General features: G+C 41.1%; 1 protein-coding gene and 1 long non-coding RNA gene across 2 annotated transcripts; both read left to right on the forward strand.

Annotated features, from left to right (window-relative positions):
- Positions 1-44,706: 44,706 nt before the first annotated feature.
- Positions 44,707-45,358, forward strand: LOC133018451 (uncharacterized). Its single transcript, XR_009682812.1, has 3 exons — positions 44,707-44,795; positions 44,915-45,008; positions 45,100-45,358. It is a non-coding gene; the product is annotated as an uncharacterized LOC133018451 (long non-coding RNA).
- A 20,981-nt stretch (positions 45,359-66,339) lies between these two features.
- brinp2 (bone morphogenetic protein/retinoic acid inducible neural-specific 2) lies at positions 66,340-195,309 on the forward strand. The gene is made up of 8 exons (XM_061083590.1): positions 66,340-66,719; positions 109,958-110,148; positions 112,958-113,139; positions 125,343-125,448; positions 138,347-138,583; positions 190,211-190,433; positions 193,632-193,938; positions 194,488-195,309. Exons 1-8 carry the CDS (start codon positions 66,340-66,342, stop codon positions 195,307-195,309), a joined length of 2,448 nt encoding a protein of 815 aa, XP_060939573.1.
- The last annotated feature ends 93,049 nt before the right edge of the window (positions 195,310-288,358 follow it).

Consider the following 288,358-nt stretch of genomic DNA (forward strand, 5'->3'; position numbering starts at 1 on the left):
AAACAATTGTGGTGGGTCAGAAATGTCAGCTGAGTCTGTGTAGAGAGAGAAAGAGAAGTGAGCAGTGGAGTCAGGGTGTGTGTGTGCACAATGTGATATTGTCAAGTTAAAATTACTGTTAACCGCTTTTACCTTACCCTCTAATTCTGGGACTATGATGCAGAAGCTAAACAATTATTTAATAGAAATTAACCGCTTATAGTGATCAATTTGGCCTCTGATCACTGTAAGTGTTTTCCACTGTATATCACAGGTTTGTAAAAAAAGATCTTCTTTATAATAGAATATTCATGCCTTAAAAATTTCAGACACAGAGCAGGAAGCTTTTACTAAAATGAAACGACTATCCAGTCACTTAATTTATATTGAACCTAAAATCATCATCCGAGTGTGACCCCCTTAACAGAGTGATAGTGGAGCTGCTCAGCTGCTGGATTCTGCCTCCTTTCACTATCCAGTCTCGTGGTCACAGTGTAATTGATTTCTGCATTGCTCGAATCGGGCAGCACATGAGGCCAATTTCATACACCACACTGTTGTTCCTGCTGAAGGCTCACCGCGCGGAACTGACTTCAAATGTAAGCAATTTAGGTACGCCGGCTTTGCTTAGAGATGCTAATAACTGAGAAGGTTATCGGATTGATGAGTGAACTCGTTTTCACCTCCCATCATTTTTGACCAGTGCTCAGTGTTTCTCAAGTCAAGGATAAATGAAAAATATTAATTGTAAAGTATTTTAACAGGATAACCTTTGCAGAAATTTGGGGTTTTGGTATCAACATAAAATAACACAACTGAAGATTGTTGTTATTGTTGCTTTATTATTGGCACTTTGTGCCGTTGGGAATATTGTGTTATACTTCACAGCTCCAAATATACCAGTTACAAATAAATGTGTTATAAATTAAGCCGATTTTTTTTACAGCTGAATTGCTTCACTGCTGCAAAGGGTTGTCCACTTTTTATTTGTGTGAGAAAATGAAAGTGTTTCGTGAGAATCTTTTTAATTAGGAAGGTGTTGCTTTACCTGTAATCTCACACTCATAATAACAGTGTTTCTTGTGGTGCTAACAGGCTGCAGGAAGCATATTGTCTTATCTGAGGTTGCTGGAGTAACTGGGAGCATTTCTTGTTGCGTTTTAGCTACTTTTGCTCTAATTTTAGCTGCTAACCTCAAAGCTGGACTGTTAAACTTCTTCTCTCATAGCTCTCTCGTTCTTTAAGCAACTTTCTCAACAATCCTGCAGTAGTTTGCATGCTGTTCTTATTCATCACTTGCTTCAGCTTTCCACCCACAGAACGCTGCTGGGGATCCAAGACACAGGCTGCAAATCTATCCAGCAATGTCATATTGTAGAGATTAGGGCTGCAGGATTCAATATGATAATATGTAATAATAATATTGGATCTCGATTTTGCTGCTGCACTCTCCCCCCACCAAGGACAAGTGATGCAGAGTAGCAGAAAGCCAGCAATTAAAAGCTGAGACAAGATTGCAGTCAAGACAATAAAAAATGAAAAATAAAAAAAATCACTGCAGGAGACCTAGACGTAGCATTTACATAAAAACATTTGTCCCTTGTGAGACCTGATAAACATCCATCCTGACCTGACCACTGGTGTTTGGACTTCACGTCCCCAGCTCCATATGCAATTAAACACATAAGCTAATCGTGTTCAGGGAGACCAAAACATTTCGGTGGGGATGGAGGGTGTCGAGGGAGAGACTCATAATCACATTTCTTCCAGTATCATGCATCCCTAGTGGAAACCGATAAGAGAGGTGAACCCTCAGTCATTCGCAGACTTGGTTTTACTTTTTATTTTTGTGATTCCTTGGCCATCGAATTCCACCCTGTTCTCTCCGAAGGGAAGTTTGGGCGATGTCCTCATCCTCGTCCATCTTTCTCCGGCAACACTCAGAAGTAGGTTCCACAATCCCTCCCTCTTGATTGGCTCTCTACCCCTGTCTGCCTGTCTATCAGTCACCCTTGAAAGAAAACTTGTCCGTAGATGAGGTTTTGTCCTTATTTTCTATAAAATTTTAAACTGTAATGCTATGAAAAGAACGCATCGACCATGACTTTCTCTTAAGACGAGCTAAATGTTTCCGAAATGACACTCTGCACTGTGTGAGGGGGAATCATAATCACATTTTTTCCAGTATCATGCATCCCTAGTGGAAACCGATAAGAGAGGTGAACCCTCAGCCATTCGCAGACTTGGTTCAACTGTTTATTTTGTGATTCCTTGGCCATCGAATACCACCCTGTTCTCTCCGAAGGGAAGTTTGGGCGATGTCCTCATCCTCGTCCATCTTTCTCAGGCAACACTCAGAAGTAGTTTCCCACAATCCCTCCCTCTTGATTGGCTCTCCACCCCTGTCTGCCCGTCTATCAGTCACCCTCGCACTTCTCACCACGCTCCCTCAGCCCTCTCACCTCCCCCCCTCCATCTCCCTCAGTCGCTCTTCATGGGATGTGTCTCACAGACGGTGGGTCTGTTTTGACGGCTTTGCATTCTGCCAGCGAGGCGTCAACTTCGACTTTCCCTCCCGTCCATCACTCGCCCGGCTGCCGCACCTATGCATTAAATATCAAGCCTGTGTGGAAGGAGTCGCAGGATAGCACGCTGGGGTTTGAGCTCCGTTGGCAGGTCTGAGGGGAATCTCTCCTCGCAGTTGGTGAAGCTGGAAGAAGCTGTTGTGGAGCAGCTTTTAATATTTCCCTGATGTGAAAGCACCATGGGAGCGTTTGAATATTGCATTAAAGCACGCCGACTTTGGCGCGAACACAAGCATATTGAAGAATGCATCTCTCTGTACTTCTCATGCACACACACACGCACAAAAAGCTCCTCTCCAGAGCGAGGACAAGCACAAACCCGAACTAATTTGTGCACACAGACAAGCTAATGAGATTAGCATTCAGATTTTTTTGGGGAAATTGGCGGATTGAACGAGTAGCAGGGGAAAAAAACACAATTGTGTAGAAATTGAGCTGATGCAGCAGTGATGGCACGATTTTCAAGCAGAGGAGAACTGAACTTCATTATACTCTTATAAATGTCCAATACTTTTATCAGAGTTGGGAAGTAACAAAGTACAAATTTAAATGTACTCAAGTAGATTTTTCAGGTATCTATACTTTATAGTACCTCTATATCTATAGTATTTTATTTTTATTTTACAATTAACCAATAATAGCCGTTGCTTCTATACCTTACATCTTCAAAACAGGTTTGTTACTTTGGTTGAAATTAATTTTGTTGTGGTTAATGTTTAACTGGACAGAGTTGAACTGCCCAATATACGCCCTTTAGCCAGATTATGCACACAGTTCTGATTTGAACTCAGTGTTCTGACTAAACTATCTTAATTTAGTTAAAACTCAGATAACAAATGTATGATATTTATATATAAATATATAAATTATGATTGAAAAAATATTCTGAAGACCTATTCATGAAAAGCATAAGGGTGTAGAATCTAGACTGAAGAGGTATATTCTGGACTAGCCTGTTTTAAACTGGACTAGACATGAATATACCTTTGGCTATAAAACAGACTAGCTCACTTTAACTAGTTTGGTGGGGTGTTAATGTAGGCTGCTACACCAGAAGTTTAACGATTCTTAGGGGTCGGGACTGGTGATGGCTGGAGCAGTGGGCAGGCATTCAGACGAGAGGAGGGGGTAGGCAAGAAGATGGCTGGAAGCCGACTGGAGTGGAGAGATAAGGGGAGGGTTTGAGCTGGCACTGCAGGCGGTGGATTCTGGCGTCCCTGGAAAAGGAGTCCTGGGCACGATAGAGAAGGTAGTGAGCACTTAAAGTTAACATGTTAGCTCTAAATACTAAAGAACATGCTGTTTCACATTAATCAGCTGAGAGCTTGGACCAACTAGACCGATAGAAGAGTGTGGAAAAGAACAGCAGGAGAACCAGGGGATTTGTACTGATTAGTTGATGAGCAGATGTAATCGGGGTGTGAGATAGACCAGGTGAAATGAGTAGAAGACCACACACACACACACACACACACACACACACACACACACACACACACACACACACACACAAGGGACGAGATAACAGGGAGGACACAGGAAACACTGAGGTTACAGCTGAAGCTGTGACACATTCGGAGGCAATTGAACAGTTTTTTTTATTGTGCATCATCAAACACCGGCTTCCCAGCATACACACCTTAACCTTAATGGAAGATGCAATAACACAAAAAAAAAACAATTCTTTGTGCATATCATGTGCAACATATATAACATGGTATACAAAACTGAAAAGAGAGTGGCGAGAGCATTGGTGTGTGAGTATGTCAGGACCATTTGTGTGTCATGTCCACTTCATTCGCACAGCGCTATCTGCGATAAGGTGTAAGAACATGGAGGAAAGAAAAGAATCAGTCAACATCGCTGACAAATCAATGACATTCTCCACCCCTGGCCTTATTTAAATCAAGAATACTTAATTCAGTACATTGTGCAAATTTCCTCCAGGACAATTATCCATTCCTCAAAACCTTTTCTCTCTAAACTTCTGTTCTTAGTTTATAGTTGAATTTAATTTGAATATAAAGTCGATAATAGATGCAACTATTTACATTTAAACTTTAAGTACATTTCCGAGCCTTTACTTTTACCAACTAATACTTTAACTTGTATATTTGCGTTGTTACTTGAGTAAAGAATGTTTGACTTTTGCCACCTCTGCTTCTGTTGATGTGAATGGGGAAGTAGCTGGAAGTGAGCCCGGCTTGATAAGGGAGCTGTCAGGTTGATGTTCATCCATCCAGGCTTATGCAACAGGCTGCTCAGCTGATCTTTATATCTCCCCCTCTATCATGCTGTCACTTTGTTATGCTCCCACTGCATCCTGCCAGTGCCTTGTATCTCCGAAAAGAAAGTTTTCAGCCATTCATAAATACACTGTACTTGACAGTTTTATCATACATATTCAGTAGTTGGGTTGATCCCAGGATCGTAAAGTGATACCTGGGGGGACAATGTCACCTGTCTAGCTGAGCGAGGGCGGGGGTGTAAAATGGAAATACGAGGGTTTTACAAGGCGTTAGCAGTGTCATGGCAGCTGTGTGTGAAATTACATGTTATACTCCAACAGATATTTGCATTAGTTTCACTTTTACTAGTTTAAGTGAGTCGCTGTGAGTTGATACAGTTTTACTTTTCTTCTTTCTAAGAGTGAGGAGCAGAGATGCTGCAACACTGATGGATGCTGAAGTGATGCATGATGGGTGACAGCTAGATGGATGACACCACACATTAATATTCTCTCCCAAACCTCTTCTCCATCATTGTGACATAGGAATGTCAATTAATTAGAAATTAGTCGTGATGAAATGATGTGACATTTTGAAAGTATCATAAACAACTGGTTTTGGAACTTTGGGATTCATCATATATACAAATATAGAGACAGGCACACACATTATTGTTGGTAATAGTTTTTGCTTTTTAGATGCAATTGAATCATATTTTGGTCACATGATGGGCTGTATCTGTCTTGATGGAACCAAGATGGATTATGGCATATTCAGTCACTGGCCTGATGGGATCACGATAACCAAAGGTCAAAGTTCAAATCCTGAGGACAGATGGGGACACTGGTATTTGTGGATTGGATTTGTGTTTACTTTTACATCATTAACCGGTCTGGATGGGTCGCTCTATTAACGACAATAGTAGAACAGGAACTGTGTAGCAACCGTCACTCTGGATTGAATTTGTCTAATATGTAGCGCTGCAACTGACTTAAATATTCTTTGTAATTTGATTCAAGCAGCCAGAGTGTCCACACTGTGGTGAATATTGGATTTTTATTTTCCATAAAGGGGCCAAATTGCAAATACAGGCCAACTTTATGTCCATTACCAATTGTATTGCCCCTGGATCCACCCCTGGCTCTCGGATTAGAATCACATCTCAAATCATCATATTCTGTTGTTCTGCATACTGACAAGAAACTATCTGGTTAAAACTTGAATATGCCAGACACTAATTTGTGTTGGCAGAGTAAATGCTGCCAAAATGTATTTTTTATGGGGGCAACCTGTTGGTCTATGATATTATTCCGACCATGAACTGTTCTCTCTTCATTCTCTGTTCCTTTCTCTGTTGTCATATTTAAGAGCATAGCATTAACTAAAATCTGAAAAAGCAAAGTGAAATTAGGAAGCTGCTTGATAAATCGATCTGTTCCTATTCCAGCAGGCTGTAGAATTCAGTTTGTGTTCTGCTCCTCAAAGTCACGGAGAAGAACACGACAGCAGAAAGAGACCGGTTGTGAACTGAGAAAGCACAAGTGAGACAGTGAGGCAATACTGGATGGAGAAGACTTTGTACAAGTGGCTTTGGTGCCATTATACAGCACTAAACCAACAGAGAAGAAGTGGATATGTGTTTTCCATCAGTGATACAAGAAGACAGAACAGAGACTGTTTCCGGGCTGCAGACGTGGAGTGTGGATGTGACAGCTGGTTTGTGTAAAACAACAGTAGTCTCTCAGTCGCACTTTCGGAAAGATGAGTTTCTTTGAAAACCACAGGGACTTGATTTATTTTCAACAACAATCAATCCTTCTACCTAAGACGGAAGTATTGTAAACTTCAGGTGACCCACAAACACTGAAAATAAACTCTGGGAACATTGTAAAAAAAAGTACCCAATAGCTAAATGCAGTAGACTGTGTTTACTAGTAGAGAAATACGGAGAAATAATCTGAGATACAACATCACACATGAAACATAGTTAATTAAATTTAGAGGCACGATCCATCCACCTTCATGCTTTTGTGAAAATGACATTTAAATGTGTGTATTTCACAATTAAACGTTGATTGCAGGTCCATTCTGATTCAAACCTTTCATCGTCATTTCCACGATCGCTGCAAGACAGCAGAGGTGCAGCCCGAAAGCGGAGCTTGATTTCTATTATCTTCAAACCGGGGGTGTCATGTTCGCTTTTGAGACTGTCTGCCGAGGTAGATCAAGAGCACGTCGGCGGGGTTCAAGGAGCTCAAATATTGGACACTTCAGTCAAACATTTTATTCAGGTCTGTCAAAGAGACGTTTGCTCTGAAGAGATTTGTCATTTCGTGTCCTTGTCATCACAGCCCGACACAAGGCTTCGGCTGCACACACAACACGACAAGTGGGGGAGAGTGGCGTTCTGTTGTTACAATGCAATCAACTCTGCTATATATGTTTTTTCATTTTATTTCTATATTAATTTTTTGTTTATTTTCCTCATCATTTAGCAGCAGCCCCCCCCCCCCCCCATCCTATTATTATTCCCAGTTATCTTCAATGTTCTTGTAATTGGAAACTAGAATTCTCTCACCTAGTATGAAATTGTATTAGGATCTAAATGCATTTTATTATCATGACGCACTTGGCAGTGATATTAAAATGTAATAGAAAAATCAGCTCGCTGCTATGATTGTGCTTTAAGCAATTATTGTGACATTATTTTCTTATAAATCTGCGTATTATTGTCTAATGCAAGATTGCTAATTATCTTATGCATCGTGTTCAGCGCACTCTGTTGGTTTGTTGTCCTTGCTGCCTTTGGGCATTTCAGCTGAGGTGAAGATGTTGGCAACTATAGAAAAGAGCTATTAAAATACAACAGAACATCGGATAGTCTTGTCAGAATTCAAAGTAAAGTAAAGTAAACAAAACCATGTCTGCCCACGATAGGGAAATGACAAGAATGGATGTTAAAATGCCTATAACTGCCTGCAAAGGTTTTCACAAAAGACTAAACCCACTTACTGGTTTTAATGGTGTGGCTGATTGACGAACTATGTCAACTGACTTCCTGCTTTGCTCCTGTCATAACTACAACAACAACATAACTACAACAACTAACAATAACCACTAGAGGCCTCTAACAATAAAACACAGCAACAGTCACTAGGATCAAACTGAAAACCACTGAACTGCCCAGTGGAACTGACACACAGCTCTTACTCCTTCCATCCATTGTTTAGAAAAGACCTCTGATGAGTGCAGCACTAAGGTTACAAGGAAAGATTGTGTTCATGGTGTGTTGCTAGGGAACTTGATGAGAGCATGGTCTCCCGTGTCAGAATTCCATGCTTTGTTGATCCAGTTGCTGACCCACGCTGAACTACATGCTTGGATTTGTGCCACTAAAACATCTCACACCAACAAGCCACAGTTCAAAACAAATCAAGATGATTTTATGTCATGTTTTTAGATTGTTTTGGCCCAAAACTATGTATTTTAAATAAAAGCCAAACCAACAATCGTTGCATAAGCAAATATATCTAGCATTGTCCTGCTTGTCAGTCAGGATGCAGGATAAGAACATTTTCAGAAGCAGTTATCAAAATGCAATGAATAACTAAATTTTTGGAATACTTGCAGTGGCTGTTTGTCAGGTAACCTGTATGAAAAAAAAAGTTGAGGATGCCCACACTGAGCTGTACTACACTGTAGTGGCAGTGCAGTATATTATAGAGTATAGCTGTAATAATACCGCCGACACCCTTGACTTGTCCACAGACTTAACAGATCCGCTCGGCACATTTCTCTCCCCTTGTCTTTTTCCTCCCTCTCCTTGACCCTTCCTCTCTTTCTCTCATTCTGTGTTCAGATCTGTCATCTTTCGACTCTCTCTCTTTTGTGTCTGTCTCAGCCTCTTGCCCACTTATCTCCCTTCTCCCTCATCTCTTTATCCCCTTCTCCCTCTCCGTCTCACGGCTGGGCTGTGGCCCCGAGGCCCCTCATTACTTTGTCGCTGTGCAGTGGCCACTCCTTTCAACCTGATGCGCCTGTGGGATTAGCGTTATCTCCATCTATGTCACTTGCTTATCTGTTTTCTAGACTCTTGAAATATAGCCCGGCCAGACGTGTGATGCACTTCAGATTACCAGAGGCAGGAGGCAGGTATGAAAATCCCCCGCCGATCAGATGCCCTTACTCAGTCTGAGGGAGATGTGCACAGACATTTAACTCTAAATCCAAAGTCCTGAGAAGGCAAAGTCAGGATTTTATTTATCTTTCCTCCTCTACCTGAAAAGGGTATCAATGCCACAGGTAGAACATTACAAAAAAGCTTAAACTATGTTTTTTCATGGTGAAATAAAATCGTGAACAAAATCAGTGTTGCAAATCAGAAGCAGATACATTCAAATGAATCATTCTTTATGTCTCTTAATCCAAGAAACAAGTAAACAAGATATTAAGCAAAGAGAAGAAAATACATATTCAAGCAGCAAATTTGCAGAATCAAGAATACAAAAAGAAATATCGAACAATTATGCCTTATACATAACTTTGGGTGTGATGACAAATGTGAATTACATTTATAAATAATTTACTTCTCAGTATTTGTCATTAAGTCTTGCAAAGGGAAGTATTATTAACATTTCCCCAAAGGCCTCCCAACTTTGTTTATTTAATAACAGGCAATGACTTGATTCATTTTGAACTTAGAAATGCATTTTCATTTTATTTTTTTTATTATTTTTCAATTATAAAGTAAAATATTTTACACAACAAAGAAACCTAGACCAAGACCATCTCTTTTAATCAGACAAAATTAGATTTCATTCACTTATATAAGGCAGCCTAGGAACCATACAGTATACGTAATATGTGACAGAAGATGGAAATGTCACGGAAGCAAATGTGGTTGAACTGCTGCTTATCTTGAAATGCTGCCATGTGGTGACAGTGGTAGATAGGATATGGGTTATCTTGACTCGATGCTGTGTGTCAACACGCAGAACAAGAGCTGTGGGTTGTCTTTATGTGCCGAGAACTTTTGTTTATCATTTTTCACTCAACCATGAAGCTTATTATTTATCAATTTGTGGCATTTAGAAAAAAAACAGTATTGATTATACATTTGCTGTTAATGACTCTTTGGAGAAGCAGTATAATTGATCTAATGTGTAGAATAACTTTCACAAAGCTACAGGGTTGATGATGGTTGTTATGACCATGTATCAGTATCGAAAAGAGAAGTGCAACAACACAATGAATGAACCTTGAAGTAAAAGGCACATCAACAGTAGTTGGTTTATTTTGTATTTATGTCTTTCCTGGCAGATTTACTTTTAACCCACCCCCACACTAATATATAAAGCCAATAGCTGGTGATTACGTATTAACAACCGCAGGTTACTGGCAGTGACAATGACACACCGATGCTGTTCTTTTTTGCTTCACAGTATTTAACAGCAGACTGGCCGAGCTCCACCGAGCCATAGCTGCAGCAATCACTTTTACTCCACGTAGGAAAGTCTCAGTAAACCTGTTTACTGCAGTCTGATGTCAGGTATTTCCATGTGAAAGAAAGCCAGGACACAGTGTGCTGCCTTCTTCTTTATAGAACACAGCTGTCACTTAATGCTGTTTTCATACTGAAGGCATTTACCGGCCTGTACAGCAAGAGACAAGACAATTTTTCTGTGTATTATTGAAATGTTTTGGTGGGTAGATAGAAGCCTAGTCCTGATACAATTTGTAGCTTGTTCAGTCCACAACTAATCTGATAGCTTCCTATATTTGGAATAATTCATCTTCATCATTTCATATATTTGACGAAGCAAAGGTACCGACTGGAGATTATTGTGCAATGACTTGCAGTGATACTTCTCAGCTTCCTACGTTTTAAGCGATTATCATTATATGGTTTTTAACACAACTACACAGAGACAATAAAACACCTGCCAAAGCTCCTAAAAAACACTTGCAGTTTTTTGTTTCATGAGGACCACAACAACAACAAAACATCACTGTCACGGCTGGTAAAGATCCGTGTCTGTGAAAATTAGCCAGATTTCCATGTAATATCATTGGTTATTAAGTACCTTTAGGTACTGCACATATTGTCAGATAAAGCAAACAATTTAAAGACATCACTGCAGCCTGTGATTGGAATATTTTTTTTCTTTTAGGTGTTTTAATCAAGTAGTAACCATCGGGCCTGAGGCTTTAGTTTCAACGGCAGAATCACTTTGGCATTTTGTCACGGTTGAACTCATGAAGTCTGTTGGTATCCTCTCCATGGCAGTTTGTTCTGAGATACATTTCTGTAAATACAGTCTGTAGTTTGTTTGCTGAATTTAACCTGATATAGATCTGAGGTCCAGAATGTTATTAATGGCGTGACTGGAAGTTATTGATTTACTGCAGAGAACAAACTTTCAAAGACATTTGCCTGACCTGGAAATTTGCACTGGACAACTTCTTGGCATTTTGGTGCGTTAGGCATTACTAGTGACTTTATAACAAAAGAGGTTGATAGAGTCTTTGACATTTTCCTAGGTAGATGCCTCAGAACCAGGTCACATTCTTGTACAAAGCCAACAAGGGTGGACTAAACATCTGCAGCAAATGCACAGCAACTGTGGAATTAAACCTAAAAAAGCGTAAATAAAAAATGAATGATATTGCACAACCAGTAGACATGTTTAGTCCTAAAAAGCAGGGATGTCAGCAGTAATGCACTCTGTCCTCACTGAGGAAAGGCACCATTTTCACAGTATCTGTTTGCATATATAGTATTTTGCTGCAGTGGAGTGGATGAAAGTCTTCCCTCAGTAAGAGTCAGTCCCTGCAGCCATCTGAAGGCAGCAGGGCACATATTTGTCATAAATCATCAGCCTCCAACTTGAGAAGTGTCAGTCTGTGAGGCATCTTAGAATCTAAATGGCAGTCGCTCTTGGAGTTCCCTGCACAGTGTGTGCACCCAGCTTTGCACTGGCTGTTAAGCTCGGACCATTATTGTTGTATTGGCAGGTGTTTACCGTTCACATAATGCAATTAATGCATTTGAATGGGCTCTTTATGGTCTTTTCATTTGGGAAAGCATGAAGCGTGGTGGTCAGAGTCAATAGGGATTAATACAGTGGTATTAAGGAGGAGCACAAACGGGACATGACAAATATATTTAAAATCATAGTTGTTTGAAGATTTTACATCTGCTTCACATCATCACGTTAAAGGAACATGTCGGTAACATGTGTCCTCTTCTGTGCTCATTTCCTCCCTTGTCCACTGCATTGCCTCTCCTGGACGTCGGAGGAAGGATTTATACCGGCTGTTTTATGTTGCAGACGATAGCTAGCAGCCACGGTGAGCTAAGACTGTAGAAAAAAGGAGAGAGGCCATGAAAACGACAAAGACACAGTGAGTGTGAGGGAAGTGACAGAAGGGTCCAGTGTCTGAATTTAGCGCCGACCAAATCCAAAGCCCACTCGGGCAACGATTGTGTTCTGTGCACACAATTCACGCCAGGAAAAAAAACCTGGAAATTGACTCATCCTTTTCTCACCTGAGTTATATGTTCATCGGCAGGAGGAGGATATTGTGTCCCTGAGTGTTGTTCCGGTTGTTTTGCCACTTCTCTCCCCATCCTGCGTGACTCACCATCTCCTTGTCCTGCTTTACCTACGGGCACACGTCTGCCAGGCTGGGATTAAGCAGAAAACGGAAGCGCGATTAAACAGTTTTGGCAACTGTCTTCTCATACATCTTAATAGAATTCAAAAGTCTGTTTAGGGTGAAATCCAGCTCCAGTCTTGTTTTTTTTTCCTTTTTTCTCTTTCATTTATCTGAAGTGAGGGCCCTCTTTGAGTCGACAACTGGCTTAATGCGCTCATGGGCAGGGCAGAGCAGATTAGTCAATTAAATGAAGCCGTGGAGGAAAAAGGGCTCAGTTTATGCTCATCCTTAAGCCCCTATTCTGTTCGTCTAAAGAAGCCGCTGAGGGAAATCAAATGACCAGATTGTTGGGGGGAAAGGGAAGAAAACAAATGCAGTGTTCGGACATGCTCCGACAAACTCTGTAATGCCACAAATTGAAAGATAAGAACTTTTGGGATAGTAAAGAAAGTGCAAGAATGTCACTGGTGGGAAGCAATAGAGTGCATTTACTAAAGTGGGAACAATATCTGAGAGCTATACACTTTGTTCCACCTTGTTATATTTATGATGCTTTGGTACTTAATGAATTATTTGTCACTTTGGGAGATACACTTTTCAACTTTCTTGCCCAGCGTTGAATGAGGACATTGAGGTCATGTCTGTACAGGAAGTATTAAACCACAGAGAGCTGCCAGCTAGCTTAGCTTAGCAGAACAATAAAAAATAGACTGGTACATAATGTACAGAAAATAAGTTAGTTGGACTTTACCCAAAATTAACAAAATCAATAAGAGCAGCTTCCGGGGTTAAAATCAATAACAGTATATTAACTATTTGTTTTTTATAGCATTTAGACAAAGAAAATATAATGTGAAAGAGAAAGTTGATCTGTCAAACTAAATGATATGACTGTTCTTTGATGGAATACATAAATGCCGATTTCAAATCACTTACTACCGAATTTATAAAAAATGTTACTTATGTAGAGAAACCGCACTTAAGTTGGAATCTACTCATTTTAAATCTATTCCGAAACTAAACCCCTAAATCATCACACTGTGTCTCACGTCAGATGTCCCCCATCCTCTCTCCCTCCTCACCCTCCTCTGTCCATGACCGCTCAACCCAAAGTCGCCTGTGTCAGTCCTCTTAATTGTCTGAACCCCGGCTGTCTCAGGACCTGCCACCTGTTTCAGCAGTTCGTACTGTTAGCGATGACCCTGGTCTTGACCTTAAGGAGACTCTGTAGGCAAGAAGCCTCTTATTCATTTGACTTTTCTGTCGTAAAGTGCGTGCGCGGCTCCTGGAGTCATCGCTCATAGCTACACAACCTAGATAACTTTATCTAAATCATAAATTGGTATGTCGTATTGTTGTGTTTGTGGGTGGTTGGGGGGGGGGGGGGGGGGGGGGGATGGGTCCGTCTCAGCCCTGTCTACCAGCACACTGCGTTTAAAAGGCATATATTGAATTTCCAGGGACAGACACATATTTGAGGTGTGAAATTACAGATCAATGATGAAAGGCAGATTTAGTTCGGGCTGGGTTTGCTGTTTCCCTGCGTTTCTGTGCGATGTTAACTGGCTCAGACATTTGGCCTTTAACAGTTTAATAACTATAATATAACTATAAATATGTAACTAATACATTTACTATTGATATTTAGTGTATTTTTGATGATAATGTATCAGTTTTACTTTTACTTAATTTACTCAAGTCAGATTCTGGACGATTAAAATAAATGCTGTGTGATATTTTTACCCCAGTTAAAATATTTTAGCAGTTTTTTCTGGCACTGAAGAGCGAACAAACAAACACACGTTTAATAGTTAAAGAGTAAACACTCCACCACCCTGCGCCGTCAAGAATAATCCTGTAAAAGTGATATAAAATGCAACGCTGCAATTAGGCTGAAATTGAGTTTGAAGCATTATATTTATCTGCAGGCAAATCAATTTAGATTATTTACAAACAGGTATGAATGATGTATTCAAATAAGTGGAAAATGAATAATTTGCAATCATAGATTTCCACGACCGAGAATAGTGAAAAGAGCAAGAGGCTCAATGATTATAGAGAAGATGATTGCAGCCCTCTCTATCTGCAGGCGGAATAAAGCAGCATTGTTGCGGCAAAGATCCTTAACTATCCGCATGTCTGCGGCAGACTCGCTTAAAGGTCAGGCCATTGTGTGAAATTAGCAAAGACAGAAAGGTCATTGAGATTGTTCCCCGGCTAATAGATAAGCCCCGAGGCCTTAATGGGTTCATGTTTTCTCCTTTTTTATTAAGGGAGGATAATTCACATGAGCTGGCCCTTTTGTGTCTTATGGACTCCAACACACCCACACACACACACAAACACACACACACACACACACACACACCCACACCAAGAGGAACCCACGAACGCCGGTGCATCAGACACAGGAGAATACAGCCAGGCATGAGGAACGTAAAGCCAGGGTGATGTAGAAGTTAAGTCAGTTACTAAATAACAAATGAAATATTTGCTTTAAGCAGGGAAAGATGGAGGAGGTGCGTTCAGGAAGCCGTGCAACGTTCGGAAGCAACCAAAGTGCACGCTGCAAGTTGATGAATCATGTCTTTTGTAACCTCATAACCAACCCTTTTAAAGAAAACACAAAGATTCATCTTAACATCTGGACAGAAAAAAGAAAGATAATTGGCCAATTCTATTGGGATCGCTTGGACTTGCAGAATTAGGGAAGGTGGTTTTGCCGACTTCTCATTTCTTTTGGTATTTCCTGCAGCTGCTTTAAAAGCGAAGAGGTTGAAAACACTCTGCACCTTTTCTCTGACACATTCTGTTCTCTCGATGATTGTGCCTGTGCTTCATCTGTTGTATAAATGCTATTTCAAGGCTGAAGGAAAAAGTTGAAGTGGTTTCCAAAAAAACTGCGAGATATACTACTGTAAAATAATTCTGTGAAAAATGGATTCGTTGAATACTAAGCCTTTCATAACAAACTCAGATTATATGTAAGTGTTATTAATAATTCAACTCACAACTCAAACTTTAATCAGTTTCTTTCAGTCTGTTTGTTTTTGAATAGCTTCGTAAGTTAATTATTTCTGGTGATTAATGAACAGTTTAAGACTCAGCTGGAGAATAGAACAACATAATTTATATAACGATGTAATAATTTACTTTTCTTCAATAGGCAAAATAAAAATTGTTGAATGTAGGGCAACAGATAGAATATTCTCGATATATCACGGCTTGTTCCACGTGAGATGTATAAAATTACTTTATTGCGACCATTGACTACAAATTGTTACGTGAATGTTTTAAGCAGCATGACATTCTTCACGTGAAGCAGCCGGTCCGTGACTTTGTTGAAGACCAGTCAAGAGATGGCAAAAGTACTCCCATTCTTTACATAAGTAGAAGTACAGATACTTGTGTAAAAAAAGACTTGTAAAAGTAGAAGTTCTGATTCAACTCCTTTGCTCAGGTAAAAGTAAGAAAGTACAGGGTCTGAAATGTACTGAAGTCCAAAAGTAAAAATTTATTTATAACTTCAATGTTACATGATGCAAAATGAAAAAAGTTTTAGGCACTCAAAATAAGACAGCTTTCTTCTTTTGTTAACAACCTGCACAGTGCTGGTACGGAGGAGAAGAAACAAATCACTGGACACAATCTAGTTTTGCTGCCAAATTTCAGACAGAATAATAAAGACTGAACTGAACCCAGGACCTACATGAGCACCTGGATAATTCTTTTTCAGGGAATAAATGGATGGGGAATGTGCTTGTGTTGATTAAGTCCCTGCCCTTTGTACACACCGCCCGTCGCTACTACCCATTGGATGGTTTAGTGAGGTCCTCGGATCGGCCCTGCCGGAGTCGGTCCAGGTCTGGAGGAAGTAAATGTTTCCGTAGGTGAACCTGCGGAAGGATCATTACCGGTACAACCGCTTGACCTCGGACGACCACGGCAGCCCAACCCAGCTCTGGTCGTTTAGGGTATCGCGCTTATTTATACCATGTTTTAAACCTAAATGTCGTCTGATATCTTCTGACGAGGGTCATCAAGGGATCTTCGGAAATGCTAACAACCTATCTTAGCCACTTCCCTTTGTACTTTTATGAATTTAACATTTCTACAGTGATTAAGAGGAGATTTTAAAATAGAGATATATATCCTGTATCGCCAAAAAAATTGAGATATTTATACAAGCATGGTGAGAGGTAAATACATTAATGTTTGTGAAATGTTTTGCTGTTACATTTTTATCAAAAGGTCTCACTTTATCACTAAAGAACATCTCTGTGGTTAATAGGTTTACATTGTGCGAATGTGATTGGGTTCTGTTTGTTTTCAAACACACAATGCAAATCCTATTTAAACTACTTTTCCCCCCTTCTCTATTTCTTTTTCTGTCACTTCTCATTTTTATCCACGAGTCTCTTCCTTCCCAAAGCTGAGGTTTTCGTGATGTGGTCTTTTCATTTTCGTCTGTGTCAGGGAAAAAAGTAAACATAGGTTCAGTTTGCATTTATATGCAAATCTTCCCCTTTAGGAGGTTCAATTCAATATAAAAGGATATAGGAGGCATCTCATTTGAACATGCACTTCAACCCTTCACACCAACTTAAAATGAGAGAAAAGTATTTGAACTTGTTTTGAAAGTTTACCAGTCTGACAAAGGATGGATTAAATTACTGTCAGCCAGCTGGATAGTAAATTCAATCTGGTAAAACAAATACAAGCGTTGAAATACAATTTTATAAAATAGTAGCATTAAAGCACATATAGTAAGAAGAATAAGAAATATAATTCAAATAACTAAAATAAGATAGAAATATGAAGTATCAAATGCAACAATAATGTAGAATTTGGATTTATTCTATCCAATAGGAATACATCAGTGGAATACAAACACATGTATGTACATTTATGTCCCTTCAATCCAGATTCTATTCAACATGTGGAATGTGTCCATTAATTATTATATTAATATACATCAATATACATGAATCTTTTTGTGAATTCTTGGTGTTGTGCAGTCTGATGGCATGAAAGCTTTGAGTGCGGCAACTTTAACACAGTAGCTGATGTCGGCACTTGATAGACATGTAACCGCGACAGTCTGCTAGTGAAGTTCCAGTGTGCTCAGTTATGCTTCAGCACATTCCGGTGCCTGCTCGGCTGTTGTTGTGTTGTTGACACAATCAAAGAACCGCGGTGTTGAGTGAAATTCTGCAGTATGAGACAAGAGTACCGATAAAAGCCTTCACTCCACCCACACACACAGACACACGCTAGAAGAGCAGTGATGCACATGATCTGATGATACAGTTATCTTGCCATTGTACAGTGTCTTTGCAGCTGATGTAGTTATTTTAGTGTTAGTTAAATATGTAATTGCTTCAGAGCTTTTACAATATAAAATACTGACATAGGGTCCTGTGCACATGCGTAGTCCGCTTGTAGTGAACAACAGGGTCTCATTATATCACCTCTTTTACAATACTACCCTGCTTTTCTAAGAATGTAATAGATAGGAAAGGTGCTGAGGCTGTCAGTAAAATGGATCCATGTTCAGTATTTGGTTCATACCTCGGGTTATAGCTGCTTTTTGGAAGAAAGGAACAATATATTGCACAACTAATTATTACACGAAATAACTTTTACCTGGTGTTTTAATACCTGAAAAAAATCCTTATCACTATGACACAGCAAACCAAGTTATTTGTAGAGCTGTGTGTATGAAGTACAAAGTGATGGTGTATCTTACCTCTTAGCGCTAAGAATAGTTACTAGTTACTCATTAATGTCTCTCATATGAAGACAGTAATTTACAATAATTATCTAGACTGTGGCAGTCTGCCATATTCTAATTTGTCCCAACAAAGTTGTTTAATTTTTTTTTTTACACATTTCATAATAAAATTTGAGATCTCAAACTTTTGGTGTGTGCAGTGCTATATGACACATGCATGCTAAACCTGTCGCCCCACCGTGTGCTCACGCTACTGCATGTTCGTACTCACACATGTTCGTGCTTCTTCAAGCTGCCGCATGCTCTGGCTTTGGTCTATACAGGGACCATAAAGTTTTTACCATCCACGCAGACATCGTCATAACTTGATAATTACAGCTGCAGTTTTGACATTAACGCATTTCTTTCTCTCGCTTGAGAACTTATCTTTAACCTTCTCATCTGTTTAGCTGTCACCACTGTTGCACGTGAGACCTTTAAAGCACCAAAAGCAATAAAAGACATGAGATGAACAAGATAAAGTCTGTATTGTGAATCAGTCAAAGGCTCAAACAGGCATACAGTTTATTCATTGCTGAATTTTACAGCTCAGGTGTAATTTCAGTAGTTCTGCCAGTTTCTTGTTAATCTTCCCAGCTGTGACACAGCCTGTAGTGATGACGTCAGCCAGAGACAAATCCTGGAGCCACTCCACAGACTGTGAATAATGCTACAACTCCTGGGAGACACCGACAGCCAGTGCAGTGATTATACAGGGATGTCTGACTCACAGCTGGAAACCCCACATTCACGTACAACTTGTTTTTGTCAAAACGAAGAATGTTTATGTTGGTACGCCACCTCAGAAGGGCAGATGTTTTCAGCCAAATCCAGTGACATCATTAGTAGTATTTCAGCCTACATACTTAATAAAGGTCTTAGCTCGTTGTGCCACCAGTGGCCTTGCTTCAGTGGGAAGCAGTGAGCAGCTGAGCAGCTCCTCAGGGTGTCTTTGCCCTGTGTTTTCCACAGAAGGCTCACAGCAGGATGGAAAATAAAAGCAGTCAAAAGCAGTCAGTCCGCAGGGAATTCCATCTTGCACTAAGCTCAAATAGAGAAACACAAGCACACACAGGAAGTAACAAACACACATGTCAATTTTGATTCAAGTGCATTGATCGTGACACTTGCAAACACAAATATGTCTTGATTACTTGTGTTTTGATTGTTGAACAATCAATCGGGAGTAATCAGGGATGTATTCAAGTTTCCATCAGTGTCTTGATGTTATGATCCGTTTAGGCACTTTCTGAAGTTCTTAATTCTTATATAAAAGTTTTTGAAAGCAAAAAGATACTTGTTAACACAGTGGGGGGAAGAAAATTGCCAAATAAAATACAACCCTGATATACCAATCCAATTTAACTTCTTCTTTGCTTGTGCTCATGTAGTTATGCTGCCACACAATCACTTTTGATGTGCATAGTTTGGGCTGATATGGTTCATATTAAGTGTGCATTCATTTCTTTATACTCTTCCCAAGTTTTGAAAACGTTTATGTATTATTAAATCGTTTTTATTGACTTTCATTTATTTTTCTATCTCCTTTTGTTGTTGTGCGTCTTACTGTGTGCAAAGTGTAGCAGTCGATAGCTTTAAAACGTCAAAGCTGAATAGCGTCAGTAGCTTATTAACTTTATGTGTCCAGTAAACAAAGAGTAAGTTAATACCAATTTTATGAAAAAGTCAAGAGTGTCTGGTAAATAATTTTGTATATAGTTCTGGTGATAGTTTTAACCTGTTCTGAGCTTGTTAGACCAAGCAGTGCAATCAGGATCTGGGAAGATAGAACATTTCTAGTTTAATACAAAATCTAAAAGGGGCATGAACCAAACGTGTCAATGATATTCTCAATTTACACAGGAACACAAACAATGACAGTTAGCGTGGTGTATTTAGGTGGAACAAGGAAGTTGACCTTAATTATTTTCAAACTCGCTAATCGGGACCATTAAATATACTACTACTATATGTATGTCTCCTGGAGCTCTTTACAAACCTTTAACATACTCACAGGTTCTGTAAGAAAGCGCTGCCGGCATCATAGGCTAGCAACTGCCCTGAGAGCCACACATTGAATGACTGATGCCCAATATCGATTTACAACATGTGTAAAGAGTCAAATTGTTGTTTGAATTGTGGTAAGAACAGGGATTACGTGGTTTTAAATATAAATGGGATTTTTGTGTTTAACATCTGTTGGGATTTGGGATACCCAACTCGACAATGGAATTATCCTGGACAAACAGGGACATGTGGTTGCTGAAAGTGAAATGTTTTGGGTCATGACAGCATGACTGATGGGAATGACGGCCAAAGATGAATAACACCTCAATAAGCTGAACCTTTAAGGCTTGCTTTGAACACACTGTGGCTTTATTGTTCATTTACTCCAACAGAGGCCCCACAGACGACTGTGGTGTCCTGACAGCTCCCAGGTGCTCACCAGTATGTGTGATAAAGGCATGCCAGAGGAAGGAGCAAGTTGCTCATTGCAAGTTTCTTGAATAAATGATGGCAAACACACACACACACACACACACACACCTACTCTTCATCAACCAGCCTCACCCTGTGCGCCCTGCTTGTACACATCAGTGCCCTGGAAGCTTCTCCTCAGCACTTTTAGCCTCCTTAATTAAACCAACCATCGCTCCTCCAATTTTGCCCCATTAAGGAGCTGTAAATCTTGCAAGCAGCTCCAACTAACAGCAATTTATCCACACAATGATGCAACTGTCTCAGATTGGCCTTGCAGCCTAATCAGCCTCCATGAATAAATCAGATGGTGGGAGGAAAAGGGGGCAGAAGTGGTGATGCGTATGCTCGTATGTGATTGCGCATTTCGGCGTGTGCGCTGACATTTACTCATGTTTGTTTTCTGGGCTGTGCACCGGATGAGGGTGCACGTCGGAGGAAGCGCAGACATGTGAGCGTGTCAGCTCGGGCCGAACAGATGGAGGACGAGGGAGTGTGAACAGAAGGTGTCAAACATGGAAGAACTTATTGTTTTGCTCATTGTTTGCCTGCAGTTCTTTTTTTATTGTTTAAAATCTGTCAGTTTTGGCTGGGAGCAAACTCTGCCATGTGCATTGTACAAGACGGTCTGTTTACCAAAGACCAGCCAGAGAGGATGAGAATCTGCTTCGGGAAGAGAGACAGGCAGCCATGAGTGAACACCCTGTGCTCAACATGCACCAGACTGTCTTTTGTGGGTTTCCTTGCAGAGAACTACTTTCCTCTGTGCTCCTGTCGGCGTCGCTGTCATTGTCTGTTGCCATTTTCCGCCTTTGCTTTGTGTGGATAACATGAATTTTTAAAGATCTTTTGTGTGGCAGTCAAGAGAACTTTGATATTCAACAAAAGAGAAGGACAGGGATGAAAAATGCAGACAGATGCAATCATAAACACAGATACCAAAATATATCCTGTATATGTATAAATACATTACAGTTATGTTAGTAGGAAGAACACCATTTTATTATTTGCAATTTTGTTTTTTCATGAAACCAGTGCAAAATGTAGACTTTGAAAACAGTACTGGTGCACAAACGCTACCAAAACCAATACTTTTTTCGAGAAGAAGAAAGACTAAAACCCAAATGGCCGACAATAAGAGCTGCTTTTTATTGTTAAGGCAAATTGGAAGAAGAAGTTTAATATATTTCCTGTTTACTTAACTTTAAACTTAGCAACTTTAAATAATAAAATCACAAAGAAATAGTCAACCCAACCTGCAATAATTTAACACTTGATGAATCCAGTGCCTACTACAGTAAAATACTGTCATCATTCTCTCCCCACAGCTGGGCCCAGGTACGACCAAACTGCCGGCTGATGTTAAGAAGAACACTTGTAAATAAAATCAGTATTTCTGTGATCACTGTGATTTCCAAATAAAGATAACTGCATGAACAAGGTTATAACAGAACCTGTGAACACTTGGCGTCGCTGGTCTTGGCCTGGCTTGTGTCAAATGCAGCACTGCCCCTCATGGTATGGAACTACCGAGAACAAGGGATGAATCTGATAGTGACGTTCCATAAATAATCAACATTGGCGAGGATACAGGAGGCCACTGAACATGAGCTGAAACAAATCTGCAAGTCAGGAACCTAAAGAGTCTGCCTAATGACCAATCATTTAAAAATGACACCAACCACAACAAATTAGAAATAAACTCAAATAATCTACATTTCTCTACGCTTTATCATCCTGGCAGTCAAAACTACAAGTCTGTATCCAGACTGCCATGAAAGGTTATGTGAAATTGATGATCCCTCAAAAGGTGAACGATATGAGATTTTGATTTCTCTCCACTCTTGAAAATCACATTTTTGCCACAACAGCCATTAATAATAACAAAGAAAAATGTTGTAGTTGTCTATCCTGTGTGCTGAAATGTCAGCAGGGAGGATGCAGTGTGCTGTTTTCTAAATTTTCCTCCTATCAATAAATCTGGAATGACTGTGAGCTAGTCTTATTTTTCTCTGGGTAACTATTTGACTGTAGGGCCACAAAAAGTTCAATGAAGTAAAATCATTCATCGCTTCAATGTGTGTGCCGTCCTCGGGCAAAAAGCCAAAAAGGGTTAGCCAGTGTCACTGCAGCCATCCGTCACGTTTCTCATCATGAATGGAGACGGCTGTCGTCAATCATGTTAACTGTAATACAATCAGGTAGTCCATATATGAATATGCATGCATCTGTTGTAAGATGTAATTGAGCCTGGGCTCATGCATGCGTTTTTGAGGATGTGTGTGTGTGTGTGTGTGTTTGTTGGTATGTGTTTGCTTGTACGCACAAGGGGGGGGGTGTCGGGGGTCGGAAGTGACGGACTGGCTAATGAAAGGGAAAATGTGTTAGTGTGTGTGTGAATAAATCTGTATATATCTGCCTTTAAAAATGATACATGGACGATAACGTGGAGGGAAGCACCTCGGCGAACTGCGCATAAGATAAGAAAAGGATACGACAGTTCTATAATGCACCGTCACACACTGTGACTGTGTGTATTCTGCATACCGCTGCATTATTTGCGGCGGAGACACACACTGCCTGAATCCTTGTGGGCCAAGATGAGAGAAGAACTAGTTTGACTTTTCCACACACACGCACACACACACACACACACACACACAAACACAGACACACACTCTCTCTCTGTAGTTGCCCGATGGTCTGGAGAAGGCCAAAACCGACTTCTGCTACTATATTATCTTTTATTAAAACAATGGCGAACCCCGGCTGGATTTACGGCTAATTCATCGCTCTTGGCAAAAGCCGGAGCAGAAAATGTACAACGCAATACTGAGATAGCACTTTGACAAATGTGTGGGTAGATGACAATCCAATTTGTTGTGTTGCACTGGCCACCTCACACAATATATAATAAGATGAGCTCTTACAATAAGCCAGCAAGCATGATTCACTGTATGAAGGTGAGCCTTTTATTTGCCATTTGAGTCACTTAAGAGACGCGGTAGCATCATTAAATTTAAATAGAACACTGCAGGCACATATGATATAACTGTATTGCATTGCACTCCATGCTAATGGAATATAAGGACTTTGCTTTCTCATGTACATGCAGCATTCCTGTCCTCTAAAATGAACAGTAGTTTCCAACACAATCAAACACACATGAATTGAACCCATACATGAAATATATTTACCATGCCACCGTTTAACGTGTGAAAATGTGACATGTAACACATTATATATAAACATATTGTTAACAATGCCCTCATATGATGAAGCGTAGATATTTTCTATATGAGACAGGGATGAATCATACATGTCTTTCTGTTGTCTGTGTGGTCTTTTCTCCACAGTTTAATGTATTTTATATGTAGACAAGGTCAAATAAAGCCTTCCAAATTAAAGGATAATTCAATTTGAAATACTTCAAATAAAAAGAACTCCAGTGGTATCCCGGTAAAAATGTGTCACTATCTGGGAAGGGATCCAAAATATCACATAACAAAACATACAATATTTTACTTTATAGAGCAGGGGCAACTGCATCAGATAGAAAACCGTAAACTAGAAAAAACATGGCTCATTGCAGATAAGAACACAAAACAGCCAATCTGAAATCATTCAGTATCCACATGCATCTGACGTTTAAACTCAGAAATTACACTGAATTCCATGTGCAACAGAGAATTTGAATCCAATGTGTTCCGATTATATTATTCGCTATAACAAATTTGAATGGAATTTTCATTTTGATGTTCTAAAACAAACTGTCACAACGAGTCCCATAATAAATAAAACATAAATCCTTGCACTGATCCATGTCGATATGTTGCAATAGGAAAGTAAAAGAAAAAATAGTTTATTCAAGAACTGAAGAGGCCATTACTGCAAAACACGTAGATGCATTTACAACATTCCTTCTGTTTCCTCATGTTGAAGCACTTAGCATTCTGTGCTGCAGTGCACAGTAAGCTCACTGGGGATGATACATAAACCCCAAGCAGCTACAAACCTTTTTTTTCCTTCTACAATGATCAATATGTCTAATGTTACAAAGCTTTAACCTCTTTGCTTTCCCACTACCTTCCTCCGTGTCTGTGCTCGCATGTCAGTGCATGGCAATAAAATACCATGGAGATAATCAATATGTTAAATTGGCATCCTGAGAGATTTGCAGGCCTCATGTGTCTCATGTACTTTGTTATTTCTGGTTCTTTTCTCATCTACAAGCAAGTGGCTATATACACTAGTGAACTGTCTTTTACTAAAAGGAGATTTTGTAAAAAATGTGCAATAAGGTAAAGTTAGTTGATAGAATTGGCAGTGGTCAGTAGAAATGTACGATTTAGTTTACATTTTCTATTTATATGTAATTTTGCACACAAGTATAGCTATAATAAAAAAGCCAATCTATGAATGTAATTATTATTGTAAAAAACAACTATATTCATTGTCTTCTGAGTAATAAATTCACAATGTGGTGTTTCTACACATAAAAAAGGAGACTCTCCAGTCCTTCGATCCGTTTTGTCCAGCCTGATGCCTCATAACTCCAAACAAGCCCTTTCTGTGTCAGAGCCGAGCCGCCTGAAGCAAAAGAAATACTTTAGCTGTCACACAGGACACCTGGGAAGGATAGGCTACAGTGGCCGCTGCTGCTGTAGTGCACAACGAATGGGTTACAGGGGACCTACTAACCCTCCAGTTTTGAGCACCACCCTGAGTCCATGTGACGGCCTGAATAAACACTTGCCGGATCTCGGTCTTGTATTTATTTCACCTTGACATCCAATCTGGCTACACCTCCCCGCTGGACCTTGGGCAGGGAAAGCAAACACAGTGGCTGCTCCTACAAATATAAAACTCACTGCCCTTTTATTAATCTTTTATTTGAAAATAATTTCCGCAGCAGCTCTGAATCCACATAGTAAAAATGGACGAAGACAATCTGTCAGTGGATGAGTTGTTGCTGTTGAGGACAGACGTGTTTGGATGGAAAGGTAATGAAATACATTCCTAACACTGTAACAGACGATAAATGAGACACAGCAGCTCAGCTTACCATTAATCACTATGATGAATTAACAAATCCGGCCACAGAACACAGTTATTTACGGTGTTTTACTCCAAGTCTGTTATCCTGTGCTAATGTGGACTTTAGCTGCGTCTCAATTCAGGGGCTGCATCCATCAGGGGACGTGGTCCGCAGCATTGGAACTTTTCTGTCTTTGCAACGAAAGTAAACATCTCTTGGCTGTATCTGAAGAAGCATTGGAAATGGGGCAGCCTAATCGCCCCGCTGTGATGCAATCGGTCCAACAATGCAGCATCAGAAGAATGCAGTCCCTGGATTGACACACAGTCTTTGTCCATTGCCGGTTTGGGGGTTTACAGTATTTGCACAGTCCAATATATCACACACGTGATATGAAACATCATCCCACTCATATTTCTTAGAAATGGCGGACGAGAGTGTCAAATTGTGTTTATTATAAAGCAATCTCCACTGTCGTCCAGCCAAAATTGCAAGTCACAAGCTATTTCTGGCGGACGCTTTGTCAGCAGCCCCTGAAAACGCTCCCTGATGAGCCAGGTTATGCTGCTGATGCCCAATTCCACTGGAAATGAGTATCCAAACGTGATCATTACGCCGCTTTGCTGAGGGCCTCCTGAAATATTCAACATCCTTTTCGAAACATATTAGTGATATTATCGGCTTTAAGTAGCATGGAAATGTAATGTGGCTGCAGGGCCGTGCAGATACAGCAGTCTGAAATGGACATCAGGTCTGTGACAGGCTCGGGCACGGAATTATAATGGGAGCAGGATGCTGTGTGCAAAGATGGCAGATATGTTCAAAAAGTTCAGACTGTGCATTAGTCTTTCTCGAGCTGAGACGGCTGACTATCTGCACATGAATTAATATGTTCATAATTATCTTTCAATGTGTGTGCTCCGCAGCAATGTGTGTGCTCCGCAGCACTATTGGAATATTGATTCAGGGATTTCTCCGTAGAGCCAATAAACAGCATTCCAGATAAATACCCAGGCATCGATATCTTGGAATATTTAATAAACCATGTTTTTTTTTCCCTGAGGTTTTTTCTGAGTCAAATTTATACCCTGAGGTTCATCAACATCGCAGGGAGAATATATTATCGTGCTTTTCCCTCAGTAGTTGTGTTTTACTTTTTTATTCGAGGGTTTTTATCAGAGCCTATTCTAAACGTGCATAGTTAAATCGAGAGAATGGATGTGTGATAAATGATGTTGGGCCCATATCTGGTGAAGTATTATTCATTTAATACCAGCAAACATAACAGTCGGAAAGTTTTTTATCGTATCTTCTGTCCTTTTTATCCTCAGTGTTCATTGCAGTGAATTGCTTTGGAAAAAAACAGTGACCCATGAAGCCATGAAGGACTTTTAAATTCTTACTTTTGAATTATCTAATCTCTGCTAATTGTATCAGCTTCACATGTGTATTTGATAAAGAAAGCCCAAAGATGTTTAGTTTCAAATCTGGTGCAATTTGGACATAATCTGCGGACTTTGAATAGGTGTGAGGACCTTTTAATATATTATACACAATTATTTTTCAATAGAATTTTGACTTTTGGGTTTCAAGCTATAAAATAATGACCACAATTATTTGACTATTTAAATGCAACAATGCTAAAGTGGAATGAGTGTGCTTACAACTGAAGATGATGTTTTCACATAAAAACAGGACACAGCAGTGACAATGAGAGAATCAGATGGTGCTAATCCACTGCTCTGTGCCGTTCCTGTTGATTCATTTTATTTGTGGGCTCACCTGTTACCGAAGGAGAAACTATGATGCTGGGATTGTTAATTGGTTTCCCTGTAAACTGGTTTCCCCTCCAGAGCCAGTTCATCTAAAGTGAGCACCTGCAGCCAGATGGCCCACGATAACAGCATGTGTTTTTTTTCTTCCTTTTACTTCTGCAGGATTAATATGCAAAGCTAATTACTTTATTCCATGTTTTTTTCTCCATTTGTTCCATCGCGTGCCATGAAAAGTAAACAAAATTAATCACTAATTGGTCAATTCAATTTTTGAAATAAGTAAAAGGAAAAAACAGTAAAGGAAGAGTGCAACTGTCAGCTGCTATTTGTTGGTAGCCTCTTAATTGACCTGAAAAATAATGCTATTTAAGTAATGTCATGGACCCACATAACTATATTAACTGTATAACCGTTCTTGTTCATTTTAGATAAAAGCATTTATAAACTGACTTCCATTATTCTTCTTATGTCCTGACTGTTGCAATATATTGGAAATGGAGGACTTCTGTTGTGATCACAACAGAAACTGGACCCAAACAATATAATCTGGCAAGTGAAGGGTTGACCGGGGTCCTTATGCTGCTGGACAAGATTAGTGGAATGAGCTGAGGGTGCAGCAGGAATCCTACGGAAGAGAGTCAGGTTATTGTAGAGCTACATTGAATAGATGCTGTAACAGTGACTATCTAACTCATTGAGTCAGACGACCTTGGTAAAAGACAAAGAAAATAATTATTCAAATCTAATAAAATTAAAAAAACATTATGGCAGTACAGTTTGTTTCTCAGAAACTGATTTGAATAATTATTCTAACTGCTTTATCCTCGAGAGGAATTAGATTCCAACTAAAATATTCGTAATGTGGACCAAAGTGGTGGAACAGCCAGTTGATACTCTGTCATTGTTCTGCACTGTGCGCTACACAGTGACTCATGCTGCCCACATCGCACATAGACACATTCCGTGTGATCTATGTCTAAATGAAGATTTGCAGACTCTTGCTGTTACATTACATAACAATGGTTCATGATGACAGGTTCTGCCTTTCTAACCTTCCTCAAAAAAAAACCCGAAATGCTTTGACATAAGTTAAATTGCACATGTGAGCATTTGACACATTACAACAACAAACAAACAATTCCCGAATTGCTGTGATCATGACACTGTGTCCACCGATGTGCGATACTCCTAGCCAACAAGTAAGTGCCTTTGAACTACTCTTATGAACGGTATCGGATCCGTCCACCTCATAGATACAGAACATTAGCATACTGGACCTGGAAATATTCATTCATAGCAGATCTGTGCACAGTGTCATCCATATACATTAGGTGATAACATAATTTTGTCATTGAAAACACCAGGAATATAATATGTTTATTTGCAAATGAAGTATCGTAAAATCTGCTCACAAGTGGTCACGTGAGACTGTAACAGGACACATTTTAATGCCAGGTGTGACCAGGAGAACGCAGAGCTGTCCACTTGTGGTCACATCTCAGGACGAATGTTAGTACGAGTTATGAACAGGGCAGAAAACCTTCAGTAACAGTGGTGGTCAGGTTGAAACTCCCTGACTGTCGGTGGGAGAGTGATTTCAAACTTACATGACCAGCAGCCACTTGTCAAAAGGGTTTTAAAAGATCCAAACAACTTTGAAGCCCATGCACAGGTACCACTACGACACTGGTTATGATGGGTTTGGCTCATCTTCCTATCTGTCCAAAAAAAAAACACATTACTGTGATTTACTGGTGCCTTTGGGCTCCCCAAATGGATCACCATTTTAATCCCTCACTAGTTCAAACAGAACCTTCAGGCTGCACTTTAACATGTTACACACAGTATCGCTCACTGCTGATGTGGAAGTGCTGCTTCATGCCGGCAATGCCAAACACACATATCCCCATGAGTGAGGTGGGAAGGTTAAGACTGTTTTTAGCAAACTAGTCATTACATTAAGCTGCACAAAGGCTCGAGCTGTACATTCATGTTCAGCCCATTTGAACATGTAGGCGGGATATTAAATTTTCTGAGGAGAGCTTCTCCCTTCCTTTTTCCTTTTTTTAAAATTTTTTTTTTATAAATAGTGATAAGAGAGGCGGGCAGATGAAGTTAAGAGGCTGAATAGGAAAATAATGCTGCGCCTCATTGCTGCAAAGCTGAAAAAGGATTCTGAATATGCCTGTGGATATAGATTTGCAGGGTGAGAGGAAAAGAGAGAATGAGAGGCCGGAGCCAGACGGAATAAAGTTATGAACGTTAGAAATAAGAGGAATACAAAGAGAGTAAGTGAGAGCGAGGCAATTTGACAGTGAAGACGGGATGCGGCTGCCGCCTCCATTATCTCCTGATACATTTTTTTTATTTTTTATAAACTTCTGGAAATTTCAAAACTAATTTCAAACTTCTGCCCTCTGGGGCCGCACTAAACGGGGCCTCAGCTGCAGAAAAAGCAGCGAGGCGATTCCTCTGCCGTAACATCCCAGTCTAACTGTGGTGGAAAGCAATCATGTTATCTATACTGCCGGAGCGGGAGAGCAACAGCTTTCATTAAAGGACACTTCAGTAATCACTGCAGCCATTATAGCTCAGTTAGCCAACCTTTCTACTCATGGGGGAACGTTTACCTTCGAAATAGGCCAGTCTTTCTGTATTTCTATATATTTATACATCATACAAATCAGGAGTAAACTTAGAACTTTATAGGATTTTCAGGCTAAAATAAAGCGTTTTAAAAGCTTTAAAAAGCCTTGTCTATTTACCAATGGATTTGTTTTGATTCGTCTGATATCAAGTAGATATGGAAATAGCTTCAAAGTCCTAATGATTTTCTGCACAGTACTAATCTCGACTGTGTTAAGCACAGAGACCAACACTTTGCCCATTCGTCACTTGAGGCAGGTTGCACCAACTGATTTTATGCCTGGTCCAACGCTGAGTTGATCATAACTTGGCATTAGTTAGGCCATTTAGACTTAAGCTAGTTAACCTCCTCAAAGGAGGTTATGTTTTCACCTCTGTCCGTTAGTCCGTTGGTTGGATTGCTAGTTCGAATGCAAGATTACTCAAAAACAATTTAATAGATTTCCCCAATAACTTGGTGGTGGGGTGTGGTATGGGTCAGGGAAGAACCTGTTAAATTTTCGAGCTGATCAGGATTCAAAGCATAGATTGTGAGAACAAAAATCCGGTACATGTCGGGATAGGGACTTACATCTATGAGAGTGTGATATTTGGTGCAGCTTGATTGGATTTAAAGGGACTGTTGGGCCTTAGCGGAGTATCGTGCTGTACTGAGCGACATTCTAGTTCCTACATAGTAAATATTACAGCTGGTCAGGAGCAGTCGTTAAGTCAGAATCCAAGCCTGTAAAAGTAGTGGAAGTAGTGGAAGTAGTGAAGAAGTAGGCTTGAGGCTTTCTCTCTATCGTTGACTGTCCCCTTGTTTTATAAGTCATAAAGTTTTATTACTTTTATATTTTTGTAAGGGATGTTCTGTCTGTATGTCTATGATCTCTTCTGCTCCATTTCTGTATCAGCAGACATCTACACTGAACATCGCAATCAGTGAGGCATTGTTCAGTGTGTGTGTGTGGGTATGTACTTATGTGTCAAGTGTACGCTATATGTGAGAAACGGTAAAACCAAGTAAATATAATTTCAATTATCAATTTGTAAGATGCGACTAGTAATACAATTAACAAATATCTCATAAATCAGCACAAAGACAAATGAATCGCCTTTACACTGATCGCTCTGACCATCATCAGACACAGGGAGCATTGGCACAAATATGAGCGTACACATGAACGTGCAGCACTATGACCAGACGTGGTTCAGATCAGTTTTTAGTAAAGATTTGATTGTATAACCTGCCCCTGAGCATTATTCTCACATTTCACGCAGGCCTCATCTCCCCTACATGCATTACATTAAGATGACATAAGTGATATAGCAAGAAATGGTCAAGCAATATATCAAATACTCATGGTTTGACCATGAAGAATTTGAGTAGTAAAGAGTTTTTGAGAAGTGTCTTGTACATTGGCAACCCAAAAAGTTTTCTGGTTTTGCCATCACATTCTCGCTTGCCTGTAGCCTATAGACTTTATATTAGGTGATATTTCACACATTCAAATCTACTTTTCTAGGCTCGGGGAAAATTTTACAGAACATATAGCCTTCCAGGAACAGAAATTAATAATTCAATGAGAAATTATCTTGTTTGCAGTTGGAGGTGTTTTACACTTTTACAGCAAGTGGCTGGTGAGAGATGGAACTTGATTAATACAGCTTGCATATCGGCCCGTTTACACTTCTAAAGGGCCAAATCGGCTTGATTTGTGCTGCTGGCCATCTGAAAGACATTGTAGCTCCGCTTCGGCCTCCACCCTCTCCAGAGAAAAGTACAAGCTGCTTTTACAATGAGAGCACAGCTGCTGATTTGTTTGTTAATTTGTCAATTACAATGTATTCATTTGGGATAAAAAGAAAAAAAGCATGAATTGATATGTATTTCTTTAGTTTTTGTTTAATACCATCTTATAAGAATCCAAACCTAAGTATTTCATCAAACTGTCTATCTGTAGCTTTAAACGTCTGGTTTTTCTTTTAGCGAGACCCCGTTGAGAGGTAACTTGTTTGCACTCTGGTTGCACAGAGTCATCGCTCACACACAGAACACCTGACGTTTTGTCTTTGACAAAATAAAGAACGATTGCAGCTAACAGCACTACAGCTGCAGTGCGCCAGCTGTTTCTGGGGCCCTACTGCTTTTAGAAGGCAGCAGCCCGTAGACATCCACCCATGCATCTTTCTCCCTCTTTCTGTGAACCCCCCCCCCTTTCTCTCCCCCTCTCATTGAGCATCAACAACAGAGAGGTGTTTGTTTCTCGTTAGCTTTTGGCTGCATCCTCCCAGGGGGACTCGGGCTGTTTGTAGCAATGCAGGACACATGATTGGAGTTGGCATGGCAGTGTTGCCAGGGGCACTGTGCCTCCAGCATCACAGCCCAATGCCTTCACTGAGGGAAGTGACGGTGGCCAAAAAAAGCTCAACATTTCCACCTCAGATTCCCTCTGGCCCTAATTTATATAATCACCTTGTCTCAGGTCTGCCTGCTTCATTTAGTTTTCTTTGCGTCTTTTTATTTTCTGTAAATATAGTATCAGGCATGTTGGTGACTCAGTATTTATAAAGCGACTGAACGCACCTCTTAGCCTGTGCCCTCCTCTATTGCCCATTCTCTCCTGTCTTTCCCTGACTGCCAGGAGCTTGTGTGAAGGAGCTGCTCTGCACCTGATTCGCTCCGAGGTTCAGCAGCAGACTCACCTGCTCATGACTATTTAACACCGCAGTTGGACAAAGCTGGAAATCGTGCACACCGAAGCCCCAGAAACATCCAAAATGCATTTGTGCTTGTAAGAGTCTGAAACCAGTCATGAAAGTACCATGCTTTATGTAACATTGATAAACGCTGTGAACTACTTTCTTCTTTCTTTTCTTTACTTAAGGTAACAAGTGAATGTTTTCTCAAGAGAGATTTAGTGAAGAAAACAGCAAAAAGAAAGAGCGAGAGAGCATTAAGAGACTAAAAGAATATAACACAATCCATAAAACAGAAAACAACCACTAGTGTTCTTTTTATGATTCATATTTTATTGACTTGTGAAAGAAAACAACAGTCGTAATGGACATCTGACAATAATTATCACCACATACAACTGTATAGCAACACAGCAATACATATATATATATGTATTGCTATCCTATTTAAAACCCATATGAAGTATGGAATGCAAAAAAAAGTACTCCGAAGCAAAAAGAAAAGAAAGTTGAAAGACCACTTACTGTTTGTAGATCATATTTTTTGTAGTATATTATTCAGTGTAAGTGTGCTGCACCTGCATTTTGTTATAACGTAGAAGCTTACTTTTTGCAACTTTAACCTTTTAAAACCTATTTAAGCCCGAAAAAACAGACAATTATATTATGCAGTTGACATATTAAATCCAAACAATGGACATGGATACTCATTTGTATCCATCAAGTCAAAAAAAAAATACATTGTGATTTATTGCAGTAGAATGTTTAATGACACTGACTTGGAGTTCTTGTACAAGCAAGAAAACCCCCAGGTTGAAAAAGCAGGAAATGTGTAGTTTAAGATTATGTGCATACATTTTCCAAGTAGTTTTTGCTTCTTCTAGTTTTGGAAAGTTTGGGGAATTCTACAGGTATGAATATCAGTAATTCCTGCACATAAAAGGAGATAATACATAAATTGAATGTATGTAGCAGATACTGTAACCTTTTATTTTTGTTCGGTACATTCTGACTGACTGTCCCCTCTCTTTAACACTGCATCCATTTTAGAAGTGGCCATCACAGAACTCAATGTGGCCCAATCTATTTTCTCATCTCAGTTCAGCTCAGCTCGGTGTTATTAGACTGGGATGAAATCCCTTGGACACAGCCACTTCACAATCACATCACTTGGAGAAAATGATTTGTCAAATGGCCTTAGTATTTGCAAAGAGCCTGGGGAGAGGTTCCGGTGTTTGCATAGTGGGAAATAAGCAACTATGACTGCCCCTCCCGCCACCCACCCCTTAAAGCTGCTTAAATCTCAGGCCTGGGAATAGTTTAGGTGATCAATTTCTCACTTCCTCTTGTCTGTGAAGCAGAAAAAACAGCTTCTTACCGATTTCTGAAAGTGGCCCCATGAGCAGCCACGCAAGAGTTTATTCCTTTAAAATGTGCTGAGAGGAAAAAACGCATTTTTCTAAACTTTCCGCTGCACAAAGACAGCAGAGAGCAGAGAGTGTTGTACTCTCCACTCAAACCGTCCACACGATCCTGCAGTCCTGGCTGGCAGTATCAAGCGACTTTTACCGGCCACAGAAATAAATGACTTCCCTAAGGAAGCGTTTCAGGGCTTGGATCTTTACTGCAGGAATCAGGTGAGTCATGCATGCTCGACTCTGAGTAATTAATTCACCGAGCACAGCTATTGTTATATCGATCCGCAAAGTGCTATACCCCAGTAGAAAAGCCAATACATGTGTTATTGATTGGAAAAAATTGCTGTGGGACCTGATAAGCCTGGTCCATACTGCTAAAGCTAAAGAGACAGAGTGTAGGATTACTCTATTAGTGACTCTCACTATGCTCCTTACTGCAACTGAATGAAACCAAAGTGACCCTGTAATTTTGAAATGCACTGTTTAGTCCCCATGGAGAGCAGAATCCTAGTTATGGGCCTTCAATGGCTAAGGTGGTTTGTAGATCATTTAGAACTTCCTCACTGATAATTTATCAATCTTTTACATTAATATCTTATTCAGTTTCAATTGGTTGCATTTCTAATGACAATCACAGATCATTGTCTGAGGTTGTGGTGTTTTTCACTTTTAGAATCTCCTGCCCTTTAATTTATTTCTATGATACTGTTCTCTATTAACCATGCCTGCAGTTCATTAGAATTACGATTTTACAGACAATTAATTTATTTACAAGAGACTAAGAAAATTACCTTATTAGCATGAACCTAATAAATCCTTGGACTAGGTCTGTTACATTTGACATTTCATAATTTTCTTTATTCACCCAGTGAAGAGTGATGAACATATTAGCATTTAAGAACACTCCACATGTGGAGTTGTTAAGTTTCTCTCTACCAGCCACATTGTCTTATATCATTTGAGTCTGTTCTGTTAATCTGCTGGCAGCCAATAGGAGCAACTTTTGAGCCAGTGCTAGTTTTCTTCTACAGGAACCATGAAGTACATATTTGTGTTTTTGAGTGACAGGTCTTAACTATAGCATGTAACCTATTGCCATGAAACCTGGCACAGACTCAGCAGTACTCTCAACAGAGCGACGTAGTAAATTATATATATATATAATCTTGTTATTGTAATATTGTTGGCATACAGACATTTGTATCTCAAAGTAGAGTGAATGGTAATGTCGCTTGAGTCTTGCTAAGCTATATACATTTCTACTATTGACAAAAGAAGCCCATTCCTGACCTTTGTTTCTTTGATTAAATATCTAATATTAGTTACCATAGCTCACTTTCAATTCAGGGGCCTCCTCCTACCCAGACCAGGGAGGAAAGGGAGACGGCCAAAGTTGAACCAAAATGGGATTGAGGATTTCTGTGATCACTGTCACAAGCTCATCCCACTCTTATTGCTGTTGCATAGCAACGGACCTGAAGTTGGACATGATTTGAAAGTTTTAATGCCCCTTGGTTTTTTAATGTGCACCAGTAGTTGTACGATTGAGCTGAAGCGTGATACTCAAGCATTGGACACCTCGAAAAAATTAAGTTCATCCTAGCGTAGGTTGGGCTGGGAAGAATCCATCCGTTGGAGCTTTTGTTACTCTGCGATGGAAGGCCACATTTGCAAGCTGTATTTGGAGGAGCCTTTGAAATGCGACAGCCTTTGAAATTGGACGGCGTAGTCACGATGCTCTTTAGATGCAGCCTCTGAAGGATGCAGCCCCCAAATTGAGACACAGCTCCTGACACAGAGGACAATCTGTCCGTCCAAAGGAACTGTTGTGAAATTGCTGAAAAGAAACAGGAACAAAACAATTGGGGTTAGATACCCCTTTGTATTTCTGAAACCAGCCCTTTGGGATTAGTAGTAATTACTCAAACCAAAAGCACTTATATTGTACCCATTAGAAATTAGGTCTATATAAAATGCAACAGCAAAAATATTTTGTTGGGAATGTAGTTTTGACTGAATTATAATTGACCTTTCTCTCTCCTGCAAAATATAGCAGTTATAGCAGTCAACTCTAAAAAAAAAATAAAAAATGCTGGGAGATTGAGTTCATACATATGCCACAAAAACCCTCACATACACACTGCTTGAACTTGAAAATCTTATATTTGGTTATTTGCTGATTCTGCTACTTTTGTTGTTTTCACACTATGGTATTCCTTTTAACACCTATACTAGATATATGTTGGAGAGAGAAGCGTCTTTCAATTTCATTGTCCCTGCGTATAGTGAAAATACAGATTCTTGAATCTTAAGTATTGAATAATTCAATATTACCCATTTTTTTGACAAAAATAAGTTTCTTCTCACCGTGCAGAGAAACTTCCCCATCTTGTCTGTCGGTATAAATAGAATAAATTAGAAATTAGAGCAGTTTGCATGTGATGTGGACCATTAAAGTAATTTGAACATTTCCGTGTCACACATTTCCTCTTTCTCCTGGCAGGACTATAATCAGCAATGGAGCGGTAATGTGTAAGTAATGTGTTTTACAAATGGGCTTCATCATCAAGGTGAACTCGTAACGAAGACATACAAAAGTTTGTGTTATGAATGTGCTAGCCATAAAACTTGTTTGACCAGTAATGTTCTTTTACTCTGGAAGATTGATGAGGTTGAAAAACTAGATAATAATAAAAGGAGCAATATGAAGTTGGCTACAGAGATAGAGAAACTGTAGAGGCATATAAAAATACTGCCTTTGACCCAGGAGAGGGAAACATCAAATGTCATTAGTGTCACGGTTGTCAGAAATGTAGCAGTGCTAAATATGTCTTGTGTGTAGCAAGTAGAGATAGAGAAGTATGTCTCAGTATTCCACGGGCTCTGTAACAACTTTTTAATGTGTTTTTTTTTTTTTTATGGGTAATTGGGTTTATTAAGCTAATTCACAAATTAAACTCACAACGGAGCAAACATCATTTCACAACTAATTGAGACGCTGTGGATTCAGCCAGTTTAACCCAAAGGAAATCCTGTTGTGTGAGACACTAAGGGAATAATTTGTTTTCAGATCATCTTGAGTATAACAATTTCAGTCTTCGACTTAAAAGACTATTTTGATTCAATTAAGAAATACAGTTTATTGTTGTTGTTGTTGCTGAGTGTTGACATATGTAACAATTTACAGGCACTAGTTAACCATTGTTATGAACTGTGGACAAAAAGGGAGTAGCTGTTTTCACTCGCACTTAATCTTAGAGAAGATCTAAATCAAACTGTAATGTAATTTGTATTAGTTTTTATTAACCATAAAGAAGTACATATCTCAGCAAAATTTGGGTAAGGAAGCAACATCATTTTTGAAATCCTTCCTCTAAATAGCTATTCGTCCAAGAACTCATGAGAAAATAATGTTTTTTTTCAATTCATCATCATGCTTGACATTTATAAACCAAGAAACGCATTTGGGTTCCCTGAGAAATTCAGCTTTAAATTAATATAATCAGTTTGAAATAGACAAACGACTCAACCAAATGCACTTCAAACATTTGGCAACAAGACAACAGAGGAAAAGTCTGAGCAAGAGTGAGGGGGACAGTTCTAATGGCAACAAGCAGATAATAACTCGGCCCTAGCATTTCTGAGACATTTAAAGTCCAAATCCAATCTTGGCCACAATAATCTGTGAACCGCCCCGACAATATCAAACATCTTTGATATTTACAGCCATCTACATGGTCCTGATCTGTCCTGTGATGTGTAGAGTATTACAAAGGCTGTAGGCAAGAGAGGCCAGCTCACGTTCCTTGTTGGTCTGATTGCAATCACATTGCAAAGGAGATCTCACGAGATTGGAACCCCTGGTGTTGGTGTCATGTATTGAATAAGAAAAACTGACACCAGAGCTCGTGAATATTTTTGACCAGTTTTCAAAAAAGCTAAACAAATCACATGATTCACCCAATTTGATTTGATATCTCAATAAGACAGCCTGTGAATGCCTCCAGCAACACGTCTGCCTAAGAAGTAGTAGTTTGTAATAGTGCAAGGTCGATGGGTTGAACAGTATTTGTGATGAGTGAATTAAATAAACACATGGACTGAGATTCCTTGCATTGTACTAAGATTTCAAAATGAAATCAGTATGTAGGTGTTAGAATCTCCATTGAATCTCCTTTGCTTATAACCCAAGATGCCCCCTCAGTGTGTGTGTGTGTGTGTGTGTGTGTCTGTGTTTGTGTGTGTCTGCCAGAGAGAGGTAGCGAGAGAAAGAGAATGTTAGAACGACAGATGTGAAAATGAAAGAAAAACACCTTTAACCGACCTCAGAAACATCCTCATCTGCCGAAGCAGCAGGGTTGAGTGGATGCACATTGTGACCTGAGGGCCGAGAGGAATAAGACCGTAACAATAGCTTGTATACACACACACACCTCATTGGACCCCGCGCTGCAGACATGTATAGAATAGAAGCGAGGCAGCCACGCTGAATGGATGAAGGAGAACTTGCTTGCATGTCAGTTTCTAAAGCGCTTGTAGGGATAGGAGCTCAAATTTGAGCAAGATTAAAGGAAATCTCAATGCCCCCTCGTTCCCACACTCTTTGTAACATTAGCTTCAAGGCTGGGAGCAGGGAAGGGGCGTACTTTTGCAAACTCTGCCCATGTTGTTGGTGCAACGTGACCAAAATGCTGTGGCTCAGACTTGCAAGGCCTCATTTTGTACTGTCAAAAGGGAAAAAAGGTTAGATAAGGTACTTCTTTTTTTTTTATAACAGATGTCTTGTGTTGACGGTATCTCGGCTCGCTATGGGCTAATTTCTATGAGCTTGAAAAGTGCTGAGCATACAGCTGGAGAAATATTTGCAATGCTATAAAAAAATCCTTTTGATGTTTCAGATGTTTCAGTAGCTTAATAAGTAAAATATGAAGGAAAATATTATATAACATCTTGGTTATTTGCTTTGTTGAAGACATCACATTTATTTTTGACCGTGAAGTGCCATTATGCCCTGCTTTTATCACTGAAATTGCTCTCTTTCTGTGAGTAAAATATTCTCTTTGTTACCTTTTGGAGTGAGCTGGAGCTTCAGCTTTCATATCTTTTGACCCCCCCCTCTTATGATTTGAATGTAAGTTATTCATTTATTTTTCAAAAAATCTCGAGCTCTTCTGAATCCCTCCAGTAAGCCTGTCTGTTGCCTTTGCACTGGCGAATCCCTCTTGTTGAGTAGTTTGGCCTCATCTGAATCTGAATCAGAGTTGTGTCTGTGAAGTGCTGTTGGTCGGTTAGGGTCCAGCACTGAGGTGGTTCACCCTGTGACATCACAGTTTAGTGTTATTAAATCGAATTAACCCTGCTTGCAATGATTTGTGAAAGAGATAAAAAGGGAATGTAAAAGGTGGCAGAGAGGGTGAGGAAGACAGGATATGATAGAGCCCACTCTCGTGTGTGTGAGGATCACAGAGCTGGCGTTAGGACTCACTGTACAGACAGCATCTCTTCTAAATTACAGGTTGCCAACATGTCTGTGAAACGCAGACCCTACACCCAGCTGCTATTTACTGAGTTAAAACCTAATAATTAAATGTGTCTGCATCTGAGTTCTTATACAGACTGAACCAAAGGCCAGAGAAAGACAAGAATTAATAAATTAACTTTTGGGTTTTAAATGGAATTCATGCATAAAATTAAAGAAAGTGGGCATGCTTGGAAATTAAGCAATTGGGGTATCTTAAAAAAAAATACAAATGGATTAAAAAATCTAACTGGAAAAAGAAACTGTATCAGATGATAAATTGTTCAAGAGGTTAATTGCAAAGAGATTGTTATTGTTACCGTGTAATTTGAATCCATTTAGCAGCAAAAAACAATTGGAAGCTGTTCCATCAAATAAGAGTCAAATGTGAGATTAAAAATATAAAATTATCCCTGTTGTACACTGCAATGTTGATTTTGCTCAGAAAAAGAAAAAGATATTACTAACACCATTGCAATTTAATATTAGAGTTACGCTCGAGTGAATTGAAGTAAGATATTTCATCATAGCTCTGGTTTAACCTCAGTAGTGAGGAAAAAACAATACCAATTAGTTTTTTTTAATCTTTACAGTAAGAATATTATTTAGATTCAATGTATAACATGCAGTTTTTACAAATGGTTACTGTATATGTCATATTTTGAAGACAAGGCAACAACTGTGTCTGTTCCTTGGATCGCTTGCATGTGTTGTGACATCGACATTGTGTAAAAGACCGAATCTAACAGTGGGTTTTGCTTAACTAAAGTGCACTTTGTGTAGTATGAGTGGCTGCGCTGACACTTTATGTCTGCGGGATGTCAATGTATTGACTGTGCTAACCCAGATACCGGACTGAATGCTCCATTAAACTGAAGGTTAGTGTTGGGGAGCTCTTGCAGGACGGGCCGCACCAATTACAAACGCACACACATTCATTGACACTCTCTGACGCATGAGCAGAAAGTCAAAGTACAGTATTTTGAGTGTGTTGTGAGTGTTTTTTAAAACATTGACTGGAGCTGCCTCAAGATGCGTCAGCAGATGTGTTCCTATTGATCCCGTCTCTTAACCTTTACATCTCGCCCACCCATCCTCCCATCCTCCCACCTTGCACCATCAAAACCTCATACACATGAGAGCCATGAAAGAGTGCACTCTACATAATAGCTGCGTGTGTTGGTAACATTTTATAACAGGTGTCTGAAGCTGTTGAGTTAAATTGCGATCTGTTTCCAATTCCATATATACAAGTTGTAGCCTGATCGTCTGTTGTGCAGCTCTGAAAAGACTGACAGGCACAAGTGAAAAGCTGTTTCTCTTCCCAGTTCCTTCTCTCTTGCAATATTCCTGATTCTAACCTTTGTCATCATCGCAGCCTGAATCGCAGTAAAGAACCCCCCTGGTGCCATGTCTCTCGGGTGCCGTTGCATTAAAAGTTCTGCCAGACAATCCGAGGCAATGCGCACATGACTGGTGAAATTATGGGAAAGAAATCGCATAGACAGGAAAGGTTGTTTAGAAATATGCCCTTTTATGCCATTCGGTGGTATGGAGTATATGATTTAAATTTCACGCAACACTTGTTGTAAGGCTAGACGGCATTTCACGGTTGCTTGGTTATTAAGCATATGGTTCAGTGGAAGTGGTTTCCATATAACCTATTTTGCTTGGTTCACTTAGGATGCTGTGAAATCTGTCAGTTGCAAGTGGGTCTTGATCCATCCCCAGTGAGTGGGTCCGACCTCCCCCTCAGTAGATTTGATTTGTATATTTCTGCTTCATAAATCATCATGTAACAATCTAGCCAACAACCATTGTATTTGAATAATATATATGGCTTTTACTGGTAACTCTCTTCCGACGCTGCTTCTGTCGCTGCTTTCTTCACTGCCCCTTAGTTGTTACTCATTGTGGTAACCGTCGAGTTTCCCTCTATAGCATTGGAAAGTCTTGACCTCACTCTGCAAAGTGCCTTGAGGTCCTGCACGTTAAGACTCGGTGCTATACAGATAAAAAAAAAGAATTTGACTGGAAAAGCTATTAAATTCACAATCCACTGCTGTTGTTAGCCCGCAGGCAATTCACGATCCTGCAGGTTATGTTTACAACCCTTTCCCGTCCGCTTTTGGTCACGGGATGCAAGTTAGTAAGTTTAGTCCGGCAGCTTTGGGTCTGAATCCAGCTTTGGACAATATACACCAAGTTGTCTGGCATCTCGTGCAAAACCCTGTATATCATGGACAATTTGTGTGGTTGACACAGCTTCAGAGAAACACAACTTTAAGTACCTGCATGATGAACAGATACAGGAATTAGCTTTGCTGCTGTTAATTAACAAGCCTTATTTAAGGTTTGACACTGCTCTGAGTGTCCATTCCTTCTGTGGGACACCAGCAGAGATGTAGAGGAGTTCGTTATTAATGTCTAAAGTCATGCACTAATTCCACAAATCTCTGTTTGATTTTCTGTTGGTATGTGGAATGGAATCTCAAAAACAGTTTATTATATTGGCTTCACACTTGGAATGTGTTATTCTAAGGGCCCAAGGATGTGCGGTGTTGAATTTATTGTGATTTTGAAAAATGCGACACTTTCAATTTTAGTCAAATCTGAATAAACAGGAAAACAGCACCTTGCAGTCAATGGGGATGGGGCCTTGCACGTGGCTTCTTGTAAATAGTTGGAAAACCTACAGCACTGGGTGGCAAATTATGATAATTTAGATGATTCCATGTTTTTTTATGATCTGTTATGGCAATATATAATCACTTCCTCTTTAGACATATTTAACAAAGTAAAAGCACAATATTTGTCATTTTGAATGCAACGATTTAACATTGAGTATTCATTAACTGTGAAGACCTCTGAAAAAGCCGATATGCATTGGGGGAAAAATATCACCAGTACAGTAAATCCTTGAAACTTGTAAGCAACATGCATGAATAGTAAGAAAATAAGTTCAAATCTTGATTGCAGATTAACCAGGTAGGAGGATTTACCATAGACAAAAAATATCTACAAGCAACATCCAGCACACAAACCATAAAACGTGTCAGTATATTATAGAACGGTTTGATGAGGGGTCACGGATGACAGGGAATATCTCTAGAGCAGTAACACAGGCAACCAAACAGCCAATCTCAAACATGCAGGATTAGAAAGGACACTGCAATAGTTACACTAATTACAGTTTTGGCAGGGTCACACACTGCAGGTCATTCTTTTTTTTTTGCGGATAGAGCCACTGACTTAACACAACATTCAGCGTCAGTCAAGCAGCCTTACATGTCGATAATCCTCCAGACATAACACTGCATGAAAAGAAGCGTTTGTGTCAATCTGTGTCGCAGAGAAGTGTTGGCACATCCTTCGGTTAACGACTTTCACACGTATCTTTAGGCAGCAAAGGAAACGCTCAGGGTTCCTGCAGTTGTCAAGCCTGTGAGCTGTTGAGATTTGACCCCCCCTGCTCCAACTCCTAGAGGACGCTTTCACATGCAAATGACAATGCTCTGAGCTTCACAAATGCAAATCAGTTTCCCTGAGAGCAGATAACACCAATGTGTAAGAGGCACCAACAAACTATCTGGCTGAGTAAACCAGGCTTAAAATAAATATTAAACCTGAAATTTTAAATTGTTCTTAAGTAAGTAAGTGTGCTATAATGAATTATATTGTATACCACGAACAAAGGTCAATGCAGTCAAAAGAAATGAAACAATGCACTTTATTTCAAATTTTTATTGTCATCCAAAACAATCCTAAATCTCAACAACTGTACAGAGTGGCATGATTACAGTCACTTTTTCAATTGTGCTGGTTAAATGCACAGAGGAAGTGTAAACCACACCTCTACCAGCAAATAAATGATGCTGGGTATGATCATCTGTGTCCTGTAAGCTCCAAACTTCTACTGGCTTTCCATAAAAATATCTGTCCTCCCAAAATACTGGCATCAAATTCACATGTCAATGGCAAACTAAGCTGTTCCATGAATTATAAATGGTACCTTTTCACCACTACTTTCAAAATTGCTATGAAACATTCATTGATTTAATGATTTATTTTTTCAGTGTAATATTTAATCCCCCATGGACTGCACAGTGACAAAACACAGCAGCCGGCTGTTTGGATACAACATACATCTCCACTCAGTTTGATTATTATTTTAAATATAAAGGAGACACAATATAGAGCTTAAATTCCTTCATAATTTGAACTTCAATTGTCTAATTGTTGTTATTAAACTTTCTCAGTATTCCATTAAAACAGTCAACACTTTTATCCAAAGCGACTTACAATAAGTGCATTCAACTATAAGGTTACGAACACAGAACAGCGTGAATCATGTGTGTAAATGTAATAAACACCACAAAAAATAAACCTGGCCTCAGTCAAATACTTATCCCATATGAAGTAACCGCTGCTCACGTCACCCGCTCGCGTCATCAGCTGATGGACTCGTCCAATCAGAGCCTCGTAAACGCCGTGCAGCAGCATCGAGTGTCCCGCAGACAGGAAGCGGGTCGTGTTTAGCTTGTCCCGTACGAGTGACTCTGTTTTCGGGGTAAATAACTTGCTGAAGTCGACACGACGCTGTTCCCTGGAGGAGAAGATGAGTGCGTGTGGAAGCAGAGCCGCGGGCCCGGTGTGGACGAGTCGAGGCGGAGAAGACGGATGGACAGTCCCTGAGTTACGGTGAGCTAGAGACGCCATGCTAACCACTAAGCTAACTGGTACATCTGAAAGCATGTCCGCCACTCTTTGGGATAGCGAGAAAGTTGCTAAAATACGAATACAGCATCGAGTGCTGGAGCAGATCTAGTGCATGTGTAAATATGTATGAATTACTTAGATGTAACAGTTTGTTCTCGTTAAGTTTTTTCATCAACGTGACTTTTTTCTGTATGTTTTCACAGCCTCAGCCCCCCCCCACACACACACAAACTAAGAGGCGTTAGGCTGAGACGCTGAAAGTCCGGATTTAAAGTGCAGAAAATTAAGCCATTGAATGTAAGTAACTGTTTATGAATTGTTTTGGTGTTTTTTTGCTGTGGATCTTCCAACGGTGATGCAGCGCGGCTATTTCCGTTCATTAATAATAAACTCATGTTACATCTGGTGTTTTCCAGCTGCCTGTCCATGACGTACAAAGACACACTATGAGCCAGTATGATCCGACCAGACCTTACATCAGCATTGAGGAGTTGTCGGAGAAGAAAGAGGGTAAGGTTATATTCATTAAATAATTTTCCAGTTACATGTAAAGGTATATGTTGTCATTGAACTGTGCTAATTTTACTGAATGTGTTTACAGCTGATTGAAGCGGGACAGATGACATGGATCCATCCTTCCACAGCCAGGAGCACACCGACCTGTGTCCCACACTTCATATAAGACTGGAAGCTACACTGGATCTCACAGCTACACACCACAACCGTCTACACACTGGAGAAGATTCAGACAGAGTCCCACAAAGAAGTCATGACCCAGAGGCTGCAGAGAAACATTTCAAGCCTCATCTGAGTTTTTGTACAATATTTTTGCTGTATGTAAATAAAGCTTTCACTCCACATATACCTTGTTCACATTTGTTCCCTGTACAATATGTTCACCTATAGCATCAAGCATCACATGAATGTTTAGTTTTAATTAACTGCAGTGCTTTTGGTAAAGGCTTACTTATAAATAATAATAAATATTAATATATACATTTTTATTATAAATATTGTGTGGGAGGGGCTTACCCCACGTGCGGAATGCTGTGACCCCACGTGTGCACTGCAATGACCCATAAGGTGACCAATAGCAACACTTCTACCAGCCAATCACGAGTGACATTAGTTTCAAGGGTCTGTGGTTTCCTCCAATGGTGAGTAGAGAGAGGTTCTAGCCAGCGGCTGGACTCCGATTCATATGCTAATTAGATCACACGTCGCGATCGGTCCGCGAGGCTCAGCGAGCCCCCCCGCGGCTCTCTCCTGTGTTCTCCAAATCCCCCTTAAGGTCCGCAAACGCCGATAGACCCACCTTGTCTTCACTGGCGAACGCCGAGGTAACATCATGGAAACAGTTGGTTACAGCAGGGGATTAGGCCTGTCCGTAGAGGTTCACTGTGACAATAATACTGCTTTTCGTCTAGTGTAACACAACCATCCTTCATCTGTTCCATATGTGACAGGAAGCAGTCTTACGTGTGCCCACGCTCTTCTAGAAGACATTAAACTCCTCAGCATTAGGGGCCATTCCATAAATGCCACTTTTTTCCTTTGAGGAGGCTCTGTACTTGTCGTTACGAGTGCTTTGGTGCCAGATCTGTGTTGTTCCCCTGATCACAGTGAAAGGTAAATAACAGACTATCCTCCTGAGTATTACCATTTCACATATTGTTCAAAGAAAACCATATAAAAGACAAACATCTCATAAGAAAATCAATTCATATATCTTGTAACGCACTCGTAACATGTTACAAAATCTCACTGTAATCCTGACAGAATTTCAGAACTCAGGGTTATTTGCTTGGATGTTTTATTAAAAAAAAATACACATCAATTTAAACAGAAAAAATGTCCCTGTTGCAAAGATATAATAATTCACAGAGTGTCAGCAGGGAAGAGCCGATATTTAAGTCTTATTATCTGCACTCAGTTCAGGAGATGTTAAGTCATGATCACAGCTCTTGACTGAAGAGGTTGCTATCTGAGGGTTAACGCGACTGACAAACTGAAAAGCACATTTCCACGGTCTGTTTGATGGGAGTTCATTTAAAAAATCACAAATTGTACAAAATTTATATACTCTGAGTTTGTGCTGGTTCTTCTCGGGGTCGCGTGTTTCCTCTGTGTTTCTGCCGTCACCGGGGCTCAGTGTTAATCTAACCATGCTTCAAGAACAGACTAGCGCTGCTAAACTGCTTACTGTAGATTCTCCTCAAGGAAAAGATGGAGGGAAAGATAGTGCTCCATATTCACAGGGGCCAAGTCAAATGATTGTCTGCAATGAAAGATAATAAACTGTGTCAAATCAGGCCTGGAGTGGATCGCTAGGCTTGAGAATGACGTACGACTGTGAAATTGCTTATGTCTGCTACTGTCAATAATGACCTAACACATGTAGTTCACATTTTTTTACAGTAGTTGCTGAGCACTGGGGAAACACTAGACTGCCATTTCCAGTGTTTCAGTAAGGCTAATTAGTTTTACGCGATTTAGTGACCGGAAAGGTTAAAGTGATGGTGACAGTAGTTTGGAGGGAGGTTAAATACAGCACAGGGCCATTTTTTATGATGCGACTGCCGCAGTTTCTGCTCTGCAAAATGAAGCGTTACCACTGTGGCCTGGTGAAGCAATTACAAGACCTCTACAGGCTTTATTTCGTAGCAGCGCTGCTAATGAAATGGTTTTCAATGGGAATCCCATGGGAAAAGATCATTAAGAAATGACTCTAAATCTAACTGTGACGCATCGGCAGATATACTCCCCGTGGGTGGATGTGTGTGTATGTGTATGAGGTATAGAGACGCACTGTGACCCAGGAGACTATAGTACATCTGTTACAGATGAAGGGACTTCTTAAACCCATTTCAATGAAGTGACTATCAGCAGCTAATGTGCTCCTCTAATAGAGGCAGGTTGCTGATGATGTTGGGAGGGGAAATGAGCCTTCAATCATTCCTCCTTCAATAATCTCAGAAATTCAAATTCCACTACTTGAAGCTAACTAGATTCAATTTAATTTGAAGGATTTGATCCAGGAGAAGAAAAACAACATAAGTCCCCCTGAGAACATTTCTGCAGAGCTTCCTTTGAAAACGGTCCAAGGTTGCAATTTTTGTACCTTTTTAAATCTAGACTCAACGTGCAAACACCAGCTGATTGCATTACAGCTGAAGTGCTGAAGACAGAGTGCGAGTGACACGTGTTGAAATTGCACTGCCTGCTGGGAAGGTTGAAGGCAGAGGCTTTGCAATCGGCCTTGATTAAGCATCACAACTAGAAGCAGGACAGTTACATTGAGGAATATATTTCTGTGATGACAGGGTCAAAATACACCCGCCCTATCATACTCAGCCCTGTGGTAATGGGGCAATAGCACGATGCTTGACCCCCATAACTGTCACGGCCCACACACAATTTAAACAAATAGAACAGGCAGCCCACACACACTCACTCACACACCGGCGATTGTGCCCTATTCTTTCTTAAACTATGTGCCGGGACCTACAATATTTCATGGCCCCCACCATTGCTGGAGTTGCCACATGGTACTAGTGGCAATGAATAATGAGGCTGCATGGGACCCAGGGGATGGGATTACATTTTTCATTTTGTTTTAGAGCAGATATAAGTTTTAGGTCCCCTGAATTATGCAGTGGATGCAACACTGTTTATCAAAAGCGCTCAGATATAGAGGTTATTTGAGAGGACAAAGTGTTTAGAACAAAGATGTATTGAGATTCGACATCAAACTTTTTCCCCCTAACGATAAAAGAGCTAGGCGGAGTAGAACGGATGCTATCTGGCCCATAAGGGTGCAACGAGAGCTGGTATTTGTCTAGCCATAGGAAACTAGAACCGAGCAAATACGAAAATATCTTCACAAAATAGCAGAGTGATGAGAGCAGAATGTAATGTTTATCCATGGTGACTGCTCTGGTTCTACACGATTAGAACGTCAGAAATTGTCTGGGCCGAGAAAATATAATATAAGCAGTGATTCAAATCAAAGCTCGGATATGTTATGACTGCGATGCGTAGAGGGATGAAGACAGTAAGCAATAGGCCATCTGTGGTCTCATGCAGCCTTACCACGGAGGAAATCTAGCAAAGTATGAATTTGTAGAAAAAAATGTATTTTGTTCAAATACACTATATTTGAAAGAAAGTCTTGTGTTTAGCAGCGGACCTGTCCAGCTCCATGTTGAATTTTGGGGAAGTTAGCAATCCAGACAAATGTCTTATTCAAGAGATGTATTACGTTAGCCGAAAGGAATCCTCATCCTGAAAACATTTTTTGTAACATCATAAGTGAGATACTTTTTCAAAATGAGAATACACTCTACGTAGTGAAATGAATGGAATATGAAAACAAATGTATGCTCTTTATGTCTTGACACTATTATATCTGCAAACTATATCTTAAGTAGGATTAAAAACTATCCTCTGACACCCCCACTGCCACTTCCCTTCTTGCTTGTTTCTTCTTTAAAGGGTTAGAGCCCATCAAAGCTTTATAAACCTTGTAAACTTTGTTTTTTTTATACAAGTATTGTGATGCTGGTGCAGTGCTGGTGGTGCTGGTTGAGATGAAGGAACATAAACCATCTAAGTTCCTTTTTTAAAAGTACAAGGTGGTCAGTTTAATAACTGAATCATTCTGGCATTAAATGGGGCTCTTCAGCACTTTGTTGTCAATGTCCGCATTGAGAATCCTCTTTTTTTTTATTTTATTTATTCAGACTATTATTCACTTGTGGTTTACACTCCTCTAAAACAAAACAATCAGCATTCAATGAGGTGGATTTTGTTCACCAGCCATTGGTTAGGAAACAGTCAGATACTGTCAATGCGGATTCTTGTGTCTTGTCGTCTCCACCGTCTGTTGTGCTCTATTTCTGCTTGTTCTTTCTCATGATTTGTGTCTTTTCTTGCTCAATCTTACAGGATTACTCTCATGTGGGAGACCAGTTCTCCCAATGAACATTATTCAAAAGTTATTTTTATTGTACAGCATAATCACCAATAACTAAAGGAAATAATCATTTGGATTTATTTTGATTTTACTAATTTAGCAGATGCCTTTATCCAAAATGACTAAAAACAGAGGGACATTATTAAAGCGTTGGATTAGTAAGAGACCTTGAAGTAAGTACTAAGTGCTCAAAGTGTTGAAAGAAGGTCAGAGACCTAAGGTGCTTAAAACTCAAAATTAAAACTTGTGACTTATAACTTGATACACCCAACCTATTTGCCTTAACCTCATCTCACATAGATTGTAGAAAAAAATCATTGCTCAAACATTGTCAAGATTTGTATTTAGAGCAGTCCCTCATTCCCTATCCTATCATACCAAGGGGCTGATATATTTGGGTAAAGCCAGGCCTCACAATTAGGACATGTTAAAAAATGTTATGTTGGATATAAAGTCGAGATTTAAATTCATAAGCAGTGGAATTATCTGAAGTGCAGACCTTACATCACTTCATAAGTTTATTTGAATACAGTTATGATCAGATCGCTATGCAGTGTTCTGTAACTCGGTGCCATAAAAGACAATTAAGCTCATTTAACTTCATGAAAAGACAAGAGCACAGCTTAACGTTAGGGTGTTATTAACCTTCTCTGTGATTGGCCGTCATTTCATAGGTCAAGCAAAGAAACTTCTGTATGATTAAACTCTGGCTGAGCAGCTGTGTGGGTGAGCGCTGAATGAGCACAGCTTTAGAACAACGCTTGCGTCTACTGCCAATGGCTCTCAACCTGCCTGCTCTCTACTTACTGAAGATGAATGACTTCTAAGTGGCCATTACTTACCATGTGAAATGGCCTTAAAAGGAATGGCTTCGCCCTTGTACACATAAATGTGACCAAATGCCATAAAGTCGCCCTCACTTAAAAATGAATCCGTTATATGTAACGAAATATGAGCTCCAAATGAACTTTTGATCTAGCGGTAAATTAAAAATCCGGTTTACGTTACACAGTTTAGCATTTTAAAGGTCAGAATGCAAATCAAATGTAGAGTGACAAGATAGAAAAATAAGAATGTGTTTCCTGCAATTTCATTAAATAATAAATAAATCTGTTTGAACTAATTATTTGTCCAATGAACTAGAACAGAACATTTCCTGTAGTTATAGAGTATAAATACTTCCTTATAAAACTTATAAAATGTACTGAAAGGTAACCTATTATGCTTTTAATCAATTTGAGTTCATATAAACTGTTGTCTCAGTAGCATCCTATGAGATACGTTGCAATATGTGTAATTACTCTATAGGTTTCCTAGTCAACTGAAACCATACAGCTAGAACAGCTGTGCTGACCATGTTCCACCTATTCTGACCTTGGGTTTAGTGTGATATCATGGTAAGATGCTCTTCATTATCTACAGCCGGGGTCATGGAAATGTCATCCGATTAATTTGGTCATAAGCCAAGTTGTAGGACGATCAAGATGCTGACTTGATGATGGTATCTCATGTAAACTTGAAGTCAAACCATGTTGTAAGAAAAAAATGTTGGTGCTGCAGGAAAGACATCACCAAAACCATAAGAAGACATCATCTTGTAACCATGAATACCTGTCGAAATGTTTTCAGTTAAACATGGAGATGTCTAGGTTTTTTTAAAGGTGGAGGTGGTGCTACAGTAAATGCCAAGGGAAATCAAGAAAGGCAGAAAGGATTCATCATCTGCGGACCAGGAATATCTGTGAAACATTTCAGGGTTACCCCTTCATTCAACATGAGGATATTTAGGTCAAGTCCAAAATATGACTAACCAATAGATTGGCATTGGGGTTAGGGTTAACCTGACTTCCATATAATTATAAACCTTCCTTTTTTCAGTACTTGAAACTTACTGAGCTTCTTCAACTGCATTTTTACTATTTGATAGGTCAATAGAAAATAATAATTTATAAACTGATCATGGAATATTTATGTTAAACTCTTTACTCTGAAGCAACTAGGATATCAATGCAAAAATTCTTCACCTTGAAATACATGCAATGCGGTAGGAGTATCTTACATTTCTTCTTCTCTGAAAACCTTGCAAATCCCCCACACTTCATTCTTATTCACTTCAGGTATTGGTGAATATACATCTGCATCTGGTCACAGCAGCCTCAAATGTGTGAGAATGTTGCCAGCTTCTCTGGAGTATTGATGAAGTATGAGTTTGGCATTGGAATTCGTCCATCTTCATCCATGCTACTGTTGTTCTATGAAGACTTGAGAGATTTAACAAGAGGAACTGTATATAAAAATCCTTTTTAACACTATGGTTGGCCTGACGTGCTTATACCAGCTCAAATAAGAGCAAAGTGTTATTTAACACGACCCAAGATATCCAGTTAGTAGCGCTAACTATTCTAATAGTCTTATTTGTGGTCAAATTAGTGATTATTGTATTAAGAGCTTCATGGATATTGTTGATGGGCAGTACTTTGGCAGCCTTTAGTTGTGGCTGGCCTGAAAAAAAAGAAACCAAAATAGTAATTACTCTGCAATTCCATTTGAGTATCATCACTTATTGGGTAAACGACTGCCGAAGGACTTTTATTCTATTTTCATAGTCTGGAATGAGTGCATGTGTGTAACAGAGCATGAGATGCTCTGTGTGAGTAGCAGGCTATTTAGCACACTCGTCTCTCCTCTGGTCATGGCTTTAACTTGTCCTTAATGTGTCACACACTTAGGCAGCTTTTAACTGCTGTAAGCGACCCTATCCAGTGGTAAATGTCCTGCTTTTTGTTTGTCTATAGATTAGCTTCAAAAGTGGTTTGCCCTCGGCTAGGGCTAATACCTCCCATTTATAGTTGTTATTGTCAACTTAGTGGTATTGACAGATGGCAGAACTGACTGCACAGCTGATTAATGGATGCTGCAGGGTCAACACTGTGGCTGCTGCCGCCTGTCACGACAGTGGCAGAGCCGTTACAAATGTTATTGAATGACAAAGTCACTGCGGCTTCTGAAACCACACAAAGGGATCTACATTAATAGCAATTTTTTTCATTTCATGTTGGTGCAATTTTAAGCACCAACATGAAATATGTCATTATCTATCGCCAGCACAATAACAAAAGCAAATAATTGCATAAAATCTATCAGCAAATGCATCTATGAATGAAAAGCTAACCCCTTAACTCCAATATCATCCTTATTTCACACTGCGGTGGTGCTTAGTAGTGTTGTCACGATACCAAAATTATGACTTTGATACTATACCTGCCAAAATATCACGATACTCGATACGATACCACCAATACGATACAATACCACAAATACGATACGATACCACAAATACGATACGATACCACAAATACGATATGATACTGGTATATTTATCTATGATAGTAATAAATAAAATATCTGTAGGGTTCCCTTTTTTACCAGCTTGTTCCTGCCCAGCTTTTTGAACACTTAACAAATGGTATTCATATTAGTATTAGCCTACAGCAAGATATTAATGAAAACTATATGGTGACATCATAGCATTGATTATATACGGCTATGCAGGCCTATTGTCCATATCTGACTATACGACTACATAGTTATTTCCACAAGAGTTACATAATTTTACAGATGTGTGTTTGAGGTGAAAAAAAAGTAAAAACATGCCACCTGAGCGAGTGAGTGGGGGCGGGGCCCCGGGGCCTGTGTGTGTGTGTGGCGCGCGCGCGCAAAAACACACACGAAAACGCACACACACACCCACTCCTTTTTTTTTCATGCTGGTCTGATACGATGCTGATTTGACAAATGAACGTGACGTTCCCGTTCAACATATGAACACTGCACAGGGAGCCACTGCAGAGGGGCCGCGCGCTGAGACCCCCCCCCAACCCCCCGGCTCCGGAGAAACGACGACTTGTTTTACTGCTCCGCCGTGAAAGAGATGCAGACGTCAAAGCATTAGTTCTCGCATCCCGCCCCCCCCCCCTCCGGTTCTGGCGCTCCACCTGTCATGTCTCCGCCCGTTGCGCCACACAGTTTGAGAGAGAATCACTTCCAACAAGCCGAGGACGGTCGGCTCGGCCATGTCTCCCCTCCTCGCTGTGAGTGACGGCTGCCTGTTGCATGTGTGAGAGCTGGGTAGCCCCGCCACTCGCAGTCAATGCATGCAGGCAGCGGGACAGGGAGCGGAACAGAGAGTGCGCTCTCTTTGCCTGCTATTTTAATAAAGTACAGGTACTAAAAATATGCTAAACCGTATCGTTTTTAACGTAAGGGTACCGCGGTACCTTTCTAGTACCGGTACACCGTGCAACACTAGTGCTTAGTTAGAATATGTTCATTTATATTTCTCTAAGAGACTCCTCTGCACAACTAGAATGTAGCCACTCAAACAGCTGTGCATCCACAATAATCTCATATATGGATATGTGTTTGGTTGACAGTGTGGTACTGGATCCGTTCTGAATCAGCTCGCCCAGGATAATGTGGGTAGTCACGTTATTATGATGAAATTGTGCGTGGTCAGTGGTTTTGGTCAAAGCCCTTTTGTCTGTGTAATAGTGGGAATGATTATTACAGCTACATTTGGACCAGTACTAATTGCATGGTGGCCCTAATAGCCTACGTGGCCAGACTGTTAAGCATATGATGGCTCACAAGGGGCCCGATGCTCACTCAATTATCCACCGACCGTTTGTATATGTAAAGACTTAACTCGACTGTGGATGGTTTCTCCTTGGAGCTTGTTGCCGTCGTCGGTGAGCTCACAGTCTGTTGTGTGGATGCAGGGCAACGACGATTATATTTAGCATCAGCTCGGGGTAATCCAGTAATTAGCAACTATGATACCAGCATGTTTGACATTTGAATTTCGCTTTATTATTTCTTCCCCTAAGCCTGTGTAGTTGGACTGAAGCTACCCAGGCAGCCACCTTGAGGTAAATGTTGCTTACATTTGGCACAATGGAGAGATTAAATGAGGCGTGGAGACAAGGGCAAACGGTTTGACCAGCTTTTTTTGGATCGGTTTGCGCAATACTAAATGTTTCCAGCTGCATTGACAGATCTGTCCACAGCCATAGTGAGGAAAGTGACACAAGTTACAAACACCTGAAAAATGGCTACTTAGCAGACTTACATACTGTTTCTGAGTCGCCAACAAATGTTAACTCTCCTGTCAGTTCCAGTTTCCACCAACTCATGGTAAAAATATCTGTCTCTTTGGCTCAGCTGAATAGTGAAGCCCCTTCATTAGTGAGCCACCGACTTTGTCTGTGTGCCATCCAGTGCCGGGCAAGCTGCCTGCTGTGTTTACAGCACATTATGCTCTTTTGACAACCGCTTTTGTTCTGAGCGATTTCACAAGTGCTTAGAAAGTCGGAAGCAAAGTTTGCCGACTGCAAAGCCAAGAGCAGAAATATGGTAAAGGCTCTCAACCGCTTAATGCAACTCAGGAAACACAGCGGTGATTCTCTTGGGCTCTGTCATTACAAGCAACACCTCTCACATTACACAGTCACCTGACACCTATGGTTTAAAAAAATATATATATATCACTGAAACTCTCTTAAAATATGTTTTGCTTGTGTTCAAATATTTGCAGTTTTTCCATTATCCTACTTATTTTTCTTCTAGGCAACATCCCCCTGAGTGACCACTCAGCATAATTACCATGACTCTAGGAAGCAGATTGTTTGTGCACAAGGGTACATCGGCATAAATTAATCTGATGTATATTCTAAACATACAGCCTCAGGTACACCTTATGTAAATTACTGCGTGGTGCAGTGTAATTGGAGCTCCCCATCCCTCACGGCTCTTTCAATTACCAGAATCTGCTTTCTGCTGTTGCTGGCAGAATATCAGCCGAGGCCCGGTTGACTCTGTGTGGACCTATTTGGAAAGGATTAAGCCAGCTAGCAACTAATAAAGGAGATGTTGCAGTATGCATATAGGGACTTTATGGGGCTGCTGGACTCAGTAGTGAGCAGCTTGTGTAATTATCAGGAGAAGGGATGGGAGCTAATGAGGGAGGGAGAAAAATGTTGCGGTGAAAGAAGGGGGGAGGCAATAATGGATGGGTGACAGACTCGGAGAGAGAAAGGGTGGTTTGGTCTAATGTGAAGCTTTATAAAGGAGAATTATGTCCAACGAATTATACTAAATTATTCTATATTAAGAAATAAGAAATTACATGCAATGTGCTTCAGTGGTTAGACGCCTTAAAATTGTGAGTAAATGCCTTTTTGCTTGTCTTTCAGCCACAAATAAAACATTTTGAATATTTTACCTAAAAAAACATGAAGGGATTTATTATTTTCTTCTTCTTCAAAACAAAAAGAAGAAACATAACTGCAGGACTGTAATGCTGCAGCACCAGTTGTGGGCAAGTAATCAGCAACTTGCAAATGATTGCAATGTTAAGCTCCCTGCAGACCAGATTTTCATTATTTATTGAAGCTATATGAGACTGAGAATGGGACTGTAACATGGCAGTCTCCGAGACCTGCAGGCTGCTGGGGAATTCTTGTCTGTGTGATTGTACCTCCTACTTTACTGCTCAGACTTATGGTGTTTTCAGATGGAATCTATGGGAGAGTCAGTCCGATAAAGGGGAAAATATAGATTTGTCTTATGTTCATTACGTCTATTTAGATTATGTGGATTGCAACTAATTATGGTTTTATACTGTGGGAGTAGCCTGCCTGCCAATTACTTGAAAGGCAAAATAAAGTCATCAAAAAATATTTTCCTAGGCCTTGTTGCTGCGAGTCTAAATTCATCAGAAAATATGAAAAATAATGAAGAGAGAGAAATGCTCCAACCAGTGTGAAGAGGAGAATATCAGTTTCAATGATCCAATGCTACAAGCACAATGCAGCATCAGAATTATAGGGAATTAACAGTGTATCACACAGACCATTTTCCTGCTCGGGTACTTTTGATACTTTCATTGCATTTCTCAATTCATGATGGTGAACTTCGGAGAACACAGACACAAATTCCTGTGATCTGTATTTCTCCTCACTCATCTGTTGTTATTGTTGCAGTATCAGTCAGTTTATATATTCTTCCAAAGCTGTTTTTTACGATGTTACAATGATATAACAATAATGTTTTTTGAACAGTGACTTGTCATTACGTGTTAAAACTAACAATTTAAGCGATGTACCAACCATTTTGTTTACCTAACAGCCCTGATGTGTTGGGTTAATATGACTTTCAGCAGAGAGCGCTGCTGACAGGCCGTTGTTTTCTTAATTATCAGCTGGTAAAGATGTTAACAGAGGTATTGATGGGCCTTAATTGACCATATGGCTGTTTGTTTGTCTAGCTGGAGTTTGGCCAGAGAATGTACTGATAAGCCACACACACTAACACAGATGGATGCAACATGTATTGCACACAGACCCATATACACACATTCTTGTACGCAAATCTTAGTGAGGACACTCATAGGCATAATGCCGTTGCCAGGCCCTTATCCTAATCCTAATTCTTACCCTAACAGTCAAAGCAAGTCTTAGACCTCAAACAGGCATTTGAAAAAGGGAGGACCGGACAAAAAGGCATCACTTTCCAAAAATGTCCTCACTCCGTAATGTTTATGCTCAAAATGGTCCTCGCAAACCTTTAAGTACAAGTATACACACACACACACACACACTGGGAGCCACCTCAGCATATAATTTGCAGGGGTTCTAGTTTCCAAACACAGCCCTTCAGAGTGTGTCTTCCAACATTATCGGCATTATGCTGCGCGCTGACATTATTGCTGGCTCTGCTGCTTCTTAATCCAGTTGTGCTTGTGTGTGTGTGTGTGTTGTACATGTGTTTCTTCGGGGAGGGGGGGAGGGATTGGAGATCTTACCACCTGCTTGTTCAAAGACCTTAAGGCCCTGTAGGTCTGAGGGGGGGAAAAAACAACGTGAAATTGTGTCTCTCTCTTTTCTTTCTAGTCAGACGCACCTTCATGGCCCCTTTTCTCACACATTAATTGCGTGACATTGTTTTTAATCCGTAATCATTCTGGTTTCCATGGATTGTTCACAAGGTTTATTTTTCCTGCAGAGCTCGTAAAGTCAAAATCAAGCCAGCTCTGTAGGTGGAGCCGACGATTCCTTATCATCTCTGCCTCATACAATATTGATAGCTACATAACGATCTAAAATGTCATGTTTTACTAATTTCTTTGGGTTTGACAACAACTTGCTTTATCCCGGCTCAGTTGAAGTTACTTAATGTGATGCAAACAGATTGCAGGGGTCTATAAAGAGGCATCCAGGGTTGTTACATTGGGCCTAGTGTGCTTCAGTGAGTGGGCACATTTTGTGTTCCCGTTCAGAATATTCACAGTTCAATGCTCTCCCCAAACTGACAGTTATCGGTTTCAACATGTTTTATTATGAGACCAGTTAAACCAGATTATGAATCTCGGTTGATTATTGAATTCATTCTGTTGATGACTTCAGAAGTCCTAGAGGCATTTCAAAATAGAATAAGTAAATGTTGAGCAAATATTACCCTCTGCAAAGATCACTATGTAGCTGTTCATGTCAGCTGGAAATACTGTCAACTGCAAGGATGTGTCAGAGCAGTAAGATGTTAAAAGATAACTGCCATACTTATTAAAAGACACACACACGCACACACCACCTACACACACAGAGGCGAATCACGTTTATCTGTGTTCTGCCTGAACAGGTTAACATGTGTCAGACCAGCCCCTGGTCTGTTAATAGGTCCCCTTAGACACCTTGTTTGTTATTGTATTTATTTTTTATTGCTATGCATTTCATATAGGAACCATTATTGAGGCAGGAGGCCACATTGAAATGTAAGACATCAATCCTAAGTGTAAACGTATCAAGTATTATCATATATATATATATATTTATAAAATCCTAGAAACCTGAGATTTACAGCATCCTGTATAGTAGAGAGATCACTAGTATTATTATATCCAGGCTCCCAATATCTCCACTGACAGTTGATGGCAATAATGTGCAAGTTTGTAGTAAAATGAAATAAAAACAGTGAAGAACATTGTTAGGAAGTCAATAAGGAAGTAATTCATATATAAAATATGCGTTCAAATGTTTTATGAGGAAAGAGGATCATGGAGCAGCCTTATTAGGCAAGTTAATTATGACGCACACAGTGGGTGCTGGACAATAGAACTGAATGTAAACATCTTAAAAAGATGGGTGCTTTGAGAGCACATACCTCAACTAACCATCTATCTTGCCATGTAAAGAAAGGGAAAACATAACCCTGGATCCACCTGTGTGAACAGATCTGCTCCTTGGGTCATGGCCCAACCCCTCACCTCTGCACAAAAGTAGATATTGAGGTATTTTGCTGAATGACTGACAGACAAACAGATGAAAATGACATCATCTCCTCTTTGACAGATGTAATAAACGTACAAAAAATTGTACAAGGTACCTTTAACACTGTGGCTGCTGTCTGATATGAATCAATGTTGGTGGAAACAGTGTTCGAAGGAAGTTCCCTATTCTGTCCAATCACAGTGGCTTTTACATTTGAATGATTCCAGTGACTCAAACTGAAAACGATTCCCACATTGCCCAGTGTTTTTTGTGAGCAAAATGTTCCGTAGACCAAGGCTATTTTTATCTCCTATGTGAACAGAACTTTCCATTCTCTGAAGATATCTCGTCTCTAATGGCAACCCTGTGTGCACACAGTTTATACATTTAGAAATTGAAATACCTAAACGTTATGTAGAAAAGTCAAAAGAACTTTCTTGTGTGTGTTTTTAATGAGCCACCGGTTGGACCAGCTCATATAGAGCCCTCTTTTTTCTCTCGTCCTTTTCACCACATCAAACCTTTGAGCAAAGGTCTGGCATCAACTTTCTGCCCCCCCAGCTAGCAGCCTTTGCTATTCACACCCAAGCACACATCTAAATGTGGATCTGAGCCTCAGCCATTCCCTCCTTGTCTCTTTGGTATCTCCCTCTGGTTGCACCTGTCTCTCCTCCTGTCGCTCCCTCTTAACGTCCCTGTTTGTCTCTCTTTGACTGGCGTCCCGTACCGTTAGCATCAATCCTCCACTTCAAACTTTCGTCCACCTCTCAGTTCTCTCCTATTTGCCAACCCCCCCTCAATCCAAGTCCAACCTATGTCTGGTGGACCTGAATCGCAAGAGGGGGATGTGGGGGGGGAGGCGCTGAGAGCAGGTGTGCATCTGACTCGCTATTGCTGCTGACTCGCATAGGCGCTGAGAGTTGAGTGGTGAGCTGCTGGTGCTGAGGAGTGCAGCTGGCCTCTAATGCTGATGGACCTCCACCTGCTCTAATGTTTGCCAGGTGCGCACACACACACACACACACACACACACACACACACACACACACACACACACACACACACACACACACACACACACACACACACACACACACACACACACACACACACACACACACACACACACACACACACACACACACACACACACAGATTTGTAGATCCGCAGCTACAAGCCGTCATGAGGTTCATACTGTACGTGAGTCACACCCAATAAGGATTCCCAGCTGAAAAAATGAAAAAAAGTTGTATTTTCTTACTTGTAGTAGGAACAAACTAGGACAGCAGCTTACCCTCATAATTCTCTGCCTTTCCAACTTGAGCACAAATTACTTTGGGAAGTCAGGAGGTCGCCTTTGGCCCGGCCACTCTGCTGCTGGGTGGGGAGTTTAAGGGAGGCAGCTCTACAGGGAATTAGCTGCACATTTTCAAGAGCCATTTCCCCTGCTCGCTCCCCGTCTGTCTCTTCTCGTTTCCCTCCCTCTCATTTCCTCCGTCAACGCTCTCAGCCTTCCTGATGTTTCTCATTTCCTTCTTGTCTTCCCCCTTTCTTTTCTGCAAACACAGTTAAACAACTTGCCCCTTACGCAAGAAGCCTAGTGAAGGCGATGGGAGAAAACAATCCAATAAACACAAGCCCAGGGTCCCCCCCCTTGACTCTACTGTCGTCTCCAAGATGTTATTTAAGTGCGACACATGGTCGATTTCTTCCATTCCACCTGGAAGACCTCAGCTCCCCTCCTCCTCATCCTCCCCATCTCCAATATGGATTTGAAATGTTCGTGCCATTTTGCCTTACCTCCATCTCCCCCGAGCTGGGGAGGGAGAAGGGTAAATACACAAAGGCTGTGTGAATAATGCAAGGCGAACATTAAATGTCAAGGCTAAAAATTCACAATTCCTCTCTTTTGTCTCGCTGGCATTCGCTGGCATGTTTTATGCATTTTATAATTAGTAGGGGGGTCTCAGAGGAGAAGAGGCCTGGCAGCTATAGGGATTCCTTATTTCTGCGAGAGGTGCATTTCGAGAAGTTACAGAACTTCATCTGAAAGGCAAATCTCACTCTGCCTTGGAATGGAAAAGGAATCCATCGTTAGATCGTTATCAGCTATAACACGTATGTAGCATGTGTAGGTGTGTACATGCATATACAAATAGTTATCTAAGTATATGGTATGCACTCAAGGTCTTTGCCTTCATTTTCAAACCAAGTGGCTAAATAATGACGAGGCAGAGAAAGAAGGTTTTTACATTAACACAAACCGTGTTCGGCTACAGGTCAGGTTGTTTTATTTGGCATCCGTCCAAACTTTTTAGGGTCGAAGGGGAAGTGGGAGCCAATCCCAGCTCACATAGGGTGATAGGTAGGGTACATCCTGGGCAGCTCGCCAGTCCATCCTGCAAATGTAGGGCTTGCCATTTAGCTTAACCAGCATGTCTTCAGAGCGAAATGTACACACAGTGCACCACACCGAAAAAGACATGCAAGGCCCAGGGAGAACATGCAAGCTCCACAAAGAAAAGCCATGCCAGCCGGCAGGTTTCACGCCTTCTTGCTGTGAGAGGACAGGGCTACACTGCACCAGCGCGCCTGTGAAAGATGGATAGATGGATGGATAGATATAGAAATGTAGATGGGTAGATAGATGGATGGAGGGACATTTTGGCTTCCAGTCGCACACAAAAAAGTATAAATAACTGAAGCTATACAAAGTTGTGCATTTGACTAACATACCCTGTCAATTAGGGTACATCGTATGTAAGTGTAGTTAAAAAAAACTTACAAAATAAAACCAGGGATATAAAATATATTATATCAGATCTGGCAGCGTAGCAGTATTAGATAAACAGAGTGTGATGAACTTTGTTTATATTTTTTTTACTTTAAGCATAAACAACTTTTATATCTATAGGAGAGGGCTTTTACATTTTTACAATCGGTACACTATGACAGCCTATTTTGCAATTTCGCAAATGTTATATTGTTTTTTTCTTGTTAATCCTCAAACTTACTTGGCCTTGTATGTGTAGCTATCTTAGAATATCATTTGGTCTTCTGCCAGGACATAATAAAAAGGGGAAATAGTTATTTTAAAATTGTCATCAGCCCTTACAGTACATGCAACAGCCACTGCAAATGCTCAAATTCATCCAAGTCTCCGTCCTGCCCTGAGTTGCGTGACTACATTCGTTTGACGGATGACTTTTACTAATTGCCTTCTTAAACTGCAGCGTTCTCCTGGTGCAGCGAGTGAAAATGAAAAAGCGGTGCTCTGAGTATTGTATTTTCATGTCTGAGCCCGCATTTATCCACCTGAAATTAATTCTCTAATTTGAGTGTAAGATAAACAGGGAATACTTAGCTTCCCAGCCCACTTAAAGCATCTTCTCCACTGCTCTACATATCCACTCTGAAATGCTGATGTTTCCCTGAAGGCTCCACCCAACAGTCCTGCTAGTCATTAACAGGGAAGTGAAGAGCGTGCCTTGACTTTTTTTTTTAGGGCACTGCAAAGTCTGTTTCAAAGTGTCACCTTAGAAAAAAATTTTTACTGCAGGGTGCGTGTTCACCTGCTCCGTCTAAATAAAGGCAATGTTCTGCAGAGTTGGCTGTGAGACGCGGCTCCTCACACTCGAGCTGCGGTGTGATTCGCTAACACTGCTGCTCTGTGTGGAGGCAGGTGATGGCACGTTTCTACAATAGCAGTATCAAGAAAACAAACGCACAACTTATGCACATACTCCACTCAGAGCCACCTGCAGGTGACTTTCAGTCGTTCAGAAACTTTTTAATGAGCTCATTTCACTTTTGACCGTTGAGCGAGTGTGAAGTTGAGCTGTGTTGTGTCAAGGTCAGTGATCATACTTGATAGATGCTCTTTTGTTTGATTCATGGGCCGATAAACAAAGCTTTTCATTTCATGTGAGATTTGATTTTAGCCATTAAATGAATGCACACAATTTACAAAGCTATCAAATGGACATACTGTGTGTGAGGAAAACTTCAGCAGCACTTTTATAGAAACAGCTTTGCCAGTGTATGGTACGTGTCTGGCTCAATTTATTTGATTTTGCTGTATATAAACTATATAAATATATAAGTTCACATGCCTTGAGTTGTGGGATCACTACTTCACATGACATGACTTCTGATCTGGAGTCTTAGGCTACATTCATATGCTACTGCGTTTTCATTTGCAAACAGTGTTTTGAAACTGAGATGATCTCTGTTCACATGTGTGTTTTGGCTCTATATCAGTTTTAATCCTCATCCATACTAACTTGCCTGAAAACGCATATCAAATCATACATATATCATGTACACTTGGCATGCGTGTGTCAGTTTAAACATGAAAGCAAGTGTGCCATGCTGAGGTTCTGGACTTGGGCATTGTCGTAGATTGCATCATTATAAAATGCAGAATTTAACTGCACAGCAGTTTTTAACAAAGACGACAGGATCAGCAACACTGATACACTGATATCTAGGTTGCATTCTATACTGGTGGCCAAGGCTGGTTGGTAGCCAAGGCGGATGTTTTGTCATTTGATAGGAGCCTGATGAATCAGGAAAGGTTGTGTTATAACGAAAATACTCAATCAGCAAGCAGTTGTGAATGTGTGCGTCATGGTTTCCAAACATCTCAATTTCTGCCGTCCAGACAAAAAAATCAGGTTAATACTTTATTAAACAAAAACATATTTAGGTAGATGTAACCCTACAGTCATTTTGAGTTGTTATTACAGTACTGATTGGTGGCGTGTTGTCACACACAAAGTCTATCTCCAGGAGGAAGAGGAGGGGCTAAAATGCTTCTGTGCCTGGCTAGAGTTGTTGCGGTAGTTTTGGTGATTTTGTCCTTGATGTCCTTGGTCTTTTTTCAATCACTTGTGTCGGAACAGATACTCAACCAGGGCTGGACTGGGAGAACAAAACGGCCCGGGCATTTTTTGGCTCAGACCGGCCCACATAATTAGCCGAGCACATCTGCCATTAAGACATTTAGAAGACATAAGTTACGTCAATTTAAAGTAGCTCATATTAAAAGTACTTAAGTATCAAAAGTATCTGGTGTTGAAATGTACTTAAGTATCAAAAGTACAAGCACTAAAATTAAAAATGCAAATTGCTTTTTATAGTAGGTCTATACAGACACAAAACAACCCAAAATGTTTCTCCTCAAGATTGATCTCAACTGACTGAAAAATTACAACAACAATATGCATATAATGTATAATTTTACCAATTTTGAACCCTAGATGCTGAGGTTCAAATAGTAATGGACCAGTGCATCTGAACTTCTATTTAACTATAAACAAGTGCCTCTTGTGTCTGCCCAAGAACATTAATAAACCACAGTATAACCACTATACTATAGGCACACAAAATAAGACACTATCTCTTATCCTATTCTAGAGGAAGTAAAAGTCGTAACAAGATTTCTGAAGGTGAACCTGCGGAGGGATAGACCAACCTCTCGCGCTGCCCCCCCCCCGACGGCAAACACGCCACCGGGACCTGCACATCTCAGGAGGGAGGGGGCAGCGAGTGAGAGAGAGAGAGAGAGAGAGGTGCGCCGTCGGTAGAGGCGTGCGACGCCAACCTCCGCTGCTCAAGTAACGAGCCAGTTTGGAGAATGTATTGAAAATTGAAAATGCGCGCTCACATGTCTGCCTCCACTCGCTCATCATTGTCGAGTCCTCCTCGCTCGTCTCCCGGCGCACCTGCTGCTGCTGGGCTGGTGAACCCGGCACCACATAGGTCCGTCAGTTTGGCACATTTAGCAGCCTCCACCTCCAGAGACTTCTGCTTTTTTTCCCCGATGCGTTTTTTACTCTTATTATCCATTTTAAGTTTCTGTTTCAGCAGCAGCCCGTCCCGCGACTCCCACCGCCAATGCAATGAGGTCCCGCCCCACCCTGGTTTGTGTTGTGATTGACAGCACTGTCAGGGCTCTCTGAGCCTGTCAGCCCATGATTGATTGACAATGACAAACAATAGACCAATAATATGTGTCGATGCTGGCAACACACTGCTAGCCCTCTGTAGCCAATTGGCCGGCCCAATTGGAGGGAATTTAGAGAGGAAGAAGAGAAAAAAAACAAAACAACAACATAGCGGACCAGACCGGCCCACATTGGGTCAACGGCCCACCGGGATTATGCCCGGTATGCCCGATGGCCAGTCCACCCCTGTACTCAACTACTTCACTGGCTGTATGACAGCTTTCAATTTACTTGCACAACATGACACAGATTTTTATGGTCATGGTCTCGGGTGAACTGCCACTCAGTACTATGCATGAATGCACTCAGTGGAGACCCACTGTGAGAGGGAAAACAATTAGCCACACGATTGGCCAATTAGCGAGAGCTTGTATCATGCAGATACAAATGTGCAACACTTCTACCACTTTCTCCTTTCCCTCTGACATGCATGTAGAAAGACCCTCAGTGACACAGAGAAGCTTAATGCAGAGGCTGAATGACTTAACAAATCACATTTTAGCCCATTCAAATGCCTGATTAAAATCTGAATTCGGAATTCAATTTGTGAATACAGTTATTTATTTCTATTTTAAAAATGCATTTTCTCAAAGATTTTTAAATTCCATCACTGATTTATGAATTAATAACTTTACTTTATTTTTGTTGTGCACTTATTTATTGCAGAAGCTAGATGTCAACACAACTCATCATGTAACAGTAGTTCGCTAGAAATTTCTGATCATTTATTAAAGGACCTTTTATTAAGAGTCCAAAGCATGTTAGTGTATCATATTAAGAATTGATTCAGACACAGGGAACAACAATTTATTTGGTTTATTGTGCTGTTGTGGTGCTCATCACCAAACAGATTTATTTTTGCAATAAATATGAATTACCTCCATGTGTCCCTCAGAGGAACTGGGGAGTAATGCCAACCATAGGCTTGACTAACAAAGGCGCTGACGGAGATACCGTTGAACTGCATCAGAATTGTTTCCTGATCTGAGACATCTGCCACATAAAAGTGCAAATTGTTCCCAGGATATCAACCAAAAGCACTGAGCTGATCAGTGGGATAAATATTTAATGGGTTCAGAAGAGGAAAAAAAGCAAATCTCTGATTACTGCATTTAATTATTGTTCATGGTTTTATACCAACATGAGTCCAGGATATGTAGAGGAAACCTTCCACGAGTCCAAACAGACAAGGAGTCATACTGCTATGATTAAATTAAACTAGATAAATATAATTCTTAACTGAAAACACAATGTTTAGACAGCAGAGTCTTACAATCATAACAAACTATAATTAAGAAGTGCCTACTTAGCCCAGTAGGCCCCTTAAAGTCATCCAGCTGCACCAGACACATAGATATGATAGTTTAGAATTTTTACCACCACCAAGGAGGTCCTTTCATATCTAAGTGTTTTAATCTCTATTATCATTGTTTTTATAATTAACGCCAAATTTTTCTGTGTTTGGTTTTTCAGGCCAGTGGGAGGTGACTGTCAGAAGAAATGCCGGTCCCAGGTGCCCTAGTACATCACCACCATGGCAACTCCTTGGCCAGTGAGAAGAGAGAGGTGCTCCCATGGCTCTGTGTGCCTTGCTAGATGGTCAGCGTCCTCCTTGATGCTCCTATGGTTGCCTTGGGTGTTGCTATGGCAGCCATGGCCCACCCGAGCTGAACAAGTGGGCGGCGGGGGACACAGTGGGAAGCCAATCCATAGTTCGCTAGCGTCTGCCTCATCCTCTTCGTCCTCCTCCTCTTCCCCCTCCAGCACCTCATCGTGGGGCTTCAGCACGAGGCAGAGTGGGGGGCAGCTGGACTGGCTGCTGTCAGAGAAGGGACCTTTCCACAGATGTCCAGAGTACACAGAGTTCAGAGAGCGGTTCCAGCAGGGATTTTCTACCAGATACAAGATTTACAGGTAAGAAAGTTCTGCACCCTCATGTATGAGCAATGTGAAAACTAATATTTTGGCTCCAAAACGATAGAAAAAATAAACAAATTTAAACTACTTGCACTGAATTACGGTTGAACCAACCTAGGACATGATATAAGGTGAATTAGTCTTTTTTGAACTTTAAAAATATTATTCATTACCACTTATGTAATAATTCACGTGATAATTCAAGCTTTCAGTCGTCTCAAACTGGCTTGACTTAGACACAGAAGTTTCCCTGCTGCTTTAAACTCGTGAACTTAACTTGCATCACAAGTTCAAAGATGTATTGTACGTTTTGAAAATATGAAACCACAAGTTTATGATATGATGATGAATCTGGTGATTAATGTGGAGAAGGCAGATCGGCCTTCTTTGTAACATGTTGACACAAGAACAAATCTGAGCCACTTAGTACCAGACTCAGAGTCCACAGATATATATGTGTATTCATACACCACATCAGCCCTCATCATATCAACTTCTTTTTACGATTAAGTTGCAATTATAGCTTTGACTACAGTAAGGAGCACCCTTGTCATTATTAAACCATTTGTACCAGAAAATTCAAAAGGAAATCCAGTTAGGCTTGGTGGTGATGGATCCACTTGTGGACAGCTCCCTGGTCAAGAAACCTGCTAAACACCTTGAGCCCAAAGGATGGAATTTAGTTACAATTTGAAACATTTAAACACTTGAGCCTGGTTATGACTGTATAAAGATGCAGCAGTCCTTCCAGTTCCTTTATAACCGTATGGAACTAATGTACAGTAAATGTAGGTTTGATTGTTAAAAGATAGATCAAGTTTCATAAATGTCCTTTGCTTCACAGCTTCAGAATAATGTTCAGAGAGGAGTTATTTTTGTTCAGCATTTATGTGGCATTCAATCTTTTTCCAGGAAATGTTACCAATTCATGAGTGGTGAGCATACACCCACACCCACAGTACTGGACAGCCATGCTGCAGTGCCTGGTGAGCAGTTTGGGGGGGTTAAGTACCTTTTTCAAGTGTTTATTCAGTTCTCCCCCATCCGTCGTTCTCACTGCCATCCAGGGATTTGAACATGTGACCTCACTGAAACAACTCCCACCCACTACCAGTTCGAAATAACACTAGTCACAGATTTTCATTTTGAAAAACAAAACCCCCGGCCAGCCAAATATCAACTTCGAGCACATATCACCAGATACAATAAACAAAATGATTCTTCAACTGAACTCTCTACAGTTTGAATAATGCAGCACTAACTCCTAAATTCATCAAAGAATCAATGTGCATGAGAGCGTGTAATGAAATGCTGCCCTCTGTTACTTTTACTTAAAAACGTATTGTCAAACATAGCTCTTTGCATCAAAATTTGCTGGATGGGTGAAATTTAATTTCCATCGCTACTGCGTGACCTGTGTGACAGCAGTATCTCCTTTCTGCTGATAATGGACTGTGTGGTGTGTGTATGTGTGTGAAGTTAAAGGAGACTTTAGATTGCATTTTTTGAATCCCAATAGTTTTTAGTGTGTCCCCTCTTCTCTGACTGGCCTGTTTGGACATTTTATTAACTAATTAATTTGAAACGAGCTGTTTTGGAGAGATTTTTTCCGTCTTTTTATCTCGGCTGTTAAATTCATTTTCCAGTAAGCTTGCTCTGCTGCTGACATTCATGCGGACTCTGCTAATTCAGCTAAATAAAACATTGTTCTGAGGTGGATTCTTTAAAGAGCAGCTGAACAGATACAGAGGGAATGGTGAATGTATCGGGTGGCAGATTAAAGCAGAACTTTTAAACCTGCTTTAATGTAATCTGTGAATAGATAAATGGAAAAAAAAATTGCACATTTGTGTCGCAGAACAAGGAGATGTGACTGTGATTACTACGCATTTTGCTTAAATCCGTTTGTGCTGATTCTTTCTCTTGTGAATCATGAGCTCAGCAGGACCAGGGGTAAATGGAATTCAGGCTTTAACTAGTTTAAGGAGCAGTAATTACAACTTGTAATATAAATAATATATAGCAAAGGTTCATTATAGTCATAGAAACACGAATGTCCGTGCAGCCAGCTCTCACCTTCCTGGGGCGGTGCAATTTAAAAGATGTGACGGGATAACATCCTTCATGACAGCTCGTAACTCCAAACTCATAAAAAAAAAATTTCAAATTTTAAAAAAGGCACCTTCTGCAGAGCTGTAGCATGTACAGGATCCAACACAGTCCTTCCATGTCTTTTATAATCCTGAGACATCAATACATTAAACAATTCTCTGAAATGAGTTTTATCGTGAAGCTTCAAAAGGATTATTATTCATGAAGAGACGACAGAGTTCGGCCTGTCTACTCTGCATTACATACGACACTGTTGAACACATACATCTAAGCAGGATATAATTCACTGCAATAGGATGAGTAGGATGAAGAGAATAGTGGCAGCAAGGTACAAGGTACAGAGGGAGCCGCATCCGCATCCATGTGATGTGATGACTCTAAATTATTCATTAATTGTTGTTATTTATAGAATGTTAACATTAGCGTTACGTATCTTTACTAATTGTGGTCAGTGGCCAGAGCTGGACCCACACAATCCCTGCTCATTCAAAAAATGCCGTTAAAATGGTCAGTCCATGCTCGTGTTTGTAAGTTGTTTCTATACAGATCTCTGAAGTGACTTTGCAACATGATAACATTAACGTATATGTATGTATCTCTATTTTGTTATTAGTGATTCCCTCATCAATGTCCAAGAGGTTGGTCAAGACTTTTAAGCCATTGCAAATTGATCCGACAAAATGAAGATACAGCATCATGACAACACAGCTTTATCAGCATTTATGATAAGAGAAAGGTCAACGTCAACACCTTTCTGTGTTAATGTCTCCAATGGTGGGGAGATAGTTGCCAGTGGAGCAGGGCAGACATGTACCACCCCTTTAAGAGCTCTACTGTTTGGTACAGCTGCTTCACCTCACCATGATGCTGTCCACTGCACACCTGCAGAACGTCTAAACAACCTTTGGACTGAGTGTATCTTTCTTCAGCGTCCCTAAGGAAGTAGAGGCTCTGGTTCAACCTTTTTACAGTGTGGGATATTTTGTGGAGTGGTAAAGATTGTAGGTGATGTACATGTGGAAGCCAAAAGCAGTCCTTAGTGTGAAGAGTCTGACAGAGTTAGAGGTTAGGACTGACGCACAGGTGAACTCAACCATCATTGTCTTTTAATCTATCTAGTTTCCGTTTGAGAAATATGAAGATGAGAACACCAAAGATGCAACTAGATCATTTTCTAGATAGTCCCACAATTCTTAAGGTTTGGACACAGAAGTCATTCTTTGGACAGTGAGTGCAGAGACAGGTGTTTTGTTGCCTGTGTCCAGAGGCTGTTAGATGTGTGGTCTGTACATGATGCAGCGGAGTCCCTCACCAGCTCCACAGGTCATGTCTGCCACGGTCACTATTACCATTTTTGCTAATTAAAAGCCAAATGTGATTGATTTATACTCCATCCACCTACGGCTGAAGTTTGAATTTCCATTTTCTGAACTTGGAGATGTGTATCCTTCCTTTCCTCAGTTCATTAGCTCTTTAAAACTCAAAATATTATTTTAGAGCATAACTTGAATGTTGTCACGTGCATTTCTTCTGTCATAAACATATATTTCCCTTATATATTATAATTATCTGTGGCTTCTATTTCTTTGATGTCATAGGAGGGGACTGTGACTGTGTTTCAAAAGACTTTTTCTAACACATCCATATGGTCCCTTTTGAAGTGCATCATACAGACTCTGGCTCACTTCCTCTCTCTTCCTGGCTGTTTTTTTCATCAATAGTAAAGTCAGCTAGAGATGTGTGACAGGCTGGTTTGCATTTATACAGCCACTCTCCGCTGGTGCCCGTTTCAGTTCTCTGCTGTTCCTCTGGTCACTTGGACAGCAGGAGGTGAGACACATCTTCATCAAAGCTGCTTTTATCAGTTCCTCATCCATCAGTTTCTTCAGCTGACTACGTCCCCGTGTGCACAGTCTCAGGTGCTTTTACTTTTACAAATACAGAATGACAAGTCTTTTCCTGTCTCCCTCCGTCTTCCTCCCTCTTTGCTGCCTTCCCTTCCTCTCACTCTCCCTCTGCCTCCACTTGAATGAAATGGAAATGACAGCATCACTTACAGATGAAAGGGAAGTGAAGTGTGAAATGACAGGTGAAGTTTCCATAAGTGGGGCAGATTGTCATATGACTCTTCTTTTAGCTGCAGGACACTTTCATTGAACCATGATAAGACAACATGGCAAACTCCTCCTGATGTGCACCGCTTTCTCCTAGACACAAATACTAACTTTTCTGACTTCTTATTTTTGGCTATTTTTTTTTTCTTCCTCTCTCTTCCTGTTGTCAACTTCCTAGGATTTTATTTTGTAATGATTATTGGACAAGATCAAAGGTCAGGACCAAACACGGAAGCTGTGAACGATAACCAAAATTAGATCCGGCCTAAAGATGTAGTCTCAACTGAATGTTTTGTTGCAGTGGGAAAACATTTTATTGGATAGTTAACTGCAGCAGCGTTAAAAAATAAAAGGAGAACAAGAAGTGCAGGAAACTCACAGGATTGCTTTACCTCAGACAATGTAATGTTTGAATGACAAATACAGTCATTTTGCTGATAGTGATACGATAATGACAGTGACAATGAAATTAACAAAGTGAACCTATTTCCTCCATTTAAAGACAAGTCCACTAACAAACAATGTCAATAATAGATACACAGCCCTTGAGGGGATAACAATAGGACATACATATAGAAAAGTCTTTAGTCCGGTCCCTGCATTTCAATGTGAAACGAAAATGAACCTTGCTTTGGACCGTGGTCCAGATTTTCAGGTGTGAAAATGCCCTGACTCTCTGGGAGTGTCTGCAGCGTGTGACAGCTGCCTCAATGATCTGCTGCGTCTCAAACGCATCTGTTGTTGTTCCAGGGAGCGTGCGTCTACTGCTGAGCTGCTACATGAGCTGCCACATGTATTTGAATTCCCTATTTTTTCCAAAATATAAGGACAATGTGACATAACACAACAAAATGTCAGGACCCTACACGACTTTTGTTCCTGCAATAACAATGAAAACCTTGTTATAACAAATTAATTGATTAACACAACAGAAACCCTGGATTGCTTTTACTTTGAAACAGGTACAGGAAGTGTTGCAAATATGTATGTTTGTGACATGTTCAACAGGTAGAAACTGTGGTTAAAGGTCATTTTCACTGTCTATTTTGCTCTGAACAAAAGAGTAGTGAAGCTCACACGCAGGCACCTGAGAGGCTTGTCTCTTGCAGGCAGTGGGGCTGCTCCCACCTGTCAACATTGACACTGAAATGAAAAGCACGTCCTGCGACACACACGCCCACGCAGCCAGTGAGGCCTGGGCGTTCGTCTCCTGGAAGGCAATAGCAAAGCTTCTCTTGCTTGTTTAGGTTGAGTAACTATTTGGAGCAACTCCCTGTTCAATCGGAGCAAATCTTTACTTTAGTAATTATGTTCTCATATAATCACTTAATTGTTTCCTCAATTGGTGCTAGCTAACATGATCCCTGAAATCCCTGACACGATTATGTTTTTAATGAATTAATGCAGCATTCCAATAATGTGCAGTATCCAAGAGGCAGGAAGGTGAATGTCAAAAAGACTTTAACCTTTGAGTTATTTACAACAAAGTCAGTTTGGTTTCAATCAAGCAATCAATCAATCAAATTTGATTTGTATAACCCATATTTACAAATCACCATTTGTCTCATTGGGCTTAACATCCTCTGTCCTTAACCCTCAACAAGATTTAGGAAAAACGATGAGGAAAAAACTATTAACAGGGGAAAAATTTTAGAAACCTTAGAGAGAGCCAATGTGACGGATCCTTCTCCCAGGACAATAACTGTATTTACAACATTGATTAGAAGAAACAGTTTGTAACATAATTGAAAGTAAATGGATTGAGGAGTTATTATTATAAATGGTAGAGTATGTGAGTTTGGTTTAAGGTTATTGATACATTAATGGCTTTGTTCTGTAGTCAAAATCAGATTTTCCAGCAAAAATCAAATGCCATTTGTTGTTGATTACACATCCTGCAAGCAATTTGCTTTGTGTCGGCTGTTACCGACAGACGTCTCTTGAATGACATATATATGTTGATTCTCTTTCCTTTCAGCAGCTGTTTCCAGTTTGACGCAAAGTAATTGTCAGTTACTTAGTAACCAGTGCAGCATCCTATCCCTCCAGCTCATCCTCAATCAATTCCCTCATCACTTCAGGAAGCTCTAAAAATCAGGATGAGCCCTTATTTCAGACCCAATCCAGCCATGACTCACTCATATGTAACTGCGGGTATGTCAGAATTGAGTGCTGCCTCTCGTCTCTCCTCCGCGCTGTCAGAGATTCATTGCCTCCATGTTTGTGTAGTGTGTGCCTCCAAAGTGCGTGCTAAATTTCTGAGATTGTTTATTTTTGTCCTTGTTGATTTGATTGCTGCATCCCCTGCTACCCACAACAACAAAGCACTCTGGTATTTCAGCCAAGGCATCCCACTATGTGCTCCTCAAGACCACTGGCAGACTTCCTCTCAGTCTGTATGAAAACAATGACAGTGGCAGAGAAACAAGGCCGGCGGGGGCCTGACAATATGAGCTCCAAGGCAACAGCGCCAAACCCAAGTGAAATGTCGTCTTTTTCCACGACCAGATAAAAAACGAGAAAATAACACTACTCTCAGCTGAGGGTCCTGAGCTTTTTCTATGTGATTGTCAATTTGAAGTTTATTGTTTTCATATCTTTACACTTATGAAACCGATATGAAATATTGATCCTTTGCTGTGCAGTGATGAAAATGCTAATGAATGTAATTCTGAGTGGAGTCATGTGGAACCTCATTCCATAAGCCTGATCAGTGATGGTGGATGGTGGAGATAATGTGCATGACAGGACAGTGGTTAGATGAATGAAGAGACTGACAGCCCTGATCAAACTCACAGTTCTGTAATTAGATCATAATTATAACTACATGCGCTGGCACCTAGTTATTTTTACATGCGTCATGGAACAGGAAGCCGGCAGTTAGTAAACACTAAAGAGAAAACAGCTCTCCTCCTGTGTTTCTTACTGTACTCCGGTGACACTTACTAATGCTAATACTCTATCTGATTATCATTTAGGATGCCGGCGGGCTTCTCTCTGCATTAACTCTCCACAGAGCCAGAGCAAAATTGGCTGCTCTCATTAGCTTTTAATAAGGGGTAATGGAGATGGGAATCCATGTTGGCTACATTTTCCTGGGCTAACCCTAATCCGTTAAATCCTTTAATCTCATCATCGCACTAGTTACATCAGCTGCTACAGCCTTAAACAAGCTCGCAAACTATCAATGGATGAGGTCGCTGTAGCTGCACTTTCCTGAGTGTTGGCTATTCTCTCCGGTGGCGGCTGTTGTCTGAGGAGAAATCCCACTGTGCCTTCACATGAGAGGCTGTTTGGAGTCAGTCCATTTTTGGCAGTCACATATACATCAAATTCACTATCATGTACTTATCATGTACTTCAACATGTTTTTTTTTTCATGTGAGTTTCTAGATAATGCCCTCATCTCCTCCATGAAGGATACTGTAATGTTAGTTAAAGTGATGCTGCATACTTAATTGTTTTTTTAGCTGTAAAAAAAATCCAATGACTTAATTGAACCTTACCCTGATGAAATAAATAAAAGCTGATTTTAATATCAGATTTATTACCTTGACATTTATAATCAATTAATGGGTTTAACACAGTTCATAATGCCATGTAGTGTTTCAAACTTTGAGGGCCAATGCTTATTTGGAATCAACCTATTCAGAGATGTCCCCCATCATCTTCTGCCCCTTGGCCACTGCCCTCTACAGACAGGGTTTAGTTTTCTCGGCAGCGGTTGCCTGTGACGGTGGTTCAACGCCTCGGGACGACTGTAGCTTTGGTCACAAAACTGTGTGTGCTACAACTGGAGTAGTAGCTCAAAGCTAGGCAGTCTAAATAACTTAGCTTTTGCAAGGTGATTTGTATGTTGTATGTCTGTGGTTGGGGTGGATCTGGGTAGGCCCTACCCTGTCCTCCCAGCACTGCGTTCTAAAGGTATTTATTTAAATGTCCATGGAAAGACAATTCAGCCAAAACTTTGATTTTAACAGGGCCTTCTCCCATTAACTATAAGTGTTTAGGTGCCAACATTCATTAGTTGTTATAGTTAGATTTTACTACAGATTTCCAAGTCTACCATCAGAGGTGTGGACTCTTGTCATATTCAAGTCATGAATCAGATCCTCGCGAATGGACAAAAATAAAATAACTGAAACTCAGCTTGGAGCCCTCCAGCTCACATAGCTATGGTGTTGACTTGCATGGTACGCTATGGCCAAGCCCTGACTCCAGATACCGACAACTCTTACACTTACTCAACAGTTTGATCAGAAAAACAAACAAACTCAGCCCAACTTTGCTACTTAATCTGCTTTCGAGTACAAAGATCCATTAGGAAAGCACTATGGCAGGGAGAACAGATGTTGAATTGTTTAAACACCTAAATGTAATGATATAGCTGAATATTGATTTTCTTGTGATGGTACAGTAATATGAATATGCCACAGTGCATATAAACATGGCTCAGCCTATACAGTTAGGCTACCACCACCTTCTCTTTGATCTCCGCTTTTTTGCTGCCATCTGCCGTACGAGCTGTCACAGGCTAATATTGCTGTAATAGTAGCATGTAGTGTGAGGCGTAACAAGAAGAAGCTGAATAAACTCAAAATATCTCAATGTGTCCACCCTAGTATTGGCACCACAAATTTGAGACCTAATTTAACTTCTTATATCAGTGGAAGAGGTCTCTCCAGCTTTAATGATATATGATTACAGTTATTGATCGCAGGAAACAGGACCAGCCTCCATTGTGTGATGCCTTAATTGGCAGCTCAACCGATTAGATGGTGTATTGGATGAATGCAGATCAAGAGCAAACAGATTGAATACGCAGAATCTGTTTGCGAAGGGACATGACTTTGAGGCCTAACGCCTTCTAGTTTGACCAATCATGTTTGAGTAGGCCTAGGTTAATCGCAGGTTAACAGTCCGCGTGGCGAGCAAAAGAGGTGGAACACATTGACAGAAATGCATTGGATATCCATCTATCATCTTTACCGCTTATCCATTTAAGGGTCACGGGGGCAGCCAATCTCAGCTAACATTAGGGAAGAGGCGGGGTATACCCTGGACAGGTCCCCAGCCCATCAAAGGGCCAACATACAGAGACAATCAATCTTCTGTGTCTCTTGGTGTGCAGTTTAACCTGGTGCGTGTGGGATTACTCAGGGTACTCCGGCTTCCACACATAGTCCAAGACATGCAGATTGAGGTTAGGTCAATTGGAGACTCTGAATTGACTGTAGCTGTAAGTGTGAGTGCATCAGCTATTAGCTTTTTGATCCATCTGTATTCATATGCAGATAGCTGTTAATAGAGATTCAACATCTGGACCTGAAACACTTACAAAGATAATCGCTGTTTGTGTTTCTTGTAGAGAAACCTTCGACTTGTGTAATAAAATAAACTAGTGAATCTTGGCTGTTGCCCCTAGAGGCAGTTTCCTTGTAAGACCAATTTAACAAAAATAGAGGCCAAATCCAATAACACCCCTTGGCCCTATCCCTTACCCTTTGTTTTGCACGTTCACGTGTAGGGGTAGGCTGTCCCAATACCGTCCCTCACTTCAAACCTTGGGGTAATGGAAATTTCTCAAGATCACCTGGACATCCGGATCCGGACCAAGATGGACGCTTGAGACATTTCTCCGCTCCAGGCTACAAACAAATTAATAACTTTTTCCTTTTAAACTTAGCACCGTCGGTCGAATTGTACCCCAGCGATGCCCAAACCGCAACGCCATAAAGATTTTGCTATTTTTTCACCGTCGGGCGCTGCCGCTAAGAAGAGAACCACTCGACAAACGGCCCAGTGTGTCCCGAGCGAGGCCAGCCAAGGTGAGGCCAACGTTCCAGAGCTAACGCTAACGGATCAAGCTACCATGGAGCAGATCTTAGCCGAAATAAAGTCTGTGGCCTCTCGGGTGAACCACATGGATGAATCAGTCAGCGCTCGCCTGGACACCATTGACAGTGCACTGAACGAAATTAAAGTATCTGTCACTTCAGTGGAGAGCTCCTTGTCGGCTCTGTCTTACCGAGTGACGGACCTGGAGAAGCGCATGGAGGAGGTCGAGGAGAGGGTCTCTGCCACGGAGGACAGCCACAGTGCCCAGGACACCGGCACCACCGCCATAGAAAAAACAGTGAAGCAGCTGCTGCTGAAAATTGACGACCTAGAAAACCGTGGCCGTCGCAAAAATCTTAAAATTATCAACCTTCCAGAAAAGACGGAGGGCAACATCCCGCTTGCGGACTTTCTCCAGGTAACTTTACCGACCTTAATCGGCCTGCCTGCTGATTACCCCCCGCTGGAGATTGAACGCGCACATCGGGCCCCGGCTCCCGCTCCGGCCCCGGGTAAGCCCCCGAGAAGCGTCCTGGTCCGCTTTCTGCGAGACTCCCAAAGAGAGGCTTTGCTCAGAGCAGCGCTAAAGAAACGCGACATCCACCATGGCGGCTCCCTGCTGCGGTTCTACCCCGATCTGTCAGCGGAGGTCCTGCGAAGGCGGCGTGAGTTTGACACCATCGGGAAAGCGCTGGCTCTTCATAACAAATACCGTGGATTTGCCTACCCAGCCCGCCTCCGGTGTCTCCACGAAGGGCAAATTCGCCTTTTCGACACCCCTGAGTCTGCAGCTGCATTTCTGGATACCCTTAAATGAGGTAATTTCTTCTGCATCTCAGTTGTTACCAGTTACAATGGAAAAGAACAGACTTTACATGCACACGGAGCCCCCGCTGAACATTGTGTATTTTTCTGTGACCACCACATGAACTTTGTGAGAATAGTTTAATATCAACGGAGCCGATTGATCGACTCGTAGTTTTTTCCCTTGGGAATAAGGTGTTTTTATTTTACTCTCATTTTGTATTATACTTAGTGTGATTTCATACTCTACTGCAGTGCTTTTTTCCCCTTTTTTTTTCTCTTTTTGCTACAAATACAGCACTTGCACTTTTAATTTAGTTTTGTTAATTCATATATCTTTATCGTATCAGCTCTGTGTGTAGTCTGTATTCAAAGAACACTTTGCACTAATGTTGTGGTCCAGGCAAAACTTGGAAACCCATTACTCGGGGGTTCCTCATAGTGCTGTATATTATTCAGCCTGGGGTGTGGATAATGTTTTTGGTGTCCTAGTTGTTACTGTGATCTACCTGCTAAACTAGGATTTAGACTAGGCTTAGTATGCCCAGTGACTTAATTTGGGGTAGTTTATTCCTGTCGTTCGGGGACAGGATAGGGGAGGGTAAGCGCTGCTGTTTATATTATTCTTGTTTCATTTTCCTTTTGTTGGATGATTGGAGTCTAGGTTTATTTTCTCATACAACTGCCTGCATTTTGACTCATTCCCCCGCACTCAGCACCTGCTATTTAATCACTTTCCGGCTTTGCGGCTCTCATGTCTAGTTCACTTAAACTTATAACTTGGAATGTCCAGGGACTGGGCCATGTAATTAAAAGGAAGAAGATTTTAACATATTTGAAAAAACAAAAATGTGATATAGCATTACTTCAGGAAACCAGGCTATCTGATACAGAACATTTGAAACTTAAGAGGGACTGGGTAGGCAAAGTTTACTTTTCCTCCCATTCAAAGAATAAAAAAGGTACAGCCATTCTTATAAATAAGAACCTTCCCTTCATCTTGGAACATGAAGAAAAGGACTCAGAGGGGAGATTTATTTTGATTAAGAGTTCGATTCTTGGACAACATATAACTATTCTCAATATTTATGCACCAAATATTGATTCACCCCAGTTTATGTCGCAAATGATTTTGATGTTTAACCATCACTGCAAGGGCTTGGGCTTCCTAGCCGGCGATTTGAATTGTATAATGAACATCTCTCTGGATAAATCCTCTCCTGCAAACAAGTCTAAACCGAGAGCATCTGCTGTCCTTAAAAACTTATGCACAGATACCGGATTGATAGATATATGGCGACATTTAAATCCTAAAAGGAGAGACTACACGTTTTATTCAAATCCCCATAACTCGTATTCTAGACTAGACTATTTTTTTATTCCCAAAGACTTTTTACACTCTGTCCAGACTTGCTGTATAGATTCTATTGTCTTATCAGACCACGCTCCGGTACATCTATGCATTAACCCATTATTTAACATTCCTAGAACTCCCATTTGGAGATTCAATTCGTCATTTTTAAATAGTGACTCTTTTTGCGTTTTTGTCCGGAACAACTTATCACAATTCTGGCTCGACAATAAAAGCTCTCCAGTGTCCTCTGCCACGATTTGGGATGCAGCTAAAGCCACTTTACGTGGTTACCTTATATCCTACAGCTCTCATCAGAAAAAGGTTTTAGAGGAAAACAGAAAGAATCTTGAAAAAGAATTGACTAGGCTGGAGCAGATACATAAACAGTCACCTACTCTAGCAAACTTAAAGGCGCTAGTCGCTGTTAAGACTGCACTTAACTTGGATCATACTCGCCATGTTCAGAAACTGTTACTTTACACTAAACAGAAATATTATGAATTTGGCAATAAGTCCAGTCGCCTGCTTGCCCACCAACTGAAAAATCTAAATAATGCTCAATTAATATGATAAGAACACAGAATGGGGATGTCACACATGATCCAACGATTGTCAATAGTACTTTCCGGGATTTTTATAAATCCCTGTATAGTACAGATAAGGCTGACGAGGCTGACATTGCTTCATATTTGAACAATGTCCCTTTACCTACTATTGCGGAGGAGGATCGCTACAGCTGGGATGCTGCATTCACTCCAGAGGAGGTCTGGGCTGCAATTCAGTCTATGCCAAATGGGAAGTGTCCAGGCCCCGACGGGTTTCCACTGGAATTTTTTAAGAAATTCTGGCCAGAGATCCGCACAATTTTTATGCCTGCCGTTAATGGTATCTTGAGAGATGGCATGCCCCCCTCCTGGAGATACACTTCCATTAGTTTACTTCTAAAAAAAGATAAAAACCCTTTAGATTGTTCATCATTTAGGCCTATTAGTCTCCTCAATGTGGACTACAAAATTATGGCAAAGGTACTGGCTCGGAGATTGGAAAACATCCTTCCGAAAATAATAAACCCAGATCAAGCGGGGTTTGTAAAATCAAGATATGGCACAGACAATGTACGTCGCGTTCTTAATATTGTTCAATATCTTAACACACACAAAAATCCAGCACTTATAGTCTCCCTTGATGCCGAAAAGGCTTTCGACCGGGTTGAATGGTCTTTTCTGTTTCCGGTGTTAGCAAAATTCGGCCTGGGCTCTAATTTCATTAACATGATTAAAACCTTCTATACAGACCCAATAACCACAGTTAATACAAATGGTTTGATGTCTGATGGCTTCCCGGTGCGCAGGGGTTGCAGACAGGGGTGCCCCCTGTCACCTTTACTGTTTATACTGTTTATTGAACCTCTGGCCGAGGCCATCAGAACTAACCCTGATATATTTGGGATTGGGGTGGGTGAGGAAAACCACATTATTTCCTTATTTGCAGATGATGTCCTTTTATATATTTATAAACCTGAGAAATCAATTCCGGCAGTTTTGAAATCAATAGCCACATTCAGTGCCCTGTCGGGTTATAAGATCAACCTGGGGAAGTCGGTTGTTACACCCTTTGATATCCCCCAGGATATGTCTATACAATCTCCTTTCCAAGTGTCCAGGAGGGGTTTTAAATATTTAGGTATCTTTGTCACCCCTGATTTAAATAATCTGTTTGAAACTAATTACTCACCTCTAATTCAAAGGGTTAAGAACGATCTGACAAAATGGGCCTCGATACCAACTTCTTTCCTCGGGAGAATCAACACTATAAAAATGAATATTCTTCCTCGATTGAACTATTTATTTCAAAATCTCCCGTGCTACCTGACCTCTGCATTTTTTAAGTCTCTGAATTCTCATGTATCTCGCTATATCTGGAACAATAAACATCCAAGAGTTAAGTTCTCTACTCTTACTAAGCCAAAGGATCTCGGAGGCTTGTCATTGCCTTCTCTACAACTATACTATTGGTCAGCACAACTTAAAATGATGTCAGAGTGGTTTTTGAATAGGAAAGATTCCTTATGGTTGGGTCTTGAATCTCAATCTTGTTATCCCAGAAAACTTACTTCCCTTCCATTCATCAATAATATAGATCATTTAAATCATCTCAAGAATAACATAATTGTTTATAACACACTACTAGTCTGGCGAGACGTGAGGAAATACCAGAATATTCCTCCTGTCCTCTCTCTCCGATCTCCCCTGGCTCTGAATCCAGATTTACCAGCACAGATTAGGAGTATTGGTCTGATGGAGTGGGCATCTAAGGGCCTATCTAACTTTATGGACCTGTTGGACTCCGACTCTGTTAAACCATTTGAGCAAATCAGGGCTGATTTTAATATTCCTCACAAAGACTTTTATAAGTATCTCCAAATTCGTCACTTCATAGGGTCCCTTCTGAGGACAGGCAAGATTCGCATGGGACTGTCAGAGTTGGAAAACACAATAATTCTGGCTAAGTCTCCCAAAAAACTGATATCAAAGATTTATGTTTCACTTTTTTATTTTGAATCTTCAGGTTATGACTCTTTGAAGCCGGTATGGGAGCGCGACCTGGAGGTGACGTTTAACCCTATAGACTGGGACAAGATCTGTAGTGGGGTTTTCCCCAAATGTACCTCAATCTCCATACATGAACAGAACTTTAAATTTTTTTTTAGAACCTATTACACACCTGTTTACCTCCAGAGAATGTTCCCTGACACCTCTAACCTTTGTTATAAATGTAAAGTACATAAAGGTACATTTATTCACTTGTTTTGGTCATGCGACCTTATACAGACTTTCTGGAAGGGGGTACACTCTGTAATTCAGGAGGTCACGGGTAAAATATTCTTGCTGACTTCCTCTTTCTGTCTCCTCAGTCATACCCCAGACAATCTCTTTGATGCGGACACTAATTCTTTGTTGATAATTCTTTTATTTTTGGCTAAAAAATGTATTTTGCTGAGGTGGTCAACCCGTCAGGTCCCTACAGTCGACATGTGGATATCGCAGATTTCTGCTCTTTTCCCCATTGAGAAGTTGACCCACGACCTCAATCACAAATCAGTCAGGTTTTGGAAGATCTGGGAACCGGTGCATTCATTCTTACAAAAGCCATAACTCATATTATTTTTCTGGAAGGGGAGGACCAACTGCTCTTTTATTTTATTTGTTTCATTCTTTTTATTTTATATACGCTATTCCCTTGTCTATCTCCTGTCATCCTGCTGATTGTGTATGTATGTATGTTTGTGTATACACGGATGTATGTGTGTATATGTGTATGTGTGTATATATATATATATATATGTATATATGTATATATGTATGGGTATGTGTATGTGTGTATATAAATATATGTATATATGTGTGTAAGGATATATACTGCAGTGCTCATTGTTAGTTTGGGGTGGGATTTTTGTTGTTGTTCTGTTTGTTTTGTTGTCTGTTCTGTTTTTCTAATGTTTGTTCTATAAAATGGTAAAAAACCAATAAAAAGAATATTAAAAAAAAAAAAAAAGATCACCTGGAAGCTCGGACCGAAACCCACAAATGTATCAATTTCTCTATAAATAAGGATTTAAAATTTGGGATAATGATTGATTCAGTGTATTATGGTAATTGTTTTCCCAACAACCTTTAAAAGAAAGATAGCAAGCGCGCTAGCGTTAGCATGCTTGCGCTCTTATTCTGGGATAATATAGGTTTGTCACTTAGGTAACTGCAAACAATAGCATTGGTTTACATAAGATCTCAGCAATGTTATTACAATGACATCCCCGGCAAAACTCTGTCTAGTCGGTTTACATCGACGACTACTGATGAGATGTCAGGTTTTAGCGATGACTACTGATGATGTAACGGCTTCTTGAAGGGCTGTACCGATTCGTAGGGGAGGATTTCAACCACTACCCCATGTGACTCCATTTCAAGGGGAAAGATAACCCTGGAAAACAAGGGGTAGGGCCAGTGGGTGAAATAGGATTGGGCCTTAGTATATTTTTCGAAGTAATATTCAATGGAAAAAAATTACTTAATCTCCTTTTTTCAATCATGATCTAGTAGTCTTGCAAAGTCTGAATTAAGCTTTAGGAATAGTGGGGCACCACATGTGAGGCCATTGACTTTTTCTTCTGTGGTCCAAAACATCACAGAGTGCTTAGCGTGGACAGAGCAGTGGGGCAGAAACAAGCCTGTGGCTCCGTGATGGAAACAGTCAGGAGGCAACACTTGCCTGTTGTACACACTGTGTGGTGCCTATGTGTGTGTGTGTGCACGGCCAAAAACTGGCCCAAATTAATCCTGTGTAACACAAATGTGGGTCACACCGCCTCGCCATACAAACACACAGGGTCTTTGCAGTCGGTTTGACGTGTTAACCTCTCTGTTTCATGAAGGGACGAAACAAAAGAAGCATCGAAAGCCGCCTACATTACCACTGGTCTTAAACACCAAGTGGGTTCAAACAGAGACAGAGAGGCTGGGAGGCAGAGGGAAAGATGAAGAGGGCACAGAGGAAAAACCCAAACAGTGTGACACAGAGAGAGACATGCATACATTCAAGTGAAAGAACAAAGCTAACAGGGTGGACAGTATCTTGGAAAGTATAATACTGCATTTCATTCACATGCTGGCTGCCAGGGCACAACAGACAACAAACAGCTCACTTATACAACACATACACAGTGATGATCAGTTTGTGTTTTTTCTTACGGGATGAGGGGTTTCAGACCAGAACCAACAACCTGTCTCTGTCTGCCAATATTTTCTGATTCCAATCATTCCTGTTAAAGAGGTTGAAAATAGACACAGTGTTTTCATTTAAAATGCTGGGCACCTCCTTTTTTAGTAATACCTTCTCAGAATTAAATTAATGAAGGAAAACGTCAACAATTATTTGATTATTATCATTACATTTATTACAATTATTATTGCTGTCTGTAGCAAAATATTAATTAGCCTTATCAGCCTTATGATTTGCCATTAAATATATAAGTCATGGTTCAGCATAGTGCAACAATAATAATACTTCTGCTTCATTCTATGCTACCGGTTAACTTCTCTGATTAACATGTATTAAATAGACAATGAACTAAAGTCTTGATTAATTTATAAATTGACATTATTATTATTACTGTGTCAGAAAATAATGAGCATTAACAATAAGTTTATTGCTTGCAGTCTCAATCACATTATTACTAGTTCCGCTCTGTCTGATAACTGATGATTAACAATCCTCTGTGCAGGACTTTAAAGATGACAAGAACACCAACAACTAACCTCCCTGATTATCAGCTTTTGAATGTGAGGCAGTAATCTACTGCACTCCCAGAGGGAGCCATAATGATGGATGTGTTTCCTGTTTAAAGAGGAGCCTGCATGTGAAATAAAGTGTCTGCAAAGCAGCAGGTGAATATACAGAGACCTTGACCTCAGAAAGTGCACATGCAAAAAAAGTCTACCAGCGAGCTTTTACTTTACCCTCCCATATGAGCTATTTGGCATCAAAGAGCGGTTTGGCTATTAAAAATGCAATGCAGAGTAAAATCTGCCAAAACAAAACAAAAATGAAAGGGAGAAAGTGCGTGTGATTGTGTGAGAGGCTGTGTTCCTTTCCATTTTGCCTCAACTCAATTTAAAATCATAAAATAACCAACAGTAAAAGCCTTCACTAAATTACCTGGAGCTTTCCCACCTCTAGATCACATAGAACTCCAAATTGACAGGAGTGCACAACTTAAATCTATTTTTCATTGAAATTTCCCCCCCGGAGCCTCGAAGTGAAGACGAGCCCCAGCTTTGACTGTCAGTTCTCACTGGGAGTGTAGATGTGGGAAAGTAGGGCCCATTACTCTAACTCCCAGGACTCAGTAGGCTGTTGTAATGTGCTCAATGTCGTCATGGTTACTGTAATAAAAGATGCTTTCAGTTAAAATAGCTACTAACTAAATTAGCAACAATGATGAACAGAGAAACAAATAAGGTCTCCTGCTTATTAGTTCTGTGTTTTATGTATGTTTTACATATGACGCTATGACTGTCATCTGACTTTTCTGCTGTCATACTGACTGTGGTCACTAGAGGCCGCTTTTCTGTATTTCATGGGCTGTAATCATAGACTGTAAATGAAGATGGATGACAGGTCCCTACTTCCTTCCATTAAATAAACAATTAAATTAAACAAATATTCCTGATCTTGAGCATAAGATGGACTGAGGCTCTGCGATAAGTGATCAGGGGATTTCACTACAGATGTCCCACCAATATCCTCATTTAACTTATCACAAATCAATCTCAGCTGTCCTTCACGAAGTTTATGCCCATTTTTATGTAATTCAAATCTAACTTTCAGGAGACATGACAAAAACCATGTTTCAGAAATTGAAGTGTATTTTAACTGTTTAGTTGGTTCCATGTCCCTGCCTCTGATAAACCCCGCCCCCTCCATGTCACTTATAACACAGCCACTTGGGGCGATTGAGATGCTTTGGCTTAAATGACAACTGATGATAGCTTTTTGTAGGATAATACAATTAATTGTGGCTGCTCCTAAAAGTGCGTAGGCTCCCCCCTCAGATGACGGACAGACATAGTAGTGAAAATGCATCGAGTGGCATAAAAAAATATTCCAAACTTCTCAAACCACTTCTCATGTTTGTTTTCAGTGTGTTCCAAGCATTTTCAGTGAATTCACCTTAAAGCTAAATACATCACTTCTGTTTCAATAATTGCTTTTCTGCAAGTATCCTATATATATTAGTGATTTATTATTTGGCAATGAAACTAACAAATGATAAATTATAACTCAAGTACAAGTTGTGTATGCTATTTATAAATACCCTGCTAACTTACATTACCTTCATTTCCTACTTTTGATGCATTAGATTCCCTTTAGGATCTAGTGTGAAATGTGGATTCTTACTTTACCAAGTCCCTTTGAGAAAAATCATGGCACTCACACACACACACACTGAATGCACATTAACTACCTTAGCCTCCTGCTGTGAGTGTGTGAGTTTGTGTGTGTGCCTGAATGAGCGAGGGAGAGGTAGAGATGAGGAGTGGGGGAACTTGCATCTACGCAGAGACAATAAAACATCAAAAAGAGATTTTCCGTCAAAGAAGATTACGTTAGATGCAACACTGATGGGATGGAAATCCGGGTCTTTTCATCATCAAAAGATTATGTTTTCTGAATAAAACACTCCACAACTCTCGCTCCCCCCGCCTGCGTCCCCCACCATGCGCCCCCCCCCCCCCCACACACACACACACACACACACACAGTTATCCAGTGCAGAGTGCCTTTTGTGCTTCTGCCTATCGCTCTCTGCATCTTTTTCTAACAAAAACATGGAGTTGATGAGTTCAGAGGATCAGGCTTTCTGATGTGAGTTGGGATTTGATTAGCAAGTAGCTGAGGTTCATGTTGAGTCAGGATTTTATCTGTTGTGATGTAATTTATTCTCAGGGGGACACATGAACAAATCTGGAAATTGGACTCCTGCTAATGCTCGTCGTCTTTTCCTATTTGTGTTTGTGCATGAAGAAGATGCTGTTCCCAGAGGTTCAACACTTAGGATTTCATATGACATAGATTTATCTCAGGACCTTTATTATCAACCTCTTCAGAATAGGAAATCCAACGGGGTCCAAGAAATTCTGATCCATCTTCTTTTATAATAAAAGCATTTCATAATATTTCTTCACTTGTAATAAATTGTCTCTGAGCTACAGAGGTCTTCCACCTTGTTTGCCACGAGTTGCCAGGCGATGGGATTCAGCCAGATATATTCTGTGAGTGGAGTCAACAGAGGAGAGATGTTTTGGAAACGCTTGACGACAACAAGTTTATCTAAAAGGTGATTTTCCAAAGGATTGTGTGGGGTACACGGGAGGACACGTGCTGTCACTGCTGTAAGTGATGTCCACACAAGGTTGGACTTTATTATAATCAGGGAAGTGCATCAGAATCAACAACTTCAGCTGGCAGGAATCAGACTTTGATCTCAATTAAACACATCATAATGACCACTTACACAATGAGCATTACACTACGTTCACACTTTCACTACTACTGGGAATTGAGTCGTCACATAGGACCCAGTCAGAAACAGAACGTGGGTGTCTCCACCATATTGTTTTTAAAACTCTCCATTTCTCCCCTTCTAGAAGAAAACACAAAACTGTTTACAAATGTCTCCATTTTGGAATGCTCGAAAAATAGAGAAGCCAAACATGTAATTGTGGATGTTATGGGATTTTTGTTAACATCATTAATTATGTCTGTTGATGCTTTTTGTTGGTGTGTTGAAAATGCCCTGCGATTCTTGCTGCAAACCAATTTCCCTACGAGGAAAAATAAAGAATCTAACAGTCAGTTGTTTGAGGAAGGCTGAACCTGCCCTGGCTGGATGTCGATGGCTCATGCTGGTCAGTATCCAACAAGTTGTACGTCCCTTGATCGTACAAGAGGCACGTAACTTGATTGTTACATTAACCACTGCTTCTTCTCTAATTATCATTGAGAATGTAGATTGATTCAGTCCATGGAGGAGAACCAGTAAGATCAGCTAACATTATTACTGACCCAGAGAGAATGTTACTGAATGCAAAGTGCGTCTAATTAATAGGAAGTCAAACAGACTTCGTTATCTGAACGAGACACGTTTTGAACAGTGGAGGTTGATGGATCAGGAGCTGGGCTGCAGGCTGGAGGATATGCCTGTGCATTAAGACTGTATTTATTAATTTATCCATTCATTTGTCCCTCTTTCACTTTGTTTGTGCTTTTGTTGTTATGGAAACAATTGATTTTAGAGTTTTATTTCGTATACATCATGAAGAGAAGGTCAATAAATATTATTTTAAAATGTTCTGGTTTGAACTCCTTGAGCAACTTTGTTAGGCCGCATCAGGTTTTGAACAAAAGTTCAAATATGTAAAAACCTGGAAAACAGAGTTAAAAATACAGCCTGGTTGCATCTAATTAGGTTAATAAAGAACCTGCTGATTGGCTCCATGCTGTGAGTGTAAGGGTTTGGAAAGGTTGCTTAAACCACAGGAAAGCTCCCCCATGATTTTTTAAATTGAGGGAAGTAGCCAAATAGATAGTGGACGGAAGTGAGGTGGCCTAATGAGTGTTGCTGATTTACCTGTTTGCTAAGAATCATTTATTTGTATTTATAAATGTGAAACTCTCTCCAGTATTTTGGAATCCGAGAGCAATGCTACAATCCATCAGTAATTTATGCATTAATATCAGTGACATGCAATGAGGCTTTGGTAAATACCATTACCAGGCCTGTTCGCTGATACAAATCACTGGGCTTCTTGAGGTGCTGAGATGATCCGTCACAGAAATTCCACTGCAGAGGAAAGTCAAGATGAAGAGTAGAGGCCCCAGAGTGCTTGTACATTGCACAGTTCAATGTTAGACCATAAAGCCTCATAAAAGACAGAGGGGATCAGAGAACCAAGCTCAGCTTTGATAGCAGGCTTTTCACCTCAGCTTTAACTGAAGCCATTTGTAACAGTGGACAACATTTTCACCCTCAGATTGGGTCAGACGGTATGCAGTATGATAGAGATGGGCGCCAAGAAACAAATCTTAAATTGTTATCAATATCTGAATAGTCTGAACCCTATTACCAATAATCAATAAGTATGTTTATTAGCACTTTGTTTGACATGTCCGACACATCTCTGATGAACAGAAAAATATGACGAGCCAATTTCCATTCAAAAGCCCCTTTCCTGTTATATTGCCTTTAAGAATTTATATTTTCATCCATTAAGATCAGGTACAACATTTGTGTGCTTCTCCCTTTAGAGCCTGATGAGAATTGTGCGTCATTGTTTGAAAACATGTGACTGATAAATCAAGCATACATTTTGGTTCCCTGAAATACTTGCAGAAAGGCAAAATGCATTAAGATAAATGTAGTTTGTTTTGTGTTAGTGCTCTTAGCCTGCAAAGATGCACTTCAGGCGAAGGCTGATAATTTAAAATAGGGGAGAGATATTGAAGGAGCTAAGAGTTTTATTGACTCAAACAACAATAAACAACACTCAAACCCACTAGATGTTGCTGACTGACCCGCTCACTAGGCTCAGGATGAGAAATGTTTGAGGAGGAAGGAAAGGTCTCGTTGAGTTTGTCAGCTCTATTGTTTTTCTAAACATCTTCATAAAGTTTAGGGAAGTTCATAAAGTTTTTCTTTCTTCTCACTTTTTTCTGCTTCAGAGGCTGAGAAATTAAAGCTTTTGTAAACCTTGGCAATATTGTGAGCTCTTCAGAAAACCCTTTAGATGGTCTGTTTCAAACAATGCTTTGCTTAGAGAGTGTGTTTTTATCTGGCACCTTAGGTCTTAAATGGGTGAAATTTAATGCTGGTTTTCTGGAATCGGAAGCATGACGTAACACATCAGCATCTTTGTCCTGTCCCATAGACAACAAGCTGGGTTTGTGATGACCCCTACTACCGACAGGAAAGGACAACAGCAATGCCCTTCCACCCCACCCTTGTACTTTTTATACAGAACAGCAAGGTGGAAAGAAGGTGCAAAATTCCCGCCTGTGTAAATGGGGTTGTAGTCAAACCTGCAGCTGTTCCCATTTGTTATGCATAAAAACCTAATGATAGCTATTGCAATTGTATGACCCGGTTTGATCAAAGACTAGTGAAATATGAGGTAGCTGAAGGAATCTGATCAGCTTCAAATAACATTTGAGGACAGTAAAAGTTGATTTACTGTTAGAGGGGAAATTCAGGTTCCTCCTAGTCACTGCTCTACGAGCCGAGTCTGAGTTTTTACAGTTTTCTGAGTAAGCAGCAGTTGATCTCGTTCCAGGAACAGTCAAGATCGACTCTTATTTCCGTTGCTTCTCAGTCGGAAGTGGAAGAGAGGATGAGTACATGTCTGTACACATCATTACCAGAAAAGTTATCTTTTTTGAGTAAGTTGCCGCTTTCAATGTGGCCGCCTGTCAGCCAACTTTTCTTCTGTTTGCAATCAAGCATTGTGTTCCTCATTGTCTGAACTCCCTTTTTGTGGAAAGCCTACATGGCATGTGGGAGTTGAATGAGTCAGCCATGACCTTTAACAAACTATTTCAAATTGTATATTGACATCTTCGAGCAGGTTGACAGCTCTTTGCTTCCTGCTGCGTCTTGAGGGGGGGTGACTCATGAGCCAGCAAATGGCAAAATATATCATGGCAAGACTCCAGCGATTCCATCAGTTTTTACACCATGGCCGAAATTGTTACCAGTTTTTGGCAAATGTTCCAAGAAAAAACAAATGATGATAATTAACTTTACCATAATTAATAAAGCATGTATCACAACTTTGGGTCAGGAACTCATCTGTGCACTATGATTATCTTTTATCTGAAGCTACTCGGAAAACAAGCGCAGAGTTTGCCTTCACTATCCAGAAACTCAATTTTCTTACCATATCCCTTTCTAAAATGGCTTTAACGTTTTGCTAAAATCAGGCATTCGATGCAGCATGTTTGCTTTGTTCAGACTAATCCTTTGCCCCCATGATCAGCTGACAAATCTCTGGGTGCAGGAAATGGGCAGCAACATTCAAACAGCTTACTTAGCAAATGGTTGCAGAACAGCACAGAGAGAGATCCCCAAAAGCAACAACAAGGAGGCCACAGAAGAGCTGAGTAGGAGCAAATGATACCTGGGCAAAACAGAGAGAGGGAGATGAGGAGCTAGGGAGGGGGAGGGGGGAAACATGGGAGAGTAAGATGAGATGGGATGGTTTAGAGAAAGAAGTATGAGGGCAGTGCTGGTTCTGGAAAAGGGGTAGAGAAACGGAAAGTGTGTATATCTGTGTGGGTTCCCGTATGTTTTCCCTTCAGTGTGAAAGCGGAAGACAAGTTGACCAAATGGATAAGAGCAGACGGTAGCCAGGTTGTGTTAAGAACCGGTTAGTTCTACGACATTTTGCAGTTTGGCAGTAACCCAATGTTTAGCAAACTGGGAACTGGCAAACTGAGGGAAACAAGCATAATACCACACTGTCAGATTATCTGAGGGCTTCTATGATGGTGCAAGGTGCATTCTGGCAGTTTGGTCGACTGTAGTCTTGTACAGCCACACCTCGCTCCACAGTGCTAGAAAGGATCTGGCTGCACCCGTTATCTGAGGGGAAGGAAACATCAAGTGGGATTTTCCTTTAGTCCATCAAAATCATCAAAGGTGGCTTTAGGCAAATGATGCACTGGTTAACTGGTCCAAAAAAAGAAATCTGTGCTCATCGTTGCTTTTCGTCTTTTATAGTATTTTCTGCAACAATGCCACCATTTGAGAAAAACAGATAATCTACTTCCTGTTTACACCATAACATATTTTCCAGCCACATGCCCAATGTGTTTAACAGATGATAATGTGGCATTGTTGTGTTCACAGTTTGTTCCACAGCCGCAACGTGTCTTGAGTGCTGGAAGTGTGGCCTCATCATGAATGATGAAACCCACAGAATGAAATTCATTTTGAGGGTCTTTTATTGCATCAATTCTGCTATTTTGAGAGCAAGACAATTGCAGTTACTGTATGACTAAGGTGTTGCAGTCGCCTCTCGCTTTTCTAAATTTAATTTGTGAAGATGGGGGAAGCATATGTCTCATATGAACGTCATTTTCTGAGACACTCTGGAACTGAAGACTAATATTGACTTGTAGCTCAAAACTCCTAACTATTGTGAAAATCAATATCCAAGGTCACACAGCACATGAACAGTTACATTAAACAGTTTTTTGCCTGTAGATAATTTTATCTCCTCAACCCTTTGCATTAGATATTAATAAACACCTATAGACAACAATAGTGGATGTAAAGAAAGGAAATAAACATAAACCACAAATAATATCTGTTGAACCACTTGTGAAGATACGAACCAAAGAAATACATAAGTTTTCTTGGAAACAGATATTAACGAACAAAATATACCTTTCAGAGCTCAAAATACGTTTTCCAGAAGAAATCATGAACTCATCTCTATCAAGTGTGCACCATACACACAAAGAGAAACATACTTAAACCAATTACTTTGTAATCACACATATAGCTGACTCTCGGCGTTAGACTGTCCTTGCTCAGATAGTCTGAATCATAAATAAATGAACATAATTAACAAAAGTTGCAAAAAAAGGAGAAAAAAGAACCCATGTAGGAGATGGTGAGGCAGATGCTTGGGAATGCATGCCATGTAGACCTGGCAGTGGTAACTAAACTAGAGTAATAGAGTGTAGTATATAACCACCATTGTTGTTGTGGTTGTTTTTGGCAAATTCTCACAAACACAAAGCAACAGTTTTACCATTTTACATGGATGCACAGAATGCGTTTGTACAAATGTAAAAATCTTAACCTAAAACTACATTTACATGTGGGTGACAGCCACATTTTGAAGATAATTCTGAAATGTATCACCATTGGTTTGGATAGGGTATCACTGTATTGGGGAAAATCCCACATATCAGGACATGTGTTGCTGATATATCATCCTTAATGTGTTGACTGACATTATCCTCTCATCAACTGTTTTAGCAGTAAATGTTTTAATATTTGATTCATATTTAAACAATACACATACAATAACAACACACGTCAGCAGTCATTAAGTCTGCAGTACCACCGCCTATAGGTTCCTAAAGTCTTGTGGTAGCTCTACACTTTAAAGCTTTTACATAACTAGTCCGGCAAGTAAATAATGTCCTGCTAACATCCCAATCTACTCCCTCTAAGTTAGTTACATGTGTCAGTCCAGTACACAACACAACACAACACAACACAACACAACACAACACAACACAAGACAAATGCCTATTCACAAAAAGGTAAGGAGTTTTAATCAGGTCACCTGTAGAATCCAATATTTACTGTCTTACATTCACAAAACATTTCAGAGCCATATGCCACCTTACTAAGAGAGACAGAGAAATTGAGGCCTGTTTTTTAGTTTCAAAATAATTTTTGTCATAATTCATCTGCCATTGCATTGTAAAAAAAAAAAAAAAAAAACTGCTGAGGGAGCGTGTTGATGAGAAGAGAGAGAGTCTGCTGAAGCCAATGTGCCCTCCGGAGGTGCACTCCAGTGACCGGTTGATGAGAATCAGTGGTGTGACACCAAATCCACACACAGTAATTACACATAGGGCCACGATGCAATATGTGGCAGAAGCCAACGAGTCATGATAATTAAAAACCTTGGCTCCCCCACTAGTGATGGGAAGTTCGGATCATTTGACCGACTCGGTTCTTTCAATCTTGTTCAGTAAAATGGGGGGGGGAGAGGGACTGTGCATCGGGACTGTTCCATAGGCTCAGTCAAGGAAGCAGAAATGATTCGTTCACTCCCCTACTGGGTCTTCGGGTACGAGTCTTTTTCACGTGACCTGCATTGGCTCAGTAGAGGAGTGCTGGAGCTGTAGCGAGGGTCGTTCACTGTCTCTCGGAGAAATGAACACTCTGTGTTTTTAGTATAGAAAGACGTGAATTATATTCGTTCACAAGTCATAATGACCATACAAACTTGCATGTTGTACTGTATTTGATAGAGGAGGTTTTCTTAAAAAAATATGATCTGTCACACAAATGTGCAATTCAAGTAAAATGGTCTTATATTATATGAAAAATTCTGTGTAAGACACAATTGATTTAAGTCTGTGAACTTTGAGTTTGTACAGTTTTTATGGTTTGAAATTTTCATTTATTATCACACTGGCATTTAATTATCACAGCAAACAATTACACTGCACTAAACTGTAAGTGTTAATGTAAAGTGAAAATAACAAAACCAGTCACGTCTTTCTATACTAAAAACACAGAGTGTTAATTTCTCCGGGAGACAGTGAACGTCCCTCGCTACAGCTCCAGCTCCTCTACTGAGCCAATGCAGGTCACATGAAAAATGATCCAAAGACTCGTACCCGAAGACCCAGTAGGGAAGTGAACGAATCATTTCTGCTTCCTTGACTGAGCCTATGGAACAGTCCCGATGCGCGGCCACAAGAAAATGAACGAATCTCTCTTTGAGAGGACTCGTTGCTCCCGAGTCCTTGCAAGCATTCGTTCATAATGAACGAATCGTTCACGACCGACACATCACTATCCCCCACACAGGTCCTGATCAGCCATGTTGCCTTGCATTAGTGTTGTAGCTTTAGGGAGCTTTTGTTTATCGGCCATCACATTGTAACCATCCAAACTGGTCTTATCACAAGAGATTATGAAACAATGTAATATGCTGCTATAGAGAGTCTGTGTGATATCATCTGCGTTTTAATAAAAACATGTTAAGGAGAAGTACCAACAATACTCAGGTGTAATAGTGACAGCTGTCTCTATTCCAGCTGTTACTGGGGAACTGTTTACCACAACCAGGATAATTGTGCCGGCTACGAACAGATTGTTCAGCTTTGAATTACGTTTCACACGGAGCTACCAGGATTTCTGTTTCCATCATGTTGCATTTTTCAGAGATGAGGAAAAGCAAAAACAATTTTATTACTCATTTGCAATGGTTTATGGAATGCGCAGTCCCTTCACCCTTAAATAATGTAGACTGTCAGTACATTTTTCCAGTTTTCAGTTTTCCAATTTTGTATTTATTTTTTGCCCATAGCCAAATATGTTATGCTCACAGTTCATATCATAGCTGCACGACCTGGTTCCCGGTTTAAAACTCTTTTTACAGCCACTTCAGCCGTGGCTGAGGCTGTAAAGCGGTGTTGTCATACCAACAAGTGTTCCTCCTCTGCATGCCAAAGTGTCAATGGGCAAGATACTGAACCCATAATTGTCCCTCATAGAAAAAAGTGCTGCCCATGGATGCTGTGCATGATTGGTTGAATGGAAAGAAACTGTACTGTAAAGTTGAGTGGTCATCAAGAATAGAAAAGCTCTACATAAACACAGACCATTTACCATTTTCATAAGGCTTTTCTGAAACCTAAATGAAGACAACAACTGGGGAATTTACTTCAGTAACCAGAGCTGATCACGTGTGGGCGGTAACCGTTGAGCTTGATTTATTAAGAGCTAAAGCTGGCTCCTGCATACTTTGTGCAATCCATTCCACTGTATATATTCTCACAATATATATATATTCTGGTTTTTACACTCTATACATTTGTATTACATTTATTTTCAACATTCCTTAAAATTACAATTATAAGAATCACATGCTTACTTATTTTTGACTGCCCTCTTGCTGTTGGAACATTGCACATTTCCTTGTTGTGGGACAATTAAAGGATTATCTTATCTTACCTTTGAACACTTGTTTATTCAGAAAATACATTTATATTCTGTATTTTGTGTCTGCCAAATATCTACACCACCTGGCGGGTTGCTTTAAATAAATTGCTGTGCACACCGGTTCAAATTGGAGGCGATATTAGAGGAGGTTGCCTCATATTAGAGGGGCGTTGAGTTTGTCAGCGCTGCCAACATTTGCTCCTAATAAGTGTCATATTGCTGAGTCCAGGGGCAGCAGACAATCCTCCCCTGGTGTGAGAGCCCCGGGATTGGATTGTAATTGGTCCTCATGCTCACGTGTGTGCACATGTCTGCATGCAGCAAGAGTCCGTGCCATGTGAAATGACACCAGGGCACAGACAGCTCACTGTGATAATAAGTGTCACCAGATCTATGTATAAACACGTTGTGATTCACTTAATTTATTCCAGCTGAAAAAAAAAAAAAAAGAAATCGACAAACTCACTCTCTTTCAGTCTGCTGATTTTCTGTGGGGGAAATGGCCCCGGGGCAATACAATAAGAGCAACCTGCATTTGTATGCTTGATACTTGTGTGCGCTCTCTCCTTTAATTTAGAAAGAGTCAATTTGAATTATATCTCCAAGGCTCAGCCTGTATTTGCTAAGTGGAGAGTGGGAGTTGGTGAGTTGGTTCACGATCCACTGCCGTGTCTAACAATACCTGATCTCATTTGGTTGAAGCTATGCATATTACAAAATAAGGAAAAAAAGGATCTTGCCACATTTATTTTTTTCTTTTGTCCACGAGCAGAATTATTTCATTTTCTGATAAAGCAATTTAAGTTTTCTGACAGGATATGTTTAAGTGGCACAGTGGAAGAAGAGGGAGAAGAAGAAATGGGGACAGAGAGAAAATGGAATGGTGTATACAAATGCATTTTTATACAGTATTTGGCTCAACAAATGGACTTTTAGTATATACACGATTATCCAATTTTCCGGTGTACAAAAGAAAAGATAAGTCACATAAACCTCTGACCCACTGCAGGTACGACTCAGTTTGGATTTGACGATGTCATCATCAACCTCAACCAATTCTTTCTCATTACATTACATTACATGTCATTTAACTGACACTTTTATCCAAAGCGACATCCAGTTCAGTTGTGCATTAAACATCCATGAGGAGCCATTCAGGGTTCAGCCTCCCGTCCAAGGACTCTTCGGCACGGGCTGGGATTCGAGCCACCGCGGCTCTCCAGAGGGGCTGCTACAGCCAGAGCTTTGTTTTTACACAGGGTTTGCCTTGAAATAATTCCAGTGTTTAAAAAAAAGGATGCATCCACCTCTTTGTCTAGATCCACTCCAAACTTGAATGGAGAGACATAACTGCATTGTCAGTGGTCCCCAACATAAAAACTACATGTGTAGTTTCACAATTTGCTGGAATCTGATAAAAAACAGATTACAAAAGGCAGCAGCAACATCTTTTCAGGGATCAATTCAGAGAAGCATGACGTGATGGATACCATCTGCTCATCTCACCAGAGCTGTGGAAATACATAGAGCAAATTGTTTTTGTTTAATATTCCCTTGGACCACCGGGAGGTCTGTTTCATGCTTATTCAAACTCCTCATCCACTGCTGCCATCGGTTGAACCTGTTGTCAAGCCCGAATATAGACTGCTCAGATTAAGGGGGGAATACAACTTCTTTTCTTTTCATTTAGAGAGAATATGATGACTTTAAGAACGGAGTCTGATGTAGATTCACAAATAGTTCAAACATGAAATATGAATAATGCCCAAGTGTGAAATCTAACCAGGTATATTAACGTGGTTTATACCGAGTCAGCGTTGGCAAACTGTGCTTGCTAGCTATTGATCTAGTACAACAATAAAACAACAGCAACGATACCTTTTTAATACAACATTCCAAAAAACAATACAACAATTTTTAACAAAAACAAGACATACAATACTTATAGGCTTCCACTGTCACATATCAATAGAATACAAATGCTCTGCATGCAGAATGACAACAGGGAACATCGTACTTATACCGCCCTCCTAGGGTTGGGTATCACTATTGATTTCCCAAATCAGTTTGACACTGATTCACAAGGTCTCAGTTCGATTCAAATGAAATTATGGTGATAAATGATATTTATCTCCGCACAGACGAGCGCCAGCAACTTGTTTACACCTTCACGGAAGCACATATGCCGGACGATGCGACAATTATAATATTAATAATATTTTAACGAAACATGTCTATTTAATTTTAAATATGTTAAAAAACAAGTTTAACAGCCCTGCTTAGCAGATGAACAAGCTGTGAGCACCTGGAGACTTTGGCTTAGTTGTCTTCTATGTATATATGTGTATAATATCTGGAGGAATATAATTGTAAGTTAAAACTTATTAAACACACACAATAAAACAGTATCGAGGCAGTATTCATGCTGCTTGATAGGCAGTAGACTCTGCTTTCAATATCAAAGTATCTACAGAGATTGGGAGACGAAGCAACAAGCACATGTGTGTCTTTTGCTGTGCTTGTCGCTTTGCTTAGAATCTCTGCAACCGCACTGAAGTGACATCACCAGACCTATAGGACCTTTGGAAACTTTCTCACTGTGTGATGTGAGGACATCTATACGCATTAATGAGTAATCTCCCCCCGTTTCAGGTAGAGTTATGAATAATGCAATTGCCCATATAGCTGTGCATCTCTTTTTATTGAATCTCAGTTTCTTTCAGAACAATTATTCAGCCTGAGAAACAATCAAACGGACGCCTGCTCATCTCTCTTGTAGAAGAAAGATGTGGATACAGATATTAATAATAAACTCAAAACCAAATGTGTCCTATTTTTCATTGAAACACACATTCAGTTTTGAGTCAGCTCCACATCACATACACACATGGAACATATGAGTTTGAAAAACACAAAGGGTTGGGCAGGGGGGTTAGGAAATGGGTATAACACATCTCTTAAAATAGCTCAAGTGAAATATAACAGGGGAAGTGAGACATTCAGCTGCTTGATTTCTCCACTATGACACTAATAGACAGAGGCAGGTAGGTTGGTGAGTAAATTCAGAGCAAGTACAGCTTCCGCTGGCTTTCTTTTTCTTTTTTTTATCCTCCCTGACAAAAATGTGTTGTGGAGGAAAGCCTCTCTTAAAGCAATTAGCCTGATGCTGTTGAATCAACACCATTTTGAGTATGTAGTGTTGCAGCAGGAGTCTACAAATGAAGGACAATTGTTGAGGGCTGTCACAGCCGCTGCTGCTGCTGCTTTTCTCGTTCTGTTCAGCTCTTTGGACAAAAATGTCTTTTCAGCATTTGTGAGAGGGGTGGGTGCTCTTGCATTCAGATGCCTGAGAGGAATGTATCATGGTTGTGCTGGTTTATTTCAGTGGACTGTTGTATTCTGTATGCGTTTTACAAGGAGACAGAATGCACATGGAAATATTCTGGACATGCAGTGATCCCATGCATACACGACCATCTTGCTCGCCCTTGACCTCTGCATATAGTAGAGATTTATAAGAGAAGGTTCAACCTGTATATGTATTCTCTGGAGACGTACTGTGTAACAATACTAACATTCATTATTTACTTGCTTTTGGGAATATTACAATGTAATGTGATTTACTTATATGTACACGATTATATTATATATATTGATGCTTTAAGATGTAAAAAAGCATTGTAATCTTGAAGTGGTTAGACTATCCACCTGTAAAGTCAGGTCGTCCACTGAGGAGACTATTTGGCAAAAAATCAGATGCATAACTTGGTCAGTTATTTTTTTGCGCAAAAATGACAAAACATCATCAGACTCCAGCATCTTCAATGTGGAGATCTGTTGCTTTTCTTTGTCATCAGATACAAATTTGAATATGTTTCCATCCTGGACTTTTGGTTGGACAAAACAAGGAGTTTCCAAAGAAACCCAGATGGGCATTTTTACAGAACTGAAATTTTAGCGAATCCATTATTGAGTGAATGAGTGGATTCATTAATAATGCAATTAATCATAATAATTCAAATGTGCTTAAAGTATAACAATTAAACAAATATAGTATCACAAAACCGCCAGGTACATGCTTGGAATTTGAGATTTTGTACATCAATGCATCATATTAGTATCCTTAATATGGTATTTTTCCATCTTAATCTGTAAAGTATCTAATAGCTGTGCAAATGGTGAGGAAATAAACTGAAACATGTATTTACCTCTGGAGTGAATTTAAGAAAGGATTAGTATATTTTGGAAATACTAAAGTAAAGAGTAGAAGAATTAGGGACAAGTAGTCAAACGTAGCCTGTACTCTAGTGACTGTAAGTAGTTAGCTACCTCTTCCCATGATTGGTATACATTATAAAACTGTTTTGCCTTGTTTGTTGATGCTGAGCTGCTCTTACACCGTCATATGTTGCACCTCTTGAATTGTAGAACTAAAAATTGCTCCTGCAATTTGCTGCAATCATGTCAAATCTCAGCAGTGTCATTGATGTAACATACCGTACACGTCTCCATGTCTCAAACCAGCAACATTCCGCTGAAGCATGATGAATTAAAAAAAAAAGCTGACAGAGACACTCTACCTAGATATGCCAGCCTCACAAGTAGGCAAGTGATGTCTTCTACAGATTCAGGACACACGCAATTAAACATCACCCCACATTAAATAGGTCTGACTTCCCCTTAGTATTAAAAACTCCACATCCCAGTCGGCTCCATACTTGAAACTTACTGAACAAACTTTATGGTGCACCACTTAAAGTCCCACAGAGTCAGTCATAAATCTTTTGCAGTAATATATAGTTTTGTCCTCATGTCACAGCTCCACCTCAGTGTCATGGCTGGAACGCTGTTTCAGGTCCTTTGCAGTGCGGCTTCAGGTTTAATTCCTTTCAGGGGATGTATAATGACTCTGACGGGACCAACTGGGATATCATTAAAAAATCATGCAATGGCTTCCACCCTCCACTGTTGCAGGGTCTATTTCTAGTGGGCTCCCATAAGACAGGACAGGGTTTAATGAACTTGGATCCTATGACAAGATGGTGGACTTGGGTTTGACTCTCAGGCAAAAAAAGTAAACCCCTTGATGTAAAACTCCATTTAAAAAAAGTTTGGCAGGAACTTTTAACTGTCATATTCATGACAGGATTTTCTTTCTAACTTACTCATGTGAAAGATACTAACAAGTCATTTTAAATTCAAAAATCTAGCTGCTGATTGGTGGTGATCTGGCTTTGATGAGTGCTGTTTTTAATCACAACTTAAACATGTACAGTATATTTGCAATGACAGAGGGATTCCTCATCGAAAAGGACAGCAGGTAGTCCAGTAACCCACACTTTCTATTTAACTCAGCCTCTATATTAGGATTTTTACTTATTGTTTTGTTTTTCTCTGGTCCTCCTCTGCCACTCTCCGTTGCCACTCTTATAATATCAATATTCATTTCACCTCAGGATGAAACTTGTCGTAGGCCAAAGGATTCAGTTTGCAGACTCAAAAATAGGATCAGGATCTGAAGGTGTTTTTACAAAAGAAGACATAAATCAGTCCAAGAGTTGGCAGAGGTATCAAAATCCAGGATCAGAGGTCATACATGTTGGAACTCTACCTAATAAAGTGCTGGTATGCTGAAATCAAACGTGTCAACACAGAACTGCAGAGAAACTCAGAGACTAAAAGAGACAAATAGACAGAGGTGAGACATATTAGAGCAGTCATGGGTCCTCAGGCGAGCAGACAGTGAAGTGACCTCAGACAGGACAAGATCTGAGTTTCAAAATAAAACAGGAAACAGGGCAATGTGCAGAATTAAAAGCAAACTTAACTAAAGTGGAGATGTGAAAGTTAGGGGCATCTCACTGGCACATGGAGGTAAATTATAGGGGGTTGAATGATGTTTTTTTTCATGTACATTTTCAAATATGGTTTACAGTTTTACATTTTGTTGATACAATTTATTTTACCAGTCAAAGCACTAAAGCCAGGGCTCAGTGGAATGCAAATGGGAAATTATAAATGCAAATTGAGAAACTAAAGATTGTGCTCAATACAGGGAGGCTCAAATATGTTAACTGAATGGAATAGTCTTTAAAGTGTCCTTCAGTCTTTGTAAGTGTTGTTTTAAGGAAGTTGTCCTTAGGGAAGAACCTACACGTCGACAGTGAAATATAGTAGAAATAGTAGATAAATACTTCACAGATTATTGTGGGTTTAAAAAAACATTTGTGTCAGTTTTACAAGTGTCCTCGTCAACTTGTTTTACCTTCCTCTTCTTCCTTTCCACAAGCAGGTTTACCTGAATATAATAAATCACATTTTGAATAAAATTGTTAGAAAATACCACCCCTCTCTCTCATGCATCAAGGCTCATTTGCATGGACAATTTGTTGTGAGCAGTGAAGCTCAACTTTCATGGAGGAAACTGTGAGAGTTTTGCCCTCCACCAGGCACCGGCTCCAGCAGTTGTATGTGGGTCACTTTGGGTGAGACTACACCTGAGTCAGGTGAAACTGCTCATTATAAAGTTTCCGTTCTGCTCACTTTCACACCACAAACCTCTCATCATCGCTCAAAATGTGGAACAAATGGGTTTGTGGTGTTCTGTGGCGCAAAATGTAGAAGTGCACACAGCAAACTGAACTTGCAATTTTCTCTTCTTAGCCTTTCTCTCACCTTCTCTCTGACTTTTACTTTGGAACTTTTTTTTCTGTCCACCTGAAATCATAGCGATGACGGGACTCGATCACAATTGTTTTCTCAATTGTTCTATTAAACAATCAAAATAATAATAATTGTTATCATCAGTGCGGTTGGCACCAGTCTTGACTGTTGAATCCAATCTTATTCTCACCCAAATTGTAAAATACAGATGCTTCCTCAAACCCAATATGGCCTCCACAAGGATTTTTTTTCTGGCTGCTTCAGCCTTCCCATCCAAATGTATGATAGCAGATGAACTAAAACAAGATTAATCATGAACAGAGCTGAAAAAAAGATTTAAATCTGTCTGGCTATTTATGAACTGGTCTACATCATTTCTGATGCCAAGGTAGTGTTTTCCAAGAAAAAACAATTTCATTTTTCATGACCGAGTCGAAATGGTTTGAGCTGATGGCCATCGCGGAAACTCATTGTAACTCCTTTGTTTTTCTGTTAAGGAATGATAAGGATATCATTAAAAAATGTGGAATTACACCAAGTCCCTGCACTGGCTGCCTGTCTGCCTCAGAATTGATTTTAAAATCCTTTTATTGGTTTATAAAGCTCTTAATGGACCGGGTCCTTTTCTATTCATCAGGCTTGGTTTCCCCCTGTGAACCCTCCAGAAGCCTCAGGTCTTCTGCTAGTGGCCTTTTAATTTCATCCAAAGTCGGACCACAAACCCACAGTGAGGCATCTTTTCAATACTATGGTACATGTCTCTGGAGCAGCCTCCCTGAAGACCTGAGGGGGGCAGATGATGTTTTTAAAGCAAACTCAAGATCGGCCTCTTTTATCCGTCTTTTATTTTATTTGGCTTTGTATATTTTGTCATCTTATACTGCTTTGCTCTTTTATCATTTCATTCTATTTTTATGTTCTGGATTATTTTTTAATATCCTACTTTTAGTATTTTATCTTGCTCTTTTCGTTATCTTTGTATCTACCCGCCTACGGTGGTTCCCTACATGCGAATTAGAAATTCACGATATTTACATTTATTGTTGTTTTGCTCTGTGCATGTATGTGGGTGGAGGGTGGTGTTGTTTGTATTGCATCTGTTCTGTTATTCTACTTGTATACTTTTTATTCTGCGGAGCAAAAAATCAAGTTTGATCGATCTACTGATTGAATTTCCAATAGAGAAATAGAGTTCCATGCCTTACGTGGGCTGATAATCTGTGCCATGCCTAAACTCTCCAATCAGGATATCAGATCTAAAAACGTTCAATATTACAGCGGGTGGGTTTATAGTGGCGCTAGCCCAAAGCTGGAGTGCTCTCTCTTATATGCCTGCGGCTGAGGTAACATCGAGGTCAGCTGAATATCCGGTGTGTCAATATAAACACCAGTATAGAAGCAGAAGGGTTCCATGTTGTTCAGACAAAAAACAAGGTTTGAAAAAGAGTCAGCATTTAAAGAGCAGGGAGTGATAACAGGTGAAAACTGAGGAAGATGAAAAACGAGACACAGAAAAGTAAACCTCTGTTGGCTGTGGAAATGGAGAGGCCTGGTTGTACAGTAACTACTAACAAGAAGAATAAATGAATGCATGTGTTGGATAACTCAAGGAGAAGTGATGATGGAGATGTTTCCGGATGTTTGATTGAACAGACAGCTGCAGCACTGGGAGCATCAGGATACGGATATTAGACATCAAGGTCTGCTTCAACATTTTCAGTGCTTCTGAAGGCCTGAATTATTACTGCACTTTACGCTATTACCCACGCTGTCATCTAAAATAGTAAGACATTTTAAATATTGATGTTTTGCAAGAGCACCAGAAAACTAGACAAAGGGATACAACCATGCACGCCTTGTGAAACTGATTGTTATACTATCATGCTCATGCTGATTGTCAACATACTTATGACATGCCATGTTCATCTTTTGCATGTTAGCGTGTGATGAGAATGTACAGCTATGGCTCATGGGAAAATACATTCATTTTTTGTATTTCAGTCAAAAAGCAGAGTATTTAACACATGGAAATTTCGACACAATGAAGGTGCTGGGCGAAAAAGGGGATCATGTACCAAATTTTCTCGCAACTCCTACAGTTGTTTTAGAGACATTTCATTTCAAACCACAAACATTAAACTCACTGTAGTGCAGAGAGAAGAAAAGATATCATTAGACAGCAAGTGATTTACAGACATTGTCTTATAGCGGTGGAAATACAATGGCTAAAAACTAATGAATCTGTTGGAATATTCAGCAGCCAATTTTTTACCGGCCCAACTCACCAGGAACCTTAACAAAAGCTGTATGATTGATATTAATATATATATTATGTAGGAATATGTTGTGGTTGATGGTTTGCACTGTTGCCTCACAGCAAGAAGATTGCTGGCTTGAATCCCTGCTGGATGGATTCCCATGTGTAAATTGGTGCTGACATTCATGTTCCACTTTTTGCCTGGCTCATCCATCGGGTCATCATTGTGTTGAGTTTGCATTCTCTCCCCGTGTTTCTGTGGCTTCACTCTGGGTTCTCTCGCTTCCCCCCATAGTCCACAAACATGCAGGATGAATGTGAGTGTGAATGTGTTTATCACTTTATGTTGGAGACCTGTGCTTCATGCCAGACATCAGCTGGGATTGGCTCCAGACCTTCCACCCTCTTAGGACAAGCATTCACCTTCAGGTTCAGATAATACAACATGATAATAATATAATTAAACTATATCAATGATTGCACACACACACACACACAGGATTCCCTCTCCTGGAAGTGACCATGTGGATCTCTCAATCCCTCATAACATTCATATGTTATTTTCCAACATTCTGCCAGGAGGAATATCCAAGGGAAGCTTCTGAATGGGCAGGGCTTGATTCAGTTTTGCCCCCCTTCCAAAAAAAGAAATAAAAAACGGAGAGAACCCAAGCACGAGAGCTGGGGCACAATCAGCGCTGTGCTAAAATCTTTTAATTAACACCATCTATCATCATTAGCCGAACAGTCAGCCAACAGACTCAACGTTTTTTAGAGAGCGGAGCAAGGAGAAAAGTAAATGATGCACCGCTCTTCTTTTTGTTGCCTCCTTGACCGTGTTGCCGTCAGCTCTGCTTCCCTGTGCTCAGTCACTGTGGAGCAGCTCAAACAAACCCGCATCCGTCTAAATCACCCCCAGTTAATGTGTGCATCCACTGGCTGCTGTCCGGTGACTCGCTGGTCTAAATACGAAGCTAAAACTAATGCCTGCTGATGCGTGTGATAGCTGAAGACTAATTGTTATACTTTGCCGTTTTCAAATGAGATTGACCTTTGGGTTGGGATATTTGTCATGTAGCCACCGCTGGAATCGCAGCAGCTGCATTTGTCCTGAGCACTTATTTTTCTGCACAGACCAAAAACACTGCACACGCAGAATTCAGGCAGTGTCACAGACCTGCCATTAAGGGATTACAGACCATTACATTTTCTGTAAGAGAAGTAGGACAGTTAATAATGAAACATGGTGCTTTTATCACTTTAGTCTCTTAACAACAAATGGAGTAGGCGCGGAATGAGGGTTTGGAGCGGGGCTTTGCACTTGATTTTGTTTTACCAGTTACAGAGAATCAACATGGTCATGCATCTGTAATAAAACTATCACATTGCTTTAAATAAAATGTTTTTTCAATTAGTTACAGCTTAGCTGTTGTTAAAATTCACACTATTACGTTTGTATTGAAATACGCCAAGTGTTTATATCCTTGCCTGAGCAGATCAGACTTTGTCAGCACTTTACCTTTTCTCAAGTCATTGCTTAAAACATATTGTTATAGGAAAGTGTTTTAATGCTTGTTTTTAAATTAATGTATTCAGAATACTGCACATTGGATTGTTGTGATTACTTTTAATTTTAACACGGTGCAACTCAACAATGCCAAACCTTTCCGCCAAAAATGTCCTCATTAGCCCAGTCTGAGCAGGAGAAGCTTCACAGGGACAGCCTCATTCGGATCGTGACAGATTGCCTCAGATCATATTACTTTTTTTTTTCTCTTATTGTGTCCAGCCTTGGTAACGTAAGTAAGGGCAGTTTGAACAAATCAGCTAAGCATATGTCTGCAGCAATCATCTTGGAACATGCCCTGTGTACGGCATAAAGTAGAGAATTGTGTATTTGTGTTTTTAGTGCAGGAACAAAGCCCAGAACAACATAATAAACAAAGCATATGGGGAGCAAAATACTGTTTATATAGATATATACTGTAATATAAATAAATCAAGATAATACTGTTTATGTTGACATTTTCACTCGTCATTGTTTAATGGAACAGACAGCACTTCTGTTGTTTAGCTCTCATGGTTTTTTGTTATTATTTTGTCAGGATATGCATTATATAAAACGGGGCCATAAAATAAAATCAACCCTTTGAAATGACTGCATTATCTGCATCCTCCCAAATGTGAATCCGTGAGGAGTTAGCTTCAGGGAGGCTGCTGATCTGCATCAGTGTGTGGACAGCTTGCCAACATGGAGGGTTAGAACCAACAATGACCCTGCAAACTGAAGGAAGCCTACAACTGGATCGAAAGAGAGATAATCCACCAGTTTAGCACCATGTTTCAGGCCATAATGATACAAGAAATATATATTTAATTTCTCTCGGAAAGTGGTACATTCTCCACTACTTTTTATTTTCCTTGGCAATCGCAGCTGCACATGTGTTTCGTTCACCCTCACTGTGACCTGACACCCAAGCAGTGATAAGGGACCATCCTAAAGGACATGCTTCTCTACTCACTGCTTGTGGGCCATAAGCAGCCAAGGAGCCTGAGCTTGGCCATACCCAGGCTACACACTGAGGAGGAGCAAACAAATAGGTGTGAGAAAGCAACAGTTGCTCTCTCATATTTTTTTTTTTGCCTGCAGTCGTGCCGTGTACCCTCAGTCTACGCTCCCCTGAGTTGCCCTACTTTACTGAAAGAAGAATCTGGCCAAGGTGAATGATATCTTGTATTAATTGCACCGTGACTGTGGCCAGGCTGCAGACATTAATTGGGACAGTATGTGAGAATGAAGCATCTAATGATGCACTGCTTTGACCATATGCTCGGGGGTCCAATCCCTCTATGGAAAGCTTTGTCACGGTGCTAAATGGTTACAAATCTGAGCTCTCCGTTCAGGACTAATATGCATAACAGCGACTCAGTCCTATTACAGTACCTCGCTGCCGTATGAACATCCGAGTGACCTTATGCATATTCATTTTGTATTATTAAAGGAAGTAGCCTATTGTATGGGTTCCAGTATAGGCACAATGCTGTCAACGGCATAATTACACCATGATGTTGTATGTAATAGTAAACTATTGACCTCAGAAAGGCAGCCAGTAGGAAACGGAGACAGTGATACAGTGTATGCACCTCCCTCTGTGCATGTGTGTATGTGTGTGTTTGCGAGAGAGAGAGCAAGAGATAGAGTTAGAGCGCTCCCGGGGAAACAGAAGGACACTCCTGGTATTTTGTTTGGAGGAAATAATGTGCTAATAGTCAGTGCCTCTTGTTTTGCACCTAATTTATGCAGATGGGTCTGTACTTTTCTGCTGGTATTTGCATAATATTCACACACCTCTGGGTGCTGCTGTGTGAAGGAGTGAGGTGTTGAAATGATTATCAGGCGTTAGAAGTTTCCCCACTGTGTCACTTTCTTACGATGACCAGCGGAGGAGAAACAGTGTTTGTGCTACTGCCTGGCATTTGTCTGGACAGCTAAAGAACAGGGGTGTTTTGGAAATGTAGGAATCTAAATGTCGACCAGTCCCAAAGTCACTGTGACCAGGACCGGCCAGGTTACAGGGGCTCCTGAGAGGATGAGGCTGACATTAGTCTCTTTATTCCTTCCTCTTAGCAACATAGATGCATTTTTTATTATTCTGTTTATGTTGACATTTTCAATTGCATGGAGCAGACAGCACTTGTGTTATTAAGCTCTCATGTGTTTTGGTTACTATTTTGTCAGCATATGAATTAGAAAAAACGGGGTCATAAACTAAAATGAACCCTTTAAAATTACTGCATTATCTGCATCAGTGTGTGGACAGCTTGCCAACATGACCCTGAAAACAGGATGACTCCAAACACTCATATAAAATATATATTTTATATATAGCCTGTAAAAGCTGAAATGTATGGGCTTTCTCCTCTTTAGTAAGTTTTAGGAAATATAATATTTCAATATGAATCCTCATAACGAGCAGAATTTCTGAACAAATACACTGAATGACTAAAGGTACATTATAAATAACAATCAAGCAAAAGTCATATTTTTCTGAATTTTAATTGTTTATAATAAAATTATAAAATACACTATTCACAGATCTGTGTCATCTGATTCAACTTCAAAATTACTCCCTTCATTTGGTGAGTAATCATTATGATTTCTTGCTACTTTGGGTAAGCACGGAAATCGGCAAACAGAACATACGTTATTATTATCTTATGAAAACATGCACAGAGCAACGCTCACATTCCTTCAGAGCCATGTTTCTAGCCACCGGAGAAATGTAAATCCAGTATTCAATCTCCATTTTACTTGTTTTTTTAGTCTCTGTCAACGCCAATGCTTTTTTTTCCTGAAAAGAGCTGCCCTCTGTCACAAAGCATTTTAGTTAGGTTCAGGTTCAGTTAGGTTGAGCTGTCAAGCTAACTGATCCTCTTAAAGACATTTAAATGCTCTGCAGATCTGAGGGGAACTGCAGAGTCAGGTGATCATTCCCTGTGGGCTTGCCAGTGCGAGTCTTGCCTGTTCAATGCAGCTTTTGTAAGCCCTTAACCTGAGTCTAATTTAGAATTGAGATGATTGTATGAAATAGTGATGAACCATTTAAAGATCATAAGTGTTGAAACTAAATACTGGTAGAGAGACACCTGGTTAGATTTCGAAGAAACAACAATCAATCAATACAATATCATTTAGCCCATCTTAACAAATCAGTTTCTCCCATCAGGCTTCAAAAGGTGTGCCTCCTTTCTCCTTATACTTCAACAACAGTGAGGAAAGAATACCATGAAAACATATCAACAGGGGGATAAAAACATAATAACCTCAGAGAGAGCCACATGTGAGGGATCCCTCTCCCAGGTTGAACAGAATTACAGTTATGTTCATAATGTTCATAATGTTCAGGATCCACTGGCTGATAGTCAACAAACACGTTGGTCAGAATTGATCTTAGTACACTCTGCTTTGCTGTGGGAAAGACTCTGGACACTTACTGTTTGTAGATGATGAGATAATGGCATATTGAGGTTTACTCTCTACTAGGCTTCTTTACCTTATAGTCAATAATGGGCAACTGTAAGCTGGGACGCCGATATTCCTTCACATCTGTCGTGCTCGACATAGGTCTTACATTTCATTCATTCTGGTCTTCATGAGGTAACATGTCTTGAAATTAACTTGCTGAAACTTACAGACACCCTGCTTGTGCATTGGATAGCTGCAAGTTATTTTTAATTTTTTTAAATGCAACTAGCCATGTGAAGGGATCCTTTCTGTTTAGCTCGACTTGAAGTTAATCTATTTGTCTTTGTATCAAAAGTGGAGATTCCAAAGACAGAAGGTGTTGTTTAGACGGAGATAAACGCCGTAGTTTGCTTTTCTCATATCAACAACAGCAGGAGATTCTCTGCTCAGACACAACACAGAAATATGTGTGTATTGATTCCGTAAAGAGGGTCATGATTTCGTTAACAGCACATCAACAGTTATGTTGGCTATTTTCACCAAAAAGCTCTAGAATCTCGTTTTACCAGGCGGAAATCTTCATCGATGTCCTCTACCTGTATGGCTCCTCCTCTGTCAAGTGTCGGAAATGTCCTCTTTTTGGAAAAGTCAGTTCAGTTAGACTGTGATGTTCTAGTAGTACCTTTAACCTCCGTTTTATTCCTCAAAATGTACTCGGGTACCTTTCTCAGCCTCTGTTGTGTGTGTGCGTGTGTTTGTACCCTCTACGTCTCATAAGAGTGTTGAACCTTTGAATGTGTTCATCATTTCAGGGAGTTCAGCCACTGGAAGGTGAACAGCCTGGCCACGCAGAAGAGAGATTTCCTCAAAGCTCCGTTGCCCTTAGCGCCAGAGTTCCTGCGCAACCTCCGGCTACTGGGGCGAAGACCAACCCTGCAGCAAATCCACGAAAACCTCATCAAGAAGTATGGGACCCACTTCCTTGTTTCTGCTACCCTGGGAGGTAAGGAAGGACTGCAGGTGTCACCTTTATTCTCACGTTAGGAGGTATCGGGACATACCAAAAATAGAGCCTTGGAGGAGTTATAGTGTATGTTACAGAAGTGCTGGTGGAGGCACAGGATCTATTGCTGCTCTTTCCTTTCAAGTTACAACGAGAAAAAAAGCAACAATTGCAAAAAGACCATACATTACACCTCAAGCATTCAACCAAGGTTGCTTTCCTCAGAATTTTTCCTCTCATCTTTCCCTCTGATGAACGTTGTGTGCAGCGGCAAAAGACTCGCAAAGCAGAGATGAGATAAAATTGACCCATTTCTTAGTATGTGTCTCTCTCTTTATTGGATTTCTGATTACCCATGATCTCAGAGGAGAGAAGTATCGATTGTGTGCGCCTTGTGTTGCGTTCAAAGCGCCGGCGTCAGGATCCTGACCCACTGATTATCCTGGTCCTCACACAGCAGCACAGATACTGTACATGAGTTCTTATCTTTACAAATTTATAGAAGTGTAGCAAATTGATAGTGAGTCGGAGGAAGATTTACAAGCCAAGGGTACCTAGGCCAGTAAAACCCTATGATATACTCTGAATGTACATAATAGAAGGGGATAGGTTATTACAAGTGATATAATGGACTTTAATTGGAAAAAATACGACCTTTTGATACTGAAATTCCCTTGATACCTTCACCTAGCAGTGCTGTCAGATACTGGACCAGCAGTAACTAACAGCACCACCAATTTGGTTTCACTCCAAATCTAGTCTCTCCCTTAAATCTCTCTGATATTTTGTGTTTGCGTCCACTGACATGTGCATTTGTGCCACTTATCACTGAGTGTCTGAACTGGCGTATCAGCGTGGGACATAAAGCAGAGATTAATGCTTTGGAAGACTTATATTTAGACTCTATATGTAATTAACGGCCTCGAGTAAATGGGCTAAGCCAGTCTGCATACTGATTAGACTCTAGTTGAGAAAATGCCCACATCCCAGAGCTCAATTTTTGTCTTTTGTTCTACAGTTTTCATCTTAGTTTTTTTCTTTTACTCCTCCAGGGTTACATCGAACTGCTGTTTTTGCAAGTGTTAGCTGGGTTAAAATGACAAACTGTGACTTTCAAAAGTAAAATATACTTACCCAAAAATGGGAAGAATTATCTGGTGGTTCTGTTTATCAGCTTTTAGCTGGTTATACTTTTGCTTTTCTGAGGTGCTGTCACATGACGCACTTGATCACTGTGTCACCACTGTCTATATAAGACAGGGTATAACAGGTACATTCTGATTTCACACTCAAGCATTACACTTTGGGATTGACACTATAACAATGACCATGGCAAAAGGTCAATATTGTGCAAAATACTGTATTGTAATAAGACGGCCATTCTGGAACATCCTGGTTTAAATCCCTGCTTATGTGGCTCTTTGACTCATCTGTGATTCCTTGAATGGCTTTAAAGCATTGGTGTCTTTGCCCTTACTGTCATTATAATATATTACATTACATATCATTGAGCTGATGCTTTTATCCAAAGTACCTTCTAATAAGTGCATTCAAACACAAAGGTACAAACCCAACACAGCAAAAATCATAAGTACATAAGCTTTAAAAAAGCCAACTACAATGTGTCACATGTAAGAGCAATATATTTAAGTGCACTTACTATTAGCCCATCAACTTCTTAGCCAAGTTGTAGTTGGAAAAGATGTGTTTTTGCCTGCGGCGGAAGCTAGTTGCTAAATAATAAAATGGATATTTTTCCTACACCTATGGAAAAAATTGAACTTTTCCCATGTGTTTGAGAAGAGTGCATGTTCGCTACTGCAGAGGAGGGAGTTCAGGAGTTCAGCACTTCCACCAAATACACAGAGCTCTGACCTTTCAGAAGGTTTGAAAGATCACCAACCATTTAGCTAACAGCTAGTGACTGGCAATGATCAGCAACACTTCCTGGGACCACAATGTACTCATTGTTCATTTAAATCAGTGTAGGCCTGTCTGTTAGAAGTTTTGATTACATGTAAAAGGAAAAATTCTTCCTAGACTCAGTCGCAGTGTCTGTGGGAGCTGCCTTAAGAAGAAAATGTGGTCTGCTGTGTGTTTGTTTTAGGTTAATTGGCTTTAGTGTTAATGGTTTTATTATTGTCTGATGAAAGGGAGTGAAGCAAAGGAAAGTGTTTTATCGCCTGCACAGCAGACAAGCAAACCAGTGAGAAAGTGACAGCCCACCAAACAAGTGTCAAATTAAAAAGTAGAATCTACTTTCAGTTCTTCTGAGAATAAAATCAGCCTGTTCATCTGACAGGGTGAAATATTATAATGAAAGTAGTTTGACTAGACTGATCCACACTGGATATAAACCTGCCACCGGGTGCCCATTTTATTTTTGCACTTTTCTACAGGAAACAACAACAACCTCCTCAGAGCGAGTTACCCTCATACTGACAATGGGAAGTTTGGATGAAGATATGGATTTTGCAATTACACAGTCGATACCTCTTCTGCTGTTTTTTTGGCCTTTTCTTTAGCAGGAAATCAGCCAATTTAATGACACTGTTCCACCAACAAGACCCCCCCCCGACACTTTAATGTGCAAGGGCACCGTCACTGCATCCTGGGCTTTGCGCCAAGCAAGACTATTGTGACTGGTTTAAAGAATTACAAAAAACCTAATGGGTGCAGCCACTGTGGAGACATGTCTGGCTATTATAGGGAATTGCCTTTGCCTCTGTGATCAGGTTCTGTAAACTGTAACAGAAATAGAGAGATTCAGTGGAAGAAAGACTGACTAAAATTATTGATTGATCCACAGGGGAGGAATCCTTGACCATTTTCCTGGACAAGCAGAAGCTGAACAAGAAGTCAGAAGGCAGCAGCAACAGTTCAGTGGTGTCCCTGGAGCTGCTGCATCAGTTGGCGGCGTCCTACTTCACAGATCGAGAGAGCACCCTGAGGCGCCTGCACCATCTCCAGATCGCCACCTCTGCCATCAAGGTACTGTACACACGCACACAGCCAGTGGCGGAGATTACTCGCAGTGTATAGATGCGTATTCTTTGCTTTCAAGCAGCCCCGAAAAAAAATGTCTGTTTCACTATACGGCACGAAAACACTCTGTTTGTTTGCAGTTTGAAGACTTGTGTTTGCCGTTCTGCACATTCACAAACAACCACCCATCAAGCTCGACGCGCAAACATTAACCCTCCTCTAAAACTGTCCCTCTGGGATATCTTCCTCTGTGCTGCAACTATGACAAATAGGTTGGCTTTTTGTCAACTTATGCACACAAACAATCCTTTTCAAAGATTATTTCCAAGGTGCATCATTGCTCAACAGCCGGGGGAGAGACGAAAGAGAGCGCACAAGGACGTGACATTTTTCAATTCTTTTTAAAGCGGAAGGCTGGATTAAAAGCTTCCGCAGAAGTGAGAGGCTCCATAGCATGGCAAATGTCTCAATGGGAACCAAATCTTTCATTCTTACCCTTCTCTACTGGATTCCATCTGGAATGGGTTACAGGCCCTGTGTGTGCTTCCCTCTAGGATAGTGTGCGTCACATTAGACTTAAAAACATCTGGAAATCCTTGTCATCTTTCTTTGAAATAAAGCTGTTGGATACCAGAAAGAAGTTTCTCTGTTTTATAAGATTAAGTATTATGGACACATTGAGAAAAACAATGATGTGACTTTGATGAGAATAATGTCGTTAATAAAGTCATCATTTTATTAGAAAAAGGAATTTTAGGCTACCTACATTTCACAGAGGTTATATCGAAAGATGATCTTGATGCCTGCCTCAAAATTAAGAAATATTGAGCATCTTGTTAAGTTATACTCATCAGCACCACATTATCACAAGTGCTTTTAATACATTTTCTTGGAATATAATATTACTTTATTATTGTAATAGAACAAATTAATTCTCAATTAAGACTTTATTCTCATAATATTAAGACTTTAATGTTGTGGTATTACGACTTTATTCATAATTGCAACTTTATTCTCAATTACAACTTTGTTTGTACAAATTCTAGTATCTCGGAATTTTTTTTCTTCAACATGGCCCTTAGATTTTGTCGTAGTCACTAGAAATGCTTTAACACCATTTCATGTCACATAAACAGGTCCTTTCCTTTGTTTTATCTACCTGCCTACCCAACACTCAACTACCCTTGAAGTGGTGTATCGTCATTTACCCAAAAATTCACCAACAGGCGTTAACTGGCTCTTTTCACCATTAATTGCAAATGGCACTTTTGTTAAAAATCCACTCAGAGAACAGAGAAAAAATAGATCCTATTATCTCTTCAGCCTGGCCCTGAAACCCCCAATCCCCCCCCACACACACACACACCCTGACGACTGCAAGCAAAACATAACCAAGCGATACATTATTCACATCAGAACAGATCTGTTGGCTCTCGAGCGAGGACAGCAGGTGTGTGGGTGGATGGGCCTTGCTTTCGTGCTTCAACCTAAATAGCAAATTTGGTTTAAATGAGCCATTGCGAGGTGTAAACTTGGAAAGAAGGTGGCTTATTTCAAAGTGGCTGTGCAGCGCAGAACGCAGAGGAGAGCGGAGGTCAACTCTTCATTTTCAGTGAGACGCTGAATGAGTTCTACACGAGAAACACGTCCTCCACTCAGTGCATCCTCCTTTTACCATAAGAGAAAAGTTTGATTACCATGAGAACATGGAAGTGAATTTTAATGCCTAATAAAAAAAAGCAAATGTTTGCTGCAGAACATGTAGCTACAGGGACTGTAAATGAAAAGTTCAGCAAGTCAAGCTTTGCTGCAGTCTTAAAAAGAAAGAAGAGAGACGGAGAGCGATGCATGTTTTTATTGAAAAGCTTTGTCTCAGCAATACACAACTTTAATATGTGGGCAAAAATAATGAACAAGAATTGTCTTGACCATTGAAGTATACGAATGCGGCATCTCAGCCGTAATACATTATCTGCTGAGCCTGAATGAGTTGATAATTGTGTCTGTGGGGGGAGGCTAATGAGCGACTGGTGCCCTAAAACAATTTGCATGCATGAACCAAGATCTTTTTTTCCATTTTAGTTAATCTGTTTTCAGTCAGTCCAGTGATATCCTGCTAAGTGGACTTTGTACAAATACAACGGCTTGTCTGTTAAACAGCATGTCCTCAGTAAAATACTAACATCAAGTCTCTGACAGTTTGTCAGACCATGCTGTTTGTTTTAAGTGGCGCTTTGTAAGATAAAGACAAATTTCATATAATATTAAAGGTATTTTAGTAGAATTCCAAAGTTGCTTATTTTGATAGAGGGAGTAATTTCCAGAACAGGGGAAATTTGATTAATCCTTAAAAGTGTTTTAATCGTGTGATGAGAGGAACCATTACAAACCAGGTTAATTCCAAATTGGGTTCGTACCTTCAAGGGCCCCCAGGGTTCACTGTTTGTACTTAGTTGTCTTATTAATTCACTGCACATTCTTTTAGGAATTTGCACCACATCAATACCATATCACTTAACATGGGTCCAGCATTATTACTGAACCATGTGGCCCTATTTCGTAGACAGGTCACACGTTAAATCTAGTCATTGGATCTGGTTAAAGAGCAGTTCAGGTATGTAAGTCAGTACATGATACTGATGACAGATTCTGACCACGCGTGTCTTTAGTCTAAAATATTTGAACGTGAGGATAAGCACCTTCACCCTGTAGGTTTGCATGAAGTGTAAATTTGTTCCAGATAATGAAGGGGAACAGGGTTAGAAGAGAAAAGAGAGCGAGAGTAGAGTTTTCGAAGTGAGCAATCAAAAGTGGAAAACATCAACCACTGTTGTCTCAAAGTTCAACTAGAAGGCAGTGTTGAGCAGCAGCCCATGTTCAAATTCCGAGAAACTCCATACCCCATATCCGTTGATTTTGCTCAGAGAGGAATATACATCATGTGCGTAAAATGATGTTTATTTGAATTTCCTCAAGCTAACTGTCAGATCCAGAAAAGATTTGCCAATGTCTGGGTTTCTAACTAATAGAACAGAATTTTGAAAACCAATCAATCGATAAGGATATGCAAGTAGGCATAGGTGTTTGTTAACATCTATTCATTCCACGTGAGCATCTGACATTTATTAATACTTAATGTATACGTACCATCCATGCAGGATAAATACATGCAACCAGACATAAAATTGTTGCCCCCAATTTCTAGTCTCCTGAGTTTCAGTTCTTAATTTGGCTCAGTTTAGTTTACTTGTCACTTTACTTTTCCTCGACTCGCTACTGTCAGTTGGTGTTATTCAGACTCAGCAGCTAAAGGACACACCGATGACTTTCCCAAACTTTTCTAAAGCGTAGAAAGTCCTCCTGTCCACCCACCCCACACACTTCTAGCGGCTTTTGCGATGGGAAAAGCTTCAGTAAAAGTGACATCAAAATACAGAGAGCCAGATGCAGCAGCATAATATTAAGAGGAGAGACGATGCTGCCACAGAGGTATCGCACACCAGTGGAGAAAGTTGAAAAAAACGTCTGAAATGAAGAGAACCATGAAGAAGAGTGCATGCATGGAATTCAACTTGTGTGACTTTTGGTTTATGTAATGTTTCCAATTGGGCTCAGCTCTGTTAAAGGACAATTCAAAACTTCTCTTAATTATTTCTTACTTACCGCACGCATCCTCTCATCCTGAGACCTCAAATAGAATTCAGACGTGACACTTCTGATAAATGTCAAGCATTTCAAGCTTTTAGGCCTTGAAATCAAAGTTTCAATATCAGCATTTTACTACAAGAGTTGGAGTCATAAACACACAAAAAGGTGGAGGTTGGAGTAATATAACATAAGGTAAATATATATATACATATATATATTTTTTCGTTTTCCTCCATACTTGTCTCACTTGTTTGAAGACGAACGGTTGTCACAAACCTTCCTGTTTACCAATTTAAACCAAAACATTCTGAGAACAAACATTCTCAAAATAAAACTCTCTCGGATCACGAACCAATTTAGGTAAATCGGTTTGAGAAAAAATTTTACTATCTGCATTCACCGTGACGAAGCACAATAATCAGCACAAATGGAAGGGTCCTGACCCGTTTTAGGTAATGAAAGCTGTATTTACCTTCCTTCCAAAGCATCCTTTTTGAGCTGCTACATTGAATATATCCAAAAGTGGCTGTCCTAAAAGTAAATGAAACGTTTGGCGGTTTGCCACTGAATCCTGGAGCTGCTGCCTCGATCATACTCTGTATGATTCTCTAAGCTTAGAGACAGAGGGACTCCCAAAGATAAATCCTTTAGTCAATATAAAGACGGCACATTTAAATTATTCAGAAAAACATTCATTTAATTTAGTTGCACCTTGTCTCTCTGAAGTATATAGCACTTTGCAATATTCCCTAAATCTCTCATTTATTGACTAAAGCCCCATCCAGATGGGATTTAATGTATTACTCCAGGGAAGGTGCTGGTCAGTGATTTTAATCTTCTCCTGAGCACGTACAATATGTAATTGTTCACCTCACACCACAATACAGATTATAGCCGCAAATATACTCGCCATTTACTTGTTGGTCCTCTTATAGTTTAAATCCTTTGATAGTCTCATTTTATATTAGCCTTTATTTGTTCATGTTTTGAGGATTTGGTGCCATTAAAAGTATGTTGAATTGGCCTTTAGCAGATCCTGTATGCAGTCTGACTAAGATGTAGAAAAAATGTTAACTGGTACAGAAGAAAAAATTTAATTTGTGCAAGAAAAGTTCAAGGTGTATTTTTTCTTTAGGTCATTTCTAAATGGATTAATGGACATTTTTTCAGGCTTAACATTGGACATAATAATAACATTGTAGAACATTTCTGTTTAATTACATCACTTTGTGTTTCATGTCTAGGTGAGAAATATAATACTCAAAGCAAATTCTCCTTCTACAAAATCATTACCTCAAATTCAACTCTCTGCTGCATCCCTATTTTTCATATAGGCTATTTCCTGCTGAATATTGATGTCTATTATAGATTACATCCTGTGATTTCACGACGGTAAGAATGACATCCAAATTATTTAATCTCCCACCTCTACCTGAAATTTGAATCACATCCAAATGGAGTTTCAGGATCCACTATTAAATAATACTATACTATCAGAAAAGTACTTATTTATTGATTTATCAAATTGTAAATGTATTTGCCAGCTCTAGACTGGAAAGTAATATCTTTAGTTCATACATGTTGTTATTGTATACCTCATTTGGTAAGCACTTTTTCTCTTATCTTTGACGATTGTAAATGCATCCCCAAAAATAATTTATCTACACTATTGACTTAAATAAATTCATGCGATTCAAATTGGAGTTGTTGCCTAAAATCCTTACTCAGCATTAAGATAGATTAAAAGGCAATAGTGGCAGTCGACATTTAAAGCCTTGATTGTTGGCAGAGCCTGTACAGAGCGCCAAGATTAATATAGGTACAGGTACTGAGTGTCTGACCAAACTTCAGACATTCAATTTCCCAGGATCCTATTGCTCTTATATTCAAGCTTTATTAATATTCTCAAGAAATTTCTCTTTGCTTGCAAGTTTTTCAGGTTCATCTGCTGCATCATTGGAACAAACGTTTCCAGGGTTAAATGTCTTTTTTCTCAGACTGCTCAATACAAGTCGATAATGTGGCTGTAAGGTTGTTCATTGGTTTTGAATTTGCACAGAGAGCTGCAAGTATCCTTTCATGGACAATTTACCTTATTGCAACTGTCAGTTCAGTGACTTGACACATGATCCAATCAAAACTAAAGGTGTTTTATTCCATACTTGAAATTAATATTGCTCATTTTGTCAGATATATAGAAAACTATAAATTTCAATATTCTCTTGTGTTTTATTCCTCTCTCCTATTCAACCATTTTCTTCTGCCTTTTTAACCAGCTGTGACTCCGAGCAAACCACAACCTCTGGCTTCTCCCGAGGGACCCCAGGGCATTTCTAAACCCCATGAAATATACACCATAATCCCAGTTAGCAGGTTTACCCCAGGGTCTTCCTATTTGGGACATGCCAAGAGAACCTACAAACAAAGTAGTTAGTGGACATCCCATTTAGGACTTCAGGACCCATTCTAGGGATGTCATCATATGAAGTTTTGGTGCCAGGATTATTGTCAGAGGCAATGTCACAGTTTCACGGCTTTAACGAGCAATATGTAGCTAACAATATAGCTAATGAACTTAATTTTTTTATATTATTGTCAATTATACTATTCTACTACCTCTCAGTATAGGTTAATTAAACTCTTAGCTAAATTTATATGGGTTGAGAGAGAGAGAGGAGAGAGGGGTGGAGAGTGGAGGAGTGGAGAGTGTGTGTGTCAGAAGGTCAGCCACTCCTTCGGGGATGGTCAGAAACTGAAAGTAAACAAGGATTTCTCCTCCAACTGTGAACTCCTCCGATGGAGTTTTTGGGCCAGCATTGGTGGAAATAAGGCTGTTACATCAGTTCCCTCTTCAAAACACACAAACAAGCACATTGCACACACACACAAAGCGTTTGACTCATGAGAGAAGTTTTAATCGCACGGCGCACACACACAAATAACGTGACTCACGAGAGGCAGGACACCATAGTTAGATATCGTAGTTTTTACAATTCTTTATGAAATTGGGTAATCTTAAAATCTGGTTATCCCAACATCCCTGACTAATTCTGTCTGTTCAGGATCTTGGATTTGTTTAATCTTTACATTCACCCCTGTGGTGCACCCCGACTCTCGCCAACTGACAGCTGGAATTGGTTCGAAACCCCTATACCCTCAGAGGATAAGCGGTATAGATAATGAATGGATGCATGCACTATTTGTTTAGTGCACAAGATTAGTGCATGAATATTCACTCTTATATGCAGTTATACATTAATAAGATAGATAGATAGATTACTTTATTCATCCCCGAAGGGAAATTAAGTCGTCATAGCAGCCGGTATATTTGAATACAATAAAATACAATACAATAGAATAAAATAAAAAATATTGAGGTAGAAAGAATAAAAACAGAAACACAAGATAAATAGGTAGATAAGGTGCAGTGGCAAGATGATGGTAATAGTACTGATGATATGATGGTAATGTTATTGTTAGACAGTATATAAAAATAACATTCAAATAATAATTATAATAAAATAATCAAAAGACTGTAGGTCCTTAAATGAACTTGTTCACTTGTCCATGATGAGTACAGCTATCGAGATGACAGGCAGGTAAACAGACCCCCTTTAAAAACAGCAAACACCCAGAGATTTTGCACCTCCGCCCACACAAACACACATTTACCAGCACACACAGACAACAAACACACATCTCCTCCCACTTGGCGAGCAGATCCTTTGCCTGTTTTTGCTAAATGAGGATATCAGGTATGCATGCCACCTGCCGCGCCGTGTTCTGCCAGATCAACTCATCACCCAGGAGGAAGAGACACTGAGTGGGATGTACTTGACCTGTGTCCATGTACGCCTCTGGGCTCTGTGTCGCTGTAGCGCCGAGTAGGAGGTGGGAGCAAAATACATCATCTTTATCTCCAGCAATGGAGCGGAGGGCCCTCAGTCACACGTCTACTTTAGTCTACAGTTTTCTCACAGACAAATAAAGACCTTCTCTAACATCTGTGTGAAATCTGTTCGGTTGGAAACGAGAGCGGAACTGGCTCAGTGTGACGCAGAGGAAGGGAAAGTATTTTTACCGCAGCACTGTGGTCGCCAAGAGCCAGAATCAGCAGGGACACCGCACAGAGACACTTTGCTCCGCTATAATTCCTTTTGCAGTTGTTCAAATGACCATAAAAGAACTGCTGTGCAATGAATGTGGTGATTTTGGGGACTTTGGAAGTCTGGGGCCTGCATGGTTATCTGGCTTTACCCATAAAACATTGTTTTTGTTGTGCTTTGGGGCCCAATCATATCCAGTTTTCAAATCCACTTAAACAGAAAAAATAAATACTTAAAATCGTCATAAGAATGTAAATAGCATGACAGAATAATTGTAAAGCTGAAATAGAAAAAGTCTTGTATCACTTTAACCAGTTTTTAAAATAAATGAAATTGTTCCTTTCATTTATTTTATCACATTTTATATTTTATTTCATTTTAGTATGTGATATTATTTAGTCAGCAGCTAAATATTAAGAGGGTCATGTTGTGGTCAGAGGCTGAACCCTTTCATTGGTCTTTCTGTGAGATTTCAACCAGGTAGTGAAATACTGTCTGTGGCAGATTACAAACATCGCACATCTATGCACTGAGCTAATTTGCAACGTGCTCCCTCTGAAATGCCCTGATCATTAAGTCTGACCCTACTATAACAGACTAAATTTAATTTGAGCGAAATTGATCTCAGTGTAAAACAAGGGACATTTCTGTGCCTGAAATGCGTTGGAAAACTGTGCAAACAAAAAGGGGAAAGTGCACAGTCTATTTCCAAAAATCCTTGAGCCAATCTAAGCCACGCTTTGGTGTAGCCAAGCTACTTCGGTGGTGTAAGATGGCGAACAAATTGCCCAGCGAGCTTCAAACTATACAAGCCAGATGGATGATGGCTGTGTCTCATATCAAGACCCATTACAGACAAAAACACCATCATTTCCAAATGGGAATCCTCACATTTACCAAAATGGTCGAAATTGCAGAAAAATATCACACTTTCCTCAACTGGAAAGTCCAGCTTTCAAAGACATATGGAATATCCAGTATGCATAACGCTGACACCTTCCAACACTTGTTCCTCCCTTGGTCTCTTTACAATTCATGCTGTGTAAAAAAGGCCTATGGTTTCCAAATTAAACATTAGGTAGTTCTTCAAAATGGTGGAGTGGTCAACATGACATTTCACTGAGCCTCAGTGTTTTTTTCAGTAAAGTAGATGTACTGTATTCATTATGACCGTCTACGTATGTATATAAGTACTCAGTCATGTTCTATCAGTTAGATTTGTCTTTAAGAACTGAGAACCTTGGGATTTTCTTCCGTTGTCAATCCATAAACATCAATGAGATGCAACAGTTTCCTCTTTCATTATTCAAGCAGAGATTATCTGTGACCACATCTGTGTCTTAAACAACAACCCAAATCACTAATCCTCCTTCGATCCTTGCCTTCATCGCTCTCTAATCTGTAAGTCCATCTTTGGGAGATGATATTCGAGAGATGCTCGAGATGCGTATCTTCCATATAGCCTTGAAGGTAACTTATGTTCTTTTGATAATAGATGCGATGTCAATGCAAGACTAAGTGTGAAGATGCGAGGAGGAACGAGGCTGTTTTAATGACGGCAAATTCACACAGGCTGCTTTATTTGTGGAATAGAGTGATTTCGCTAGAGAATTGCTTTGCCGGAGGCCACATCCATCTCCTAGTGCTAATTGTCTTATCTTGAACACTCATTCCAAATAATTAACTATTTGTTGTAACCTTGCTTTTTTTTCATTTGTGTCTTTAGTCGTCTTTGTTCTCTGTTCAGTCTTGTTTTGTCTTAGATAATGTTGTTTCCCCCTTTGTCCTTTGTCTCCTTAAACACTTGACCTTTCACTCTCATCCTCTGCCCCCACAATCTGCAGCTCTTAGGAGCTATAAAGCAAAGCTTCAACCACAGCATAATACTTAGGGTATTCAAAATACATCATACTTTCCATGACATGCATGGTATCTCAGCAGCGCCATTATCCAGGTCAGATGGTTGTGCCACAATTAATATTTCATTGACCCGTGAGAGTAGAAATTTCAGGGGTATTCTCTCCAGTTTAGAGTAAAACCCAGTTTTCTTGTAACTTACTGAGTCAGGAGAAACATTTTCTTGAAGGACTATCTGTGAGAGCCTCAGCCCATTCTCCGTAGTTTCTCTGGCCGGGCCACTGGTCAGAACTCTGAATAAGCCTTTGTGAGAACAAAGCAGGAGATTATCCAGCGGATTCACAGCCCGAGAGTGGGTGAGCTGATGATGCTACCAACATTTGACTGCCACACAAATTAAAAAAACAAAAAGAATACAAATATCTCTGGATGAAAAAGTGGTACCATACCCCTGGATAAGACAGACAAAGAAGTCAAGAGAGCTTTTGGGGCCGACGCTGGTGTCGATGTGCTGGAAACGTCTTAAAAAGGCTGTTAGTTGTTCAATTCCCATTGATAAACATATAGGTTCTGTCCTCTTTGAAAGACGTGTTGATGGGAATGGCAAAAGATGTTAATAAAATGTATTAGAATTAATTTAAAGATATCAAGTAGCTGCTGTGTCTGATTTCTGTTCAGCCTCCAGAACACTTTCATTAAAAAACGAAAAATCTAGTCGTGTGATTTGGGACATAGAAGGAATTTGACTTAATTTTGATCCGTTCTTTTTTCTTTGAGTTGTAGTGGAGATAAATTATATTGTAATGTGAAAGCATGATGATAGAACAGGGATGGTGTTGGTTGTGGGGCTTACACAGTTTCGAAAATATGTCATCTGGTGATTGACAGTTTCTTTTTTCTTTCTGAAAGTCTGAGTTTGGACACCTAACTTCTGGGTTTTTTTTGTTTTAACCTTAGAATGTCTTACCTTGTGTGTCTTTTGTTTGTGCCACTTCCTGTTCTTGTCAGGTTTTCCGTTTCAGTGATTGTCAGCCCCGCCCTCATGCGTTTCACCTGTGTTCAATTATCTCTACCTCCCGGGTGTATTTTGTCTGTGTGCTCCACAGTCGTCTTCATAAATTTGTTCCCTGCTGCTTCCTCATGTGTCGGTTTATTTATTTATTTGTTGAAGTTTTATTTTTGCCTGTTTTGTTTTGTTTTGTTGAGTTTGAGTTTTACTTCTCCCAAGTTTATTTGTGCCTCTTTGTCTGCTGACCACCAACAGAGACTTTAAGCCTGTCGATTTTGTCTGACGTCTGACTAGTGTGAGCTACAGAGGCTGACAGCAGATTTGTTTGTGTGCAGATTTTGAAAAGTGGTTACGAGGCTAATCCTTCCAAACGGAGTGATGGCATCAGCAGGTTCTATCGGTGTCTAAAAATGACTTCAATTGATGTTGGGATGAAAATGCCCTCTCGTGGTTGATTAGATGTGGCTTGGTGACCTTGTGACAAATTTGTGTGGGGAGGATGTGAGGGGGGATTTAGCAAAAAAATTGGATTTCAACATTATTCCATAAATTTTACAATCTGGTTATCAAACCATGATGTTGAACCTCGAAGCCTTAACCATCTGATTTGGTTTTAATGGATTTGGCCATAAGCAACAGACAGCTGTACAACATGGATGATTATCATTAAGACTTAACCGATGCTGTCAAAGTGATTGTAATCTTTTTATGGGAACATTGACAGAATATAATCCCCTGTAACTGCAGCCTCCCTCAGCTCTACAGAACTTTACAGAACATTTTCAGAGCACGTTTTAACTGTGAAGCCCACGATCTTACAGCTTTTTCCCAGTGTCACTTTCATAATGGTGATTTTGGATGTCAGAGAAGAAGCTCTTAAAACCTACTGTACACTTACTAGGAGGAAACAGCAGTGAGTGAGATTAGCCGGTGAACAAAGTGACACTTTTAGCAGTGAAACATTCCAGATATATTCCCCTCAGGATTTGGAGCTAAAGGAGAATAAATGCTGGACTTAAATTAAATTACACTATATCATTGTAAAAGGTGACTATACATAAGTTGTGTTCCCAGGTTATTTCCCTCTATGGTCAATACAAACCAAATGAAATATGGCGTTACATTTGCTGTCTTCTCTATTTGTGATCAGACGAAATAATTCATCATGCAGTAGAAAATCCATGTAGCATTCTTCAGGGAAAAGCGATGTCTTTGTCCTGCTAAACAACTGATGCATCCACCACTCAAGATTATTTCTCATGCACATTTAAAAGCGCTCGTCGTCTCTACTACAGCACAGAACTGCTAAAAGGCTTTCGACTCAATGCAATTTTCCCCCTTTTGTCCGTACTTTGGCTGCGTCACAGATTATTGCATCTTTCAGAGACACCTGCACTTTTTCTCGTCTCTCTCGCTTCTTTTCACCATCGTCCATGAGACAGCGGGCCCATTTCAGGCAGCTGTGGGTGAAGGAATGCAGTCCGAGGACATCAGTGGGCATTCTCTACTAATATGGCATTGTAAAAAAAAAGTGTATACACTGTATACCTGAATATAGTGAATAAGTATGTCCTTCCTCTGTTTCCCAGGTAACTGAGACAAGGACGGGCCCTCTCGGCTGCAGTAACTACGACAGCTTGGATTCAGTTAGCTCTGTGTTGGTACACAGCCCAGAAAACAAGATCCACCTAAAGGGTAAGGCTGGATAACACAAACAAAAACACACACACACACACACACACACACACACACACACACACACACACACACACACACACACACACACACACACACACACACACACACACACACACACACACACACACACACACGTATATTCATCTTAAATGAATGCAGACCCACACTCACAAACACACAGCCTCGAAGAAAAGTCACAGCCTCGAAGAAAAAGTCCACTGAGAAGGTTTTTCACTCCCACACACACACACTACCACCATCTCCATCCACCACACAGCCACACACACAAGCCGCTCACCTCCTGGGTGTAGAAGCTGGGTAGGATGACCCTTTATTTTACGCTGCAGTAGTTTATATGTCTGTTCTGCCTGACTGGCCCTCACTCTCCTGGGGAATCTTTTATCTTACCAGGCTGTAGATGGACCGTGTCTCGCCACAGTGACCCCAACCAAACCCCTCCTACCACACCTGGAACACTCAGTGCACAAGTAAAGCTCAAATGGTAAAACTTGGACAAGCCTTGTTGCTTGATACTACTTGCAGTATATCGGTAGAATAAGAGAGAAAGGGACGAACTATGAACAAGAATCTACAGAATTACTCTTGTCTATTGTTACTTGGTCACAAACAAGCCACTTTTACAAAATAAGAAAATTATCTCCATGCTAATGTCTAACTTGGGTGGAGGCAGAGTGGGGTGACCTCGTTTTGAGGCTAATTCTTATTTTGTATGCAGTCGGAAATTAAACTGGTTAAATGAGCCACTTAAGGAGACTTAAATCGCTGAAGGGGAAACATTTTCAAGATGACAGTGTTTCTCCTTGGAAGAAGAGGTAACCATGTTTTGTCTGTGTGAAGGCTAAAGTATCTCAAGCTGCTTTCAGACATGCAGAATGTGTTTGAGCGGGCAACCCCGATGCGTTGTGCAAGTGTGAAACAAAATATCAGGAGAAAGTCTGGACCCGATTCTGTGGAGATCCTCTTCAGGCTTCAGTAATGATCTGTGACGAGTTTTAAGTCAATAGTAGCTGATGTAGTCCTGCAGGGGCAACCTACTCTGCATACACGCGTCATAATAAAGTTACTCAAATTCCATTAGGTGGAGTCATTTAAATGCAACATTCTTTTACTCACACTTGAGTCGATTTGTAGAGGAAAACATTTCTTCTACTCTTCATTACAAGAGGATACACTTGTTGAGCTATCCATTATTTACCCATTTATACACACATACTGTAATCACACTGTGGTCACAGCCAGAATGACTCTGTTTCGTGAGGTTACTGGCTTAAAGAGATAAACTACAATGGGAGATTTCAGACAAGGCGGGAGATGGGCTTTCTCGGGTAAAAATGTGGGGGTATTAGAGGAGTATAAAGCTTGTTTAATTACACTCTGAACACAGACACACATACACACACCAGGTATATATATATATAAAAAATTCAGCAATAAATAATTTAAAAAATGTGGGGAATCTCTCATTACAAAGTTTGTCAACATCAGAATTCTCCAGTCAATCAATCATAGGGTTTTGTCTTTTTCTTTGGATTCTGCTCTTTCAGCAAGGTGGCAGACAGTCTGATGAACAATAAAACGATTTAAAGAGCATAAATAAAGGACAAGAATATCAAATTACCATTATTCTCTGTGGCTACCTGGCTCTGTCTTGATATGAGGAATAGTCACCAGCTCTGACCTGTAGCGTCTTCTAAACAGGAGACAAAGGGTGATCAAACTTTCTTGCCAACAGAGGTTTGTCCTTGAGACTGTGCCTAATGCAGAGACACTATTGAGACACAACTTACCAGTGGGCACTTCAGAGTTCTCCAAATCTGAAGTATAATTTGCTTTTCTATTGTTAGGCCGAAGACAATAGTGTTGTTAGGATGCAGTGTGTGTGCCCTGTGCTTCTGGGGTGATGAGTATTATCAGCATCTGGCTGCAGTTTGGCATCCATGAGAGAAAATAAATAGCTTGGTTGCACAAGTGTATTATGTATGAATGTATTGTTGTTCCATGTATAAATACTGTACTTTCAAAAACACGGAATCAGGAACAAATGTATTTAATGTTTCTTAAACACAACCACCTCTTTAGTGTATTGTCTTTCAGCTCCTGGTTCAGTTTTCTTATGAACAGAAATTGTATTGTTTGATTCTGATCTCTCATCAACCTTATTTTTAGCAGCGGAGTGTAACTCCAATAAACCCAGTTCACGCTTTTTGCCCGACCTAAGACATACAGACGTTGGGTCGCATACAAGAGCATTTTCACTTTTTTAAGCCCTGATTCTCTTTTATTTCCTCTGTGTTGCTTGTTGGGGTGCTCCAACCTTGGATTGACCAGATTCTGTCAATTCTCAATAAAAACCTTTTCATGCGGTGCAGTTTTCTTTAGCAGCATAACTGGCAACTCTAAAATTAGGCAACTCAAGGCAAAATCTGTCCTCAGAAGTTCCTTCTATTTTCATGATTCCTAATGTGAGCAATTTGGTGGTGAAACTGGTGGAGCATTTAACTATTTGCTAATACATTTGCTGTACCTACTTAACATGAATGTGTTTTCAACTTGTCCAACTGGCCCAATTGCCGGTTCCTGCAAAAACAAATGTGATTAATGTTGCTTTAAAGTTCAGAAAAACGAATTACTTAGAGATTACCAAGAGGTAAATTATCAAAACTCAGCTCATGAGCTTCATGAGGACTGTGAGTTAACAGCCCAAACTGATTTTAGACAGAAATACAATATGTGTTCTGATCAGATTTCAGATAAAAAATACCTAACTTGACCAAATTTCAAAACCTTCAGTCAAGTCAGGTGAGACGGGCAAAAAAAAAGGCACAATTACTGACATCTCTCAATGTGAATAACAAGTGTGTGTGAAAGATAGATCTTAGAATTTAGGACTAGATGGTAAATATCCCTTGTACATTTGAGGGTACAAGTTAGATTATCAGATGTTAGTGACATAACTTCAGTTCTGCGCCTTAGCTTCATCAAGTGCGTCATCAAGTGTTTTGGCCTTGAAATCAACGAAACAGAAAATGAGGAATCTGTCTGTAATTAAGAAAATTATTTTTTTTTAAACTTCAAAGAAATTAGTTCAGTCATTTCTTTTGTCAGGTCCAGAGAGGTTTTGTTTGTGAGTCCATTAAGTTGTAGGTGAATGCGTCTTTGCTAAAAGAACAAATTCTCTGCAATATGAACCCCATATACTTTTGTTTGCCTCTTTCAAAACATTACTGATTATCATGTAGAGGTTTAAAGAGGGAAAATGCCCTGATCTGCAGGGTTAATATTGGTTCCTTTTTATTTACTAATGGTGTAATATATGACGTGTTTATTCTCTGATCTTTTTTTAATGGAAATGGAGAAAGTGCAACCACAGCGATGTCCAAGGGTAAACTCTTCTAATTCCATCCAATTAGCTTGATGGGTTTCCATTTACCTGGAATTTCAGAGCTTTTCCTGGGAGCCCAATCAACACAAATTAGGTCATGCAAGTTGTTGTTTATTTTCATTATAATCATAGGGATCAATCTCTCTAATTCCTACATTCCTATCATTGATTTGTACAGACCTCTGCATTGTAATTCTACCTGCACAGCCTTTGTATCGAGCCTCTGCACTGCTGCTAACTGAAAAGAAACAGTATTAGAGTTGTAGGACAGAAGTGTTACATTGTACTTTCTTTTCCCCAAATGGTTCAACACTCAGCCGTTCTTACTCTTTCTGATCTGTCTCTATTTGCATGCCCCCGTGTATCTTTAAGCTTTGCCTGTGCATGTGTTTACGTATGTGTATGTGTGGGTGTGTGCATATATGCCTCTGTTAAATCAAGACCATTGTCTTTCGTGCCAAAAGAGGCTTCCATCTCTCATCATTAGCGGTTGACAAAAAACAGTGTGGCTTTAGCCTTGAGTCAGAGCGGTGCCTTGAAGTGGAATTGTGAAATTATTATAATATTCTTTATTGAGTGTATGGCAAAACTCTTTGCCTTCAAAATGAAACCTCTTCGTTTATAGTTGTGTGGCTCCTTTGAGTATATGAACGTGTTTATGCGCGTTGTGTGTGTGTGGGCGGTGTTCTTGAGCGGGAGCACATCGACAACACATCCAGAGTCCAGGAAAAACCACCCTGACAAAAACATCATGGAGAACTGTGTGGGGAGCGACAGAGATACATAATATTGAAACCAGTGCATCAGTTGTCTTGGGCAGCCTTGAACAGCCATTAGCCTAAATACTCCAACTATGAGAACCTTCACTCTCACCACAATGTGAGTATGTACATAAGTAACAGGACTTGGAGAGTTCTGCACCAAATAGCTTTTACCCTGGTGCACAGCCAATTCAGAACTGGTTGGCAACAGCAGACTGGTGCATTGGAAAGGTCCATGTTTGGTTCTCAAACCTTCCAGAACCAGGTTCTTTCATGACCCGACTTGCATTTTGTTTACCCGCAGCAACAGGAGAGCAACTGCATTCATTCCTTTGCATTAGTTGGTTTTCAAATTCAGTAATCTTACATTTTAATTTTCAGGAAGCTTTTTGTTTCTGCTGCTTCAGCACACGTTTTTCGATTTTTAATCACTATCATCAGTTGTTCCAACTTTTGGACCAGAACATTTGTGGAGGTGTAGCATCCCTTGCCAGCTACTAGCACTTCTTTTTTTTTTTCTTTTGGCGGAAATGCATTGAGCCTGTTCTCCATTAGGCACCAGCACCATGTAAGTGGACAATGACTAAGGTCTACTGGATCCCCATCCATACACTGCTGCTGTCACTCTTAATTTTTCACTGCACTTAGGCTGGTTTGACTGTGGTATTATGTTTTCCAGAGAACTTTACTGCCTGTATGCTGCTGGCCTTGGGTTGATAATATAGCCAGGCTAATTGTCAACATTAAAACCTTGAAGAAATAAGACTCTATCACCCTGCATTGCTGGATCAGTATCTGCTGTACTGTGCACCCGTTTGTTGCAATGACCCTGAGAATAAGCCAACACTGACCTTTTCTGTAGATTGGGGTACGTACTTTGTGTCAGCGTCTTCTCAATCATCAAGCTGACTTCTGTCTGCCCTTGACCAAAACTGCAAACAAAGATTTCTTTATCGTCAACTGTCATTTTATTATAACTGGACATGTCTACTTGAACTCAATACAATTCTCAAAGCATTGCATCTCCAGTCAAGGTTCCCAAGAAAACCTGTAGAATCTGCCCTGAGAAATGACTTTCCAAATAACTAATATCAAAAACATTCCCAAACCTAAACGTTGTTTTTGCACATTGTCACTTATGCACCTATTGCCTTTCACATCATTTGTTTCATTGGTTCATAAGTGATAGATCCTTTAGACTTGCAGATTAGCAAAGCTAGTAAATTTAAGCAATCATAGCTGTAAGCCCCATTCCAAAGGTCCCTTTACCTTTAAAAAGTGCACACCACCTGAAAAGATCTCCCTGAAACCTAATTCAGGACCTAGCTCTTCTGATGGAAACATTGTGTCTCGATACAGTAGCTTATCATTAAAAAGTCAACGAATTAAACAATTACAAACCGTGTGGAATGCTCAGTTACAGCTATTTTCCGTTGCACTACAAGCAAAGATCATCCTTTTCAATCAAAGTCTCTTTTTGAACCCAGCAACGGAGATATGAGTCTATAATGGTTTTCTCTGAAAACACAATATAGGCTTGGCCCAATGTCAAAGTAGTTTCTCAGTGTATTGGCCTTCGCGGAGGAACTCCAGGAAAACCTCTTAGAGATCATTCCCCAAAGCGCCCCAAACATGCCTTTAGAACTCTGCTGGAATTCCATCAATAGCAGGAGCAGGGCCAAGGGACAGATGCTGTGCAACACTTGTGAGTTCCTGCAAGGTGAGAGATCTATCAAGTGCCTCCCTCTGCTGAGGCCTTAGCCTGGGCAGTCACTAAAACAAAGTCTCAACACGCCACCTGTCACTGTAAAACGGGGCATACGTTTTCTTTGCAAAACTTCTTATTTGTCCCTCCTCTGATATCACAGCCCCGAGTGGCAGTCTCAATGTAAGAGTTGTTTGAAGATAGCGACACCTACATAAAGGTGGAGGGAGAGTGCCAGGTGAAACATCCTCCTTTTGTATTTGCCATGATAGACGCAATTTATCCTTGTAACTGGAAGACCAACAGGCTCTTAACCACTCAACACCAATCAGGCCTTATCTATTCCCAGCCTCAATGCCCCGCATTTTGAATCCACTAGCTGAGAACACAGCTGATTATAAAAACAACCAGTAAAGTACAATCTGCATTTCATTCTTTGCAACGGATAGTCCATCTTGACGTGACTGAAATGTCGGGCAAGAGTGAGACGGAAAAAGAAATGCAGGCATGAAGATAGGAATAAAGGGAGTCACAGAGAGTGTGATACAGTAGCATCTGTAACAGCCTGTAGGAAACGTAATGTTTATGAAGCTCGGTCACTGCCAAAGCCTAACACGCTGTGAGCTGGAGCACGGTCCAAAAGTACCAGCACCACCATCTGCTGTACAGCCAAGAGTACATTCCAGCGGACCAAGTGCCTTTCGGAAGCAAAGGCTTAGAGAGAACACACACACACATGCACATACACTCAGACACACACTAATAACAGAGGGGTGGGGATCATGGGGGAAGCTTAAGAGCTTCAAATTGCCCAAAATGGAAAGTGTGGTCCCTGCTGGAGACGGAGAGATAGACAGAAACGGAACCATGGGTCGGCTATTTCTGGTCTTTTGGAGTGATATAAATCTGTGGCGGAATGGAAGCAAAGCTTTATGGGTAATGACCCGAAAAGCCCCCCTCAAAGGGAGATACCCACTGTCTTTTTTCGTGGATTTCATTGTAGGGATTTGAAAATAGACGTTTAGAAGAGACAAAAGTAAAGACAAAAAAAACAAGAAAGATTATCTTTTAATAACTGTTGCCAACGAAATAAAAAAAAAGTAAATATAATCAAGTCAAGTCTGCTGGAGCCTTTAATCCCTAATCTCTCATTTTTTTATTATCAGAAGGCAGACCAAAGTTTAAAACTGTTTATCTCTAATTCAATTTACAGTTCACATCAAGGTGGATTGATAATTGATATATGATTGATTATTAAATCAATGACCTCAGAGCAGTATTCAACTATAAAACATGTTATTTATATTTCACTATTAGATAAATATATAAATTTTAAAAAGGTGGCAACATGGCGGCAAAGACGTTGACATTATGTTGGACAAAATATCGGGATCAGTAAGGCAATGATCAGTTTGTACACAAGGAGCACAACTGAAGACATGTCCCTAACATCCGCTGTTGGTCACTAACACCAACTGGTGATAGGCATTTATAAGTGCGGTAGAACACATTGGGATATTCTCCATCTTGTCCTGTTCTAAAATGGGACAGTGTTTAGTTAAAAAAGGATAATGATGTCTGATCTACTGAGTGGGCCACATGGCTTTGATAGCACTGCCATACAAGCCAGTAGCCAGTCAGATTTACCTTTTAGCCTCAGCGTTTTCTCAAGTTCGGACTGAATCGTAGGCCAAAACATTGGATAACAACTGAATTTATGTCCCTAACACCCGCTGATGGCCGCTAATACCTGCTAACATCGACTACTAGTTGGCTACTTACTGTAAATTGTGCAGAAGACCTTCAAAAATACAAGGGATGTTGTAAAAAGGTTTTTCCACTTGGCTGAGAAATTTTGTATCTATGGAAACAAATGGAACAAAGCTTTTGTTCACTGAACAGACAAAAATAGCCTCAGACAAAAACATAATGTCTCTCTAGTGACTGTTATGTTTCATGTTTCAAGTGCTACATATCCTGGATGTGTACTGCGTCCCCTGGTTGATCAGTGAACCATACGATGGTATGGGGATTATGCATGTATAAAGAAAAAGTAACAAACAGTCTAGCATCTTTAAGTGCTTGCAATATCTCAGTCACCATTCTCTCTTTTCCCTCAGAACCTGCTTCAGTTTATTGTAAATCTTGCCATGTCAACACTAGCCACTAAAAAATGAAACTATTATAATTTTGATAAAGTTAAACACGGTTACTTTGTAAGTGTTTGTAAAACTGCTGCTTATTGCGTCATTGATACTTAAAATCATCCATATTCATGGTATTCTGTCAGGTTATTGTTTAGGGTCATTCTACCTGATAAGTTGTAGTCTCTGCGGTCTAAAACTTTTTAAACCATTCTCTACGCTCTGTCGCTCTGACCACAGCCCCTCGGCTCATTTATCAACCAAAAATTGGGTACAGCTTGCAAATTAGTTATTTAAATTTAGAGTAGATAGACAAAAGTAAAGCAAGGAGTTGTGATCATGTAAAATATTTGAACCTCATACCTTTCAGTTGTCCTCCATCCACCCTTCCTTCTATTAATTATACCAATTTTCCTGTGAGTGTTTGCAACAAGTTAACAGAGTGAAAAAAGATGACTCAACATATATAAATATGCTGAAGACACATTTTATAGACAGGAAGGGGTGAATCCACACTGCCATCCTTACTCCACAGCAGTAGTTATTTTATTGTGAAAATAGTAGTTCAATTCACACAAAGTACACACAAATCACATAATATAAGCCATTATAGGATGGATGGGGGACGTTGAATACATTTAAATACTGGTGGAGGGGAAAACAAGGCCCTTCAGGTAAAGTTGTAAAGTTGAATGCAGGAGAAAACTTTCAACCAACGATGTGAACACTCGTTTGCTTTGCTGGTGAAACGACATTTAATTTTAACTTCCATTCAAATGTTCAAGTATGGGACTCCTTTTCAGCTAATCCTCCTCTCAGAGAGTGTGTGTGTGTGTGTATCCCGGCAGTTTAGGAAGAGTCACGTTGAAGGCCTCTTTCAACCAAAAAAGCGCCTGCCACATGATTCCCACCTCGGCAGCATGCATACTGACTTAATTGCATCGCTGGGGCTTGTGTGGCATCAAATTATATAAAATGCCAAATAGGGGTTATTAGTCACCTTAGACACATGTGACATACTGAGGTTTGAGTTTTTTTATTCATTTTGGAACAGCAGATGAGAGCTGCCTGAGGAATACGACGAGCGAGTCTCAGGAGTACTAATGTACTGCTGCAGTAGCTACACCATCATCATCACGGTTATGATTAAAAATAAAGTTATTGTTATGCTTGTAGAACAATTGTGGATTTTTTCAGATTGTGAACAAAGAGTGTTTGGTTTCGGGTCGAGGGAGAGAACATCATTTTGGTTTAAATGATTCCTTTAAAGGACCTCATAGTCGTGGTTACAGTAATAACGATCATGGTCAATGATGACAATTGGTCTGAGACATAAAATAATCAGGGGCCTTCTGTCATTGTTCTGCGTCATACTTACTCCGGCCACAAGAGGTCACTTCTTAACAGAATTACGAAGCAAGCTGACGCAGGAGGGGAAAAAAGTTCAACATATAAAAACAGAGATACATAAATAAAAACTAATTTGTCATTAAAGACAATCTTCCAACAGTATTAGAACTGATTTAACATAACCATTGAGTATTAAATACATTTATAAAGATACTTCCCCACCTCCTAGGTAAATGGAACATCAGACCTGAGACAATACTAAGTCACTCAATACATGGACTACAATCTTCTTTCCGCACTGCCACATAACACAAGACAGTTACTCTCGCATCCAACTTAATTTCCGCTGTCCTGAACAATAAAAAATACTAACAACAAACTCTTTAAATCAAAAAAATGTTAGACTGTGAGAGGGAAAAATAGATTAACAGTCTGTTGTCGACAGGAAGTGAACCGAAGGCCAGTGTAGAAATATTTCACATTACATTGTGCAAGTAGAGAATAGCTTTAAGGAATAACAAACCACACCATTACACACAGCTGGATGGTGTGACACTTAATGCCAAGGTTCTGCAGAAACGTCAGGACTCCTGCTATTACTGCTGCAGTCAAAATCTGACACGTCCTTTTAAACCCTGAGTTAAATGAAGGAAAGAAGAAACAAACAGGGCACTGGAAGAGTGAGAGAAAGTGGGACATTTACTGTTGATAGGGAGAATGTTAAGCTGTCTTTAGCTCTCCGCAAATAAAACGTACAACACACACACACAGTACCTGCCAAAGCAAGGGAGAAGAAAAATATGACCAATTACATCTCTTTCCAAGCCATTGAAAGAGTAAACACCAAAGAAGAGACATGCATATTCATAACAGGGCAGTGGGGTTGCCTCGGATGATGAAAACGATCCAGAAAGACACTGGGAAGTGGAAAGGGGAAATTGATGATTATATCACGGACAGACAGACATATTCAAGTCTTAAAAAAGCTGCCTGCTGGTTTCTCACAGATGATGCTGTTTTGAAATCACAAAGCAGCTCTCAATTTAGTGTAATACACTGTGCAGTCATGAAACTTTGGCACCATAATTAGCATATCACTGTTTTTTTGAATATGATTCTAATCATGAAAGTGGTGAAATCTAAACTGTGATGTTTCCCCTGCTGTGAAGACACGGAGACGGAGCTTAATTCCCACAGCGGGAGCATTTATTATTGGCTTTGGAACCAGTAGGTTGGGTCTCAAATTTTATTTTGTAACTTTGTAAGAATGTAAATCGATTTTTAAGTGTATTCAGTGAATAACTTTGAATAACTGACGAATTATGCTTCATACTTAAAGGACGGCACACAGTTATGTTACTAGACATTGGGAGATTCTGGATTGATTCTGATGACATGTGATACAAAGGCTGATTACACACCCACACACACACTGATGCTCTTAATACACTTATAGCCATCTGACACTTTTCTCAAGTGACTCAGATACACTTAAGACAAGTGACAGTGAGCCAACATGGACACTTGAAGGACCTTAAAACTAAAGCAGCTAAATGGATTTAAACCATCCTTGATTTAATGATGCACATCTTTGCCTTGCTTACTGTGGCATCTCAAAACATATCCTGTAAAAGTTAAGGTCAGTCTAAAGGTTCAATTCAGTGCATTTTTCCAGTTTTTCCAGGCTTGTAAGTTGGTCATGTATGCTTGGATGGCACGCTGCACTCTGAAAGCTAGCTGCCTTTTTATGATTTGATAATAAAGTTTGTGCTATTGTTGGTCTGAGCCAGGTGAAGTCTGTTTTCAAAGTTTTAAAAAGAAAAAAATAGCGATAGTTTTATCAAGACTCTTCCAAATGCAGCCACGTACAGACTATTCTACTCCAGACTTAAGGTAACACAGGAACAGAGGTTTCCTGTTCACCATTGTAATTTAACAAGGGAGTCAAGGAGTTACGGCCGTCGGCTGTTTCCTTGCTGCCCATTAAGATGTGGGGCAGTGTGTTTTATTCTCCCACAGGTGAACCACTCCTCCAACCAGTTTCTATTTTCCATTTTCTCTCCAGTTTCCTCTTATTTTATCAGGCCTCATGTTACCCTCATAAGATATTCAATCTATATCATTTGATGAGTCATCATCATGGGAATGGAAATCTTTGTGATCGCTGAACACTCGTTTCCTCCTCATCCTTCTATCCATGCACTCCTCAATGCTAGAACATCCATCACACAACATAACACACAAGTGTCAGCACAGGATTTATATATTTAGAACCATCGGACCGATTACTTCACACATCAGTGGGAAACTAACCTCCACTCTGGGATATTATTTGGAAATGAAAATAAAGTTTTGTTTAGTTTTTTGTAAGTGATCTCAAGTGCGCTCTGTGCTCCTGATGGCACAGTCACATTCACTGCAAGGATTTTACACACGCAAACAGACACACACACACCCACTCAATGAAACTTAAGTCATACTTCATGATAGACGCAGTGTTAGAAGAAATTATTAAAAACTGTTAATGACTCGGATCTTCAACCCTGCAGTTTGAAGGTATCTGAAACTAATTTGCTGTAAGTTGCCTTATATCTTTATCAATTGAAGGTTGTGGAACAGGTGTGTACCACGTGCACAAAAAACGCTGTTGGTTTTAATGTTAATGATGAAGGTGGTTATAAATGAGGCCTCTAGGGCAGCAGGTTGTTTGTGGTGACTGCAGACTATAGTTGACCACTGGAATAATGAGGAAAAAATATTTGTATTTCTATTGTCTAGTCCCTGTGATAATAGCATGGCAACTGCAGCTGAGGCTTCTCCACCAATCAGATACAACACAGTGAACCATTTGAAACGTGGTCTCAACACGCAGACACACACACACACACACACACACACACACACACACACACAAATAGACTGAGCCAGATGATGAGCCGTTGTCTTTACACATGTCATTTCTATCAGCCTCAGACGTGATAAGACATGTTATTAGTGTCAGAATCGCTTTGCAATATGCAATGATGACAGTATGCACACTGCAACACAGATGGGCATTTCAACAGCTGTATATAGTAGAGCGTGAATTAGAGCAGTCACTTTGGTGTCATGGACTGACAACATGATAGTGAATATCATATCACATGTTTATAATGTGCATCCATTGAAGGAACATTCAGTTGCAGGTTCAAGAAAAGGTGCCTTTGAAAACATCTCTCCTCCAGCAACAGGATCTCATGGTTGCTACGGCCACAAAGACTGTTGCTTTCAAGGAAATACAATTTTCCACTCCAGGATGTGATGAAAATGAATAATCCTGAAACAAATTACATGTCAGGTGCTAATACTGCATTGAGAATTTCCTTTATTTACTCTAATAGAGAAATATTTTTTTCTGCAGTGCAACATTCTCAACACTTCCCCTTTGAGCCTCACAAAAATATAACGTTGAACCAGCTTGAAAAGGAAAATAAACTTATCTCTGACAATGAAGCAGACCTCACCACGTATTTATCTTCTTGTATTTTTACAGGCTTGCAAGATGTCCTTCCAGAGTTCCTGCGTGGGCGTTTTGTGGAGGCAGCCCTCAGCTATGTGGCCTGCAACTCAGAGGGTGAGTTGCTCTGCCGCAACAACGACTGCTGGTGCCGGTGCTCTCCCCGCTTCCCAGAATGCAACTGTCCCTTCGCGGACATCAAGGTCATGGAGGAGAACCTGGAGAAGAGCAAGGATGCCTGGAGCGGCTTCAACCAAGAGTTCATGGAATCAGGTATGGGCTGTGATGGTTTCCATGAAACCTGTTGAGCTGCTTACTATGAGTTTGTGTTGAATGAAGTTTTAGTTTGGTGGTTTCTTTTCTGGAAGACCAGTGGATGTGTCAGGAATTAATGGGGGTTTTAGCTTTGAGTTGAACTTAACACATATTTAATCAATTCATGGAGAGTACATGTTGGCATGGCGATTAAGGGCATTTTGTGACACTCTTGGATTTTTAAATATGATGAAATTAAGCTGTATGCCTAGAATTAGTGTGTGATTTTTCATATATTTCTAATACCTGTGTAGGAAGTTTAAGTTTGTGATTGCATCTCAGTTATCTAGATTGTTTAGCCACGAGCAACGACTCCAGTAGCTACACACACCTTTGTGACAGATATTTTGTATGAAGTAGAGGCTTTGTCAGCCTTGACTGAGCAGCTTGAATGAGACAGCTGGGCTAAAGCAACCATGACGGAGACAGCGCGGTGGTCCAGAGCTGTTTGAACCACTGGCACAGGCAGCCGTAGTGTTGGCCACCTGGAAACAACAGAGTAGAGAACCCCTATACTTCAAACGACAAGCCAAGGCTAAAGCAGCTGTGGACATGGAGGGGCAGGAAAGGCTGGGGGACGTCTCTGAACGGCAGAAGATGTGCTGGTTTTTAGGGTTTGGTTTGAGCATAGATTTGAAAATTAGCATAGTTTTCCATTTTCCCATTTTGGAGCAGTTGCTGGTGTCAGGGGCCTGTCCAACTTTCAAATATTTTAATTGTCATGATGTAGGGATATCCCAAATGCTTGACTCTAATTAAGCATTGGCCGCTGCAAGGTCCAAGAAGGTTTGATGAACGTAGATTTTTTTTAATAACTTTTGCAATAAATGTGATATTAACCAGAATCAATGTATTTTATCACAGAACAGTCATATAACTTAGTGTCTAGTTCAGTGTGCAGTATCACTTTAAAAACACATGGGTAACTGTGGGAATGATGAGTTATTTGGAATATCCATTCTTCTTTTTTAATGTGAACATAACAATATGTGGATGAATAAATCACATATTTTCACCCACAAATCTGGCCTGATTTTAAATTGCTTTAAGTCCTACAAACCATGATGTTGAGAAGTCTTTGTTTGAGCCCAGAAAATGGAATTTCAGAAAAGAAATTGTTTAAGTAAACGCCTGCAAGTCACTATCTACAGCCCAGTAAGTTAATACAATGGTGACTGAGCCCATGGCCCACCAACGTTTCCTTCTGCTGCAGATTCACATCCTGAAGCTTTCAAATGGCAAACCACAAGTTGACTTTATGAAGTAACCCCTTGAGTTTAGAGTGAGATTATCGTTACAGTGTCATTATCGTGAACAGCCCCAGGGCGACAGTCTGAACAACTCCAACTTCTCATGGTGGATACCGACTCCTTTACCTGTATCCTGCCGTTCACAGACTCATGTCGTGTGCAGCATGAAACTACACAAAAAGGATGAAGGTCATTTATTGACTGACTTTTTTATTAAAATGTCAATAGCCTAACAATGTTGTGACCGGCAGTTTTAAAGTGCAAATGATGTTACCCACCAAGTTTATTGACCAGGACTGAAATTATACATACGGTACATAAAATACTCAGTGCAAATACTCCCTCGTTATGACATTTTGATTCTGCGTCAGACTGAGGAGGTGGTGAAGGTGTTACAGTGAAGCTTTGACAGCTGGACTGAAATTGTGTTGTGTAAGAATGTTCCGGTCCCACATGCAGCAGGTAGGATGGTGATGATTTATAGCTCCACGGTCGATTGCACTTTATTCTCACCAACACTCAATTTATGCAGTGTGTACCTGTGAAGTGTTGTTCTAACGGTGGCTGTAATCACTTGTGATATTGACAAATACAGCTTAGTCATGGAGGATGTTCAGTAATCTATTGGATAACAGTTCAGTCGCTGCTCATTTAGTTCATAAAGACAAACACGTTACGTAAAAAGCCTTGTGTGAGTTTCTAATAGATTCAGTACACTGCATATTACCTGTTGTGTATGAGGGTGAGTTAGTGTTAAATGGATAATACTCTCAATACTCCTGGTTTTATCTACATTTTTAAATGATGGGGTGAAAGGATGGTGTCTTACAATTCTTTCTAGGAGGAGACCAGGTCAAATAAGCTCTGAATGAACCAGCAGCCAAAGTGAACCCAGAATCTGCCTCAAAACATGGTTAATGCGACAACTTAGTAAAAAAAACAATACAAGCAACAATGACCATCAGCCACCATGAGATCTGTGTTAGCAAAACCTGTTTGCAATAAAAGCCTACTCATCTGAGTGGAGGTATGACTGAATTCATTTATTTTAATTTATACAAGGTATGAATATGTAATATCTTCTTTTTAAAGCTACATCATTTCAATTTAATGGGACCTTTTTATTTAATTTCAACTTTAGTCTATATCGTATAGCTGTAACTGTAGTGGTAACTAAATCTGACTAACTTCACTAACTTCATTGCTGATGTCATCTGGAGCCAGAGTCTGCAGGTTAGTGATAGGGCTGTGGAGCCGTGACATCGAGATCCCATGATGCACCTGTGTGACCAACAATGAGTCAGTCTTAGCTGTCAATCATGACATTTCACCTTGTTTTAGCAATAAATACCTAAAACTAAACTTATTACCAAAATGAAGCTTGATTGGAGAAAAAAAGCATTTTTTCCTGTGCTTTGACTTTTTAGTTTGGTACATGGAAGCGTAGTTCATGGCCTATACTGCAGCCAACCACCAGGGAGAGATCAAGCTGGTTTTGCTTCACCACTGGGAGCTGTCACATTGTCAGTCTATATATACAGTCATTCAGTCGCACATGTGACTGACAAATCCTCAGAGTAGTTAAACTGCCACAGAGATGCTGCCTGGTTTACTTGTTGCTGTGCATCCAGAGTTTAGTCTTTTCAGATGATTGACATTTTTGTCTGACTGATCATGATTCTGGCCCTTCTGGACTTCATTGTCATATTGTCACATTGCTCCAGTGTTCCAGCCTGTTGAGCCCCATGCACTTTGGTTATATTAGGATCTCAATGATTAGTTGTGATAGTAATAGGAGTAATATTTACCTGTACAAGAGAGATAAGAGGTAACACTAGTTGTAACTTTGTTATTAATAGAAGTTAAAAAAAACCATCTGAAGTTATGAGGAAAAGTGTGTAGAGCTTTCCCCCCCATATGAAATTAAGAAGACAGCTTCAGCACAGTGGGACTCATACACACTGAGCTAAACTATCTTAAGATGCTCAATAATTAAAAAAAAGTTAAATGGGAATTAAAAATTCCCTTTTAATTCTCTAAGAAAAACCAGACGTATCATTGTTACTCAGTGGAACTCAGCCCCAGTTATCTGTGTTTGGCTTACTGTTTTAAACTGCTACATTGTTAAACACAAAATGGTAATGTATGACAATGTTTTAAAACCTGTGGTGACGGAGCAGTGACTTGGCACACGCCGAGTATACACCCATCAGGTGTATAATTTAATTCTCCTGAAATCCATTTTCAGTTTGCTGGGCTGCTTCCTGGAAACTAATCATCACAGAGAGTGAGACGCTAGTGTCATCCACTGCCGCAATGATAAATAACAAGTCATGCATCATTTCTTTAAGTAGCTTTTTGTTGTTTTCGTTTTATTAGAAATATATATATATATATATATATCTCAAGTTATCACCAACTCACTCCTTAATGATTTGGAAAGTTAAGGCAGGATTTAATTTGAGGTAAACGTGTGTGGGTGTAAAGGTATTACTCATAGTGGAGACCTGAATTTGTAAACACATCATGGGGACTTGTCATCTCACTCATGACAACAAAATACGAGTAAATTGTTAAAGGTGGTAATGTTGGGGTAAGTCGAGTGTTGGCTATGGTTAAAGGGGACCCATTATTCTTTTTCTTATTTTTAGAGGTAAATATAATATAACTATGTTGAATAGTCATATGAAACATGGTAAGAGTTAAAAAAAAAAAAGCTGTTTTCAGACATGAAGTCTGAATGACATTTACCTTTTGCCTATGAAAAATGTAGCAGCAGATTCTGCTTTCAGACACATTGAAGACCACATAGAACTCTCTCAAGCTTTTAGAGGGGGGGGGGTTCAGGAGGCAGGACAAAAGCTCTTGAATCTCCTCTTTCCATGTTGCCGTCAGTGTGTGCTTCTTCTACATGCATGGCACCTATTTTTTCATTATGATTCAGTTTTATTCTTTCTTTTTTTCACTTTAGCGCCTGACCCGTGTTAAAAACAACGACCTGACCACTTGGTCGTAGTGAATTCCTTGGATAATAAGCAACTGACTCAGACATTTGCGTTCTCGCATACAGCCCCTCTGGATAATTTGAGGAAATGATGCTGAGTTCAGTGCATGTCTGAAAGTTTGTGTGTGTGTGTGTGTGTGTGTGTGTGTGTGTGTGTACACATGCTGAAGAGGTGTAACCTATATTGTGGGGACCTTAATCCGTCATAATCTATTACATAAATCAGCTATATTTCTACATTTTGAAGCTTACAAATTGTTTAACTATCAACCCTCCAGCCCCTGAATTTGCAAATTATTGTTGTTCTATTTTCTGCGGCATATTAAATCTTTGTAAAGATGCACTGACAGTCCTTCACAGAGGAGGAAGACAAGCATTTGTGAGTCTTTCTTGTTTTGCTGATGTTGTAGGATGTTTTCTTACCTTTTCTGCTGTTTGTCACAGCAAACGAGGCCTTTACGTACTTCTGGAGACTGCGTTTGGGTAATGAGCTAAAAATATCACAAAAGGCTTCCTGGTTTGTTGCGGGCACATGAGGACAGACGGCGCAGACGTGCATATACAGTGCACCAACAGGCATGTATCCAGGGGTCATCAAAGTTTTATCTAATTTGAGGGGAACACACAATCCACTCACACATGCACACACATGCAATTGCCTCATGCAAGTTGGGGTGAGAAATTAATGCAGGGAGTTGGCAGGAGGGTAATCTACATCGCAAATAATGTTTGACTTTCAGTACTCTGTAGTATTTTGTATCAGTAGTCATTGTCTCTGTATTTGTATCTTCCCCCCCTCTTCACACACACACACACACTCACACACACACAGTGACGTGGGCTTTTGGGTGTACTCTTGGGAGTCAGCACGAATAGGCTGATACATTTATTGAGGTGATAGGAAAATAACTGGGAGGATTTTGTGTGTGTGGATGTGTCGGAGATTATTCATGTGTGTGTCACAAAAACAGAAAGAAGACAAGGAAGAGACTAAATCATGTTGTGTGTCTGTGTGCGGGAGACATGAGGAGGATAAAAACCCTAAAACCTAGGCCACTCACTACTATTTCCCAACTAAAGACCCAAGGCTAACTTGATATTGATATCTGTATTCATACCCTGTAAATCAGAAGATTAATAAGAACATTTTCGTCATTAGCTGAGTGGTTAAGTAAGTGGTTTTATGAACTAGAGCAGTGCTTGTTCTAAACCTGGCCGTTCAGAATGGGCTGTTTACTTGGCCTGGGTTAACGCTACAGAGCTACTTCAGAATTATTCTTTGTGAGTAGTGAGTCTTCTTCAAACAGTATATTATACTGTCACTATGTATTGTTTGTGTTAACGACATTATGTGCAAAGCTTTTTATAACTATAGTGCAGAGTGTTCATCCTGTCTGGTTTATCAGCGGTGTAGATTTTATAGTCAATAGTTTTCATAAAACTGCTTTATTGCAGTTCATGTAAGTTTTAATGATTTAATTTAGTTTTACATACATTGCATGTCGGCTGTCTGAGAGGTATTTTAAGCAATCCCCACAATCTTCAGACCCAAGTTCACAAATTTCAAAATAAAAGCTCAGTAATTCAGCTCATATAAACCATTGCAGCAACCAAATGCACGTTGTTTTACTTTAACGACTTTTGCTAATCGGATTCTATGAATGTTGTCAATGTGCGTCATTCCACTATGGTGGAATAAAAATAGTCGGATTATCAAAAGGATCTGGTGGGAGAGATATTATGCCAGTTGCCTACCAGAGCTGTAGTTTACCAGAGGACGTAGAAGACAAGAAGACAAGTTCAGTTTGGTCCACAGACTGAAAGCACACGGCCCTGCCCCCACTGACTGCTAGCTGTGGCCGCCTGTCAAATAGAATGTTATTAATATTGAACATATCATGTGTCCAAATCGCACCAAATCCAGCACTGCACTTCTCGAAGCAATGTATAACCCAAGATATGCATTCCACATAAAAACAGACAGATGCTTGTATGCAGAGTAGGTGAATGTAGCCACCTGCTCAATTACACTCCAGTATTTAATAGTATTTAACCCCCCCCCCTCCCCCGTTTTAAGAGATTATTTAATTATTTAATATTGTGAACAAATCAAATGATTTATCCAAACTAATCGTGCAATAAACAACACCAACCTATTTGAAATTGGTCAAAAATATACAATAGATTCATCGATAAAACATGAATAGATTTGTTGGGAACTATTTTCAGCTGTAGATTAACACAAATTCCGGCACATCTATCTACTACTGAGTAATCCTCATAGTGAATGCCCGACTTTTTATTTCAAGTAAGTAACGAGTGAGTTACATGAAGAGAAGATGAAGCCAGTTGGTGTGAGCGGTGAGGTCTCAGCCACCGTGCATGTTGCAGGTAGTGAGGACAGGGTGTAGCTCACTAACGAGGTCACCACTCATATAAAAAACATAAGATGGAGCCTCTCTGTAATTGGGATTCAATTCCCTGCTCCAAGGGTGACAACGAGGCAGCGTTATCTCCCCTGAGAGAGAGAGAAAGAGAGAGAGAAGAGGATTCATTTATTTTCATGAAGAGAAACACTTCTCTTCTTACATCTTCTGCTGGATCCAGTGAACGTTGGTCAGAGGAGGGATTTATACATTAACTGTAAAGCATTAGAACCATCAGTATAATGTTTGATCACCTCAGTTGGTAATTCAGCTCTTCAGATTACAGTTGTGGAAGCCAGTTAGCACTACGTAAATGAGAAATCTTAGATGTTTCAGCCCTGGTTGATTCAGCAATACCTGGGTCTTTCCAGCATATAATACTACAGGAAGCAATATACTGGAGGCAGCAAAACTAACTCTTGTCATTTTGATTTAGATGTCAGTCAATAATTGCTCCTTCCACTATTCTGAGAGCAACAGAAATCAGATTTCATGCTGCAGATTTCTGTCAACACCAGGACACAGAGCTGGTTACCTGGCTAAGAAGCTGGCGACGTTTGGCATGTTGCCTCCAGCTCTTCAGCTCCCTGTGGCCAAAATTCTATTTCCTGTGGCAACTTCATAACAAAAAGTCAACTCGTGTTCCCCAGTTCAATATTTGTTATGTGATATTGCAGCAGTAGGAAATGTTTGCTTTGGATTAGAAGAATTTTTAATAAAGCATTTCTTTCTCTGGTGATGTTACAACAGACACCAGGATCAAGAGATATTGTAACACTTTCATCAGTGTGAGGCTTATACCTCTTCACACCATAAAAGCATCAGTATATATACACCTTTATTTTTAAGGTACATTGTCCCTGATGTGTCCTTTTTCTTTTGATATCACAAACACACTAAAAACTGAGGTGCTCTTTTACCTATTTGTCTTGAAAAATGTGCTTGTTCACCCTTGTGTCACGTGTCCATCACTGCTGATCGGATCCGGATCAGATCCAACCCCACTGCAGAACAAAGCTTAAGCATGGTAGATTGTTGGTGGTAGATACTGGATGGACATTTATGGGTTTAAATATTATTTGTTTGTTCTCTGTTTGCATGCTAACATCGCTTCTGACCACGTTAGCATTACATGACGGTTGCAGTACCAACATCTAGTGCTGTGACTAGCTCATGAACCGAACTTTAAAAATGACTTCTGACTTTCTTATCATTTATTTTTTCCAATGAGCAGTACAGCCACAGCCAGCTGCCTGTGTGCTGCAGATGCAAGTCCCTCAGTCCTATTCATTAAAAGACTAATGATGAGACACACTTGTTTTCACTTCATATCAAAAAACATGCCCTGACCTGAAGAGATGCAGGCAGCCATTTAAAGATTTTCAGCTTTGCGAGGAGCCATTATATGTGCTGCATCACAATGCCCAACACCAGTCACACTGTTAATTGGATGTGCTTGGCTTGCTGATCCAATTTTTAACGTGTGAAGGAGCAGGTTGGTAATGTAGCGATTTGGCCGACTAGTCAGACCGTGAGGCAAAGAACATTAAATTGACTAACAATAACAACAGCAACAAGAGCTACAGAGACAAGTTTTTGTGTTGTAAAACTCCCTCTGGCTGTCATTGAGTCAGTACGCACGTACGCGGCAAAGCCACTTAAGTACAAATCAGCAGGATAAGTATTCATTCAAATCCGTAGCCCTTCAACAATGATAGGAGGACATGTTTAACTTACAAGAGCCCTGGGATGGTACAAACTCAACAGCTTCTACTAGGAATTCATCATCTCATTAGGAGCTCTGTCTGTGGCACACTTTGGAGGAGGATTATGTCTCTCTCCTGTTGTTCAGTCTAGCATTTACAAAGCAGGCTGTGATAAATTTACCTGAGAGGAACGTCCTAGGAACAAACTGGAGTAAACTAAACAAATGGACACTGACCATGTGTGTAATGGCGTACACAGGAAGTGTTTAGTTGTTAGTAGCAGAACTGTTGTAAGTTGCTTGAATTCCAGGATCAGGAAAGCTTGTGCTTGATTATTCGGGAAAGTGAGGCTAATGCCTGTTGTTTTCTACCAGTATGGGGGTCATGTGATCGGAGCCTGATGAATCAGCGATGACCACATTGTGACCGACAGGAAAAAGCAAGCGGTTGTGAGTTTCTACGTCCTTGTTCTCATACTAAAATGGGGCCAGCAGCATTTCTAAAATTCTCCTTTTTTAGTTGCTCTCAAACTCCGGAATAGTGTGGACGCCAGGCTTGTCTGGAGCAGAGTTTCCAAACAAAAGTGTTGTAGTGTGGATGTAGCCAAGGTTGATGGACCGGGCTATCTACTCTCTGTGTTGAAAAGAAAATCCATCTTTGGGCTACAAATATTTACCTTGCTGGGTTGTCATTTCACATCATTGAAAGGCAGCACTGCTTAACCATAAGCTCCTTCTTATAACTCGCAGCCATAAATCATGGATGAATCTATAAATCCAGATCATTAATGTTTACATCTTCCTCTCTCTATCTCATTACACGTCCACTAATGTTTTCTTCTTCTTCGATCTGTCTGCTACGTCTTCCTCTCGTATTTTTACAACGCAGTACGTCTTCTAATTGTCCCTCTGCCTCCATTATGTTGATTAAAAAGCCTCCTTGAAAGCTAACACAAATCTGTTTGATACTTGGTGCCGCCTACAAATAGTCCTGGCATGGATTCCACTCAACGTTATCAGAACATCGCCGCTTTAAATCTCTTCCCATTTCCACCTTTATTGCTGTCATAAAGCATGCTGCCTCAGTGTGCAGATGTGTGCACTTCCTGAAAATATCAAGACAACAAAAGAAAGAGGGATTATTTTAGTCCCTCCGACACATTTTGCCTCAGATCAAGATTTGGCTTTTTGGCAACCTTCTCATTTCATTTCCTTCTTTGATTTCACAAGAGGACCACGTTTGGCACAGGCAGCGCTCTTCACATCCACATTTCCTCCTTTTTTCCTCCATTGTTTTTTTTCTCAGTTCTCCAGGCTCTCTGTGTGCCATGCTTTTTTTTCAATTTTTTCTTTTACAGTTGGAATCCCAAACCAAATCTTTCTTCCAGCATGCTTTTGTTACAGCTGTTGTCATCCCTGGGTCTCTCGGTACTTTGAGCGTGAATGGAAACATAAGCGTGTGTTACACTGTGGATTAAAGGGCTTCATTACAGTCCAGTGTGCTCATCTCACCAGAGTCGTAGGCACCAGAGCCTTGATACCATGGCATTATTTAGATTTCCATTGGCAATGAAACCTGTGTATCACCACTGGTATTATTTATTATATCTTTTTCTATATTACTTTTGAATTCAGCATATGCACAAAATAACTTGGAAAGCATTAAGATTGTAATCTGTTTGTTTTTTACTTTTGAGAGGATGAGAGATCAGACTTTGCATTGATGTTTCTTAATGTAAATCTAAAGGAAATGTACTGCACTCAGCCCCTAAACCCATGGCAGCTCAGCAAGTCTTGATCAAAGGCCAAAGATTTGCATTTAGGCACCGTACAAATTTGTGATTAAGGAAAAAGCGGTAAAGATTTGACATGACACGACAAGACAAACTCTGTATCAACTGCTGACATGATCTGCTGCACCGCCCCCATTTTTATAATTTCTTTATCAATCAGAACAGATATGTTGTAGATTAATTAATGGGGGAATTAATGAAATTGGACAGGTTAATATCTGCTTCTATCAGTATTAAGATGACAATGCCATCCAGGAAACTTGCATGTTAAGGAATTTTGTAGAAACTTTATGGGTGAACTAATAGGGAGAATACGGGTCACATTTTTAATTAAATATAGGATTTATTGGTGCCATCATTTTATTGATGAACTTAAGTGAAGAATCGTAAACTGGCTTGGAATAGGACATCCCTATAAAGGACATCCCCATAATGTAGAAAATGATAATTATACAATCTTATTTAAAAAGAACAGAGCTGGTATTTTGAATAAAGTGAATCAAGATGAATTGATAGTTATGTTCAAAAGAGGAGAGGGTTCTAATTACGAAACCAGTTATAGACCCTTTTTGACACAGTGACAGTCAACGACAGCGAGGGACAGAGGGAAAAGAGGGAGCTGTAACCCGCAGACGTGGATTTATTTTGTTGTAGCTAAAAACAAGTTTCTGAAAAATTAAATGCTCAAGTGATGTTCTTGAAGTAGTGTGTATGAGAAGCAGAAAGGTGTTACTTGTGCTCCCCTGCTTTTAGGATTTTGTTTTTTGTTTGCTCTGATTAGGCAATAAAATGTATTCCTGGATTCTTATGTTGTTATTTAGCCTGTTTGAAATGCATAAGCTGCCTGTAGAAACAACAGTGGGATGATTTTCACAGTAACCCTGACTGCACTTCACACACCTACGTACGCATATATGCGAATATATGAGACATGTTAAGAACCGAAAAATAGGGCTCCCTGAAAGCTGTGTAATTTGAACCCTGATAACTGCCATGTCAGAACCTGAACCAATTTTCATGCTAGAATAAATTATATATGTAATTAAGTTGCCCTCATCAATTGAAATCGGGCCCATAGATTCAATATGAGCAATGAAAAGCTGAAGAGGAAAGGAACAGCTGCAGTCTGGTTGCATAGTAATCTAGGAATGGTACTTTCACCTGTTGTACAGTGGAATAGGAATAGGATTAGCACGGCACTATTAATAGGGCTAAAATATATATATATATATATATATAGGGTCTGGGGCTGTTCCAGCAACCAAATCTTATAGCACCAAGCCTGTAACATTTACAGAGCACAGTGAAAGTAACATGATAAAAGCTAAAAAGCTTCGCACATGACCTGAGTCTCATCTCAACTCCAAAATGGGATTATTGGATGGGATTATGGTATTATAAATTCCTCACGTTACATATGCCATCTTCCTGCACCAATACAGAAAGCAGTGTGTCATTTATATAGCAATTTAAGTGTGTGGGAGACAGCATATTAGTGGAGCTATAGTAGTCATGATTGACTATCATGCAGGAGACTGTATTCATGCCCCGTCAGTAGGGGTGCAACGATTAGTCGACGTCGTCGACAAAAATCGATGACAAGAATAGTCGCTGACGAATTTACCCGTCGATGATTCGTTGGTTACGTCACAGCACGTGTTTTTCGTGCCGCGCAGCGGAACTAAACGGCGTTTTACCGGAGGTGCTGATGAAAGCAGCTGAGGAGTGAGCCATCTCGCTTCCTTCCTATCTCTGAAAGTCGCACATGTGCAATAGCGTCAAAACACGGAGCATTGCCGGCCTCCGCTGCAGCTGCCTCGCGCACCAGAAAGTAAAAAGTTCGGGAGAACTTCACCCGTAACAGCCCGAAAAAAACTACCTGCAGTATCTGCACAGCGGACCTGCTCTCTGTGGAAGCAGGACACGCGCATGTGAGGAGTCACGTGTGACATCGTAACGGAGACGATGCGGACTCGCCTCTGTCAGATGTTATATATAAACGTATATACCTGCGCGCAGGATTCTAGCATCCATTACAAAAATATGGTTTAAACTTTTTATTAACGAGTTTAAAAGCGTTATGTTATCCTATTGCCTGACAAACGTCTTTTTTTAATCACAATTATTTAGTCAGAAGAAGACTGTAGTTTCGTTTGTTGATGTTTTTATTGCTGTTACTTTCCCTGTTATTTTTGTTAACAGGAAAAATGGATACTTGATTTTTAATTTATCTTTTTTATTAGAACTTTGCCTGTCCTTGGTTTTAAATGGTCAAAAACTTGATTTGTCTTTGCTTTTGTGTCAACAGTACCCTTATATGCAGCAAAGTTTATTAAAAGACATTTTTTTTAATGAAGTATCAATCTTTATTGCCTGTTTTTTCAATCATCACATGCCTCGAACAACCTCAAGCAAAATTTAAAAGCTGTTTGCTAAATAAGAGCAATTGAGAATTTGTGTCATTCATAATCCGATTAGTCGATTCATCGTTTCAATAATCGGTGACTAATCGACTATCAGAATAGTCGTTAGTTGCAGCCCTACCCGTCAGTAACCTGCAATCAACAACAACCTTTTCTTTCTTTCACCTTTACCCAGTGTTTAAGAGGCTTGACTCTTTTAATCAAACCAAGCTTTAACCACAGTATGTTTGCCATAATGATTGTCTTTTCCCATAAGCATACAAGCCTTGTTATGTACTTGTGACACTTTTCCTAATGTCACCCTTCGCCAGATTCCAAGTGTTAAGGATGAGCAGCTGAAGAAGCTGGAACTTGTCTCACAAGAGTTTGGGATTTTGTGTTTTTCTGTCAGTTCCTTAATAAATGTGTGCAGCAAGATAGAAGAGGAGCATGCGGTAAACATTCAGACTTTCACAATTTCAAGTCGCTTCTCGCCATGTAGCTCACATGTTAGACATGCTATACACATTTTTCTAAAGGCTATTGTTCTCAAACCTTCAATCAAAAAAGTCAAACTAAGCTTCAAATGAGCAGTTCCCACAAACGCTTGATTATACTTTTTTGTTTTTAATATAGGACAAATGGTGAATATCTTGTCTTATATTATGTTGTAGTTCCAACATAAATTAATCTGTAATGGATTTCATTGAGCCCTCAGTGAAGGTCATCCTAACCCTATCATGATGACATTCAGTTATTGAGAACAAATTGAGTGTCTTCCACTGCCAACTAGAGATTCACATCAGAGATCACAAAAGAACACCAGCCATTACTGCCTGAAAGGAGAAAACCCTGGAGAATGGGAGTATTATTTAATGTCCTGGATTTTAGCCATGATCATGAAAACAAGGTATCCAATTTTCTTTAAGGGAAGCAATGGTCTCTCTGGGGTAAAAGTTGATGCATGCATGAAGCAGATCGCAGCCCCAGGTCTGTTGATGCATATCTGACATGTTCAACCAACCTTAACTATGTGCTAAGAATCTGCTAACTTTAATAAATCTACCACTTTATTCATCATTTATACATCCAAATGAGTCTGTATGTGTAAAGTTGGAGCTTTTACCAGAACTCATTGATCAATATTTGAGGGGGCTGGGAATGATGGCCCTGCAAAGCTTCCTCCTACCCCTGATTCGTGAACATGAGTGTAGTAGTGGTCTGAAGTTAATGAGCCTTCTAGGCCCCAGACATGTTGACAGTAGAGCTAAAGCCCGGAGCCAGGGCCGCATACATTCGAAGTGCAAGGGGAGCACAAACTGTCCAACTAACTGTGTCTGCTGACTGGTGCTGAGCAGGAAGTGAAGCACCTGCTTGCTGTGGCTGAAAACAAGGCTGAGAGCGGTCAGAGTGAACTGAAACAGTTGCAGGCAGGACAGCTAAACCATGAGCTGTGATTTCACTATAAATCTCTGTAAACCTGGGGCGAGCAGCAGATCCAGGTGATAATTCTTAGAAGGTTTTATTGCTCTGAGTCACCCTTTTCACATTGTCACATTGTTTTCACATCATTTGATGCACTGATGTCATAAAAGTATAAATTATGGCTGCTTTAAGGGTTAGGTCTTGGTGCTCTTGGCCATCATTCCCATCTGTATTATACTGGCTGGGTTAAATACTGAGGTTAAACCACTAAAAGTATAGTGTAATAAGACCAAAAGGTGCAATGTAACTGGCTTATTCAGAAGAAAAATAATACAAGTAAAAAATATATATATATGAGAATTAACTTTGGGATTCCCGATGTGTTTTGAAGCTGAAAATACAGAAAACCTGGAATAGTAATATTATATAACTTAATATGATGAAAGAGAACAAATTGTTAGCTGAGAATCTTATACACTTTTACACCCTTACCTCTCCACTAGTGCAACTGTCAGGCCCAATCTTGCAGTTGTTCTTTATATGAATATCAACATTTCAAGGCCTTTAATATTTACAATTACATTTACTAAACACGTTGAGTCCCCAGGGGATGGACCATTTCCATCTTTCTATTCGAACAACAGCCCATTTTAGATTACCTGTGCAGCTGCTTCACCATCTCTTTAAGTGTCTAAAAGCCAGATGCTCATCTAATTAGGCCTGCAAGTACAAAATGGTTACATCTGGGGAGAACATAGAAATCAGTGTGTGTTCTTTTATGTTTAGCTTATTAATTTGTGCAACACACACAAACACACACACCTCGTGAGATCTTAACTGGTTACATACCATTGGTTCTTGTTATGCTGACTGAATTTTGAGATGAGAGTGCTCTCAGTCCAAAACAATGGGCTTAGACGGGGGCGTCTTGTTTGCTGCTTCCCTACCTTTCCTCTCTGGATCACTGGCTTTGTTTTTCTGTAAAATCCTGCAAACAGAAGTATGCTGCTACTGGTCACTGCTGGTGTGTCTTGAAGGGAATCAGCAGGGGAACAAAAGCATTTACAGGACCCGGGCAATGGAGGAGTATAGGGTGTGTGTGTGTTTGTGTGCTTGCTTGTTTGTAGAGGCACACACCCACAGAGAGAAGCACCATTTACTAGCATTGCACAAATCTATTGGGGTTTTTATTCAATCAAGTAAATAATAGTGCATGAATTAATGCTATGAAAATATTTATCCATAAGAAAATGGATGTTAACAAAGGTGATTATATGCAAAATGATACAATTGTTACAACTGCTGAACTGATGAATCCAGATGTGAGACACAGAGGGGAAAGGTTTAAAGGTGACTTGTTTTAAAAGATCAACAGTCCAAGGGGGGGAGGCTGGAGATGCGGGGACCGTTCTGGAGTTAAGGCTGATATATGCTACTCCGCGAACAACATCATTTCCGTACGACGTCAAACTTCCTGCTTTCCCTGTGTCACAACAAACCCAAACACAACTATGATTCTACGATTAATGTGAAGTGTGTGTTAAGCCATCGGAGTTGTCAGGCTGACGGCGGCTCGTTAGAGCACTGATGGCATGTGTGCACGGTCACATACGGTTATAACGAGCTTTCAAAACTGCGATGGCGGGCTAGGCTAGCGGGCTAGCCACCATTCTAACTGTGGTGGTAACAGTGCAAAAACACGCTGTCACGACTTTAATTCCACTGCTATCATGACACTGTTTCTCAAACACCGTCAGGTTCGAAGCAAACACTGGGTAGTAGTTAGTGTCGGGAGTCCCTGCTGACTGTGTGTTGAAGCTGGGGTTGAAGCTAGCTGGGGGGAAGCTAGCTAGCTCCGTGTAGCTTCAAGCTGTGGAATTAGCAACACAGTTCGAAAACTAGACTGGGGAACCGCTGCGCTAAGAAACGATTACAACAGCATTTTGACCTGCTGGGTGTCACTTTATTTTATTTAGTTGCCACCGTAGCTACACTGTGTGTGAGGAAAGTGGGGAGTAAGTAAATAAACAGCGTGGACTTCTGATTACTCGTGGGTTAGGCTTCTCCAAGCTTGTCTTCCGTTGCGCTACCTACTGTTCTGGCGGTGAATTGTTTTCAACACGGAGAGGTATAAATGAAAAAGTGTCCGTCTGTCCGTAACGGATACGTAGAAGCATAATGGAGCCTTTAGTCAGTGAGATAAGGTGAGGCAGATTTGTGGCTGAAGGCTGGGCTTGGCCTGGTGGCTTGTGCCGGTGGTTGGTGATACTGAACACAGAGAAAAATAATATGTACGAGGAGGAAAGAAACTTCCCAAGGACATACTTTAAGCAAAGACAAAAAAAATTGCCTTACTGCTACCGGATCCGGTGAGCTCACCAGGGAGGAGTGATCACCAGTTTGAAGCCGGGTGTGCAGAGCAGAGTCTAGGAACCACACCCATAGACAAACACAGAGTAAAAGGAAAAAACACAAGGAGCTTTAGTGACTGAAAACACCACCACAATAGCATAAGATGTGTTTCGACTAAACAGCTGCTGTAAATTTATGAAAAGATTTACTATAAAGATCACTGTTGAAAGTGCAGATCATTTGGTGTCCACAAGTTATAATATCTCTCTCCTGACAACATATCAAAAGGCTCCACCCACAGATGGGCAAACATACAGATCACACATTGTATACCGGATTTTATGCCAGGGAGATAAAAGGGAATATTTAAGCAGTAATCAATGTAAAGTACTGCCAGCACCGAGAAGTCCTGCATGACAAAACCATAATAAACACTTTCTAAATGCTGCTGTTGTTGGAAAGCTGCAATTGAACTTTATTTTTCGGTATTTAGTTTTGAGACAGGTTGCCAGAATCTGATCAACAAGCCCTACAAATTACTGCAGAACACCATCCCCAAAATATATAAACCCTCTGAAAACAAGCATGCTGCCAACTATTTCATTAACAAAAATCATGTTGTGAGGGGCAGTGACCAGGAGAGCTGCATCCACAGCACTATGACTCGAGGCACTCAAGGTCCAGCCGTGTCTTATGTCCAAGGGACATCGGCAAAAGTCAACAAAGGTCCTCAGTTCCTACAGGGACTTCTCATACACTGTATAACACATTGCAGTGAATGCTCTAAATGTCAATATAGTGTCAAAGCAGGGCATTGTAGCCCGGTGCAAAAACAGTATAGTAGAAACATATAGTCCTGGCCTTCTGACTAATTAAAATAGCCAACACATTCAGAAAGTATCTAAAAACTTTCCTTTTGTTAGTATATTGGTATTTTAGAAATAAGAAATGGATTTCCAGCACTGTAACTCTCCTTCAAGAGTTTTACTGCTCGATTTGTGTGTAGAAAGAAAGAAAAGAAACTATCCTCACCTCCTCGGTTTGAAACTTCAAGAGTCTCACTAACTAACCAGCTGTTCTGTCTGGAAAATGGAGAATTTCAAGTTGATGTATGAGTGGATGAAAACCAGTTTGAGCTCATAACATAGATGTATCTATGTTGCACCATAGACAAGCTTGAATAAACATCCAAGTAGCCAACAAATTTGTGCCGCAGCAACATTGCTTTTGGTTGTGAATGCACTTGATGCACATTTCCATTGCAGGTTAAAGTTGCTCCATTTGAATAGCCCATTTTGCAAAATGCAGTAGTTAGACAGATTTTTTAGCTCCTAAAATTTGATCTAATTAGAATCTGAAGTATCTTCTCATAGCTCAGACTATAACTCACATATTCATTTATTCGAATGTTTTGCTCTTTCCCTGACTCCAGGGGCCTGGGGTTGTGTCTACACTATCGGTATTCAGCCTCGTGCCTCACCTATCCAACCTGCCACAACAGCTTTCTCACTTCTTATTAGCTCTTCATTACAGTGTATAACACTGCAACACCATGCATGCATGGAATACTGAAAAAAGAGTGAGGAGGAGGAAAGAAAGTGTGGATGGGCACTTTCTTCGTCTGTGTGTCATGATGGAAAAACATGATCTCCCAGAAGACTTGACTGCTGGCATCAGCAAACCTGCAAAAGGTCTCTGGAGGAGGTTTTGGCAGGAGGGAATGAAGAAGGCGGTGGATCGGACCATTAAAAAAAAACAACTAAAAACAGAGACAGACAGATACTCCGGAGCCACAAATCAACACAAATGGACAGGTGCAGTTTGATTCTTGACAGAAACAAATGAGCCGGAGGCGGAGTGAGAGGGGACAGCGGCAAGAAGATCTCTAAAAATGAGGCGCTCATCAGTGATGCTCAATATGCCATTTGCCTTCCTTGCGCGTACTTATACCACATCCAAGCCCATAAACAGCCCAAGGGCATGAGCCCCAAGCTGACAGAAAGGCAGGCGGCAGCAGTTTATCTCAGGATGTTGCTCTGGGTGAGAGGAGGTGACTCCGAGGCTCTACAAGGCACAACCTAGTAGCTATTAATCCTTCAACACGTGTAGAGGAGGAAAAAAGGTGAGGTGGACGAGGGGAGGAGAGTAAATCAAGGTAGGGAAGTGTAGAGGAGGAGAGGAGGAGGACATGAAATCAGAGTAAAAGACTATAGACAGACGAGATTATAGACAAACAGACAAGAGAACGGAGAGATGAAATGAAGGGGAGGAGAGGAGGGTAGATTTGAAAACAAGCAGAGGAGGAGAGAAGAAATGAGCAGCTTCCGGTTAAAAGTTATATTCATCCAATGGAAAGAGAGAAGTATTGAAAGTAAGGAGAGGAAGTTATTGGACTGATTAAACAGAGGAAATAGGAAAATATAGTCATCCCTCATATTTTCCAAATTTTCCCTCTTTCAGATTTTATGATGGAGCTGCACTTTGGATTTGTTTTAAAACACGCAGGCTTATCTATAAAGTAGTAACTTGTGTATTTCATACACAGAATAAAACTAATCAATTTTAAAATCACAGCTCAAAAAGAAAAATCATACAAATCAAGAAAAAAATATGTAAAATATTAAAATAAAAGTAGTGTAAAGTTATGATAATGGCACGACTTTGTGAAAGGGTTCAGTTAAAGGCATGTAAAAAAAAAAAGATTTAAATCTGGTTTTAAAAATTGCAATGGCTGGAGCATTCCTAACATCATCAGGCAGTTGATCCACTACTTGCAGTATTCAACTTTACTGGAGATAAAAGCATGAAATGTTCTTGCGCTGTCATGAGGTCCCTGACTTTGGATGTTTTTAAGGTGACAAAATGCAGATTGCAGATTTTTATGCTTAATGTAAGGTCAGAATCCATTAAAACACACACGTTTACCCTTCTCTTTTAAAGTATATTGTAAGACTTTGTACTTCCCAGTAAAGGCTATGAGGAGATTCTATGCCATAGGATAGACACACAAACCTTCAGCTTCTGCCTTTTCACTCTTGATCCCTTCCTTATATTTCTGCCCCATATCTTGAGGAACACCCCCCCCCCCTTAGTTCACTGAAGATAGGAGATAAGTGGAGAAGGGGGAGGTGCCTCTGGTTCCCTCTGGGGGAGTCGTTTAATGAACGCTCTTATCGCTTTGCCCGCCTCGCTTCCTCGGACGCGAAGACGACCTCCGTGAAGCGGAACTAAGGTGCTGGGATAGAGGTGCTATGAGGACACATCACTTACCAGGTAACCGCTGCAGCTGGGGAGTTGAAGATTGGATGATGCGAGTTGAAATCTGTCATCTCCCCACAGAAGCACGAATGCCATGAACCAGTCAGTCGGACAGAGATTTAAGCCCAGGGGAGTTCTTAATGGTGTTGTGAATTGGAGAGATTGCAATTGAAACATGACATGGGAGTTGATTTCATGTCGCCAAGGTGTACAGTGTATAAAATCCCCAAAAAAGCATATAGTTACGACCGCAAGAGAAATGGGACATAAACATAACATAAAACTAAACAACGGCAATAATGAAACGGAATTAAAAGTTTACAACCTGCCTGCGAGAACCAAAACAGGAGAAAAAAATAAATGGCAGCCCCCCACCTTCCGCTGTAGAATTAAAAATAAATGGCACACTAACAACTGAGAGAGAGCAACAAACTCAGATTTAAGAAAGTAGGGATGGTTAGATCCAGCCTGATACATGTTAGTCACAGAACCATCAACCAGGGTAGCTCTTACAGATGAACAGGCAAGCATCCAAGCCGTGCAGCTCCTCAGTCCCTGGTGGCTTGGTTGGCAGCAGGGGCTCAGGTGTCGCCAACCAATAGTATGAGGAGGGAGTGTTCAAGGTGAGGGCCCGGTCACAAATACATGAAAATAGCAGTGGTGATTCTGTGCTTCCTGTTCACTTCCAATCAAATGAAACACCTGCTTCCTGTGGCGAGACAGAGTGCAATGTTGGTGAACTTGAACTTGTAATAATGACATTAGTTTGTGTGTGGGCGTGCCCTGACGCCAGCAGCCTGAGAAGCACATTGCATTATCCTTTTCATACATTCCCCTATATGGGGCATTTACAACAAGGACAAAGGGCACAGATAACAGGAGGTTTTTAATTCCTATTATATTTCTAGTGTATTTGGGAACTTCCATGCACCATTGTCTTTAACACTCAAGTATTCTCAAACATTTTGTAATAACGATGGGTCTAATGATGTTCTCAATATCACAGGGGTTTCTCGTAGGTTGTCAACCTCTGATCCCATCTGGTTTTCGGGAAAAAATATAAATGCTACGATAAACCTATAATGATAAAGTCAGCAACTAATTAGATATGTCAGATAAAGTCACATGTGAGGGATCCCTCTCCCGGGAAGGACAGAAGTGCAACAGATGTCAGGTGTGGCAGAGCACACCAATAAAATAACTATATTTACAACACTGAATGGGTGTTTAAATTGTAGTATTTGTACATAACAAAATGTCAGACAGAGATGAAGAGAGCAGTTGTAATAACAGGTGTTGTCAGTAACGGTGACATGTATGAGTAGGCATCTTGTAAATCTATTTTATATATCTAAGCAATAATCCTTGATCATCTGCCGTCAGTAGTGAGGTGCATCACTCCAAATGATTATTCAAAAAAAGGGATGGATTGATAATGGATGGATGCTAGTGCTTCCATGTTTGAATTTGTGAGAAACAACATCTCGATGTATACATGTTTAGGATGTTTACATACATTTATGACCCACATAAAATACATAAATCGTCCACGTTTAACACGCCCAGTGTTGTAAATCCAACATACTGACTATGAGCAGAAAAAAAACTAGGATTAAAATCTAAATCAACAACAACCAATTGTCTAATATTTAATTCTAACAAGATACGGTAAAATTAAACATAATAATCAGATCATATAAAGCCTAAAGCTCTGTTGAAAAATTTATATTGTACAACTAGTGTTTGAACAACTCCTGTCTCGTTGTTGTGTTCACAGCTGCTGGCTGGTCTAAGTGGCTGGACCAAGGCCCTCCTGGTGCCAAGTGCCACCTCGAATCTCCAGAGACTCAATTAGAACACAGACACACAGCCTATCAAATGTCATCACTGTCTGTGTGTATGTGTGTGTGTGCGTGGTTGTGTGTGTGCATGTGTCACAGCTGCATATGACCATGCAGACAGGCCTTCCAGTTAATGAGGAAGTCATTAACAAGCTTCTAAAGCCAAAGACAGATTTGTATTTCTTCTCAGGTCCTTGTAAAGTTCATCCTCTGTGGAATGAACTTCATATGTGAACAGTTTGATAGTCAGACTTGAGGACACACAGCAAGAGACCCACACAGATATTAAAGGTTATGATCTATGTATTGATATTAAAATTAATTTTACACTGATGTGAGTGAGGGAAATAAATGTGAGTAGTTTTTTCAGGTAGTTTTTGCCCAAAACAAATACTTCCAAGGTGTCATATTAGTAACATACACCTGTTACAGTGAAAAAGTATTTTTAATTATTCCCCATTAGATGCTGAAAACCTGCAGACCTGGTCACAAGAAATACTGCTTGAGAGCACTCACTGAAAATTGCTTTCACCTCATTTGTATTTCGGGTCGCAAGGAAGTAAACAGTTCTCTATCCATGGTAATGGGCTCTGCTCCCATTTGTAGAACATAGCTTCAAAGATAAAAGCCAAATAATCAATATAAACATGAAAATGTAATATTATATATAATATAAAACTTGTTCTTTTTGTAGCTCAAGGATCTCTGTGGGTTCCCATAATGACTTGAAAAATGTTGTGCGACCACACTTTAGGGCTTTTACCAATTAATACTTTTTTTTTTGCAAATGACACAGAGAATGACAAACACAAAACAATTTAGATACTTCGTATAAATATATCTCCTCAGCCATCATCCCTCTTAATAATCTGCCAACCATGCTCTCCAGGGTCTTCTACAGACTGCTTAGCCATATCTTATTGAGAAAGCTATGATGTATGGTGTTCCTCTTATCGTGTCCCATGGAGGATTTGCACCGCTGCCTTTGACCACATTTCCAAGGTGGAGGAGTTTGCCTTATTAATTTGCGCAGTGAAAAGCTCCAGTGGCATCACGTCATGGAAATGTGTCATGTGCTGGTGTTGAAACCTCCCAGTAACAACCCTTTTTATCCAGTTCACGGAATAATTGTTGAGAAGCAGCAAAAATGAATTACTTAGTATGGCTTTTCCCATTCATTCTGATAAAACATACACACAAACACAACCCTGAAGGTCTAAAACAGAAGGTCACTCCCACATCATGTGTTTATTGTTTCCAAGTAAATTGAGGTGACATTTTTTGGGTCTCTTTATCTGTGTCATATGAAACCTGGTGAGAGCTGTTTGGGTCAAAAGTCTGAGACCACTTTCCCCTCTAAGTGAGAAGCACCTGCTGCTCAGGTGAGACAGTTTTATGGATACATCTATTCACACTGACCAGTGCATTTGATTGGGGAATCATGTCTCTTGATGCTGAGAAACATTTGACTGGTTGGAGTGGAAGTATTAATGGGCAATATAAGAAGGACATCCGCTCTGTGACAAGTTTGTCAAACACAAACAAGCTTTATATGCCAACCCTTCAGCTGTGGTTGGAACAAAAGTGACTTAACTCTGATCCTTTCCTAATTTCCATGGTCCAAGATAAGATCTGTATCAAGCTTTGTTCATGACAATCATATTACATCCACTGTAAAATGATTGTACCTCTTTCTCAGCTGAACTTATAAACCATATCAGTCAGCATGTAAAATGAATTGGATGATGTGATGCTGTGAAATGAGATCTGGAGAACCTGGAGATCTTGAACCGAACATTTAATTCACTCTAGGAAACTGCATGGAACACTACATATTACATTATGGACAAACCCTAGCCACACATTTCAGAGCTGTAGGAAAAAATTGGAACGGAACCAATGTCATTATTTCTTCATGTGACATTAAATGAATATTTTAATCTGTAATTAAGTGGCTATTCTATTTAGAAGTCGAGTCAGCACATAAATGACTTTAGGTTAGGGTCTATGCATCACTTTTACCTTTTGACGGACTGGATGAACTCTCTCTCACCAGGAGATCTTTGTCATTAATATACTCCTAGGCAACAGAAGAAGCTACACTATCTAGAGAACAGAGTGAAAGAGCGACTCTGGGCTTTTAGGGAAGAAAAAGGTCTTTTCCCACACAATGTCCCAAACTACCAACTTATACGTTTCCAGTAACTGGTTACATTGTTGTGGCTGATCAGTGTGCCTGAATCTGTTCCTCCAGAGCTTTTGTCCTTTTTATTCACCCTATCTCAGCTCTTTCTCCTCTTTCTCCCCTCACTTTCAACTGCGCTGTTCATTCTTTGGACACAGTAGTTGAACCCTAACCTGCTGGCCGCTGTGTTGAGGCATGTGTGCATGTGTAATATGCAGTGCATGTTATACTGGGCTGTTTTAAGGGCAGTCGTCCTGTTGGCACCTAAACAGAATAATAAATTCTTCCAAAAGTCATTTACATTCTATGTATACTACATCCTAATTGTTATGAAGACAGCTTGAACAGTTAGTATCTCAATCACCCTGTAAGCTGTGATTTCATTGATGAAGCGACTCATTCATTAAGCAGTTTATATCTGTTAGTACCTGAGTCAGCAATTCAGTCATTATGACGGCATGTTCACCTTTCATTTCACGCAGGATCAGTGTTGGGGAGTAACGGAATACATGTAACGGCGTTACGTATTTAGAATACAAATTATGAGTAACTGTATTCCGTTACAGTTACAAATGAAATAGATGGTATTCAGAATACAGTTACATTGTTGAAATCAGTGGATTACATGACGGTACTTCTCTGTTTCACGAGTTTAATCACTGTCTCGTAAATCCACCGGAGGCAAAGCCCCCAGGAAGCAGCTGGAGACCAGGGCTGCCGTATGAGCGCCCGGACCCCGGCGGCGTGAAGAAGCCTCACCGCGACCGACTCGGGACCGTTACAGGCCTGGGACCGTGGCTCTGAGAGAGTTCCGTCGCTACCAGAATTCTACGGAGCTGCTGATCCGCAAGCTGCCCTTCCAGCGCCTGGTGAGAGAAGAACGACCTGCGCTTCCAGAGCACCGCTGTCATGGCTCTGCAGGAGGCCAGCGAGGCACGCCGGGTATTGCACCGGACCCTGAAGCGACGCTAAAATAATATCACCCGTTGACCCAGTAGTATAAAAGCATATAGTCACTTGTTGCTCCAACATTAACTGCAACAGCGTCCCAATTTAATTTCATCCATCTTCAAGAACTTCTCCGCTGTTTGCTCCGTTCATTGTCGGGTGTCGAGGGTAAATTACGTATTCTCCGCCCTCCCCCCCTCTCTTTTTATCTTTATGACTGCTTGTGTGTCTGTATGGATGTGCAGAGGGGGGCATTTAATAATGTGATCGGTCAAATTGGTAAATTTAAAACTCCAGGACAACAGAAGGGGAAAACAAACTATGGGATGCATGCTTTATCATTTATATCATATAAAATATGTCATCAATATCGTTTAAAATAATTTTTCAGTGTGTTTCCTGGCGCGATACGCTCGCGTCAAGCGCAAAAAATAGACACGACGCCGAAACGATCGCTGCACGGCGCGAGGCAGCCTTGGCGCAGGGGGGGGTTCAGCCTCCGGTGGGACCGGCACAGAGGATTAACATGAGAGTGGATGGGAGCCGGACATCCAGCTGGCCCGCCGCATCGGTGGAGAGAGAGTTTAAACTGCTGCTGCTCCACTGACTATAACAACGCCGCAATCATACAATTAAAAAATGCAATACAAACCGGAAGTATTCCAAGTATTCAGAATACGTTACTCAGATTAGTTAATGTAATGGAATACGTTACAGATTACATTTTTATGCATGTATTCTGTATTCTGTAACGCGACACTGCGCAGGATGACATTGGATATTTATAGCCCCTCATTACTCACGTCAGCAGTGACATCTTATTGGTCGGAGATAATTGGAACTAAATTTGCAATCCATAAAATCACAATGGTCTCCTCATTGGGGGCTTTAATTGGTTCCCTCTGTGTAAAAGGTTAAACATTTCTCAGCACACATTTAGCTTATGACTGACCAGAGCTGACACTTTGCCAAATCCCTTACAGGGATCTCTATGTTTCTTAATCTCTCATCTATTTTAACCTGACCCTCCTCCCCCTGACCCTCCGCAGGCAACAAAGCAATTCACATTGCTTCAGTGAGGACAGCTCAGCACTGTTTAAGCCTCTTGTAAACATCACCCACCTACACCTGCCCTGGGCCCAGAACATCTGAGACGTTTTGCAGGACAGACTCAAGCGCTTCTCCACTCCTTCGCATGCCGAAATACAAAGATGTATAGCTCAATGCTACGAGTTCTTCATCATGGGGATACGTTTCACCTGTGGTTTGCCACAGGACATGGTCTGGTCAGCAGCACCAAGGCTGGCGCTGCTGAAGGTAAACATCCCTTGATCGATTAATAGAGGCTAAATTTGTCATCTCAACAGAGCATGGACTGGATCGCATGTGCGCATCCAAGCTATCGACACCTTAGTCGTCATATCTGTTATCATTAAGGGTAAAGGGGATGATTTATGTTACCAGGAAGTCTTTCACGGAGAAAAACTGTGTGCGTTTGTCTTTTATTACCCGATTGTCTTTGAGTGTGGGGGAGGGGGGGCTGAGAATTCCTGTGGACATTTTGTAAAAGTCTTGTTATCACACACTCGGTAAGAGGTTAATAAAGGAAGAATACACATCAAATACCCCATAAACCACAAAGTTATAGCCAGGGAGTGCTCTAACCTTGTGTTAAAAGAAGTAGTTATTTGAAAGCGCTGCTTTGAATCACAAGGTGAACGCCCTTCGAGGATAGAAAACAAAATGTCTGTCCTCAGGCTGACAGACAAGAAAATCAGATCGTTCAGCCCTTTCTTCAATGAGTCAATGAGAACACCTGAAACACACGTGAAAGAAGAAGAAGCATAAGGCTAACTGCTAACCTTCCCTGACTAAAATACTCCATTCATGAGACGATTGAAGTGGCAGCACATAACTTACAGTTAAACTGCTTATGACTGAAAATATTAGCACCAAGGAGGAAGTGTTTCATTCATTGTAGCTCAGCGTCAGAAAAAAGGCTGCTTTGATGGAGTTGTTGTTGTGGGATTGTGGTAACATGGAGGAAATGTTGAATAAGCATCAACTGACCAACCAGTCAAAATTATTTAAATTAGGGGTTTAAATTAGGGGTTTAAATTATTTTGACCTTCATGGATATCCGAAAGGCCATTATTCCCGAATGCAGTTCAAAATTCAGGTATTAACTTGTTGGGTATCACCAGTGTTAATGATTTTAAATTGCCGACCTGTCTGCTTCACAGTTAGCCTTCGTACCCATTTAGCTTTTTAACCTTCACACGTGAACAAACTTGGCGATAATGCCAAAGGTGTAAAAACATAAACAGATCGCTGCTATAACTTGTGGATTGTTTGCAGCTTGAATGGGTGGGCCGTTAAAACCCATCTGTCCGCAGACAAACGCAGCCCTGGCCCATCTGGGTTCCTTTTGCTATCTGAGACCTTGGGAGCATTTAGGGAATAATTTATTAGGTACAGCTATCAGACCCTAGAATGGCTTCCTCTCAGTCTATGAGGTCTGCATGTTAAGGAATGGCTTACACTGGTTAAGTGGAGGTTCACTGTGGTTCACCATCATGCATCTGTCCTCCATTTATCCTTTATTAATAACGGGCGCAGCTGCTGAAGGCTTCCACACATGCTGATGAGTGAAAACAAAGAGATTATAAAATGTGGTGTTGACCTGCTCCCAAATTATTAAAAAAGTATGTAAAGACAGATTTTCCAAATTTAATTACAATACACTCATGTATAATGCATGCTGTGAAAAAAAATGTAATCGACCACTATGGCCCTATTGGATATTGAATACAGCTTTAGCCTAAGGATGGCAGATTGAATTAGTTTATAATTTTAGAGTCAGGTTTCTTTTATTGAATTCCTCTCCTCATATCAATGCTGTCATTAACTATATTCATTTCAGTGTTTTATGTTTTACTACTCAGCCAGTATTCAGAATCAGAAGTTTTTTATTGCCAAGTAGGTTTACACCTACCTGTAATTTGCTCTGGTTATTGGTGCATACAATGAACATAAAAACAAAAAAACACAATAAATACAACACACAAAAGAAAAACAATAAAAAACAATATATAAAATAAAGATATAAAAAGTAAAGTAAAAAGTGAAATGCAAACAGTAGAACAGTGTCAAATTGCAAGTTGGTCATTAATGCGTTACTTAATGCAATCGTTCTTGGTAAGCTGTATGTAACTATGTAACAAGCTGAGTAAGTACTGGCTAAATGGTAAAGTGGCGTACTACATCAGAAATTCAGTTTTTATAGCGGTTCTGAACTGCCACATTGTAAGGAGTGGAAACCTGACAATTGTAGATTTGTTCTTATAGCCAGCCAGATCAGGTTTTCGGTCAGAAAAATATCCAGAATTTTTAGAGTATGACGTTAGTGAATGTCTAATGTCTAACCCTGGCCCCTCCAGTCCTCTTGTGCCGGCAGTATGCACAGCGTAAAGAAGTGCTGCAGGAAATGTGTGAGGGGATGTGGGTTGAAGCGTAGTGTGCTTTGAATGGTTGACTAGAAAAGCTCAATATAAATTCAGTCCACTAATAGTTTGTATTAGCATGACCGCTGCATCATGCTTTCTGTTTACATTTTATTACAATAGTTGTATGTGGTTAATATTAATTCAGTCCCAACTGCACTGAAAGTTCAGTCTGTGGAAAAAAGACACATCACTATGTAGCATCTCTCTATGGCTGTCAGTAACTGTGTCTGTAATCCAGCAGAATGACAACTCTTCTCTGGACGAATTATCAACTTAACACATTCGATAAATACAGGAAGGTCCATTTTAAGCTTTTAATGTAAAACAATTTTCATTAATAACCACATAGTTGTTAATCGGCATCTCAATTATTGGATCAAGTAGTTTGTAAAAATGTTTGCATATGTTTATTAATCTAAAAGTATGTGTCGCTGCTTTTTTTCTGTGCAAAAATATTGTTTAATGTGACATCCTTTGATTTCATTTTCAGGTAAAAGGATTTTTAAACAATTAGACAAACAGGCATTTCTTTTGTAGCACACTGGCACATTAATTATCTTGATTTGTAATTCTGTATTAATCAGATTACGCATTTTAAGGTACTCTGAGTACATGCGACAACACATCCATACTGTACATTTTACCTTTCACGAAGCAGAGAGGAACTGAATGGATTTTTTTTTGGTCTGGGAGAATCATTGTAGTTTTATTGTGAGAAGAACAATAGCTTTTGAATTGTCCTCGGTTTTTCACTGGGGAGACGATTTTGTAGTTTACATCAAAGGTATAAAAGATGTTAGATCTTGCTTTACACAAAAAACATCTCTTATAAAATGTAGCAGCGTCTTCTATCGTAGACAGTGATAATAAGTAGAAGAGTAGATTAATGAAAACGCAAACAGATAATAACTCTCAATCACAAACATACATACACACACGAGTAACCAATAGTGGACTTCTATTTCTCATTTTACACATAATGGTTATCTATTTCTGGTAATTTTATAAAAACAAGAATAGAATTTACCTTTTTTCTCATATTATTACTGGAAATGTAATTGCCAAAGGGATCTTGAGCAATGTCTGTCAATGAGGTGATCTCCACATACCGTAGAGGGAGTGCATGTCTATACCCTTTGTTTCATCCAATAAGTATTTGCTTTCTACAAATATTTATAATAATAATTGAACTTTAGAAAGGTCATCTTTGTTGGTACAAACAAAAGAAAGCCTGACAATTTAGAATACTAGGTCCTGCAGACAATCTAGTGTGTCCATTAAGAGCAACACACGCACACACACACACACACCTCCGTGACAGTTATTTCCCACACTTTTATTCAAATAGCCAGCAATTTATTTCCCTCAGTGGAACCCTACAATCTGCAGCCAGTAAAACCCTGCACATCTTCAGACGATTTCTCAATCATCGCGGGTTGCAGGGGAAGTGAACCTATAATGTTCTCTTGTTTTTTAGCAGCTGCTGTTAAAACATCCTTGAGCTGCCTTCAACCACTGACAGGAAACCATGTTTTTCCCGGACGGCCCCCAGCAGCCGACCGAGGAGGCTGCAGCATCGCAGACAGCTCCTAAATGTGTGTAACCGTGCGAGTGTGAAGCAGAACATTGTTTAAAAGAGCACATGTGTTCTTGAAAGGTTTCCCCCGCAGGTGCAAGCAGCTTGAAAAGAACTTGCTGGATATAATGACTGACCCTGCCTCAACCCCCTCTTGTGTTCACCCGAATCTGTTATCCATTTCTGATATCTCGACAGGAGTCAAGAAGTTAGTCCAGCTTCAAACAGCTTTGCTAAAGGTGTGCTGGCATCCTCTGTATTTGTGTCAGTCAGGGGAGGCCACGTTCGACCTGCAGGATAATACTAAACCACGGTGAGAAGGAAGCATGCGGATTTTATCCAGCAGACATCAAGTGGCCTATAGGATTCCTGTGGCTTTTTGGCTCCACTGTAAGGTAGACAAAGATTAGTAGGGTTACTGAATAGGGCCGAGGCTAAAAACAACAATTTTTGTTGAGTAGTGTCATAACTTTTTTGCCACAGATCTGATGTAGTTATGATTTGGATATTTAGTTTTCTTCTATATTAGTTACATTACTGACAACAAGCGAGATGGGTTCTCACTTGTGAGAATTCCAGCTTCCTCACAAGGAAGGCAAACGTCAGCGTCCTATGAGGGAGGAACCACTGTCAACTGCAGGGAACTCATTGTGTGTTCATGTGGTGGAGGAAAAATAACATTCCATTGAGGAAAAATCACGTGATTGGCGGGAGCAACAACTCGGAAAGTTGAAGACTTAATAAATTGTCAAGTTGCACCTTTAAACCAATCAACACAATTTTATAGTCAGCACTAAAAAGTATTTTTTAATGCAAACTCAGATGTTCCACAATTGTCTTGAAAATTTCCTGTGCAGCTCTCACAAGCGCCTAGCAGCACTTTCTAAATTTACAAATGTTTTAATGCGTTTCAAATGATTTATATGCCTGTCTCAACTGATCCTTTTTCTTCACGCTTCGTTTCTATCCAAATATTGGAAAGATTTGTTAAGCTGTTGTTCAAACGCTTCAAACACATCAATACAACATGCCCATGTTTGTTTTTTTCCCTTATTCCAACTTCAAAGTACATGATCAAACCAAAGTCTGAACGATTACTTCCAAACTCGGGAAACTACATTGCGGAAGGCATGACAATAGTGAAAGGGGGGAAATATATCATCATTTATGTCAGAACAGAGAGCGTTTGCTCTTTGAAAGTCGAGCAAAGAACGGCTCTGAAGGCTTTTCTCAACGGAAGATATGTTTTCGCTCTTCTCCTGACTTGACTTTGTCTAATGTGATAGATGTTGATGGACGATTGGTTCATCCTATCGCCTGTCAGGTATTTCTTTTTTTTTTAAAGCATCTGCCCTTCTACAATCAGCTTCCAATGTCACCTTTCCAGATGGTTCTGTGTAACAAACCATCTGTCACATCTGGTTGTGGTTGACAGCCAATGTGTGTCACATTTGGAATGTTTAACGGTTGATATATTCCCGTAGTTGGTAAAGCTGACATGTTTTAACTAGCTGAATATGGTTTGAAACAGAAAATGAGAAAATTACAACACCTGGTATCATCTAACACTGTCAACACTTGCACACTATTTAAAAGTTTGTTGAATTCTTTGTCTGAAACAGCTTTCATGAAGAGGAGGAGAGCTTCTTAATTAATAATTAAAAGCTTGTTGGACTTGTTGGTATGAAATATGTTTTTTAACTTACATTTTTAAAACTTTTGTGGAGACACTTGAATATAAATTATGCCATTGACTATTGTTTTTTTAGCAGGCTTTTACTTTACATCCAGCAGCAATACTGAAGGGACAAAATTTGTTTTAATTTCATTTCTGTTCTTAAATTTCCAGTTAAGTAGTTTACTTTTTAGGCTTGCTTTTCTTTTCTTTTGAAAGGAACCTAAAAAAAGATATAAATCTATCCTCTATTATGAACGTAGTGTAGGGTTTTTAATTTTGCTTGGTGTTGATGGCTCACCTGGATCTCTCTTGCTCTGCACAAGGCCACTATCAACCACTTCTCCAGATTCTAACCTGAACCCTAAGTTAATCATGTTTAGTTTAATCATCATTGAGTCTCAGTTGTGTCTCTGAAGTCGATTTTACACTGAAAAACACTGCGTTGGTTCACAAATTGCGAGAAGAACCTCTCTTCTGTTCGAAGGAGTGTGTTTGTGTGCTTGTCTTTGTCGCTCTGTCTGCGTCTACTTGATATCTATATATCGGTTCTTGTGACATCCCTATTTAGAATTGATTTCAGCTTGAAGAAACCCTACCATACAGAAACTTACATAGTCAGTAAACTAACACAGATTCACTAATACGGAGAAATATTATCTACAGGCACTAGGTAGATATAGAGATTGTGAAATAAGCTTCTCCGTCAGTGAGGATCATAAATGTTCTTTATATACAGGCTGTCAGGCTCTTTGCATTACATCCTGCCCTGCCTGGCACATGTCAGTCAAGCTTCATGTTTGATGTGTCAGCAGGATTCATCTTTTGACATTTTAGGAGGACCACTTGTGTTTGATTGACTGAATTAGTTGGTTAATCCCATGCTCATGTCTAATTTGCATAACACAAGTAACATTTGCACCACCATATGTACACATCCGTCAATTCTCAAAAAAGAACAGCCATATCCAGCCCGTTAGTGGATTTGTCAAACACAAAGACGTCACGCTGGCTGGTGTCATAGTCACTCAACTTCGCACCTCCTCTGAATAGCAGAGGTGTGAATGCGATATTTCTAAGTGGGCCCGACAAGTCAAAACACAGAGGAGATATAGGCCTCGCACCAACCGTGAACGAGAAGCAAAATGGTGCTCCTAATTAGGATTGAACCTCAAGGCTGAGGGTAGGAAACTGAGGCTTCTCTATTTTCACGTTACAATCACCCACAAGAGTCCAATAAGTGCATTCCCTGATAGTATTTCTTCCCTGACATGTTACGCCTTTGCGGATATTGGCCTCCCAAACAGAAATGCCACCCATTTCTCACTTCCACAATGGCTGTGAGAAGGAACGCCAGCAAGTATGCGTAAGATGTTCGCTGTAAATCTCAGGCTACGTTTGGATTTGTATGTATGAGTTACGATGTCGGGCTTTACAGAAATACCCTTCAGTTTCACCAATGCCAGTCCAATTTTGTAGGTTTTAGTAGCACTAAGTTACAATTCCCACAGCTTAAAAAACCCAGGCGTCCCCTGCAGCAAAGCCTGGCATGGGAGGAATTGGTCTGTCATTTGGTCCATTTGTATTCCACTGAAAGCTGGAGCTTAGAGACTCAGGTGTAGAATTTGAATGAGATCTGTTAGTACGCGGTGTCCTGTCTGCTCATCAGGGGGACTGACACAGCAGAATAGCTGGCAGGGCTGGAAAGGTTATCTCAGCTAAGCATATTTCAATTACACATCCTGGTGGAGAGAGTTTTTGCTTGAAGAAACATTGCTATTTTCTTGGGTTTCTTTTTGGACTGCTACTTTAGGATATTTGAAGTCCTGCACACAGGCATATAGAGATACACTGCATTGCACTCGAAAAACCTTGTTGGACTCATTATGAAAACGTAAAATGGAGAATCAAAATTTACACAGCAGATCCAGACTTCCATACACATATTCAGTTTCTCTGTTGAAACCTGGTAAAGACTTGATTACCCACAATGCAAATCAGCTGCCAACTTCTAATTTGGATACACAAATATTCTAGGCTAGTAGTGGCTAATGAAACCTGGAGTTGGTACCCTCAAGCAGATTTGAGCAGTGGGCTTCATAGTTCTTTTAAAAAGGTAAGGTTAGTAAGTTGTCTCTCTTGAAACACTATTTATCTTATTTTTTGAAAGCATCTTCAGGTCGCCAATGAAATGATTGGCTGGTGCACCTGTCTGTCACTAACTGACCGGCCTGCCTGCATACTCGCCACTGCACATGACCAAAGTCGTCAGTGAGAGATAAACGCAGTTGAAGCAGAGATAATAGCTAGAGGTTAGCGAGTGACTCATGGAACAGTCTGCTTCTAACAGTTGTCAGTCAGTGCGCGTTGATATATTTTGGGTCGTAGCTTTGACAAAAGGGCCGATGGAGGGGGGTGGCATGTACCGGTTTATTGTAACTAGGGATGTCCGATATTGACTTTTTTCCGATAGCCGATATTCTCCAAATTCTTAATTTCCGATACCGATTTCAACCGATATGGTATACCGATATACATATGCAGGCGTTTTTTCCCCCAGACTAATTTTAGGTCCCATCACATTATTTTCTGCCATACATTGTCTATAAAAAAATAAGGAAACTACTTCAACTTATGGAAAAGTTCCATATTTATTAACATTTTGTCAACAGATTGGATCATCATACTTTTCCTGAGATCATCCTGACAATGCCCATTACAACTAGGACAAATCTGATTTCTTCACAAATTGTAAAAAAACAAAACAACAACATTGTTGTCCTGTACGACTTCATACAGCATTTAAAGTAAACATGTGTAGTGTAGGACAGCCTACTGAAAACAAATTTCTATGAGGTACAACAAACAACACTTTTGGAATGAGGTAAAGTGCACACAAAGGAAATAAAAGTGCAAAGATATAGCCTAGAGACAGACTCAGTCCTTAGCCCATTACTTGGACTAATACAGTATTTGTCAATTTAAAATATAAACTGGGCTCAATCAGCCCTGCTAAACATGAGCAAAAACACAACCTGTAATATTAATGTGGTGTGCAATAAAAACAAGAAAGGCACACAGTTCAGTTCAAACCTTCCAGAGTAGTAAACAAAGTTCTCCTTTTGTCCAGAAAATGATGCTGAAAGATTGATGGGCCATATGTAACTGTCCATAACTTGGCTAAAACAATCATTACAAATATAAACCGTTTCTTTCTGCCCTCTCTTTCATAATGAATAACAAAAAATGTGCAAATAAAAAAGGCACAAAACTAAAAACAGCTTCAGTTGAAAGAAGCAAACATAAATTAGAGTGCAACGACTTAAAGTGCTCTAATTCTCATCCTCGTACTACTGTTTAAGAGGGAGATTTTTCTGAATGAAAATAAGCATCTCAGCATTGTCGCAATGTATACGATTCCTCTTCTCGTCGATGACATGCGAGACAGCACTGAACAGCCGTTCGCTGTCTACACTGGTGCAGGGTGCAGTGAGGTACTTGCGTGCTACACGGGCAAGAGCAGGGAAGCGGGCCTGGTTGCTCTTCCAGTAGCTCAAAGGGCATTCTTTCTTGAGGATGAGGACTTCTCCCAGGTATGTATGCACCTAAAGAAAAAGTAAACACAAAAATAGAATTTTCTATTAACTATTCTTCAAAGCACTGACAGACAAATGTTTGTTTTTCTTCATCTAATGTACACTTCAATATGAAGCAGAATGAAAATAGTTTATTATTTACTCACCTGTGAAGCTGTTTCGCCTGTAGTTGCTTGAGTGATGATATCATTCTCTGCCAGGATTTCTTGGTACATGTCCTGCAGGCTTTCATTTCGGGCCTTCTTAGGTGGTGGGTTCCCGTCCTCCTGTCTTGGGTTCCCGTCCTCCTGTCTTGGGTTCCTTTCCTCTTGTCTTGGGTCCCCGTCCTCCTGGCTTGGGTCATCTGCACTGGCACCAGCAGTCTCTTCCTGCTGATCGTTACCACCACCAGCCATTTCATCCACAACACTCAGCAGCATATTCAGTGCTTCCCCCTTCTTGTCTGAGTCAAAATACCGATCTTTGTAACGAGCATCAACCAAGGTTGCAATGGCATACAGTGGTTCACTTTGAACACCATTAAAGCGATTACAGACAGCTTCGAGTAGAGTACGTTTGGCCGTTTGCACACCCTTGTCTGACTCATCAACCCTGGCCAGCAGCCGTGTGAGGGACATCACAGCAGGGATGACATCTGCAGCAGTGGCCTCCGCAGAGCTGATGTCTTTGGTAAGTTGTTCAAATGGTTCCAGGAGGTTGGTCATCTTCTCCAGAATCCCCCACTGAGTTGCATTCAATGTTGCTGGGAGTTCATAATCTGCAGCATATGCACTCAATGCTCTCTTCTGCTCCACCAGTCTCTGCATCATATAATAGGTGGAATTCCACCTAGTGGATACATCCTGTTGCAGCTTTTTCACAGGCATGTTGAGTTCTTTTTGTATGTCTTCAAAACAACTGCAAGCCAGTGGTGAGTGTTTGAAGTGGCCTATCACACGTCTACCCACAGCCAGAGCATCTGCTATGTTGCGTTGAGACAGGGCACCTCCGTTCACTGCCAGCTGCAAGGTGTGTGCCATGCAGGGCAGACTTAGCACACCAAACTCCGACGTAGCTTTAGCCATGTTGCGTGCGTTGTCCCGAACTATTACATGCACCCTCTCCTTGGAGATTTTCCATGTTTCAAACATCCACGGCACTCTTGAGAATGAAGCACATTCTTGACGAGCTTAAAGTCCGGGTCCAGCCATTAAGCCGTCAAGCTCAGCAAGATTGAGGATGGCGCTGCGTGAGTGGCAGCCTGTTACAGCAGCTCTCACTTTTCGTACCTCTTTTAGTGTGTAAATAGTGTTTTTAGTGTATTTTTGTTGTTGTTTTTTTTTACTACATTGACACTTTAAGCAAGTGCGCAGCTATGGATGTTCACATTTTAACATTCGTAGTTTGCTCCTTGCTGTTTTCGGCACTTTTTGGTGTGGCTGTGGGAAACTCACTCGACCACGGCTCCCCATTCAACCACGGCTCCATTGTTTACACCCGGGATCAGCTGTTGGGCCTGCGCCACACACCCCTTCTCTGCGTGGAGCGGCCGGAGATCCCCGAGGAGTTACGGAGGAGGAGAAGAGGATGCAGAGCGGGAGTGAAGCGCAGGGAGCGGAAAAGACGGTTTAAACCATGTTTACCGTCTGTCATCATGGGGAATGTAAGATCTCTCCCAAACAAGATGGAAGAGTTGACGGCGCTGACCCGACTGCAGAGGGAATACAGGGAATGCAGCCTCATGTGCTTCACAGAGACGTGGCTGACTGAACTTTCTCCGGACTCACACGTAAATCTGGACGGCTTCCAACTCGTACGAGCGGACCGAAAAGCAACGGAGTGCGGTAAGAAGAAAGGAGGTGGGATCGCTGTGTTGGTTAACGATAGATGGTGCCACCCGGCACACACCAGCGTGAAGGAGATGCTCTGCACCAGAGATTTGGAGCTGTTAGCGGTCAGCATGCGGCCATACTATCTCCCGAGGGAGTTTTCACATGTTATTGTTGTGACTGTGTACATCCCCCCCTCGGCGGTCGCTGCTGTAGCTTCAGATCGGATCCACACAGTTATCTCGCATCTTCAAAGCCAGCACCCCCAAGCCCTCCTCCTCATCTCCGGTGACTTCAACCATGCCCCTCTGTCCTCTGCTCTTCCCACCTTCACCCAGTACGTGAACTGCCACACTAGAGACAATAAAACTTTGGACCTAATGTATGCAAACATCAAGGATGCATACACCTCATCCCCCCTCCCCCCGCTTGGTCGCTCGGATCACAACCTCGTTCACCTCGTCACGGACTACACCCCTGTGGTGAATAAACAACGACCTGTGAAGAGGCCTGTTAAGGAGTGGTCCGAGGAGACCAGTGCCAGGCTCAGAGACTGCTTCGAGACTACAGACTGGGAGGCACTCTGCAGCCCCCATGGCACTGACATTGACAGCATGACCCACTGCATTACGGATTATATTAACTTCTGCGAGGAGAACACTGTGCCCTCCAAGCTGGTACGGTGTTTTCCCAACAACAAACCCTGGGTGACCCCCGAGATAAAGGCCCTGCTGAACGAGAAGAAGAGGGTCTTCAGATCGGGGGACAAAGAGGAGCTGCGCAGAGTCCAGAAGGAACTCCGGCTGATGATCAGGAAGGGGAAGGACAGCTACAGGAAGAAACTGGAGAAGCGGCTGGAGCAGAACAACGCCAGGGACGTCTGGAGAGGGCTGCAGACCATCGCAGGCCACGGAAAAGGTGTGGGAAGACAACAACCCAGCGGGGACAAGGACTGGGCAGATGAACTGAATCTGTTCTTCAATAGATTTGATTCCCCCCCCCCTGCCCCCTCTTCACACCTCTCCTGGCCAGCCCCCCCTCCCCCTCCCCTCCTCAGCCTGCCACCTTCGACACCTGACCCCCACCAGCCAACCCCCACCCCATCTCCAGATCATCATCCCCCCTTGAGACTCTCACCACTCCTCACCCCCACACCCCCACCACAGTCATCCTCCACCCCCCTCTCTATAACAGATGATCAGGTGAGAAGCCAACTCAAGAAGATCAAGGCAAGGAAGGCCCCGGGCCCGGATGGTATCAGCCCAAGACTGCTCAAGGACTGTGCTGACCAGCTCTGTGGTGTGATCAGGCATTTGTTCAACCTAAGCCTGAGCCTGGAGAAAGTCCCAGCCCTGTGGAAGACCTCCTGTGTGGTCCCGGTGCCGAAGACGCCGCGCCCCAAGGAGCCTAACCACTTCAGGCCAGTTGCCCTGACTTCTCACCTGATGAAGACGATGGAGAGGATTATCCTGAGACACCTACGACTGCTGGTGGGCACACAGCTGGACCCCCTGCAGTTTGCTTACCAGCCTGGGATTGGGGTGGATGACTCAGTTACCTACCTGCTGCACAGATCCCTGCTACACCTGGAGGACAGCAGGAACACTGTGAGGGTCATGTTTTTTGACTTCTCAAGTGCATTCAACACCATCCAGCCTTCACTGCTCAAAGTGAAGATGGAGAACGTGGGAGTGGACCAACACCTGGCTGCATGGACAACGGACTACCTCACCAAGAGACCACAGTATGTGAGGCTCCATCACTGTGTGTCTGACGTGGTGCTCTGCAGCACAGGTGCCCCTCAGGGTACGGTGCTCTCCCCTTTCCTCTTCACCCTCTACACCTCCGACTTCACCCACAACACCACCCACTGCCACATCCAGAAGTTCTCAGATGACACAGCCATCGTTGGATGTGTTCCTGAGGGGAATGACCTGGAGTACAGGGCGGTCATCACAGACTTCGTCAGCTGGAGTGAGCTCAACCAGCTTCAGCTGAACACCAGCAAGACGAAGGAGATGATCGTGAACTTCCGGAAAAAAGCATCCAACTTAACACCAGTGAACATCCAGGGATTGGACATAGAGGTGGTGGAGAACTACAAATTCCTGGGTGTTCACCTCAACAACAAACTGGACTGGTCTGATAACTCACATGCCCTCTATAAGAAGGGCCAGAGCCGCCTCCACCTGCTGAGGAGGCTGAGGTCCTTCGGAGTGTGCAGGGCTCTCCTCAGGACTTTTTATGACTCTGAGGTGGCTTCAGCAATCTTCTACGCTGTGGTCTGCTGGAGGGGGGGTAGCACGGACAGAGACAGGAGCAGGCTCAACAGACTGATAAGAAGAGCGAGCTCTGTCCTGGACTGTCCTCTGGACTCCATTGAGGAAGTGGGGGACAGAAGGATGTTAGCCAAGCTGGCGTCCATCATGGGCAACACCTCTCACCCCCTACATGACAATGTGGGGTCCCTGAGCAGCTCCTTCAGCAGCAGACTGTTACACCCACGGTGTAAGAAGGAGAGGTTCCGCAGGTCCTTCATCCCGGCTGCAATCAGGCTCTACAACACCAGCACCACCTGATAATGTTGTAGTCCATGTCTATTATCTGTATCTCCACTCAACCTCTCACCATAGCTGTATTTGTATTTATTTTTCTTATTTATTTTTTATTTTTTTACTCAGATCACTACTATGCACAATAATATTCAACACTTTACATCTATATTTATATCATGGTCACTTATAATGGTTACATTGCAATATTTATATTTTCCTTTATACTATCTTGTAGTATTATTTATATTATGGTCACTTACTTTTAATTATTTTTTCTGTATCATGGTCACTACTGTTGCAATATTACTTATAATACTTTTGTTTTCATTACAATAACACTTACATCACTCCACTTTCTCCCCAGTACCTGCTTTTGCACAGTGTCTGTTTTGCAGGTTGTTTTTTGTTTTTGTTTTCTGTATATTTTTACTCTCATTATGTGTAGTTTAGTAGTGTATATATTTTGATCTTTCTTTTTTATTGTTGCTTCGGCACTGTTATTTAAATTCTGTTTTTCTCTTTTTTGCTGTAACAAGTGAATTTCCCCGTTGTGTGGATAAATAAAGAAATCTAATCTAATCTAATCTAACCTGGCTAACGCTTGAAGACCAGATATCTGTCGTGAAGCTAATGGCTACAGCATCAGAAATTAGCTTCTCGACGTGTTCATAAACAACACTGTACAACTCGGGGAGGCAAACATCAGAGAAATACTTGCGACTGGGCATGGCAAAGCGCGGCTCGAGGAACTCCACAAGTTTGCTGAATCCGGCGTCTTGCGCGATTGAAAACGGCTGATTATCCAGTGCAATGCACTCCATGATTTTTTGGCTGATAGCTTTCGCTCTCGGGTGTTCCTTGTTGTATTTCATTTTTTTTTCTGCTGACTGTTTGAGCGACAGTTGCGTTGTTTTCTGCAGGGAGTCCTTTCCTCGTTGTTGTTTTGCCTTACTTTGCTGCAAAAACGCTTCGTGTGCCTCGGGGTGGTTCTTCTTAATGTGACAGATTAAATTCGAAGTGTTGAATGACGAAGCCTTGCTCCCCCCTCGCATGACATGCGCCTCACATTCTTTACAAACCGCAAATCTGCTATCCGCAGGTGAAACGTTAAAAAAATTCCAGACCGCAGACATTTTGTGAAGCAACTAGCGGGCAACCTGTTAGCCACACTAACCACACTCTTCTGTTGTTGTTTTGGTTCCAGGTGCGGTTTGTTGATGTCATCAATTGCGCGCCGGTAAATGTCAGGACCCAACAAGCAGCAGCGGCAGCACAACCCAGGCATTATAATCGGTTTTCATTATCGGTGGAAAATCCGATAACGATATGAACAGATATTAAAAAAATAGGCTAATATCGGCCGATATTATCGGCCGACCGATATTATCGGACATCCCTAATTGTAACCCTAACCCTAACCCTATTTGTAGCTAGCTTTTCCAGGATGACCAACCCTAATTTAACTGACTTCCTTCTAATGCAACACACACATTATTGGGCCCTTTAATGTTTTCCATGTAAATGCAACTGCCTGTATTTTCCATTCGGAGTGTGGTCGGGTTCTAAAAATATGATTCTCAAATTCAGGTCAGCACTTAATCTATGACTGATAAAAAAAAAACATTTAGTCAGGCCAGTTTCTTAGGCAACATTGATGGAGGTGCCACAGATTACACTGTAACTACTGGGATTTAACATCCACTCTAAATAAGCATTGGACCTGAAACAAATATAAACCAAAGTGAAATTAATGACTTAATTAAACATCGTTAAATTTAAATTAGATTAGATTTAAAGAATTAACACGAACATGTGGTTGCATAATTCCCACACAAGCCACTTTCTGTATTATGAGTCATTGACTGTGTCATACCAAATAATGTCTTCAAAAAAAGTACGATATGAGGATCACATATACAAATGCTCATTTTCGAGTGTACATGCTAAAACATAGCTGCATTATGTTTTTGTCAGATTCCCAAAGTCTATAGCATTTATGTGCAGAGATAAATACCACTTTAATTACTCTTCTCAGGGTTGAGCGTGTGAGTTCAGCTGAAGTTAAGTACAGAGATGTGCTCTTGTCTTTTTGAAGGATTTTCTACTTATGGAAGACGTGTCTGGAAAAAAAAACCTTCAAGTCTTTAGAGGATTATGGGCTAATCAGAAAACAAAAGGCTTACTTTGCTAAGAAGTAAATGTAATTACAGCGTATCATAATGAATCACTCACTGAGACCAGTTTTCTGCTGAGAATCTCCTCTCTACCTGATCCTTTTTCAGACAGCATTTCTTTCAACAAATGTGCAACAGTAGGCACTTGGGCCACTTATTACAGCTGGTTATGTATCGGCGCCCTATCAGATCATGGACAGCCAAATGAACATTTACATTATGCACACCCTGTATGCGTCATCGGGTCTGTGAGTATCTTAATTTAGTGCTGTCTGCCCTGGCAATGCAGGTTTTTCTCTTTCTTCCCATTAACAGTGATGACCCCTCTGTTTTGGTGCTTTATTTGCATTACCATTCCCTCTATATACAATCAGAAATTCCTTTGAGTTAATTTGGAGGTAAATAAAGTATTTTTATTGAGCCAGTTTTATAATCAATACACTGAGCGGTGACGGATCTTTCTTAAGAAAAAGTACATCAGACTAGTTTTTACTACAGACGATCCATGGAGATTTCCAGACATGAAATCCTCCCTGCTAAGTTTTGTGTGAGCAGTCTCAGCGATGCGTGCTGGTTGGCGCCTTCAATGTGTTACAGACACTTTGAAGTAATGAAGATAGCAGCTCAGCTCTGCTCGACAGCTCTGGACCCACTGTTTTCCACCCTGTCTCTCCCAGCCAGCGTCAGTGCAGAAGAAAAGAGGGAGAGCGCTACCGCATTCGCCGGAAGACATCCCAACTCCAACCTAATTTTCTGTCATGTTTGGAACTGAATTAAATGCACAGAGGGAGAAGAAGGATTATTGAAGTTGTTGTTGCGAGAAATCATGTGGGATTTAATGAGAGGATCTTCACTTAGATGTAACTGACAGGCAGGGGCACTGCACGGGAAAAGGGAGACATCTTAAGAAAAAGAAGATGTTCCAGACACCAGTGTTCAATGCTACACATGACAGGTAGCTCTAAACCCATCAATTCTAATTCCAGCTGTGACAGAGATGCAGTGACAGTGAGTACACACAGGTTAGAACTGATTGATGTACACGTGCTTGACAGAGTGTTGTAATTATACACAGCGTCACAGAATAGGCTGCATGGAGCTGAAACTGCAAAACAAAAGGACACTTCAAACAAAAGATGCGATAGACTGGAGGATAATGTAGGGGTGACAGCGATCGGTGAAGTTGTATATCCTATAGCAGGAAAAGGCTATTCGTATAATATGATTCACTCCATCAATGCTTATGCTGGATGTGTATTGTTGGGACTGTACATGGGACTCGTCATTGTAAGGGACACTGTTAATCACAACAACAATGCATTGATGACAGCGGGTGTGTTCAGGACAATTGATTCTCCAATTCTGGGTTCGGCAAACAAAGTCGAGCTTCACTGAACTTTGAAAAAAGGGGTGAAGAACAGCTCTTTGTGCAGCAGCAGGTTTCTGAGGACTGAGTTAGGCAGTCGGTCTCTGATCACCGCGGTTTAATCTCTGCAGGTCACTTTGACAGATTCAGAAAGAAAGCTGCCACCAGCACAACAGGCGAAATAAATGACTCATTCCAAACTGGCAGGTTAAGAGCAGGCACTGCACTGGTAATCTTTAGTAGAAACTTCAGTCAGGACGCCAAAGAAGCCCCACGGAGGAAAGTAAAGATGATTTCATTTGGACTGGAATTTACACCACGCTCTACCTGACATGATTCGCTTTACTAAATCCACATCAACCCTGAGCTTTTGGCTCCCAGTGTTCATGCTTCATGAGAAACATCAAGGAAGAAAATAGCGTTTGTATACAGTATTAATGATTCATTAACCCACTCAACATTGCTCCATTTGTCTAATGTGAAAATAAAAGTAGTCAGTGAAAAAGAGGACCTTCATTAATCTACATTTAATGGGGGATTTGTGTAAAATGTAGGTTATCACTAAAGTTCTACACTTCCCTCTATATTGGACACGCCAGTACGATTTTTTTATGTGAATCCATCAAATTGTTGTCGACATGTCTCACACAAACCCACAAATGTCAACTGACTGACACTGTCAACATAGAGCCACTACACTGTATTGTGTATGGCTGTTTGTGCTCTTCAAATCCTGGCTCTGGCTTTTTTATGATCCCATGTCCTTGTAGGGAGTTGAGAACAGGCCTTTGCCAGCCAGTCACTTAGCTGTCATCTCTGCCTGATGATGTCATGAATCACTAACTCAGCCCAGAGATGGGGATTTCGGGCCCGATGCGGTCAGCCATCATGGAAACAACCCCCCTCCGGCCTCTTTATCTGCAGGATTTTGAGTGAGCCAAATTGTCCATAAATTTGGAACATGGAGTCATAAATGTCAGGAAAAGGGAGGAAAACAGACGGAAAAATTTCTCCAGCATGATGGCAGTGCCAATGATTACTACCGAGAGTGTGTGAGAAGGGAGCGACAGAGCCAGAGAGAGAGAAAGAAAGAGAGAGAGTGAGAGCGACGGAGGCTGGGCTGAAGTGATGCTTAAGGATTGTTGAAGACAGAGAGCAGGACTATAGGATAATAAAAAAAAAGAATAAAAAATCCCAATGTGGAGCAGTTGGGTGAATGAGGGGAAAAAGGAGAAAACATAAATGTGCCACTGTGTGCAACTTAGGTGCAGGTTCACACCTGGAAATAACAAGGCTCTTCGGTGAACTCACCCATTACTCATTGAGAACAGATCACTCCCACTCCAATAAGAGGTAGTCTGGTCCATATATGGGCACATTCTTTTAACAGAATGTAGATGAATGGGACCTGGGCCATATTAAAGGAGCGCCAACTCAAATGTGTAGCGTCAAGCCTAGTTCACACTACACAATTTTAGCCTGATTACCAATCGCTAGGTGTGAACTCTTCAGAGACGTGATTAGTGAGACTTTATGTCCTGTCTTAGATTTGCAGCAGGCTGGTCCGACAACAGGTCCAGCAAGTTGGAAATCCAGTCAGTCTGCGTCAACTCCAGCCAACTGGGGTGCAGGACGGGATGAGGTGACCCCTGATTATTTAACTCTGCACATGAAATTTGAGGGAAATCAAGCAAAAACCCCAAAAACAATCTCAGTTCAGCTTGTATTAACGGCATCAGTCACAGGTCTGGTTCAGTTTGGGTTGGGCTCAATTAAGTTTTGTCTTTTGGCCCAGGATGCATTTTGACAGTAAAAGTCAGGTCCAAGCTGCTCTATAGTCTTCACCACTGATGTCCCCTGAAGCCCTATCACCTCTCATCCAGCCTGATGTGTCGTCAGGATCACTCTGTGTCTCTACTCGCGTGTGTTTTCCTAAAAAAATGTAGTTTGGAGACAGTCTGGGTTCCTTCTTTTGATCCCCCGTCGCCAGTCAGTTGTGTAGCATGAACTCACTACGACTGCAAGATCACAACACAAGTTGTGTAGTGTGAACTGGAAATAAACACTTCTTTGCTTTATCCAATTGCCGCTTTGTCCAAAATGTCTGAAAACTTTGAAAGGGCCACTGTATTATATGAGTATGTAATATACATCAAACATCCTCAGATTGGATATTCATGCAACACACCTGGGAATCGACCCAGTCTTATTTTGATGTCTTTGTCTTCTGTTCATTTCCTGTACCGTAATGAGCTAAATATATTAATAGAGGGCTCTTTTATGGGATGATGTTAATAGCCATATTTGAGTCTCTTGAATTGAAGCTGTGGTATTTATAGAAATTAACAATGATGGTGACCCCACCATCCAAATTGAAGTTGTTGAATTGTCCAAAACAGTGTTCAAAACTTTATCACAAAAGTTTCCAAAGATATGTCAGTTGGATCATGGGAAAATGCTATGTAAATGTGTACGGTTTCTGTTTGACTTAAAACACAAAACCATAAAATATATTTTTTAATTAAACGTTTCACCTCATTTAAGCACTATATGACTTCAAGTTTTCGAATAAGCAGACACAGGATGGTAAACTTTATATGGAGATTTTTTTATGATTTAAAATTGGATTGTTAACTTTCTACCTATGCAGCCATTTTTGCGTAAATACCTTCTGACTTTATTCTCGAAACATTGTGACTGTTTTTCTTGTACAATTAAGACTTTGTTATCTCACAATTGTATGACTTTATTCTTGTGATATGATGTCTTTATTTTTGAAATTATTATTAACATTTTGTCCTTAAAGTTTCCCTAATACTCTGTTGTAGTATATCGATGTGATTTTAAGATGATTACATTTACACTTGGTATTAATATGGCATTGGCATTACTCTGTCAAGCTCACTCACCAAATACAATCTGTTCAAAATATGGATGTGAACATTTCTGGAGGTGGTAAACAGGGTTCTGCATATGTTCTACTAAAGGAGCAGCTCTGCACATCACCACCAGAGGCAAAATAGAAGGATGTTATATGCCATTTTGCAAGAACAGCTCCCACTTGGGGATAGTGATGCAACAGCTAACTAGTAGCAATATCTGCCCACTGTCACTGACGCATCTGGTCTTGATAATAAATACTTGATTTCTTAAACATTTCCAGAGGGACAGATATTATGCCGAGATACTGTGTGAGGGGAAAGAGACAGGTGCACAAAGCTGTTCTAAAAACAGCAGAAAGAGAGTTATTGCAGTTTGTCCTGTTGAATTTAATGCGGTCAGCAGTTACAGCAGCAGTACAGGCTCTGACAAGGAACTCATGGAGGCAATTAAGATATTTTTAAACCCCTCAGTACCTGATTACATCAACATTTGTTCTACTTCTCCGAGTTTTCACACAGCCAAATCTGAACACACGGACATTCTTTACGGCTCCAGATCACCAGTGAGTTTTCCGATTTGTTATGCTTCCTTTAGTCATTCAGTGATAGTTGTCTATAGATTCATGGGTTCATAGCAAACCGAATACAATAGTCATTCAATAGTTTAATTAAAGCTGAATAATACAGATTTCACAATAAAAGAGTGAATAGATGTGGACAACCATACTAAAAATCAATCAATACAATTTAAAAGTAAAATTTGTCACAGTGAACCTGTCTTCATGCTTTATTCATTATCCAATTCCTTTCTTTGTATGCGTTACAGTTGTGACTGGTTGTCTGTGGCTTGTTTATTTGTGTATTTTTTGAATATCAAATAATTTGCCCTTTGTTTAACAAAAAAGAAAAAAAAACAGAGCTTGTTTTTTTAAAAGGTTTTTACCAGACCATTTTTCAAAAATGACTACAGACACTCAAAGTCACAGACACAGTAGGTAGAGATAAGTCGATATCAATGATTTGTCACGAAAACCACTGCGGTTCACTTAATATTGTGAGAGCAGTCGCCTGTGATTGCTTATGTAGCCGGTGATGCTGAACTTAGCTGTTAACTTGTATTAAGACCTTGCAGTGCAAACAAAACAGAGAAAGCGGTATGTAGCCTCCATGTCATTGGTTATGGCACATGCTTATAGCACAAAGCAACAGTGGGCATGTGCAATGTGAGCAGTAATGTAGTTTCCTGAAAAGCTCCAAACTACATTGACAGGGACCGAGAAAATACGTTGTGACTTAAAATGCCATCTGCATGTGGATGATGAGGCTTAGATGCAGAAAAATAATGGTTGTTTTGCTAAATACTGCAGACACTATAGTGGACAGGGTGTAAATCAGTTTTTTCTTCCGAAATGAGACATTAAAAACACCTTGTTTATCATCCAGTTTTCAGCATCAGCGTTACATTTTATAGGTTCCCCCAATCCATCTTTTATCTTGTCCCAGATTAGATTGGATTTGGGGATGTTTAGTTGTATCAGCACTACATTCAAAGCATAGTTTGTCTGTAAAAACAACTGAGATTAATAAAAAAATAATAATAATTCATTAATTTCAACGTAAGACATTTTGGCCCCCATTTTTGTACATTCAGCTCTGGAGCTTTTAACGCTTTGTGAACAACAGTAGTAGTAGTGGGATGAAACAAGCTCTAAAAACAGACCAGCTGAGGAATGTACTCAGTAAACAGAATGATAACAAAGTTAATGTGGCCCTTCTAATTCAGCCTAGTGTCAGTAAAGAGAGGAGACGAGAGGAAGAGATGTGGGAGGGTGGAAGTAACAAGAGATGCAGAAAAAGGAACACACAGAGACACACAAAACCTGTGAGAGAGCGAGCGAGACAACCCCCGACTCGCTAGTCCAGAGGAGAAAGATCACACTGAGAGAAAGCAGCAGACATGCACGGAGAGAAGGATGGCGAGAGACGGACCATTGTGTCATCTGGGATCACTGAGCGCTGTAATAGGCTCGAGTCTTGTCAGTTGGGCTCAGCTCAGGTCGGCTTGGCTGCAGGCCTCCTTGCTGTCTCTCTGCCAACAACAGCACATGGGAATACCATTCACCAGCAGACCAACAATCCTAAAAGGTCTCCTTATCTGGCTTTAGGAGGAAAAGGAAATAATAGGTTTAGTTTCCCAGAGGCTTCACACTGGCAAAATATTTGCTCACTGGTTCATAATGGAACTAAAATGATCTTCACAACGGAGGGCTCCTGGCGAACCCGACACAGTTTTTCAAGCTGTGTCTTCTATGCCAACTCTCTTCGCAGTGTTATGTATTCCAGTAGTTTCTTGTCTTTGTTTTTTTTTGTTGGAGATTCCACTGTTACACATACACACGGGTGAAATGATAACCACACTATTTGAGTTTCTCTCCTCGTTTTGGCTGGGGTAGTAGTACATCTCCACGTGTCTGCTGCAGCAAAGTAGGAGCTGCTCTGAATTAAGTACCCATCAGGGAAAACTCAGCTTTTATTGAGATTTTATTCATAATAGCATGAGGCGAGTAAAGCCAGACATGTCTCCTTGAATTATAGCTCGTGGCTCTTTGTTAATTCCAGGGAGTTTAAACTTGCCTTTAAAGCTAGTGCTGAAAGTATGCACAGTGGCAAAACAAAAACCATATGTTTAAATTATCCTTAAATGTCCTTTTTTTATTGTTGTTCATTGTGTATCAGTCAGAAACAGAGGAAGCCTTGGTGCGTGAACAAGATGCTGGAAGTGTAATGACTTAAAAAGCTAAACTCTTTACTACATTACTCAAACTTCATTTATCCAAGTGTCAAGTTACACAAAGTTTAATTAATTCAAATATAAAGCATTCTTGATCCGTTCAATCCACTGCTACAGCCTTGGCTTCAGCCCATGGACTGAAACTATACAAAAATGAATGACATGGCATTCCCCCCCAAATAATCTTTATTCTCAGAGATGAATACTGCCATTTTAGTTTTTAATCACGCTTATGTAAGTTCAGATATTACATTTGCATGTATTTGATTATTTGATGCTTTCAAAATGGTTTGAAACCCGATGATTGATAGCTGACAGTGACTTGACTGTGATTCGCCGAGTACATGTATCAAGAATAGGGGGGGTTCATCCAAACTCAGCACATATCTTGGCTTCACTTCTGGATGGTAGAAGGGAGTGGAGACGTGTCATCCATTTTCATATCGTCTATGCTTCAGCCTCGATAAACTTGGGAGCTGCTCCACTTCTGCACACGACGTCTGCAATCATCCCAGCAGAATGTTTCATTTCACCTGTTCTCTGGCATATGGGTGAAATGACCAACAAGATGCTTGAGTTTCAGAAGGTAATTTATGGTGTCACTTGTAAAATAGCTAATTGTGCAGTACCTTAACTCTTCTTTGCACTAAAAGAAAACAAGTCTTGTTATAAAATATAAATAGGTAATACTGACGCTTATCCTTAAACAGTTCCAAGTTTCTGTTACATCCACAATTCTAAAGGTGAAAAGTTCCTCTGGCTCTCTTGCCACCCTGTAGGAGGAGTTACTCCCCCACTGTGTTCAACATAACCCTCACAGAGCTGTCAGGGCAGGCTGCAGAAAACAATTTGTTGTATACTGTGTTTAATCTCAGTCAGGACTTATCAACTTATATCTGTATGTCCTCAAGGCTACTGACATGAGAGGATCTTATTACCTGATTGTTTGTTACACAGAATCACCAGGAAAGATGTCCTTGGAAACTGCCTTGAAAAGGATAGGCAATGTCACAAATCGTGGCAGGTGATTGGATGAGACCTCTGTCTGTAGCAGCCTAACTTGAACAAATCCTACTAACTGTCACTGTCCCTACCACAGACTGTCATCACGATTGGCTCGTAGCAGAGTAGTCACTGTGGTTCGACCACAAATACAAGGCTTGAAACAGGCTAGATGGATTCTCACATGATCTCAGGATATAAAGAGAGAATCCAGGTGCCTTACAATGTAAAATATACTGTAATGGGGCCATAAAACGATATAAAGGTAATTTGGTATATATATATGTTATGGTTGGGAGTGGGCTGTGCGCGTGAAAACCAGCACATCATATATTTGGGTCTGGAGTTAAGGAGCTTTCGAAAATACCCTTATCAGCTTTATCTCAAAGTGGTGCCCATTTGTAACAGAAACCCTGAATGGTATCGGAAGATGTGGACATTTTCCAGGCAGGAACCGTCTAATGACAAAATGCTACAGGCTGCATTATCGGGGAAATGAGTATTGGAAATGTAACATATGGCACTGTTCAGTCAGCAGAATGGGACGGACAGAAAACCAACATCCATTATTTTAACTCGGGAGCGCTCTTACATCATTCTAAGACGGGTCGCTCCACTTGTAAGTGTGTAGCTACTCCAGATAAACAGTTACGCCTCTGTAGTTGTGTAGCTGCTCAATCCCAAGGGACATACACAGTCGGAGGCTGACTATATGACTTTTCGTTTTAATATAAGATATGATGCCTTCAGGATTTATGTGACTTTTAGTCTTTAATTTCTTCTCAATGTTTCGTGCGACTCCTTGCTTTATAGAAATATAACAGTAATTTGCAACATTGATTTAAATTTTTCAAACATTTTTGTTTAATTATCAATTTTACTTGCAAGCCTGTACTTTAAGTACAGTTTGACAGTTATGATGAGATAATATTGTCTAACAGTCAAGAGACCAGAAGACTTATTTGTTTTCAATAAATCTTGAAATTTCTGCTTTATGTTTTTTATTCACTCTGACAAAACGCATTGAACTAAACACCTTTTATGTCCATACTAGGCTTTAATAGGTTTGACTCACTTTAGAAATGAAATTAATGTTGGCAAGAAAGGTAACTGCTGAAATGATAAAATAGGTATATCATCCAATTTATTGTTAGTCACAAATAATTAACCGTTAATTTTAGAATTAGAATTAATAATTCAAATTCTCAAAAATAATTGGGAAATCCTGTTATGTTGTGGGTGTTGAAATTTAGTTCTAATTCCATTACAGCTACTTCTATACCTACGATGATGAAAAAACAATATAGCGACAGCGATGGGGGGCATCAGTGCATATTGAAGCGGAAACAGACAGGACAACAGTATGTTCCAGAGAAACCATTTATAAAACCATTAACTCTGATATAATGAATAGCAATCATCACTGAGCAGCAGTGTAAGATCAAGATGATAATGATGTGAGGAAGTGAGGCTGAAGTGCAAGTATAAAGAGTTTAATGAGAAACCAAAAGGAGGGTGTGCGAGGATGTGAAAGGTGTGAGTGTGTGCGTGCACTGAGGAGAGGGAAAAGGAGAGAAGCCTTTTACATCATGCTTTTATTGGTCTCTTTAACTTGTGATATTTTCCCCATAACTTATTTGGGCTTGTAAAGAAATAAATACAATATAAATGAAAATGAGCATCTGTATACGTGAGACCAAATGCCAAATTGTCAGATGGTGAGAGTCGCCAAGCTGCAAAAGATGCCAATGTGCATATGATGAGCTTCTAATTGTGAGGTGAGTATAACAGCAGATTGAGGCACAGGTGTTTTCTTTGCGATGCGGTTCATTTGAACATAACAGCTTTTTGTCTCTATTCTAATTACACATGAAACTCCCCCAGTTCCTCAGTCTTTATCTACGCATGCCACCAGGGAATAAATAGCATGTGGTGAATAGGTTTGCAATGCTCAAAAGGGCATAGTTAACATTTAAATTACTTGACAGCATCTAATTTTGTTCTTTTTTTCTTTCCCCGTCTTTCTCCACCTACCCTCTCCCTGTTCCCATTACCCTCCCTGCAGATGAGTTCAAAGCCTTCCTGAAGCGCCTGCCCACCGACCGGTTCATGAACGTGTCCATGATTGCCAAGCTCTGGTCGACTGACTTGTCCCTGCAGAAGCGCTACGCCCAGCTGGAGTCCAGCACAGCGCTGGTTCTGGGAAAGGCCCAGAAGATCATCAGAAAACTGTTCACCCTGAGCAAACGTTGCCCCAAGCAACCTCGAATCAGCCTGCCCCGAGAGAGGTAGCCCACTGGGACACACTGACAGAAAACAAACCAATGAAGAGGGCGTAATTTACTCATTACTGGAAGTTTAGCTGGCTGCTCTGTGTGGATTCACCACAGCTGCAGGCTCTCTTACAGTTTGCCTTGAGTGGGGCACGCTAGGATAAGCCCACAGCTACTGTCTGGAACGAGCCCAGCTTCAAATTTAACAAAAGTTATACATACACGATGGTGGGAAACATGAGAACCCCGAAACTGGCATTGTGAATTCAGCTGTTTCAGCTTTAGCTCGTCTTTGCTGTCAACAGATTATACACCAACAAATATCTGTATCCTGCAACATTTTTATAACCTTAGTATAACCATAAATAAAAGTAGGTAATTTAATGAGAAAAAAGATTTTAAATTAATTTACAGCCAGACTACAAAGGTAGGTCTTTGGTTTGCTTTAGAAAATGTCCCCTGTTGCCCTCAGGTCTTCAGGGAGATTGTGTCAGAGTCGTGGACCAGAGCAATAAAAAGAAGCCTCACTGTGGGTTTTTGTTCTGACTCTGGATGTAATTAAAAGGCCACTTCCAGAAGACCTGGGTCTTCTGGAAGGTTCACAGGGTAAAAGCATCTGATAAAAAGGAAGGACCCAGACCATTAAGAGCTTTATAAAGCAATAAAAGGATTTTAAAATCAATCGTGAAGCAGACAGGCAGCCAGTGCAGAGACTCAAAACTCAATGTAATGTGTGATCCATGTCTGGTCAGCACATGAGCAGCTGAGTCTCTATGATGTGCACAGGCATGTTGAAATCATGCAGGTGACAAACAGAAGTTAGGGATCATCTCAAAGGGCATGTGAATGGATCAAGGAAGGTTTTCTGTCAGTTTCTTTCAGCTGTTCTTTGAAACATCATAGACCATTATCATGTTGGATTCATTTAGTTTTCACATTGAAAGAGGATTCTATTTAGTTTGCTCAGTTCTAAATATATGTGTGACGAAAGAGTATCGATTGTAAAACACATCAATGCGGAGAATGAAGCAGATGAGAGACACTAACAATATCAAGTATAAACCAAATAGATATAATTTGGCAGGGTGCATTAGGTACAGGTGTTGAAAATATTTATGTACATCATTTTCACTGTCGATATTGTTGTATTCATTCAGACAACCCCCCCCTCAGGTTGACCAGACTTATTTAAAAGAGATAGAAACATTTTCATTCCTGCTGTCCACTGCAAATATCAATCACAGTTTATAGACTGAGCCCCAAGTTCAGCTTTCACTTTCACCGATGGGGAGGGAAACGCTCAACAATGTGGTAAACAGATTATAAATGGTATGACATGATGGTGACATAGAGAGAGAGGGGGAGAGGGAGAGAGAAAAGGGAGTTGAAGCCTCTTGTTACTGGTTGTGGAGACAATTGTGGGTTGAGGGACGTACTATTGTGGAACGCTGTAATCAAGTCCTTCCCTGGACTGACAGCTCTGCACTTGTTTACAGAGGACTTTAATTTCCCTGACAGTCCTCTTCCTCTTTCCATCACTCCATTTCCCCCCTCTCTTGCACTCAAGCGCTTTCTGTCTCTATTTCTCGCCCTCGGCTACCTTTGTGTCACTTTGCTCTCTCTCTGTGTCTCACCCCTGTCAGTCAGAAGCTTAACCCCCTGCACACCAGTTACAGCCAGTTATCAGGGGCTGCTCGGCTGAAAGCTCGCTACTTTCTCCGGCTCAGACTTATTTGTTTTATCATCATTCATTTTGGTCCATTTACAAAGGCCTGGGGAGGGGAAGGGGATTCTTGGAGTATTTGTGCAATGTTATGTGAGGATTCTTGAACGTAGCCCTGGGATAGAATCTCTGCAGAGACAATTTTTAGTCTGAACTTGTTGCTGTACCAAAGTGGATGGTAATTTATGTATTTCTGCAGTTTCATCTCTAACGCAGTCAAACTAAACAGCCACTCCTCTAAAAAAGGGGGGGGGTGCACATTTCCAATGGTAAATAATGCCATTTATATACGAGGAAGGCTGTAAATTTGATTTTCACGCATGAAAATAGCATGCATATAAAATAATACTGCAGTTTTGGGCTTGCTTTGTGTTCAAGTCCTTGAAGACCCAACCTCTGATGTAACCTTTTAACTATGTGAATACTTTAAAAGGATAAATCTCCTCAGAGATAATCAATGAGTAGCCAGCCCTCACTGAAAAAGCAACACTGCCACCTTAAGCTGCAAAACTTTCTGAGTTGGGACAAATCTCAGGCTAATTTAAAATGCATAGATAAAAGTAAAATGTACAAAAGTAAACTGGAAAAAGTGAAACACTCTTCAATTGTATTTGTACTGCAATAAATCACAACTTGCATGATCTCAAGGCCTTTAACATAACAATGTAAAGATATTACAGAATTATGGAGGAACCCAAAAGTTTCCACAAAGAGCAAACACTGTGGAGAGAAAAGTGGAGTAACCTCGACAAGAAGAAGAGGGGCAGGAACATTTGTGTTGCTGCCATATGTAAACTGTTAAACTGATTGTTAAAATGAAAATACAGAGTAATACTTTAAATTAAATTATATGAATTACAGAAGGAGCACCAGTCAATAAAAAATGCAATTGCAATCTTCTATACTATTTCATAATTCACTTTATTTCTTACTATTTCACGTTAAATATTCCATAAAAGTCAGCATCCAAGATTGAAGAAAATGTTATCAATTCATTCTGATACATTTCTCAACCTCAATTTTCTAACCTGATTGATGAGGCACCGCACTCGGAGATGACTCATATTATTTTTATATAAGCAGCTATATTATAAAAGATATAGAATATATGTTCTTCACAACAATTTGAGTTCTTCGTATACTTTATATATTGTTTGGCCTTGGTAAGACCTACAGCATGAATTAAGATAAAAGATGCCTGTCAATTTTGATTTAGTGACAAGCCTGACTCATCGGGTTGTCACATTTTCGGTTAAACTTCACCTGCCGACCTTGCCAGTTGTGGTTGCTACTAGCAGCAGATGACCTACCTGAAGTTATATGCATAAGTCCTGACATCACATCAGGGAGAGACAGGGAAACACTTGTGTCCACACTCAACTGCACACAGTGGTCAGGAGTCGTTTTAGTGGTGTTATGTTACTTACAACTATTCATATTTGACTTGATACAAAGCTGCAATGTTGTTATTTTCTCTGTCTCCTCTGCAGGTCCACTGGGTTTTGGCTGAATAAGGCTCAGTCTCTGTTGTACTGCAATGAGCACGGAGTGTTGGGCTCCTTCTCTGAGGAGGTGAAGCGCTGCAGCTGCCCTGTGGAGCAGCCCACCTGCCAGGAAGTCATTCCCTGCATCGTGGGCACATCACCCACCTCCTGCTCCTCCTGTGCCACTGATAATGCGACCCGCTGCGGAGCCTGTCACCATGGCAACTTCCTCCATCTTGGTTCCTGCCACCCTAGTATTGCGGCATCCCTGGACCACTATCTGAACTTGGACCTGGACATGCCTGATGCTGAGGTTCCCAGAGTTTCTAATATTTGTATTCCATTGGTCCTCAAACTTCTGTGGACCACATGTTACATTACCTGATTACCCTAAACATAATGGGGAAAAGTTTAATAACAAAAATGAAAGCACCACAAGCTGTTTATTTATACATGGACGCTAGAATGCTGCAAATGTTTTGCAATCTCTGACAAATACAAACATGAATAATGGCTCTGTAAATTGAGCATAAAAATCAAACGTATTTACAGTATTTATCATTTTCAATATTTTTTCATATCTCAGACTCAACATATACTAAGTATGCAAAAGTCAGTGCACAAGTTAATAGTCAAAGCTAACATACTATCAACAGTCTATCTAACATAAGTCAGCTATTACACTGTTTCTTCTCAGACAGTCAAAAAGTCATGAAATACTTCTGTAGCTTTCATTAAATATGAAAAGCAATCTTAGCTTGGCACCGAAGACTAAGAATAAAAGTGTAATATTAAAATGTGCAGGAGATGATAAATATTATATTCTAATCTTATCTGTGGATCTGTATTTATCTCTCTTCAGGTGAAGTACCTGCTTCAGCGACTGGACAGCAGAATAGAGGTCCATGCCATCTACATCAGCAATGATGTCCGTCTGGGAAGTTGGTTCAATCCTGCCTGGAGGAAGAGGATGTTGTTGACACTCAAGAGCAACAAGAATAAGTCCAATCTCATTCACATGATGATGGGCATTTCTTTCCAGATATGCTCGACTAAGAATTCCACCCTGGAGCCCGTGCCTGCGATATACGTGAATCCTTTTGGTGGGAGTCACTCAGAGAGCTGGTTCATGCCAGTGAACCAGCCTGACTTCCCTGACTGGGAGAGAACTCGACTGGACGCCGTTGTCACGGCACAGTGTTACAACTGGACACTGTCTCTGGGCAACACATGGAAGTCCTTCTTTGAAACGGTTCACATCTACCTGCGAAGCCGCATTGTCACGGATGATCCAACAGTGAATGAAACTCTCTTCTACGAACCATTGGACTTGGATGACCAGACGTCCAACCTGGGGTACATGAAGATCAACACGCTGAAGGTGTTTGGATACAGCCTGCACTTTGACCCTGAGGGCATCAAAGATCTGATTCTCCAGCTGGACTACCCCTACACGCAGGGTACACAGGATGCCGCCTTCCTGATGTTGTTGGAGATGAGAGATCGGGTTAACCGACTTTCTCCCCCAGCACCGCAGCCACTGGACCTGTTTTCTTGCCTGTTGCGCCACCGGCTGAAGATGTCGGCCGGTGAGGTGGCTCGCATCAAGGACGCTCTGCAGATCTTCAACTCCAAACTTCCCAATGCTTCTCCTGAACCCGAGCTGGCCCAGCTGTGCAGCTAGCTGTCTCACTGATGACAAGATTCAAGTCCAGGAGTAACACAACAAGACTGAGTTGCTCCTTCAGGGGCAAAGCCAAACTGAGAAGGGGAGGTCCCACCGTGTTGGCTTTTTGGATCCGAGTCCTCTGGATTAACACCCGATTCTAAAGGCGGACTTGGCTTTTCCTGTGGCCACTCTTGGCTGGTTTTCTGGTCCCATTTTTATTATTCATTTTTGGTGGAGAACAGCTGATGCCTGGAGGTTTACGTTTGCCATGTCTGCCCTGATTTTGGTGACCAGAGTGACTGAAGAGACTCCCAAATGTTGGCAGGTTATGTCGATTGTAACCTCAGAGAGCCGATGTCATTACATGTACCTTAGACCTCTGCCTTTCAAAGATGAAGCTGATTTTCATATACAAAGAAGAACTCAAAGGGGTCAGTGGAAGAAGATTTCCCCTTTTCTACGCCTATTTTCTTTGGCTATGGAACAATCTTGGGGAAGGGGAAATGGAATAATATTATATATGTGTTGAATGAGTTATGTTATGCTTAACAGTTAAAAATTTGATAATCCTGAACCCTGTTACTGTCTTTGAATATTTCTTTTTAATCCTTGCTTTCCGTTTTTATCTGGCATTTGAGAACTCGTAAGTGATTTGAGTGAGAAGCCAGTTAGTGATGTTCTGTCCTTGGTGGTGTGTCTGTACCAAAAGAAGGTGAACACATCAGCAAACTGGATGGCAAAGTATCCTAAATGATCAGTTCTCTTTTGAGCAGAAAATCATCACAAAATCGTCTGATGTGGTGACAAAAAGGTCGGCAGATAAAACGCTGTAAATAACGCTCCATCTAACCCTGAGTGTGGACAAGTGCACATTGCTTTTTAGATAACCCAGTGCAAAGACCAAAAAAATGTTTATAACAAAAACAAATTCATGCCTTATATGGAAATTCAATGTTACGATAAGAAGCACATCTGGTTTTTGTGTTTGGTTCTCGGCGGAGGCTGTATTGCTTTTTATATCTCAGTATTCCTACCAAGAAAGAACAGCAGGCTATGTGGTAATGTAACTTTTCCATGTAAATGCCAGTCACACTTTCTGCAGATGCTTGTTATGATTTGGTGTTGTGAAACTTCTTGAGTCACTATCACACAGTGCACACCAGTACTTACGATTATTGTAATTGTTCTGCAAAATCCTTCTTTCTCCAATTAGACAAAATTTCAGTGACTGATAGAATTTATTAAAAAAGTCAAATTGTTTGATTTAGTCTCAGGTCAAGGAAAATGTTTTTTTTCCGTTTTCTTTTCACACGTGGGTCCGTTGTCAGCTGTCAGCTGCCAGTTACCACGGCGATTGGACTTACTATGATTTCTGCAGGGCAGTGATGATAGGCCTGTTCCCTTGAGAGCTCAAAAACTTGATATGATTTTACATTAACGTCACTTATTTCTCACTGAAGTCAGTAAAACTTGTCATTGTCATTTTCAGCTGTTCTTCTGTGCTCAGCTTGCTTAAGTAAATACACGGTGGTTTACCTAACTGGCATCCTTCTCCTTGTTTCAATACTAGCTTTCTGTTCTCCTTGTAACATGTACATTGCAATAACATGTTGATAAATATATTACAGCACAGGTTGTCTTTGACGTGTTGACAAATCCCTCCACTGTCTTTGCCATTTGACACATCACTCCACACTGATTTGCTGACAATATGGTACAGCGTGAATGTACACAGGAGGCAGAGGTGCTGATGTTCTGAGGAAAAAAATGCTCTAATCAGAAGCAAAATTATCAAATACAAATTCAATTTTAATGATAGAAAAAAAACACCTCCAAGCCCAGAATGTGATATTAGTTACCATAAACTGTCACTCTCTTCGCACTAATTTATTTTGTGTCAGAATTTCGGTCACAGCTATGAAAGACAAGATATGAAATTATATATTTTTTACAATTTCAAACAGTGAAAAAAGGGAAATGGGCCCTAAGGACATTTCTAAGGACTATGTTTGACCATGTGTCATGTTGTAAGTAGTTGTGTCTTTATCAAAAGAACATTACATACTCTAGTTACACTCCGTATCTTGTTTATTGGGTTCATCTTGCTAAGACTTCTGAGGCTACTGAGTTTTGTGTTATACAGAATATAAAGTTGAATCCACACCTTTATTTAACTGCTTCAACAAATATAGACTTCATGAAGGTAAGACCATTGAATGTGAAATATAATTTTAATTTGGTGTGGCCAGTTGACTCTCCCTATGTACTATTGCTGGACATGTGGAGGGTCATGACCCACTGTATTATCATTTTTGCCCACCTTTAAAAGCTATGTTTTTTAAGTTTGATTTCACAAATAAAATAGGAAACTGTACTTTGGTAGAAATCCTCTGGATGATGATGCTTAAGGGATATTAGGGCATGATCACAAGGTACAACTCAACAACAGGCTGATAACTGCATGTCAGCTGGATAGGCTCCGCCTCTCAGACACAAAAAGCAGAAGCCAGTTACCTGATGTTGTTGTTTGAACTTGTACAAGCATTTTATTTTACAAATTCCATCCGCTAAAGTTGCTCAATGCGAAGACAAAATCATGCTTGAAAAAGGATTAACATTAAACAAATACAAATGTCATATCTTCCATTTCTAACGATACTTTGGGCATTATTGCCTTTTTTTAAAAGGAAAGAATTTGGATTAGATAGAGGGAACGACCAGGCAAAGCAAAGGGCCGGGTTGGAACCAAATATGCTTCTGCGTGGAAGCTACGTCCTAGGTGCACATGCAGCCTGCGCTTGGGGTCGAGAATTCAAAGTTGTGCGTGAGTCTCGCTGCAGTTACGCCACCGAAATGCTAGTGGAGGTAGAGCTTCTGGAGTTCCGATTTCTGCTTTTTTACAAATTTTCCAGTTTCTCTGTTAGCTTGGCGAGTGTTACGAAGCGGAGCATGTTGGAGTTGGAGCTGATGTTGAAGAGAAATTACTATTCCTTGAAGAACTGCAACCAAAAAAAAAAGACGTTATCCACGTTCATTGTTTCAACTCAATTCAGAACTGGCGGCGAGTCTGTCGGACCAAGCAGACCAATCACTGCTCTTGCCGTCTGAAAACCAAACTTCTGATCATTGAGCAGCTGTGACCAGAGAGAAACTCTGTATTTGGACTGTTTCTTTCCACTGTTCTTCAACAAAGTCACATACCGGGTGCTTCATGTGAACAAGCTCTGATCTCACCGTGAGTGGGGGTGGAGTCCCGGGGCCTGTTTGTGTGTGTGTATCGGCGCAAACACACACACATTTTCTCTCACTCCTGGTATTTCACATGATGGCCTAAATGATGAGAAACGTTCTTTTACGGTGCTCACATTCACATACATCATATGTAAACTGATTCCTTCAGTGTGAGTTCTGGGGCAGACAGGAGGGGTTGCTGGTGAGTAAAAACTGACAGAGGAACGAAGTCAGAAAAATTCAACAGGGCTTCCAGAGTTAAAAAATACTGAATAAAGTCGGCCATAGCCACTGTGGTGAACCGACAAAGTGGCGGAGAATGGAAGGCAGATCTGAGTATTTATACTGCTGGAGTAGAGTGCTCCACAAGTGAACAGTGGAGAAGTGGGACAGCTACACCCTGTGGATACCTACCACACACACAAAAACACACACACACACGCACACACAACGCAGCTGAGATCCTGACACTGCCATCTTTAATCTGAGCACCTTATTAGAAAAAAACTTATTGGAAAAATTTGCATTTGAACATACATTAGAATGATAAGTTCGAACTATCTAAAATGACCAAAAACACATGATTTTTCAATTTCAACCATGTCCCTTTTGCTAACCTGGAGGAAACTGTGTTTACGATTTATCCTACAGCCAGCCACCAGGGGGCGATCCAGTTGACTTGGCTTCACTTTTGGGAGCCGACACGTCGTCCATCTGCAGTCTTCGAGTTTTAAGAGTAGCTGGCCAATACAGGGCCATAAGGGTACCTTCCTTCGGGGGTTGACAGGGAACAAAGAGCTGAGAAAGACTTATTAATTATCTGTCATAACGCAACTCATGGGTCAAGACAAAAACTGGTGCAATATTCCAAAAAATATGTTTATTTTGAGCAAAACTATGAACGAAACATAATAAGATTGGGAGGTGTTAGTCAGTGGCATCAGTAGTGTAGATGCAGGCGTGTGAATGATGTAAGATCAGGGTTTCCCCCAGAAAACTTGCTAAGCCTGGTGGTAGGGCTGCTAGAAGGCACCCGCAGGGGGGGGGTGTTGTTGAGTCGGATTTTGAGCTGGACACCATTGTTTCTTATACTCTAAACATGTTGCACTTTGTTTAATATGCACACCTAACTTTTTTATTTTGATAAGGGGTTAAATAGATACTTTGATATCTTTTTGAGTTGCACTGCTGACTTAACTTATAAGCCCTCTTTTTTATTTATTTTTATCACGTTGGAGCTGCTAGTTTAAACCTACAGTTTTGCACTTTAATATTTGAGCCTTTGTTTACATTTTATTTTGTGATGCATTATATGGTGACATACAGTTTGTTGTTGAAATAAATTAAACACAGAACTTTGTAGGGCTATTTGAGTCCTCCTCATATTTGTGGAAAATGTATGAAATAAGTACCCTATTTTTAAATAAATAAAACCAAATAGCTGCAGCCTAATCGTGTAACGGACTAGGTTTATGTTTGGTTTTGACTTATGTTCAGTAAAACACTGTGTTGAAGGAGCGTTCTGATGTCTGAGGGTCAGTGAAGGCGACGTATGTTCAGTAAAACACTGTGTTGAAGGAGCGTTCTGATGTCCGAGGGTCAGTGAAGGCGTCTGGGTGGGACATGTGACTGTTTGGACCAATAGGATGGTTGCTTGGGGATCGGGGCTCAATGAGGAAGTGAAGTGTTGTTGATGTGCGCGAGTGACGGATTTTCTTTTTTTTTTTAAATAAAAAAAACATTCGATGCTTAGCCTGGCGGGGGGGGGGGGAGTAAGGCCTGGCGGCCCGCCAGGCCTATACAGCACTGGGGGAAACCCTGAAGATGCTGTGTGGTGGAGTAAGGATAACTTATCACTTTTTTTTTGCCATTTCAAACTTCTCTGAAAGTTGTGAAAGTTGCCCCTGAGTGGCCGAAACAGATGAATCCAACAAAATACATAATCAGTGCTACCTTTCTTTTTGTCTGCTGATTATTTGCTGTCCTTCCTTAAAAGCATTTGTAATACAGAGAGTTGCACTTTGAAAACATCTGCTAAATTATGTTAAAAGTCTGACTCTACCTAGTGCACTATAGTTTCACACATACAGCATGGGCCTGGAACAGAATGTTCAACTGAAAAACACTCAGCAAAAGCCTTAATAAATCCAGACCCACGTACATTGCCATAAAATGAAAGCATAAACTTCCAATTACCCTCTGCCCCTCATAATAAGATGAATGCCCTCTAATATTCGGAGTGCAGTGTTTTTTTGTAAGATGAAAAGCCAATTTCCTGGGTTGTCAGGGAGCAAAAAAAAAGAGAGAACCAAATGCAAACTGTCACATTACATCAGGCTGCTGGTTTATCTGCTGGAGAAAGCAAGAGAGCAATGAAGAAGGAGACGGGAAGAGTGGCAGAGTCTGGGAGATGCAAGGAGAGACAGAGAGCTACGGTGACCAGCTGGAGCTGCCTGCATGTTTCTTTTTTTTCTACCCCATAATGAGGTAGAGAAGGAGTCACTCTGCATTGGGTTAATAAACAGTTATTCATCTTCAGCATGGCACCCAGGAAACAGGAGTGGGTTTGCCCTTGGGCTAATCTTCAAGCCTATAGGAGACAGCCAATTCATCAGAGTACTATTTAAACTGCATACTACAAACTTTCAAACCCCCCCAGCGCACGCACGCACAGGCACACAGACACACACACACACTCCCCTTCCAAGGAAGCAAGTGGAAGAGAGAAAATGAGTGATTGAAAAGGGAGTACATGACATAGAGGGAGAGATGGAGGGAAGATAAGGTCGAGAGAAAGTGGAAGGTAGGGAAAAGGTGAGAGGGGTTGGGCTGCGAGTCCTGCGGTGATTTATAATGTTTGGAAAGTCAGGACTTTGAATTAATGAGGGAGAATCAGTGAAGTCGACTGGCATGTGCGTTCACGGGCCTGTGCGGGCTACGCACGTGTACTTGTAAGTCATTTGACATAGTCATCAATAACAAGTTTGGATTTCAGGGTTGGAAATTACTTTCAAATTACACCGTCACCAATGCATCCAGAGAAATCATTCATGTTCGCAGACGGAGCGGACATTTAAATGCAAAGTTGGGGATTGGTTGACCTTGACAGCGAGGCAGGAGCAAATTGAGTTGTTCTTATCATAAGGTGGTTGATTATGATGCCACTTTTGATACAGTGGCATCATGGCTGACAAATCTGAAAGGCAGGATTTATAGGGCTAAGAAAAATAATTTGTTCCCCGCATTGCTTTCCAGGACTCGCCAAGCAAACCCATTCATTACCTCTGACCGGCAATAGACAAGGTCACATTACAAATTCACGAGGATTGCAGCAGACGTTTTTTCGTCTTTGCCAGCAATAAGTAGACGTTGCAGAGTGAGAAACTGCTTGTTAGCGCTGACAGAATTACAGCATGTCCTACCATACTGCCTCTATTTAATGAAAGACTGCTAAATAAATCACATCGGCACCTTGGTCCCTTGTGTGTAACACTAGGTATTCAGAGGCTGTACTCAGTTTATATTCTATGTAACGTTTGAGTTCTAACACCACCAAAAATTAACACTAGTCGTGTTGGGACTCAATTATCTATTTGATGCTATACAGTTTATATATACACATACACACACATACACACAAACACTACCAACAGTGGACTATCATGGTACCCTGTCAAGAGGGGTCTTATGTTTCTGCTTATTTTGAAAAACTAAAAATGGAATATAAAATTTACTTTTAATGTGTATTACCATAATATTACTGAAAATGTGACTTAATTATTTTTAAAGAAATTGCCAAGAGGGGACTTGGATCTCTGAGCGATGTCTACCTATCAAAGAGTGGGCCTCCACATACTGCATTGGAGCTGTCTGTGCCCATTCTGTCACCTAATGAGTGGTTTGTATACAACAATGACTTTCTTGGGTTTCTTTCAGAATTGAATAGTTTAACTTTACTGTTATCATTATTATAACAAGTCTCTGCAATACAAATATTAAAAATAATAATAATATTGCCCGATCTGAGAATAAATAATGTTTTGCATGCAATTCAGAAGTAACATGGCAGCATGCAATAATCAAGGTCTGCAGTATTAGCAACACAATTTACTTTATATGGACTTAAATGTAGATAAATTCTTCTTTCTTAATAAAGATAAGTTGCATTGCCTCTGTCATTCTTAGCAGTACAAGAGGGGACCTTCTGTATTCTAAATTGTGTAAAAGATAAATTCTCTAGACAACACACAGTAGGTGGATACAACCTTGCATAGCTGGAATCTATCTTAAAGAGTTGAATTATTTTATTTTGATATGAATTACAGATCCCAGATACTGTTGTCAGAAATGTTTCCATATCATGGACAGTTTAAATGACATAGGCACTGACATTTTAATGGTGGAGTGACCTGCAGCATTTGTCAGATCTAGCATAAAAGGATATTTAAAGATCCATCATATCAGTTCACCCACTCATTTAAATCTTAATGTGACAAAGACTAAAGCGATAACCCCCCCCCCCACCCATGACAAAATCTCCATCTGCATTTCTACTGGTACAAATTGTTTATTAGGAAGAAACATATTTGCAAAAAATAAAAATGTCCAAACACTAAGTAATACCTTTCTGTCAGACTTTGAGAACTACTGTCAATTTATACATCTATTACCATGTTTTCTATTCTATTACCACCAATGTGTCACTCTATACCATTTAACAGGGGACCAGTGTCATTAGTTTCAGGCAAAGAGGGGACTTGAGTTATTCTGTACAATGCAAGTGGGAATCAACTTTTCTGTTTTAGAGCACAATGTGCAAAACAAAATTTGACATATAAAGCCCTCTTTAAAGATTGTGCTGGTTTTGACAGAGGCTGTAGGTGACTTTATCAGGGACAGCAGGACAAAAAGTTACTCTGTGGCCACCTAATATCCCATATGAACCCCTGTGGGGGCCACCTAGCATCGGACTTCTACTTTTTAAAGACAATCAATTTTAATGTACTTGCATCCTCAATCTATATGTATAGGAATGCATTTTATTTATTGTTTTGCATTACAGAAAAAAGGTCCACACTTGGTTTATATGGAGTTACAGGGGTCCACTGTTGGCTGGTACATTCAGCAAGATGGCACCACGAACGGCTGCCTCGGTGTGTTGGTGCGCACTTTTGAGTTTGTTTTTAGTATTTAACTCTGTTTACTGCGACCCTACTCGGATTACTTTCACGATGGACGAGCTTCTAACCATCAGGGACACAACACCATAGGATTTATGTCCCAACTTTCTTGCCTCTTCCGTAGATTTAGTGGACTTACTCATCAAAGGTGCAGTGGTCCTCGGACATGCATAAGGTTATTGTATGAAAAGTACATAAGAAAGAATACACACTTTCCTAATAATCATTTTCAAAATGATTAAGATAGCATTTTGCCACCCTCTGAACACAATTAGTTAAAATAGGTCATAATCCACTTCAAAAAGGAAATACTATCTGGAAAGTATCTAGACCCATTTCTGCTTAGAATCAGAGTGAAATGAACACAGCTTTTAATGTGCCCCTTTGACGCCTATTGTGCCTATTTTTGTTTCCTGTCAATAGAAGGAAAATCAAACGTTTTAATCTTTGAGTTGTTTAGTGTAACATGTATGGGAATGAACACTGAAACATTCAGTGTAGTGATACCTTACAGCCTCTCTCATAACCAGCAAAACAGAAAGCAGAGTTTTAAAGAGAGTTTCATGTGTAGAATTTTGTTGAAACTAGTGCTCTAAAACAGAAAAGTTGGGCCCCACTTAAATTTGCATGTGTATGGCAGCATTAGGGATGTCTTATCCTCAGATCCAATCACTGCCCAGATAGCTTGTCAGGACTGTATATATTCTGGGCTCCTAACAGAAGGGGACAGTCTTTGGTGACTTTGGAGGTGTTGACCACTTTGCAAATTCTGGAAGGACAAAAACCGACCTTGGATTTCTCTACTCTTTTTACTACAGATTTTTGAGGAAGTGTTGGAATTGCTGAGCACACTGCAACATTTGGCAGGACGAAATTCTAACTTAGATTTCTTTCCTCTTCTTACCACTTATGTTTTATTTTTTTTGAGGAAGTGTTGACCACTTGGCAACATTTTGGAGGACAAAAACCAACCTTGAGATTTATCTACTCTTTTTTGAGGCTAAAACAACAGGTAAGTCCCACATTTTAACAAATTTCCCCTTTTGTGATTCTATTTAGTCTGTTGGTTAAACTATTTTTCAAAAATACTGATAGATTTTACTTTTCATGAAGTCACCCAAGTTAAGGTTAACATGCTTTTAATCACTTTTTGTATAAACAGTCATTTGGAATCAAGTTGTTATGGGTCAAGACAGTGTATAATGTCACATATATATATATATATATATATATATTTTTTTTTTTTTACAGAAAAATGAGGCCCAGAAGGGTTTGTTCTGAAAAGGAAGCCTTGCACTTCATCGCTTCTGGGAAGGACAAAGACATATTTCAGAAGAAACTTATCAGCAGAGAGAAAGGTATGTTTTTGTTTAAGTATATAAGATTTTCTGTTCAATACCCTCAAGTATGTCCATATTTTTTAATTAAAGATCCCAGTTTGGTTGCTATTGAATATGGCAGTGAACTGCATATTGATCACCGCTACCCTCATCATGTTTTCCAGGTTATGGAGTTATTGCAACCAAAAACATTGAGCTTGAGATTTCTTGCTGGAGTATGTTGGAAGACATATCACTGGCTTGGAAGGAGAGGCCCGGTATAAAGAGTACTCAGATGTAGATGCAGCATTTTTGTATTTCTACTCCTTTCGGGGACAAACCTTCTGGTAAGTACAATTGCATGAACGTCCTAACTATGAAAACGTGTATTATTGTTATTATTATTAATTTTATTTTTTTTCAGTGTTGATGGCAGTAAAAATACGGCAAGACTTGGAAGATTTATAAATGGCGATCATATCAAGCCAAACAGTAAAATTCAGCAGCCACTCTGCGTTCATTTATTAGCTGTTTTAATTATAAACCGACTGTAATTCATTTGTGTCCGTGCTTATGTGACCAACAGATTCTGGATGAGCAGAATAGCCCACATCTGTGTGCATTTGCAATCCAAGAAATCCCCGCAGGAGAAGAAATTGTCTACGACTATGGAGACCCTAACTGTCAATGGCGACAGGTATTTAGATTTTTATTAACATATATTTATATTTTATATATTCCACGTTTTGTCACATGGCATTAGTCTCAAGGATTACATCGTTTTCAAGTATGGTTGGGCAATATAACGTTTATTAACTAAGACACTAAAGATTTTTCCACAGTAGAGATTTTGTCTTACTGTTCATTCCAATGCCTACAATTCTTAACTGTCACTTGATATGCAGTATGAATTTATCCAGTACTTTCTGTTGTTGTTGTTGTTATTGTTGTTACAGGATGGAACCCATACAGCAAATCGCTGTCCCGAAACACCAGATGAGATGGACATTGCAGGGAGTATTGTCAGCAACCTGTTGCCTCCATCTTCTCCCACAGGAGAGGAATTTTCTCAGTGTGAAATGGTAAGTGAGAGTTTAATTATATAAGCAGTGGTGAAGAAATTCATAACTTTGTATGAAAAAGTGATGCATGTATGATATTATTATCTTATTTGCAGAGTAATTAATGAGTTACATTTTCTTTATTTCAGACCACCGAGTTTTCCCTTTCTCTGGAAATGTCAGATGAAGAAGAAGTTGAGGAGCAACAATCAGAAGAAGAAGAAATGGCAGAAAAGGAAGAAATCCATGGAAAACCACCTTCTAAAACTGAACAGAATTCACATGGCAGTAACCCTCAACATAACATCACAGTGAAAATGTCTTCAAACACCACACACCAACGTGTCTATGATAAGAGGAATTATTGCCTTTACTGTGAGAAGTCTTACACAAAAATCACGAGACATCTGAAGCAGAAGCATTCAGATAAACCTGATGTGGCCAAGGCACTTGCACACAAGAAAGGATCGACAAAGCAATGCTTGCTTTTGACCAAAGTAAGAAACATGGGAAACTATCACCACAACTGTTCTGTCCTGTCCTCTGGGAAAGGACAAATCATACCAAAAAGGCAAGCAACCTATCCATCAGCCGCAACAGACTACCTGCCTTGCAAGTTTTGCTTTGCCATGTATATAAAGACAGATCTCTGGAGACACCACAAACGTTGCAGACTCCAAGTGAAAGAAGATAAGCCGGTGATAAGAAGAATTCAGGCAAGTTGTTCCCTGATGTTACCCATGGGTATTGCAATTTCCACTGGACTTAAAACGGTTCTCCAGGAAATGGCATATGACAATGTATCTCAGTTAGTAAAGGCTGACACCCTTATTATTTCATTGGGAGAGAGAATGTTCATCAAAAATGGAGAAGTTGGAGGGCATCGTGCAGACATCAGAAACAAGATGAGGGAACTTGCCAGACTTGTTCTGATGGCAAGAAACATCGACAAGGACATTGTCTTTTTTCAACACAGTCCTTGAGTCTGTAAAACAGATGACCGGGTTTAATGAGTTATCCAACAGATTCTCAGCGCCCTCAACAGCACTTAAACTGCGCCATTCTCTTATGAAAGTGTCGTACATTTTGCAAGGAGATGCTCTGCGTCAAGGGGACGATGACTTAAAGTCAAAAGCAGAGCAATTTATCAAGTTGATTGAACTGGAATGGACGACACATGTGTCATCCAATGCCCTGAAAACCCTTTACCAGAAGAAATGGAACAGCCCCCAAATACTGCCTTTGTCAGAAGATATCAAAAAGCTCCAGGACCACCTGAAATGCCTTGAGGAGGTCCACAAAAACATTCTTATTGATCAACCATCACAAAAATCATGGAGTGAGCTCTCTCAAGTCACTCTGGCACAGTTAATCCTGTTCAATTGCCGCCGTGAAGGAGAAGTTTCGAGAATGGAACTCAACACATACTTACAGAGGAACAAACACAGCATGCATGATGAAATTTTGGAGAGCCTTTCACCGTTTGAAAAAAAACCATGTGAGAATCTCATCAGGGTAGAGATACGGGGGAAAAGGGGCCGCAAAGTACCTGTGCTGTTCCCGACAAATATAAAAGAGTGTGGAACTTCTGATTAAAATTAGAAGAGGTTGGGATTTCCCCAACCAATCCCTACATTTTTGCCCGTCCATTTTATGGATCCCAAGAGAGCATTCGTGGATATGACGGCTTAAAACGGTTTGCAGAGAGCTGTGGAGCTAAACACCCAGGAAATCTCACATCAACCAAACTAAGAAAGCATGTAGCCACGGTTTCACAGCTCTTAAACTTGCAAACCCATGAACTAGACCAGCTGGCAACTTTCATGGGACATGATATTGAGGTCCATAGGGAGTTTTACAGACTACCTGAAGAAACACTCCAAATGGCAAAAGTCAGCAGACTTCTTTTTGCTCTGCAAGATGGAATCGGTAAATTTGCCCACTAAACGCAGTGTTTCTAAATTATTAAATCACTTGAATCTCATGTAAAAATTGTATTGCCATGTGTTTTCAGAAACTTCAGAGGATGGACACTGCGAAGACAGCACTGCTATATCAAGAAAGGCAACTGGGGGCTTTAAAAAAAATCATCATTGCCATTGAGTCAAAAAGGTACATTCTTCCATTCACTCTAAAGGCTCTTATATACTACTACGTGTCCGTTTCTCGGAGAGGTCTCAGCGGGGGGCAAAGAGTCTTTTTGATTTTTACTTCTCCGACACAGTCCGTCGGAAAAAATTCATCGCCAAACCCATAGGTGGCGCAACGGAAGACGAGCTCAGAGAAGCCTACCCCATTTGGGAAGAAGAAGTCCACGTGTCTCTGTTTACATGTTAGCTTGTCTCCCACACACTGAACCATGGCAACTAACAGAACTAAATAAAGTGGCACCCAGCGTGTCAAGATGCTGATGTAATCGTTTCTTAGCGCAGCGGTTCCCCGGTCTTGTTTCCGAACTGTGTTGCTGATTCCACAGCTTGAATCTGCTTGAGGCTACATGTAGCTAGAAGCTACCCGGAGCTAGCTCCCCCCCAGCTTCCACACACAGTCAGCAGGGACTCCCGGCACTAACAACTTCTATCCAGTGTTTGCTTCTAACCTGACGGTATTATAGAAACAGTGTCATGATAGAAGTGGAATTAAAGTCGTGACGGCGGGTTCTTGCACTGTTACCACCGCAGTTAGCATGGTGGCTAGCCTAGCCTGCTAGCGCCGTTTTGAAAGCTCGTTATAACCGTATGTGACCGTGCACACATGCCCTCAGTGCTCTAACGAGCCACCGTCAGCCGGACAACTCCGCTGGCTTAACACACACGTCACATTAATCGTAGAATCATAGTTGTGTTCGTGTTTGTTGCTACAAGTAAACAGGAAGTTTGAGGTCCGGAAATACGGAAATGACGTCATACGGAAATGATGTCGTTCGCGGACCAATCACAGCCAAGAGCGGTCCGTCGGGTTTCCAACATGAAGACGGATAGTTAGAAAAATCAGACGTGTACGAAAAGCTGTCCGAAGCACTCGGAGAGGGCGTTTCACGACGGATAGGGCGGTCTTATCTGTCCGTAATAGAAAAAACGGAGAGGTATAAATTGGCCTTAAGCAATATTGTCTACATGGAAAATCTTGACATTTGTTGATTTGCTGTTAGTAAATTAATAAATGTATTAATAAAAATCACTTTCTTCACTTACTTACAGGGAAATCCAAAAGGCCCTGGTCAAAGACAGAGAGAGAAGTCATTGAACAGCATTTCAAGGACTTCCTGAAGGAAATGAAGATCCCTGGAGTGAAGTGGACTGTCAAAGATGCCTAAATGACAATCAGACCCTAAGGGATAATGGAAGAGACTGGAAAGCCGTGAAATACTTTGTGCACAACAAAATTACAGCTATGAAGAGGACTTTGTGCTAACTACGATAAGACCAGTAATGCTTGGAGCCAGAATCCTGACACCTTACATTATGGACCATCAACGTTAACCACCTGGATACTGGGAGCTTGCATTATGGAGCACCAGTGGAACCATCTTGATACTGATAGCTCACATTGTTGTGTATCAGTGTTTAACAGCACTCATCACTGAGGGAAAGTCTGTACCACCGCGGGGGGGGGGGGGGGGGGGGCTCTTATAGTGAGCTTATGAGATTTTTCATTTGATAAGCTGTCTTGATAGTTTATTATGTGGAAAGCCATTTCTGTCGTTGTGCAGCAAAAGCAAGTGAGAAACTCAGTTTAGGAGTGTGTGATTATATGTACTTCAAAGCACTTCAAATAAACTTTGACCTAACATACAAACTGTTCTGCATTTTGGCACTTCTTTCTGAGTTTTGCAGAATACAAACCGTTAAACGAAAACTTAACAGGTTAAGTATCGTTCCATACCATTCAACAAAGGACCAGTGTCATTTTGTACAGCCAAAGTGTGGACTAAAGTCATTCCTTTTGTTTTATAGCACAAAGTTCCAAAGAAAAATCAATGTAAATAACTTGTTCATTTTATGCAAACTCAGTTTCATCCATCAAATATGCCTTCTGTATTTGCCAATACATTTTTTTTATCACCAACATGTTACATAGACTGTCATTATCAGTAAAAAAAAACAAGTCACACTTTTATCTTTCCCATGGTAACAATGCAGGTAAGAAGTAAAACATCTCCAAACATCTCCAGTACAGTCTCTGGAGACTAAGGTCTCCAGAGACCTTAGTCCAAGTTTCTGCCACTAGTCCACCGCCTCTCTAATGTCAATATTTGAAATAGTTCAATATTGTTACACTTGTGTTTTTCCAGTACATCACACATTTCAAAAAGCTAGTGACAACATTGGCACTTTGTTAAAATATAACACTACAAATTAGATAATGCTTTATATTATAATCATTTTCTTTTGACCATTTTGCTTATTTCTTATTTATTCATTCAATCTGGAGTGTGTATGTCACTCCATGCTAACTCAGTGGGAACCTGTGTCATTATTTACCTGTAATGTATAAGAATCAATAAAATACATCCTCATACAGATGCAAGTACATAAAAATGATTGAAATCACATGCTTTTAAAAAGTATATGTCTGATGATGGTGGCCCCCACAAGGGCTAATCTATATGGGATATTAGGTGGCCACAGAGTAACTTTTTGTGGCTCCGAGCCATCAGGCTGTGTCAAATTGTGAGTAGTGTAAGTATTTTCTCATAACAATGCAGTCAAGGATATAAAACACCAGTGGGGCGAAAAATGTATACACTGTAGAAATGTGTGCTCCAGTAGTTTAACATAGGACTTAGTAAGATTAAGCTATCCTATAGATTACTTATTCCTCGTATTTCAGACAAACTGATGACTCCCCCCTCCTCCTATATTTTCCCATGCATGTTTAATTGTTGTGCCAATACGTTTTTATCAGTATTTTTTTTATGGTTTACTTACACACTATAGGTTGCTATTGAGTTTTCACAGTACATCCCCACATTAAAAAAAAAAAAAAAATTGCAATGATAATATTAGCAGTGCCTCTTTATTGGAAATGTCTGTATTAAATTAGATGTGAAATTTCTCTTAAGAACTATCAATTTTTTTTTTTTCTTTCTTATTCATACATGCTGGAGTGTGTATGTCGCTCCATGTTAACTCAGTGGGAACTTGTGTCATTATATACCAGCCAACAGTTGACCCCTGTCATTGCAAATCAACCAAAAAATTCCTTTAAATACAGATTGAGCACACAAGTTTATTGTAAAATTAAAACCCTGTGCTTAAAAAACTAGACAAGCAACAATAGCATGACCAATTTGTTTTGAGTTTATAATCAAAATTCAAAGGAAATGTTCTAATGCTGACCATTTTATTTCTAATTTTATCTTGGGAGTTCAATTTTTCAATTTGTATTATACCTAATACAGTGTTGAGCTCTACAGTCTGAAAGGCTGCTGGGGCTCCAAGTCGTTCACACTATAGAGGAGTGTCAAAAGCGACGTGTCTGAATGGGTCGTTGAAATTCCTGCTCCAGCCAGCAGGGGCACGGCTGAACATCGACTTTAACACACACACACACATTCAGGTCCCCTCCTGGCTAAAGTTAAAAAAAATTCACCAGATGGATTTTAACATGATTTAAAGCATGTCCAACAGTGGACCTAAAAAATTACCCCTGTTGGCTCCATGGTCCCCTGTTGGTGAATGTCATGATTGACAGCAGAGACTTACATTTGGTTTTGACGAGTGTAATAACGCAACGTTGAATCTACATCATTATGGCAACTTTTATTCGCAGGTAAAGATGTATCAAGTAGATATGTCAAATAGACTGTTTTTAATACACATTCATGTGTATCGGTCTTTCTGTACATCTCATCGTTTTGCCACAAATGGACTTCAATGAAACCTCATCACTTTCTTTGTGCACTGGAGCTCATCCCCTAACTCCCATCTCAACACCCTTCATCCATCACCTTTTTTTTACCCCCTTAATTCATTTTTATCTTATTTTCCCTCCATCTGCTTCATATAACTACCGCAGCTCAATCCAAAGTTAAGCCATTATTGATGTTTAGCTCCCAGCTACATATGAAGCAAAGCAGTTCAGCCATCCATAAAGCAGTGCAGCAATCTCATCGCAGTTGCTGAAGAAATTGCATTTGCTAGTTGACAATAAACTAATGAGCAGCAGAGCCAGACTCATACCTCAGACTTTCCAATCACTATGTTCAAATATGGTTTGAAATGAAGATAGAAACATGTTCGTTCATGCCAGGTGCACTTGGAAGAAGCAAGTAGGACATGCAAACTTTATTAAGTCTGAAAAAAAAAGAGATGAACAAAAACAAATTATTTATTTGATCGTTAATCATCATAATTGAAACCTGTGATAGTTAAAATACTCAGTAAGATCAGAGCTTGGATAAAAATTAATACAATAGTTTACAATTTAAAAAATTTAAGTTTCAGTCCAATTTAGACCCCAAGTCCTTACAAAGCTTATTTTATAGTTTTCTAGTTTATAAGGATGTGTTTCTTTAAGTTATTTTAATAATTCACTCATGAATTTTTGCCTGTCCAATATTCAAGATTAATCTTTAATGTCATTGCGCTGTTTCACAAAATTCAACAAAAAACACTCCCTGAGATTTAGAAAACAGTAACAATATTAGGAAAAACTTTATACAAATATATAAATGTAACTATATGAAACTAAAAGTAGTATAATTGTGATGACTCTCTGTCCCCTTCCCTTTTCTTTTCTTCTCCTGCAGGTCATGTGTGTAGCTGGCTTCTCCTTCTCTGCAGCAGACAAGGCACACCTGCTCTCACTCAACTCAGCAACCTCCTCATAAAAGCCTGGTCTCGACTTCACTGCTCTGCCAGATAATTCCGTTTAGTTTGGCAGTTGTGCTGCATGTTTTTTGTGAACCTTCTATGCTCTTGTTTTTTGGATGTTCCTCAGCAGTGTTTTTCTTCTCCGTTTATTTACCCAGATATCCTGTGTGCCTTGCTGCTCGCCTATGTTGAGCCTTCTGTGCAGTAAGCTTTTTCCACATGCTCAGCACTCCTGCTGCTTTGTGGATTTCACCAGCCAGCCTGCTCTCTGCCTCCACTGCCTGCAATTTAATGCTTCCTTTTTTGAGCAATAAACACCTTTGTTTATCATCACCTGTAATCTCGTTTAATGAGTGGCACAGAAATACTACCAGCATACTTGTGTGCACTGGTTAAATCAATTGCAGGCAAAAGCAGCGGCGGTGAACTAGTGGTAGAAAAGTCGGACATCAGACTGGAAGGTCATTGGTTCGAGGCCACGGACTGACAAAACATACCTTGATATGGACCGCACCTAGATCTGTTCAGGTCCAAGAGGACTCTCCCCATTGTCTAAGTGCTGCTGAGCAAGGCACCTTACTCCCCCAACATCTGCCTACTGGACGCCGTCCATAGCTGCCCACTGCTCTGTACATTCACTGTGTGTGTTGTGTCCTGCTGTGGTCACGCGGATGGGTCAAAAGCAAAGGACAAATTACCCCCATTGCATGTAGTGTGTGTGGGACCAATAAAGGAATCTTAAAAAAAGTTATTCAAGCAAGAATCTAAGCAATCATATACTTCTAGATGAATACATAGGCAATGATATAGTGCAAGAAGCTTCTTCCTCTCAGCCATGAGACTACAGGCAGTGCAGAGATCTCCATCCTTTAAGAAAAATCACTTGTCAGCAGAACAGAAAGTCAGTGTGCCATTTATACAAAACGCAAATCAGGCTTGAGAGTGCTTACAGGTCAAAAAGACTGAGGGACCTTTAACTGCAAAATTGGAGTTTTATAGAAGTTTGTTAGAGTACAACAGATTCCAAAGCTATCCATCTTGTCTTTCTACGACCAACTCTTACTGAACCAGCAGCAAAAAAAATTCACATCAACATTCAATTTTCTTCCATAACTCTGGCAAAGGCACCAATCCAATGTGGCACAGATAATTTTCAGATATGCTTTGGATTGTTAGAGGCTTTGGGGCTACAGCTGCATGATTTCAGAGGGGATATTAAATCTGAAATGTGAAATTCTGTGAGGCGGAAATTAAATGTTTCATTTGACTATGCCCTACAACAAGAGCATCGTTCAACATGATTCACATTCACCACTTGCAGACTGATCCTTTCAGTTCACCAAGAAGCACACACTTTTAGGCTGTTCGTGTACACTACACACACACACACACACACACACATTTGTATTTTCTGTTAGTCTTGAAGACAATCGCTTCGCTCAAAGCAACTTAGGTCTATCTCCAACAGTAGATTCAAGTTATCTTTTATAGCCTATGTTATATCAAACTATAACAAAATGTAGATTTTGAAGTTTTCTCTGAGCTCTTGAGGAACAGGGGGAGAAAGAGGGATTTTAACTTGTAATTCTAATGGTGGGAAAAGCTTCAGTGTGTGTCTGTGTAGTCAGCAGTAAACCGCTCAGCTAGCAGCAGAATCAGAAAGGATGTGCAGACTTTGGAGAACATTAAAGACTAAATGCAGTTTCAGGTCACAGATACTAATGGTGTCTTTGAGGACACTATAGACAATGTTTGGCCAAGGCACAAGGGCAGACTGCGAAAAATGGAAGCCATGTTTTTTTCTTCATCTTTGGTGACAGACACCCTCATATTGTGAAAGGCCACAGACCTGGCAGAAATGAGGAGGAATGCTATTATTTGACTTTACACTCAATCGTAAGGAGGATGTGACAGGGACTGTGCTGTCCAGCTGCTTCCCGACAGGCCTCATCTGATCTCTGGGCCGCTGGTTTGCACTACTCTTGAAGGAGGTCACCACAGTCATTAAGCTGCTGGTGTCTGACCAGGCTCCTTGTTTCAGCAGTCTGACCTGTGACCTGACCAGTGCCGGGCAAACTTGAGTTCTGTGTCTCTGTAATAGCTTGTACACATGTTGATCTTTTTCTTCTGCAACATTTAGAAACTGGAGGAGAAAAAAGGGAAACACCGCAATAACTTTACTAACCATGGAGAACACTACTTAACAGTGTGTAAAAACAGTACAATATTTCGAGGATAATGTCAAGACAGTGCATAATCCAAGTGATGGACACCAGTACCATACCAGTACACGTCTCAGTTTGGAGACATGTTGACAAGTCAGCTGAAGGTCAACCAGCTCCATGTCAAAGTGTTGGACATGCATGTCCTCAATTGGCTGGGCCAGCAGAGGCTTGCTCTTATGCTGAGTGAGCGACATTCATATCACCTTAAAGCAAGTAGGATAGATGCTGTACCTTAAGTTAAAATGTGAACTCCAGGACTCTCTTAGAATATAGAAGATATTTTAGGGCCATTTTTGCCTAAACTTGATAAAGTGTGTGAGAGGGAAAGAGAGAGGGGGGCGACTCACAGCAAAGGACCACAAGTCGGAATTGAACCTGAGATCACTGTGGAGGACCGAACCCTCAGTACATAGGATGGAGGCAGGACTCTCTTTCAAAGAGTGTCAGCAGCCCCCTCATTACTAGTACTGCAGATCCAATTATGCTCTGATCATTTTGGATGGAATTAATTATTAACAACCAGATGATGAGTCTGAGTTTTAATTCATGTATTTATTTCACAATGTAGTTACCTGAACATACCTGGGGCAAGCATGAGCTAAAAGGGCTACACTGTTGTTAACAGGGAAAAACTGTTACTGGTGGATTTTATCTCTAGTGAGGTATAACCAAACCTTTGAACATTTAGTGTGCCATTTTCGAGCAAGGTGAATGTTTGTGTGTGAGTGATTATGTAGCAATAATAAATAGGAAATCTAACTAATAATTTCTCTACTACCAAGAGCACAACTGATGATGTCAGCTAATTGATACTGTGGTATTAATAATTGAGCGCCTGCATCTGTTTAATTCCAAGTCTCAGTAGCATCCCTAGAGAAGATGGCTGTCACTCTGGAAGACATGCTCAGCTCTTTGCAGCTTTTATTGTTGGCATCGATGATGTTTGCCTTTTCCAACCATGTTACCATCGCAGCCAGAGAAACTTATACAGAAGCTGAGTATCGAACTCAATGAGATTGTTCACCTCTTCACCAGAAGCCCAAAAAACGATCAGGGAGAAATATTCTTGAAGCAAGATCAGCTCATCCAATTAATAACACAGTTTATGATACTAGCCAACAAAACTTGCTTTAGTAATTGTATCACTGACAGTTTTTCTTTATTTAAAGACATGACCATATTATACTTGTGTGATTAGATGGATGGTAACAGCCCATGCAGGGGAGCTGGCAGCTGAAACCAGACACATCTCAACTTCTTCCTATTTTACTAAAATGAGGCCAAGATATCTCAGATATGGTAGCTGCCATCTTTAGCTGGTGACATCATTTGGATCCAGAGTCTGCACAGTAGTGATGGAGCCACGGTGATGAAGTCTCAGCCACCAATTTTGACTGTTTTTTTAGCACACAATTTATTCAAACTAAACTTATTTGAAAATCACTTGAGTATACATCAGTGTGATTAGAGCTACGTAACATGACAAAAAACATGTTTGGAGAAATGCTGTACATTCCACCAACATGGAGAAGGCTAGGTTTATGACACATACTGCAGCCAGCTACCAGGGGGTGTTCCAGTTTATTTAGCTTCACTTTATTAAGGAAAAAAAACAACTATACGAAAGCATAAAGTAACTATTATTGAAGGCTGGGAGTCTATTCCAGAATAGGCACTGGGCCAGTGCAAAGGACTGGGCATCATTTTGTTCAATACGCTTACAGAAACCACTATAAACACTCTCTCAACCTACAATGAACACATTTGTCTCAATGGTTTCATTCAAGAACTTATTTTCTTTCCCCACGTCTTTGGCCCCTCATGCTCTTCACAGCTGATATATCATGTTCATCCACCATACAGTGAGGGAGAACGCGACAGACAGTGTGTTGGGTAGAATTAAAGAGCGAGAGAACACTACAATAAAAGGATGACAAATTGAGACAGAGAAAGAGGCAGACAGGCTGGCTGACATGCAAATATTCCCCAGCGGAAGTAGCTGTCCCTTGTGATAGTGATCCTGTCATCTGAGCAAGAGCCTGAACAAGAGCGGATGGCACACAGCAGAAGAGGACAGTTTATCCTTTTGGGCAGAGTGGAGGGGGACTGCTGCCACAAATCTGAGACAAACAGACCCAGACACAGACACAGAAACAGCGACTCTACGTCAGCATCACTTAGCTCATACAGATTCTATCATACCAGCTAATGCCTCCATTAACTATTGCCCTTTACTTTTAGGTGAATATTTCAATTAGGTTATTAGGATTAGGGACAGTTAATAAATAAGTCAGCAGACAGGAAATTAACAGGTTTAATCATTGTATGTTTGCTTTTACTCATTTATTAGGCAAACTCATTGTTTGCTGAGTTTTGGCTGCCATGATGGACGTTTTACACAGAATTTGCAAGTTAATTTATTTCAAGTTAAAATCTAGCACTTCCCACATCAGATCTAAAACTACAGATCAATCAATAAAATACTTTTGCTTTACTTTTCCTCTTTTCCTTCAATAAAAGACAAGCCATTGTGTTTGAGGAATTTTACTTCAAACCTCAGTTGTATATTGGCCATTGATCTGTGACAAAATTATTTATCTTTACCAAAGTTGCCTTGGCTAAAGTGTCTGCCATTCAAGAGGGTTAATCCAACCATCATCATGATTTACATGCTGTTCTACACCTCTGATAGCTGCTCTACATAAGTGACGATCCAATTCAATTTGGGTTTAACCATATCTGCGTAGTTTATTCTGCAGCCAAAAGGATTTTACTCCTAGTTGCCAATGAGCACAATGACCATTTTGGGGTAGGAATGTTGGCAAGAATCAAGTGATCAGATCTTTGCATGAGTGAATTGTCCCGCCAGTTGAAGCAAGTACATATTTCTGGTTTCACTTCTGAAAAACTTTTGATCAAACTGGAAAAATTCAGAGATAAGACATCTGTTGTTTTACTGTCCCTGCTAACATTTCTTCTTACAACACTTTAACACTATTTCATCCTATCAGCAATAGGGGTGTTTCGGTCAGGCAACTCACATTTGAAATGTTGATTGCAGCTGAACATAGTGTTTGGTGTCTGGGCTCCAACTTCACAACTTCCCCTGATATGATTCCATAGATATGATGGGAGTTATGGTTGGGTGGTGAAGGAGCTGAATCAACAGACAGCAATACTGACGCAGCAGCAGCAGAGGCCAGGCACAGGGAGGGATGGAAATTAATCTTAACCAGACTGCCAAATAGGGACAATGTGTATTATTGAGGATTGTGGAGAGTGAATCAGCAGACCACATGATTGGAGCACTGCAGCTCGAGTTGACTGCCTGTACTGGCTTGGAAGCTTCACTCCATTCTCGCTCGTGCACAGGACAGAGGAGGCTCAAGGGGCGGTGGAAGCGAGACTGAGGTCTCTAAACCGGAAACTGAAATTTCATTAGGAACAAAACATGTGGAAACATCACCTGTTCACCGTCACCCCAAAACCTCGACCAAGCAACAGCCAGAAGCAGTTGGCCTGAGGATGGAAGAGATCTGGGATTGGCAAGGGGACAGAGGAGCTCTGACATACACAAGGCCATGAAATGATTTAAAAACAATTATAAGAACCTTGAAATCTATCCTGCACCTAACTGGTCGCCAAGATGAAAGAGCAGGTGAGATGCCTTTCTGCCACTACTGCCCTCTCACAGAACCATTCCCACAGTAGCATTCCAAATGCTAAGTGCTGAAGCACCAGACTACAGCTTGCCCTTAGGAGATAATTGGGCAAAGACCATCTCGAACATAGGTGAGACGTCTCAACAGTGGAGGGACCACAACGAGTTGGGAGAGAAAAGGTATGAAAAGGTTTCTGCTTGACAGGTGCGTAACTTTTTTCTTAACTATGGATCACAGAACTATTTGTTGTCCCATTTGTCAATGTTTATGGCTAATTTCAGCTTCATCTCAGCGGTTCACCTTGACAATGCGTGTTCATGAATATGGGGGGTGGTTCTTGTGAGGGCCAGTCAATGGGTGTTTGTTTTGGTCTCAAGTTCAAATATCAACAGTCATTCCCCACAATCATTTACGCCACTTAAGTCACTGATATTGTCATTCCTATGTACATCCAAGAGCTTTACCACAGCATTTATGCCATCATTTCTCAGTACAGGTAAATGGAGCCCAATTTTTTCTTCATTCATCAATATTTAAGAATAAAAATTACTCTCTCTGTCATCAATTCCCCCCCAATGTGTTTTGATATCTGACGGGGCATTTATTTGAGTTCTTGTGAGAATTTCGCCCCGACATGCTCCGCTGGCCCCCGCCCCCCCTCCTTCTCCCCTTCCTCCTCATGCAGCTGAGCGCCAAACGCTGCAGCCACTTCTCCTCTGACCCGCAGCATCAGACAAACAGGTAATGACGCTGTGTGTGCAATCCCCCGCCTTTGTTTGGTGATAAATGAACCACAACATTAGCGCCGCAGAAAACATTACGTCGCAACTGGTCCGACGTTTCCTTAAAAAATAAACCAACAAAAAGCTGAAATCCGTGATTTCAGAGCCTTTGCGCTGTTTACTGTCGTTTGTCATGTTTAATGAAGAGAGAGAGGGAGAGAGATACAGGCAGGCAGACAGACAAACAGGCAGAGAATTTAAAGGCAGTTTTACTATTCTACAAATTAAGTTCACTAGTTTTGTTTCATTTAAAAATGATTGAAATGATCGTAATTATTGAAATGAAAGGTAGGTCTTAAGTTGAGCTACATGACAGTCTGGTGAGGCATATTGTGGTATATTATTAGTGTTGTGCTGCTTATACTTCAACTCTGTCAGAAAACAGTAAACAAAAATGTGTGTGTACTGTGTTGTCAGCTTTATAGAGATTATGTAAGTCACTCTTGATTATTATGCATAACATTTATTTATCTCATTTACAAAATTTGCAGCATAATGCCAAGAAAAGACAGACTCCAAAAGCAGAAGGATAGGGAACTGCAACAAGCAGTTCAGGGTAGCAGCTCTCTTTTTTATTGGATCAGGCCATCAACTAGTAAAACAAATGAGGGAGAATGAGTAAGTTTTTATTGATTTATTATTATTATTTTTAATTTCATAAACAATTTTGGCGATGGGTGCCCTTTTTTTATGGTTTGAGCACCTGCCCCCCAAAATGTCTGTGCACGTGCCTGGATGCCATGGCTGTGACGCTTGCGGAGCTTTGCCGTCTAATTAGAAAAATTGGGCAACGCACGTAAGCACGTAAGAAGGGATACGTAAGAACTTAAGGGGCCGGAAGGGCTCTTACGCTTCTGGGCCCGTGAAAACGCAGAAGCATGCGCCGGCCTTTAGGCTGATTACAAACTGCAAGCCTAGAGCCCCACACTCCACTAACGACTCACACCCGGCCAACAACTTGAACGAGTTTTACTGTCACTTTGATAGACAATGGGACAGTCCTGACAACATCCCCTGTGACACCTCCCCCACCACAGCAAAGGCCTGCTCCTTTCCTCAACTTCCCACCTCAGAGCCGGGTACGGAGAGCAGGTACGAGTCTTTGGATGTTTTAGTAAGACGTGAATGATATTCGTTCACAAGTCATACTGACTGGTTTTGTTATTTTCACTTTACATTTACACTTACAGTTTGGTGCAGTGTAATTGTTTGCCGTGATAATTAAATGCCAGTGTGATAATAAATGACCATTTCAAATCATCCAAACTGTCATGGTACATTATTCTAATGCAGGAATTTCATGCAGGAATTTCTCCCCCCGTTGAAATTAACGAATGACTCGAAAAAAGATTAGTTCATTTTACTGAACGAGATTCAAAGACCCGAGTAGGTAAAATGATCCGAACTTCCCATCACTAGAAGACCCCTGCAGTTTACTGCATCGTCTACAGACCTGTTGGCTCTGTAGCCAAACATGGCCCTCCACTTCATCCTCCAGCACCTGGACTCCTCAGGAACCTACGCCAGGATCCTGTTTGTGGACTTCAGCTCTGCCTTCAGCACCATCATCCCGGACCTGCTACAGGACAAGCTCTCCTTGCTGAGTGTGCCTGACTCCATCTGCAGGTGGATCACAGACTTCCTGTCTGACAGGAGGCAACACGTGAGGCTGGGGAAGCATGTCTCCGACTCCAGGACCATAAGCACCTGTTCCCCTCAAGGCTGTGTTCTTTCCCCTCTACTCTTCTCCCTGTATACCAACAGCTGCACCTCCAGTCACCAGTCCATCAAACTTCTTAAGTTTGGGGACGACACCACCCTCATTGGGCTCATCTCTGGTGGGAATGAGTCCGCCTACAGGTGGGAGATTGACCATCTGGTGACCTGGTGTGATCTGAACAACCTGGAGCTCAATGCTCTGAAAACAGTGGACATGGTTGTAGACCTTAGAAGGAACCCAGCCCCACCCACCCCCATCACCCAGTCGTCACTGCGGAGTCCTTCCGCTATCTGGGCACCATCATCTCCCAGGACCTCAAGTGGGAGCTGAACATCAACTCCCTCACCAAAAAGGCTCAACAGAGGATGTACCTCCTGCGGCAGCTGAAGAAGTTCAACCTGCCAAAGTCAATGATGGTGCACTTCTACACCTGCATCATCAAGTCCATCCTCACCTCCTCCATCTGGTTCGCTGCTGCCACTGCCAATGACAAAGGCAGGCTGCAGGGTATCATCTGTTCTGCTGAGAAGGTGATTGGCTGAGATCTGCCATCTCTACAAGACCTGTTTGCCTCTAGGACCCTGAGGCGTGCAGGCAAGATGTGGCCGATCCTTAAATTAACACATATATATTGCAATTTGACACTGTTCACTGTTTTGCATTTCGCTTTTTACATCTTTTATCTTTTATATAGATATGTTTATGTCTCAATAAATGTTACTTTGTATAAATATTAGAAAAAGTGAGTGAATAAGAAGTAAATAGTGAGTAAATATATATTGTTTTTTATTGTTTTTCTTATGTGTGGTGTATTTATTGTATTGTGTTTTATTATGTTTCTATGTTCATTGTATGCACTAATAACCAGAGCAAATTCCAGGTAGGTGTAAACCTGCCTGGCAATAAATACCTTCCGATTCTGAAGTTTTAGAAAATACTAGCCAACTAAATGTATTTATTGAAATCAATAAAAAAAACTTGAAAAAAACCGAATTGCTTTTACATTGGTATGGAGCTGTGAACTTGTGAAACAATTAAAATACCCTTTTCCCCACACTTGTTAAATAATGTGAGCGCTAAATCAGTGCCTTGCTAAATGTAACACCTGAGGCTTTTTGAAGAATCCGCCGGCAATATAAATGTCCTGATAACTGCTTTATTCTGTCACGATATCAACTTTCTCTTCTAACTCACATAGGGAACACCAAGGCCTCATGTGTGAAATGTGAAATACAATACATGAAAATTACCTGATGTCTACTAGGCAAACTGTGGCAAGATCAAGACAGTTTGCAAATTTACTTTCTCACCTTTCAATGGCTGTAATCTAAAAAGCAACCAGTATGCAAATCATAATAGACGGCACATTGAGTTTTTCTTTTCTTTCTGCAGTGTTTTTATGCTGCAACAACCTAATTTGTGGGAAAAACCTGAAAAAGGTTTAACAAGACCAACATCATCAAAACAGACATTGGAGACAGTCCAGATTCGGCTGGATCCTGATATGATGGCTGTGAGTGCATGAGTCTGGATAAGGGCAAGATGATAAATTCTGTGTTTGGCTGAAGTGTTTAAGACCCCCTGACCTATAAACTGTAGGAGTGGAGTGCGAAATCTGACAAACGCTTGACTCAGTGGTATTGAACTCAGAGGTAAATCTGTCAAGAGGGCTGATAACAATGTAAACAAACTGAAAAGTTAAATCAGTTCACTGTTGCCTCTACTTTCTCCTCAACTCACAGTCAAGTACAGTTACAATTTAACCGTGTACTATCTGGTGACTGGTTTCACTTGTACATAACAGCCCACGATGAAAATAACTAGAGATGAGCCGGATACTCGGCTGAAACGAGTATCCGGTACGGATAAAGCACTTTTGCCGAGTACGATTATTATACGAGTAATCGGAGTCATTATCTGTGCTCGGACTGAATGAAAATCCTCACACAGCGTCACAGCGCTCCTCCCGTCACACACGGCTCTGCTCACTCACTCACAGAACAGCTCTCTGTCTCTCAGTCACTCAGGTTCACTGCGCATCGGGACTGTTCCATAGGCTCAGTCAAGGAAGCAGAAATGATTTGTTCATTTCCCGACTGGGTCTTCGGGTACGAGTCTTTGGAAAAAAAAATTTTAAGTGTTAATGTAAGGTGAAAATAGCAAGGCCAGTCTGTGTGACTTGTGAACGAATGTGGATCGCGTCTTTCTGTGCTGGGGACACAGAGTGTTCGTTTCGCCGGGAGACATTGAACGCCACACACACACACACACACACACACACACACACACACACACACACACACACACACACACACACACACACACACACACACACACAGTGTGGAAATAAATTTAAAAAAAACAAAAAAATCCTAAAAAAATTTCAAAGTTAAAAAAGAAAGTTATGTTGAACCAGCCCACTTCCGGGTTAAATCACACCCACTTCCGGGTTAGGCCCCGCCCACTCCGAGTACGGATACGGATAATTCATATGGCTAACAGATACAGATAATGCTGTACTCGCTCATCCCTAAAAATAACTACAAGTTAAAGAGAGTCTGAATAATCGAATAGAAAAAGAAGGCAGTTTTACGGTGATTTTGTAATCTGACAATCATTGAATAAACCATGTACCCAAATATACCCATTCTGGGTGAGTGTTTTGTTAAGTCACAACTAAAAATAAATATGTGTGAGCTGTGTGTTAATCTGGGATGCACATACTGTAGAAGGCTCAGGCTGAGAACCCTCACGCCGTAACTTTGAGTTGTTCCCAAAGATCAATTTGTGTGTTGGTACCGTTGTGACAGTAATTTGATTTGTTTAAAGATGATTTATTTGGTGACATGTAAAGAGCTCATTGTAAACTCTTATTTTTTTGTTTCAAGCACTGTATTTGCAGATTAATGTGTCTGAATTAGTAATTAAGCCCGATGGGAGGGGCTAAAGGTTTAAAAGGGCAGCTTCAAGCCCTTGAGGTCGAGTCTAAATCAAGTTACAGAGAAGGTAAAATCAGAGCTCATGAGAGCATTTAATAAGGGTTTTTAGTTTAGTATTTCTTGTAAATGTCCATGAGCACCTTGGAGAGCCGGCTGAAAATAAATTGAAAACACTTTGACTACGCCTGTGTTTTCACACTCTTTTGAGTTTTTAAGCGAGACCCCCGCCACAACCGTCCAAAAGATTACACTGTCACTCTACAACAGAAGGATTTAATGAAAATCATAGAGGTCCGGATGGAGAAAGCTTCCTTTACAAAATACCCAGATCATCTAGTGTTGTGATTCAGTACAATATAAATATATATTGAAATATCAAATGCATCAATGTCTGGAGTCAACATCTGACCAGTCAAAGAAAGTATGATAAAATATATTTTAACTATATTGTTTACCCATTCAACTTCAGGGGTTATAAATAAATTAAACGATTCATAAAAACATGTCAATTTAAGAACTAGCCCATATTCACGAATCACAATTTGTCTCACAAGGTGTAATGTCCTCTGCCCTTAACCCTCAACCAGTGTCAATTTTGGCAGTTATTTTTGATTTGGTCTTAATCTTTAGACGAAAATGCATAAAAATGTTAAATTTAGTCGTTTTAGTCTAAGAAGCAGTTTTAGTTTTAGTGGCGATATGGCCTAGGGTAGAGTGGTCGTCCTCCAACAAGAAGGTTGGCAATTCAATCCACACTATTCCCCATGTGCATGCCGAAGTATCCTTGGGCAAGATACTGAACCCCTAAATGGCCCCTCATATATGTTGAATACACTTACTGTAAGTCACTTTGGATAAAAGTGTCTGCCAAGTGACATGTAAATGTAAAGTAAAAGTCTAGTTTTCGTCGACGAAAACTCAGAACATTTTAGTCTAGTTTTAGTCACATTTAATAGCCACATTAAACTCCTTTTCCTCCCTTCTCAGGCCAAGGGACCCCCTGCTTTGTGTCTACAACTGCATAATACTCTAGCTTGCGGTACTTAGGTTTCCATTAGATATCCCTCCTAGCATAGGTCTATAGGATGTGACGTATGTAGGAGGAAGCGATGAGTTATCTAACACATAAATGGGCAAATCTCTCTGTATCTCCGTTTCCAACAAAAACAAACAAAACATTTTAGAACCGCATGATTTATCTCCCGTTATTACGGTGCATTGGGTTTTCTTTTCCGTCACAATATAATTGAAGTGTGTCTTTTTTTCCTTCCAGGCGCTTGACGTCCTTGAGCCATCGTGTTGAACCAGTCGTTAGGGCTTCACTTGCATGTCTGGGAGGGCGTGGAGTATGGATACAAAACCAGTGCACCTGGGTATTGTGGGTAAGGCGCTAGATTGTGTGGAATAACGAGAAGTGAACGACCACCTAGAGGTGATGAGAGTGTTGTTCCTGCTGTATATAAAGTGGCGGTGTTAAAACTAAAGAAACGTCCCCTCTTCCTTCTTCACGGAGTGGTTCGGACGGCTGGTTACCGGCCAGACAGCGAGCCAAAATAACCAGTGAGCTTCCAACTACGGTTCGGAGCTGAGATACTGGCCAGAGAAGGTAACACAGGCAACATTCAACCAATGATGTTAAGTACATGCTAGTTTAGACATTTTCAAAGATCAGTCATAGTGATGGGAAAAGGGTCGTTCACCAATATTTTTCCTCAACAAAAGTAAGGAAAAACTACCAAAAATAACATCTTAACAGGGGAAAGAGAGAGACAGAGACACACAAACATGTGAGGGATCCCTCTGTCACAAGTGGAGAGCAGGAGGACCCAAATGCAGGAGCCACGTTTAGGTGAAACAACAAAAAATGTCCGTTAATGAGTGCTGAGAAAGGCCAGGTACAAACCACAGTCTAATTATAAACATGTACAATCAACCAGGAGAGAATTGAAAAGTATAACTGATCAAAACAGAGAGAACAAGATGAACCCAGTTACAGGTTGACAACATTAACTGAGGAAACACAATGAACCCCTTCCGTTTTGGGAAGGGTTTTTTGTGTTAACCCTATAGTTGTTTCATAAAATACCAGTTTCATTTAAAAAGCCTCCTAGTGTTTTTCAGATAAAAATTTCATTTTGTAACTTAGTTTGGGCATAAAAATACATTCTGACATTTCTAGCGAGAAATTTCCTTTTTGCTTCCACAATCTTCAGCCAGTTCATGCTTAAGATCTATGTTTTATTAGTTATCACAAGATATTTTCAGATCTCGGCAGAAAATTGTAGGATTTCTACGTATTTGTCGTTCCTAAGGTCTAGTAAGTCTGCAATCCCGGAAAATTACGTAAATACCGTCATACCAGACCAGAATGCGCATGCGTTAGCGCAGGGTGGCCAAACTACGGCCCGTGGGCCAACTGCGGCCCACCATCCATTTTTAATTTGGCCCGCATCAACAAAAAAAAAGGGTTAGGGTTGTAACCTTAACTAACAATTTAGAAGCACTTAAATGGCACTTACTAATAGCACTTTGTAGTTTTGCCTGTTGTTCTGGGTTTGTACACTTGTGGTTGAATGCACTTATTGTAAGTCGGTTTGGGTAAGCGGGAGCTAAATGTAATGTAATGTAATGGACTATGGCCCACTGTATTGCACTTCTCAGTTTAGATACTAGGTGGAGCCCAACTCACCCCTGACCTGCCATCTGTTCCTCAGAACGCCCCCCGCGATGCGATTGAGGCGCACTGGCAACAGTCCGCTCTAGGGCAGGGGGGCGTGGCGGCGTGAGTGGCCCAGACCTTCATATTTTTTTCTGTATGTGGCCCTCGGGATAAAAAGTTTGGACACACCTGCGTTAGCGGATCTTATGGCTTATAAATACTGCCGCACCTGGGCTCTCGGGTCCATTCAACAAAAAAATATTTGATGAACATGGACAACTCAGAAGACTGAATGCTATATTCTTCGTAAGTTTACTTTAGTGTTTTTTTTATTATTGTTACAGTCAGCGGTGGATTTGGGCAAGGGCAAAGTGGGCAGCCGCCCGGGGCGGCACTTTTTCATGACATGTGGGGGGCCGCATGAGCACTTAAAAATAATAATAATTAGAGATGAGCCGGATACTCGGCTGAAACGAGTATCCGGTACGGATAAAGCACTTTTGCCGATCACGAATATTATACGAGTAATCGGAGTCATTATCTGTGCTCGGACTGAATGAAAATCCTCACACAGTCACTCTAGTTCACTGCGCATCGGGACTGTTCCATAGGCTCAGTCAAGGACGCAGAAATGATTCGTTCATTTTCCGACTGGGTCATAGGGTACGATTCTTTGGATCATTTTTCACGAGACCTGCATTGGCTCAGTAGAGGAGCGCTGGAGATGTAGCGAGGGACGTTCACTGTCTCCCGGAGAAATGAACACTCTGTGTTTTTAGTATAGAAAGACGTGAATTATTTGTTCACAAGTCATAATGACTGGTTTTGTTATTTTCACTTTACAGTAAAGTAAACCTCTATTAAATACAGTACAACATGACAGTTTGTATGGTTTGAAATTGTCATTTATTATCACGGCAAACAATTACACTGCACTAAACTTTAAGTGTTAATGTAAAGTGAAATTAACAAAACCAGTCTGTATGACTTGTGAATGAATATAATTCACGTCTTTCTATACTAAAAACACAGAGTGTTCATTTCTCCGGGAGACAGTGAACGTCCCTCGCTACATCACACACACACACACACACGAAATAAATTTAAAAAAAATCATAAAAAAGTCAAAGTTAAAAAAAAGTTATGTTGAACCAGCCCACTTCCGGGTTAAATCACACCCACTTCCGGGTTAGGCTCCGCCCACTCCGAGTACAGATACGGATAATTCATATTGTTCTGTCCCACAAATGTCTGCTATGTGTAGCTACGCAACAGCGCCCCCTCGGGGCAGTTCAGGTGTGTGATGTTGTCGGGGTTCAAGGAGTGATTTCCCCGGCAGTGATGTAACGTTGGGTTTTCTGGGTTGTTTACAGACGGCAGCTCCACTCAAGTTGTATCACCCTCCTGCGGCTAACGCATCGTCTTTTTACAAAATTCATTAAAGTTCATGAAACGACCCACCGTGGACTTCTTTGAGTGTTTAAGCTGGCTGGATAGCTAGTGCCCGCGCTAGCGAGACCTGCACAGTAAAAAGACGGCATCACAGCCGGTACGGGAAGGACGACATCCAGCTTCGGGAGTTACGCCGGGAGCTAAGTAGCTAACACGCTACGGAGACCAGGCCATCCAGCTTCGGGAGCCACGCCAGGAGCTAAGCGGCTAACACGGAGCCAGGTGGCTAACACGGGGGAAGTGGACAGCCTTCACGCCAGCCCATCACGCCAGCTTACCTCCTCATCTCATACAGTCATATCAACAGACTTTCACCGTAACGGACGACATGGACAACGCAAGTAAAGTGAGCGCAGCGGCAAGCTCCGTGTGCACACACGCATCACGTGCATCATCCAGCTCAAAGGCAAGTTTAGCGGTGGCCATGGCCAGAGCAAAAGCTGACGGTGCTCAAGCCAGAGCAGCACACTCCAAGAGGGAAATCGAGCTGAAAGTCGAGCAGGCACGCATTCAAGCTACTCTGGATGCATTAAAGGAAGAAAAAGAAAGAGATGCTGCCATAGCTGAAGCTAACACGTTACAAGCTGGTTTATTAGAACTTGATGTTAATGTGCCCAGCAGAGGCCCTGGTCCAGTGTCTCAGGAAATAAAATACCAGTGCACTGTTGATTATGTTGAATGGCAAGCTGGCACAAGCACAGGTGAATTACCTATGAAAATAAATGACATTGTTGCCCCTCATCAAAGCACACCACAAGTAAACAATGAAGATGATGACATTAAGCCAACACTGCATTCCCAACGCAAAGGTTTTTCCAGAACACAACCTGCTGCTCCTGCCTACACCACGCCTCATCTCTGTCACAGTCTGCTCATCTCCTGTCTGCTGGTATTTTTCCACTCCTCTGTCTCTGCTCCACTCTACCTGTTAGCCACGCCCCCTCATCAGGCCAACTCTCCACACCTGTGACAGCCCTGGCTGCATATAAGCCTGCTCCTGTCTCTGCTTCAGTGCCAGATTGTCTTGCGTAAATGCCTGACCTCCAGCATTTCTCTCTCCGGCCTGCTACCTGTTATCTGCCTGCTACCTGCTCCGGCCTGCTACCTGCCTGCTACCTGCTCCGGCCTGCTACCTGCTATCTGCCTGCTACCTGCCTGCTACCTGCTCCGGCCTGCTACCTGCTATCTGCCTGCTATCTGCCTGCTATCTGCCTGCTACCTGCCTGCCACCTGCTTGCTACCTGCTTGCTACCTGCTCCGGCCTGCTACACAGCTCACCACTGAACCTGTCTGCATCTAGGTAATCCTCCTGCTGTGGACCTTGCCTCCACTCAGCAACACCAGACTCACTCCTTGCCGGATCTCGCTGAAGATCACTGGGAACAAAGACTTTTCACCCTGCCACTGTTAAGAACTGTTTTAGACTGCAGTGAAAAATAAAGTTCATTACCAATTAAGATCTCGTCTGCCTGTGCTGCATTTGGGTCCTCACCATACCCGTGACAGTACAATCTGGCCAGACATGGACCCAGCGCACACGCCGATGGATCGCCTGGAGAAGGTAGAGGCGATGCTCCAGCACCACGAGGCGCTGCTGCTTTCGAACTCAGCAGATGTTCGACTGGCGGTGACTAAGCAGGAGCAGGCGTTTACCTTGCTAGCCTCGCAGGTCCAACAACTCGCCGCAGCTTTTGCTCAAGCTGTCCCTCTGCCTCCAGAACCAGTCCAGCCTCTACCAGTCCCGGCTGCCTCTGCTTCCGCCTCGGAGCCTCGTGTGGGGGTTCCTGAACGCTACGCCGGAGACGCGGAGGGCTGCCGCCCGTTCCTCACGAACTGTTCCATCCTGTTTGCCCTCCAGCCCCACACCTTCGCTTCGGAAGACGCCAGGGTGGCGTTCACCGTGAATCATCTGACGGGGCGCGCTCGGCTGTGGGGAACAGCCGAGTGGGAGCGTCGCACTCCAGCGTGCTCCACTTTCCAAGCCTTCGCCGCTGAGCTCCGCAAAGTGTTCGGAGAAGCTTCCCGAGGTCCGGACGCTTCTGGAGGGCTTCTGGGTCTGAAGCAAGGGTCTCGTTCAGTGGCCGATTACTCCATCCACTTCCGCACCCAGGCTAGCTCCAGTGAGTGGAACCAGGCTGCCCAGTGCGACGCATTCCTGATGGGGCTCGCTGACTACATTAAAGACGAACTGATTTCATACGACCTTCCCACCACTGTCGACGGCATCATTGAGCTGGCGTCCCGCATCGACCGTCGCATTCAAGCGAGACAGCGGGAGAAACATCAGGGGCTCGCAGGACGACGCCAGCCCGCCCCTTCACCAGCGGCTTCCGACGTATCGATGCTTTCTGGCTGCCGGTATTCAGGGGAGCCTGAACCCATGCAGGTGGGTCGGGCCAGTCTAACTCCAGAAGAGAGGAGGAGACGCCGCGAGGGGAGCCTCTGCCTGTATTGTGGCCAAGCGGGACACTTTATTTCCAGGTGCCCGCTAAAAGGTCGGGCTCATCAGGAAGGAAGGAGTTCCTGGTGACTCATACATCTAGCTCCTCCTCCAGCCCACGATCCCTGTGCCAGGTCCGCCTGCTACTGCCTGAGGGATCCCAGACCCTCGCCACCCTCATTGACTCTGGCTCTGATGCCAACATTATGGACTCTAACCTAGCTCTGCAGCTGGGTGTCGGTCAGATTCCCCTGCCAGCTCCAGTTTCCACCAACGCTCTGGATGGCCGACTTCTGGGAACTGTGACCCACCTGACAGTGCCTATACGGATGTTAATTTCCGGGAACCACCATGAAACACTCCAGTTTCACATCCTGCACTCTCCTCGTCATCCTCTCCTTCTGGGGTTCCCATGGCTCCGACGTCACAATCCACACCTTGATTGGACCACAGGGGCGATCCTGGGGTGGAGTTCATCGTGTCACCAGGTCTGCCTCAAGCAAGCCGCCACACCACGACCTTCTGCCACGACCAGTTCTTCTACCGATGTGCTGGGGGTCCCGGCTGAGTATCTGGACTTTAGGGAGGTCTTCAGTAAGGCCAAGGCAACCTCCCTGCCCCCACATCGGCCCTATGACTGTGCCATCAACCTCCAGCCCGGTGCCACGCCGCCCAGAGGACGCCTGTATTCCCTGTCCGTTCCTGAGAGGGGGGCGATGGAGACATATATCAATGACGGTCTAGCGGCAGGCATCATCCGCCCTTCCTCGTCTCCGGCTGGAGCAGGTTTCTTCTTCGTGGAGAAGAAAGACAAGACACTCCGCCCCTGCATTGATTATCGTGGATTGAATGACATTACCATCAAGAACCGGTACCCCCTGCCTCTCATCTCCTCAGCTTTCGAGCTCCTAGAGGGGGCCACCATATTCACCAAGCTTGACCTGCGCAACGCCTACCACCTGGTCCGGATCCGCGAGGGGGACGAGTGGAAGACGGCGTTCAATACCCCCACTGGTCACTACGAGTACCTGGTGATGCCCTTCGGCCTCACCAACGCTCGTGCTGTCTTCCAGGCTCTGGTCAACGACGTGCTCAGGGACATGCTCAACAAGGTCGTCTTCGTGTACCTTGATGACATTCTGATCTTCTCCCGCTCCAGAGAGGAACATGTACATCACGTCCAGAAGGTCCTCCAACGTCTGCTGGAAAACTCCCTGTTCATCAAGGCCGAGAAGTGTGAGTTTCACGTCTCGTCTGTCTCCTTCCTGGGGTACGTTGTAGGGAGAGGGACCGTGGAGATGGACTCAGCCAAGGTTTCTGCCGTCACCACTTGGCCCGCCCCTGATTCCCGCAAGCAGCTGCAACGTTTCCTGGGCTTCGCCAACTTCTACCGGAAGTTCATCAGGGGCTACAGTTCGGTGGCAGCCCCCCTCACAGCTCTTACCTCCTCCAAGGTTCCGTTTCTCTGGTCCACGGCCGCCAATGACTCTTTTCTGGCCCTGAAGACACGATTCACCTCGGCCCCCATCCTCCAAATACCGGACCCTGAACGGCAGTTCGTGGTCGAGGTGGACGCTTCCGACTCGGGAGTGGGGGCTGTCTTGTCCCAGAGAGCAGCCTCCGACCAGAGGTTGCACCCCTGCGCATTCTATTCCCGACGTTTGACCCCGGCAGAGAGGAATTATGACATTGGAAACCGAGAGCTCCTCGCCGTCAAGTTGGCTTTAGAAGAGTGGCGACACTGGCTCGAGGGGACTAAACTGCCGTTTCTGGTATGGACTGACCATAAAAACCTTGAGTACCTCCAGTCCGCCAAAAGACTGAACTCCCGCCAGGCTCGATGGGCACTCTTCCTGACCCGCTTCAACTTTTCCCTCTCCTATCGACCGGGGTCCCGCAACGTCAAGCCCGATGCCCTGTCCCGTCAGTTCTCGGAAAAGGAGGGGGACAGGACCGACCCAGACACTATCCTGCCTTCTTCCCGTCTGGTGGCCACACTCACCTGGGAGATAGAGGAGAAGGTCAGGGTCGCCGCCCAAGACCAGCCCGGACCAAGTGCTTGCCCTCCCAACTGTCTGTTCGTCCCGCCTGACCTCCGGTCCGAGGTTCTACAATGGGCCCACAGCTCTCAACTTACCTGTCATCCAGGGATCCAACGGACCAAGGACGTGGTGCGGCGCCGGTTCTGGTGGACGTCACTGGATGAGGACATTCGGGGGTTCGTCAATGCCTGTCCCACCTGCAACCAGCACAAGCCGGCTCATCATGCCCCTGCCGGTCTTCTACATCCTCTGCCTGTGCCTCATCGTCCCTGGTCGCACATTTCTTTGGACTTTGTCTACCACCATCCAGCGGCAACACTACTATCCTGACGGTGGTAGATAGGTTCAGCAAGATGGCACATTTTGTGCCCCTGCCCAAACTCCCATCTGCCAAAGAGACGGCTAAACTACTCCTCCTCCACGTCATCCGTCTCCATGGCATCCCAGTGGACGTGGTCTCTGATCGGGGTCCCCAGTTCGCCTCAGTATTCTGGAGGGAGTTCTGCTCGCTCCTGGGAGCCACCGTCAGCCTGTCCTCGGGGTACCACCCCCAGTCCAACGGCCAGACCGAACGCAAGAATCAGGAGATGGAAACGGCACTACGCTGCATGACGTCTCAAGACCCTACTTCTTGGTCCGAACAGCTTCTATGGGTAGAATACGCCCACAACACCTTGACCAGCTCCGCCACCGGTCTCTCCCCCTTTGAGTGCACCTATGGGTTCCAACCACCGCTTTTTCCGGCACTTGAGAAAGAAACATCCTGCCCCTCTGTCCAGGACTTCATCCGCCGTTGTCGCAGGACTTGGACCCGAGCCAGGGCGGCTCTACTCCGGGCCGCTGACCGCTACACCGCGGCCGCCAATCGCCACCGCTCCAAGGCCCCAGACTACCAGCCGGGTCAGAAAGTTTGGCTTTCCACCCGTGATCTTCCCCTCCGGGTGGAATCCAAGAAACTGGCTCCTCGCTTCATCGGCCCGTTCGAGATCCAGGAGATCGTCAACCCAGTGGCAGTGAGGCTCAAACTCCCTAGATCCATGCGGGTTCATCCCACGTTTCATGTCTCCAAGGTTAAACCGGTCCAAGAGAGCGCCCTGGTTCCTGCCACACCACCTCCACCGCCTCCTCGCCTCATCGATGGAGGTCCCGCCTACACTGTCCGTCGTATCCTGCAGTCTCGCGGGCGTGGGAGGGGATTCCAGTACTTGGTGGACTGGGAGGGTTACGGCCCTGAAGAAAGGTTCTGGGTTCCTGGGAGGAACATCTTGGACCGCACCATCATCAGGGATTTCCATCGACGCAACCCCACCCAGACGTCCAGAACCAGGCCACCTCCCAGACCACATCCTCCGTCGGAGTCCCCAAACGACAGCGACGACAGTCTCCCCGGGACCAGGGTCTTGGAGATGGACACTGGGCTCTCGGACGAGTATTAGCCCTCCTCCAGGCCCCCGCCTCCCACCCGGTTTGGTCCATTCGTCTTGGGACGTCGAGAGCCGTCCCTTGAGGGGGGGGTTCTGTCACAGTCTGCTCATCTCCTGTCTGCTGGTATTTTTCCACTCCTCTGTCTCTGCTCCACTCTACCTGTTAGCCACGCCCCCTAATCAGGCCAACTCTCCACACCTGTGACAGCCCTGGCTGCATATAAGCCTGCTCCTGTCTCTGCTTCAGTGCCAGATTGTCTTGCGTAAATGCCTGACCTCCAGCATTTCTCTCTCCGGCCTGCTACCTGTTATCTGCCTGCTACCTGCTCCGGCCTGCTACCTGCCTGCTACCTGCTATCTGCCTGCTACCTGCCTGCTACCTGCTCCGGCCTGCTACCTGCTATCTGCCTGCTATCTGCCTGCTATCTGCCTGCTACCTGCCTGCCACCTGCTTGCTACCTGCTTGCTACCTGCTCCGGCCTGCTACACAGCTCACCACTGAACCTGTCTGCATCTAGGTAATCCTCCTGCTGTGGACCTTGCCTCCACTCAGCAACACCAGACTCACTCCTTGCCGGATCTCGCTGAAGATCACTGGGAACAAAGACTTTTCACCCTGCCACTGTTAAGAACTGTTTTAGACTGCAGTGAAAAATAAAGTTCATTACCAATTAAGATCTCGTCTGCCTGTGCTGCATTTGGGTCCTCACCATACCCGTGACAATCACACATCACAGGCCCCTCAGGATCGTGGATCACGATCACAACAGAACATCAATGATCATTCCCCACTTCCTGAGCAGAGAACCTCTTGTGGATCCAGTTATAATCAGCCCCAAACAACTATGGACCTGGCAAAATATCTTGCACGCAGCAACCTAGTAACCTCAGGCCTCACCACATTTGATGACCAACCAATGAACTATTGGGCGTGGAAAGCATCTTTTCTGACTGCTATTGCTGGTTTAGACTTATCTTCTGGTGAAGAGCTCGACCTGCTATACAAATATCTGGGTAAAGAGTCAGCAGAACATGCAAGAAGAATCAAAGCAGTCAACATCAGAAACCCAAATGCTGGACTGTTAATGGCGTGGGAGAGACTTGAGGAAATCTACGGATCACCAGACGCTATTGAACAAGCCCTCTTCAACAAGCTGGAAAACTTCCCCAAGTTTACCACAAGAGAACCACAGAGACTCAGAGAACTAGCAGATCTGCTGTTAGAGCTGGAAGCAGCAAAGAGAGATGGCTCCCTCCCAGGCCTGCTGTACTTGGACACCTCCAGGGGGGTAAATCCAATCATCGAAAAACTCCCACACAACATTCAGGAAAAGTGGATGTCTTTTGGTTCGAAGTACAAATGTGATCATCGTGTCAGTTTCCCACCTTTCGCTGTATTGGTAGACTTTGTTCACACAGAAGCAAAAACTCGCACTGATCCCAGCTTTAATCTATTCACGCCTGTCTCTATGGAGAGAAAGAATAAATGGGACAGACCTGTGAAAATGCCTGTATATGTGCACAAGACACAAGTTTCACCATCAGAAAGATCTGAGTTCAGAGATGACAAATCAGCAGTTCCAAACAAACATTGTCCCCTGCATAACAAACCACATCCTTTAAGGAAATGCAGAAGCTTTAGAGAGAAGAGTCTAGAGGAACGCAAACAGCATTTAAAGGAAAACTATGTATGCTTCCGCTGCTGCTCATCCACATATCATCTCGCCAGAAACTGCCCAGCTGAAGTCCAATGTATGGAGTGTGGGAGCACCGGTCACGTGACAGCGCTCCACCCAGGACCACCTGCCTGGAAATCCAAGACGTCTCCTCCCTCTTCAGAGTACGGCGGGGAGGAAGACAAAGCGGACATCCAGGAGGTCAAATCAAGGTGCACACAAGTGTGTGGTGAAGGAGTAAGCTCCAGAGCATGCTCCAAGATATGCCTTGTAAGCGTGTATCCAGCCGGACACAGAGGAGAGGCCAAGAAAATGTATGCAATGCTGGACGAGCAAAGCAACCGCTCCTTGGCAAGCTCCAAGTTCTTTGACATTTTCAAAGTTTCAGGGTCCTCCTACCCGTACACATTGAAAACATGTGCTGGACAAAAAGAGACGACGGGCAGGAGAGCCTGAGGGTTCACCGTGGAGTCAGCAGATGAGAAACTTAGTTTTCCTCTACCCACACTTCTAGAGTGCAACCAAATTCCTAATAACCGCTCAGAGATACCTACCCCGACACCATACTCACCTGAAGCACATCGCCGACATGATACCACCCCTCGATCCGGACGCCGACATACTCCTCCTACTGGGCAGAGACATCCTCAGTGTCCACAAGGCCCGTGAACAGATAAGTGGTCCAGGAAACGCTCCGTTCGCTCAAAGGCTGGACCTGGGATGGGTTGTCGTCGGTGACGTGTGCCTTGCAGGAGCCCACAGACCATCAGAGGTGAGCAGCTACAAGATATCCATTTTGGATAATGGTCAGGCCAGCCATCTGCAGCCATGCAACAGCAAAATCAATGTAAAAGAGATCTTCAGTCAAGCACCTAAGCATTCACATCATGCTGCACTGACCCCCACGTACTGCTCAACGACACGTCATGATGACAGCTTAGGAAAAACGATCTTCACTCGAACTGCTGATGACGATAAACTTGCACCATCAGTTGAGGACACGATGTTTCTCCAGACCATGGAAGCTGAACTTCATCAAGACAGCTCGAACAGCTGGGTTAAGACATTACCCTTAGGTCAAAGGTCACCAAGAAAGACACTGCCTTATAAGAAAAAACAGGCACACAACCGCCTTGTGTCACTGCGGCGCACACTCCAAAAACGGCCGCAGATGAAGGCCCATTTCATCGAGTCCATGGAAAACATGCTCAGCAAAGGACACACAGAAGTTGCTCCACCTCTGAAACAAGGACAAGAGTGCTGGTATCTACACCCATTTGGCGTATATCACCCTAAGAAGCCAGATAAGATCTGTGTGGGATACATCCACAATAGGACCCAACGCATCCATCAGTCACCATGTCCTGGCCAATGGAAGTGCATCCATACAGACCTGAATCCAGCGGACGTCAGATCAAGATCGGTACCACTAGCTCTCTTAAAGCATGTGGTGCACCCTCAACGCGAAACTGACTCTTGTTAAGTTATATGGGATCTTTAAAGACCCCAGACGGGGAGTGTTCTGTCCCACAAATGTCTGCTATGTGTAGCTAAGCAACAGCGCCCCCTCGGGGCAGTTCAGGTGTGTGATGTTGTCAGGGTTCAAGGAGTGATTTCCCCGGAAGTGATGTAACGTTGGTTTTCTGGGTTGTTTACTGACGGCAGCTCCACTCAAGTTGTATCACCCTCCTGCGGCTAACGCATCGTCTTTTTACAAAATTCATTAAAGTTCATGAAACTACCCACCGTGGACTTCTTTGAGTGTTTAAGCTGGCTGGATAGCTAGTGCCCGCGCTAGCGAGACCTGCACACATATGGTTAACAGATACAGATACAGATAAATGCTGTACTCGCTCATCCCTAATAATAATAATAATAATCATCTGGCCCGCGAAGCGGTTTTCTATTTTCTATCATATTGTGTGGGGAATTGGCAAATTGGCGCCCCCTGCAACTGCAGGCGCCCCTGCTTGATGCTGTGTGAGAAGGGGGAAAGGGAGGGGGTGCGGGGGACAGTTCCCCTCACGGGGAACGATTATGTGGTCACCAAGGGCAAGGTGAATTGGTTGAGTCTCAACTTCTGGACGAGTGACAGTGTTGGGGGATGGGAAATTTGTTGATTGTCGAGTACAACTACAAAATAAGCACAGAGATAGACAGGAAAAGGCCAGACCCTTTCACGTCTATCGCAGGTGCTCAGGGTGAACCTGCTCTCATCTGTGAAAAGCACAGTGCGCCAGCGGCGGACATGCCAATTCTGGTGTTCTATAGCAAATGCCAATCGAGGTCCACGGTGCTGGGCAGTGAGCACAGGGCACACTACAGGACGTCACGCCCTGAGGCCCAGAGTCGGCGTCAGAACCAATCTAATGGGGGGGCATAGGCTCACAGCGGAGGGGCATAAATTCCCATTCAATTGACAGTGACAAAACGAACTTTCCGCTAACCAACACACAAACCTCCAATCTCAAAACATGAGTGCACGTAAGACTCTCTCTCAACTCAACCGTGACGCAATTGTAATAATAAATTCAAACACACCAATCAACAATCACACACACACACTTCTTTTAAGATTTTTTGTTTGATTTCGTTTAATAATAGCCTATTTATAAAGGAAAACGTCTGACTTTTACTATAATAAAAATAATTAATTAATACAACACAGGGCATGACTTGGGGGGGCACAGTAAGGCTGTCGGGGGGTGTGGCCCGCGATTGCCCCCCCATAGCGCCGACACTGCTGAGGCCACCCTCATGAAGTCTGTTTCTGACCGTTTGGGCAACTTCTGTAGGGTTAAGAAATCGCCTCATGCTCCCAGTAGAGATAATGACTCTAGCTAAAGCCAACACTAATGGAAACCAGTCGAAGTGATCAAGAGGGAGAAACTTGAAATGGCCTCCACATGCAAAACGACTCCTATGGGTGTCGTCTCATTGTTGCCCCTCTAGTGCACCTGTTGTTAGATCTATTAACACCAATGCAGCTGAAACTGATTAACCCCCTCTGCTACTTAACTGACCAGATAATTATCAAAAAAGTGCAATTGAATTCATGCCATACCCTGATAAAAAAGTGTCTTCTTGACTGCAAGTGTTGATTTAAAAATGACATAAGACATTCCCGAGCTGTCCCACCGGCAGAGCCACTTGGGACATTTTTACTTTTAACGTAGGCGTCCCGCAATTGCTTCCACCTCCTCTTGCAATCTTCCACTGTAACAGAGTCATTAACACAGAGTAAAAATTAACAATTTTTTTCCTTATTTCCACAGATTCCTTGCCACAGGAGAAACCTTTGCCAGCCTGGCATTCCAGTATCGACTGGGAAGGAGCACTGTTTCCCAGTCAGTACACATGACTTGCCGGGCTATAGAGAGGTGGATGATGGCAACACAGTTCCCCACGCCATCAGAGCACATGTGGAGAGACACAGCTTCAGCTTTCTGGAGCAAGTGGAACTTTCCTAACTGCCTGGGGGCCATTGATGGGAAACATGTCACGATAACAGCTCCACACAAGTCTGGCAGTTTGTTTTTTAATTACAAAAATACATTCTCCATTGCCTTGTTAGCGCTTGTAGATGCTGACTACAGGTTTATAACCGTCCAGGTGGGGGACTATGGCAGATCTAGTGATGGAGGAGTATACTCAGACTCTGATCTAGGAAAGGGCATGGAAGCAAAAACCCTGGAGGTTCCTGCCGACTGTCCTCTGCCAGGCTCTGATCAACAACACTGTGTTCCGTTCACCATGGTGGGAGATGCTGCTTTCCCTCTGAAAAATATTTGATGAGGCCATTTCCAGGGAAGCACCTTCCAAGATGGAGGAGCATCTTCAACTACCGACTCTCCAGGGCCAGAATGGTTGTTGAGTGCACCTCCGGGATTTTGGCAGAGAGACAGTGGCGGTGTGTCAATACAGGGCGCTGGGGCGCCGCCCACCCTACAATTTTGAGATGAAAAAAAAAAAAAATGACATGTCAAAAAACATTAGATATCAAATAATTTAATAAGAAATGTACTGTTTTAAAGCGTTAAATGTGTGCCGGAGACCGTAAGCCCCTGTCAAAAACCACTTAATATATTATATTTGGTCACATTTAGGTTAAATGTGACCAAATATAATATATTTGCCATTCGTTATCACTGAGAGAGAAGCCACTCCTCCCTCTGGGCACCGGCCAAGTGGAAGTCTATGGAAGCCAAAAAAAGGGGCAGGAACATTTGAGCAAGGACAGCTTCTCATTGGCGGATGACAGTTCGAGCCATGGGCGCACTTCACTTGCGCCCACAGCCAATGAAAGGGTTTCTTATACATCATGCTGACAGGACTGTCCAATCAGAGACCTTATCACTGATCTACAGGAGCTGCATAGTTAGCAGATACTTTTAATCTGAGAGTATGGCGAATCAAAACTCGATTGTAGCTATTCACGGAACACCATTCAATCGACGATCGGATGTCGATAAAAAGAAACTAAAAGAAAATGGGACCTGAGCGTCCGGATTTAAAACTTGAACAGATAAGCACTGACCGCGGAAGAACCTACAAGCGGAGCTTCTCCTCCAGCCTTTATGCTGCTAACCGGAGCTGGTTAGCGGGCTGTGCAGTTAGTAATGCGTTTTTTTGTTTCCCCTGCTTGTTGTTCCAATGTACTGGGACTGAAATACTCTGGACTACAACGGGGATGAGGGATCTAAAGCACTTCACCCAGAAATGCAAGAAACACGAATCGTCTCGCAGCCATCTTACTAACAGCATGAAGCTAAGTCTCTTTGGGAGACTGAGTATAGCGGAACAGCTCGACGAAGGGTACCGAATTGGCATCCGTAAACACAATGAGGAAGTAAGGAAGAACAGGCACATTCTCTCAAGAATTATAGACTGTATTAAGTTCTGTGGTGCATTTGAGTTGGCACTGCGTGGTCATGATGAGAGCGAGAGCTCTGATAACCCAGGGATATTTCGTGGCTTGGTGGACGTGGTTGCCTCACTCGACGGTGCACTGAAAGACCATCTCGACAGCGCGACTGTGTTCAAGGGAACATCCGAAACGGTTCAGAATGAACTTCTTGACTGTATGCTGGCTGTTAGGGAAAAGATCGTAAGCGAGATTCAAAGCAGCGATTTTCTATCGATCCAAGCAGATGAGACCACGGATATTAGCACACAAACCCAGCTTGTGCTTGGCTACTTAAATGGTGCTAACCTGGAGGAAAGATTCTTTGACTTCATCCCTCTGCAGTCAGCTACAGCAGCGACCACTGCCATGGCATTAAAAGAACGCCTTGCTGCCATCCTCCCAGGTGAGCAGAAAGGTGAACTCATCTGCCAGGCATATGACGGTGCCAGTGTAATGAGGGGTACCTCTTCAGGTGTTCAGAAGAGAATCCAGGACGACTACCCAACTGCCCACTATATCCACTGCTACGTCCATCAGCTCAATCTTATAATGCAACAGGCCACCTCTCACATTGTTAAAGTCAAGAACTTTTTTTCTGACATGGGTGGATTAGCTGCGTTCTTTTCAAGATCGCCGTTGTCCTTGATGAAACAGTGGCCCGTAGACTGCCAACGGCCAGCAATGTGAGGTGGAACTTTCGCAGCCGTGCCGTCAATACTGTGTTTGAGCACAGAGATGACCTCATTGACTGCTTTGAAAGAATTCGAGCATCAGATGGCTTTGATGACAAGACCAGCCAGGAAGCCACATCAGGCTACTGGAGGATCCTGATTTCAACTTCTTCCTTGAACTGTTTCATCAGATAATGCCACACGTGGACATTCTCTATGCCAAGCTCCAGAAGAGAAACATAGATTCAGTCCATATAAATCGCTGCATCCAGCAGTTCCAAGAGGACATACAAAAAATCAGGTAATTTCATTATTGTTATTATTCTGTAAGCTTAGTCATAACATTCTTATTTTACATTAACCATAGTAATAAGACAAATGTGATTTTTAAATTATTATTATTTTTATTTACAGAGATTCAATCCATGCGATGATGGTGGAGCACAGAAGTGGCTCTGAGCAGCCGAGGAAGCGCCGGGCTATCGATCAAGATGAGCTTAAAAGGATTGCCTCAGAGGTGAGTGTCAAAATCAGCAGATGCCTGTGTTAAAGTTCAATGTTTTGTCTTTCCCACAGCAGAACACATGTTGGAAATTGTGAGATTTGTGTGGATCATATCAGACTATACTTTATCTAAAATACCAATTCAACCCCTACAAGTTAGTTTGTGCGTGTGTTTCATAGCACCAGGCTAGTTCCTGGCTTTTGTGTGTCTAGAGCCAGAGCTGTTAGACTCTGATTGTTGGCTTTTGTCTGCAGCCAGGACAAGATGGTTGAAGTCAAAGGTTATTAGCATCTATATGCCCCACAACTTATCTGTCTGTCTCTCTATATTTATCTGTAGGTATGCAACACCATACTTGGACACACCAAGGAACGCTTTGCCTTCAAGGACCACCTCATCAGTGCCACCTTACTGGACGGCCCCCAGTTTGACCACTACCTCAATGCATTCCCTGAAGTTGCTCTGGCCACCACATTGAAGGCCTATCCTGTGCTCGATGGAAGTAAGCTGAAGACAGAGCTTACCCTCATCTATGGCTCAGACGAATTCCAAACCTGTCGTGGTGCTGTGGATCTTTACCAGTTGTTCAAAGAAAATAACCTTTCTGAGGTATTTTCAGAGACAGAAACACTGCTTAAAATCATCATCACAACTCCCATAGCCACTGCTGAGGCTGAGAGGTGTTTTTCAACACTGAAAAGGGTTAAAACCTCTCAGGAACACAATGACTCAGGACAGACTGAATGCCTTAGCCATGCTCTCAATGGAAAAAAGGCTTGTCACAGACATGATTGACTTTAACCAGAAGGTGATAGAGAGATTTGCCAGCTTGAAAGAGAGGAGGGCTAAGTTTCTTCACAAGTAGTGGGGCCTACTCTTGACAAACAACAAATGTAAAATGTTATGTCTCTTCTGCTCTAAACCTATTTCGTGTGAGGGTGTGGGGACCTTTTTTAGTAACAGGTTATTGTTGTTGGATAGTGTTGAGCACTGTATGTTATTGAAATAAAGCTATGTTTTTAATATTCTAATCAAAACCTCAGTTTTTTTTTTCTCATTGCGGTGGGCTATTTAAACCGCGCCGCCCAAGTGCGCCCCCCCCAAAAAAAATGTCACCAGCCGCCACTGCAGAGAGATGGAGGGTGCTGTACACAAGAATTAACATGAAGCCAGATAATGTGGACTCTGTTATCATGGCTGTGTGTATTCTACACAACTACCTCCTGAACCCATCAGAGAATCAAAGATGGTTGGATGAGGCTGAAGAGCGAGGCGAGCACCTGCAGGATGCTAGGAACATGGGGGGAAATAGAGGAAGCAGAGAAGCTTATGACGTCAGAGAGAAGCTCTGTGCTTTCTTCAACTCCCCTGAAGGAAGAGTGCCCTGGCAGGACCGCATGGTGTAGAAAATTTAACTTTTATTTGGCACTGTTTCCTCTTTGTTAATTGTCTGCTTTCAATAAAAGTTTTTCAAAAACCTCAAATTGTTATTTATTTTTGCAATACTAAAGTACAGGTACAAACTTGGTTGAAAAGTATATTTTACTCAACATAACATTCATTATGGAGGAGGACAAAAATATTTGCTTCTAGAACTGTACTGCCCAGGATATTAGATTGTTTATGGTATTAAATAAATGCCAACGTTTTACTTGCACATTTACTACAATCGAACATAAATCGTATACTAGTATTATGCCATTCCATAACATGCTTTATGTGAGTACTCATGTTGATTTTGATGCCTGCTCTAAAACTATAACTGGGTTTTGATTCCCAAAATCATTAAAATACATGTATATATTTATTTATTGTCTTGTACTGACACATTGAAACATTTAAATAACCTGATAGAGAGATTATGTGGTTAATATGAAGACTATGAATACACATTGCACAGTAGTACTACTTCAAGTGAATGACTTCATATTTCTAAAGAAAGTAGTTTCACTTATGGCTTCATATGTTATAATATCATATACTTTTGCTGTTATCAGCCTACAGTAAAAACGGCATTTAATCATCATAGTTAGAGAGTGAGTTTTTAGGTTAGCACATTTTGCTTACAAAGTGGTAATGGCACTGGGGGAGGGAGAAAAGAGGGGCCTCCATGGGCCCTGTAGCCTATTGTTAAAATGCGATTACATTTTTATGACTGCTTGTGTGTCTGCATTGATGGGCAGAGGGGGACATTTAATAATGTCATTGGTAACCTTGGTAAAATTAAAACCCCAGGACAACAGAAGGGGAATACAAACTATGGGATGCATATTTTATCATTTATATCATATAAAATATGTCATCAATATCGTTTAAAATCCTTTTTCAGTGCGTTTCCCGGAGCGATACGCTCGCGTCAAGCGCAAAAAATAGACTCGACGCCGAAACGATCGCTGCACGCCGTGAGGCAGCCTTGGCACAGCGCTGCACTTAAGCCTCCGGTGGGGCCGGCACAAGGGATTAACATGGGAGTGGATGGGAGTCAGCTGTCATTTAAGGCTTGGCGCTGCGCTTATGCGACGCTTCAGCGCCCGGTGTAAACCCGGCTTAACTGTTACGGTTCATTGTTTCTGAAATAAGAGGCCAGACTGCTATGTTCACAGCAAACTTGAAAAAAGGAAAATATTAAACCATGGTTTAACTGCACTATAGGCTGAGTGCTTGTTTACCTTAAATGTGCACTTTATAATTTTATTATGTACCGCCCTGTTTTTCAATCAAATAAAACATTTGCATAAAGCAAGCCAATCCACTTTTCCATGTTGATAAGAGCATTAAAATAAAAAAAAATGGAAAAAAAATAAATTAAGGGCATTTAGAATAGATACAAATTTGCGATTGTGATTAATTTTGAATTAACTGAAAAATGCGATGTGATTAAAAATGTTAATCGTTTGACAGCACTATAAAGCACATTCCTGGATGTGTGGGGTAATGATCATCAATCTCAACATCACTTTCAAAACAGTGTTTCCCTTTTTCAAATGGTAACATTGAAGTTAATGTTACAGTTGCAATAGGTAGGATGTAATCAACAAGGAGGCGGGACAACCATTGGGGAGCAGGTTGAACAAGTCAACAGCTTCCTCTCCCGAGCAGCCATTTGTTCCAAGTACATGTCCAAAGCTAGTAAGTCTTTTAAATTTATTTATAAATGTTGTTTTTTCGTTTCCTGACCTGATATGCATTGTGTCTTAAGTTCGCACAGATATACTTATACTTCAAGCAATTGGCTGGAACAGGCAAAGGGCAAAAAAACTTGACAAAACATTGGCAAAAAGATACAACAAAGTATAAAACCAAGATAACCTTTTTGGGGGGAGGAGGGGCTGTAGACATTTTCAAATTTTGTTTTTGTTTAGTCAGACTATGCAAAGGATTACAGAAGCCACAAAGGACCTTGAGGACAACACTGAGATGTCTCTACAGGACACGGTCCAGCAATGGGTGTCAGATGCTCAACAGTGGACAACAGGTACTGTGGAAAAATACATTGTATTTGTGCACAATGTCCTTTGTCTCTGTTTACACAAGGTCTACTCAAAAAGTTTGACTGTAACATGATATTAGCATGAATACATTATTTTGTCTCATCTTCACAAGGACCAACCAGCCGAAATGACTTGCAGAAGACATTGAAGGACTGTATGAATGTGGAGGCTGCTTTGAAACAAAAAAGGCTAAGGTTCACAAAGCTCCACGGGGCACAATTCCATGTAGAACCGCCACTGGTTAGGGTCAGGGTTTGAATTAAAGGGCTGAGAGAGAGAGCGAATGTGGAGTCCGACGATAGAGGGAATGGAATGTAATTAATTTGGTAATGTTTTATTGTTTTGGCACAGTGTGCTTCCCATGGTAGCCTTTGTTACCACGGTTGTGAATAAATGTTTGGTGAGACCAGTTCCGCTTAGCTCATCATTGAGGGACGCTACAATGTACATTTCAACATATACAAAAAATGTAGTGGTATAAAAAAACCTGAATCGCCTCATGCAATAGTGTTACGTGGTACCGTGTAAGGTAAAGTCGCAAAGTACGGCCTGTGGGGGGGAAGGGTCCGCAGGGGGTAGGGCCCTACGTAGGGTCTTTCACTATAGGTGTCGAGTGTGTATGAAGTTTGATTTCTTTTTCTAAAATACAGGAGGGTTTATGATTGAACGTAGATATATGAATTATTTAGATTAACAAGGGATGTATTTGTCTAACATTGGACTATACAATATCAATTTGGATGAATCTTTATGTTATACGACAATGTTTTTTTTCATAACAAGATGTTTGTATGTTGTAAAAAAGTTTTAAGTAACAAATCAATTCTTGAATCAAGGAGAATCCAACTGAAGCTACAAGAGTTGCAGCAACGTCGAAAACTGGGACAGAACAGTTTGTTTGGATTGATGAGGACCAGGAAGGGCAACCTCTCCGAAAAAACAGGAGAAGCTGTAAGGTCTTATATAGACAGCTGTGTGCCTTTCCTAATCAAGTTCAATCAGTTTAATTAAACACAGCTGGACTCCAATGGAGTAGAACCATCTCAAGGAGGATCAGACGAAATGGACAGCATGTGAGTTAAATATGAGTGTCACAGCAAAGGGTCTGAATACTTGGACTGTGACCTCAAGGCACCAAAATAGAATCCTTGATTAAAAGTTAAAATTTGTACAAAATTTCAGGAAATTCTGCAATGTATTATGTTATTGGTGTAAGATTGGTCAACTAGGGGTACACTAAACATGTTGTTTGTCATTCTAGATGGCAATAAGCGTAGACATCAACTCAGGAAAAAGATTGTTGTTGAAAAGAAAGCCTTGAAGGATGCCATCACTAAACACAATGCTGCTGTGAAGGAAGCAGACAAACTCCCTCCTCCTAACGAGCTCTTGGCTAATGACAACTATTCCTGGCAATGGGAGTGTAAGTACTCTATTGAAAGCCACAGAATACCAAATCACTGACTATACCCTTGCTATAACTTTAATATAATTTATAACTCTTTGATATGATTTCCAGGTCATGGTGATATGGTACAGGAAAAAAGTGTATGACAAGGTAATGCTGTCCAGACTTGAAGAGGAAGCTGTCATTGTGGTTTGTGAGGTAAAGCAGTACATGAGTGGTGGGATTGATAGCTTTCCTCTCAGCTTTCTGAGGCCAGGTAAAGTACATTTTATGTTTTTTTTATATATATATATATATATATATATATATATACACACACACACAAACACTATTAAAACATCTTCCTTTTTGCAAACATCTCAGGCAGTACTGAGGCATTGGCTGAGACGGAACCTGAGGAATTACTCTGGGTGCTGAAGAGGAGATTGCACGAAGTTAAAGCTCATCAGGCTGCAGCGGGTTCGAACACAACACATTCTTGGGCAGCAAACTTCCATGGATGATGATTCCTCTGAAGAGGAAAACTTGGAGAGTAACTCATTCAGTGATGATGAACTGTGAACTGTGTGGCTGGTCTGTGAGGAAGATGGTTGACTCTGGTTGAAGCCATTTGTTTCTGTAGCTTGTTGGTAGGTGGCCGTTGGCTTCAATAGGCTGTTGCGGGTGGAAATCAAAGGCAGGAGGCGTCGTTCTCAAGTTAAAATTAAGCAGGTTTATTCAGAGGTCACAGGTCAGGAAACTGCGGTGTCTAGCAAATGATCATGCATGGTCCACTGATCCTGTACAGGAAAAATGGCGGTGAGGCAGAGTACGCAGAAAGCTTATATATTGATACTGGGCATGACAGAGGTTCTTCTTGGATTGGGATTGGTCGGATCTCGTAGGGTCCTCCTCCTGGCGTCGTTTGGTCCTCCTCCTGGCGTTGCGTGATGACGTGCAAGCCGTGTTGCGGTTACTAAAGTTCATGAGCATATTGCCTCGCGTGTGCGCTTATTTTATGTGTGTGAAGTGAGGTCATAGAAAACTGTGAGAAAGGCATGAAAACCTCTAGTCTAATCTGTCCGCTGTGTGTGTGAGGGAGTCTCAGAACTAATATAATGAAGTGATTCATGAAGCCAGAGGTTTGAAAACCTGTTATCTGTCCGCTATGCCAGACTCCCTTTTTAAGGAGTATGAAACATTCTGAGGTTGAGAAGCAGGAGAAGAACTATGTGTTATGTTTGTGTGTTTACGCTATGTGTATCTGACTACACGTTAAAGTGTGTGTATGTGTGTGAACAGTGGTGTATGTCAACAAATGCAACCTGGGCTACTGATATAGTAGGGGTGCAAATCAATTCCACTAGCTCTTTCAGCTGGACAGTCAGTTGCCATACAGGATCCTCTGTATCTGTGATATTTTCGCCAATGATAATGGGGAGAAGCCTCAGCAAAGACCAGTTTTCTGCTGCCTGGCCACCTAATTTCACACCCTTTTCTGAAACTTCAGCTGGTTTAGAACTACCATCAGATCCCTGGTAACTAAACTGTTTGATCCTTCGATTAAGCTGTGAATGTGAAGAATTTCTTCACCTTGACAAAATGGGTCAGGTAAATGGCAAGGTCAGATGCCACAACACCCTCAAAGAGATCATGGCAAATACAGGGTGGGAGGCCTGGCTGGCAAACATGAAAAAATATCAGTGAATTAAAGACGGAGTTAAATTTCACACCTCTGATTAAACTCGCATCACCATTTTGCAGTTCTTGAACAGTGTCATTGTACTCTTGTACTGCAAGGATTGGAGCCTGGTGTTCCAAATTGTCTAGCTCACTTCTGGTTATGTGACAATAATCGGCAGAAATGTTGAGATGTACTGAAATTTTCTCTAAATCCACCTATGTTATGTGACCCCAAATTGTCACCGGCAATGCAAAAGACAGTTGCCTTAACGATGTTTCCAGAAATATTCTGTCCATTTGTCTCCAGTTCTGCAAGATCGGTTATCAATTGAGAGAACACTTTTTCGTGGCCAAAATATTTGAAATCAGCTTCTCGGCACAAAAGCTGCAAGTTGTCAACAGTTGATCGATGAAAAGGTTCAAAATTTGCTAGAGTGAAGTAGACTTCAAGAAGCTTATGTTTTTTCTTTGCCGAGCCGAGGGGATTTACCACCTCAAAAGCATCTTGATAAAGTATGACTTTTAAAGTGAGCCCTGACTCAGCGAAAAGAGGATTGGATTTAAATAACGATCCATCACAGACATCATTTAAAATATGAGGTGTACTTTCATTCTCAGACGTAGAACCCTGTTCCAGCACATAGGTATGTTTTAGCAGAGTTGTCAATGTATGTGTTATAGGAACATACTGAGCATATTGCTCGTTTCTATTTTGATCAAACCCCAAAAAAATGGGTTGTGGATGCACGTATAGAAAATTCTCCTCAAAATAACATTTTCTGTTGTACTGTGTGGAAAGGGAAGAGCTGCAGGAACCATGAATATCTTCATCATCTAGGGTCTTTAACACGTCATCAATTTCAGTCTCAGTTCAGTTTTTGTTTGAAGAGATGCTTTCAGTTGACTTTTCGTGTACTGCAGGCACATTCCATTAAGACTATTCATTTCTTCTACAATAACCTGTATTGTAGAGGAAGGGATAAGTTGTTTGGCCTTCAGTTTCATATAAAACATGCACAGATTTCTCATGTACAAACTTTTCATTTGTGCAAGGTCTGAGACATCTGCCTCAGGCTCATCATCAGCTGACCCTTCATCTGCCTGGCTTTCAGCAACAGAGGACTGAGACTCACTAAGAACTGAAGGAGGACAGTATGCACCAGAGACATGCAGAGCTGTGGGGCTTTTGTGCTTCCTAGACAGGTGGGCTGTGAAAGATGATGTCACTGAAAAAGTTTTATCACAGTCTTTAAATGGGCAATGCACTACCTCTCTTCTTGAAATGTGAGACTTTAGGTGACAGAGAAGGTCTTTAAGGTCGATCAACTGTTTCTGACAATGAGGAAGTTGACATAGAAAGGGTGCCTGCAAAGTTGGATACTGTGACACAGTGGATGACCGCCGATGATGGCGGTAAACATAACATTTAAAAGCATTGTAATTTCTGAACTGAAACTTACACACCATCCATACAACACGCATACTGATAATGTGGCTCATTTCTATGAAGCCCTTGATGCATCACATACCCTTTTAGGGTATTCCCTGAAGCACCACAACTACGACAGGTGTAATCTTTTGACATCCTTAACTAGAGTGCAGTACTCACCTTTTACTCCATGAAATCAAATCACACTATCTGCAGAGAGAAAAAAAACAAAACTTTATGAATCATGAAATCTGCCAAAATCAAAATAAATGCTATTGGTTGTGAAATAGTTGACCTCAACTGTGTTAGCCAATCTCCCCTCAACTAAATAAAACATTGGTTCAAGGACATGACCGTAAACTCTCTTTTTTTTTTTTTCATCGCACACTGAAAACAGTCCGTGCCTGGAGGATCCCTCGCCTTAAAGCCCAGGCAAAAGCTTTAAAAGTACAGCTGTCATTTGGGAGATGAAGGCAGGGTTTTTCCCATCACTATAACACTTGCTTAACTGTAATGAACAGGCAAATAAAAAAAAATAACTCAGCATGAGCAACTCTTTTACCCACATCCTATATTGCTGCAGGAGCAACAACATCCTGCTACAAACAAATGTAGGGCTGCAGCTAACGATTATTTTCATTATCAATGAATCTTTCGATTATTCATTTATCAAGATAGTTGGCGATTAATTTAACCCTCTGGTACTGTGTGTGGGTGCGTGTGTGTGGTCGTGCACATGCGCCAGCGTACACGCACACAGTGCTGATCAGTGTGGGGGGGGGGCCCGGGGCCAACGTGTGTGCGTGCACAGCACTGCACACAGAGCCGCTGCAGAGGGGCCGGAGCCGCTGCAGAGGGGCCGAAGCCGCGGGTTGCAGACCCCTGGCTACGCGAAAGAGCGATTTGTTTACTGCTCCGCCGTTAAAGAGATGCATACGTCAAAACATTAGTTCGGCTATGATATTTGTTCCGCCTCACATTTCCTCCTCCCGGTCACGTGTCCCACCTGTTATGCCTCCGTGCGCGCCACACAGTTTGAGAATCACTGCCCTAAGGGTATAAGTGTATGCATTTTTTGCCCACAGTGTATTATTAAGTTACATAAAATTAAGCCTCCTAGCCAAAAATTATGCCATTTCAAGTCATACAGTGAAAGTTATGGCCCAAAAACGAGTGAAAATGTTGTCATAGTAAGTTAACATTTCAAATCGACGATTTGGTGCCTTTTTGCCGACTGAGTAAACTCAGTGCCATGGTGGTAAATAAAGATACTTGCCTTGTAGCTTCGTCCTCCCTCCAGCCTCGACGTTAGCTGCTGTTCTCTGAAGTTTCTGTCGGACCAACTCGTGAACGTGAACCGTCACGCGCGGTGGTTTTTTCGATCTTGTACAGCGTCCCAACAGCCAACGGCATGTCTTCTTGTTCTCGAACAGGTTCTGTTGACCAACCCAAACGCAAGCCGCGCTTTTCACAGCACGTGCTCCAATGGCATGATGTTGTTCCGGTTCAGGCCCCAGTGTGTGCTGTTAGACTTTTATTTTTTTGTGCTGTGTGTGTACGTGTGTGTTTCTGCAGGGAGACATAGCAGCAGTAGAATGTCTCCTGATTAAACGTGTTTTTTGTAATAAATAATACAGTGTGGCCCTGCAATGTTTCATACTTTCTATTTCTACAATTATATTTTCACTGTTTACCTCTGAATTGCTGAAAAGCAGATGATAATGCTCTGTCATTAAGATCTGTTCTGAATGACAGAATATACAGGTGCATCTCAATAAATTAGAATATCATGGAAAATTTTGTTTATTTAGATAATTAAATTCAGAAAGTGAAACTCATATATTATATAAATTCATTACACACAGATTGAAATATTTCAAGGGTTTATTTCTTTTAATGTTGATGATTATGGCTTACAGCTAATGAAAACAAATTCAGTATCTCAGAAATTAGAATATTGTGAAAAAGTTCAATATTGTAGACTCACAATGTCCCACTCTCATCAGCTTATTAACTCAAAACACCTGCAAAGGTTTCCTGAGCCTTTTACCTCTTGAGCTGCACAATGGTCTCTAAGGCTGGTTCAGTAGGCTACACAATCATGGGGAAGACTGCTGACTTGACAGTTGTCCAGAAGATACACATTCACACCCTCCACAAGGAGGGTTAGCCACAAAAGGTCATTGCTGAAGACGCTGGCTGTTCACAGAGTGCTGTATCAAAGCATATTCATAGAAAGTTGAGTGGAAGGAAAAAGTGTGGTAGAAACAGGTGCACAAGCAACAGGGATAACCACAGCCTTGAGTATGGTGAAGCAACGGCCATTCAAGAATTTGGGGGAGACTCACGAGGAGTGGACTGAGGCTGGAGTCAGTGCATCAAGGGCCACCACGCACAGACGTATCCAGGACATTGGCTACAACTGTTGCATTCCTCGTGTCAAGCCAATCCTGAACTAGAGACAACGTCAGAAGCGTGTTACCTGGGCTAAGGAGAAAAAGGACTGGACTGTTGCTCAGTGTTCCAAAGTCCTCTTTTCAGATGAAAGTCAATTTCATTTGGAAATCAACGTCCCAGAGTCTGGAGGAGGAGTGGAGAGGCACAGAATCCAAGTTGCTTGAAGTCCAGTGTGAAGTTTCCACAGTCGGTGATGATTTGGGGAGCCATGTCATCTGCTGGTGTTGGTCCACTGTATTTTATCAAGTCCAAAGTCAACGCAGCCGTCTACCAGGACATTTTAGAGCACTTCATGCTTCCTTACGCTGACAAGGTTTATGGAGATGCTGATTTCACTTTCCAGCAAGACCTGGCACCTGACCAGACTGCCAAAAGTACCAATACCTGGTTTAATGACCATGGTATCACTGTGCTTTATTGGCCAGCAAACTCACCTGACCTGAACCTCATAGAGATTCTATGGGGTATTGTCAAGAGGAATATGAGAGACGCCAGACCTAACAATGCAGACGAGCTGAAGGCTGCTATCAAAGTAACCTGGGCTTTCATAATACCTCAGCAGTGTCACAGGCTGATCGCCTCCATGCCACGCCGCATTGATGCGGTAATTCATGCAAAAGGAGCCCCGACCAAGTACTGAGTGCATATATATGAACATACTTTTCAGTAGGCTGACATTTCTGTATTAAAACTTTGTTTTTATTGATCTTTTGTAATATTCTAATTTTCTGAGAGAGAATTTTGGGTTTTCATTAGCTGCAAGCCATAATCATCAAAATTAAAAGAAATAAACACATATGAAATATTTCACTCTGTATGTAATCAATCTATATAATATATGAGTTTCACTTTCTGAATTGAATTATCGAAATAAATGAACTTTTCCATGATATTCAAATTTATTGAGATGCATTAAAATCAGCACCAAAAATAATATTATACACAAATGTCTGTGTTAATGGAACTGTGTTTGCATCTTACAGTCTGGCTAATAAACTGCCCTTGACAATATGAGCATGCTACGAGTGACACAAGAACATCCAGTCATCAAACAGTGTGTCTGCTTCAGTACTGAAGCAGCAGCTGCAATAAAGTAGCAGCATCTCCATCAGTGAAATGCTTTATTGAAAGCATTTAATTGCAGCTCACTTGGTAGTGCTGATGCCCAATAAGCAGAGGCTATATAGTCCTTGCTGCAGCAGCCCTAAATTCAAGTCCAACTCTTTGCTCTGCATATTATTCATCCTCTCAACTTTCCCCTTTCCATATTTCTCTCCAGATGTCCTTTCAAAATAAATGTTAATAAATGTTACCATCTAGGTAATTACAGTAATTTTGGTTATTTTCAATGAAAATATTAGTCAATTAACAAAGAAATTCTAGTAAAATTAAAAATTAGTATTACTATTAATTTCTCAGTAATTTTAAATGATTTCTTATTTTTTTTATAGTTTTAAAGTTGAATTTAACAGTTTACTCCCTTAAATAACAGGCAAATATTTGTGAAATTACGATACATTTGTGAACGTATTTTAACAATGTGTATTTCTATTTGTTTTTTTTGTAAAAAAACAGAAATATCGTGGGTTTTCACAGTTACAGTAATTTCATGTTATTTTACATTTGACATGTAAAATCACAGTCTCTCTTTGTAAATTGAATGGTTTTTTAAAAATACAGAAAATCTGTAAAATAAAAAGTAAAGTTCTGTTATATAAACGTATTTTTTTTACAGTGTAGGGTGCAGGTGTAGGTCATTTCCATAAGCTCAAGAGACGTGTGACATCTTAGCAGCTCATATTTGGGTCATCTTGAAACATGCACCCACCAGGTACTGCACACTGTAATCCTGAAAACCATGGGGAAGGGAGTAGCAACGCAAACTGATATGAAAAGTGTTTCTCAAGGAAAATTAGGCATCACTTGCCCAAATTGAAATGCACATGTAACCGGTCTTATCTTGGTGTGATGAACTCTGCGTTGTTTCTTATAATGGATGACCGTTAAATCTTGTATTTTCTTATGTTAGGCACGTGACCAACGATGTGCTCTGTTTTGCTGAAATTCTGAACAGGTATGTTTTGTTGTATATGACTTTTTATTATATTCATACTCTTGTTAAAATGTGACTTTTTGTGATTGTATTGAGTGTTCTGGATCTGGCTGAGAGCGGCATGTGACCAACGATGTGCTCTGTTTTGCTGAAATTCTGAACAGAGAAATAACCTGTAAAAAAAAGAGAACAAGTCCAGGTCATCTAAAGTAACACACAACACAGAGTTCTTCACACCAAGTAGAGACCGGTTACACACATCTGTATAAATCTATGGTATCCATCCATCTAGATACAGAGTCTTTGATACCAGTCGTGAAAGTTAGAAATTAATGCACTTAGTTACATACAGTTTGAGAACATTAACAATGTTTAGAAATATTTCAAAAAAATCTCTAATGCAGAATATGAGTATTGGTGTAAGTATATGGACATAATGTGGACACAAGTATAAATATTGTTGTGAATTAATTAGTCCAGAGAGTATGTACAACAGTGGGTGGGGGGGTTGCTGCAGAGGGCGCTGGTGGTGGTGGAGGGAAATGTGCGGGATGAGGAAGTCATCAACCAGGGAGGTGAGGGAGCTAAGTTCCATTGGAAAGTGGGTCCTTGAAAACAAGATGGTTCTCAACTTAGCTAAAACAAAAAGCATCATCTCCGGGTCTAATTATTCTCTTAGAGCAGAGCCAGAGCTTAGACTGTGCATAGATGGAACATCCACCAAACAAGTAAAGGTAACCAAGCTATTGGGAGTAACCCTAGATCAGGGGTGGGCAAACTTTTTGACTCACGGGCCACAATGGGTTCCAAAATTTGACAGAGGGGCCGGGCCAGGAACAGATGGATGGAGTGTTTTTGTGAACTAATATAAATGACATGGAAAAATCATTACATGAAAGGATTTTGCCTTTACCAAGTAGCAAAGCACTTATTTGCAAGGCCATTTAACAAAAAAACGCCTTCAGAAAAAGGCTTGCTAGCCTTTGCTATTTCGAATGCCCCCCAAAAAACATGCCTTGGTAGATGACTCTTTAATCGCAGTTTGTCTGAAAAAAAATGTTGCTGAGTCTGTAAATAAGTCGCCAACCTCTGAGCTGCAGCAACCCGTTCTTGCGTTGACTGACTTCATAGCAAAGTGACGGCTGATGTTGTACTCTCTGTAAACTGCGACAGTTTCTCGGCATATCAGGCATACAGCCTTCGATTGGACTTCAGTGAAAAAGTATTTTGTTGTCGACTCCGTGTTAAACACTTGGCACTCATTGTTTCCTTGATCCTCTCATTTTACAGAAGGGCTCACAGGGCAAAGGGAAAAAGTGAAGGGAGATCATGTGCCTTTTCGAATCCCTATACACCACACTCCCTGGCAAATTTAATTTAGCTGACGCTTTTATCCAAAGCAACTTACAATAAGTGCATTCAACCCCGAGGGTTAAAACCCAGAACAACAATCAAGAAAGTACGATTTCTTCAAAAATAAAGCAAAACTACAAAGTTCTATATGTACGTGCCATTTAAGTGCTACAAAATTGTTAGTTTCCAAAAAAAAAAAAAAAAAAATTTTTTAAATTTAATTTTTTTTATTTGGACAAGTTCGGCGGGCCGGATTAAAAAGCCCAATGGGCCATATACGGCCCGTGGCCGTACTTTGCCCATGTCTGCCCTAGATGATAAACTGTCCTGGTCAAAGCATATTGACACTATTGTCAATAAAATGGGCAGAGCACTAGCTGTAGTCAGATGATGCAGAAATCATCTTACACCTGATCTAAGAATACTGGTAGTTAGCTCTCTTGTTCTGTCACAGCTTGATTATTGCCAGATAGTATGGGCAAATGCCACCAAGAAAGACCTGAATAGATTACAGCTAGTACACTACAAGGCTGCACGCTTTGCTATACAGTGTCCTTACAGAACCAGCATACAGAGTATGCATGCCAGTCTCCACTGGCTAAAAGTTGAAGACAGGATGGCTGCTGCACTTCTTTTATCAACATGGCGCCTCTTGCAGTCTAAAACACCAGCAGATCAGTATAGGCAACTAAATAAAAATGTAGCCTCACAAAACTATGCCACTAGACAAGCAATAGAAGGTAGGTTTTCACTCCCCAGAGCTAATTTTCTTAAACACACTGTGTATACAGAGCCATGAAGTCATGGAACCTACTACCAACAGAAATTATAAACGTGACACGTAAATGTATGTTCAAAAACCAAATAATGAAACACTTGGGTACAGCATACTTGTGACACTAGATCAGGGGTGCCCACACTTTATAGGCTTGTGAGCTACTCTTGAAATGACCAGCTCAACAAGATCTACCTCTGCCTCTTGTCCAGTTGTGCGATCGACCGCCACTGCCTTCGCGATCGACGTATTGGGCACCCCTGCACTAGATGGTGATGTACTGTACATAAGTGTAGTATTCTTACATGGTTTGCAGTTTTCGCTTCTATGGAATTGGATATATCAGTGTTTTATATCATGACAAAGGTAAAATTGCATAACCACTAAGTTAATTTTTGATAACTAATGTAAAATTGTATGATCATTATTTTTATGCATTTTAACTTTTGATATTTGTAATGTAAAGTATGTTTTAAATGTTCGATATTTGTAATATATGTTTTAAATGTTTGTTATCTGTATGTATGTTTTAAATGTGGACCCCACTAAAAGTAGCTCTGTCGTAGGGTAGAGCTGATGGGGATCCTTCGAAATAAACAAATCACCCGGGACTTCTTTATCCGCCCCCCTCTCCCTCTGATTAGCTAGTTGTCTATCATCGGTACTTAGGATTGAGGAGTGTGATCGGTCAGATTTTAGGTCAGGGGTTAGCCAATCAGAACCAGAGAAGGGGGCGGGCATTGTCGTCAATGCGGGTAACCTGACTCTCTCCTTAGCAGACGATGCACCCGGACAGGTATGGAACGAGCAATGATGAATATTCAATTTTAATCATTGAATAATATCTTAATATGCTGTATTTTTGTTTTTAATAATTAACAAATGATGGAGCAGTGGATATATTGATTGCTAACATTTCAGCTTGGTGTGACTGAGTTCAAGCATTGTAGCTATATGTAGCTAGGTGTTATGGTCACCTGAGTTCCTCCTGGTATTGTACCAGGAATTACACTGATAACCCAGAGGTACTTATTTTTCTTTCTTATTAAGTTATGTCAACCTCAGCACTTATGTATATAATACACATTACTACACTCCACAAATTACAACTGCATATTTTGAAACATTTCCCAGCAGAGCATAACCTCTTGAATTTCATTTATTGAGCTTTAATTTTAAAGTCCAGGCTCCAAAATTAAAGTTTTTACTGTTTTTCATCAGACGAAGCCATGTTTGACCTGTGACGACCCCTGGTCTTCCGGAGCTACAAGGGGAGTGGGCGTCCGGGGAAATCAGAGCACACCGCGGCCAGGTGTGCTCTGCCCTTAAAAGGCCTGGCGGATCCATCTCCCGGTCTCTCTCACACTGCCTCTGGGACGAGGTGGTCTCTCCCAGTAGCTTCAAGTCGTTTGTTTGTCTTGTGGAGACTTGTTTGTTGGCTGTTCTGTTAATAAATATTCTGTTAAACGCAACAGTTCACCTGTGTCGTCTCCTCCTTGTCAGTCGCGAGCCGGGCTGTGACAGACCTATGAGCGAATACACAGGAATACATTTATGCAACTTAAATGGTGTGGTTGTGTTTGTATGAATGCCAGAGTACAGTCTGTGCAACACTTTTTTTTAAATAAGGCACAATAGTTAAAATAATTGACTTCTTGTCATTTTGGTTGTTTGTCTTGTTTATGTTTTTCTTCCAGATTTAAGATGCCAAGAGGATCCACCCTTACAAAATGTGTTGGCTGCAAAGTAGTTGTTGGTGTGGCCACCAAAACGTGCAAGTTTTGCCAGGCAATGCTGCCAAGGAGGCAGAGACTGGCCAAAAAACTAAAATCATTTGAAGATAACAGGCTAGGTGGACAACCAAAAACTTAACTTCTGTAGTTGACGTTCACCAAATTAAGCTTGTGAGGTTTCTGTATGACTTTTGGTAATGACATTAATATTTTTTAGCTTGAAAAACTACACGCTTTGGGGCACAGGGCCATACTTTTCCATTCCAGACCAGGGAAAAAGCCATCAACCTGGGTGACACATGTGCTGCACCGAGGAAAAATGCCTAGACCGCATGAAGGCCCTTTAGGTAATCCATGGTAAATCTAATTTATAATAATTTGAAATCTCAATATATAGCTCAATCTACTGAAAAAACTCAAACACCACATTTAAAGCATAGATATTTTAAATTGTGTATGCACCACAAAACATTACTCTGATAGGTGTGTTTTTGTTCTTGTTCAATTGAGGTTGGAGTAACAAGGATCACTCCACCCACCAACCCTCCATCATCCCTGCAAACCAGCCACCCACCATCCAGCCACCCTCTTCTTCCCTCAACAACCCCTCCACCAGTTCTGCCAACCAGTCACCCACCATTTAACCAACCGCTTCTGCCCTCAACTACCCCTCCACCAGGTCTGCCGGTCTGATGTTGAGTTACTATATCATCATGGCCCTCAGATGGGCAGCTTCACTACGTATGTCGTAGAAGGAAGCAGGGAGAGTATCTCACCAGAGGAGGCAAATAATCTGTTTGTGGCATTCCATGCGAGTAAGCATGGAGGCCATTGTGGGATGGAGAAAACAGTGGATGCCATTTCTTTGCCATACTACTGGCCTGGGATGGAAAAGGACATAAGGAAATGGGTGATCTTGATCAAATTGTGTCAGTAATCTCGGTGCATGGTGGTGTAAATTACTAGGGATGAGCGAGTACAGCATTATCTGTATACCATATGAATTATCCGTATCCGTACTCTGAGTGGGTAACCCGGAAATGGGTATATTTAACCCGGAAGTGGGCTGGTTCAACATAACTTTCTTTACTAACTTTGACATTTTATGATTTTTTTATTTTTATTTTTTTTAAATTTATTTCTACACCAGGTGTGTGTGTGTGTGAGTGAGATGCGAGGGACGTTCACTGTCTCCCGGAGAAATGAACACTGTTTTTAGTATAGAAATACGTGAATTATATTCGTTCACAAGTCATACAGACTGGTTGTTATTTTCACTTTACATTAACACTTAAAGTTTAGTGCAGTGTAATTGTTTGCCGTGATAATTAAATGCCAGTGTGATAATAGATGACAATTTCAAACCATACAAACTGTCATGTTGTACTGTATTTAATAGAGGTTTACTTTACTGTAAAGTAAGTGTAAATGTAAAGTGAAAATAACAAAACCAGTCATTATGACTTGTGAACAAATATAATTCACGTCTTTCTATACTCAACACAGAGTGTTCATTTCTCCGGGAGACAGTGAACGTCCCTCGCATCTCCAGCGCTCCTCTACTGAGCCAATGCAGGTCTCGTGAAAATTCCATAGACTCGTACCCGAAGACCCAGTCGGGAAATGAACGAATCATTTCTGCTTCCTTGACTGAGCCTATGGAACAGTCCCGATGCGCAGTGAACCTGAGTGAATGAGAGACAGAGAGCTGTTCTGTGAGTGAGTGAGCAGAGCCGTGTGTGACGGGAGGAGCGCTGTGACGCTGTGTGAGGATTTTCATTCAGTCCGAGCACAGATAATGACTCCGATTACTCGTAATCGGCAAAAGTGCTTTATCCGTACCGGATACTCGGCTGAAACGAGTATCCGGCTCATCTCTATAAATTACACACTTTCATATTCAATTTGGTTCTTTTCTCATTTACTGATTTCTCAAATTTGTTTAGGTATTAGAGTGTCCTCAATGCCAGGTCAGAAGGAATGTCCTCAAAATAAAGAAGGCGTACATCCCAATTGAGGTAACTGCACTGAAATGAGTCCCTATCCCAGAACAAGAACACATTTCCATGACATGCTATCTTTCCTCAGGTAACTGAGCCACTTGAGCTTGTGGGGATGGATTTGGTTGGCAAACTGACACCGACCAAAAACGGCCACCAGTACATTTGTGTGATGATAGATTTTTTCAGGCCCATCCTTTGAGGACCGAATGTGCTGCTGAGGTCACAGAGTGCATCCTTCACTTTTTTTTATAAGTTTGGTGATCCGAAAAGGCTTTTCACGGACCAAGGAAGAGAATTTGTCAATGAGGTAAGAACTCCTCACGCCATCTGTATCTAAAATGGTATGGGCTCAATATGAATGTTTCCACTTTTCTTTCAGCTCAGCTATAATGTCTGCGAAGCTGGGAATAAAGAGTCTCTGCTCTCCCTTCCACCCCAGAGGCTTGGTGGAAAAAATGAACAGAACTATTCAAAAAGGTATTGTAAATTTCTATTTGTGACTTTTAACACTGCAATTTTAAGTTCTCAATGTTGTGTGTATGACCTTACAAAACCTTGACTAAATTAGTGGGTGAAAAACCAAACACCTGGGATGGCCACCTCCAAGCAACACTTTTTGCTCTAAAGACCGATTTATAGTCGGATTTTACACAGGCACGCAAGCACACATAAGAGCCCCATACGTGCTTGCGTATCCTATACGACAAAGCAATGCAAGCCTCACGCAGCCGGCAAGCCTGTGATTGGTCTGCTTACTACATCCCGTCCGGAGTCTAGTTTCCGGTTTCATAGCATAAAAATACCACCATGGCAGAAACCAAGGACGATTTTGAAGAATGGACCAACTCGAAGAACGTTTGGCAGAAGAGATGCGAAAATATGACCATTTGTACAATCCGTCCTTGGCTGAGTACAAGGACACACAGATGGCCATAAATTCCTGGAAGGAGATCTCGGTGAACGTCGGGTTGCACGTCGACGAGTGTCTGAAGCGATGGAGGAAAATCCGGGACAAATTTTAGCCGCGAGTCTTCACAGAGATAGGACACTCTGGTGTGTAACAGTGTTCCCTCAAACCCGAAGACAGACAAATTGTGTTTTTAAGTAAGTCTGTTCATTTAATTGCTGATTGTGAGGCTTGGAAGCGGAAGCAGCAGGGGTCAACACCGAGACAGCCAAAGGGGATGGGGTTGCTAAAAGTTTCTCCCAGAGTTCAGTCTTTGCACTTTAGAGCTTCTGAAGTGCCTGATTAATGTTTTAAACTATTTATGTTTGATGGTTCTGTATCTCTTACAGGTAAAGCTGAGGATCAGCGTCCAGTTAAGATACTGCGAGACATTGCTTGTTCGCAGTCGCTTATTCCAATATCTGATACTGATGGTTTAGCCACAAATCACTCTTGTGATTTGTAGTAAGTGTTTTAACTAGAGCTCAGGCCCATAAACAGGCCATGATGTTGATTTAGCTGACATTTCAGGGGTCTCATTTATAAGAGTGTGTAGGATTCATACTAAAAGTGTACGCACGTACAAAAGCCGGAAATGGCGTACGCCAAAGATAGTTTAGATTTATAAAACCGTGCACGCGCACCTGAACGCAATGTTTTCTTTATAAATCCCAGTGCACCTGGAGACGTTTGCACGTGCCTCCAAATCCCTCTACACGCCCACTTTCAACGATAAATGGTCAATGCAAAGCACGGCATGAATGCGGGAGCATATAAATTAACCTGCTGATCGATGGATTTGTACGGAGAATCATGGAGGGTCAGAAGAAAACCAAGAGCAGAATTACACTGACACGGAAATAGAGGTGCTTGTGAGTGAGGTGGAGATGCGGAAGAACATTTTGTTTGGAAGCCACAGCACCGGGGTCACTAATAAGCGAAAATGCACAGAGTGGCACAGTGTAACTTCTGCTGTTAATGAGCGTGACTGCTACTGGTGAGGGCCAGGGCACACCCGAGCTTACCCCGGTGGAGCTAAGGATGGCCTCAATTCTCAGGGAAACAAGTCTCTATGGCATTGTGTCTGAGAAGAAGGGTGACACCGACATGGCAGATATATCGAACAACGCAGGTAACGCACAATTACATATTTTTATTCAGTTGGGAATTACACTAGTGTTTAAGTACGATTATAATGTTTGTTCCTCCAGAGTCGAGGGGGGCAGTAGGTGGAGAGGATGCGCCCGGCTCGGAAGCCCCCAGGGAGGAGGCAGCTGCAGAGCTGCAGCCGGTCCCCAGCCCCAGTGCGTCCCGTGCGCATGGCACCTCTGGGCGCGTGCTGACCAGTGTTCGAATTACGTGGGAGCCAGAGGGAGCCGAGCTCCCAGAGAGTGAGGACTAGCTCCCATGAAAGCAACAAAGTCAAAAATCTGAGGGGGTCTCTCATATCTGAAGGTGGCTGCCATATGTGACATTGTAATTTAATGTTAAATAACGCTCATTATCCATCCCTGTGTGGTCTCTTACTTACCATTAAATATAAATATGTTAAATTAAAATAGGATACCATACCACGGGACATAGATTACCTGACGCTCATGAACGCAGCATGACTGCACTTCACCACCACACCACTAGGCTGTTGCAAACCCCGCAGAGTTGATACGATCAGTTTGACAGGGCATAAAGTCAGAAGAAGAATCCGTGTGTCTTTAGCTTAACGTGCTTTTTAGATAAATACATCTAAATCTACAAGAAACATCACGGTCAACTTATAGCTAGTGCTAGCTAGCCACCATGACTAGTGCAAGAGAACGTGCTGCTCAAATTGCGCCCGAGTAACCCGGACGCTCGTGGTTCCTTTGAGGCAGCCTACGAGTGAGCCACGCCACTGACTAGCGCGGCTAGCAACCGGCATGTCATTCATGGTTTTCCAAGCGTTGCGCGTGTTGCCATGCAATTCCCCGCCAGAACAATAGGCGGAGTAATGTTTTTTGTCAAAGTCGGCTCTTCGTGTGTGGCACGAAGAAGAGCGGTTAATTTACATCGCCATGGCGGCTTCTCAGAGCCTTTTTCTGGCGGACAAATCCGCCAGTCAGTGACGGGTTATACTAGTGGTCATAGTTTCGGATCTCTTCTGCCAAGTGCTCTTCTATTTGGCCCATATTTGTTCTTCTAAATCTTCCGTGGTTTCCACCGGTATTATCGGGCATGAACCGGAAATGCGACTCCGGAAATGATGTAGTTAGCAGACCAATCACAGCCTTGCCGGCTACGTGACGCTTGCGGAGGGAGGGGGGGGCCAACTTTTTTATGAGAGAGACCCCCTTAGAGACAAAATAATTCGAACACTGGTGCTGACAGATGCTGTGCTGCCGACAGAGGGAGACAGTTACTGCCATAAACTGTAGAAGAGGAGCCGAAGGAGATCGAAATGGTGTTGTCTGACATTGCAACTTCGTTAAGTGAACCTTTGCATTTGTTTGTATCTTCACAAACGCTGCATCACATCCTCTGGCATCCACTCCCATGTGGAAGGCTTCTTGTTAGGGAGGGGGCAGTGGTACAGGGTCATCATTTCGTGTGTGGGGGGGGGGTGGGGGGGTGAGGTCAGGATTAAGGGGAGGACCAACTCTTTAAGAAATGTTGTGCAGAACTGCACATGCGCTGATTATTTTTCACAGGCGGTTCCTTTAAATGCCAATAAACTGTTCTAGTGTCTGTAGTAAGATGTGATGGTCTAACAGGATGAGGACAGACACAAATCCTTGATCTGAAGCTATGTGAAGGTCCATTTGTGACCTGTCAAGGCTGTCTCTGTGCTATGATGAGCTCTAAACCCTAACTAAAAGTCTCTTTAGATTACTTTTCTGAAGAAAGTCATAACATTTATAAATTTAGGACAGAGTAAGCTGTGAAAGGGGGATAAAGAGACAGTGGGAGAGGACCCGTTGAGGCCATGCCTCATTGGGGCAGCAGCTCTACCAGTTGAGCCATACGCTGCCCCGAATGTCACACAGCTGATTGGATACAACCTTTTAGATAGGAAAGAGGTTGGATATCAGTCCGTAGTTGGGTAAAGCCTCCGGTCCAGAATAGTTTTGACAAAGCTAGCTTAAGATTGTGGTACATATCAATACACTGATTTTATTCAGTAAAGTCCGATTTATTAGTGCCAGAATTTCTTTAAGTAACTTTGAATGGGATCTGAGATACAAGTTGTGGGTTTAGAAGATTAAATAATTGAGGTCATCTGATCCAGGGCGATCAGAAAAAGCTGTTTAAATAATTGGTAGGATTCTCAGCTGTTCCTGAGGTCTGTGCTTGATGATGGATTAGCATCAATTGAGGGCAGAAGATGGTGGAGCTTTATTTACAATTGTTGCAATGTTACCGTTGAAGTGCATCAAGACATCAGGGATGGAGGAATACTGCATTCAATGGAGTTGTGACTGTCAGCCTGGCTACAGCGCTAAAGAGAAACCTGGGGTTGTTTTTATTTTCTTCAATTAATGTGGGGCTCTTGCTTTGTGGAAGGCCTTATATACTTTAACACAACCTTTCCAGAATAGGAGATTTGCAACACAGTCGGAGCGCTACTTCCTTTCCAGTTTTCTTGATGCTTGTTTTAATTCACGTGTTTAGGAATCATACCAGGGATCTAATTTATTTTGTATTACACACTTTTGTGTGTGTTATGTGGTCTAATATTTCTCAGTGGTATCAACTAGATGGCCAATCTCAGTGGAACACTCAGTTATATTGAGGGATGATACAGAGATTAATGTAACTGGAACTATTTTCTTTAATTTAGTTACAGAACCATTAGGTCTAAAAAAAAAATTTGGGTATGATGGAATAGGATTATGTGAAAGTACTATTTGATGTTAAATTCTGACACCATATGATAGTACAAGGTCAAGTCTGTGGTTACAACAAAGAGTGGGTTGGTGTATGCACTGACTGGGACGAAGTGAAACTAATATTGAAATATATGCAACATGATTAGTCACGACAGTAACTTTGTTTTTAAGACTATGCTTGATAAAACAAGAGGGAATTCTGTTAAAATTCTAAATAAGCCATAGGAGCACGGTAAACTATACAGTATATGGGATTGGCTGTTGCGTTTTCCTGGGTGAGAGTCTGGCAGACTAAGAACAACTTTCAAAATGAGTGTAGTGATTGGTAAACTGTAGTTAAAAAAATCTGCAACTCCACCTCCTTAACCAGAGTCACGAGGAATGCGGCTGTTTGATTCAGGGGAGTAGATTGATTTAGGCTGACATATTCTTCAGGATGCGTCCAGGTCTAAGTGAGAGACAGTAAATCAATATTGTGGTCCGAGGTTGATTCATGAACTAAAACTTCTTACGTTTATATAATTTAATTCTTGTTTTTTTGTAGAATTGTCCCTCAGGTAATTTTGTATTTAAATAATGTAATAGGGCTAGGGGCAGAGAGTCTATGGGGTTGTGGTTGTGTGACTGATCCAAAAGGGAGCGCAGAGAAGTGTGTAGGGCTGCAACTCTTCGTCCTGGTCCCAAATTTGGATTTACAAGACCAGTTATATTCCTAGATAAGAGCCGCTCCATCTGAAGTGGGATGATCGCCATCTCTCCTCAATGGACCAGGTTTCCTCCAAAAGGTTTTCCAATTGTCGAGACCATGACAGCCAGTGGTTAAATGACAACATGTAGCTTGACATGTAATCACTGGTCAGATAATTTTGGCAAATTCACACACCGATTCCACATTCATTTTAGTGACCGCAGACATACAAATGACGTCTCTACTGAATCGTCCGTGGGTCTATTGACAGGCACAAAATTAACTCAAGTTATTATTATTATGATGGTCGCTTGTGTGGCTAACCTCACTTTGTTAAGACTGAGTCGCCAATGACCAGAGTTTGCTTCTCAGTGGGTGTGTTGTCGAGTAAAGAATCTGTTTGAAACAGGAGCTGGTGTATCCCTAATCGTGGGCTTTGATTTAGCACCATGCCCTCTTCAGGAGAGTCACCCAGCCGCCCGACTGCTCGTGGTGTCGAGGGACTGCTAGCGGGGGCTAAGCTAGGTGGCTCTGCAGCCCATAACAGGGCCCGGATAACTACAGCTAACGAGGGTTCCCAGCGATGGAGCAGAACTACCAAATCGCTAGGCCTCTACTTGGAGTAGGGAGGGATAGAAGCCATTGCTTATAGATTAGCCTTTTAGTGTACAAGGGTGAGCTCAAACAGAAAAGTCAGGTGATAGTCACTTCAGCACCAGAGAACAGTGAGTGATCTGTGAATGTATAACTGTAGATCGACAAATAGCCGTAGTAATCTAGAAATTAGAGTTAGCAGAGGATACATTTAAGAGAGGGTGAACAGCACCAGCGGTAGGAAAACAAGATATGATGCATGTTTACTGTAGCATGTAGGCACGTGCAGTCTGACCAATCTGCTGGAAAAGCTGCACTGTCAATTCACAATTCTCAATGATTTATTGGTTGCAGGTCTGGGTCAGAATAAGATAGCACCTGGGTCACAGTTCACCCATTAGTGACTTCTGTAAATATGCTGTATAGTGTGGGCTGTGAGCATTACCACAATGTTCATACTGTTATCTTTAAATATATTTTAAGCAGTTTAGTTGCTCCTTTATGACTCCTCATATCCCTTCATCATGAAAAAAACAAATTTGTTTAATTTCCAATGCAACCGTAAACCTCTTAATGCCCTGCTAAATGTTTCAACTTGAGCAGACATGAGTCTTGGCGAAGCATTAACTGTCAACCCCGGCTATTTTCAGCTTATTAAATCAGAATTAGCTGATAGCGATTTGGATGGAGCCCATTATACTCTGAGGGTGTTCCAACTATTGTGTCATTATAAACCTCCCACTGCCAGTCAAGGTGGCAGCCACAAAAGAATACTGTGAGGAATACTCAATGTAAACCCCCAAAATTAACAGATCTATTTTGATGTTGCAACTTCATCAGGTAAACTCAGGCAGAGTGTAACCAAAATACAAGACAAATGCAACACCCTCCATCCCAAAGAGAATTAATTAAATATGAATCTGTTGCCCTGTGTACAGAACCATACAGCTGAACTGAGTCAGAATATGAACAGTACTTATTCAAACTAGCAAGCGGCAGATGGACTGGCAGACTGTTGACACGGTGTTAGTGCAGAGGAGATCAGGAGGGTTTGATATGGTGAAAAACAAGGCTGAGCTTGGGTCTGATACGGAGCAGTGTGGTGATTTTGAAAGTTTAGTGTGAAGGCTGGATTCCTGAGTCAGGCTGAGGAACTGAAGGTACATAGAGAAAACAGGACGACTGGCTGGCAAGAGCAAGGAACAGTAGCTTTTTAGAGAATGGCTGGACACACAACTGACTGAGCAAACAGCGTCTACAATCTGACTGAGTAGTGAGGGAGGAACCCGGTATTTGTAGCCGGGCAGGATGATGGTGATGATTGGCAGCTGGTGGTCTGAATCCCCAACACCTGACTCCACTCATGTAATCAGCACACACACACACCCACACACAGAGGGGGAGGGGGGGAGAGACACACTGCAGCTAGGCAGAGGTGGAGGCTCTGACAGAAACAATAAATCCATGGCAGTAAAACTATATCAACGGATCAAAGTCCATCTGTATTTGATCCTGATCTGGGATCTGCCAGTTACAAGTCTGATCTGAACCCTATTTTTATACCTTTTCTTAAATTGGTATTTATATTTTTAGGTTTTACTTGGATTACCTGATTTCTGAATCTAAAGTCATGCAATAATTAAGAAAGAAGTTGTTGAATTTTCTGAACCACTGAAAATCCCCTTTCCTTTTACAGATGTACAGTGGCGTTACAGAGTGGAGAGTGTTCCCTCACAAGTGATCTTTAGCAGAGTGCAGACACGGCCTCGAGAGAACAGACAGACCTTTCATTGCGGCCTGCTGGATAAAAGCGAGAGGCTGCTACCTGAGTGTTTTGAACATTGGTTTTGCTAAAAGGGAATAAAAGTCCATTCCTCGCAAATCTTTTTATTTTACCAATCCACGTAGGCAAGATATAAGAGATTCACTTCACTTCTACCAACACTACAGAGCTTCAACATCAATTTGAGGTGGACAAAAAAGCAGAGTAAGGATAAGAATCCAATTGGCTCTTTTAATGGAAAACCAGTCCTGAGTGCTGTCTTAACAATGGGCTTTGGACATCTCCAGTGCATTTGGTGATAAAGTAAAAATAAATCCATATTGTTCAGAAAAGACAGACATGGATAGCAAAAGGGGACTTCATCATTATTCAGAAATAGTTAATGATCAAGTTTGATAAATTGAAAAGAAACACTTCATATTGGTGCACATGCCAATCAAACAAAAATAATTAGCCATTGACTAAATGGACATTGATAGATCCTGAGCCTGTCATTGAGATGACATATCCAGCCTTTGGGAAGTGAAATTTTGCATTTAACAATTTTCTAATGGACAATGCACGTGATAGAATATTGATACGTTTATACACTGGTAGAAAACGACACATTCTTAAGATACAGCAGAAAACTTGAATCAGGAGCTTGTAACTTCAACTGTGATGTTGAGTGTGCTGCAGCTGTTAACAAAACATTGTCTATTGTCGGTTTTCTGTTACAATAATCTAAATATAACATAGTGCAGCAGTATATTCAAATGTAATTAAGACACAACAGTCTTTCATCTTCTGATAGGAAAACCCAGTATCTTGTCATATTAATCAGTTAAAAATGTCAGTGTCCAATACTGACTTTTTTAACACTGACATGCAAAGCTCATGAAACTACCCTTTACTCTAGACTAAACTTGCAAAAAACAAATGTCAGCATGCTAACAAACGCTAACAGATGTCATAGTGAAGAGCGTTGGAAAGGAAACACTGTGCCCATGTTTACTCTCACGTGGCTTGTTTGGCTGTAAACTCGTATTTTATAACACAGCTTTGTTACTCAGTGGAAATACCTGGTCTTTATTGGTGCAGGGAAGGAAACTATTTTTTTTATCACAGCATTTAACTTCAAAGGCTATTCCTGTACTATTTTTCTTAGTTTTGAACAGCTCTTCCTGTGTAATCAGTTATCTTCTGTGTCCAAATGTCAGAGTTCTTTAAGCCTGGTGATTAGTTTGGCCAAATCGTTTACCCATAGGAAATTGCAGACATGAGAGCAGAAGGAGAGAGAATAATGAGTGGAAACAAACTGGCCTTTCATTTAGAATATGTTTCCCCTGAGCCATGATCACTTTCTCAACACCACAGGTACGCCACTTTTTGTATCGATAGTCTAAAAGAGCTATAGTTCTTGTCAATGGGAAATAAAGTTTAGAATGGATTATTTACCCTCCCTGCCAAAACTACTTAGAGCTAACAAACAAGCATGAGAGAGAGAAGGGTGTGGGTAGACAAAGAGTGCAGTAAGAAACAGAGAAATTGGTGTGCAAGCATTTGGTCAGGCAAAAGATCAGTGGATCGATCGGCTGATGGAGGGCTGACAGAATGACAGCTCCATGCCGATCGCTGAAAGACATCTGAGAAAAGCAGGAGCGTCGGAGAGAGAGAGGAAGGGAGAGAGAGGTCGAAAGAAGCATAGTGTTTGCAGAGGTGTGAGAGAAAGACAGAGTGAGAGAGTGTGACAGGCTGCACTAATGAATGATAATTGTTCATCAAGAAGACATGCTCAGTATGTGGAGGTGAACATTAACCCCAGTAACTTCTTCAGCTCTCTACCACATACCGCATAACATCCGTCAGTGCCACACGCACCCAGGCATAATGTTAAAGTACATAGTAATGAATGTTATTATGCAAAATAAATAATTTAGGGGATAGTTACTCCTTAAGAGGTGAGTTTGAAAGTTCATTTCAGCACAATCAAAACCTGTTTTTAAATGTTTTACTAATTATACAAAGTTTGGAGATATATATAATTGTAATTTTACTTTTCCATGTCAAAAAGGCCTTCGTACTGAATAACACTTGTATTTTAATTGGATTTTCATACATATAACTGCATGGTAGTGTGCCGTCCACCTTGACCTCTTTCACTTTGCACTGCACTCATTATCCTACACCATGCCATTAGCACCCTAATGTTGCTACTGATTTGAGCTAATGTAAACTGAATTGAATACACACCTACTTAGCACTTTACTGAGAACACCTTAGTTATACTAGGACCTTCCTCCCATTGCTCTCAAACAGCCTCAGTTTTGTTGGAGACTCTGCTCCATGTTGACATACAGCCCAGCAAACCAGCCGTCTGTCTGATGTTTGATGCGACTGAAGCTCCGTAACGGTAGGCTACCTGCAGTTTTTCCTACATGGCACTGCTGCCGTGGGATGGACTGATACAAAATAAGATGTACATGTTCTTAATTAAGTGATCAGTAGATTAGGCCTCTGAATGCCCTCTTGATCACTTAAACCTGGTTTCCTCTTCAGAGAAATGGTGTTCATTCACACACACATTCATACAGTGCATCTATGTGCAGCAATTCTATCTTGCCAAAGGATACTTCGGGCATGTGGAAAGGAAAAGACTGGGATCAAACTGCTGACTTTCTGATCAGAGGACGACCGCTCTCCCCCCTCAGCTATCCCCAGGACAACAGGAATTCATGCTGGTTGGTTGGAGCTATGTTTTAGGGTAATGGTGGTATCTGGGCCACGCCACACTGGATGCGTGAGCTGCGTGCTACAGCAAAATAGACAGTGAAAATGATATTTCACCAAAGCTTCAATGTCTTTATTTGCTTCACTTCCTGTACCTGTTTCAAAGTAAATCCACTTTTTCTGTTGAATTAATCAACATTCATTCATTTGTTTTACAAGCTCTTAATTGTGAGACATTTGCAGGACGGGGGGATGCATAGCTTCATGGCATAGTGCAAAGGCCTACTTAATTCAATGAAATACATGTCATACCAGCAACCTCATGTAGCAGCTCCACAGTGGACAGACATGCTCCCTGTGTGAACAACAGATGTGTGCCAGACCCAGACGTCATGCAATGCACACGCATGCGTTGTTTCTATTTAAGCCTAAATTACTGAATATTTCTTTGATTGATCGAGTTTTAAAAGCTTCCATTTAGGGCACTGTGTATTGTCTCTGTGGACTAAAGATATCACGTAAATAAACCCACACTGTGTTGCCAAACGCAGGGTAGCTGTGAATTAATATAACTTAGAGGAGACAGGATTATTCATTATTTATATCTAGGATGGAAATTACTCAGTCTCACTTGTAAATACAGTATTTTAGTGCAGGAGCTGTGACTCAGTTTATTGAGGCAATTAAGCTACTTTAAAGTCTTAGGCTACTTTGCTCCCTCTCTGAGTGATAAGTCAAATCTGAACACACGGACATGGTGCACAGGTTGGCAGATGAGAATATCATTATCTCAGATGACTGTAAATCTGAGGGGGGTTTTTATTCAGTGTCAGTCATGGAAAAAGCTCTGATATGAAAGTTTTCTCATGTGAGTAGCTGGGTGAAAAAAAGCTAAATTGGCTCTCCCTAAAATATAATTCATCATCCATACTACGACATCCCTGACCCAAATCAAAACTTTTATTGTGTTCTCAGTTCACTTCCTTTGGCTTTATACGATATGGATGTTTGAAATACCCAAACAAAACCATTTCCCCCGCCCTGAACGTAATGAAAAAAACAAAAGCAACAACAACAAGAAATAGTCATAGATAGATAGATAGATAGATAGATAGATAGATTACTTTATTCATCCCTGAAGGAAAATTAATCATCACATACTGAAAGAGAAGAATAACGATAGAAAAACTCTGGAGCACATATTGTCACAGCTGAACAAAGACAGTCATACCATTGGCCTTTAGAGGACAGATTGTCCCAGATGGATTGAATTGCTGGTTGCAATATATTGATAAAATGTTCCCTGGTCTAATACAAAGTACAGTTTATCAGTTTCTCTAAAGGTAGTACTTATAACACTTCTTCATACCAATCTTTTAACAAAAGCCCATCACAGGAGATCCAAGTGATGAGAATTTGTCACACTGAATAGTGAGGTAAACACGTCCGAGAAAATTGAAACGATACAGAAAGATAAAGAAATGAGACAAGCAATGGGTTCGACTGAGAAGGACGGAAGAGAAAGATGGACTAGAGAGAGAACAAACAGCTGTAAGGGAGGGAGAGTGTATAGAGTTGCAGAGGGAACAAACTCAGACATAGACTGAGATTGTAGATTAAGACTGAGAGCAGCAATACAAGGAGCTTCTCCTTCAGAAACAAGGGAACAAGTAGAGAATGGGAGTGCAAAGGGAATTGTCTCAGCATCATCATAACCCGAGGACAGTGTGGAGCTAGTAGCTTGTACAAGCTGTCTTAAAAATAATGAAATAAAAAGTGTGAGTGTGAGCTGACCTGACTTGATCTCCACAGTCTGCTTCAGGCTATTGCACACAGAGGACCAGCAATGAAACTTGTGCAAGTGGGTATGTGGCTCATTTGGAAGCTCACAAGTAAAGATCCGGAAATCTGTGAGGAGTCTCTTAGGAATTTAAAGGATGTGGACATGTAAAACAATTGTACTTTTGACAGAATGTTTGCTTTATGTTTGATGACGCCCAGTTGGGGTCTGGTAGGTCTTAATCAAAGCCTGGCAACAGGATGTAAGGCAGCGACACATGCAATTACACAGGTTGTTATAACTGTCATCCACCTCAGCTAGAAAAAATTGTGAAATCTTTGAATTAATTAACTACAGTTTGAGCATTTCTTAAGAAGATCAGTGTAACAAGAACTACCTAAGGAAGGTTGCTAGAGGATAATCAGACTGATTTTAGACGAACGGCAAGTGTTCTGGACAAATGGTCCAGTGTTTGCCCTCTGAAGATTATGAGATAAAAAATCGTTTAAATCTGTCATAATGTCTGTGGTCTCTCACGTTTATAAAATTGCTCAAAAGTTGAAAATCAGCAGCCATAAGACGACTTCTTATTTACAATACAGTGGAATGATCACAGATATATTGAAATCAAAGTTTGGGACAGAATCATTACTATACAAATGCTGTTTAAATAATTTGGTTATAGTGATCAGGTAGTTGACATATAGTTTTCATTTTGAGTCTTTTTATACAAATTTTGACCGAAAAGAGGTTTTACCGGCTTCGTCAGTAATGTACTACCGCCTCTCTATGTCTCTACCATTCGCGCTCCTATTGCCAACCAAACTGAGCCAAACCGAGTGCACCCCGCCATCTCCTCCGGCTCTCCATTTAGTGTCTAATTTTACCCAGTCTGAGTTGACACAGGGGTCTGATCGTGTGGGTGAGTGCGAGGTATGAGCTGAATTAATGAATGAGTGCACCCAGCTGTGAAGAAAGATTTGACTCATCTAAGAGAAGTAGCATGGATCATTATGTGGTGATCAGTGTTGATATTGTATCATTTCAAACAAACCAACGATTAAACTGCAGCGGGTCAGAGATGTCAGCTGAGTCGGTGCATCTGTCTGTGTGACGCACACATACACGAGTGCAAAATGTGATATCGTCCTTATCCTAAAAATCGTCATTACCTTTTGCTCAAGTTCTGGGCCTATCATACAGAAGCTACGCAATAGTGATCAAATCTCCCAGAAAAGCTCATTTGTTTAGTTTGGTCGCTGTACCATATGCTAACATGGATGAGGTGGGGTTTATGACCTGAAATACAGCAAGCAAACGGGGCGATCCATTTGCTTTAGCTTGACTTTTGTGGGGCTGTCATCTCCTCCATCTTTGTACACAGTCTGTGTTCTGAACAGTACAAGGACACTGAAACTGCACCTGCGCTTTTCTTACTGGAGCGTTTCACAACAAAAAGCCCACTGGCCCATTTTAATGCTCCACCCATCCGCCCGAACTCCCCAGACTTTCTGTCTGTCTCCGAATCCACCTGCTCCCCTGGTTTCCATTTTCAGTCTTTGGAACCTCTCCACCTTTCTAGGCACCTGTTCATCAGTTCCCTCATCTGCTCCCCTTTATTGATTTTAGCCCTTCTCCACATGCAGTTGCCAAATTTGCGAATGTTTCTTCGTGTTTTCCTTTTAGCTGCTACCTCTTTGTAATTACCTGCCTGCCTGCCCATCCATCCATCCATCTATTCATCTGTTAGTCTGGTCCTCCTCGCTTAATCCATGCCCGTGTCTGTGTGGGTTCTCTCTGCCTGTGCACCTACCACCAGGCGTGACAGTGTAATACAATACGCTCCAAACCCTCAGGCCAGCAATACATCTGAGTAAAGAGTTTATTCAAATCTATGATAATTTGAAGTGCACCGTTTTTGCCGTTGTAGTGAAATGGAAACTAAACCTAAGATCTGTGCTGAAAACAATGTGGGAGGTGTGCAGCCCAACATGAACAGCCGATGTGAGGAGTATAACTGAAAACATTATACATTTTATATCTGAAAACATTTCCTGCTCTTAGCCTTGTTGAGTGTTTCCCACTCAAATAGGTGTAATATGTACAGATAATACAATCCATCTGAACATATTTATACCTACCGGCTCTCAGAAAGGTTCAGGGTCTGACAAAGAAAAGATTTATTGCAGGACTCTCCATAAAGACTATTATATAATGTAACGCAGCAGTCATGTAAGGATCATTATCACAAGGGCTGGAACTATGAAAAGTCTGACTATTAAAAACAAAATTATGATGTTTCACTTCTCTTTGATTTTGGTGAAAATAATTTTTTGTACTTGAAGGAAAGAAAATCTAAAAAACCTAAAATAGTCACTTAAAGACTGTTCTAAATTAATGTAACAAACAACTCATAAATCTCAATCGAAGGAAGGGTAGGATTGTCTTAACTATTTGCAGAATTGTTGGTTTTACTTTGTCCATTCGTACTTACAACTGCTCTTGATGGTTCATTGTTTGTATTGATTGATACAAGTACTCAACAAACCAGATTGGATTAGTTTTTAATGGCTGGAACATTCCTGGCAGTGTTAAACATTGCTCTTTATTATTCCATCTGTAAGCCAAGCACAGATTCTCTATATTATCTGATAGTTCAGTTGGAACCACAGCAGAATGACTGTATCAACCTTAATATTAACCACAAAGTAGAATATAACAAGTTTGAGATGTGCGAGGGCGCATCAGCAACAAAACTTAACATGGAGACCTTCTAAAAAAAGACTCCTTGGAGAACAGTACATGCAGCTGAAGGTTACCAGCAGGGAATTGGCTGGCATATGGCAGGTTGGTCGACTACAGACGCTTGTGGTCAGCAATCAGCAGTGTGGCCAAAGTCCTGCTGCTGATGGGGGGAGGAATAAGAAACCCTTATGCATACACAGCAAGTTCAAATTCACCACTCTGTCCCTGAAAATTCTACCTCATGTGTCAGTGGAGGTTCAGAACAAGTTATATTTGATGAAAATAATCATGTAGAATGCATGTCAGTATTGTGCTGTAATTTTTCTTTAAATGCCAAATTAAATGCACAATATATGAATCTATGGTTTTCTACAGGTTTGAAGTCAAATCAATCAAGTCATTGTGTATAATCAGTCTGTGGTGTGTTTACTGATGAAATACCACAAAGCAGAGCCATGGAGAAACAGAGTTGCATGAATGGACAGCGATGGATGCACCTTCGAAGTATTTCCACACACGATTTAGATTCATGTTGTTGGGGCAGACAAACACGAGTTACCAGCAACACTCATAACACTATGTACAGTAACATTATATGCAAACAAATCAATGTTAAAAGTTAAATGTAAGGTTCAAACTAGAAAATTGTCCGATGTAGCATATAATCAGGATTCCATTGTTCTTTGAGAACAGTAGCTCAGGTGACACCCCCCTAGAGTTAATCCCAGGATAAAAGACCTCATCTATGAAAACCATTTCAAGTTTTAATCAAAATGATCGTGCTTGAAAATGAGTTGGAATTAACTCATTGAGTCGAATGGCGATCAGAATATGGAGAAATTAGCTGACTTTTTTTAAAGAACATTTTGAAAACACATTTGTAGCACTGGTTATCTGCTCTGAGTGAAAATGTGTACCTGACAGAAAGAGGTGCCTTTCATTTGAGGTATATTTACTTCTCATCTGGTCCTTATCTGAGCTGCCTGTCTTTACAGCCGATCCGTGTCCTCCCCAGCAGTCTGAGATACACAGTGAGGCAGACGGGTGAGTGAGAGAGGCGCAGAGGTAAGAAAAAAAAAGAAAAAAGAGAGGCATTAAATAGTGACAGAGCTTAGACTGAAGATAAATCAGTGATGTGTGAAAGCATATTCCACAATCAGGGCTGTGCCTTGTGAGGAGACAGCAGACGGGAGAGGAAAAGAGCCGAGCGTGTGAGTGATTTTGTGAAAGTATGGAAAGCATTTGAGAGCTCCTCCAAGGTCAGATATGTTTCTCCTGAGCGAGTGTGGAAGTCACAGCTTGATGTTTCATAGGGCTCTTTGTGCTGCCACTTGCCTTCTGACAAACGTGGGCGTGCTGTGCGTGTGTGTGTGCATGTGTTATTGTGAGGTGGCATCTGAAGACAGTAGACACATTCCTAAGGCAAAGCACAAAGAGATTAATTTTGCAAACTTCAAATGTAAAAGCATTCAAAATGTGAATATACAGTTACCGATGAAAAGATCCAGTGCAAGTGCCAAACCAGTGTCAAAAAGGACTTTCTTTTGACGGTCAGAAAAACTAAGCGATGCACCCACATAGGGATGTACAATAAAGATCCACTGCCACAGGAAGTGAGAGGCTGAACTGTAGCTTTTCCATTGGCAGACAAGTCACTGCAAATCCACTGCAGGAAACTCCCGAGACTTAATGGACTGAAAGACAGCAGTCCACTCGGCTGACTGCAGCGATGTTGCCAGTTGCCGCCAACACCTTCCACAATTGGCTTCTTGTAGGACTGATCACTCAGTCAATTCAAATAACACCATCTGGCCACTGAGAACGACTTTGTAGTTATATTTCAAAGTAAAACAAATTCTAATGCAATATTTTTTCTTGCATTTTAGATTTTCACTGCTTACAATGACATAATGTGCTCCTTAGTGAACCATCCAACAATGCAAATAAGCTAATTTCCCAAACATTTCTTTCCCCAACATCAACCATGTGTATGCAAAGTGTGTATTGGAGTGACGGGCTACGTCGGAGTGATTGGATGAGGGTCAGAGGTGGAGAGATGAATGACAGTTGGGAAGAGCGGCATGAAACAGGGTTGAGGGTTGAGATGAAGGGAGTAGAATTCAATAAAAGTGGCAGGAGGGGGTGTAGCCTGAAGAAGGAAGAGCTATGCATCCAAGAGATCTGTCTGTTTCCAGGAGGTTAGCACACATCTGAGGGGGAAAACAAAACTCACATATCTGCCTTCCACTATGACCTTCCATCCATCCATACATCAATCCATTGTCTATGCCTACTTATTTTTTTAGGGTTAATCAAGGGCTAAAGCCAATCCCAGCAGAAATTGGGAGAGAGGAGGGGTACAGCCAGGACAGCGTAATGCAGGGCAAACATACGACAAACCGATCACACCTACACCATCATGAGCAACCTAACAATAATGATAACTTTATTTGTAGAGCACTTTTCAATAAAAGTAACAACATGCTTTACAACTAACAATATGAAATTCACCAAATAAAAGAATTAATTAAATATGAAATAATCGTTCATTGATCATAATCAAGGTCAAAGTGCTGGATGTGGGAACAAAGACAATGACTCTAGTTTTAGTTGGATAATGATAATATATTCTTCTCTCATTTGTTCGAGCGAGGGGGCGAATTATACATTTGCTTCCATTTGTCAAGCAAATCAGCTTTGTGGCTTCTCCTGGAGTTAAATTTCGGTGAACTCTGACTGGCGACGTCCCGGCCTCAACAAATAGCAATGTTTGTGCGGTTAATCCTACTTGGCTGTCATTGGCTGTATTTGTCACACTGAGACCAGATGGAGGAGACCCTCACACGGACTGCAGACAAATGATTTCCGTTCCCGACACTCAGCAAGGATGATAAGTAATCAGCCTCGACAGGCAATTATCATTGATCTGCCAAGCTGAGTTTCCCCTTGTACATGTGGATGTGAGAATCGATGGTGTGGTGAAAGGTTCCCACTTTAGTGATAAATTAGAGTCATTTCATGTTATTTTCTCTGATGGACCAAACAGACAATTATTATTGTTGTAATAATAATAATAATAATAATAATAATAATAACAAGGTTTTGCTTTTTTTCTCCCATTTAACTTGTGTCCAGTTTTCAGTTTGTGGGTTGAGTTTTTTTCTCTTCCATATCAGTGCGATGGTATATTTTTTGGAGGTTGACTTCATAAACAAGCCCAATGTCCCCACTCTCAACTTTTTAATGACTTGGAGGCGAGACATGCCCACTTTAAACAGTTTGGTGTTTTACTGTTGCCTGTTGGCGACACTATGGCATATGGCAATATGATGCATCTTTGATTCTGCTTTTGGAGATGCAACATTTACATAGTTAGAGTAGTTTACTGGAAATTGATCAAATTGTGCCAAGTTGTCAGTGATTACGTTAAGGTTAAATATGTTCAGAGTCTGCAGCAAACATAAAAGTGATGAAAGAGATATGTCCAAGTGGGATGATGATTTTATTGGGAGATTTGTGAAACATGTAATTTGACGTAAATTACTAAAACAAAATAGCATTTTAAGTCAAATTTCGCTTTCAACTACTGGAAAGTTCAATTTCAGATTAAATGTATACATTAGGTTAGCTGCTTGAAGCTCTATTTAGATTTAGATGGATAAACTAGTCTATTGTATCTCGTGAGCTGCGTCTCACACGTAATAGCTGTCGCACACAGAAAAATTATGAACGCTTCACATTTGTTGGTGTGTTTCAACTCTTTCTGGGAAGCATGTTGAGAATGAACCTTCCTAATCTGGAAGCATGGTTTTTATCACTTTCTTCAAAAACACTGACCTTCAGTCTGTACGTACATGTATACATATCTATAGTCTGTGCAATAAGCAGCAAACCAGTGTATAGCCGATGGTGAAGCTTTAGCAAAATCAACAAAAACAAGTCACAGACAGATTTCTCCTTCTAAGTTTACGGGCAAAAGTTAGGGTCACACCGTCAAAGGTTCAGGGGGAAAGAGAGAATAAAATAAAACTCAAAGATAACAAATAACAAAATGTCTTCTTAATATTCTGACAACTCCGAGATCTGATGTGGGAAAAAATGATCTTTTGTGAGACGTTTCTGTGCCTGTTTCACCCTCTGATCTCCCTCAGTGTGCCTGACACAGTTCACTGCTTTTTTGCAGACTTCAAGGTCTCCCATCATACTGCTGCTTGTCAAACTGCTGCTCTTCAACCCATTCAATATGATTCAAGCTCTCCAGCTACCTGAAGTCTTCTACATCTGACTGATTACCGATTTCCGAGTTGAAAAATAAATTCACAAATAAGACATCATGTGACTGATAATAAATTGCTCATTAATCAGACTTTGTCCCTGCTTTGGCTCCAACGGCCCTCAAAGGATAGGAGGTATACACAATTGATGGATGAATGGATGTCCCTACTGACAGAATCCACTACATAAAGAATAGCACCACAGCTTCAAAGTCCAGGAAAACAACCTGAGTACATTATCTGGGCCCTTTGCTGTGACAGGTGTGATGACCCCTTCTGTTTCATCGCTCTGCTTGGCCTGCCCTGCTTGTTCTTGTCTCCACCCCTTTCAGGAAGCAGCCAAGCAGACTGGAGGTCATCAGGGATGAGGTTCACCTGACCTGTGGGGCTGGGGAAGGTTCAAAAGAAGCTCAGAAGCTCTCTCTTTTTCTCTGACACACACACACACATAAATAATGAATACATGTCTTTCATTGTGATCCCAGTCTTCTTCCCATCTTTTTTCCCTTGAGCCTGTTCATTACAAAATTGAGGCCTCGTCCATGCAGAGAACGTACCAGCTTTTCATTGAACAGGGCTTGTCTTTCAGCTCTTTGGTGAATTGGATAATCCTGTCTTGGTAGCTTGGTCACATCATTATTTGACATTAAGTTAGCCCTTGTTCAGAGTATTTTCCCCACAGCTTTGGGACCCCATGGTTCGTCTTTTAAGTTGCAATGAAAGCAACTATAGCTATATGCAGGCTGCATAGAAAGTGATTTCCATAGCCTTTTTCGTAATTTGGGATCCTCTGCAAGTAGCAGCCTGAATGCAACGGCAGAGGTGGGCAGTTTGTTCTTTTCTTAGTAAATGGAGTGTTTGACTGAGTGAGTCATAGCCCCCATTGTCACTATGGTAGCTGTGGAGGTGAGTATATTTTGTGATTTGATTTATCATAGATATTCTTCCCTGTTGTCCTAACATCGCTAAAGTGTGGGCATAAAAGTTGGTAGCAAGTATACGCATAGAGGGCCCAGGCTGTCTCCATTGTTCTCTGTTTAAGTATTGTGTTTATCCTTTTTTATATTTTAATTTCAATAGGTTAGACTAAAAAACATATCAGAATTAGTGATTAATAAATAATTGTACAATAAATGTATCCCTTTGACCCTATTGGGGTGAAAATAAAAGCATTCAGGATGAGAAGTTTGCTTCAAACTGGTGGGACCAGAACTGTATAGCTAACCCCATCGGACATTTGGAGGAAAGCAGTTGAAATGCAATGCCCACTGGGAATCTTCTCTGTAGCCAACATCACATCTGTCTACCAGTCAATTGCACTGAAAACACATACTTGCAGAGACTGCTGGTACAATTCTGCAGAATCAAAAACACTGCAATAAAAAAGCTGCAGTCAGAAACCGACAGCTGTCTTAAAAGAATACACAACTTCATTCTTTGAAGCCCGCTTCAAAATTCATTGCCTCTCAGGAGGCATTCAAAGCTTGTTTACCCAAATACCTACAGTACATACTCCTATATCAGCATTTCCCAAATAAAGAACGGGGACAGGAAAAGGAAAAAATACCTCTGTCAAGGAAATACAAGGCCAAAGGAAGACAAGATGGGGGTGAGGGGGGTGTCAGACATAACTCTGTACAGTAATAAGTCGGGCAGGGTTTTCTGAAGTCTGTGATACAGTGTGTTTGCTTCTAGCTCATAATGCCACACATAATCTCAATTGTCTGATAGCGTCACTAAAACAAGGATCAAAAGTGCTTTTTCAGGTGACTGTTGTCTATTTCTAGTTTATTTATTCCCTTAAGCAGGCATCTCAAGACATTCATGGGGATATATCCTTGGTCCATTACTGACTTACACTGCTATTTATAAATAACTATATCCTTCCCCTGAGTGCAGATGATATGATTTTTAAGTCTTAGGCTGCAGCCCAGCCCAGGTCCTGACTCATTTTACAATTATCTTTAATTACAAAGTTAAATCACAGACTTAAATCCTTAAAAGTAGAATTCCAAATTTAAAGTCTAAATGGTGCCACATTACTGTTGCTGCCTCAAACAAATATCTCTGAGTACAATATGTAAATAAATAATTGTGCACTAACTACTACTTCTACGTCGCCATGAAACTGTCCTCAAACTAGTTTTTCAGTTCCCTTGGAGATTAAATTGTGTCTTAGTTCTCTCAAGAGACAGATCTTACTGATTAAATATAGTTAAATTTAAAAAAATACTTACCAATAAACAGAATTCTCACTTAAGTAGTTTTTTTCTACTACATGATTGTCCCAGTTGATTAGCAATCATCTTGCAGTTTTCCTTATTTCATTGTACTAATTAGACAGTGAGTATACTCTTACACTTACTCATCTAATGTTACCTCAAGCCCTCTTGTTCTCCCCTCCTCCTCCTATTTGTCCTTCTTATGACTCCTATCACTCGCTCCAACCATCAATCTCTTCCATCATGTTGACTGGTTCACTCAAGTAGCACCCAACATCCAGCCTGACGACATGTCAGGGGAGTGGAGAGGTACAGTTGACAGAAAGGTGGTTGGATCTTGACAAGGAACGTCACATTATGGTCTAGCCCTTTCCTGAGGGAGAGAGAATTGACAGGAAAAGCCACAGGAGAGAACTGTGGAAGATATCTACTTTCTGCTATTTACACCCAACATTGTTCATTTATATGTATTTACTTATACAACAAAATAAAGAATTCAAGTATATACTCTACCTTATAGTTAGTCCCAGTAAACTTGACTCAATATATTTCTTGTTCCTCTATAACATGAAATATTCATGACAAAAATAAGCAACGACCAAAGTTTTTGTTTGGAAAAAGACAGTCTCATGTATTATGTATAACAAATACAAACTTTGCAGGGCTTTGTATTTATTGTCCTTGCCCATTTCACTGGAAACGGACGATCCAAACATGAATTGTTATTGTCATTGTTTTATACGTGATATCGCAGAGAAATAACATTTCCATTGTCTGCTGTAGATATGGACAGCTTGAAAATGCCAGTGCTACACTTGACTGTAAATATTTGATCATGATACGCGGTAAAGTTAAGTTTTCAGTTCTGATTCAAAGACATTCAAAAAATCCTGCATTCAAAAAATGGAACAGAAAAAAATAAGTAAATAAAATGAGAGGGACACTAATCCCTTTGAGAAGCAGAACAGAGGGATGGAAGTAAGTAGGGAGAGATTGGAGAACAGACAACTGACATGACCTATATATGGAACAAATGTGAAAATAAATAAGGTGATACATTCAATAAATTAATCATAATATAAATAATACAGCTTTAATTATTACTTATAATGGAAGTGGAGTTTGTTTTTTGTTTTCTTTTTTTGCAACCAATTGTCCAAAGGAAGGAACATAATCTCTGCCCCACCTATCTGCAAGCGTCTCAATCTGTCAGTAGTCAGCAAGAGCAGCATGATCCCTCACTGGGTTCCCACCACCGAACACTGACAGCCCTGAAAGTGCTGTCATCAGTTACTGAGGGAACTGGAATATTGAATGCAAGTCTGAACATATGAAATAAAACCTGAAAATCCTGATTGAACCACCTAGTGTGTCCTATTTAAATTATGTGTCTGACATAGATTAACAATTATTTTTAAAAGATGCACCATTTGATTTGCAAACCCCAATGACTGGATTTTGTTGATGCTAAACCAACACTTATGATAAAACCAGAAAAAAATACTCTGCCTTTTTCAAACAAGCTGGAGGCCAAATAAACGTTCTGTTTGTATCCATTTAATGATGCTCAGCCCTGAGTGATGTCTTTTTTCATCTCAGGATGCATACAGCCCCAACAACCCTCACCAATTAAGCAGGGCAACCTGTGTGTAGCCTCACAGACAGAAGACTGGCAAGTACAAGTGAAATACTTCAGTAATGGCCCTTATTGTGCTGTGACTTTTTAATGTCCAGTATTAAAAATGGACAGTCACAGCAGGTGCGACTTCTAATGTATTCTCCTGGGGCTCACTTCACTTTTGAATTCTAAACTTCTTCTCTGCAATTAATTTCTAGGTGAGAGCCCAGCATGAGAAAAAGGTTCATTCCTTTAATATAGTTTAACTTTGACATATCAGAGAGGGGGAAAGTGGATGCTCACAAATGATTCTATTTCTCTGGTCATTAGATGGACAATTTAGAGTCCTCAGTAAAGTAAAGAAACGTATCTGCCCACAATGTCATTATAAACACTAATGCCATAACATTGTAGATCTCATATGCATTATGCATGAAGTGTAACTTCAATTCAATCAATTTCTGAGCATAACCTTTTTCAACAACCAATAAAAAAAAGTCCATCCCACATTTATTGCCATAGGCAGCTCCAGGGTTTGTTTACTAATGCTGTTACCGAGAGGTTTTTGCTTTTGGCTTTGGGATAGACTTGTTTGTGTTCAGCAAAATTGATTAAAATGTCCATGATAAAGGAAACTGTATGGATCCAGTGTTCGGTGAGAAAAGTAAGAATTTATAATCCAATAAATCTAAAATCCAACAGATTCAGTGAATCAAAGGTGCATTACAAGTATTTACACCCCTTCACTTTCATAATCAGAAATTGAAAATATATTTTTATAAAATATAGCTTTTCTTCTTTGCTTTTATTTCCCTAGATGTTTATTGAACTTGTTGGGAATTCACATGAGAATTCAATTGATTTAATATACATTTAGAGAGGTTCCAAACTATGTATACAAGGTCTTACAATACAAGTCATGACAATGGAGGAGGAGTCAAAGCTATACATACAGCCCAATTTTGTCGAGATTTCTGCTTCATAGCTTTAATGAATTTGTAAAAATATATTTTGACTTTGTTATTATTGCTTATTAAGTGTAGTTTGATGAACACTGCTATGTTGCTGCTTGTGCAACTTAATTTTACTAAGACTAGCCATTCATACAAAGTTTTTTCCTAAAGGTATTAATACTAAATGTATTTATTGCAGTATTTTCCACCAGTCAAGGTTCTTGTCCTGCGACAATGACATTGTTACAATCTGCAGAGTAGTGTCCAGAAGTATTTTTTTATCATAAGCTCACCTAATAGTGCTCTATATAGAAGACCCTATAGAACATTAGGAGTTAGTGAATACCGGGTTGATTTCAGATGCAACTTTATTCACACTTGAATTGAAATAGTGCTTGTGGTCATGATGTGAGAAATTGTGTACATAATATGCAGGGGATGCAATGATGACAGAAGGAAAGAAGATGCACTACTATATCATGGATAAGTGGCTATTGATGTTATTTGTGAAACCAAGTATACATGGTGGTTAGACAGCTAAGCGGACCTGGTTTTGGATGAAGCTGTCCAACAAACAGCCACTGTAGCCCAGGTAAATTACAATGTAGACACAAGGTCAGGTCATGTTGCTCTTTAACCAGATGAGTATAGGATTCAAGATGCATTTAAGATGCACCAGCTCACAGACCAGTAGTTTTCTGACGAGGAACTAGTAAGAACACTGATTAGTCTAAATAAGAAGGGATTGATGGATTAAAGCTTTAAGGATTTCAAGGGAAACTGCCTATCGGGCCAGTGAGGTGGGCCATCTCACCTTGGCCATTGCACATAAGAAAAATATATTCAGATCCTATTGGGATGATTAGGTCAGTTTACAGTTACCTTATGTCAGGGCAAGTGAATAGTGTCACCTGTTATGGCAGCCAGGAGATTTAGCCTGATAGCAACTGTGGGGCCAAGTGATCTGACCGCTTTCAACATTAATGCAGGGCTTCCACAGGAAACCTCAGGCAACTTTGACAAATTAAACTCTGTATTCTTCTCTTAATATGTGCTAGACAAAGTGTCAGGAGCACAATTAGAAACGACTCAAAAACAAATTTGAGTTAAGTCATTTGACATTTAACTTATCGACATAAACATGACTACAACTGGAAGCCAAAGTTGCTCTGTGTGTGGTCATTGTGCAAACAAGGATTTGTTCATTCACCCAAAAGTTCATCAATGTTTAAAGGGATAGTAAAGCTACATTTGAGAGTAAATTAGCTGAGCAGAGAGGGTAGCTGGACTGAAGCCACTTCAAAAAAGTAATTAAAAAACATTTCCATTTCAAATGTAAAATCAGCTTAGATTATGCATGGGTCTTTTCTACATTTTTCTAATCAGGGTGAAATTATCTGCAAATGAAAAAGACATCATGAATAACATGAAACCAAAATCCAGCTATCATATTCAAAGAAATTATTCTTTCAGGGTGTCACTATTGAAATAGTCCAACTCATTTGCACCAGTTCACCCTCTGGTTCGGGTATGTACAGAGATTGTCGTCTGCTGTGATACGCACGGTTTCCAGGAAATTAAACTCTCACTGAAGTCAGACCTCATAGTTTCAACGGTAATTGCGGCATGCAGTTATCTGTCTCACGTGACAACTTCTCTTTGTACCTGCGAGAGTGACCTTCGAAGAGCAGAAGTTTTATATAGATTGAATTAATGCTGTAGGAAAAAATATCTGTGTGTATTTGGTTTCAACTATGTCAAAGTTGCCAGGTGGTTTAATAAATGTCCATCAGGATTATGTCAGTGGCAGCACACTAAAACAAACAGCAAAGTTTCAGTTTCAGACAGGCATGACTTTTAGTGGAAGTGGTAGAGCTCAGCTTCCCGATGTTCGAGTGCCATCAGCTGGAGCTCTAGTTGCCCTCAGTAGGGTTTTGTCTGATGATCCGTATTTCCACTGTATTGGTGGTGCTGCCTGCTGCCTGTGTTTTGCTGTAGGTAATACTAGGGGCTATTTGCATGAAGTGTGTGTCAAATTAGTCTCCAAGCGTGTTGCTTTTGCTCCTGGGCATCAATTGTAGAGAGTTGTAAAACAATGTAAAGTTAAGTGTTGCTGTTTGATAGTCTTCAGAGGGATTAACTTTCATGTTGCCATGGACAATATTTGGTTGCCAATATATATATATAGCATCAGTGTTTTTCTTCTTCTTTGGTGGTGATTTGGCAAAATAAAAGGAAATACTTGACTTAACTACATGCCACTTTGGCATACATAGCTTACATACACAGAAGCAAGATTCCACTGGTTGCTGTCTTCGATGGTTCAAGTTGTAAAGATAAAACCTATTAAATATGTCAAATTAAAAAATATAAATGTATTTTGTATATTAAAGGTGCTATTAATAATATATTTTGAGTTCAGCATCAAACTTCATTCCTTTACTCACCAATATTTGTCTCCAGCAGAACCTTTTTTTTCTTGTTTTAATTCCATCACTAAACAAGAGCAAGTCCAGTTGCCTCTGTACAGATGTGCAGCTTCTAGAGTCCGGGGAGCGTGGCCTAGTCTGCCCTAAAGAAGTGCTGCTGCTCAGAGGACGCATTACAACAGCTTGTCTTATAAACCCAACAATGGCTGAAGCTCTTGGTAAGCAACCATTACAAAAACAACTCCTGGCAACCAGGTTTGGCAACAGAGAAACTTAGACCCATTAACATTTGGAGTGCATTTAGAGATATTTTAGAGACCCTTTTGTAAACCTTCTCTTAGTATTGCTCTATTTCTTATACTGTAACGATAATTAATGTTTCATTATATTATGGTGTCACTTTCTTGGGTTCTCTTAAAGGATTTGTTTCGACCTTTTGAATTATTTATTTCATGTTTTATTTTGATATCTCTTACCTTGTGTGTGTTGTTTGTTTTTGCTTCCTGTCTTTGTCTATTTTTCTGCTTTTCTGATTGTCCACACTGCCCTGCTACGTCTCGCCTGAATCCGATTGTCCCTCCTTCCCTCAGGTACTTTGTCTCAGTGCTTCTCTTCATCAGTTATTCTATTCATCCCCTGAGTCTTTTCTTGAGCTTCTGTTCAGTTCTTTTGAATTTCTTAGAGTATTTTGGAGTTTGGACTTTCTGTTTTCCTCATTACCTGCCAAATTAAGTCATCTCTAAGTTGATTTACATGGAATTGTCTTCATTGCACCCATCTGTTTTTGTTAAGTATCTGCATTTTGTGTCCTGAAATACTTAGCTTTTGACATTCATTATAAAATTATTATTGGGCTACATTCCAAAATGCTTTGGAAGGAAATTCATTGCACTATGAAAAGCAGACATTTCTCTTCATTATTCACTTCAAATTTTTTTTGAGTAAAAGCTTTGTTTTTCAATTTAATTAAATTAGCGCCACATCACAGCATACTTTATCTCAAGGCACGTTACAGAACCTGCTTTCAGACATGCACTGAACTACAGATAGGTTCTCTTTCCAGGCCCTCACCGACGCCAGTGTGATATGCTGACATCAAAAGCCGTCATGTCCCCAGTGGAATTTAGACTGTACGTCCTGCCTCCTGCATGCTGAGCCACACCCAATATTATTGTTGTTTTGAATGCGTCTGACCATAAAAAGCTGCTGTGTTGTTAATACTTGAAAGACAAACTCCAGAGTAAGTCCAGACCCAATTTCACGAACATTCTCCAGAGGTCATGTCTGAGCACAGCTATAAGGTCGAGACCTTACAACATTATAGGGAAACCCAACAGTTCACACAATGAGCAAACACTTGCAGACTGTAAAGGGAAAAAAATCT

Source organism: Limanda limanda, chromosome 13, assembly GCF_963576545.1.
Source record: "Limanda limanda chromosome 13, fLimLim1.1, whole genome shotgun sequence".
In the NCBI taxonomy this organism is placed as follows: domain Eukaryota; kingdom Metazoa; phylum Chordata; class Actinopteri; order Pleuronectiformes; family Pleuronectidae; genus Limanda; species Limanda limanda.

What these genes read in the sequence shown, in the direction of transcription:
- brinp2 (XM_061083590.1), top strand. Translation starts at nt 66,340, where the DNA reads ATGGCAACTCCTTGGCCAGTGAGAAGAGAGAGGTGCTCCCATGGCTCT. An exon ending in TCGCCACCTCTGCCATCAAG is followed by an intron (nt 113,140 to 125,342) that starts GTACTGTACACA and finishes TCTGTTTCCCAG; the next exon opens with GTAACTGAGACAAGGACGGG. An exon ending in TGGACATGCCTGATGCTGAG is followed by an intron (nt 193,939 to 194,487) that starts GTTCCCAGAGTT and finishes ATCTCTCTTCAG; the next exon opens with GTGAAGTACCTGCTTCAGCG.